The sequence below is a fragment of the Astyanax mexicanus genome, chromosome 1 (assembly GCF_023375975.1).
Source record: "Astyanax mexicanus isolate ESR-SI-001 chromosome 1, AstMex3_surface, whole genome shotgun sequence".
NCBI lineage: Eukaryota > Metazoa > Chordata > Actinopteri > Characiformes > Acestrorhamphidae > Astyanax > Astyanax mexicanus.
This window is the reverse complement of record NC_064408.1, coordinates 79,645,991-79,934,348: the sequence shown is the minus strand read 5'-3', so window position 1 is coordinate 79,934,348 and position 288,358 is coordinate 79,645,991. Positions and strand designations below refer to the sequence as shown.

The 288,358-nt window shown below is 38.1% G+C and overlaps 12 protein-coding genes, 2 long non-coding RNA genes and 1 pseudogene across 47 annotated transcripts; 8 read left to right on the top strand and 7 right to left on the bottom strand.

The window, feature by feature from the left end:
- Positions 1–6,834: 6,834 nt before the first annotated feature.
- LOC125804737 (scavenger receptor cysteine-rich type 1 protein M130-like) lies at positions 6,835–12,332 on the top strand. Its single transcript, XM_049484120.1, has 5 exons — positions 6,835–7,143; positions 9,443–9,745; positions 9,837–10,136; positions 11,498–11,812; positions 11,914–12,332. The coding sequence occupies exons 1-5, from the start codon at positions 6,933–6,935 to the stop codon at positions 12,270–12,272; spliced, it is 1,488 nt and encodes a 495-aa protein (XP_049340077.1). The 5' UTR covers positions 6,835–6,932; the 3' UTR covers positions 12,273–12,332.
- A 12-nt stretch (positions 12,333–12,344) lies between these two features.
- Positions 12,345–24,365, top strand: LOC111189789 (antigen WC1.1-like; annotated as a pseudogene).
- Positions 24,366–24,631: 266 nt separating this feature from the next.
- On the top strand, positions 24,632–31,360 carry LOC125804736 (uncharacterized). Of its 5 annotated transcripts, none has more exons than XR_007440902.1 (11): positions 24,632–24,698; positions 24,817–24,840; positions 24,962–25,022; positions 25,110–25,191; positions 27,059–27,234; positions 27,375–27,415; positions 27,494–27,559; positions 28,509–28,606; positions 29,570–29,665; positions 30,515–30,585; positions 30,792–31,360. It is a non-coding gene; the product is annotated as an uncharacterized LOC125804736 (long non-coding RNA). The 5 variants fall into 5 exon arrangements; XR_007440901.1 differs by having other exon boundaries at positions 27,059–27,239; XR_007440899.1 differs by having other exon boundaries at positions 27,375–27,559.
- Positions 31,361–36,527: 5,167 nt separating this feature from the next.
- On the bottom strand, positions 36,528–43,257 carry LOC125804733 (uncharacterized). 10 transcript variants are annotated; one of them, XR_007440895.1, is made up of 10 exons: positions 43,191–43,257; positions 43,049–43,072; positions 42,867–42,927; positions 42,698–42,779; positions 40,655–40,830; positions 40,330–40,514; positions 39,283–39,380; positions 37,475–38,319; positions 37,303–37,373; positions 36,528–37,096 (listed from the first exon to the last, which is right to left on the bottom strand). It is a non-coding gene; the product is annotated as an uncharacterized LOC125804733 (long non-coding RNA). The 10 variants fall into 10 exon arrangements; XR_007440897.1 differs by having other exon boundaries at positions 38,224–38,319; XR_007440893.1 differs by having other exon boundaries at positions 36,528–38,319; positions 40,330–40,395; positions 40,474–40,514; positions 40,650–40,830.
- A 266-nt stretch (positions 43,258–43,523) lies between these two features.
- Positions 43,524–71,423, bottom strand: LOC111192956 (deleted in malignant brain tumors 1 protein). 11 transcript variants are annotated; one of them, XM_049484039.1, is made up of 17 exons: positions 71,196–71,419; positions 70,136–70,444; positions 69,901–70,007; positions 68,140–68,335; positions 67,624–67,932; positions 66,886–67,188; positions 66,495–66,794; positions 64,768–65,082; positions 64,352–64,666; positions 63,693–64,016; positions 50,273–50,608; positions 49,633–49,701; positions 48,260–48,568; positions 48,082–48,147; positions 47,617–47,775; positions 47,395–47,487; positions 43,524–43,613 (listed from the first exon to the last, which is right to left on the bottom strand). In XM_049484039.1, the coding sequence occupies exons 2-17, from the start codon at positions 70,344–70,346 to the stop codon at positions 43,606–43,608; spliced, it is 3,420 nt and encodes a 1,139-aa protein (XP_049339996.1). In that variant the 5' UTR covers positions 70,347–70,444; positions 71,196–71,419; the 3' UTR covers positions 43,524–43,605. The 11 variants fall into 11 exon arrangements, 9 of the variants coding, with proteins under 9 accessions (XP_049339996.1, XP_049339991.1, XP_049339992.1 ...); XM_049484034.1 differs by lacking the exon at positions 43,524–43,613 and having other exon boundaries at positions 46,192–47,487; XM_049484035.1 differs by lacking the exon at positions 43,524–43,613 and having other exon boundaries at positions 46,192–47,487; positions 64,795–65,082.
- A 15,730-nt stretch (positions 71,424–87,153) lies between these two features.
- Positions 87,154–103,313, bottom strand: moxd1l (monooxygenase, DBH-like 1, like). The gene is made up of 13 exons (XM_007253925.4): positions 102,881–103,313; positions 101,590–101,736; positions 99,008–99,160; positions 97,970–98,053; positions 96,797–96,952; positions 95,973–96,075; positions 95,700–95,866; positions 94,894–94,985; positions 93,760–93,856; positions 90,997–91,056; positions 90,671–90,801; positions 88,215–88,323; positions 87,154–87,628 (listed from the first exon to the last, which is right to left on the bottom strand). Exons 1-13 carry the CDS (start codon positions 103,151–103,153, stop codon positions 87,479–87,481), a joined length of 1,722 nt encoding a protein of 573 aa, XP_007253987.3. The 5' UTR covers positions 103,154–103,313; the 3' UTR covers positions 87,154–87,478.
- Positions 103,314–110,843: 7,530 nt separating this feature from the next.
- snx9b (sorting nexin 9b) lies at positions 110,844–141,664 on the top strand. Of its 4 annotated transcripts, XM_007253921.4 has the most exons (20): positions 110,844–111,226; positions 114,570–114,656; positions 115,643–115,717; positions 118,472–118,570; positions 124,293–124,361; positions 127,454–127,616; positions 130,907–130,942; positions 131,349–131,487; positions 131,580–131,661; positions 132,288–132,413; positions 132,495–132,612; positions 132,725–132,855; positions 132,961–133,067; positions 133,340–133,443; positions 133,635–133,712; positions 133,844–133,920; positions 138,502–138,591; positions 138,835–138,949; positions 139,945–140,036; positions 140,267–141,664. In XM_007253921.4, the coding sequence occupies exons 1-20, from the start codon at positions 111,215–111,217 to the stop codon at positions 140,312–140,314; spliced, it is 1,848 nt and encodes a 615-aa protein (XP_007253983.1). In that variant the 5' UTR covers positions 110,844–111,214; the 3' UTR covers positions 140,315–141,664. The 4 variants fall into 4 exon arrangements, with proteins under 4 accessions (XP_007253983.1, XP_007253985.1, XP_007253984.1 ...); XM_007253923.4 differs by lacking the exon at positions 124,293–124,361; XM_007253922.4 differs by lacking the exon at positions 130,907–130,942.
- On the bottom strand, positions 141,625–156,528 carry si:ch211-203k16.3 (fibrinogen-like protein 1). Of its 2 annotated transcripts, none has more exons than XM_022662889.2 (7): positions 156,440–156,528; positions 150,524–151,064; positions 145,748–145,982; positions 144,714–144,851; positions 144,079–144,295; positions 142,604–142,799; positions 141,625–142,379 (listed from the first exon to the last, which is right to left on the bottom strand). In XM_022662889.2, exons 2-7 carry the CDS (start codon positions 150,878–150,880, stop codon positions 142,233–142,235), a joined length of 1,290 nt encoding a protein of 429 aa, XP_022518610.1. In that variant the 5' UTR covers positions 150,881–151,064; positions 156,440–156,528; the 3' UTR covers positions 141,625–142,232. The 2 variants fall into 2 exon arrangements, with proteins under 2 accessions (XP_022518610.1, XP_007253981.2); XM_007253919.4 differs by lacking the exon at positions 156,440–156,528 and adding an exon at positions 153,454–153,545.
- Positions 154,790–157,867, top strand: pomcb (proopiomelanocortin b). Its single transcript, XM_015607051.3, has 3 exons — positions 154,790–154,919; positions 156,449–156,568; positions 157,109–157,867. Exons 2-3 carry the CDS (start codon positions 156,449–156,451, stop codon positions 157,580–157,582), a joined length of 594 nt encoding a protein of 197 aa, XP_015462537.2. The 5' UTR covers positions 154,790–154,919; the 3' UTR covers positions 157,583–157,867.
- A 3,735-nt stretch (positions 157,868–161,602) lies between these two features.
- efr3bb (EFR3 homolog Bb (S. cerevisiae)) lies at positions 161,603–214,304 on the bottom strand. 5 transcript variants are annotated; one of them, XM_049484003.1, is made up of 24 exons: positions 214,153–214,304; positions 213,553–213,667; positions 190,369–190,448; positions 186,621–186,748; positions 186,372–186,522; positions 185,606–185,727; positions 184,059–184,208; positions 182,225–182,362; positions 180,308–180,386; positions 179,987–180,122; positions 178,747–178,905; positions 178,551–178,656; positions 178,215–178,266; positions 176,803–176,975; positions 176,608–176,683; positions 175,859–176,020; positions 174,656–174,787; positions 174,474–174,541; positions 173,632–173,759; positions 173,427–173,518; positions 173,296–173,344; positions 165,697–165,803; positions 165,570–165,619; positions 161,603–165,256 (listed from the first exon to the last, which is right to left on the bottom strand). In XM_049484003.1, exons 2-24 carry the CDS (start codon positions 213,557–213,559, stop codon positions 165,151–165,153), a joined length of 2,451 nt encoding a protein of 816 aa, XP_049339960.1. In that variant the 5' UTR covers positions 213,560–213,667; positions 214,153–214,304; the 3' UTR covers positions 161,603–165,150. The 5 variants fall into 5 exon arrangements, with proteins under 5 accessions (XP_049339960.1, XP_049339964.1, XP_022518642.1 ...); XM_049484007.1 differs by lacking the exon at positions 214,153–214,304 and adding an exon at positions 213,940–213,959; XM_022662921.2 differs by lacking the exons at positions 213,553–213,667; positions 214,153–214,304 and adding an exon at positions 209,523–209,795.
- Positions 214,305–224,440: 10,136 nt separating this feature from the next.
- On the top strand, positions 224,441–248,688 carry si:dkey-206f10.1 (adenylate cyclase type 8). Of its 3 annotated transcripts, none has more exons than XM_015607044.3 (19): positions 224,441–224,709; positions 231,638–232,603; positions 233,623–233,772; positions 233,900–234,030; positions 234,496–234,607; positions 234,719–234,846; positions 237,217–237,375; positions 238,707–238,938; positions 239,444–239,593; positions 239,755–239,855; positions 239,965–240,169; positions 241,726–241,827; positions 241,911–242,083; positions 242,207–242,288; positions 243,079–243,237; positions 243,641–243,787; positions 243,875–243,967; positions 244,682–244,799; positions 245,360–248,688. In XM_015607044.3, exons 2-19 carry the CDS (start codon positions 231,713–231,715, stop codon positions 245,779–245,781), a joined length of 3,555 nt encoding a protein of 1,184 aa, XP_015462530.3. In that variant the 5' UTR covers positions 224,441–224,709; positions 231,638–231,712; the 3' UTR covers positions 245,782–248,688. The 3 variants fall into 3 exon arrangements, with proteins under 3 accessions (XP_015462530.3, XP_049339952.1, XP_049339947.1); XM_049483995.1 differs by having other exon boundaries at positions 239,408–239,593; positions 239,968–240,169; XM_049483990.1 differs by having other exon boundaries at positions 239,408–239,593.
- Positions 248,689–251,113: 2,425 nt separating this feature from the next.
- On the top strand, positions 251,114–266,372 carry parp1 (poly (ADP-ribose) polymerase 1). The gene is made up of 23 exons (XM_007253916.4): positions 251,114–251,348; positions 252,323–252,485; positions 253,041–253,156; positions 253,284–253,498; positions 256,891–256,984; positions 257,085–257,201; positions 257,616–257,792; positions 257,945–258,116; positions 258,376–258,516; positions 259,386–259,634; positions 259,946–260,011; positions 260,089–260,221; positions 260,316–260,511; positions 260,655–260,783; positions 261,422–261,505; positions 261,612–261,734; positions 263,274–263,402; positions 263,556–263,654; positions 264,218–264,370; positions 264,647–264,774; positions 264,870–264,931; positions 265,068–265,182; positions 265,444–266,372. The coding sequence occupies exons 1-23, from the start codon at positions 251,226–251,228 to the stop codon at positions 265,523–265,525; spliced, it is 3,066 nt and encodes a 1,021-aa protein (XP_007253978.3). The 5' UTR covers positions 251,114–251,225; the 3' UTR covers positions 265,526–266,372.
- LOC103022689 (adenosine receptor A2a-like) lies at positions 253,507–254,928 on the bottom strand. Its single transcript, XM_049465194.1, has 2 exons — positions 254,874–254,928; positions 253,507–254,826 (listed from the first exon to the last, which is right to left on the bottom strand). The coding sequence occupies exons 1-2, from the start codon at positions 254,926–254,928 to the stop codon at positions 253,907–253,909; spliced, it is 975 nt and encodes a 324-aa protein (XP_049321151.1). The 3' UTR covers positions 253,507–253,906.
- Positions 266,373–274,695: 8,323 nt separating the features above from the next.
- Positions 274,696–284,363, top strand: lin9 (lin-9 DREAM MuvB core complex component). Its single transcript, XM_007253914.4, has 15 exons — positions 274,696–274,771; positions 277,038–277,070; positions 277,208–277,299; positions 278,568–278,672; positions 278,778–278,908; positions 279,011–279,136; positions 279,254–279,411; positions 280,355–280,488; positions 280,575–280,700; positions 280,973–281,074; positions 281,164–281,244; positions 282,045–282,170; positions 282,359–282,541; positions 283,186–283,283; positions 283,889–284,363. Exons 1-15 carry the CDS (start codon positions 274,741–274,743, stop codon positions 283,992–283,994), a joined length of 1,632 nt encoding a protein of 543 aa, XP_007253976.1. The 5' UTR covers positions 274,696–274,740; the 3' UTR covers positions 283,995–284,363.
- A 565-nt stretch (positions 284,364–284,928) lies between these two features.
- mixl1 (Mix paired-like homeobox) lies at positions 284,929–287,372 on the bottom strand. Its single transcript, XM_007253913.4, has 3 exons — positions 286,893–287,372; positions 285,812–286,032; positions 284,929–285,695 (listed from the first exon to the last, which is right to left on the bottom strand). The coding sequence occupies exons 1-3, from the start codon at positions 286,996–286,998 to the stop codon at positions 285,045–285,047; spliced, it is 978 nt and encodes a 325-aa protein (XP_007253975.2). The 5' UTR covers positions 286,999–287,372; the 3' UTR covers positions 284,929–285,044.
- Between the last annotated feature and the right edge of the window lie 986 nt (positions 287,373–288,358).

Here is a 288,358-nt window from a genome sequence, read left to right as displayed (position 1 = left end):
ACAAAGTCTCAAAATGCCCTTTAGTTAGTTAGTTAGCTAGCTAGCTAACCTAACTAACACTAGCTGAGGTGAAACGGGAAATTTCTCACAATAAACTGGCTAGCCAAGCTACCTGAGGAGAATAATTAATTTTACTGTGTACGCCAATTGCAATGAGACCTAGAAGTGGGTCATAAATACAAATATGTAAATGTGCAACAGTATGTAAAGAAGTATGTTTGGATGTTTATATTATTACAATACTCTTGTTCTAAACGTTATGCAGGTAGACCACTCCTCCTTGTTTAGGTCCTCCTTGCTGTAAAAGATCTAATTCAAATGATCAGTTTGCAATCAACACTCAAAATATAAAGTTGTATTTGATATGGCAACAGTGACTACAATACTTTCAAAAAATTATATTTTTTCTCTCAAAAATGTATGCCACCAGAGTTACGCAGCGTCACATCAATGTCAAAAGTCGGGAGCGCAAAAATACCAGGTAAAAAAAATTAACCAGTGTGTTCAAGTAACATTTTGGGTGTGTAAATTAACTTATTGCGAGCGCAAATGTGAAGCTCACAAGCAAAAAAAGGGAATTGTGTGCGTGCTGAAAAAAATATTGCTCTCAAGCTTCATTTTTCTCCTCTTGGGTGTTTATTTTCCGCTCGAATTCACAGTTCTCCTCGCGCGCTGTGCAAATTACCTGCGGCTGATGTTTTTGCTCGAGCTACGCGTTTGCGCTGAAGTTTTGAGAGGGGTGGTTTTGACAGTTTGGGGGCGGGGTCAGGGTCGCCTCCCTCAGCGAATGCTATTGGCTGATATCTTGAGAGTTTGTGACGGACCGCCTACTAACAACAGCCGGAGGAGGGCGGAGAAAAAAGGACGGCAGGAGAGTTAGTTAGCTGGCTATGCTAACATCCAAACAGCCCGCTCTCCGGGGCTCCCCGGGTTTGTTGTCCGGAGTGAACGGCTCTCGTTGAGCCTCTGTAGCGACCGACCCTCCGGTAAACGAGAGAGACGGTCACTCCGAGCACTAAACCCGGACTGACAGCGCCGGAGGGTCGGTCGCTCCAGGCGCTGAATGAGAGAGCCGGTCATTCCAGGCACTACACCCGGGCTAACAGCGCCGGAGAGCAGGCTGTTTGGATGTTAGCATAACTAGCTCTCCTGCCGTCCTTTTTTCTCTGCCCTTCTTCGGCTCGTGGAGGTAGGCGGTCCGTCACAAACCCTGGAGGTATCAGCCAATAGTGTTCGCTGAGGGAGGTGACCCTGACCCCGCCCCCCAATCTGTCAAAACCACCCCTTTCAAAACGAGAGCCCAAAAGCGTCACATCAGCCGCAGGTATTTCGCATGATGCGCGAGGAGAACTGTGAATTTGAGAGGAAAATAAACATCCAAAAAGACAAAAATGAAGCTCGAGAGCGATATTCTGTTCAGCACGCACACAATTCCCATTTTATTTTGCTCGTGAGCTTCACATTCGCGCTCACAAGAAGCTAATTTACACACGCAAAATGTTAAAACAGGCTGGGTAATTTTCTTCACCTGGTATTTTTGCGCCCCCGACTTTTGACATTGATGTGACGCCATACACACATGCATCACTTAATTAACCAACGTTTTTAACCACATAAAATAACACATTTTACTGCAAAAAGCCATAATCAAATAAACACAATTGTGATGATACATTAATGTGAAATTCCTAAAGTAAATATTACTGCATTAACTGGTCTGCATTAACTCGCTCATACAGATCTAGTTGATCAGGGCGTTTTGTATGAGATGAGCTGCTGCTGCTAATCTGCTTCGTAGACTGTATAGTCTTTGATCTGCCGCTTTTGCTCCTGCACTTAATCAGATAAGCGCTTCTCATTGGTCCGGACCGATTCTCTCCACCAATCAGAAGCGCTGTTGCGTTGCTAAAGCTATATATCTGAGGCTCGGAGACGTTAAGTGCGAGACATTAGAAAAGTAGTGAGAACACCTGAGTCTGACCAGCTGGAGTCAGTAGCCTTCAGACTCAGTCTGGCTGTTTATTCTGCGCAGACTTTTAAAGCCCTAGGAAAAGGGGGCGTGGCCAGCGTGACCTGGTAGATTAGAAGCACGGAGGGCCTGCTCTGTAGGACTCTCTGCTCTTTTAGCGCATGTAGCAATGCTTCTTTAGCCACTACGTTCCATGTCTCGGCTTCGCCAATACGTTGTTCCGCCTCGGATATTCTCGCGGAGGCTTCCTGGATTGCCTCCGTGGTCTCATTTAACTTCTGAGAGATATCCTTCTGTTTTTCCAGCAGTTCCGCTCGCATATCTTTCTTGAGTTCATCTCTGAAGACGGTGAGTGCTTCACGAAGTTCACTGCTAATCACCTCCTTCATCATTCCCCTTAAGGGCTCCTCTGTTAGCTGCTGCGCGCTAGCTCCCACCTTAGCCTTCTCCTCCATCCGAGTATTTGTGTCTTCACTCACCGTCTTAGGATTTTGCTTCGAGGTGCTCTTTCCTTTATTTCCCCCCAACATTTTGCACGTTTACTCTACTCTTTTTTCTTCGCTTAATTTCTATATTTCAGGGGGGAAAAACACCCGTCGCTTGGGAGCTCTTTCTTTATGCTGCCATCTTAGATCCCGCCTGACCGGAAACCCCCTACCTGACAGTTTTTAAAACTGCCGGCATACTGTCAGCAAGCCCCCTGACAGTTTTTAGTAGTGCCGGCGTACTGTCAGGAAGCTACCTGACAGTTTTTAAAACTGCCGGCATACTGTCAGCAAGCCCCCTGACAGTTTTTAGTAGTGCCGGCGTACTTTCAGGAAGCTACCTGACAGTTTTTCAAACTGCCGGCGTACTGTCAGCAGGCTCCCTGACAGTTTTTGAAACTGCCGGCTTACTGTCAGCAAGCTCCCTGACAGTTTTTAATACTGCCGGCGTACTGTCAGCTAGTCCCCTGACAGTTTTTAATAGTGCCGGCGTACTGTCAGGAAGCTCCCTGACAGTTTTTAATACTGCCGTCGTACTGTCAGGAAGCTCCCTGACAGTTTTTAATACTGCCGGCGTACTGTCAGCTAGTCCCCTGACAGTTTTTAGTAGTGCCGGCATACTGTCAGGAAGCTCCCTGACAGTTTTTAATACTGCCGGCGTACTGTCAGCTAGTCCCCTGACAGTTTTTAATAGTGCCGTCGTACTGTCAGGAAGCTCCCTGACAGTTTTTAATACTGCCGGCGTACTGTCAGCTAGTCCCCTGACAGTTTTTAGTAGTGCCGGCATATTGTCAGGAAGCTACCTGACAGTTTTTAAAACTTCCGGCATACTGTCAGCAAGCCCCCTGACAGTTTTTAGTAGTGCTGGCGTACTTTCAGGAAGCTACCTGACCGTTTTTAATACTGCCGGCGTACTGTCAGCTAGCCCCCTGACAGTTTTTAGTAGTGCCGGCGTACTGTCAGGAAGCTCCCTGACAGTTTTTAATACTGCCGGCGTACTGTCAGCAAGCCCCCTGACAGTTTTTAAAACTGCCGGCGTACTGTCAGGAAGCCCCCTGTCAGTTTTTAGTACTGCCGGGTACGTGCCTGGCACTGCCGGGTCGATGAAAAAGTGGCTGGCAGGTGACGTCACGCAGACCCACAACTGCCGCCCGTCTCCCGGCAGGCAAAGATCCAACCCCAACTGTATGGACGTTTAACTATGACCACAACTTGGAGGACAATATGCAGTTAAACATTTGATCTTCGGACTAGGTAACTTTTTTTGGACGTTATGGTGACAGGTGCAGGAAATTGACATTATTAAAGAATACATATCATTTTTTATTTATAATATATCAACATCATTGTTATAAATATTGTTAATCAGTATGAATATAGACTATTTGATTAAGTCATTTATTAATAATTATTTATTATTAATTATTTAGTAGATTATATTTTTGTATCTATTTAATTAATTAACGAATTTAGGTATTTATGTATGTATTTTTCTATTTGAAAATGCAATCTGTGCGGAAAATTGTTAGGTTGATTTTAACCAGTCAACACCACTCTGATTTGCTGCGCCCGCACTGATCACAACCATAGACTGTATATAATAAGTATAGACAGCACGACAGGGGTTGAAAAGTGAAGCCACAACGTCTCTTACGCCCTCTGGTGGCTGGTTTCAGTACAGCTTTTAACCCTAAAGCCTATTTCCATTCAACTGAATGAAAGATGACGGAATTTTAATCTAAAATTACACATCCAGGATTTTTTTGGAAAGTTGATTTCTGTACATTCTGCAAGCCCCACTCCTTTGTTAGTAACCCCAGTGTTTTTTTTTTTTTTTTTTTTACAGTACCCTCAAGAAAACTTTCTCTCCAGTTTTTTTTTTTTGGTAAGTGGATCATTTCTCTCCATCAGTTCATTAGTATCATAGACTGTATATAGCTGGACAGAGCATCGTCTCTTAAAAGTGAAGCCACCACAGGTCGGGCGCCCCCTGCTGTTCGGCTGCAGAAAGCTGTGTAACCCCACCCATCCCCATAGGTTTCAATGGCAAAACAGACAACTCTCAATCACGTTTTTTTCTAATATACTGTAATTCTACCTCCTTTATTTAAATGCAACAGCTAGTGTAACCTCTGCTTATATTGTCAATTTTTTATATCCCCACAGAATTCGGTTTTTAAAACTTTATTTGGCTCTATTCAAAAAAGGTGTGGTTATGGTAAAAGGGCTGCTTATGGGCGGGACCAATAACAGACCGTCAGCTGCGCTCCGCCCCGCCCTGCAGTCTGTGACCGCGAGGCAGCCCTCAGGGGCGGGGTTATTCAAATGAGTAGGCGGTCTCTCCACAGCCTTTCTCCCTCCTCTGGTCTCTACTGCGCAGACTCTGGTCTCTGAATCGCCATAATGGCGGAAGATTTTGGCTTCATTTTCATTGAATGAATGGGAACGGCGACACGGCGTCCATCTTTATATACAGTCTATGATTAGTATTCATACTGTAGATCCATGCGGTTCTTGACTCACTTTCCAACTCGCGTTTTAGGTTTCCAAACCAAAGATTTATTTCTTTACAAAATAATACACAAGAAAACTGAACAAAAAACGATTAAAATGCTTATAAACAGAAAACTAGGTACTTATATTCATGTTCCTAATTCCTAAATCCTAAAACTGCGGTCAGAAAAGGTGAGGCTCCTTTGGCTTTTTACTACTTGTCTTGTTTTTTTCTCCTGCCCAAAAAACACTGTAATTATCCGAATCTGCCTAGTGGTAACACACATTTCTAATGCCGTTACTGTTATACTAATACTGTCCCTTACACATACTTCGTTCTTCTCCATAATTTTAGTATTTACGTTAGGTTTTTAACCTAGCCTTAGGTACTTAACGATAGTTAACTAGGTTAGCCAACTCAGGTTAGCTAAGTAAAGTAACTAAACTTGTTTGGTGAAAATTACGTGGAGTGGGCGGGGTTTGAGCAGTCACACGGCCCCGCCCCCCGCCTCCCACCTCTGTCACGCCAGTTCTGGCTCCCAGACTGCAGACTGCAGACTGCCTCTGCAAGCGCAGGCAAGATGGCAGCTTCCATTTCGGCCATATTTTGGCTTTAAAACGCCTTAATGAGAGTAAATTGGGACCGTCCAGTCCATACTTTTATACAGTCTATAATCACAACTCCACAACGCGCCAAGCAGCACATTTTTAGTTGCTGCGGAAGCACAGCTCATTTAGGCTCAGCTCAGCTCACCTCAGGACTTGTTGTGCTACTAAGATATAAGGTACGTTCGACCAGGTCCTTTATTTTATGATCATGTATGTGTTTGTAGTGTCTTACACCACCTGCACGTGCTGGCCTTGCCTCTCTTTCTAGGTAGTTAGCTAACGTTAGTTGTCTAAGGATAGCTAAACATTGCCATAGTTTAAATGTAATATGAATTGCATTTGAAAATGAGCAGATTTTTAAAACTTGTCTTATGAATAAGCTAATTTGAAATTGTTTTTTTTTTGTGGGAAAAACCTAGATAAAATAGCTTAATGACGAAGTGTGAGAAAATTAAAACAGCACAATATTTTTCCTCAGGTGTAAGCTTAGCGCTGTTAGCTTAGCATTAGCTCAGTGTTCGTGTGAAGAATAAAGTTAACGTTATATGTAAATTTCATATAAATAAGCCAACTTGTTGTTGAAATTGTTTTGTTAAAATACTGCACATATTTCTGGTCAGGTGTTAAAAGTGTATCCCCGCATTATATTAGCATTAGAAGTAACGTTAAGTAACTTACATGTAAATATTATGTAAATACGCCAATTTTAAATAGTTTGTTGTTGGAAAAATTCAATAAAAAAGCCTAGCGATTAAAAAAAAACCTTGCAAGATTAAAACTGCACATATTTCTCGTCTAGAGTTCAATGAATGTTAAATAAGCCAACTTTAAATAGTTTGCTATTGGAAAAACTTAATTAAAATAGCCTAGGGGTGAGACAAGGTCTGGAAAGATTAAAACAGCGGAATATTTCCAGTCCAGAGTTAACTGTGTTTTTGTAAAAGTGTATGGCTCCCCCGCTGCAAAAAGCCTGCAGTGTGTGGCGCGGTAGAGCTTAGATCGGGCCCAAAAATCCAGCCCGACCCGGCCCAAATCCATGCACTTTCTGCCCGAGCCAGACCCGACCTGAGCCATAAACTGTCCTTCTGAACCCGAGCCATTTTTTAGTAATTAGAGCGTTAAAATTGAGCTATTTAAAACATTTTCGGGCTGTTTGAATTAGCGAAATCTGTTAAGAATTATGTTAAATAACCTTGCGACGCTGAAGAAGCATAGACCTATTATTATTTCTTTTTTTTATTCGCTTCTTTCTTTCTTTATTCCTTGTCTGTTGTACAGGCAGTGTGAGGTTGGTGGATGGTGGCAGTCGCTGTGCTGGGAGAGTGGAGGTTCTTCATAGAGGGCAGTGGGGAACAGTGTGTGGTGATGACTGGGATATGAGTGATGCTGCAGTGGTGTGTAGAGAGCTGGGCTGTGGAGAAGCTGTAGATGCACTGGGCAAATCTCATTTTGGATCAGGATCAGGACCAATCTGGATGGAGGATGTGGACTGTAGTGGATCAGAGTCTAGACTGAAGAACTGTAGATCACCAGTATGGGGTAAACATGACTGCAATGAAACCCACAATTCTGGAGTCATCTGTTCAGGCAAGCTACACTATCTTCATATAATATGTGCACTGTATTGAATAGTTACATTGTGTGTCTGTGCTGTCTGACTTTCATTTATTAAATCCTGTTGTTATCTCATTGTTTATGCTCTTGTGATATTTTAGGAGCCAGGCTGGTTTTAGGTTCTCGCTGCTCTGAGAGAGTGGAGGTTCTTCATGGAGAGAGCTGGGTCACAGTGTGTGATGCTGACTTTGACCAGCAGGGTGCAGAGGTTGTGTGTCGAGTGGAACAGACTGCAGGGTGCAGAGGTTGTTGGAGTGGAACAGACTTAGAATACTTGTACTGGCAGCACATAGTTTAAAAGCAAGAATGGTGAATTAAGTATGTGTCTACTGTTCTGTTCCTCCAGTCCATTAAGCAGGTAACAAGACTGGTGGAGGTCATATAGTGTCTGGAAAATAACTGCTCACAGGATTGCCAACAAATTTAAAGTCTATGTGTATCTTTTTTATTTTTGTTATTTTGAAACTATAAAGGGAAGAAATATTAAAAATGCTAAATAGACGTGTCCACTTCAATGTTATGTGTTCTAAACATTAGGTCATTTTTATTTCCTTCTGTAGTCACAATAATATACATTTTGATTAGGGGTGTCCTATGCTGGAGTTATCTGTTCAGGTAAAACACTGTAAACAGGGACTGTACATTATCTGCCATGTAGGCAAAGTGTACAGCACATATGATTTTTCTTTTTAACCCACCCTAAATCCTTGTTGATTGCCAAGGTAAATTGGTATGTTTAAACTGAGCAATCACCAAACTGTGCTGTACACTGGAATTCTCAACCAACAATTAATTTACTGATTTTTTTTTTTTTACTGATTTCATAATTTTGCTGATCCATATTAATTTGTTTAATGTAATTCATAGCTTTACTGAACTTATTTTGAATCCTTATACTCTCTTTAGTTTTTTCCAATGCATTTATGAATCATTCATTGTGCAATATTTAGCATCATCATGCTTAATCATTTATCATTACTGATAAATAAGCTTTCTTTTTTTCAAGGTGATTTTTAGGAGTCCTGCTGGTTAATGGCTCTCGCTGCTCTGGAAGAGTGGAGGTTCTTCATGGTGAGAGCTGGTTCACAGTGTGTGATGCTGACTTTAACCAGCAGGATGCAGAGGTTGTGTGTCGGGAGCTGGGCTGTGGTTCTCCTGTGGAGATTCTGGGAGCAGCTGCTTTTGGTAGAGGGGAGGGTCCGGTGTGGTCAGAGGAGCTTCAGTGTAGAGGAAACGAATCACAGATTCACTTCTGTCCAAAATCATCTTCACTCAAACACAACTGCTCCCATGATAATGATGTGGGACTGGTGTGTTCTGGTAAGAGCTGCATGTTTGTGATTAATGTCATTAAGATTAGCTCAATGTTTATGTAAACTTTTTGTAATTCTGTCAAAAATGCAAATGTCTTGCTATTATTTCAGTTTTCAGCCACAATTCTACCTTACATCATTTATAGTGGTGAAAATACATGTTTTTTTCCATTCTTTCTCAATGTCTTGGTCTGTCTTACTCACTGTTGTACAGGCAGTGTGAGGTTGGTAGATGGTGACAGTCGCTGTGCTGGGAGAGTGGAGGTTCTTTATAGAGGACAGTGGGGATCAGTGTGTGGTAATAACTGGGATATGAGAGATGCTGCAGTGGTGTGTAGAGAGCTGGGCTGTGGAGAAGCTGTAGATACATATCATGAGTCTTACTTTGGATCAGCATCAGGACCAATCTGGATGGATAATGTGCACTGCAGTGGCTCTGAGTCTACACTGAGGAACTGTGAATCAGCAGGATGGGGTAAACATAACTGTGATCATTCTAAAGATGCTGGAGTCATCTGTTCAGGTAAATTGTATCAGTAAATTATTTTATGTTCCCTTCTGTTAACTAGGAACAGGAAACTGTTCATAATATATCATACATGTAAAACAAAGTCTTGTAAGTGGTGGGAAAGGACCCATTTTAGAGGCTTAGGGTCCATTTAAGCGTAGTAGTACTGTTTGTAAGGAAACAGATAGCGTTCATTTATCAACTTTTCCACTGAAGGTTAAATGCCATATCTCTTTTGACCATTCTTGCTGTGTTAATGTCAGAGATTCAATGACATGGAAAGACATTTTCATGTTGAAGCAGTGACTCACATATGTTTAAATTCAGCTTTATGTTCACAATTTTTAGGAGTCCGGGTGGTTGGTGGTTCTCACTGTTCTGGGAGTGTGTCTGACTTTCATTTATTAAATCCTGTTGTTATCTCATTGTTTATGCTCTTGTGATATTTTAGGAGCCAGGCTGGTTTTAGGTTCTCGCTGCTCTGAGAGAGTGGAGGTTCTTCATGGAGAGAGCTGGGTCACAGTGTGTGATGCTGACTTTAACCAGCAGGATGCAGAGGTTGTGTGTCGAGAGCTGGGCTGTGGTTCTCTTGTGGAGGTTCTGGGAGCAGCTGCTTTTGGTAGAGGGGAGGGTCCGGTGTGGTCAGAGAAGCTTCAGTGTAGAGGAACTAATTCTCAGATTCACTTCTGTCCAAAATCATCTTCACTCAAACACAACTGCTCCCATGATAATGATGTGGGACTGGTGTGTGCAGGTAAGTGTTTTTCAAAAAAATGTTTCCCATTTTTACTCTTACTAGTTCATAATTCGGTAATTTTTTCTTGTTCTTATTTTCTCTTACACAGACAGTGTGAGGTTGGCGGATGGTGGCAGTCGCTGTGCTGGAAGAGCAGAGGTTTTTCACAGAGGACAGTGGGGAACAATTTGTGGTGCTGGTGCAAATTTCATAGCGGGTTTTGTCATGTGTAAAGAGTTGGGCTGTGGAGAGCCGTTTAGGACTGATGCAGCTGTTCCAGGATCTGCACCGATCTGGATGAGTCATGTGAAGTGTACTGGATCAGAGTCTACACTGAAACACTGTGGATCATTAGGGTGGGGTGAACACAGCTGTAATCATAATATGGATATTGAGCTTACCTGTTCAGGTATGTTTTAATTAGACAAAAACTGTAATACGTACGTATTACATGTATTACATTTGTGAACTTTCTGAGAATGTTTCGACACATCATAGACAAAATCAAATCAGAGATCATATGATGGAATGTCACTGTTTTGTATACCTATTCCGTATTAAATATTCTATTACATAGTAAATTCTGACAGTTACAGCTAATGTGAGAAGCAGTGATGTTTTTTTTAACATTTGCTTTGACTTTTATTTTATTGCTGAAAATATTAACCCAAGATATTGTCTAGTCAGTTTCATTTTGTTTGATAAAATTTAATTTAATAAAAAAGGGTCTGCAGTACTGATTTGCTAGAGCACAACATTTGTTTTCAAAATTATAACCTGAATGAAACAAAATGCATTAGTCCTTTCCACTTCCAGACAACTTCTGAAACACTTTATGTGCCAAAACAAAACCAGTCAACACACTGTAATTAGAAACATAGTGCCATTTCCAGCTTAACAATTTAGTGCTGGACGATATGACAAAACTTATGTCACAATATATTAATTTTAGTCGATGTGTTATCGTTTTGATATAAATGTGTACAGCTCAACTGAACAACTTCCTGATGTGTACATTATCCCACACTGAGATTGCCAGACTATGGTATTCTATACCACTCTGCTGTTTCGCTTAAAAAAAATCAGTCAGTAAAGATGCTGTAAATACTGTACATATCTTTAAAAAAATGTTATAAATTGATGCTCCTTTATTCGTATGCAAATTACAAAAAATGTCACACATGCCAGATATTCTAGGCTACTCTAAAATAGTTAACATTTTTACATTTATTATTACAATAACAGCTTAAATGCTTTGCTGTGTAATAATAAAATATACCAGCCCTGCTTAAAATGATTAAAAATAATATGCAAATATGGACAGAATTAAGATATCAAATATGGACAGAATTTAGATATTTAATTATATTTTGACCAACAAAAAAAGTCAGAATAAAAAAAAAGTTTTTTTTTTTTTTTATTGTTTTTCTATAAATCTTTTGTTATGATTTTCAAAATGGCGGATTAGCCACTATGGCTATTTGGCGATGCCAACTGTTTTCCTAGCTAAATTAATCTGTATTATTAACATGGATGAATTGGATAGATTATGTGGTTTGATATGATCTGTGAACTGGGATCTAGCGTCGGAGGTCAGAGGGCACAAAGTAGGGTAATTAATGAGCAGTATTTTTGTTAATTTGACAACTCTAGTATTTTTTCATCTCATTACTAGCCTTCTGTTTTGTTTAGCATTTGTCTATTATACAAGTCTTTATTTAATCTGATTGTGAGAGAGAGAGAGATTTAACATTTTTGCATTACACACAGATCACAGGACATCCAGACTTGCTGATGGTCCTCATGTTTGCTCTGGGAGAGTGGAGGTTTTTCATGGAGCGTCTTGGTTCACAGTGTGTGATGCTGACTTTGACCAGCAGGATGCAGAGGTTGTGTGTCGAGAGCTGGGCTGTGGTTCTCCTGTGGAGGTTCTGGGAGCAGCTGCTTTTGGTAAAGGGAAGGGTCAGGTGTGGTCAGAGGAGCTTCAGTGTAGAGGAGATGAATCTGAGATTACTCTCTGTCCAATAACCTCTTCACACAAATACAACTGCTCTCATGGTAATGATGTGGGACTTGTATGTTCTGGTACAGTATAATATGTGATATTATCGTCTAACATTTCTTTATATAATATACAGTATAGGAGAGAACTTGCTCTTTTACGAGTCTCTTGGTTGTAAATTCAGGTCATACTCAGGCTCGGCTGATGAACGGCTCAGACTCTTGTTCTGGTCGAGTGGAGCTCCAGTACCTCAGTGAGTGGGGTACAGTGTGTGATGTAAGCTGGGATATGAGAGCTGCCAGTGTCCTCTGTGCTCAGCTGAAGTGTGGGAGTTCTGTGGCTGTGTTGGGGTCAGACTGGTTTGGGGAGGGGAGTGGCCGGATCTGGGCGGATGTGTTTGATTGTCAGGGGAACGAAACACACCTGTTAAAGTGTCTCATTTCATCATGGAGTCGAACTGCATGCTCTCATAAACAGGATGTTGGACTCCTCTGCAGTGGTGAGCTTTTAAGAATCTTAAACATTCTTATCAATGGGCTGTAAAGTGATTTTAGGAGGAAGTGCCCTTATAATGTTCTTATATATATATATATATATATATTTTTTTTTTTTTTACTTCACTTCAATTAATTTACTAATGTATCTCAGTTTTGAACATGTATATACATTTCCATAGACAATTTTGATTTCTGAAAATCAATTTCTAATTTTGCTCCATATATAGCTCAGCTAATGCAGCAGTACCTGTAAAAAAACAATGTGTTTAATTTCTAAATCTGATTTATTTCAAGTGCTGTAAAAACAATCTTATTAAGCCTGTAAAATCTAACATATATTTGTGGTACTTTCAGGTTCTTCTCTGGCGTCTCATGAGGGTGTAGATTGACTGGAGGGATGGAGTGTGAGGGGGAGGTGGAGGTGTTCTTCAGGCAGGACTGGAGGAGAGTTCTGCTGGACTCCTGGAGTGAGTCTGAGGCCTCTGTGGTCTGCAGACAGCTGGGCTGTGGTTCTGTACTCAACACCTCCAGCTCCTCTTCATCCAGTCCTGAACACAGCTACATGTGTGTGACGGGTTTCAACTGCTCTGGGAGTGAAGCTCATCTGAGGAACTGCAGCAGCTCACAAGCAGTTAACTGCAGCTCCACGGAACAGCTCTACATCACCTGCTCTGGTACATTTAATTCAAATTATTTGGAGTTGTAGTGAATAATGCCTGTTGTTAGGGGGAAATTGTTTTATTTTGTTTTATTGTAAGGGTTATTATAATTATTATGAATCTGAAATGAACCAATCATCATGTGACTACGGGTGAACTAAGAAATCATACTTTGAACTGGTTTCTCTTAATTTTAGGCTACAGCTCCATCAGGCTGGTTGGTTCTGGGGGAGACTGTGCAGGAAGGCTGGAGGTTTTCCACAGTGGATCATGGGGGACAGTGAGTGATGAATTGTGGGATATTGAGGATGCGCAGGTGGTCTGCAGACAGCTGCAGTGTGGAGTCGCCCTCAGTGCTCCAGTACCAGTACCAGCCCGGTTTGGATCTGGAACTGGACCCATTTGGCTGAATGAGGTGGAGTGTGAGGGGAACGAGGCGTCTCTGTGGAACTGCAGATATCAGCTGTGTGGAGAGGATGAATGTGGACACAAGGATGATGTAGGAGTCGTCTGCTCAGGTACAGTGTGCTGATTGCTGGTGTTCTTACATTGAACACTTCACCTGTCAGACCTCTAAATTTTCTCTTCAGTGCTGAAAGTGAGACTTAGTTAAACTGTTAAAATAAGACTTGTTAAACCAATCTAAAGTTGTTGCCATGTGGGTCAGCCAGACCTCTTCCTGTACCTTTTTTTTTTCTTGTTTTTTTGAATGTGTCAGAATGTATCTAAAGGGCAAACTAAATTGTTTCAAATTGATCTGTATTTTGGTGTCTTTTTTAGGTATTATGATAAAAGTGCAGTTTACTACAAAGTCAGCAGTAGAGTGCAGTAACACATTCTCTTCTAACTTTACTACAGACTAAGACTTAATTTATTCTTATTTTTGCGCCAATTTCCAAAGCTTTCTTTAAAACAAATATATTCAGGGTTTTTATTTTTGTTTTTTTTTTTGTTTTTTTTTTACAATATACACTTTTTTGGGATCCTTTTCTGTTTAAAGGCCCTGGCACTGCTAACTTTTGTACCATTTGAGCACACTGGATTTTGTACCATTTCAGGTTATTAACTGGGCTGGAGAGCTTAAATGGCAAAAAATGGGGGTGTTCTAAAACTTTTAACTATTAGTGTAGATTCATTAAGTTTGTTTTAGACTACATGAAAACTCCAGGGTCTAACATAAAGCATTTTCTCTCATCAGAGTATAAAGAGATCAGACTGACTGAGGGCTGTGAGGGGAATCTGGAGGTGTTCTATAATGGAACCTGGGGGGAATGTGTGTAACAATGGGATGGATGTAGAAACAATGGGTCTCATCTGTCGGGAGCTGAACTGTGGAAGATTTAAGACTGAGAGAGCTACCAAAGCACGAGTGGAATCAGCTCCTAACTGGCTGGATGATGTAAAATGTAGGAAACATGACTCTACTCTGTTTCACTGTCCATCTTCATCCTGGAGTCAGAACAATTGTGATAGAAGCAGTGAGGTGACTCACATTACCTGCTCCGGTATGTTGTTTTTCTTTGTAGTAGATGAGCATGAGTAAAACAGTTTTTCATGGAAAGTTGTGTTGAAAGAAAGTGTTGTGGTGACCGGATCACCCTCACTTTTCCTCATCCTCTTTCCCTGTGTAAGTGTATACAACCTGAGTAAATATAAAATAATTTTTAAATAATCATTTTATTTATTAAGGGAAAAAAAATATCCAAACACCCCCTAAAAAATAAAATGTGATTAATTACACTTTTTGGATAGATGAGTATTCAATTTCACTTAACTCAACCAGGCCTGATTACTGCCAGACCTGTAGAATCAAGAAATACTTTAAATTCCTTTATTCCTGATCATTTAAAATGAGCTTTTTTTATGTTTACTCGGGTTATCTTTGTCTGATGTTAAAGTTTTTTTTAATAATCAGAAAAATATCAGTATATCTGTAGGGGGCAAATACTTCTTCATGGCAATGTATGTGTGCAGGATTGCTTGAGATTTTTTGGGACTACAAGCTACACCTTGCTGTGCTTTTTACACTCATCTGGTCATGCTGGGAACACATTTTAATAAAAAGTGTAAAGTGTATCAGAAAAAATTACATTTGTGAGTGAAATAATAAGATATATTACATTGAATTACATTACATTTGGCAGATGCTTTTGTCCAAAGTGACTTACAATAATGGTGTACATTTACTAATAGGAGCCTGTTCTGTCCGAAAATTGCACTGAAAAATTGTTTTTGTCATTGCTGGAATAGTTCGGTGGGGTTAGAGAAAAAGTGCAGGCTGGTGCAGCTTGAAGTTTCCTGTGCGCCCTGTTAGAATGCCTGGTGTTATTTGAAAATCAGCACAACCAGACTGACTTTTAATTCTGTGCGTTGGTGTGAAATGAGGGGGTTTGCCGCCAGTGTTGGGAAGGTTACTTTTAAAATGTAATCCCTTACAGATTACTGATTACATCACTCAAAATGTAATTTGTAACGTAATCAGTTACATTACTTCAAGTGAGTAACGTAATCTGATTACTTTGGATTACTTACAATATTGTCATTTTTTAAGCCTGAATGAATGTAGCAACCACATATTGCATATTATCCTTTTATTTTTCTTTCCAGTTAACAAATAGATAAACAAATAAAACAGCCTTTTCAATCACCCTATAAAAATACTTATGAAACCATTTCATCAAACAATTTTATGAAACACTTCTATAAATTGATGATAAAACAATTTAAAACCAAACAATGTAACAACAACTCTAAGCTATCTACTTGCAGGTTTGCCACCAGTGTTAATTTTGACAACAAATATTGATTTAGTCTTAGTCATAGTTTTGTGACGAAAATAGCATTAAGTTTTAGTCACAATTTAGTAATTTAGTCGACTTAGTTTTAGTCGACTTAATGTCATAAGAATATAGTCTACTAAAATTACAGTAAATTTATTCGACAAAAATGTAAAGGGTGTAAATGTAAATGCTTTTTCATCAGTTTCCTTGAATTATTAACTATACACTTATACGAAATGAAACGTTTAATAACCACTTGAGTAATATTGTTAATGTTTGAATGTGAAATATATTTATATATGATTTAATGTATATTATTATTATTATTATTATAGGTGTGTGACTATATACACTACCGTTCAAAAGTTTGGGGTCACATTGAAACCTCCTTATTTTTGAAGGAAAAGCACTGTACTTTTCAATGAAGATAACTTTAAACTAGTCCTAACTTTAAACAAATACACTCTGTACATTGCTAATGTGGTAAATGACTATTCTAGCTGCAAATATCTGGTTTTGGTGCAATATCTACATAGGTGTATAGAGGCCCATTTCCAGCAACTATCACTCCAGTGTTCTAATGGTACAATGTGTTTGCTCATTGGCTCAGAAGGCTAATTGATGATTAGAAAACCCTTGTGCAATCATGTTCACACACCTGAAAACAGTCTAGCTCATTACAGAAGCTACAAAACTGACCTTCCTTTGAGCAGATTGAGTTTCTGGAGCATCACATTTGTGGGGTCAATTAAATGCTCAAAATGGCCAGAAAAAGAGAACTTTCATCTGAAACTCGACAGTTTATTCTTGTTCTTAGAAATGAAGGTTATTCCATGCGAGAAATTGCTAAGAAATTGAAGATTTCCTACAACGGTGTGTACTACTCCCTTCAGAGGACAGCACAAACAGGCTCTAACCAGAGTAGAAAAAGAAGTGGGAGGCCGCGATGCACAACTAAGCAAGAAGATAAGTACATTAGAGTCTCTAGTTTGAGAAACACACGCCTCACAAGTCCCCAACTGGCATCTTCATTAAATAGTACCCGCAAAACACCAGTGTCAACATCTACAGTGAAGAGGCGGCTGCGGGATTTTGGGCTTCAGGGCAGAGTGGCAAAGAAAAAGCCATATCTGAGACTGGCTAATAAAAGAAAAAGATTAAGATGGGCAAAAGAACACAGACATTGGACAGAGGAAGACTGGAAAAAAGTGTTGTGGACGGATGAATCCAAGTTTGAGGTGTTTGGATCACAAAGAAGAACGTTTGTGAGACGCAGAACAAATGAAAAGATGCTGGAAGAATGCCTGACGCCATCTGTTAAGCATGGTGGAGGTAATGTGATGTTCTGGGGTTGCTTTGGTGCTGGTAAGGTGGGAGATTTGTACAGGGTAAAAGGGATTCTGAATAAGGAAGGCTATCACTCCATTTTGCAACGTTGCCATACCCAGTGGACAGCGCCTGATCGGAGCCAATTTCATCCTACAACAGGACAATGACCCTAAACACACCTCCAAATTGTGCAAGAACTATTTACAGGAGAAGCAGGCAGCTGGTATTCTATTGGTAATGGAGTGGCCAGCGCAGTCACCAGATCTGAACCCCATTGAGCTGTTGTGGGAGCAGCTTGACCGTATGGTACGCCAGAAGTGCCCATCCAAACAATCCAACTTGTGGGAGCTGCTTCTAGAAGCGTGGGGTGCAATTTCTCCAGCTTACCTCAACAAATTAACAGCTAGAATGCCAAAGGTGTGCAATGCTGTAATTGCTGCAAATGGAGGATTCTTTGATGAAAGCAAAGTTTGATGTAAAAACAATGTTATTTTAAATACAAATCATTATTTCTAACCTTTTCAATGTCTTGACTCTATTTTCTATGCATTTCACAACGTATGGTGGTGAATAAGTGTGACTTTTCATGGAAAACACAAAATTGTTTGAGTGACCCCAAACTTTTGAACGGTAGTGTATATATTTTACATTTAGAAATTTTGCTCTAGAAATCAGGTCATAAAACATCTGAATAGTTAAATTATAGTTTAAACAGAGCTGTAGATGCAAAAACAGCTTTTAAATGATCTAGTTTTATCTCCAGCACTAACCCAGCACATCTACTGTAGCTACAGTCTATAAATGAGATCAGAAACTCACATTCACACACTGTCCTGTAGAGATGCTCTCAGGATGTACTGAGAGACTTCATGAGTTAAAGTGAGAAACTTATGAGAAAGTGCTGTAAGGAACTTTACACAGACTTTTGGGTTCATAGATTCACTTATTTTATTGTTTTATTTTGGATATATTATTGAGTTTCTTTCTGACCTGTTCCTGCTTTAACACTAGCTATATCTTTCCCACTGTGAGACTAAACTGATGATCTGATCTTAATGAGTGAGTTCTGTATCAGTTCTGTGTTTTAGTGCACTGCCGAGTTAAACACATCAGCTCATGAAATAACATCAGCATTAAAACGCTGATCTCTGCATGGAGATCTGTGTGACTCTGCTCTGCAGAAGCTGAAAGATTAGTGGTGTTTTTACCGGAGATGGAGTCGCTCCACACGGTTTACACGTTATCTTGTTTTTTGCGACGTCAAAGGAGAAATATATCGCCTCTCCCCTCTCTCTCTCTCCCTGCTGAACACTGTCGAGTTAACTTCCAGTCGAGCTCCGTAAGTATCGACAGATTAATTCCCAGGTTTGTAACTGAGCGCGCGGCGCTACTGCAGGAGAGGCGGGTACTGATTGGATGAGTACCCCGCTTGTCCCGCCTCTCCACCTTCGCTAAAGTAGCAGTGATTGGATCTCTTCCTAACTGGTCACTACCTTTCACAGAACTAAATCAGTTCTGATTGGATTTCGTCCCTGCCAAACATTTTCGTCTCGTTTTTATTCGTTGACCAAAATGTCAGTTAATTTCGTCTCGTCGTGTGTGCGGAGCCGCTGTCTGCCCCTCCTCCCTGTGTGTGTGTGTGTGTGTGTGTGCAGCGAGACGGGAGGAGGGGCAGACCGTTCCCTTTCATATCAGAGCGATTTCACCGCAAAATGTTATTTGCGTTTTGTCAGTGTTGGAAGAGCAAAAAAAGGAAAGTACCGCAATGTAATCCTTTAATTTTAGCAGAGTAACTGTAATCTGATTACCATTTATTGAAGCAGTAACTGTAACGGATTACAGTTACTTATAATTTGTAATCTGATTACGTAACGCCGTTACATGTAATCCGTTACTTCCCAACACTGTTTGCCGCTCAATTGAAACTCTCAATTGTTATTGCTGAGATCATTATTTTAGTAATGAGTTTAGTAGTATTGATTTGATTTTTGTAGTATTTATAGCATGTGTCTCCATTTCTAGGAGAGAAGAAACAGCTTGCATTTGAAAACCTTCAAAAATTCTTCTTATTTCCAAACCAGGGTCAGTGCTCAAGTACGAATATTTGACTACCACTCCATTCACTACTTGAATAAGTATACATATTAATCAGATTTGTTCGTGCCTACATTCTAACTTGTTTTGTCAAATAATTCTAAACTTCCCTTTTCATCAGTTGATCTTTGATTTGAGTGAAAACTGATTAAATAAAAACACTAATGCAGTTTGCTGTAGTTTTGTTATAAAAATGTAATATTATTCATGTGTCTGTTCATGTGTGATGTAGATTACATGCCTATTAGGTTGAGAGGAGGAGAGGAAATCTGTTCTGGGAGGTTGGAGGTGTATCATAATGCTGAGTGGGGGTCTATATGTGCTGATCTGTGGGACATCAGGGATGCTCAGGTGGTCTGCAGGCAGCTGGGTTGTGGGCCGGCGCTGAGTGCTAATAGAAGAGCTGTTGATGGTTCTGGTGGAGGAACTATCTGGATGAACAGAGTGAAGTGTAGAGGGAATGAGATTCACCTGTGGGACTGTCCTCATTCCCTGAAGATCCACACTGACTGCTCCCACAGTGCTGGAGTCACTTGTGGAGGTCAGAGGAACAGACACAACTGAATATATTTGCCTCCTAACTGTTACAGAAACTTTACACATGCTTGAGAAAAATACTTACATCACATTGTTATTTTATGCTCACTCACTAGGCTTCCTGTATCATACTTTGCCTTTAAATAATAAAAGAGGACAGATGGGACATTTTGTCTTGCAAGGTCAGGGACCACTTTTCTTCATTGTAAACAGGCTTGATAGCAACTTCGGTAACTATTGTTGATCATAATGTTGGTCACACACATTTGGTTTCCATCATTTAATAATTGTAATGTTTTTGGGAAGGATAGAAAGTAATAATAGTGAGAGTCTGTATGTGCTTTGCACCAGTCTGTCTAGATCATTCTGTGTTTATAGACATTTCATATGTCATCTTCCATAATATTCAACACAAAATTATTCACATCCAATAAAAGGACTGTGTTCATGTATAAATTGTCTATACATTTTGTATATTTGTTTTTTAGATTCTCAACCACAGACAAGAAGAATCATACTTCCACAAACTCCTCCACCAGCTGTTCCCTCCATCTATCCAGTGTCTCTCCTGGTTCTGGGATATGTGCTCTTCCTGGCCTTAGTGCTTCTGGTTGTGCTGTTTTATCAGAACAGAGTGCTCAGGAGAGGTAGGGGGATTCAGAGATCATCTACAATCCACTTTCTGTACTTCCTCTAATCATCATTAGTACTTCAATCTGTCATCAGTCTTCTCTTCTACTGAACTGACTCCATGTTTCTCTCTGTCTCTCTCACAGTGATCTCTAAGAGGAGGAAGACTTCAGCTGAGCCTGCCTATGAGGAGATTGACACCAGGCTCATCCCTAAAAGAATTACTGTCTCAACTGAAAGTAAGAGTAAAATGTTTTTTTTTCTCTCAAAGCAGAAATGTCTGGTCTTTACAGAAATAATGTAGCAGTTAATCAAATACTTGTCAGATAACTCTCTTTTCATATTGTTATATTTTAGTGTTTAAATATTTAGTGTTTTTTTTGTAGATTTTCTTCCTTTGTTAATAAATTACACCAATTTATCTATCTTTTCTTCCCACTGAATAATGTTCTGAATAATGTATCTTCTCATTCAATAAAATGTATTTATAAAAGCTATTGGATAAAAAAACTTTTAACAATAATTTTAGTTTTCTTTGCTTTTTATTGTTCTATGTATTGCTCTTTTATTGCAACTTTAATATTCACTATCATAGGGCACTACCAGTATTTTCAGTTTCCAGTAGAGGGCAATGTTAGACTTTTAGACCCTGTGGATGTTTAGTTTCTGTAACAGTAATGCAAGATGATTGACAGGGATTATTTTTTTTTTTGTGCATGGAGTTTCTGTAGGTTCACATGTGCTGTAGGTACCAAATGTGTAGCACCTCAAACTATCAAAATATGTTACTGTGCCTGTTTACTTTTTTGAGACCAGAAAGTTATTTCTGTGGCGAGAGGTCATGAGATCTTGGGGAAAAGGGAAAAGAAAGAAGAAAAAAAGGAAGAAATAGGGAGACACTTAAATCAGGCCCTCAAACCCACATACATTTTTGTAACAAATAAATAGAAAACACAGACACAAGCAATAACAATGAAAAAAAAAACACTTATTTAGAAAGCAATTTACAAAGCTTTGATCTGCTCTCCCTCTCCTCTCCTCCTCTTTACATCCTGGACGCCTCCTTCTGCTGATCTTCCTCTTTCGGGTGGGGATGGAGACGGTGGAGTGGCAAGTGCTGCTGCTTGAGCTCCAGGACACTGAAGATGCTGGGTCTTCGGGGACTGGGCCTGAATTTACAGAAGAGAAAGATCTGTAGATTTACTTTCACATAGTTACTGTAGTCCTGTAATAGTTTATCCAAATAAGAAGATCTACAGTTCTCCATAGTTCATACATTTGTCTCATTAACATACACTGCTTTTAGCTTGTATGGGATCCTGGGCAAACCCCTGATTCAGCACTTCTCTCATACCATTTTATACACTGCCTGTATTTGTAATTAATGTACTAAACTAGAAATGTCAAAAAAGTAACCAAATAAATAACTTTACTGCAGGATACACACTATAATGATGAAATAATAGAATTAGTAAAATAACTTTTTTTTTTAAACAAGCAAGCCTGGATGAAAATGTTCAGAACAGAGAATTAAGAATGACAAGTATTTAAAATTAAGTAGAGATACAGTCCAGCATTCATTCTGACAGGTGACTTTAATTTAGTTTTAGTCTTTTGTTTGTCACACTTTAGTCATTTAGTCAACAAAACATTTTAGCCTAGTCTAGTCAAATAAAAAGTATGTATTACATTTATGGTTTTACTGTTTTAGATGTGTATTATTTATTGCTAATATTTATTAAAACACCAGCTTTTAAGTTTTGTTTCGTTTAAATTAAGCACAATCTATTTAAAACAAGGTGTATGTATGGACATATTGACAATTTAAAGAACAACTCCCAGGTTCAGATGATGCAAAAATGAAAGACAACCAAAACTGAGATAAAATGGCAATACTGCTAATTGACATTCTTAAAACTACATTTCATTTTAACAGTTTCTCAACTAGAATCTCTCCTTTACTCACAGCTAAATTGGTGTACTCTCATTATATATATGTATATGATATATATGTGTGTGTGTGTGTGTGTGTGTGTGTATATAATAAAATAGCATTTTAAAATCTAAGAACTTGCTGACAAATATGATTCATCTTTATTCTGAAGTGCTCAGAATAGCAGAGGACTGACAGCTTAGGTACCATACTAATGCATACATAACTACATAGGTAGTTAGTTATCTATATTGTAATAAGTTGTTCACAGTCATTACATTGCAAAAAACTAAATCTTAGCAAGTGAAATTATCTAAATTTAAGGCAATAAATCTTATTTTCTTCTCTGATAAGACTTTTTGTCTTACTAAGCATGGTGTAAGTGTTAGATTATTTTGCTTATTTTAGGGATAATTACCTTAATCATTCTTACTTAGAATTTGTACCTTATTTTAAGTAATTTGAACTCAAAATAAGCACAATTAAGCAGCAATCAAGTTATTCTGATTCTTGTGTCCATAAACAGTGACTTTTTTTGCTTGATTTAGGTGTTACTTCACTCATTTTGAGACTTTGCCATTGCTTTTTTGTAAGAAATCTTACTAAGAAAATTTTGCTTACCCGATTGGCAGATTTGTTTTGCTTAATACATATATTTGTCTTAATTTGCATATATTTTATGTCTAGTTTTTTTTTTTTGCAGTGTAGTGTAAACTGCACTGTGAAGTTTTAAATTAAGGGATGAAATTAGTCCCCCTGTGTTAAAAAAAAAAGCTTCTTTTACCCGGTGAAAATAGTCACACTTCCATTACATTATGCTAACATTACTTTGTTTTAAAGCAACTGACCTATAAAGATAGTGAGCCAAATTTAGGTCGAGCCAAGTTTATGAAACTACACACTTTTACTGCAGTACAGATTTACACTCTCTACTAAATAATCCATCTCAAAAGCAGAAAAAACGTACTTTATACTGGGAGGCTATATCGTTAAATATAGGGAGTATAGGGAATGTTTTCTTCTGATTTTGAGCTGGACTTTTTAGCAGGGTCAACATTACTGGCTTTCAGGAGCCTAATCTTTAAATTCTTAACAATTAGCTATATTGTAGCGAAGCTGCTTTTATATTCCGTTCACTGTGAATTCACTGTTCTGTTCTGTGCTGGGCTTGTGATTGGGGTAGGGGGAGGGGCAGAGCAGGAAAGCGCGTGTGTGTGTGTGAAGGGAGAGAGAGAGAGAGAGAGAAGAGCTGCCCGTGAGTGTGTGCTGAGAGTGAGAGCTAGAGTTAACCAGTTAGCACTAGCCTTTTGTTATTTTTCGTAGTGATGGGCATAACAGCTCTTTTAGATGAACTGAACCATTAGAATAAGTTCACTAAAAAGATGGGAGACGGAAAGGTCTCCCGTTTTTTTTACAAGTGTTGTAAAAATATATATAAATAACAAATATTGAAATATGTAACTAAATGTTGGGTTTATTATACGATATCGTATAAGGTCTCCCGGGGTTTTAAATATATTTAAAACCCCTTCAGTCCAGTAACAGGTGTGTTTATTTGTTTTTTAAAGTCACTGGTTAGCACTGGTTGATCTCAGTTCATAATATTGCAGCAAATATCCAGCACAACAAACCCAGCTTTAAACCCAAACCATCGCTGTATAAACAGAGACAGAGGAGAAGTTTTCTTTCAGAAACAGCGAGGGTTACCTGCGTGTTTACTAATCCGTTACTCGTTCGTGCTGGCGTTAAGATCATTTGCACGTTAGGTGGATTTACAGGCCTAACGTGTATTTTATCTTATTAATCTTTAGTGATAGCAGGTAAAATCTTGGCAATGAAAGCTATATGAGTCTCGTGGCTCGAGTTTATGGGGCGTTTGGGGACAGTAGAACCAAAACAGCTTAGCTATGTAACGTTAAGTTAGTTTGCTAACTTACGGAGCTACTTCATGACGCAGATTAGACCATTCATCATTAAATTATCATACAGTGCAAATAACAAATGCTGTGTTCAGATGATGTGGTAAACTATTCATCTACATGTTGTTCTTTCTTAGCTATTCATGTGATTTTCTCTATCATTAACAGGGTGGTGAGCTTCCTGAGGGCTTTGAGGATAGTTATCCTGGTGCGTGTCTTTCGTCTGGCCTCTCAGAAGAAAGATCTGGAGAAGGTCACAAGAAAGGTGAGGATCTAAATGGGTGCTGGCCATCATTCTTTTATTTTAATTAAATTATATCAATTATTCATATAGATTCTAATGAAATGTTAAACTTAATTACAGTTTGATTATTTCATCATGATTCAGAGAGAATTAAATAAAAAAAATAAACATTTTGATGTATTTAGAAATAGGTTGGAAAATTATTAAAATCCATCAAAACCTTTTAAAATACACCCAAGTTACTGTTTGTATGCTGATTTGTGGCATTTGTGAATCTTGCAGGTATCTGAGAACAAAAGGCGGTAACAAAAAGGATGGATTTGATTTGGATCTCACCTATGTCACAGGTTGGGATGCTTTACCTAATTATGTAATCTTATTTGAATCTAGATTTTCTGCTTATGGTTTGGGATACAATAGTTAATAATGTTTGTTGCCATGTCTTTTCCCTCACCTGGAAAGCAGGCACTCTACAGAAATCCCATAAAAGTAAGCTTAACAATTAAGAAAATAAAATAAAACTGAAAAGTCTGTAGAAGGCAATTATTTTAGCTGAATTATTGATTTAAACAGATTTTTATGTAACAATGTTACAATTTGCTGTATTTAGGAAGCTGCCATATTTCTGGACACAAAGCATCCCGATCATTACAGAGTTTACAATCTCTGCAGTAAGTTAGATCATATAATATTATATTATATTGCTGGAGACACTCAATAAATGAGTGGTGCTGAGCATAGCTTTGGTCTTGTTTCAGGTCAAAAAGGCTACGATCCACTGTTCTTCCATTACAGAGTGCAACGAGTGATGATTGACGACCATAACGTACCGTCATTAGAGTAAGTAATGAGCAGCACTTTACTCAAATGCTTCTTCTGCCGTTAACGTTGTGTTCCATTTAGCTTTTATGTTGGATGTTGGAGCTGGGAATAACTTCACACCTGAGTCGACAACGTTCTGTTAAAATAACTGTACAAAATATGTCGAAAAAATGTCTTACCCTATTAGTGAAACTTGCACCTGTACATAACTAGCTATTATTGAGGTGTATATGAAGCACTGTGGAACAGGGTCATGAAAAACCTGGAAAAGTCAAGGAACTTGAAAATAGTCATTTTCAGGCCTGGATAAGTTTTGGAAAAAAACAAAAAAAAAAACAAAGTCAAAGTCAAATTTACTCTTTGTGATCTTTGTGTTTCTGTTTATCGACTCTGTTTATCGACTCCGTTTATCGACTCTGTTTATCGACTGAGAAAAGCTATTTAAAAAATAATTTGATAACTTGATTGGAGTTTCAGATGGAATATAACTGTAAATTCACAGAGAAAAATCTAGGTGTTTAGGCTGTAATTAAGCTCTTGCTCTCTTCCACTCTTTGGGAAGCATATTGGTTATATATGCAAGTAAATTACCAGTAATGGTGACAAGAAGGCAACATTTAAACAGATGCATTTAAAAGCTGTTAAAAAATAAAGAATCTACACAATATAGACACAACCTAAACATATTCCCTGACAGCCAGATATATGCCAAATTAGTTTATTTAAAAATTGATTCTGTTCAAAGTTTTAAACAGAAGATTCTATATCATGTTTGATGAAAGTGTGAAATACTGTTTACAGGTTAAACATTAGAAATGTTTATCAGTGTTTGAAATGGGCCTGAGCTGATTAATACATCAGTGCAGAGTGAAGTAATTTAGCCCTACATTATGGAGCGCTCAGAATTTGACACATTTTATTATTGAAGATTGTGTCTTAGCATTGCTTAAATAAATGTTTTTTTTTAATTATTTAAATATATTTAATGTAAATATAGGCCTACTATAATCAGTTTTGATATACATTCTTGTCTACTCTGATGTTTTAAACACCCTATGGTCATTAAAATGTGCTGCGAAAGCATAGAAAAGGCACAGAAAATAATTTAAATTTATAGGTTAACACTATTTGTAATCTACATGTGTATACATATTTTACCCTTGTTTTCTTTTTTTCCAGAGGGAATTATAAAATAAGCTAAAGACTTTCATGTTTACTACAACTTATTTATTAATCATGTACCAGTGTTTTATAGCAAATGTAACCAAAAAATGTCCCACATTATATGTCCCAGGTTATAATTTTTTGCATTGTCAGCGATACCAGACGCACATTCACACACACAATGGAAACATGAACAGCTAGACGTGCTAATGAAACGTAAAATACTACTGCTTTTACTACTGTTGATGTTTGGTGCAGCCATCTTGCGTTCTGAACTTGTGGGTTTATTCCAGTTGAAATGTTCTACTTAGAACTTGGAAATTTCCAGTTCTGAATTCATACTTCACATTAGAGCTCGACCCAACCTGCCCCATACACTGTCATTTTGAGCCAAAGCCCGAATTAAACCTGACCTTTTTTTGAGTAAGTAGAGCATTAAAACTGAGCTTTTAAAAAACATTTTCGTTCTGTTTAGAATGAGTGAAGAATGAATAAGACCTATTATTTAAGAAAAATATTATTAATTATTAGGAACAGATCTCCAAAAGATTATAACATGAACAATGCAAACAATGATCCAAAGGCCTAAACATTAGGCTACAACAATGTCTGAATGACTTTCCTCTAATCTAGTATAATATAACATGGTTTAAGAAAAGAAAATAAATTCTTTTATAATTTTATTTATATTTTTTTCCCATTTTCTCCCCAATTTACACAGCCAACCCACTCGTTAGGACTCCCCCTATCACTAGTAATGCCCCAACACACCAGGAGGATGAAGACTAGCGCACTCTTTCTCCGATACATGTGAAGTCAGCCACCGCTTTTTTTCGAGCTGCTGCTGATGCAGCATTGCCAAGCAGCCAGCACATTTGGAGGAAAGCGCAGCGGCAGGTGAAGTGCGTAATATGGACAGTGTGCAGTTTGCACTTGTGCAACTTTTTTTTAAAAACAGTTTGATTTGTTTCTGCTATATTTTGATTCATAGCTTTATATAAAATGAAAATAACTTATAACTATATTATTTTCTTTAGCCCGAGGAACCTGAGGAAAGTGGTGGGAAATCTCGAGCCAGGTCAGACCTTGGGTTGGGTTTGGGCAGAGAACCTAAGCTCTTATTCACATATTGAACTTTGTGTTATTGTGTTCTCAGTGACATGTTGAACTACACTGCCAGTTTGAGGGAATATCATTGCCATCCACTGCAAAGGAGGCAAAGGTGATGCTGACGTTTTCACTGATTTAAAGACATCATCAATGTTTTCTATATGTATTTGATTTGATTTTTAGGTTAACCCATCACCATAGTTGTTCAGCTGAATGTCTAAAGCCATATCCAAACTGGATTCACTTATTCATTTTAGCTGAGGAGGTTTTTTTTTCACGGGTACGATGGTGTGTACATGGTTGATTGACAGCGTTTAGTTTGAGAGTGCGCAGGTACTGTATTTCTCCTGAGGTGAGGTGAATGTGTATGTATATATTCAGTGTGTCAGAACTGCTCCTTTAGTTTCTGCTGTGCTCAGTTGAAGACTGAGACCAAGTAGTTAAACATACAGCTCTGGGGAAAAAAATGGTTTTCATGCATCTTGGCATGTTCTCCTCCACCAGTCTTACACACTGCTTTTGGATAAGTTTATGCCATTCCTGGTGCAAAAATTCAAGCAGTTCAGTTTGGTTTGATGGCTTGAGATTATCCATCTTCCTCTTGATTATATTCCAGAGGTTTTCAATGAGATTTTTAAGTGGTTTCTTTTTTTCCCAGAGCTGTATGTCTGCACTCTCCTACAAAAGTATTGAAACACTGAGGCCAATTGATTTTTTTTTTCTTCTGCTCTAGTGAAAACATTTTGGTGTAACAAAAATATAATTTAAAGATGAATATTGAAGACAAATTGGTAAGTTCGGACAAAAGCTGAATTGTTGACCTTTTGTCTCCTATTCATCTTTTAATGTCAAACCCAATTTGTTTTCAGTCTAAAGCAGAAATAAAGAAATGAGACTGACTTATCAAGTACTTTTGGGGGGCAGTGTATGTTTAGGGGCTGTTTCCTGTGTAGTTCCAATTAAAATCTGCAGTCAGTCTGCTCCTTTCAGAGTGACTGCACTGTTATGTGTATTGGTTATGTAATTTAATGCTCCTGGGCATTGCTGTGTTTGTTGTGCAGGTGTGGGAAAGGGCAATGGCAGTGATCTGAAGGTGCGGATCATAGTGAAAAGAGAGCAGGTGTTCCAGTGTGTCTGTGCCACGCAGACGAACTGTAGGGTAAGCTAACTTTTAAAGGTTTTCTACAGTATAAAACTGTATTTACTTCCTCATAGTCAAATGACAAGAGTAGTTTCAGTACAAAAAAGTGAAAAACTGTGAACCTTAAACACAGTGGTTTCCTAATTAAAACCAGAGCTATATGGCATATCCAGAACAGACATGTGAAGTGGGCTAATCCCACAACCCCTAAATGATTTAGTAGTTTAGGGTGACTTCACACCTACTTTTTTTATTTGTCAAAATAAACTGTTCATATTTACGTGTAGTGCTGTTTGTTTGGACATGGATGAGTACAGTAATCACAACTGCAATGAGACTGCTGAGAACTGTTGGTCTGAACTCTGAATTGGTTGGTTTGTGATGAGAACATGATCTGACCTTGATCCAACCCATCTGTCAAGCATACTCAGTTTTAAGATGTGGAGTCAGTCAAATGAACACATGCCACCTCTGCTGTTGTTCCATGTTAAACTGCACAGAAATCTGTTTACTTTCTTGCTCCCAGCCAAGACAGCTCTGACCAAAGAACCAAAGAGATTACAAAGATTGTTGTGACTCATTTTGGTGAGCTTGAATTTTATCCTCTGTTAAAACAACAAACCATGAGGGAAATGCTCCAAGAGAATCAATTAATTACCTGACTTGGACCGGAGCAAACAAACTATAGTGTGAAAAAACAGCCTTACATACACTATTAAAAGATTTTGTACATACATACACTAGTGAAAGCGTTTGTGAATCGGTATCATCTTAACCCCAAATCATATTTTAAATATGTACTAAAGAACAACTTTTAAATATTCAATAAGCTCATAATATTGAACCTTTAAAGACAGTAGCAGCCCACTAAAACATAAATCACATTGTAATTGTTGGGAAAGGTCTTTCAGATGTTTGTCTTATGTTCCTTTGTGTTTATTTTACTGTTCGCTCATATACTGTGTTCTCATATTTTACCAGCTGTTCCCAGATACTGAAAACAATGCCGTGGTGATCAGCTTTCAGGAAGGGCCAGTGGTTTGTGGTGATGTTAAGGTCATGTTTGAATCCAGGGCTGTAAGTTCCCAATCTATTGTAACGTAAGAATGATTTTATGGACATCGTTTTTTTCCAGTTGTTTTCCATACCTTTTATGATACACTCACATTTCAGTGCTTGGTTTGACTCTGTTTTTTTTTTTTTTTTCCTAATGTTTTCTTAAGCCTTCACATCAGTGTATCAGCACTGGCATTCAGAGCCCCTTATTCACCATCGTACTCCATTGGACATTTCAGGGACAACAGCCTTTTTTGCCCAATTATAAACACTCTTCTTGTAAAAGTTATCCAGACATAGGTAAAAAAAAAAAAAAAAAAAAAAAAAACCAACAGTTGAACTACAAAGTATTGAAAGACTAGGATACTAAAAGCCAGTAATGTTAGCCCTGCTTTATTTGTCTCACTATCTTTATATATCAGTTGCTTTAAACATTATAATGTTAAGCATAATTTTATTTATAAATTTAAATAGAACAAAACATAAATGTTGTTTTAATAAACGTTAGCAATAAATAATCTCAAAATAACACATCTAAAATACAGCAGACTAATAGTTTAAACCATTAAACCCAGCCTTTCATTGAGCTGAGAGAAAATTAAGTGTGCTGTTCAATTTCCAACGTTAAGAAATGGGTTAGACAAGCTATACTAATGTTCTCATATTTTACCAGCTGTTCCTAGATACTGAAAACAATGCCGTGGTGATCAGCTTTCAGGAAGGGCCAGTGGTTTGTGGTGATGTTAAGGTCATGTTTGAATCCAGGGCTGTAAGTTCCCAATCTATTGTAACGTAAGAATGATTTTATGGACATCGTTTTTTCCCAGTTGTTTGGCAAAATGTTTTTTCTCTATTGTTCTCTATGCCCAGGGTCTTCCAAAGGGGTATGAGGACTATCCTTTCTATTTCTGGTTCAACACTTCATTTGTAGAGAACAACAGGTGAGGTTTTTGCTGTCCATTGTCCTCAGAAGCAGACACTGGCTTTGTTTACCTACCAGACCACTCTGGTTTTAGATTTTATATATAAAAATGCCAGGCCACTTAATTCATTAATTAGAATATTTTGATATTTTGTCCCCTCTCAGTTTAGTAAACATTACTGCTTTCAATGTAAAAGGATCTATAATGCTTTGGTCCCAAAACAGGCTCTATCTGTCAAGGGAGGAACTGGACAACCCACGTAAGTCCAAAACCTGGGACATCTACAAGGAGGACTTTGGTGTGACCGTGTCTTTCAGTGACCCTGCACTTATGTAGCAGACGACACTTGCTTGTGTATCTCAACTAAAACCCTTAAGCCCTGCACAAGGTCTAAATCTTTGCTCTAATGTAGGTTTTCACACACTTATAAAAGGTGAGTGATGTTTAGGGATTGGATTCGGGCATATAGTGCCCCTAAAGCTATAGCTATAGCTATATAACCTCAACTTTATGTCCATCCCCCATCTTCACTGTAAGAGCTTTTTACTGAGCCGTGCATACATCACAATATTATGCATTTGTTTGTCAAATGTTTTTTTGTCTTTAAATGAAGACAAATGTTTGTGTCAGTTTAGCATATTATGCTTCCAAAATGTAAATCTTACTCTTTAAGCTTGAGTGTACATCAAATAAAGCAATCGAGGCTGCCACTGTGAAATGGTCAATGGTTATGTGTGCAGAAACATTTTTTTGTAGTACACATGTATTGAAATAAATACTAATGTCTCTGTAACACTTGTCTGTCTCTTTTTTGAATTAACAACTGATCTGGGTTGCTGAATTTCTGCAATTGTTTTTAAGGATAGATCTGAGTGACTTGTTTTTTTAGAAGTAAAAAGTCTGGTCTTACAGGTGGGCATGCAACTCTAAACTCTTTAGAATCAGCAGTTTTAGAGGTGACCTTTTTCAGAAGCACTGTCAGTGCCATTCTCATATAAAAGGCTTAAAATCAAATCTCAAATGTGCAGCTTTTATAATAGTAAATAAAATAATGTACTATGTAATTGTGTAGAACACAAACTGTATAAACACAAAATTTAATTCTAGAATTGATATACACTATCTGCTGCTGTCAGTACAAATGGATGGCTGGATCAAAAATCAGAGGGAAAATATTAAACTGGGGATTCACAAAAATGCTTTTTCTTAAGTTCTTAAGTTTATTCTTAACTTAAGAGGTCTGTTTTGGTTATTTTTCTTAATGTTTATTTTGTACCAAAAAATGGAATAATAATATATATATATACCTTTTATGATACACTCACATTTCAGTGCTTGGTTTGACTCCGTTTTTTTTTTTATTTTCCTAATGTTTTCTTAAGCCTTCACATCAGTGTATCAGCACTGGCATTCAGAGCCCCTTATTCACCATCGTACTCCATTGGACATTTCAGGGACAACAGCCTTTTTTGCCCAATTATAAACACTCTTCTTGTAAAAGTTATCCAGACATAGGTAAAGAAAAAAAACCAACAGTTGAACTACAAAGTATTGAAAGACTAGGATACTAAAAGCCAGTAATGTTAGCCCTGCTTTATTTGTCTCACTATCTTTATATATCAGTTGCTTTAAACATTATAATGTTAAGCATAATTTTATTTATAAATTTAAATAGAACAAAACATAAATGTTGTTTTAATAAACGTTAGCAATAAATAATCTCAAAATAACACATCTAAAATACAGCAGACTAATAGTTTAAACCATTAAACCCAGCCTTTCATTGAGCTGAGAGAAAATTAAGTGTGCTGTTCAATTTCCAACGTTAAGAAATGGGTTAGACAAGCTATACTAATGCACCATCTCATCAGCAGTTCAGCTGTGACTTTTGGAAGAAACCAAAGTCAATGGAAAAGAGGGGGGGGGGAGGGTGTCTGAGATTTAATATAACAATATTATTTTAAAATAACTGTTCATAGTTAATTATTATACTTACTCTGAATTACATAAGCGTGCTTGTAAAATATAAAATAAAAAAAACATTATATATATATATATATAAACATTTCGGGCACCGTAGCCCCCACACCTAGTTTTGAATGGTCGTGTCTACCCTGATTCAGTCAGTAACAACAAGACGGTCGCCCTTTTCTTCAGGATCTTCAGGGAGTTTGCAGGAGGTGTAATTTATGGGGAACAATCATTAATGTTGGGTTAAATAATCTAGTGTTTTTTCACTCTGGTGCTGAAGGTCCGCTGCGCTGCTTTTTTACTGTGTTTTCCCCTTTACTCTGTTTTCATTAAAAGCCCCTCAGTCTTAAAACAGCGGCAGTAAAACAGGCGGAGCGGTGGGCCTCCAGCAGCAGTACCCTGCCGGTGTAACTTAGAGTGGAGCAGCGCGAAGGGAGCTCTTTCAGTCCCGGTGAGTAATTTAGCTAGCTGGCTCTCGGTGAAGCGCGGTCTTATTATAATACTTAACTACAGCGTGGTGAGACTATTTAAACTGAAGCGTGTTAATGGCGAATAACGCTGTAAGATAGCTAAGGCTAGCGAGCTACGGTGGAGCTGGCTAAGCTAATTAGCTTAGCCAGCTCCACCGTAGCTCGCTAGCCTTAGCTTCAGTTAGCCCGATTACCTGCAGCAGCTGCCCGTTCAGAAAAAAAAACACAACCAGCGCTGTTTAAGAGCTGCTTTACGAGCTTCTCTCCCAGCATAGGGTGTGTTTTTCTCAATCAGCAGCTGCTTTTAAACCACGCTGTAGTTTAGTATTAAGATCGCGCGTCACCGAGAGTTGAAACAGCCAGTTAAATTACCTAACAGGGCTGAAAGAGCTCTTCTCTGTTCACCGGTCTAATTCGGTCTAAATAAACCGAATGGTTTATTTAGATTTAAGTTAGCAGTTTGTTCTCTCTAGACAAAAAACGAAAATAAGAATAAAAAAAAAAAAATGAAAAATAATAATAAATAATAAATAAATAATAATAAAATAAAGGGGGCGCGGTCTGCGCATTAACAGCCAGTTAAATTACCTAACAGGGCTGAAAGAGCTCTTCTCTGTTCACCGGTCTAATTCGGTCTAAATAAACCGAATGGTTTATTTAGATTTAAGTTAGCAGTTTGTTCTCTCTAGACAAAAAACGAAAATAAGAAAAAAAAAAAAAAATGAAAAATAATAATAAATAATAAATAAATAATAATAAAATAAAGGGGGCGCGGTCTGCGCATGCGCCAGATTTTGCGGCCGCGCGTGCGCAGTAGACCGATTTTTTTTGCGGTCTTCTGCGCATGCGCGGCCGCAAAATCTGGCGCATGCGCAGAAGACCGCAAAAAAAATCGGTCTACTGCGCATGCGCGGCCGCAAAATCTGGCGCATGCGCAGTAGACCGACTTTTTGCGGTTTTCTGCGCATGCGCCAGATTGCGCATGCGCGGCCGCAAAATCTGGCGCATGCGCAGAAGACCGCAAAAAAAATCGGTCTACTGCGCATGCGCGGCCGCAAAATCTGGCGCATGCGCAGAAAACCGCAAAAAATCGATCCACTGCGCATGCGCCAGATTTTGCGGCCGCGCATGCGCAGTAGACCGATTTTTTGCGGTCTTCTGCGCATGCGCCAGATTTTGCGGCCACGCATGCGCAGTGGATCGATTTTTTGCGGTCCACTGCGCATGCGCCAGATTTTGCGGCCGCGCATGCGCAGAAGACCGCAAAAAAATCGATCCACTGCGCACGCGCGGTCGCAAAATCTGGCGCATGCGCAGACCGCGCCCCCTTTATTTTATTATTATTTATTTATTATTATTTTTCATTTTTTTTTTTTTATTCTTATTTTCGTTTTTTGTCTAGAGAGAACAAACTGCTAACTTAAATCTAAATAAACCATTCGGTTTATTTAGACCGAATTAGACCGGTGAACAGAGAAGAGCTCTTTCAGCCCTGTTAGGTAATTTAACTGGCTGTTTCAACTCTCGGTGACGCGCGATCTTATTACTAAACTACAGCGTGGTTTAAAAGCAGCTGCTGATTGAGAAGAACACACCCTATGCTGGGAGAGAAGCTCGTAAAGCAGCTCTTAAACAGCGCTGGTTGTGTTTTTTTTTCTGAACGGGCAGCTGCTGCAGGTAATCGGGCTAACTGAAGCTAAGGCTAGCGAGCTACGGTGGAGCTGGCTAAGCTAATTAGCTTAGCCAGCTCCACCGTAGCTCGCTAGCCTTAGCTATCTTACAGCGTTATTCGCCATTAACACGCTTCAGTTTAAATAGTCTCACCACGCTGTAGTTAAGTATTATAATAAGACCGCGCTTCACCGAGAGCCAGCTAGCTAAATTACTCACCGGGACTGAAAGAGCTCCCTTCGCGCTGCTCCACTCTAAGTTACACCGGCAGGGTACTGCTGCTGGAGGCCCACCGCTCCGCCTGTTTTACTGCCGCTGTTTTAAGACTGAGGGGCTTTTAATGAAAACAGAGTAAAGGGGAAAACACAGTAAAAAAGCAGCGCAGCGGACCTTCAGCACCAGAGTGAAAAAACACTAGATTATTTAACCCAACATTAATGATTGTTCCCCATAAATTACACCTCCTGCAAACTCCCTGAAGATCCTGAAGAAAAGGGCGACCGTCTTGTTGTTACTGACTGAATCAGGGTAGACACGACCATTCAAAACTAGGTGTGGGGGCTACGGTGCCCGAAATGTTTATATATATATATATATAATGTTTTTTTTATTTTATATTTTACAAGCACGCTTATGTAATTCAGAGTAAGTATAATAATTAACTATGAACAGTTATTTTAAAATAATATTGTTATATTAAATCTCAGACACCCTCCCCCCCCCCTCTTTTCCATTGACTTTGGTTTCTTCCAAAAGTCACAGCTGAACTGCTGATGAGATGGTGCATTAGTATAGCTTGTCTAACCCATTTCTTAACGTTGGAAATTGAACAGCACACTTAATTTTCTCTCAGCTCAATGAAAGGCTGGGTTTAATGGTTTAAACTATTAGTCTGCTGTATTTTAGATGTGTTATTTTGAGATTATTTATTGCTAACGTTTATTAAAACAACATTTATGTTTTGTTCTATTTAAATTTATAAATAAAATTATGCTTAACATTATAATGTTTAAAGCAACTGATATATAAAGATAGTGAGACAAATAAAGCAGGGCTAACATTACTGGCTTTTAGTATCCTAGTCTTTCAATACTTTGTAGTTCAACTGTTGGTTTTTTTTTTTTACCTATGTCTGGATAACTTTTACAAGAAGAGTGTTTATAATTGGGCAAAAAAGGCTGTTGTCCCTGAAATGTCCAATGGAGTACGATGGTGAATAAGGGGCTCTGAATGCCAGTGCTGATACACTGATGTGAAGGCTTAAGAAAACATTAGGAAAATAAAAAAAAAAACGGAGTCAAACCAAGCACTGAAATGTGAGTGTATCATAAAAGGTATATATATATATTATTATTCCATTTTTTGGTACAAAATAAACATTAAGAAAAATAACCAAAACAGACCTCTTAAGTTAAGAATAAACTTAAGAACTTAAGAAAAAGCATTTTTGTGAATCCCCAGTTTAATATTTTCCCTCTGATTTTTGATCCAGCCATCCATTTGTACTGACAGCAGCAGATAGTGTATATCAATTCTAGAATTAAATTTTGTGTTTATACAGTTTGTGTTCTACACAATTACATAGTACATTATTTTATTTACTATTATAAAAGCTGCACATTTGAGATTTGATTTTAAGCCTTTTATATGAGAATGGCACTGACAGTGCTTCTGAAAAAGGTCACCTCTAAAACTGCTGATTCTAAAGAGTTTAGAGTTGCATGCCCACCTGTAAGACCAGACTTTTTACTTCTAAAAAAACAAGTCACTCAGATCTATCCTTAAAAACAATTGCAGAAATTCAGCAACCCAGATCAGTTGTTAATTCAAAAAAGAGACAGACAAGTGTTACAGAGACATTAGTATTTATTTCAATACATGTGTACTACAAAAAAATGTTTCTGCACACATAACCATTGACCATTTCACAGTGGCAGCCTCGATTGCTTTATTTGATGTACACTCAAGCTTAAAGAGTAAGATTTACATTTTGGAAGCATAATATGCTAAACTGACACAAACATTTGTCTTCATTTAAAGACAAAAAAACATTTGACAAACAAATGCATAATATTGTGATGTATGCACGGCTCAGTAAAAAGCTCTTACAGTGAAGATGGGGGATGGACATAAAGTTGAGGTTATATAGCTATAGCTATAGCTTTAGGGGCACTATATGCCCGAATCCAATCCCTAAACATCACTCACCTTTTATAAGTGTGTGAAAACCTACATTAGAGCAAAGATTTAGACCTTGTGCAGGGCTTAAGGGTTTTAGTTGAGATACACAAGCAAGTGTCGTCTGCTACATAAGTGCAGGGTCACTGAAAGACACGGTCACACCAAAGTCCTCCTTGTAGATGTCCCAGGTTTTGGACTTACGTGGGTTGTCCAGTTCCTCCCTTGACAGATAGAGCCTGTTTTGGGACCAAAGCATTATAGATCCTTTTACATTGAAAGCAGTAATGTTTACTAAACTGAGAGGGGACAAAATATCAAAATATTCTAATTAATGAATTAAGTGGCCTGGCATTTTTATATATAAAATCTAAAACCAGAGTGGTCTGGTAGGTAAACAAAGCCAGTGTCTGCTTCTGAGGACAATGGACAGCAAAAACCTCACCTGTTGTTCTCTACAAATGAAGTGTTGAACCAGAAATAGAAAGGATAGTCCTCATACCCCTTTGGAAGACCCTGGGCATAGAGAACAATAGAGAAAAAACATTTTGCCAAACAACTGGAAAAAAACGATGTCCATAAAATCATTCTTACGTTACAATAGATTGGGAACTTACAGCCCTGGATTCAAACATGACCTTAACATCACCACAAACCACTGGCCCTTCCTGAAAGCTGATCACCACGGCATTGTTTTCAGTATCTAGGAACAGCTGGTAAAATATGAGAACATTAGTATAGCTTGTCTAACCCATTTCTTAACGTTGGAAATTGAACAGCACACTTAATTTTCTCTCAGCTCAATGAAAGGCTGGGTTTAATGGTTTAAACTATTAGTCTGCTGTATTTTAGATGTGTTATTTTGAGATTATTTATTGCTAACGTTTATTAAAACAACATTTATGTTTTGTTCTATTTAAATTTATAAATAAAATTATGCTTAACATTATAATGTTTAAAGCAACTGATATATAAAGATAGTGAGACAAATAAAGCAGGGCTAACATTACTGGCTTTTAGTATCCTAGTCTTTCAATACTTTGTAGTTCAACTGTTGGTTTTTTTTTTTTTTTTTTTTTTTTTTACCTATGTCTGGATAACTTTTACAAGAAGAGTGTTTATAATTGGGCAAAAAAGGCTGTTGTCCCTGAAATGTCCAATGGAGTACGATGGTGAATAAGGGGCTCTGAATGCCAGTGCTGATACACTGATGTGAAGGCTTAAGAAAACATTAGGAAAAAAAAAAAAAAAAACAGAGTCAAACCAAGCACTGAAATGTGAGTGTATCATAAAAGGTATGGAAAACAACTGGAAAAAAACGATGTCCATAAAATCATTCTTACGTTACAATAGATTGGGAACTTACAGCCCTGGATTCAAACATGACCTTAACATCACCACAAACCACTGGCCCTTCCTGAAAGCTGATCACCACGGCATTGTTTTCAGTATCTGGGAACAGCTGGTAAAATATGAGAACACAGTATATGAGCGAACAGTAAAATAAACACAAAGGAACATAAGACAAACATCTGAAAGACCTTTCCCAACAATTACAATGTGATTTATGTTTTAGTGGGCTGCTACTGTCTTTAAAGGTTCAATATTATGAGCTTATTGAATATTTAAAAGTTGTTCTTTAGTACATATTTAAAATATGATTTGGGGTTAAGATGATACCGATTCACAAACGCTTTCACTAGTGTATGTATGTACAAAATCTTTTAATAGTGTATGTAAGGCTGTTTTTTCACACTATAGTTTGTTTGCTCCGGTCCAAGTCAGGTAATTAATTGATTCTCTTGGAGCATTTCCCTCATGGTTTGTTGTTTTAACAGAGGATAAAATTCAAGCTCACCAAAATGAGTCACAACAATCTTTGTAATCTCTTTGGTTCTTTGGTCAGAGCTGTCTTGGCTGGGAGCAAGAAAGTAAACAGATTTCTGTGCAGTTTAACATGGAACAACAGCAGAGGTGGCATGTGTTCATTTGACTGACTCCACATCTTAAAACTGAGTATGCTTGACAGATGGGTTGGATCAAGGTCAGATCATGTTCTCATCACAAACCAACCAATTCAGAGTTCAGACCAACAGTTCTCAGCAGTCTCATTGCAGTTGTGATTACTGTACTCATCCATGTCCAAACAAACAGCACTACACGTAAATATGAACAGTTTATTTTGACAAATAAAAAAAGTAGGTGTGAAGTCACCCTAAACTACTAAATCATTTAGGGGTTGTGGGATTAGCCCACTTCACATGTCTGTTCTGGATATGCCATATAGCTCTGGTTTTAATTAGGAAACCACTGTGTTTAAGGTTCACAGTTTTTCACTTTTTTGTACTGAAACTACTCTTGTCATTTGACTATGAGGAAGTAAATACAGTTTTATACTGTAGAAAACCTTTAAAAGTTAGCTTACCCTACAGTTCGTCTGCGTGGCACAGACACACTGGAACACCTGCTCTCTTTTCACTATGATCCGCACCTTCAGATCACTGCCATTGCCCTTTCCCACACCTGCACAACAAACACAGCAATGCCCAGGAGCATTAAATTACATAACCAATACACATAACAGTGCAGTCACTCTGAAAGGAGCAGACTGACTGCAGATTTTAATTGGAACTACACAGGAAACAGCCCCTAAACATACACTGCCCCCCAAAAGTACTTGATAAGTCAGTCTCATTTCTTTATTTCTGCTTTAGACTGAAAACAAATTGGGTTTGACATTAAAAGATGAATAGGAGACAAAAGGTCAACAATTCAGCTTTTGTCCGAACTTACCAATTTGTCTTCAATATTCATCTTTAAATTATATTTTTGTTACACCAAAATGTTTTCACTAGAGCAGAAGAAAAAAAAAATCAATTGGCCTCAGTGTTTCAATACTTTTGTAGGAGAGTGCAGACATACAGCTCTGGGAAAAAAAGAAACCACTTAAAAATCTCATTGAAAACCTCTGGAATATAATCAAGAGGAAGATGGATAATCTCAAGCCATCAAACCAAACTGAACTGCTTGAATTTTTGCACCAGGAATGGCATAAACTTATCCAAAAGCAGTGTGTAAGACTGGTGGAGGAGAACATGCCAAGATGCATGAAAACCATTTTTTTCCCCAGAGCTGTATGTTTAACTACTTGGTCTCAGTCTTCAACTGAGCACAGCAGAAACTAAAGGAGCAGTTCTGACACACTGAATATATACATACACATTCACCTCACCTCAGGAGAAATACAGTACCTGCGCACTCTCAAACTAAACGCTGTCAATCAACCATGTACACACCATCGTACCCGTGAAAAAAAAACCTCCTCAGCTAAAATGAATAAGTGAATCCAGTTTGGATATGGCTTTAGACATTCAGCTGAACAACTATGGTGATGGGTTAACCTAAAAATCAAATCAAATACATATAGAAAACATTGATGATGTCTTTAAATCAGTGAAAACGTCAGCATCACCTTTGCCTCCTTTGCAGTGGATGGCAATGATATTCCCTCAAACTGGCAGTGTAGTTCAACATGTCACTGAGAACACAATAACACAAAGTTCAATATGTGAATAAGAGCTTAGGTTCTCTGCCCAAACCCAACCCAAGGTCTGACCTGGCTCGAGATTTCCCACCACTTTCCTCAGGTTCCTCGGGCTAAAGAAAATAATATAGTTATAAGTTATTTTCATTTTATATAAAGCTATGAATCAAAATATAGCAGAAACAAATCAAACTGTTTTTAAAAAAAAGTTGCACAAGTGCAAACTGCACACTGTCCATATTACGCACTTCACCTGCCGCTGCGCTTTCCTCCAAATGTGCTGGCTGCTTGGCAATGCTGCATCAGCAGCAGCTCGAAAAAAAGCGGTGGCTGACTTCACATGTATCGGAGAAAGAGTGCGCTAGTCTTCATCCTCCTGGTGTGTTGGGGCATTACTAGTGATAGGGGGAGTCCTAACGAGTGGGTTGGCTGTGTAAATTGGGGAGAAAATGGGAAAAAAATATAAATAAAATTATAAAAGAATTTATTTTCTTTTCTTAAACCATGTTATATTATACTAGATTAGAGGAAAGTCATTCAGACATTGTTGTAGCCTAATGTTTAGGCCTTTGGATCATTGTTTGCATTGTTCATGTTATAATCTTTTGGAGATCTGTTCCTAATAATTAATAATATTTTTCTTAAATAATAGGTCTTATTCATTCTTCACTCATTCTAAACAGAACGAAAATGTTTTTTAAAAGCTCAGTTTTAATGCTCTACTTACTCAAAAAAAGGTCAGGTTTAATTCGGGCTTTGGCTCAAAATGACAGTGTATGGGGCAGGTTGGGTCGAGCTCTAATGTGAAGTATGAATTCAGAACTGGAAATTTCCAAGTTCTAAGTAGAACATTTCAACTGGAATAAACCCACAAGTTCAGAACGCAAGATGGCTGCACCAAACATCAACAGTAGTAAAAGCAGTAGTATTTTACGTTTCATTAGCACGTCTAGCTGTTCATGTTTCCATTGTGTGTGTGAATGTGCGTCTGGTATCGCTGACAATGCAAAAAATTATAACCTGGGACATATAATGTGGGACATTTTTTGGTTACATTTGCTATAAAACACTGGTACATGATTAATAAATAAGTTGTAGTAAACATGAAAGTCTTTAGCTTATTTTATAATTCCCTCTGGAAAAAAAGAAAACAAGGGTAAAATATGTATACACATGTAGATTACAAATAGTGTTAACCTATAAATTTAAATTATTTTCTGTGCCTTTTCTATGCTTTCGCAGCACATTTTAATGACCATAGGGTGTTTAAAACATCAGAGTAGACAAGAATGTATATCAAAACTGATTATAGTAGGCCTATATTTACATTAAATATATTTAAATAATAAAAAAAAAACATTTATTTAAGCAATGCTAAGACACAATCTTCAATAATAAAATGTGTCAAATTCTGAGCGCTCCATAATGTAGGGCTAAATTACTTCACTCTGCACTGATGTATTAATCAGCTCAGGCCCATTTCAAACACTGATAAACATTTCTAATGTTTAACCTGTAAACAGTATTTCACACTTTCATCAAACATGATATAGAATCTTCTGTTTAAAACTTTGAACAGAATCAATTTTTAAATAAACTAATTTGGCATATATCTGGCTGTCAGGGAATATGTTTAGGTTGTGTCTATATTGTGTAGATTCTTTATTTTTTAACAGCTTTTAAATGCATCTGTTTAAATGTTGCCTTCTTGTCACCATTACTGGTAATTTACTTGCATATATAACCAATATGCTTCCCAAAGAGTGGAAGAGAGCAAGAGCTTAATTACAGCCTAAACACCTAGATTTTTCTCTGTGAATTTACAGTTATATTCCATCTGAAACTCCAATCAAGTTATCAAATTATTTTTTAAATAGCTTTTCTCAGTCGATAAACAGAGTCGATAAACGGAGTCGATAAACAGAGTCGATAAACAGAAACACAAAGATCACAAAGAGTAAATTTGACTTTGACTTTGTTTTTTTTTTTGTTTTTTTCCAAAACTTATCCAGGCCTGAAAATGACTATTTTCAAGTTCCTTGACTTTTCCAGGTTTTTCATGACCCTGTTCCACAGTGCTTCATATACACCTCAATAATAGCTAGTTATGTACAGGTGCAAGTTTCACTTATAGGGTAAGACATTTTTTCGACATATTTTGTACAGTTATTTTAACAGAACGTTGTCGACTCAGGTGTGAAGTTATTCCCAGCTCCAACATCCAACATAAAAGCTAAATGGAACACAACGTTAACGGCAGAAGAAGCATTTGAGTAAAGTGCTGCTCATTACTTACTCTAATGACGGTACGTTATGGTCGTCAATCATCACTCGTTGCACTCTGTAATGGAAGAACAGTGGATCGTAGCCTTTTTGACCTGAAACAAGACCAAAGCTATGCTCAGCACCACTCATTTATTGAGTGTCTCCAGCAATATAATATAATATTATATGATCTAACTTACTGCAGAGATTGTAAACTCTGTAATGATCGGGATGCTTTGTGTCCAGAAATATGGCAGCTTCCTAAATACAGCAAATTGTAACATTGTTACATAAAAATCTGTTTAAATCAATAATTCAGCTAAAATAATTGCCTTCTACAGACTTTTCAGTTTTATTTTATTTTCTTAATTGTTAAGCTTACTTTTATGGGATTTCTGTAGAGTGCCTGCTTTCCAGGTGAGGGAAAAGACATGGCAACAAACATTATTAACTATTGTATCCCAAACCATAAGCAGAAATTCTAGATTCAAATAAGATTACATAATTAGGTAAAGCATCCCAACCTGTGACATAGGTGAGATCCAAATCAAATCCATCCTTTTTGTTACCGCCTTTTGTTCTCAGATACCTGCAAGATTCACAAATGCCACAAATCAGCATACAAACAGTAACTTGGGTGTATTTTAAAAGGTTTTGATGGATTTTAATAATTTTCCAACCTATTTCTAAATACATCAAAATGTTTATTTTTTTTATTTAATTCTCTCTGAATCATGATGAAATAATCAAACTGTAATTAAGTTTAACATTTCATTAGAATCTATATGAATAATTGATATAATTTAATTAAAATAAAAGAATGATGGCCAGCACCCATTTAGATCCTCACCTTTCTTGTGACCTTCTCCAGATCTTTCTTCTGAGAGGCCAGACGAAAGACACGCACCAGGATAACTATCCTCAAAGCCCTCAGGAAGCTCACCACCCTGTTAATGATAGAGAAAATCACATGAATAGCTAAGAAAGAACAACATGTAGATGAATAGTTTACCACATCATCTGAACACAGCATTTGTTATTTGCACTGTATGATAATTTAATGATGAATGGTCTAATCTGCGTCATGAAGTAGCTCCGTAAGTTAGCAAACTAACTTAACGTTACATAGCTAAGCTGTTTTGGTTCTACTGTCCCCAAACGCCCCATAAACTCGAGCCACGAGACTCATATAGCTTTCATTGCCAAGATTTTACCTGCTATCACTAAAGATTAATAAGATAAAATACACGTTAGGCCTGTAAATCCACCTAACGTGCAAATGATCTTAACGCCAGCACGAACGAGTAACGGATTAGTAAACACGCAGGTAACCCTCGCTGTTTCTGAAAGAAAACTTCTCCTCTGTCTCTGTTTATACAGCGATGGTTTGGGTTTAAAGCTGGGTTTGTTGTGCTGGATATTTGCTGCAATATTATGAACTGAGATCAACCAGTGCTAACCAGTGACTTTAAAAAACAAATAAACACAGCTGTTACTGGACTGAAGGGGTTTTAAATATATTTAAAACCCCGGGAGACCTTATACGATATCGTATAATAAACCCAACATTTAGTTACATATTTCAATATTTGTTATTTATATATATTTTTACAACACTTGTAAAAAAAACGGGAGACCTTTCCGTCTCCCATCTTTTTAGTGAACTTATTCTAATGGTTCAGTTCATCTAAAAGAGCTGTTATGCCCATCACTACGAAAAATAACAAAAGGCTAGTGCTAACTGGTTAACTCTAGCTCTCACTCTCAGCACACACTCACGGGCAGCTCTTCTCTCTCTCTCTCTCTCTCCCTTCACACACACACACGCGCTTTCCTGCTCTGCCCCTCCCCCTACCCCAATCACAAGCCCAGCACAGAACAGAACAGTGAATTCACAGTGAACGGAATATAAAAGCAGCTTCGCTACAATATAGCTAATTGTTAAGAATTTAAAGATTAGGCTCCTGAAAGCCAGTAATGTTGACCCTGCTAAAAAGTCCAGCTCAAAATCAGAAGAAAACATTCCCTATACTCCCTATATTTAACGATATAGCCTCCCAGTATAAAGTACGTTTTTTCTGCTTTTGAGATGGATTATTTAGTAGAGAGTGTAAATCTGTACTGCAGTAAAAGTGTGTAGTTTCATAAACTTGGCTCGACCTAAATTTGGCTCACTATCTTTATAGGTCAGTTGCTTTAAAACAAAGTAATGTTAGCATAATGTAATGGAAGTGTGACTATTTTCACCGGGTAAAAGAAGCTTTTTTTTTTAACACAGGGGGACTAATTTCATCCCTTAATTTAAAACTTCACAGTGCAGTTTACACTACACTGCAAAAAAAAAAAACTAGACATAAAATATATGCAAATTAAGACAAATATATGTATTAAGCAAAACAAATCTGCCAATCGGGTAAGCAAAATTTTCTTAGTAAGATTTCTTACAAAAAAGCAATGGCAAAGTCTCAAAATGAGTGAAGTAACACCTAAATCAAGCAAAAAAAGTCACTGTTTATGGACACAAGAATCAGAATAACTTGATTGCTGCTTAATTGTGCTTATTTTGAGTTCAAATTACTTAAAATAAGGTACAAATTCTAAGTAAGAATGATTAAGGTAATTATCCCTAAAATAAGCAAAATAATCTAACACTTACACCATGCTTAGTAAGACAAAAAGTCTTATCAGAGAAGAAAATAAGATTTATTGCCTTAAATTTAGATAATTTCACTTGCTAAGATTTAGTTTTTTGCAATGTAATGACTGTGAACAACTTATTACAATATAGATAACTAACTACCTATGTAGTTATGTATGCATTAGTATGGTACCTAAGCTGTCAGTCCTCTGCTATTCTGAGCACTTCAGAATAAAGATGAATCATATTTGTCAGCAAGTTCTTAGATTTTAAAATGCTATTTTATTATATACACACACACACACACACACACACACATATATATCATATACATATATATAATGAGAGTACACCAATTTAGCTGTGAGTAAAGGAGAGATTCTAGTTGAGAAACTGTTAAAATGAAATGTAGTTTTAAGAATGTCAATTAGCAGTATTGCCATTTTATCTCAGTTTTGGTTGTCTTTCATTTTTGCATCATCTGAACCTGGGAGTTGTTCTTTAAATTGTCAATATGTCCATACATACACCTTGTTTTAAATAGATTGTGCTTAATTTAAACGAAACAAAACTTAAAAGCTGGTGTTTTAATAAATATTAGCAATAAATAATACACATCTAAAACAGTAAAACCATAAATGTAATACATACTTTTTATTTGACTAGACTAGGCTAAAATGTTTTGTTGACTAAATGACTAAAGTGTGACAAACAAAAGACTAAAACTAAATTAAAGTCACCTGTCAGAATGAATGCTGGACTGTATCTCTACTTAATTTTAAATACTTGTCATTCTTAATTCTCTGTTCTGAACATTTTCATCCAGGCTTGCTTGTTTAAAAAAAAAAGTTATTTTACTAATTCTATTATTTCATCATTATAGTGTGTATCCTGCAGTAAAGTTATTTATTTGGTTACTTTTTTGACATTTCTAGTTTAGTACATTAATTACAAATACAGGCAGTGTATAAAATGGTATGAGAGAAGTGCTGAATCAGGGGTTTGCCCAGGATCCCATACAAGCTAAAAGCAGTGTATGTTAATGAGACAAATGTATGAACTATGGAGAACTGTAGATCTTCTTATTTGGATAAACTATTACAGGACTACAGTAACTATGTGAAAGTAAATCTACAGATCTTTCTCTTCTGTAAATTCAGGCCCAGTCCCCGAAGACCCAGCATCTTCAGTGTCCTGGAGCTCAAGCAGCAGCACTTGCCACTCCACCGTCTCCATCCCCACCCGAAAGAGGAAGATCAGCAGAAGGAGGCGTCCAGGATGTAAAGAGGAGGAGAGGAGAGGGAGAGCAGATCAAAGCTTTGTAAATTGCTTTCTAAATAAGTGTTTTTTTTTTCATTGTTATTGCTTGTGTCTGTGTTTTCTATTTATTTGTTACAAAAATGTATGTGGGTTTGAGGGCCTGATTTAAGTGTCTCCCTATTTCTTCCTTTTTTTCTTCTTTCTTTTCCCTTTTCCCCAAGATCTCATGACCTCTCGCCACAGAAATAACTTTCTGGTCTCAAAAAAGTAAACAGGCACAGTAACATATTTTGATAGTTTGAGGTGCTACACATTTGGTACCTACAGCACATGTGAACCTACAGAAACTCCATGCACAAACAATAAAATAATCCCTGTCAATCATCTTGCATTACTGTTACAGAAACTAAACATCCACAGGGTCTAAAAGTCTAACATTGCCCTCTACTGGAAACTGAAAATACTGGTAGTGCCCTATGATAGTGAATATTAAAGTTGCAATAAAAGAGCAATACATAGAACAATAAAAAGCAAAGAAAACTAAAATTATTGTTAAAAGTTTTTTTATCCAATAGCTTTTATAAATACATTTTATTGAATGAGAAGATACATTATTCAGAACATTATTCAGTGGGAAGAAAAGATAGATAAATTGGTGTAATTTATTAACAAAGGAAGAAAATCTACAAAAAAAACACTAAATATTTAAACACTAAAATATAACAATATGAAAAGAGAGTTATCTGACAAGTATTTGATTAACTGCTACATTATTTCTGTAAAGACCAGACATTTCTGCTTTGAGAGAAAAAAAAACATTTTACTCTTACTTTCAGTTGAGACAGTAATTCTTTTAGGGATGAGCCTGGTGTCAATCTCCTCATAGGCAGGCTCAGCTGAAGTCTTCCTCCTCTTAGAGATCACTGTGAGAGAGACAGAGAGAAACATGGAGTCAGTTCAGTAGAAGAGAAGACTGATGACAGATTGAAGTACTAATGATGATTAGAGGAAGTACAGAAAGTGGATTGTAGATGATCTCTGAATCCCCCTACCTCTCCTGAGCACTCTGTTCTGATAAAACAGCACAACCAGAAGCACTAAGGCCAGGAAGAGCACATATCCCAGAACCAGGAGAGACACTGGATAGATGGAGGGAACAGCTGGTGGAGGAGTTTGTGGAAGTATGATTCTTCTTGTCTGTGGTTGAGAATCTAAAAAACAAATATACAAAATGTATAGACAATTTATACATGAACACAGTCCTTTTATTGGATGTGAATAATTTTGTGATGAATATTATGGAAGATGACATATGAAATGTCTATAAACACAGAATGATCTAGACAGACTGGTGCAAAGCACATACAGACTCTCACTATTGTTACTTTCTATCCTTCCCAAAAACATTACAATTATTAAATGATGGAAACCAAATGTGTGTGACCAACATTATGATCAACAATAGTTACCGAAGTTGCTATCAAGCCTGTTTACAATGGAGAAAAGTGGTCCCTGACCTTGCAAAGCAAAATGTCCCATCTGTCCTCTTTTATTATTTAAAGGCAAAGTATGATACAGGAAGCCTAGTGAGTGAGCATAAAATAACAATGTGATGTAAGTATTTTTCTCAAGCATGTGTAAAGTTTCTGTAACAGTTAGGAGGCAAATATATTCAGTTGTGTCTGTTCCTCTGACCTCCACAAGTGACTCCAGCACTGTGGGAGCAGTCAGTGTGGTTCTTCAGGGAATGAGGACAGTCCCACAGGTGAATCTCATTCCCTCTACACTTCACTCTGTTCATCCAGATAGTTCCTCCACCAGAACCATCAGCAGCTCTTCTATTAGCACTCAGCGCCGGCCCACAACCCAGCTGCCTGCAGATCACCTGAGCATCCCTGATGTCCCAGAGGTCACCACATACAGACCCCCATGTTTTATTATGATACACCTGCAGCCATCCAGAACAGCTTCCTACTCCTCCCCTCAGCCTCAGAGGAATGTGCTCTACAAATACACCACAGAGGGAAAAAAATTTGATTATCCATCAAAGACTTACAAACATTTACAACAGTCGTATATACTGTATGATGAAATATGTTCTTATAGAGATGTGGTAAACCACAAAAAAGCATTGTAAGATGAAAAATATGTACAAGCAGAAGAGAGCAGGAGAAAAAAAACAGAAGTAGCCATAGTAAAAAAAAAAGCACTTACCTTGTTTTACCGTTTTAGTTGAAACAGTTGATTTTTTTAAACTAATATATTTTTTAAATAAGATATTGCTTCTAATAGAGTGTAGTTTGTCTGTCTTCAGCAAGCTGTCTGTTACACCTGTTATTTCCACCACTAGGGCTGTGCCATATCGTATCAAACGCAAAAAACGATACTATACCCTGAAATATCGTGCCATATCACACACCCCTAATTACCACTGCAGGGCACCACTGGGGTTGCTGTTTTTATCTGTCCAATATTATTCATTTTACTTTATTATTAATTATATAGATTATATAGAGTGCATTAATAGTATCAGGACTTTCTTGATCACTGATGTCTGTTACCATCTGATAAAAAGTCTTGTATTTTTTTATATTGTAGTTTGGGGGGGTGCCATATCATATGCAAAAACAGAATTTAATTTTTATTTTGTTTCAGTAGTGTATTTTTAAAATAATATCTTTAATTCAGTGTTTTGTCATATCACCAAGAGTACTGTTATCGCGATAAATGCCATGAAACATCGTGATATTGTTTTAGGGCCATATTACCCACCCCCATCCACCACACCTGTCCTGTCTACACCTGAATTCCTCAGACTTACATAGACACTCTGATGGACTCCATTACCCAGAATCCCTCTCTAAACCTTTGTTAAAAATATCACTGTAGAAGTGTTATCTAAAATATGTTAAAGTGCAAAAAAAATATGCAAACTACAAATAAAACAGTGCGAGCAAAGACAAGAATTGCTTATTAGTGAAAGCATGCTGGCAGAACATGCAGTCAAAAAGAAAGAAAATGTAGTTTATCAAAGACATGATCATTTTGATAATGATAAGTTTTCTTACTTGAGCACGGTCTCTCATGAGGAGATGAATCACACAGCCAATTTGTCAAATCTAGTGTATTTCCATTCTCTGTGGTAGGACAAAAAATCAAATATTATGAAATTCCAATTACAAACTACATTAGTTCTAGCATTCTTTAAAGTCTTTAACACCTCATCATATCTGCCTACCTGAGCAGGTAATGCAAGCAACCTCATTGCGATTATCACACCTGTTCTCCCCCAGGAAGAAGATGGACAGTGCCACAGAGTGGCACAGAGTCATGTTTCCTACATTTTACATTATCCAGCCAGTTAGGAGCTGATTCCACTCTTGCTTTAGACCAAGACTCACTGCCAGTTCTTCCACAGTTCAGCTCTCGACAGATCAATTTTGCCGTTTCATCAGTCATCCCATTTACACACACATTCCCCCAGGTTCCATTATAGTACACCTCCAGATTCCCCTCACAGCCCTCAGTCAGTCTGATCTCTTTATACTCTGGTGGGAGAAAGATAGCTAGCTAGTTATGCACATTGATTTAAACGTGCAAAAGTTTCTTCTTTAATTATTCAAAATGTACCTCCAGTTGTACATAGATAGGGCATTGGTACTTGATTACAAGATCATTACAAACTGAGCAATTCAAGATACGAAGTACCTGAGCAGACGACTCCTACATCATCCTTGTGTCCACATTCATCCTCTCCACACAGCTGATATCTGCAGTTCCACAGAGACGCCTCGTTCCCCTCACACTCCACCTCATTCAGCCAAATGGGTCCAGTTCCAGATTCAAACCGGGCTGGTACTGGTACTGGAGCACTGAGGGCGACTCCACACTGCAGCTGTCTGCAGACCACCTGCGCATCCTCAATATCCCACAATTCATCACTCACTGTCCCCCATGATCCACTGTGGAAAACCTCCAGCCTTCCTGCACAGTCTCCCCCAGAACCAACCAGCCTGATGGAGCTGTGGACTGTGTTAGATGTACCTAAAATTTACACAAATACAAAAGATGTTTTCAAACTCCTTTCACAAGATATGTGTTGTGTATATGTACTCATATTTGCCAAATAATTATTCTCAAATGTTCAAAAATATGGATAATAGAGGCACTTTTGCATGTTATCATACATACAAATAAAATTCTACATTTATTAACTGTGCAATGCTTACCAGAGCAGGTGATGTAGAGCTGTACTGTGGAGCTGCAGTTAACTGCTTGTGAGCTGCTGCAGTTCCTCAGATGAGCTTCACTCCCAGAGCAGTTGAAACCCGTCACACACATGTAGCTGTGTTCAGGACTGGATGAAGAGGAGCTGGAGGTGTTGAGTACAGAACCACAGCCCAGCTGTCTGCAGACCACAGAGGTCACTGGCAGCTCTCATATCCCAGCTTACATCACACACTGTACCCCACTCACTGAGGTACTGGAGCTCCACTCGACCAGAACAAGAGTCTGAGCCGTTCATCAGCCGAGCCTGAGTGTGACCTGAATTTACAGAGGAAAAATAGTAGGCAACAATAATACAATACAATAATAATAAAAAAAAATACAGTAATTACAAACTAATTGCTCACAGTTTAGTACTACCGGTAATCTAAATCTTTTACAAACATACTTCATCATACCAGAGCATCTTAGTCCCACATCCTTGTTGTGAGAGCAGTTGGGTTTCAAGGAAGGAGATGTCTGGCAGAGGTACATATGAGATTCGTTTCCTCTACACTGAAGCTCCTCTGACCACATCTGACCCTCTGCTCTACCAAAAGCAGCTGCTCCCAGAACCTCCACAGGAGAACCACAGCCCAGCTCCCAGCTGCACACAACCTCTGCATCCTGCTGGTTAAAGTCAGCATCACACACTGGAAGCCAAGAATTCCGATGAAGCTTCTCTACTCTCCCAGAGCATGTGTGAGGACCACCAACAAGTCTTCGCTTGTCACCTACAGTATAGTATTTGTGTACATTGATCATCAAAAAACACTGCACCCAGAAGAAAGCATCAGATTACAAGGCTAGTCAGAAGAAAGATGTGCTATGCCATGGCTAAACACATTGACAGGTCAATCCACTAATCCACTAAAAAGTGCTGGATACTGTTGGACCCACGATCAGCACTCTACCACATCGCAAAATCACATTAGTGAAAGCACATTAGGAATGCCACACATCTGACATGTTGCATTACACACTGTATGTGTAGTTCCTTAAATATTACTCATCTTAGTCTAAATGAAATAATTTATTATTCCTCACACTGCCTGTAAATCAATGGTAGACATTAAAAAAAAAAAACATACTTGTAGTTTTAGATAAAAAAATAAGACTTTGTAAGTTTCTTTTAAAATGGTCACCAAAAACAATTCAACATAGTCAAAGTCTAAACATTTTTTCATATGTATAAAACTTTTGCTTTTTGACTTCTCTGCAGCACTCCTTGTAAAATTAAAAAGTCTGGTTAGCCCTCAAGGACATAAATGACAAATCAAATTAAAGGTTTCTTAATGTTTTAATGTCTTAAAGCTCACCTTCCGCGAAAATCCGATTTTTCTTGTTTTTTTGTGGAATACAGTAGGTCTCTCCGAGTTGAATGTGTACACCTGCACATTAAACTGTTTTGCAGCCCCTATTGTCTGCAGGAGCTAAGCAAAGAAATCCCCCCTCCCCCCCCCCTCCGAAAAACGGGTGAATTTTGAATTATCTTTCTGCCTACGTAGGCAGAAACTCACAGACCAGCCCACCTTGGCTCGAGAAACTCCCAGAGGCGGAGCTGAAGCGACGCAACATCACCGCTCATCAGTTAGGAGGTGGGAGACAGTGAGCGGCAGAGCGGTGGAGGGGCGTCGCAGTGCTCCTAGCCAATCAGAGGAGAGATATTTGCATGCTGTTTGCATGTATGAATATTCATGAGCAAAGCTGGAATCCGGTCATTTTGGACACACCCCTAAAACAGTCCATTAAAAAAGAGCTATACAGAGACACCTGAGCACTTTTTTTTTACAAAAACGGCTCACATGTCATTCATTCATACTAGAGACCACAACTAGACATTTTAAAATGAAAGAAAAAACGACGGAAGGTGACCTTTAATATCTTTTTTCATAATATTGTGCAATACAGAAATCAATCAAACTGGTGGATTTGTGTCTCCGTCACCTGTCTGTTATCTGAATTTGGTGGATGTGTGTTTTTGTCAGTGTTTTGTGTGAAATTGACAAAAGGAAGTGAAATACCTACCAGAACATGCCAGTCCCACATCATTATCATGGGAGCAGTTGTGTTTGAGTGAAGATGATTTTGGACAGAAGTGAATCTGAGATTCGTTTCCTCTACACTGAAGCTCCTCTGACCACACCTGACCCTCCCCTCTACCAAAAGCAGCTGCTCCCAGAATCTCCACAGGAGAACCACAGCCCAGCTCTCGACACACAACCTCTGCATCCTGCTGGTTAAAGTCAGCATCACACACTGTGACCCAGCTCTCTCCATGAAGAACCTCCACTCTCCCAGAGCAGTGAGAACCTCCAACCAGCCTGACTCCTAGGTATGATCAAAATATAATAAACATTATGCAGTGGGTTAAAAGGTTTTTTGATTACAGAAGTACATACTAAGTTTTTAGTGTAACTCACTTGAACAGATGACTCCAGCATCTTTAGGATGATTACAGTTATGTTTACCCCATCCTGCTGATTTACAGTTCTTTAGTATGGATTCTGATTCTCTACACTCCACATTATCCATCCAGATTGGTCCTGATCCTGATCCAAAGTAAGCACCACTAAGTGCATCTACAGCCTCTCCACAGCCCAGCTCTCTACACACCACTGCAGCATCTATCATATCCCAGTTATCATCACACACTGTTCCCCACTGTCCTTTAAGAAGAACCTCCACTCTCCCAGCACAGCGACTCCCACCATCCACCAACCTCACACTTTCTAAAGAGCAGAAAGAGAAAGATTGAATGCACAACTCAAACATCATTTTGCATCTTTTAAAATCTGGTAAAACTTCATTTTAATGCTATTCACAGGTGCTATATTCCAGCATGCACAAATATGGACTATATCAATAAAATAATTAAGAAGAATATGTTTCATGAAGTACATTATACACTGACCACTAAGAAAAGAACATCTTTTCATCAAGACACTAAAAAGAAAAAATAAATAAAATATGTAGCTCTCACCAGAACACACCAGTCCCACATCATTATCATGGGAGCAGTTGTGTTTGAGTGAAGATGATTTTGGACAGAAGTGAATCTGTGATTCGTTTCCTCTACACTGAAGCACCTCTGACCACACCGGACCCTCCCCTCTACCAAACGCACTGCTCCCAGAACCTTCACAGGAGAACCACAGCCCAGCTCTCGACACACAACCTCTGCACCCTGCTGGTCAAAGTCAGCATCACACACTGTGACCCAGCTCTCTCCATGAAGAACCTCCACTCTCCCAGAGCAGCGAGATCTGCCCACCAATCTGACCCCAAAATTAGTTTATAAGAGAAAGAGAACATGTACATTAACATTAACACACAGCATTAAGTACTTGGAAACCTTAAGAAGTTCCACAGGGTTCTACTGTAGGACCGATGAAACTAATATTAGTGAAGAACTGATGACAGTGAAAAACTGCAGTGTGGGCTTACACATGGAGTCAATTAACAGTTTAAGCACTAAACACAAACAAATGTACTAATTAACTGCTTAAAATATATAAAGATAAAAACTCTGGCCATGTACCACTGAACTAAGGTGTAACTGTAATTAACTAAAAAATATTAACGCCTGTTTCTTTGTGAATGGGACTTCTGCATGGAAATCCATTATTTTCTACCAGAAAGGAAAGATTACAAAAATGTATGTCTCCATCATGCCTACAGCAATAGTCTTTCTATAATTAAGTATTGTCTTATAGTGAAAATCACTTTTCATCTCCATATAATAATTTGCTTTTTTAATAATTTGACTTAGTATATCAAGTTATTACCTACATTTAAGTACTAGTAAGACCCAGTAAGTATTTTGTATGTGCTAGTTCATACAGAGAAATCACACTGTAAGTTATGGGAACTTAAGCTCTAAAACACAGGCTGTATTATAAGTGTTAACTAGGTTTATTACAGCTTATAGTTTTCTTCTATACAGTAATTTGCCACATTATTTTTTAAACGCAAAACCAGGTCTGAGATTGAGCAAACAGTGACTGATCTAGTGGTCTTAACCAAATAAAAGTGGGTTAATATAGGTGAAAGTAGGTCATGATTATGGCAGATTAGGAAGAAATGCTATAATAAATAAATTGTGCACAACTGATATACATTCCAACGACAAGTATTTTAAGATTTAGGAGAGCTCACCTGAACAGATGACTCCAGCAAGTCGATTACAAATTTGTTCCACCCATCCAGCTGATCTACAGTGCTTCACTGAAGACTCTGATCCACTACAGTTCACATCATCCATCCAGGCTGATCTTGGTCCAAACTGAACATTTTTAAATACAGCCTCCCCACAGCCCAGCTCTCTACACACCACTGCAGCATCTCTTATATCCCAGTTTTTACCACACACTGATCTCCATGTTCTGTTATAAAAAACCTCCACTCTCCCAGCACAGCGATGGCCACCATCCACCAACCTCACACTGTCTGTACAACAGAGAGAGAAAGAGAGAGGAAAAGATGTAGAAATCTGAAAAATCAGACTGAATCTCAAAATTAATACATAAGCCATTTAGTTCTTACCTGCACACACCAGTCCCACATCATCATAATGGGAGCAGTTGTGTTTGAGTGAAGATGATTTTGGACAGAAGTGAATCTGTGATTCGCTGCCTCTACACTGAAGCTCCTCTAAACACACCTGACCCTCCCAAAAGCAGCTGCTCCCAGAACCTCCACAGGAGAACCACAGCCCAGCTCCCGACACACAACCTCTGCATCCTGCTGGTCAAAGTCAGCATCACACACTGTGACCCAGTTCTCTCCATGAAGAACCTCCACTCTCCCTGAGCAGCGAGATCTGCCCACCAATCTGACTTCTACAATGTGTTTATAAGAGCAAAGAGAACATGTACGTTAATATTAACACACAGCATTGGGAGGGCTGGGAAGTTAATTTGAATAGAAGGGAATTAAATAATATGGGGCAGTGATTTTTATATTTTGCACTTTTCCTTAACTGAAATACAAGGATTTTAAAAATATATATATATATTATTTCTTAGTTGCTAATTCTAAACCAAAGCATTCAAAACCACCTCTGTAATAATCCATTTATTAAGTGTATGAAAGTGAATTTAGGTTCAGGCTTAAACTTTTCATGTTACAAAGAAGTTTTTATACAGGGGTGTATATAAAACAACTAACAGTTGTTTAATTAATTCAGTACATTCCAACACAGGCCTCATCACATTTGTTTACATCTCTGTGTAATATGTTTTATTTTTTTGCATCTTACCTGCACAAACAGCACCAGCGTCTTCATCATGATTACATCTCTGTCTACCCCAATCATACAACCTACAGTTCTTCAGTGAAGACTCTGATCCAGCACAGTTAGCATATTCCACCCAGATCGGTCCTGATCCTGATCCAAAGCGAGCTCTCCGTGGTGCATCTATGGCTTCCCCACAGCCCAGCTCTCTACACACCACTGCAGCATCTCTCATATCCCAGTAATCATCACACACTGTTCCCCAATGTCCTCTATGAAGAACTTCCACTCTCCCAGCACAGCGGCTCCCACCATCCACCAACCTCACACTGTCTGTGTGGAGAAAAAAACAAACACACTGATAATCAGAGAATAATTACACTTATACTCAAATAATAATACTCAAACAAGGCTGAAATACATTTAAACCAAATCATGGACATCAAAAGCTCCCATTTAGAGATTATAAGAAATCAGTTCACTAATTTGTACTTCTATAGCAATACTAAAATGGGCTGACTGGATGATAGCAAAGTGTAAATCACATGAATGTAAGATCAAAAAGTAAATATATACTTTTCAATTAAATGCCACTTTATGCAACATCATTCAGCATGTCTGGTTTGGTGGGGGATCAGTGATGGTCTGGGGAGGCCTGTAGATGCCCAGGCCTCTACAGGTTAGACAACAGTACCCTGCCTGCTCTTAGGTATTGAGATGAAATCCTTGAACCCATTGTAAGACCCTACGCTGGCGCAGTGAGTCCGTGGTTTCTCACGGTGCATGACAATCCCCGGCCCGATGTGGAGAAAGTAGTTAAGTTCTTCGAGGATAAAGGAATTTATACCATTCACTGCCTTTCCAACAACATCCTAACAGAAAAAGAGGCCAGTATACATACAGTCCACAAAGTTAGTTTAAATATGCTGTATATATTATATATATAATATATATATATATATATATATATATATATATATTTTTTTTTTTTTTTTACCAGTATATTATACTTACCAGATGTGACTAGAGTGACAGTGGTCAATAGAAAAATGAGTAGAACTCGGATGTCCATCTCTTGCACACACACACTGCTCAACTCAGCAGCAGAACAAGCTTTACCTCTACTCAGCCAGATAAGACTCAAGAACCTGAGAGACAGAGAGAGAGAGAGAGAGAGAGAGAGATTCCCCACAGCCGCCAATCACACTCACTATGACCTTATTAGAAAGAGGAGAGGAAATTATCAAACATTTTCAGTGACAAATCAGAAGAAGCTTTTTTTTCATTTCGCCATATTTTTAAAAAGCGTCAGCACTAATTAACACAGCTCCACCTCCTTGTGTCTGTGTCTGTGTCTATGGGCAAAGGAAGGTACAAAGTCAGCTACCTTCTGGAGACAAACTTCAGAGAGAGTAAACACACAAAATACAGCATTAAAGCTGCACCTGCAGACAGCAGATCCAAACACATAACATCCACCATGAAGATAAGTCACAGTTTCTTTTAACTACACATACAAACAACTTTTTTGTGTTTCTCATGCTTTTACAGAGTATATAAAACTAGTTTTAATCCTGATTACAGAAACTCTGATTAAGTGTTGGAATATTGTGGGTTCCCTGTGAACTACAGCAAGGCCGGTGAGCGATGGACCAAACAAAGACGGTTTGTCTGCCCTGTGAGGCGGGTGTAGGGTATGTTTGTGGAAATGCATCTAAGGATGCACCTACTACTCTACTGATCACAGCAGTTCCAATTACAAAATAAAAGTCCTGTTCTCTGGAGTATGCACTCGTGAGCCGAACTTACCAAGTTCGTTCTGACAAAGTACAAGAGTCCAAACTTGCTTAATCTATAATGAGAAACGGGCCGACTCTGGCGCTGCCAGGAACTTGTGAGCCCATGGGACCACGAGGGTGGTTGAGAAAACCTTTATTCTCTCTGTAATGATTAATTTATTTATCTAAAACAGTATGAAATGCATTAATTAACTGAAACATGTTGCTCAGTGTGCTTTTAAAAATGAAAAAAAAAGACACATTCTTTATAGGTGTGAAAAAAATCACACTTTATTATCATAATATAGAAAACCATAATAATGTATGCTGCACAGACATATATAGATATATTTTTGATTAAGGTGAAAAGCAAATATAATTTGCATGTTTACCATGTGTCCACAATAAATCGTACGTATTAAAATATCCAAACCTGTTGTAATGTGTGGGCTCTCTTCAGCAGGTATGATATCATCATAGACCTCGCCATAGTTTTCTGTAAAAATTAAAAAATGCATTGCAGCACAGCAGCATCAGGATGATGGCAGCAAGACACTGTTACTCAAAGACTCAAACTTTTAAAATACTAAGGGGTTTTCAATGTATTGGTACTGTCGCCCTCTGCGATCAGAACTGGTTGACAAATCAAAGTGTGTCCCTTTAAAAAAAAAAAAAAAAAAAACTCCCACACACCAAAGGATATTAACTCACCTCAACATGCCTTTTGCAATCCTGTAGTTACCCCTGGGCAATTATAAAATCACTATTACAAACTGTACAGTAGGCAAGACATTGTTTTTAACTTGTGACATGGATATACTGGAGTAGTCAAAGATAAATTGAATTTAGCATTAGCATTACCCGCCAACCACGCTCACTATTTTCCCGTTCAGGGGTGAGTCTTATCGGCCTGAAGCCTGATGCTAACTGCTAAAACACTTCAGAACCCTACACATATTGCATGGAACTTTTTTTCTATAAAACAAAAAATATATATATATATATATGTTTTTTCTTCTGCATTAAAAATTCTAACACACATTCAGTATATGTCAACTTACCTGAGAGAAGCTCCTCATCTACGTCCTCATATCCTGAATGCTGATCTTCAGAGATAAAACTTCCTGTTAAAGGAGATCAGAACAGTCAGAATGCCAAAGTTCAATTATTTAATCAAAATCTACAGCAAAAAAATGTATTTGTTAGTCTGAAAATGAGATGAGGCTTTAAGCCCAATCCCATTTCACCCCATGGCCCTACCACTTACCCCAACCATTCTTTGAGTGTAAAGGGTGAAATCCTCCCCATAAGAATTGGGACAACACTTCATGCACCAGATACGTCATCAGAAGCACTAAGGTTCAGTAACCTAGCTAATTTTATGGCATTGTATGTATTCAGAAAGGTTGGTGATTAAGGAACAATTGTCAATTTCTTAATTCCTGTTATGGGGAGCTTGGATTAGCTTTCATTTTATTTAATTGTTAAATGATGCAGCCTCTGCTGTCTCTTGCACCATTTAAGGTGAAATGGGAAAGTTGGCTAACAAACCCCATCCCTTTCCTCTGCTTTTTAACAGCAGTACAGGCCTGAATTGATAGTAACAGATATGTAATTCTTCCTATTATAGTCAGTGGAGTAACACATTATTTTGAACCTGTAAGATAAGGTAACAATGCTACAATTGATTTACTGCATGTAGTTTTTTCATTTATAGTCATTTAAACACTCAGAATTGCTATTTGATATCTGACCTTAGATCCACTTTACATACTGTGAGAAGACTGCCTTCAGTGAAACTCTCTACATATAATTTACCTCTTTTAGTATATCTGTTAGTGACACATTTATGGTTAATCTCTTCATAGACTGCCTCAAGCAGAGTCTTCCTCCTCGCCTTAGAAATCACTGTGAGAGAGAAAGAAAGAAACATGGAGTCAGTTCAGTAGAAGAGAAGACTGATGACAGATTGAAGGACTAATGATGATTATAGAAAGCACAGAAAGTGGATTTTAAATGATCTCTAAATCTCCCTACCTCTCCTGAGCACTCTGTTCTGATAAAACAGCACAACCAGAAGCACTAAGGCCAGGAAGAGCACAGATCCCAGAACCAGGAGAGACACTGGATAGATGTATGGAAAATTAGATGATGGATTTTTTGAAGGAGGGACTGTCTTTTTCTCTGTTAGCTGTGCTGGTACTGAAAACACAGAATAAAAACACTGTTGAACACTGCATAGTGTTGTTTAAACTTAAAAAAAAAAATCACACAAAGGAACTAATTAAAAGAGTACCTGTGGTGTAAGTTGTAGTTGTTTCAGATGAAAAAGGTAATGTGACAAATATGTCTGAAAGAAATATCATAAAAATGGTCAAGAAAAAGAGGTTACAGAAGGAGAAAGAGATTAGAGCAGCATTATTTAAGAAATGGTATTTATTGTTTTTGTGTTTATTGTCTTTGAAACAAAAGAAGTACATGGCTGATATGGTAATATTGTAGGTATTTTCAAAAATATTGTTGCATTATTGTTGCATTATTGCATAATGTTACTTAGTGTATTTATCAGTGTTGTGAGCCTAAATCAGCCATAATATAAATGCTATTCTCCCTTTTACAGGTCAGAGGAGCACAATAATAATAATATTGAACCTGACTGAAATACAGAGTACACTGCTTAACATAACCATAGTTATCTTAAGAAAAGTTAATACTAGATTAAAAAACGTTCTCGCACACCTGCACAGGTGACTCCGGCACTGTGGGAGCAGTCAGTGTGGATCTTCAGGGAATGAGGACAGTCCCACAGGTGAATCTCATTCCCTCTACACTTCACTCTGTTCATCCAGATAGTTCCTCCACCAGAACCATCAACAGCTCTTCTATTAGCACTCAGCGCCGGCCCACAACCCAGCTGCCTGCAGACCACCTGAGCATCCCTGATGTCCCACAGATCAGCACATATAGACCCCCACTCAGCATTATGATACACCTCCAACCTCCCAGAACAGATTTCCTCTCCTCCTCTCAACCTAATAGGCATGTAATCTACATCACACATGAACAGACACATGAATAATATTACATTTTTATAACAAAACTACAGCAAACTGCATTAGTGTTTTTATTTAATCAGTTTTCACTCAAATCAAAGATCAACTGATGAAAAGGGAAGTTTAGAATTATTTGACAAAACAAGTTAGAATGTAGGCACGAACAAATCTGATTAATATGTATACTTATTCAAGTAGTGAATGGAGTGGTAGTCAAATATTCGTACTTGAGCACTGACCCTGGTTTGGAAATAAGAAGAATTTTTGAAGGTTTTCAAATGCAAGCTGTTTCTTCTCTCCTAGAAATGGAGACACATGCTATAAATACTACAAAAATCAAATCAATACTACTAAACTCATTACTAAAATAATGATCTCAGCAATAACAATTGAGAGTTTCAATTGAGCGGCAAACCGCCTCATTTCACACCAACGCACAGAATTAAAAGTCAGTCTGGTTGTGCTGATTTTCAAATAACACCAGGCATTCTAACAGGGCGCACAGGAAACTTCAAGCTGCACCAGACTGCTCTTTTTCTCTAACCCCACCGAACTATTCCAGCAATGACAAAAACAATTTTTCAGTGCGATTTTAGGACAGAACAGGCTCCTATTAGTAAATGTACACCATTATTGTAAGTCACTTTGGACAAAAGCATCTGCCAAATGTAATGTAATTCAATGTAATATATCTTATTATTTCACTCACAAATGTAATTTTTTTCTGATACACTTTACACTTTTTATTAAAATGTGTTCCCAGCATGACCAGATGAGTGTAAAAAGCACAGCAAGGTGTAGCTTGTAGTCCCAAAAAATCTCAAGCAATCCTGCACACATACATTGCCATGAAGAAGTATTTGCCCCCTACAGATATACTGATATTTTTCTGATTATTAAAAAAAACTTTAACATCAGACAAAGATAACCCGAGTAAACATAAAAAAAGCTCATTTTAAATGATCAGGAATAAAGGAATTTAAAGAATTTCTTGATTCTACAGGTCTGGCAGTAATCAGGCCTGGTTGAGTTAAGTGAAATTGAATACTCATCTATCCAAAAAGTGTAATTAATCACATTTTATTTTTTAGGGGGTGTTTGGATATTTTTTTTCCCTTAATAAATAAAATGATTATTTAAAAATTATTTTATATTTACTCAGGTTGTATACACTTACACAGGGAAAGAGGATGAGGAAAAGTGAGGGTGATCCGGTCACCACAACACTTTCTTTCAACACAACTTTCCATGAAAAACTGTTTTACTCATGCTCATCTACTACAAAGAAAAACAACATACCGGAGCAGGTAATGTGAGTCACCTCACTGCTTCTATCACAATTGTTCTGACTCCAGGATGAAGATGGACAGTGAAACAGAGTAGAGTCATGTTTCCTACATTTTACATCATCCAGCCAGTTAGGAGCTGATTCCACTCGTGCTTTGGTAGCTCTCTCAGTCTTAAATCTTCCACAGTTCAGCTCCCGACAGATGAGACCCATTGTTTCTACATCCATCCCATTGTTACACACATTCCCCCCAGGTTCCATTATAGAACACCTCCAGATTCCCCTCACAGCCCTCAGTCAGTCTGATCTCTTTATACTCTGATGAGAGAAAATGCTTTATGTTAGACCCTGGAGTTTTCATGTAGTCTAAAACAAACTTAATGAATCTACACTAATAGTTAAAAGTTTTAGAACACCCCCATTTTTTGCCATTTTTTAAGCTCTCCAGCCCAGTTAATAACCTGAAATGGTACAAAATCCAGTGTGCTCAAATGGTACAAAAGTTAGCAGTGCCAGGGCCTTTAAACAGAAAAGGATCCCAAAAAAGTGTATATTGTACAAAAAAAAAAAAAAAAAAAAAAAACCTGAATATATTTGTTTTAAAGAAAGCTTTGGAAATTGGCGCAAAAATAAGAATAAATTAAGCCTTAGTCTGTAGTAAAGTTAGAAGAGAATGTGTTACTGCACTCTACTGCTGACTTTGTAGTAAACTGCACTTTTATCATAATACCTAAAAAAGACACCAAAATACAGATCAATTTGAAAAAATTTAGTTTGCCCTTTAGATACATTCTGACACATTCAAAAAAACAAGAAAAAAAAGGTACAGGAAGAGGTCTGGCTGACCCACATGGCAACAACTTTAGATTGGTTTAACAAGTCTTATTTTAACAGTTTAACTAAGTCTCACTTTCAGCACTGAAGAGAAAATTTAGAGGTCTGACAGGTGAAGTGTTGTAAGAACACCAGCAATCAGCACACTGTACCTGAGCAGACGACTCCTACATCATCCTTGTGTCCACATTCATCCTCTCCACACAGCTGATATCTGCAGTTCCACAGAGACGCCTCGTTCCCCTCACACTCCACCTCATTCAGCCAAATGGGTCCAGTTCCAGATCCAAACCGGGCTGGTACCGGTACTGGAGCACTGAGGGCGACTCCACACTGCAGCTGTCTGCAGACCACCTGCGCATCCTCAATATCCCACAATTCATCACTCACTGTCCCCCATGATCCACTGTGGAAAACCTCCAGCCTTCCTGCACAGTCTCCCCCAGAACCAACCAGCCTGATGGAGCTGTGGACTGTGTTAGATGTACCTAAAATTTACACAAATACAAAAGATGTTTTCAAACTCCTTTCACAAGATATGTGTTGTGTATATGTACTCATATTTGCCAAATAATTATTCTCAAATGTTCAAAAATATGGATAATAGAGGCACTTTTGCATGTTATCATACATACAAATAAAATTATACATTTATTAACTGTGCAATGCTTACCAGAGCAGGTGATGTAGAGCTGTTCCGTGGAGCTGCAGTTAACTGCTTGTGAGCTGCTGCAGTTCCTCAGATGAGCTTCACTCCCAGAGCAGTTGAAACCCGTCACACACATGTAGCTGTGTTCAGGACTGGATGAAGAGGAGCTGGAGGTGTTGAGTACAGAACCACAGCCCAGCTGTCTGCAGACCACAGAGGCCTCAGACTCACTCCAGGAGTCCAGCAGAACTCTCCTCCAGTCCTGCCTGAAGAACACCTCCACCTCCCCCTCACACTCCATCCCTCCAGTCAATCTCACTACACCCTCATGAGACGCCAGAGAAGAACCTGAAAGTACCACAAATATATGTTAGATTTTACAGGCTTAATAAGATTGTTTTTACAGCACTTGAAATAAATCAGATTTAGAAATTAAACACATTGTTTTTTTACAGGTACTGCTGCATTAGCTGAGCTATATATGGAGCAAAATTAGAAATTGATTTTCAGAAATCAAAATTGTCTATGGAAATGTATATACATGTTCAAAACTGAGATACATTAGTAAATTAATTGAAGTGAAGTAAAAAAAAATATATATATAAGAACATTATAAGGGCACTTCCTCCTAAAATCACTTTACAGCCCATTGATAAGAATGTTTAAGATTCTTAAAAGCTCACCACTGCAGATGAGTCCAACATCCTGTTCATGAGAGCATGCAGTTCGACTCCATGATGAAATGGGACACTTTAACAGGTGTGTTTCGTTCCCCTGACAATCAAACACATCCGCCCAGATCCGGCCACTCCCCTCCCCAAACCAGTCTGACCCCAACACAGCCACAGAACTCCCACACTTCAGCTGAGCACAGAGGACACTGGAAGCTCTCATATTCCAGCTTACATCACACACTGTACCCCACTCACTGAGGTACTGGAGCTCCACTCGACCAGAACAAGAGTCTGAGCCGTTCATCAGCCGAGCCTGAGTATGACCTGAATTTACAACCAAGAGACTCGTAAAAGAGCAAGTTCTCTCCTATACTGTATATTATATAAAGAAATGTTAGACGATAATATCACATATTATACTGTACCAGAACATACAAGTCCCACATCATTACCATGAGAGCAGTTGTATTTGTGTGAAGAGGTTATTGGACAGAGAGTAATCTCAGATTCATCTCCTCTACACTGAAGCTCCTCTGACCACACCTGACCCTTCCCTTTACCAAAAGCAGCTGCTCCCAGAACCTCCACAGGAGAACCACAGCCCAGCTCTCGACACACAACCTCTGCATCCTGCTGGTCAAAGTCAGCATCACACACTGTGAACCAAGACGCTCCATGAAAAACCTCCACTCTCCCAGAGCAAACATGAGGACCATCAGCAAGTCTGGATGTCCTGTGATCTGTGTGTAATGCAAAAATGTTAAATCTCTCTCTCTCTCACAATCAGATTAAATAAAGACTTGTATAATAGACAAATGCTAAACAAAACAGAAGGCTAGTAATGAGATGAAAAAATACTAGAGTTGTCAAATTAACATGTTCACTTCATTAATGAATAAAAAAAATGAACACAAATAACAAAAATACTGCTCATTAATTACCCTACTTTGTGCCCTCTGACCTCCGACGCTAGATCCCAGTTCACAGATCATATCAAACCACATAATCTATCCAATTCATCCATGTTAATAATACAGATTAATTTAGCTAGGAAAACAGTTGGCATCGCCAAATAGCCATAGTGGCTAATCCGCCATTTTGAAAATCATAACAAAAGATTTATAGAAAAACAATAAAAAAAAAAATAAAAAAAAAAAATAAATTTATTCTGACTTTTTTTGTTGGTCAAAATATAATTAAATATCTAAATTCTGTCCATATTTGATATCTTAATTCTGTCCATATTTGCATATTATTTTTAATCATTTTAAGCAGGGCTGGTATATTTTATTATTACACAGCAAAGCATTTAAGCTGTTATTGTAATAATAAATGTAAAAATGTTAACTATTTTAGAGTAGCCTAGAATATCTGGCATGTGTGACATTTTTTGTAATTTGCATACGAATAAAGGAGCATCAATTTATAACATTTTTTTTTAAAGATATGTACAGTATTTACAGCATCTTTACTGACAGATTTTTTTTAAGCGAAACAGCAGAGTGGTATAGAATACCATAGTCTGGCAATCTCAGTGTGGGATAATGTACACATCAGGAAGTTGTTCAGTTGAGCTGTACACATTTATATCAAAACGATAACACATAGACTAAAATTAATATATTGTGACATAAGTTTTGTCATATCGTCCAGCACTAAATTGTTAAGCTGGAAATGGCACTATGTTTCTAATTACAGTGTGTTGACTGGTTTTGTTTTGGCACATAAAGTGTTTCAGAAGTTGTCTGGAAGTGGAAAGGACTAATGCATTTTGTTTCATTCAGGTTATAATTTTGAAAACAAATGTTGTGCTCTAGCAAATCAGTACTGCAGACCCTTTTTTATTAAATTAAATTTTATCAAACAAAATGAAACTGACTAGACAATATCTTGGGTTAATATTTTCAGCAATAAAATAAAAGTCAAAGCAAATGTTAAAAAAAACATCACTGCTTCTCACATTAGCTGTAACTGTCAGAATTTACTATGTAATAGAATATTTAATACGGAATAGGTATACAAAACAGTGACATTCCATCATATGATCTCTGATTTGATTTTGTCTATGATGTGTCGAAACATTCTCAGAAAGTTCACAAATGTAATACATGTAATACGTACGTATTACAGTTTTTGTCTAATTAAAACATACCTGAACAGGTAAGCTCAATATCCATATTATGATTACAGCTGTGTTCACCCCACCCTAATGATCCACAGTGTTTCAGTGTAGACTCTGATCCAGTACACTTCACATGACTCATCCAGATCGGTGCAGATCCTGGAACAGCTGCATCAGTCCTAAACGGCTCTCCACAGCCCAACTCTTTACACATGACAAAACCCGCTATGAAATTTGCACCAGCACCACAAATTGTTCCCCACTGTCCTCTGTGAAAAACCTCTGCTCTTCCAGCACAGCGACTGCCACCATCCGCCAACCTCACACTGTCTGTGTAAGAGAAAATAAGAACAAGAAAAAATTACCGAATTATGAACTAGTAAGAGTAAAAATGGGAAACATTTTTTTGAAAAACACTTACCTGCACACACCAGTCCCACATCATTATCATGGGAGCAGTTGTGTTTGAGTGAAGATGATTTTGGACAGAAGTGAATCTGAGATTCAGTTCCTCTACACTGAAGCTTCTCTGACCACACCGGACCCTCCCCTCTACCAAAAGCAGCTGCTCCCAGAACCTCCACAAGAGAACCACAGCCCAGCTCTCGACACACAACCTCTGCATCCTGCTGGTTAAAGTCAGCATCACACACTGTGACCCAGCTCTCTCCATGAAGAACCTCCACTCTCTCAGAGCAGCGAGAACCTAAAACCAGCCTGGCTCCTAAAATATCACAAGAGCATAAACAATGAGATAACAACAGGATTTAATAAATGAAAGTCAGACACACTCCCAGAACAGTGAGAACCACCAACCACCCGGACTCCTAAAAATTGTGAACATAAAGCTGAATTTAAACATATGTGAGTCACTGCTTCAACATGAAAATGTCTTTCCATGTCATTGAATCTCTGACATTAACACAGCAAGAATGGTCAAAAGAGATATGGCATTTAACCTTCAGTGGAAAAGTTGATAAATGAACGCTATCTGTTTCCTTACAAACAGTACTACTACGCTTAATGGACCCTAAGCCTCTAAAATGGGTCCTTTCCCACCACTTACAAGACTTTGTTTTACATGTATGATATATTATGAACAGTTTCCTGTTCCTAGTTAACAGAAGGGAACATAAAATAATTTACTGATACAATTTACCTGAACAGATGACTCCAGCATCTTTAGAATGATCACAGTTATGTTTACCCCATCCTGCTGATTCACAGTTCCTCAGTGTAGACTCAGAGCCACTGCAGTGCACATTATCCATCCAGATTGGTCCTGATGCTGATCCAAAGTAAGACTCATGATATGTATCTACAGCTTCTCCACAGACCAGCTCTCTACACACCACTGCAGCATCTCTCATATCCCAGTTATTACCACACACTGATCCCCACTGTCCTCTATAAAGAACCTCCACTCTCCCAGCACAGCGACTGTCACCATCTACCAACCTCACACTGCCTGTACAACAGTGAGTAAGACAGACCAAGACATTGAGAAAGAATGGAAAAAAACATGTATTTTCACCACTATAAATGATGTAAAGTAGAATTGTGGCTGAAAACTGAAATAATAGCAAGACATTTGCATTTTTGACAGAATTACAAAAAGTTTACATAAACATTGAGCTAATCTTAATGACATTAATCACAAACATGCAGCTCTTACCAGAACACACCAGTCCCACATCATCATCATGGGAGCAGTTGTGTTTGAGTGAAGATGTTTTTGGACAGAAGTGAATCTGTGATTCGTTTCCTCTACACTGAAGCTCCTCTGACCACACCGGACCCTCCCCTCTACCAAAAGCAGCTGCTCCCAGAATCTCCACAGGAGAACCACAGCCCAGCTCTCGACACACAACCTCTGCATCCTGCTGGTTAAAGTCAGCATCACACACTGTGAACCAGCTCTCACCATGAATAACCTCCACTCTCCCAGAGCAGCGAGAGCCATTAACCAGCAGGACTCCTAAAAATTACCATGAAAAAAAGAAAGCTTATTTATCAGTAATGATAAATGATTAAGCATGATGATGCTAAATATTGCACAATGAATGATTCATAAATGCATTGGAAAAAACTAAAGAGAGTATAAGGATTCAAAATAAGTTCAGTAAAGCTATGAATTCCATTAAACAAATTAATATGGATCAGCAAAATTATGAAATCAGTAAAAAAAAAAAAAAAAATCAGTAAATTAATTGTTGGTTGAGAATTCCAGTGTACAGCACAGTTTGGTGATTGCTCAGTTTAAACATACCAATTTACCTAGGCAATCAACAAGGATTTAGGGTGGGTTAAAAAGAAAAATCATATGTGCTGTACACTTTGCCTACATGGCAGATAATGTACAGTCCCTGTTTACAGTGTTTTACCTGAACAGATAACTCCAGCATAGGACACCCCTAATCAAAATGTATATTATTGTGACTACAGAAGGAAATAAAAATGACCTAATGTTTAGAACACATAACATTGAAGTGGACACGTCTATTTAGCATTTTTAATATTTCTTCCCTTTATAGTTTCAAAATAACAAAAATAAAAAAGATACACATAGACTTTTAATTTGTTGGCAATCCTGTGAGCAGTTATTTTCCAGACACTATATGACCTCCACCAGTCTTGTTACCTGCTTAATGGACTGGAGGAACAGAACAGTAGACACATACTTAATTCACCATTCTTGCTTTTAAACTATGTGCTGCCAATACAAGTATTCTAAGTCTGTTCCACTCCAACCCAGAATATTACATGTGATTCACATGGATACATGTTGCTGTAGCCATTTTGTATAATGTGTTACTGCAGCTCCAAAAATCCACAAATTATCTCCAAAACAACAGTCTCTTGTGTCTGTTAGACTAGAGAAACTCATTACATTTGTCCAAAGTCTATTGTGTTTATAATTAGTGCTATCCACCAGGAAGTTTCTGCTAGCTGTGTTTTTAATGTTTTTAAACTCACACTGCAAGGTATTCTAGACAAACACAGATCCCCTACACTTTATTACACTATTATCCACTAAAAAACAAATGCCAGAACAGTAATGCTGCACAAACATAACACCCTCACCCCAAACAAACAATATAATAAGTCACAAATATTTAATTTCACCAGGTCTTAATGGCAAACAGGTAATGGAGCACAGGGCTGAGCTACTGAGACAGAGGGCTGTCTAAGTAGGAATAGATGAAGTCACAGGCTCATTGTGCTGAATGCAGTTCTTACCTGCACACACCAGTCCCACATCATTATCATGGGAGCAGTTGTGTTTGAGTGAAGATGATTTTGGACAGAAGTGAGTCTGAGATTTGTTTCCTCTACACTGAAGCTCCTCTGACCACACCTGACCCTCCCCTCTACCAAACGCAGCTGCTCCCAGAACCTTCACAGGAGAACCACAGCCGAGCTCTCGACACACAACCTCTGCACCCTGCTGGTCAAAGTCAGCATCACACACTGTGACCCAGCTCTCTCCATGAAGAACCTCCACTCTCTCAGAGCAGCGAGAACCTAAAACCAGCCTGGCTCCTAAAATATCACAAGAGCATAAACAATGAGATAACAACAGGATTTAATAAATGAAAGTCAGACAGCACAGACACACAATGTAACTATTCAATACAGTGCACATATTATATGAAGATAGTGTAGCTTGCCTGAACAGATGACTCCAGAATTGTGGGTTTCATTGCAGTCATGTTTACCCCATACTGGTGATCTACAGTTCTTCAGTCTAGACTCTGATCCACTACAGTCCACATCCTCCATCCAGATTGGTCCTGATCCTGATCCAAAATGAGATTTGCCCAGTGCATCTACAGCTTCTCCACAGCCCAGCTCTCTACACACCACTGCAGCATCACTCATATCCCAGTCATCACCACACACTGTTCCCCACTGCCCTCTATGAAGAACCTCCACTCTCCCAGCACAGCGACTGCCACCATCCACCAACCTCACACTGCCTGTACAACAGACAAGGAATAAAGAAAGAAAGAAGCGAATAAAAAAAAGAAATAATAATAGGTCTATGCTTCTTCAGCGTCGCAAGGTTATTTAACATAATTCTTAACAGATTTCGCTAATTCAAACAGCCCGAAAATGTTTTAAATAGCTCAATTTTAACGCTCTAATTACTAAAAAATGGCTCGGGTTCAGAAGGACAGTTTATGGCTCAGGTCGGGTCTGGCTCGGGCAGAAAGTGCATGGATTTGGGCCGGGTCGGGCTGGATTTTTGGGCCCGATCTAAGCTCTACCGCTCCACACACTGCAGGCTTTTTGCAGCGGGGGAGCCATACACTTTTACAAAAACACAGTTAACTCTGGACTTATTTATATGAAATTTACATATAACGTTAACTTTATTCTTCACACGAACACTGAGCTAATGCTAAGCTAACAGCGCTAAGCTTACACCTGAGGAAAAATATTGTGCTGTTTTAATTTTCTCACACTTCGTCATTAAGCTATTTTATCTAGGTTTTTCCCACAAAAAAAACAATTTCAAATTAGCTTATTCATAAGACAAGTTTTAAAAATCTGCTCATTTTCAAATGCAATTCATATTACATTTAAACTATGGCAATGTTTAGCTATCCTTAGACAACTAACGTTAGCTAACTACCTAGAAAGAGAGGCAAGGCCAGCACGTGCAGGTGGTGTAAGACACTACAAACACATACATGATCATAAAATAAAGGACCTGGTCGAACGTACCTTATATCTTAGTAGCACAACAAGTCCTGAGGTGAGCTGAGCTGAGCCTAAATGAGCTGTGCTTCCGCAGCAACTAAAAATGTGCTGCTTGGCGCGTTGTGGAGTTTGGGTTGTGATTATAGACTGTATAAAAGTATGGACTGGACGGTCCCAATTTACTCTCATTAAGGCGTTTTAAAGCCAAAATATGGCCGAAATGGAAGCTGCCATCTTGCCTGCGCTTGCAGAGGCAGTCTGCAGTCTGGGAGCCAGAACTGGCGTGACAGAGGTGGGAGGCGGGGGGCGGGGCCGTGTGACTGCTCAAACCCCGCCCACTCCACGTAATTTTCACCAAACAAGTTTAGTTACTTTACTTAGCTAACCTGAGTTGGCTAACCTAGTTAACTATCCTTAAGTACCTAAGGCTAGGTTCAAAACCTAACGTAAATACTAAAATTATGGAGAAGAACGAAGTATGTGTAAGGGACAGTATTAGTATAACAGTAACGGCATTAGAAATGTGTGTTACCACTAGGCAGATTCGGATAATTACAGTGTTTTTTGGGCAGGAGAAAAAAACAAGACAAGCAGTAAAAAGCCAAAGGAGCCTCACCTTTTCTGACCGCAGTTTTAGGATTTAGGAATTAGGAACATGAATATAAGTACCTAGTTTTCTGTTTATAAGCATTTTAATCGTTTTTTGTTCAGTTTTCTTGTGTATTATTTTGTAAAGAAATAAATCTTTGGTTTGGAAACCTAAAACGCGAGTTGGAAAGTGAGTCAAGAACCGCATGGATCTACAGTATGAATACTAATCATAGACTGTATATAAAGATGGACGCCGTGTCGCCGTTCCCATTCATTCAATGAAAATGAAGCCAAAATCTTCCGCCATTATGGCGATTCAGAGACCAGAGTCTGCGCAGTAGAGACCAGAGGAGGGAGAAAGGCTGTGGAGAGACCGCCTACTCATTTGAATAACCCCGCCCCTGAGGGCTGCCTCGCGGTCACAGACTGCAGGGCGGGGCGGAGCGCAGCTGACGGTCTGTTATTGGTCCCGCCCATAAGCAGCCCTTTTACCATAACCACACCTTTTTTGAATAGAGCCAAATAAAGTTTTAAAAACCGAATTCTGTGGGGATATAAAAAATTGACAATATAAGCAGAGGTTACACTAGCTGTTGCATTTAAATAATGGAGGTAGAATTACAGTATATTAGAAAAAAACGTGATTGAAAGTTGTCTGTTTTGCCATTGAAACCTATGGGGATGGGTGGGGTTACACAGCTTTCTGCAGCCGAACAGCAGGGGGCGCCCGACCTGTGGTGGCTTCACTTTTAAGAGACGATGCTCTGTCCAGCTATATACAGTCTATGATACTAATGAACTGATGGAGAGAAATGATCCACTTACCAAAAAAAAAAACTGGAGAGAAAGTTTTCTTGAGGGTACTGTAAAAAAAAAAAAAAAAAAAAAAAACACTGGGGTTACTAACAAAGGAGTGGGGCTTGCAGAATGTACAGAAATCAACTTTCCAAAAAAATCCTGGATGTGTAATTTTAGAAATAGGCTTTAGGGTTAAAAGCTGTACTGAAACCAGCCACCAGAGGGCGTAAGAGACGTTGTGGCTTCACTTTTCAACCCCTGTCGTGCTGTCTATACTTATATACAGTCTATGGTTGTGATCATTGCGGGCGCAGCAAATCAGAGTGGTGTTGACTGGTTAAAATCAACCTAACAATTTTCCGCACAGATTGCATTTTCAAATAGAAAAATACATACATAAATACCTAAATTCGTTAATTAATTAAATAGATACAAAAATATAATCTACTAAATAATTAATAATAAATAATTATTAATAAATGACTTAATCAAATAGTCTATATTCATACTGATTAACAATATTTATAACAATGATGTTGATATATTATAAATAAAAAATGATATGTATTCTTTAATAATGTCAATTTCCTGCACCTGTCACCATAACGTCCAAAAAAAGTTACCTAGTCCGAAGATCAAATGTTTAACTGCATATTGTCCTCCAAGTTGTGGTCATAGTTAAACGTCCATACAGTTGGGGTTGGATCTTTGCCTGCCGGGAGACGGGCGGCAGTTGTGGGTCTGCGTGACGTCACCCGCCAGCCACTTTTTCATCGACCCGGCAGTGCCAGGCACGTACCCGGCAGTACTAAAAACTGACAGGGGGCTTCCTGACAGTACGCCGGCAGTTTTAAAAACTGTCAGGGGGCTTGCTGACAGTACGCCGGCAGTATTAAAAACTGTCAGGGAGCTTCCTGACAGTACGCCGGCACTACTAAAAACTGTCAGGGGGCTAGCTGACAGTACGCCGGCAGTATTAAAAACGGTCAGGTAGCTTCCTGAAAGTACGCCAGCACTACTAAAAACTGTCAGGGGGCTTGCTGACAGTATGCCGGAAGTTTTAAAAACTGTCAGGGAGCTTCCTGACAGTACGCCGGCACTACTAAAAACTGTCAGGGGGCTAGCTGACAGTACGCCGGCAGTATTAAAAACTGTCAGGTAGCTTCCTGAAAGTACGCCGGCACTACTAAAAACTGTCAGGGGGCTTGCTGACAGTATGCCAGAAGTTTTAAAAACTGTCAGGTAGCTTCCTGACAGTACGCCGGCACTACTAAAAACTGTCAGGGGGCTTGCTGACAGTATGCCGGCAGTTTTAAAAACTGTCAGGTAGCTTCCTGACAGTATGCCGGCACTACTAAAAACTGTCAGGGGACTAGCTGACAGTACGCCGGCAGTATTAAAAACAGTCAGGGAGCTTCCTGACAGTACGCCGGCACTATTAAAAACTGTCAGGGGACTAGCTGACAGTACGCCGGCAGTATTAAAAACTGTCAGGGAGCTTCCTGACAGTACGACGGCAGTATTAAAAACAGTCAGGGAGCTTCCTGACAGTACGCCGGCACTATTAAAAACTGTCAGGGGACTAGCTGACAGTACGCCGGCAGTATTAAAAACTGTCAGGGAGCTTGCTGACAGTAAGCCGGCAGTTTCAAAAACTGTCAGGGAGCCTGCTGACAGTACGCCGGCAGTTTTAAAAACTGTCAGGTAGCTTCCTGAAAGTACGCCGGCACTACTAAAAACTGTCAGGGGGCTTGCTGACAGTATGCCGGCAGTTTTAAAAACTGTCAGGTAGCTTCCTGACAGTACGCCGGCACTACTAAAAACTGTCAGGGGGCTTGCTGACAGTATGCCGGCAGTTTTAAAAACTGTCAGGTAGGGGGTTTCCGGTCAGGCGGGATCTAAGATGGCAGCATAAAGAAAGAGCTCCCAAGCGACGGGTGTTTTTCCCCCCTGAAATATAGAAATTAAGCGAAGAAAAAAGAGAAGAGTAAACGTGCAAAATGTCGGGGGGAAATAAAGGAAAGAGCACCTCGAAGCAAAATCCTAAGACGGTGAGTGAAGACACAAATACTCGGATGGAGGAGAAGGCTAAGGTGGGAGCTAGCGCGCAGCAGCTAACAGAAGAGCCCTTAAGGGGAATGATGAAGGAGGTGATTAGCAGTGAACTTCGTGAAGCACTCACCGTCTTCAGAGATGAACTCAAGAAAGATATGCGAGCGGAACTGCTGGAAATACAGAAGGATATCTCTCAGAAGTTAAATGAGACCACGGAGGCAATCCAGGAAGCCTCCGCGAGAATATCCGAGGCGGAACAACGTATTGGCGAAGCCGAGACATGGAACGTAGTGGCTAAAGAAGCATTGCTACATGCGCTAAAAGAGCAGAGAGTCCTACAGAGCAGGCTAACTGAGCTGGAGGGATTTTCGAGGCGAAATAACATCCGCATATCTGGAATACCGGAGGGGGCTGAAGGTTCCTCTGTACAGGCTTTTCTGGAGGAGTTCCTGTCGACGCTGCTGGAGGGAGCTGAGACCCCGCTAGGTATCCAGAGAGCTCACCGGGCTTTAGCGCCAAGGCCGCCCCAAAGTGCCCCTCCGAGATCAATCGTGGTCGGGTTTCTCCAGTACACAGTGAAAGAAAGAGTTCTGAGGGAAGCATGGAGAAAACCACTCCACTATCAGAACCAACGCATATATTTTGACCATGATTACGCCAAGGAGGTCTTAAAGAAAAGGCAAGAATACACCCTTATTAGAAAAGCGCTGAAAGGGAAGGGGATCCGTTTTCAGACTCCTTTCCCCACATACGAAAGTGCAGACGAAGCGGCAAAAGACCTGGAAAACAGAGGGGTCCAGTCGGGTTACCGGGTAAAAACACAGCCTCAGTCTTTACAAAATAAACTTGAAAAGCTTCTCCCCTGGTCCACTGTGGACGGGAAAAAGTCACAGCGCCGTTCAGTACACCAGCAAGGAGTACAGCAGGGTAACCACGACCTGCATGAAGCAACTATTCGAGAAAAATTGAGAGGCTTCCGACGGGACCCACATGATAATTAAGTGTTAAATACTCAACTAAGTTTCCGTCATAAGCCGTAAAAGGTTTTCCGCAGAAGTACAAAGTTTAACGCTTAATCCTGGTATTTATTTTGATATACTAAGTCGTCGTTTGGGGAGTTTCTTAACATTGGTTAGCTTGTAGCTTTTTCCTACACAACCACTCTTGTAGGGGGTCCTTTCTGTGGACTTCTCTCTCAGAGGCAAGAGACCACGATGGTCAGTTGACATTGGAAATCTCATTGTTTTGTGTATTTACTTTTCAGATTTTGTTTGAATTTAAAAATGTTCTGTTCATGGCACTTTTTCGCAGGTAACTTTAAATATTTGATTCTTATTTTTAGAGGACATGCATCGTCAACTTAAGATAATATCAATGAATGTTAATGGTTTAAACAGTCCCATAAAGAGAGCAAAAATATTAGCTAAAATGAAGAAGGAAAAGATTGATGTAATTATGATCCAAGAGACACATTTAATTGATATTGAACATGAAAAATTTTAAAAATTTGGTTATAGAAATACCTTTTTCTCTTCCTTTAAGCAAGGCAGACGGGGAGTGGCAACGTTAATTTCAAACTCGGTCAATTTTGAATGTATTTCGGTATCCAAAGATAAAGAAGGGCGATACGTTATGGTAAAAGGAAAAATTGACAATAATGAGGTAACCCTTTGTAATGTATATGCTCCTCCAGATGAACAGTGGGCCTTATATGGCAGAGTATTCAACTTGATCGCTACTGAGGCATCAGGAATACTAGTATGTGCGGGGGACTTCAATGTAACATTAAATCCGAAACTTGATAGTACAAATAAACAGAGGAGTAAGCCATTGAAAATGTCGAGGATTAGGAAAATAACCCAAGAGCTAGGACTGATAGATATATGGCGAGATGTCAATTATTCAAAAAGAGATTATACATTTTACTCTACACGATATCAGGAATACTCCAGATTGGACTATTTTTTTATGTTTGGTGTGGATAGATGGAGGGTTAAAGGATGTACAATAGGTCAGAGGGACTTGTCGGACCATAGTCCAATTTACCTTACACTTTCTCTTGACAGCCCAGCTAAAAATCATCTATGGCGACTGAATGTAGGCATATTAAATGAATCATCATTTATATCATTTATTAAGGATGAGATAGAAGTATATTTGGAGCAAAATGATAGTGGGGAGGTCTCACCCACAATATTATGGGATGCTGCAAAGGCTGTGCTCAGAGGAAAAATAATAATGAGGATGTCAACAATAAAAAAGCTGAGATTGGCTAAAATGAATGAACTGCAAACTACATTAAAACATTTGGAAAGGGAACATAGTCAAACCAAAGATTCTAAATTACTCCTGGAAGTAAAAAAAAGTAAGACAAGAAATTAATCAAATTTATGAGGATGAGATTGAAAAAAAGTACAGATTTACCAGGCAAAGATATTATGAGCAGGGTCCAAAAGCTACTAAAATGTTGGCCTGGAAACTCAGGAAACAACAGTCATTAAATAATATATTAAAGATAAAAGAACCAATAACAAAGAAAATAACGTCTAAACCTGAAGAGATTTTAATGGCATTTGAGCGATATTATCAGAAATTATATACCCAACCAGAGAATCCAGGCATTGATAAGATGAGGAGTTTCCTGGACTCTATAGACCTTCCAACTATTGACGAAGAACAAAATTCTTTTTTAACATCAGAAATCTCACCTGAGGAACTTTTAGAGGCTATTAGTAATCTGAAAGGTAATAAATCATCTGGAACAGATGGTTTCCCCTCGGAGTGGTATAAAACTTTTAAAGAACAATTAACTCCTCTGTTACTTAGATGCTTCAATTGGGTCCTAGAAAAAGCAGAATCCCCTCCCTCATGGAATGAGGCAATGATATCTGTAATACCGAAGGAAGGTAAGGATAAAATAGATGTAGCCAACTATAGACCGATTTCGGTCTTAAACTTAGATTATAAATTATACGCTTCTATTTTAGCCAAAAGGCTGCAAAGAATATTACCAGATTTAATAGATAATGATCAGTCTGGTTTCATACAAAATAGACAAGCACAGGACAACATAAGAAGGTCATTGCATATTTTAGACTCTATTAATCAAAGGAAGTTAAAGGCTGTGGTACTTAGCCTTGATGCTGAAAAGGCATTTGACTCAGTTGGGTGGGACTATCTTTATCAAGTTTTAGAGAAATTTGGATTCAATGAGGCAAGTCTAAAAAGCATTCAAACTCTGTATTCATCGCCCTCTGCTATAGTTAAGATTAATGGCCATTTCTCAAAAAGACTTCAGTTAGAAAGAGGCACACGCCAGGGATGTGTTGTATCCTGTTCACTATTTGCCTTATACATTGAACCTCTGGCCCAAGCAATAAGACAGAATAAAGATCTGAGGGGAATTCATATAGGTAAGGTGGAACATAAAATATGTATGCATGCAGATGATGTACTTCTGTTCTTGCAGGACCCAGAAATTAGCATACCAATTCTTATGGATTTTTTTAAATATTTTGGATCCTGTTCAGGTTATGTTATCAATGAGCATAAAACTCAAGCTCTATTATATAATTGTACATTAACACAAATCTACCAATCCAAATTTAATTTTAGTTGGACTTCCTCACAAATTAGATATTTAGGAATTAATTTACCAAAAGACTTAGGAGATATATATAAAATAAATTATACCCCCATTATTGCTTAAATAAAAGAGGATTTGAGTAGATGGTCCTTGTTACCCTTGGATCTCAGTAGTAGAATTGAGGTGGTTAAGATTAATATTCTGCCAAGGTTACTGTATCTCTTTCAATCTCTACCAGTAGAAATTCCAGAATGCCAATTTAAAAGGTGGGATAAGCAAATTGCCACATTTATCTGGAATGCGAAAAAATCTAGGGTCAAATATGCAACTCTACAACTTCCAAAGGATAGTGGAGGAATGGCCTTACCTATCTTAAATAATTATTTTGTAGCCGCCCAGTTGAGATTTATAGTATGCTGGTGTAGCCCTATATATAAGGCCAAATGGAAAGACATTGAGACCGATTCACTAGGTTTTCCAATGCAATCAGTTCTGAGTAGTATAAACATGATAAATTCTTTAGAACAACAACAGAGTCAATGGGTTGGGGTCCCACTTAAGATTTGGTCAGATATGATAATTAAATATAAACTACACAGAGACATAAAAAGGCTTTCTTGGCCAGGATATGACATACATTTTAAACCTGCCCAGCAAGATGAAAGATTTAAGCATTGGGCTACTAAAGGTATTACATCATTATGCGTTATGATGCAGACGGATACTTTAAAATGCTTTGAAGACTTAAAATTAGAATTGAATTTGGAAAAACAAGACTTCTTCAGGTATTTACAGATTAGAAGTTACTTTGCAACAGAAGTTTGAAAGTTAGATAAGGATGTGTCACCTTTGGTAAAGATTTTTGTTGATGTTTATAAAAAAGGAAATCTGGACAGAATGATTGCTAAAATATATGGGGCTATCTTGTCTTCCATGAAAACTTCAACCAGCTATATTAAAAAACGCTGGGAAAAAGAACTTGAAATGAACATTACAGAGGAGGAATGGGGAAAGATTTGCAATTCCCAACCTAGAACAACATTGGCAAGGTCATGGAGGGAATTTGGTTGGAAATCTATTATCCGTTTTTTCATATCCCCCAAACAAACGTGGAAGCAAACAAAGAGAAGCCCAGCTTGCTGGAGAAACTGTGGTGAAAAAAATGCTGGCCATACGCACATTTTCTGGTCCTGCCCAGTGATAACCCCTTATTGGAGAGAGGTCAGGGATGCAGTTTCCACAGTTTTAGAGTTGGACATACCACATAACTTTACCTCTCTTTACCTGGGTTTTATCCCAGATGACTGGCGAGAGAAGGACAAATACTTATTCAGAATTCTCACAGTTGCCAGCAAAAAAGCTATCACAAGGATGTGGCTTCAAGTGGCACCCCCAACAATAATCCACTGGATGGAAATAGTTAAAGAGATTCAGCAAATGGAATGTATGACCCTAACCTTGAGACTGCAGAAAGTAAGAATGTACGGACTCTGGAGGAAATGGGACCTTTTTCTTAATAATGTAGATTATGAGGACTGAAGGTAGATGTTATGTAACCTCTCTCTTTTTAAATTTTTGGAATTATCTGGTGTAGAGTATGCCTGCTTGTTCTTTTAAAGTGCCAATAAAAATAAAGTACAAAAAAAAAAAACTGTCAGGTAGCTTCCTGACAGTATGCCAGCACTACCAAAAACTGTCAGGGGACTAGCTGACAGTACGCCGGCAGTATTAAAAACTGTCAGGGAGCTTCCTGACAGTACGCAGGCACTATTAAAAACTGTCAGGGGACTAGCTGACAGTACGCCGGCAGTATTAAAAACTGTCAGGGAGCTTTCTGACAGTAAGCCGGCAGTTTTAAAAACTGTCAGGGAGCCTGCTGACAGTACGCCGGCAGTTTTAAAAACTGTCAAGGAGCTAACCTAGGATGGACTCTTTCATATGGAAGTGGACCTGTTTTGGCATTATGGAAAAATCATGAGAAATTTAATTTTAAGCATGAATAATAAAAATAAATAAATAATATAAAATAAACAATACAGTGAATTTTTCCCAAACTTGCAGGAGTCATAGCTTAGGACAGACTCTTTCAAATTGTAGAGATCATGAGAAATTTAATTTTAAACATGAATAAAATAATAATAATAATAATAATAATAATAATAATATAAACAATACAGTGAAATTTGCCCAAACTTGCAGAGGTGATAGTGTAAGAAAGACTCTGGCATTGAATCTTAGCCCCGCCCCCTTCATGTGCAGTTTGGTCTAGTTCTACTGCTGTTTAGTTTTACTCTGTTGCTTCAGGAAAGTTACCACTTCAGGTTGGCTAGATCACAGCCTCAAGAGAATAGCATGTGAGGAGTTGTGTGCGTGTATTCCAACCAAACCACACACCACTGAGACTCTTGCACATTTAATTGAAGTGTGAAGTTTAATAAAGAAATGAAAAGGAGACAACTGCTTCATGGTGTTCTGACCGACACCCCCCATACAACACACATCCCATCATTAGAACCTGCACATACAGTCCTTTAGTGGTCCTCACCAACAGATAGCCTATGTTTTGGCATCAAATGCTAACAGTGGAACTGTTTTGGCATTATGGGAAACTCATGAGAAATTTAATTTGAAGCATGGATTGAAAAAAGTAATATTAATATAAAACTCTCTCTTTCTCTCTCTCTTAAACACTGATGGGATATTATATCAAATAGATAATGTACTGCACAAAATATACAGTGAGGTGAGTTATTTTAATCCATTTTTTCTCATTTCTGGGCTTAATGTATGTCTGAATTAATATAATAGACTGAAACGTGTCGGTCTCCCGTTCTCTGTGTTTTTTAAGTGTGCTCTCCGCCTGCGCTGCTGTTTACCGTAAAATGGCACGTATACGTGAATCTAAATTTAAAGCCCGGATGACTTGACTGAGAATTTCAGAAGTGTGGATAGCTTGACTCCGGTCTTACTGTCAGCAAGCTCCATGACAGTTTTTAAAACTGCCGGCGTACTGTCAGCTAGCCCCCTGACAGTTTTTAGTAGTGCCGGCGTACTGTCAGCTAGCCCCCTGACAGTTTTTAATACTGCTGGCATACTGTCAGGAAGCTCCCTGACAGTTTTTAGTAGTGCCGGCATACTGTCAGGAAGCTCCCTGACAGTTTTTAATACTGCCGGCGTACTGTCAGCAAGCCCCCTGACAGTTTTTAATACTGCTGGCATACTGTCAGCAAGCCCCCTGACAGTTTTTAGTAGTGCCGACGTACTGTCAGGAAGCTACCTGACAGTTTTTAGTAGTGCCGGCGTACTGTCAGGAAGCTACCTGACAGTTATAGTAGTGCCGGCGTACTGTCAGGAAGCTACCTGACAGTTTTTAAAACTGCCGGCATACTGTCAGCTAGCTCCCTGACAGTTTTTAGTACTGCCGGGTACGTGCCTGACACTGCCGGGTCGATGAAAAAGTGGCTGGCGGGTGACGTCACGAAGACCCACCACTGCCACCCGTCTCCCGTCAGGCAAAGATCCAACCCCTCTCTGATGTCACTAATTCCCGCTCTCTCTGCAATCTTCTGAAGGGATACGCGTGCCTCAAACCTTGCTTAAATGTACGCTCGTTTAACCCTTGTATGGTGTTCATATTTTTGTTACTCAGACAGTGTTCATGGGTCTGGTGGACCCGCTGCATTTTAATGTCTTAAATTCTGCAAAATTATGGAATAGGTCCAACTCCGTTCCATTTTTCTCTAAAAACAGGCCTTCCCTCTAAATAAGTGCAATTCAGAATAATGTTTAGGATGGAATCTGGGATAAAAAGCTAAAAAAAAAAAGACTTGATGTCCTGTACTGGGGAAACTGCCATCCGCCAATCCTAGTCGCATTCTTATCACACTGGGCAGCTATGCATGGTGGCTCATTTTTTGGGCAAAAGAGCATTCAATTTCTGACAGGTATCCATTTAATTCTTCAACAATATTACAAGCTGGTACAGGAACAACAGGGGCAGAAACAAAACACACACAAACTACACACCCAGACAGGAGGAGAACAGAGTAAACACCTTTATTAGCCCCGGGTCCAGTAGACCCGAACATCCTGTATGTAATTTAAATGTGTAGGGGGGGGTGTTCATCAAAAATGTGTTCTGATATATGTTCTTCACAGAAAATAACCCAAAGCCAATAAGTTTGAGTTAGAAATAGTAGCTGCGTGTCCCGAACGCGCTGCCTTATAAGATCCCTTATGGGTGAAAATGCTGCCGAACGAGGGAGCTGCCTTTGAAGGCAATGACTACCTAGGCAGCTCCCTTCAGATTGGACCGCAGCTAGTATTTGATGGTATCATTTTTCCTTTGATAAAAAATGTAAACGGGTCCCACAGACCCGAACACCACACAAGGGTTAAAACACTGTTCTTGCATGAGAGGGTGCGTACGCATTAAAACAGGGCTGAAATGTGCGTGCGCAACCTCTCACGCAAGAACAGTGATTTATAAAAAATATATATGGCGTAAAAAACGGGCGTACATTTAATCTAGATTTGAGGCACGCGTATCCCTTCAGAAGATTGCAGAGGGAGCGGGAATTAGTGACATCATGTGTTAAAGCACGGAACTGCAGGTACATGCGTAAAAACCTTCCTCACGCATATTAATACTTAAATCAAGATTAAAAACGTATAAATGAGGCCCACAATTCGCTGACTCATCTGGCTGCTCTCCAAAAGCATGTTTTGTCACAAGAACATAAGTATCTCTTGTGAGGAGAATAAGGTACCCATGAAGCAATATCATAAAAATCATAGTTTATAAACGCCTTATAGTTTTTTGAAGGGAGTCGGCAGATTCTATAAACGGCTCTAGGCAGAGATGTACAGTAACCAAGTAGAACTACTTTACCTAAATGCTAAAATGCTGTATCTGTCTCTACTGGAGTATTAACTTTCTCCTACTTCCACTTTTACTTTATTATATATTTTCAGTGAGTTTAATACTTTAACTTTAATAATTGTTTTATGTGCTGCATCGTTACAATTCTAAAAATGTTACAAACCATACTCACCAACCAAACCCACATCACATTATCACTAAAGCCAGAGCGGACGTCTCTTCACTGAAGCGTATTTAGGCTCCGTTTTACAGTGAATCTCATGCCGGTCCGACCTGGGCTGCGGTTCCCCGCCTCCTCACATCTCGAAATATAATAGAAAAAACAGAGAAGTCTCCGTTTAGTCTCGTGTTTGTTTTTCTCTATAGCTTGTTTCAGTCTGAGCTCTCTGTGGGAGTATGCGCACAGCGTGCGCTTTTACAGGACCCGGGTTTTAGCGCACGCGCGCTTTTACGCACGGAACAAATTTTTACGCACGGAATTTTACGCACGACGCGCTCTTTTACGCACGGATTTAATTTTTACGCACGGCTGGTACTTTTACGCACGCGCGCTTTTACGCACGGAACAGATTTTTACGCACAGAATGCACTTTTACGCACGCGCTTGCACGCACGGCACGGATTTTTACGCAGAATGGATTCATACGCGCGGAAAGTACTTTTACGCACGCGCTTTTTTTACGCGGGGACTGTTTTTTTTTAAGCACGACGCGCGCTTTTACGCCAGGAACGTATTTTTACCCACGTAATGATTTTTTAGGCACGCGCAATTTTTACGCACGGAATGTACTTTTACGCACGACCTGCGAATGGCGGAAAAGGACACATGGAAATGCCCAAACGGACACTTGAAACACTTGGAGATAAACAAAATAATACATTCGGAGATGCCCAAAACACTTGGAGCCCTGTAGATGCCAAAAATTACACTTTGTGATGCCCTAAAGGAACTTTGTTGAATGAGCAGTTGTTTTCAACCGAGTTACTGGTCCAACTGAAGCTCTGTTTTATGCGATTCTTCAGACCTTGTGTATGCTAAGGACCAGTACGACATTGATTTTGGCTATAAAGAAATTAAGTAGAGAATCACATACATAGAACTAATGAAAAATAGCCTAACGTTTAAAAAGGTCAATCTGGTTTGTTTTTTAACTAAACGAAAAAACAAAACACCTCACTACAAAAGTCATAAACATAAGAGATGTTACTATTTTAAAGTTACCTTAGTAACTTTAGTAAGTAAATTGTGCACTGTAAAAAATGTCTGGCAGCAAAAGTTCCCAAACAGTTACCATTAAATTACAGAAAATTACCGTACCTAATTCAACAAGGACTTCCTGTAAAATTACAGCTTCTCTTGTATATGTTCTCTGTTATTCTACAGTCAAAGTATAGTAAATTACATGTTTTTCTATTAGAAAACATTCCTAAAATGTAAAATAAATCAATTAAATACTGCATTACTACATACCTGTCAAGTCTCCCGTTTTGGCCGGGAAACTACCGTATTTTACTCCTCTTTCCCGCCGTCCTCCCGTATTAGTATTTTCCCGTAAATTTCCCGTATTTTATTAAAATAAAAAATATATATATTATTGAGGATACAGGGCACTGACCGCTCTGTGTCTCTTAACCAATCGTGGAGCCGGTTCAAGGAGAAAGTCCCGCCTTTCAGGAGAAACAGCCAATCAGCTTGCAAGAAGGGTCAGTGTGGGGGGAGCCCCGCCCTCCTCGCTGTGAGTTCAGGCAGCTAGTTGGAGCTGCTGATGTTAAAACATACATGCAGCGATTTTTCTAAAAGAAAGGTAACGGTAGGCTAATCATGGAAACTGTGATGAGATTTTTCTGATAGCTGCTTAAAAATACTCCGAAATAAAACACACAGATTAAACCTTTTAAAATAAAAAAAATTACAGCTTGTGACTCACTTTAACTAGAAATGTGGAGAGGACCGACATTAACTGAACTGATCAGGGGTGGAGTGATCAAAAGAAAGAAGTATTAATTAAAAATTATTGTGTAGGCCCCTTAGGACTAATTTTTACTGATGGAATATATCTGGTCCATGTCCTTTTAGTAAAAGCTCATGATACTATTTTTAGTTCACCTACAGTCATTTTGCAGAATTTGTGCACTCTTTGTTCAATTTTAAATCCATTAAATAAATAACAAATATATCATATAAAAGAGTGCATTTATTACAAAAAAGACATGAAATCTTAAATAAAAAAAAAGATATAGAAAAGGGTTTTTAATTTGGCTGTATTAAAAGAATGACATGTAGGAATGTCCACAACATGTTCAGATTCTGATAATCTAATTGTAGTGTGTAAGTGGTTCACATGTGGTTATTTTAGATTTTTTGTAAACCTGTTTTAAAATGTAAGAGATACTGAACCTTCGTTGGGCTGGTGGGACGGCTTTAAGCGGAAAGAGGAAAATATCCCTTATTTTTAAATCTAAAACTTGACAGGTATGCATTACTACATTTACTACATCTGTTATTTAAAGGTTGATCATTTAAGTAACTGTGTAATTATGTTGTTAAATAGAACAACATAGACATATAGACACATAGACAGCCTAAAAGAGGCCACAACACCCATAAAACCACACAGAAACACCACAATACATTCCAGTCAAAATTAGGGAATAAATGCTTGTGAAAATAACAATGTTTAAATAAATAATAATAAAGAGTAAGGCAGCCCTGAAACTTAATTAAATAGTGAAACTGGAGATAATATCTGACAAAGACAAGAAAACCCTCCCTCATAAGTGAGAAGACAACCGATCAAGGCCCCTAGAACTGGTCTTAACTGATTCGTTACCAATACTTGTTTGTGTAAAATTGTATTAATCATTTGTTCCTTTGCTAGCATTACTTAAAACAAATTCGTGTTGTTGCTATGACAATATGGTTATCTACTCGCCCAGCTGCGGCCTAAAATTACATTTGATAATTGCATAGAGGAGTTATCCGCTTGGTGTCTCTGGCCGGCTGCCTTCTCACCTGTTACATTTGTAGAACACTCAGTACCCCTTACACAAACACAATGAGCCTTTTTACTGGAAAGTTATAAAACCTCTGCTACTGCTACTTTAAGTCGCTGATAGTTATTAGACAACATTGAGCACACATTTCACATTAACAGATAACTAACATTGCAACAAAAACAGCAAGTGACATAATCAGACTTTCCATTGGCCAAACATGTTCATCATCCGTTCTTCTAATACATAATCTATACCCTGGCCCTCATGCATCTCATTTGATTGGGTTCTCAGACCCTCTAAGGCTCTAGAGACTGACCTGTCTGGGTCAGTTTTGTTAGGAATGAAAATACTCCCACCAACCCAAATGTATAGAGGCAATGTTTCATGATGTCATAACATTTTTGGCTTTTGATTATTAGCTGTTGCTAAACCGAGGTCACTATCATTTTAAGGCACCTGCTAATGTTATGAGGCTGTGTTATATTGAAAAAATGTTCAGCATACAGAATATTCATTCAAATGATTTTCATGCATTAAAAAGGTCTGCTGCTTTATTTTTTTCTGTTATTTATTGAATTTATTTATTAATTTTATTTATGTTTTATGTGTATTACTTTTGGTACAAGTACCTGCTTTTTAGTTCTGTATGCAGCTACCCATGCATTTTTGTAAAATGCAATAAAGTGATTTTATTGTTAATAAAATGTTATATTGACGAATCTTTATTTCAGCAGTTTTAAAGTAGAATAGTGCAGTGTATCAGTGTATTTTTGTTGACCTGTACAACAAACACCTCTTGGTTTGTTAATCTAAATAAAATTGTTTTAGCAACTAATTTCAACACATTTTTTGTTGACAAGTCTTGCAAACAAGGGGGGGGACTATATGGGGGACAGTGTGGTGGATAACAACCTGGATAGGATGTATAACGCACAGGCCTTGATCAAAAATCAGTCTAATGCCACTTGGCAATACCTAATAGATTGATGGATCACTGTTTGTCTGTGTATAGCTTCTGTCATTTTTTTTGTATTATAAATAAAATGAACAGAAAGACACAAAAGAAAAAAAAAAAGTTTATTAAAAGATGTTTTATTTATTTTGGTCACCTGAGAATAACATAATAAAAATAATAAAATTTTTACTTTTTATAAAATATTTTGTGACAGGAAATATCAGTGAAATCTGTAATTTTACAATCTTCATAATTATTCACAATGTTAAGGAAACAAATTTGAAGCAAATTTAAGCCACTCCATGCAAAAGTTACAATCATTTAAACCAGTCATTCACGTCATTGGAGCAGTCTGAGTGTAAAAGTGAGACTTTGAAGTATTCAGTATCATGTAATTTATATAATGGTTGAGTTATCATCTCTTGCTGTGTTTGTAAAGAGTGTTATGACAGAATCAGCAATGCTGTGATCCAGAGGAGCAGCACTAAACCCACAGAAGGATGTGTGATGTTAGAGCTGTTTTTCTTAATGCAGCTCACAGGTGGAGCAGCTTTAAGCTGAGGAATCAGCCCTGTGTTAGACGACACGTTGTTCTAGGAGGGGAAAAACAGTATTAATATTAGACATATAGCATGTTGAAATCCTTCAAAGGCTGTTTTGCATGAATACATAAAATGTTATAAAGATTTCTCATTATACATTTTAGTTTTAGCAGACCCAGAAAGCCTTATTCTTTAATTGCTGTTTCAGTTTTCTTTTTTAGGTATGTATTATGAATGCTGTGTTTAAACTTCTCAGGATGTTCCTCAGAGGGAAATACACAAGACTACACAAGAGATTAAAGCTTGCTTCTCAAAATGCTGTTTTATTTTTCTGAATGTTTCTCTGAGTGCCACAATAGTAGAAACAAGTAGTTCTCTAAAGAATCCTGTTTGTAATAGAGATGTGTGAAGAAACCATAAAGGATCTTTACACCCATATATCAGCCGTAGTATTAACAACACCTCCTTGTTTCTACACTTGCTGTCCGTCGTATCAGCTCCACTGGGCATATAGGACACTTCATACTTCTATAGTCATAGTTGGTAGTCTTTCTGTTTCTCTGCATCCTTTATTATCTTAAACTACATCACCTGGAATCTCCTAATGTAGACAAATTCTTCTGTTAGCTAAACTTACCGCTATGTTTCCAACTATAAGGTACTGCTGAATCTCCGTCAGTGTTTTCTCATACTCGTTAATTGCCACTTCATCCCAGTGCTTTAAGAACATCATTTGGAGCCACTCTCTGCAAAGTGAAGACAATACAGCTACTTAAAACAGTGTTCATGTTTTTAATACAGTTCACTGCACTGCACAGCTTGATTTAGGGCATGTCAGTGTGTCTTTGGTATCGTAAAGAGCAAAAAATATGCCTTGCGTGGCTCAAGAAAGGCATGTACTAATTTCTTAATTAACCATGGGCAGTGTTGGGAGTAACGGCGTTAAAACTAACGGCGTTACTAACGCCGTTACTTTTTTTCAGTAACGAGTAATCTAACTAATTACTATGACTGTAACTATAACGCCGTTACCATTTCCGACACCCCGTTACTGCACGTTACTTTAGCAGCTCTATGAACTTTTTTTTTTTATTTCGCTTTGCCCTGGTTAACCCCTCCTCTGTCCGGTGAACCTGAGCTTCTGGCCGCTGTGCCTGTGGTTTGGCGTGGTGAAGTGAGGCACAATTGTGACGATTTGCGTGCTCTAATCAATTCAGTGATTGCCGTGGACAACCCAAGTTCCGAATTAAGGACGTTAAGCTCTTTTTAGCTGCTCCGGTTTTTGTGGTGCTGCTGCTTTCTATTTTAGAGCTTAGATTCTCTGCCCGAATCCCACCTGACCTGAGGACCGACCCGAAATCAGGCTCCTATTTTTATTTTATATAAAGCTCTGGTGTGATAATCACAATGTTGCTAAGTAACCAATTATTATTGTTCACTAAAGCGAACGAAATAGCGAAAATTGAAAGTGAAAAACATTTGTGTTAACTGAATCTAATAAAAACGGTAATTAAAAGGAAAAACATAACTATCTCGAACTGTATTTTGTGTTTATAAAACTAACTAAAACGAACTGAAATTACTGATAGAATACCCTCATTTTTGTGTTTAATTTATTTATAAGCGCTGTTGTACAGCGGAGTTGTACAGCGGGAGTTGTTGTGCCGAGCGCGCGGCACTCGTGGTCCGTTAGTTCTTGTGTAAAGCGCTCGCGCTAGCAAGCCCACCCTAAAATGAACAGAAAAAATAAAAACAAAATAAAATTAAACTATAATAAAAATGAAAACTGTAATCACGTAGCTCTGGGCGCACGTGAACGCCTCCGCGTTTGACTTGCAGCATTGTGTGTAGCTGTTCTTAAAAATCATTTAAATTAAATAATAGTTCTATGCTTCTATGTTACAGTGTTAATTAACATAATTCTGATTATATTTCGCTCATTCAATCAGCCCGAAAACAGACAGTTTATGGGGCGGATCGGGTCAGGCTCATAATGACAGTTTATGGTTCGGGCTTGGGCAGAATGTGCACGGGCTCCGGCTGGGTCGGATTTTTTGGGCACGATCTAAGCTCTATTCTCTTTTGGTGAAGCTGTTATATTAATACCATTTTAACGGGCATTAAATTGTTGTTTTTGTCCATTATTTTGTTTTATATATACATATTTCTTTTGAGTGTGGCTTGGTTTGTTAAATTTCATCCCCAGAGGCGTTTTTCCGCTTTTTTCAGTATTACAAGTTTTAGTAATTTTCTTTGGTTGTGTGGAGAATTTCGTTTTATTTTTTTGAAATTCGTTAGATTATATTTTTGTCAACATTTTGGGTTTATTTTCGTTTGTTATTTTTTGTTATTTTTCTAATAATAATAGTAAATGCATAATTGATTTCCTTTTTTTGACGGGCGAATAATAAAAAGTAACGCTATAGTTACTTTTACTGGTAACTAATTACTTTTATAGTGGAGTAACTCCGTTAGTAACTCAGTTACTTTTTTGGAGAAGTAACGAGTAACTATAACTAATTACTTTTTCAAAGTAACGTGCCCAACACTGATCATGGGTGTGTTTTGGGCGTAACATGAAATAATCAACGTGTCATTTGACCTTTAAGAGCCAGGTGTTTTTTTGACCTGTGTGGATTGGTATTTTAACAGCACAGCGCTTCTGCGCTACTCAGCAGAGGAAAATGACCTTTTTGTTCATGCTGTGAAGGTGAGCTAGCAGGTCCTTTCATGTAAATGTTGAGTTTGTGCACTGCTGCGTGTCCTTGTGTATGTGTGTAATGAGCGGAGGTGTAAGCAAATCGAGTGATGCAAAGATAGCAATGAACGTCTGACGGGTGACTGTTGTGCTTTGCGTTGCCAAAATAGCAACATGCCAGAAATGTACCTGAACACACCTTACTTTGAGACCAACATGCCCATCAATGTAGACATATTCGTAAGTGTCTTTGCTATTTATATAAAGCAGGCATAAGGAGCGAAAAAAAACTGTTGGCGGCATGTAAATAGCAATGAGCATATCAACACGCCTTGTGTAGGGTGTAAGACAGGGCCCTGTGTTGTAAAATGATGACATATTTCTTAAATGGTTACATTTCATTAGCTGCACCCATCTCATGGCTGAGGATCTGTGGGTCTGGGAAACTAACACAGCTGCTCAGGCTCATAGCTGGGTAATAGAAGAGGAAGGCCAGGCACATCTCATTGGTGGTAGCGAGCCCCCCCTGTTGGAAGAATAAGGATTTTGAGGATAGCAATACGATTTATTCATGTTTTTACTCAGTATGTTTGAAGCTGACTAAAATGAAGACTAACTTTAATGGCTTAGACTTATGTTTCTCTCTCATTTATCTATCTTGCATTAATCCACAGACTTGCAATGCATCCTTTTCAGACTTTTTAGATATGTATTTACTAACCAAAGTAAGTCCTGTTCGATTCTCCGTGTTGTATGTGCATTCCACCAGAAGTTGGTCACCCTGTACGTGGAAAAAAAGATCTTATGGTAAATAATACACAAGCATCTAGTCTCTCTGCAGTCTTTTTTCACAGTTTCTGTCTTGGTTATTAATGTAATTAAATTGCAATATTTGCACTAAATGCAATGTGACTAACAGAGATCAGTAAAGGGTCCATATTCTGCAATGTTACACTCAATGTTATACATTATACCACAGTTAGTCGCGACCCTGCAATGTGATTGGCTGAGAGGCGTTTTATGAGCGACATTGTTAGGCAATAGGTTTCCATGTATTACTCCGCCATTTACAGGTAACCTAGCAACGATGCAAGGCTTACCAGCCAAATGCAAGCCAAATGCGACGTCATTAAACACCACTGGGGGGGCGCTGGATCCCATAGAGCCACAGTGTAGAAACGCCCTGTCTCCAGTAGGCGGCGCAGGCAAAGACACGGTTCCACAAATAAATAAGCCCAGCGATTCGAAAATACACATTATTACACACATTATCAGCCACCAATATCAGCTTAAGACTTGTTATTAATAATATAAAAGGTTAACTGTAAATATTTTCCAGTTAATATTAATATACATATTAATACAATATTAATATACAGAGGTGGACTCTTGTAATTCCACTGGGGGGCGCCGAAGTAACCAAAACTTTAATTCTAAACATTTTCTTTCAGAGGTTCTTGCTATAAAGTGTCATATCGCATCACAGCAGTGCCAATATGACACTTTATAGCACTCCCTCTCCTGTATTATTGCTTTTATATACATATATATATATATATATATATATATATATATACACTACCGTTCAAAAGTTTGGGGTCACATTGAAACGTCCTTATTTTTGAAGGAAAAGCACTGTACTTTTCAATGAAGATAACTTTAAACTAGTCCTAACTTTAAACAAATACACTCTGTACATTGCTAATGTGGTAAATGACTATTCTAGCTGCAAATGTCTGGTTTTGGTGCAATATCTACATAGATGTATAGAGGCCCATTTCCAGCAACTATCACTCCAGTGTTCTAATGGTACAATGTGTTTGCTCATTGGCTCAGAAGGCTAATTGATGATTAGAAAACCCTTGTGCAATCATGTTCACACATCTGAAAACAGTCTAGCTCATTACAGAAGCTACAAAACTGACCTTCCTTTGAGCAGATTGAGTTTCTGGAGCATCACATTTGTGGGGTCAATTAAACGCTCAAAATGGCCAGAAAAAGAGAACTTTCATCTGAAACTCGACAGTCTATTCTTGTTCTTAGAAATGAAGGCTATTCCATGCGAGAAATTGCTAAGAAATTGAAGATTTCCTACAACGGTGTGTACTACTCCCTTCAGAGAACAGCACAAACAGGCTCTAACCAGAGTAGAAAAAGAAGTGGGAGGCCGCGTTGCACAACTAAGCAAGAAGATAAGTACATTAGAGTCTCTAGTTTGAGAAACAGACGCCTCACAGGTCCCCAACTGGCATCTTCATTAAATAGTACCCGCAAAACACCAGTGTCAACATCTACAGTGAAGAGGCGGCTGCGGGATTTTGGGCTTCAGGGCAGAGTGGCAAAGAAAAAGCCATATCTGAGACTGGCTAATAAAAGAAAAAGATTAAGATGGGCAAAAGAACACAGACATTGGACAGAGGAAGACTGGAAAAAAGTGTTGTGGACGGATGAATCCAAGTTTGAGGTGTTTGGATCACAAAGAAGAATGTTTGTGAGACGCAGAACAAATGAAAAGATGCTGGAAGAATGCCTGACGCCATCTGTTAAGCATGGTGGAGGTAATGTGATGGTCTGGGGTTGCTTTGGTGCTGGTAAGGTGGGAGATTTGTACAGGGTAAAAGGGATTCTGAATAAGGAAGGCTATCACTCCATTTTGCAACGTTGCCATACCCAGTGGACAGCGCCTGATCGGAGCCAATTTCGTCCTACAACAGGACAATGACCCTAAACACACCTCCAAATTGTGCAAGAACTATTTACAGCAGAAGCAGGCAGCTGGTATTCTATTGATAATGGAGTGGCCAGCGCAGTCACCAGATCTGAACCCCATTGAGCTGTTGTGGGAGCAGCTTGACCGTATGGTACGCCAGAAGTGCCCATCCAACCAATCCAACTTGTGGGAGCTGCTTCTAGAAGCGTGGGGTGCAATTTCTCCAGCTTACCTCAACAAATTAACAGCTAGAATGCCAAAGGTGTGCAATGCTGTAATTGCTGCAAATGGAGGATTCTTTGATGAAAGCAAAATTTGATGTAAAAACAATGTTATTTCAAATACAAATCATTATTTCTAACCTTGGCAATGTCTTGACTCTATTTTCTATTCATTTCACAACGTATGATGGTGAATAAGTGTGACTTTTCATGGAAAACACAAAATTGTTTGAGTGACCCCAAACTTTTGAACGGTAGTGTATATATATATATATATATATATATATATATATATATATATATATATATATATATATATATATATATATATATATATATATAAAACACTGTATAATTACAGTAAAAGTGTGTGGGGCTAATCTGTGTTTATAGGAGAATATATAAAAGTAAATATGTTATGTACAAACATGTTTTTGTGACATCACAACAAGTAAAATCTAAACCTTTTTTGTGTTTTTCAGCTTAGTTTTCTATATAAAGCATGATATGGATGATTTACATAAAAAATAAAGTGTGAGGGTAGCACACCAACCAGTTTAATAGTCTTTGTTTTTCCCAGGTTCACTGCTTGCTGAAATTCAAAATTGTAATGTTCATCCATAGCAAGTAGATCAATCTGTTCTCCATTCCTAAACAAAAGACGAGCAGAGATGAAGATAAAGATGACAATAGTGAATAAAAACTGTTTCTGTCTGCTGTAGCCTATGCTTTGTTGATTCTTTTGAGGACTGAAGTGTCCCAGAGCTCGCACAGAGAATGGGAATTTTCAGGCAAGCCCTCGAAACAATATCATCAGGTTTCTGTACTTAAAGCCATTGGCGTTGGCTGGTTTCAGGTAACGCACCAGGCCCTGCTCTCATATTTCCACATTATTCCCTTATTTTCCCAGAGGGTTCTCCGTTTTCTCCTAAATAAGGCTAACCTCACCACTGACCTGCCTCACAGGCATTCAAATGTTCCCTACTGAGTCACTGGTTTACTAGGTAATTATTTTACATGCATACATAAGTCTTTGTAGGAGTATACTCACTGCAAAGTTGATCATCAACCTCTACCCCATGCTTTACTGGAAGGGCGATCACTGATTTGGTCAGTGGTCAATGAATAGATTCCCCAGGACCCTTCCACTGTGCCCTACATAGATTATATATATTCTTGTATGATCTTAGATTTCGTTTGAATATTCTCCAAACATTTTTTATGCAGCACATGGTTTGTATATTCTTGTTGAAAAATGAACCTTGAAGACAGCATGTGTTGCACTGAGATCTCAATGTACTTTTCTGCATAAATACTGCATCTCAGAAGTGCGCTGACACACCCTCACATCATGACAGACCCTGGCCGTTGCAATTGTTGCTGATAAGAGTCTGGATTTTTCTTATAATCTTTGGTTCAAAGCTCACATAATCTATTTCTTCCAAGAAAGATCTGGAATACTGACTTCTCTGACCTTAATATGTTTCTACTTTATAATTATATTGAGTCTTATGAGCGTTTGGGTACTCTTGGTCAAATTGAGTACTAGATTTTTAATTAAGGAGTTGAAAACAAAGCCGATATAGCTCATCAAACACAAAAGACATTACTTTCAGAATGTCCTAATGCACCTGTCTTCCAAATAAATGTGTTTTATAATTGAACATTTGTTGCCCTATAATTTTACCTGAAGTGGCCTACTCGTATTTTCCTCCCAGCCAGATGTGTGTGTAAAATGACTGAGAATACGTGTAGGTCAGCTTTAGGGTCAGAGATGACCTGAAAAGAAATAATCACACATTAAACACCCAATTTCACATTCAGGCCGTTTCTCAGGAAAGCTGTGGGTTGGCTTAGTGACAATTTTGTCATACACTAAAGCTTAAAAAACAATACATTTTAATGTTTGAGGAGGAATTCACTTCTATATCTCTTAATTTTGTGTTTTATTATGTATTTAACCTTATGCCAGTATTACAATCTTGTGGTGTAAGATGAATTTTCCATGATATAAATAAATTGCCGCTGCAGTTGATAGTTAAGCTACAGTTAAATAAGCTTGAAGTTGAGCTTCAAATTGGCTGCTACTACTGTTTTTAGATAATACTTTGTTTAAGTGTTCATTGGAAAGTTGTATAGACCAGAGGGTTAACTAATTAATACAATTTCTTTTTTATGACATAAATAAATTGCTGCTGTTATACCCTGTGGTAAACTCACTTCATTAAAAATATATATATATATATATCTCAGTATGCCTTAAAACATGAGGGGAGAAAAACTTTTATGTTAAGTCTTGTATACCCTCCTGAAGTAATTGAACGGTAATTTTTATTGTTGTAGTCTACAGTCATTTAATATTGCTAATAAAATATACAAAATCACATAGCATCTCAATTGATATATTGTTCTTGTGTTCTTCTGTGTTTGTTCCTACTATGTATCTTGTCAAGAACGTCCCACAATGTCAGGTTAGTGTTATGTTAGTGTTACCTGTGAAACTTGGCTGGTATCACAAACACCATATGAGTGGAAGTTGGTGGTGTTGGGTGGGATCACATAACCCGGAACCACTGCTAGTCCTGTCATCAGAACAGCAGCATCGTACTGCCGCAGCTGACTGGTGTAATAAAACCGTAAGCCTGAGTTATCCACACGACCTGTACACACACACACACACACACACACACACACACACACACACAGAAGGGCATGGTCTCATTAATTAGCAAACTCTTTGAAAAACTTTTCCTTTTTCAGCATTACCTGCAATGTTATCCTGGTTATTATAATGAACCTCAAGCCTGTAGAGGGTTTTCCCATCATCTCCCCCAACAGGAATCCCAGCAACCTCAGGAAGCTCAAAGGCCTGCAGATGTGAAAAACAATGAATTTGCAGATTACTGTGCCCTTAAAGAAACAATTCACTCACAATATGAACTGCACAACCTTTCTTTTATCCCAATTAACCAGAGGAATGGTAGTGTCTGAAAAGCACCTTTTCTAGTTAGTTAAGCTACAGTTAAAGCAGATAATTAAGGATTCAAATTGGCTACCACTACTGTTATTAGATAATGCTGTGTTCGAGTGATCATCGGAAAGTTGTATAGACCAGATGGTTAATTAATTAAAACTTTTTTTGCAGCTTCTTATTTGAAAAGGCACACATTAAAATTGAAGATCTATGAAATATCCTTAAACTGTTACGGCGTGTTGTCTACAGAAACAGTGAAATAGTAAACAAGATGAATTTGTAAAGATTTAAGGATAAAATTAATTAAAAAAAATTAGAGACCTAAGTGCCTAGAAGCAATCATGAAAGTTGCAGCAGCGATCCATTGAAATACAGCATGTTATGATATGGTACAATTTGATACAACAATGCAATTTATTAATGGTGGCCTTGTTATGGTGTGGTGCTGGTTTAGATCTGTGTTGTGTTTTTTTTATTCCAGGGTCTTTAGTTTCACTCAACAAACCTTTTTTTGACTGTTTGCACAGTCAGTTTACTCACCTAGACTTACTTTACCTAGCCAATACTGACAGTGGTCCTTTACATATACAGCCATTAAAAACTTAGTTTTACTCACCCCTCCTCCCACCCCCCATGCAGCCACAGTCTGAAAACACTGAGTTTGGGTTTCTCCTGTATAACACGCCTCCTCTGTGGGTGTTGTCACAGTTGGTGGACAGCGGTAGAGCAGAAGATGATGCACCAGGTCCATATTTTCTATCAGCGGCTCTATCTGTAAACAATAAACACCACACACTTCAGAAATGTCTTCAAAAGCTCATGATTCACTTGAAGTTAGTTGAAATGCAACTGTTGTTTACTCTCACTGACAATGAAATATAACATACTCTAATTGCTGCAAAACTCGGCATGCAGACAGATGTGCAAATGACTTCAGATGTGGTCTGATTAGACACTGGTAAAAGTGGTTCTACCGCTGACCCATAGAAGGGCTTTTAGAGGTTACTTTTGGGTAGTGCACCTCTGGGTGAGAGATTGTTGACTGCTAGACATGGTACATATTTTTACAGATATTGGACTGAGAGAAACAGTACATAGCCGTTCATCATCCAGCCACCATTGACTTTGTTTGCAGCGGTGTTATAAATGAGAAGCATGGGCTGCTACTGACTGGAATCACAACATCCTTAGTGTCAAATTAAGGTTGTTTTAGATCCAGTGATGGTCAGGTTTGAGTATGGAGGCCTTGTGTTGAATGCTTCAATCTCGCCTTTGTCATAGAGCGACACAGTGGTGTGGCTGCTGGTGTGATGATCTGGGAAGCCAATATATACGACATTTGATCAAACCTAGTAGTAAAACAAAAGAACTCTTACAGCTCAGTAATATGTGTAGGACATCCTGTGGCCACATGTTTTGCCTCTCAGGGCATTTTTCAGCAGGATAATTTGCAACCAGTCTTAGGGGTGCCTGGTCACCAGATTTATGTCAAGCAAGCACTTGATTGACCGGAAGGCCAGGAGTGTGCAGAATCTAAAGGACCAGCTGCAAAACCTGTTGGCAAATGTGCCACAAGATACTATAAGAATCATGTATGCTCCCAAACCCAGCCATATTTCATATTCTATCCAGGTTAGAGGTGGCACTAAAGTATTCCCCAAAAAGCTTAAGCTTTGCTTTAATATTCTAATACTTTTCTGTACATATCATTATAACTTTCACACATATAAAGTTAAAATCCAAATCGAACTACCACTCTATACATGAGTGTATAAGTGCAGCTTCTTACCCGATAGACATGGTATTTCTGATCAAGAAGTGGGATTTTCATAACCTTGCAGTGGTAGTAAGTGTTTTCAGTTGGTATGGTCAACTGAAATGGAAGCATGAAGAAGAGATTTTAATGAAAATAAATGTGTAGCCTGGTATGTTCAATTACACTATATGTCTACATATTTATGGACACCCCTTCTAATGATTGCATTTATCTACTTTATGTTGAACCCATTTCTGAGACAGCAGTGAAAATGCACACATAGCTCGTCTAGTCCCTGAAGAGAAATCTTACTACAGGATGCACATTGAGCTGTGGAGCTCAACATTACAACATTCCTCTGTAAGGTTGCTCTTGTGGAAATGTAATGTTTTGTATGATTTACATGTTTCTATATGCATTATCTTTCTTATTATAGGATTACTGTTAGCATTATTTAATTATTCACCCTATTATAGAAATTACTTAAATCATTTGATCTTCTTAATGAGAAATTTGCTTTAACAGGCTATAATCCAACAAGAAGCATATTAAATTCTAATTACAGTTTTTGTTTGAATATTACACTTTGTACAGCTATCCAAAGACAGCAATTTCAGTTTTGTTTGTCAGGTGTGTTGAAACACAATATAGCATTTGCTTTAGGCTCTAAGTTTCAATACAAAAGCTCATTTCCACTAAGTTTCTTAGTATCAGGTAACTCTGCTCAATCCAGTGGAGTTGGAAATGCGATAGACCAAGCATTTCTGTCTAGTAAACACACCTGTTTATATACAATGCACATGTGAATTGTTTAATGTGGAGCTAATACTAAAATATTGTAGTAGACTGTACTACCATAGCATCAGCAAGTTACTATACTATAGGAATGATTTTACTCTACATTAATATACATCTGCTCATGAATACTGTGTCACTGGGTGACACATATATACAATATTCAAAGAGCTCCTGTCAAAAAAAATGTGATGATGTAATGGAATGGTAACAATGGTATAAGTAAAATAAGCAAGAAGGGTAAAGGTCAGATGTATTGGATTAAATGAGTCTTACATTGGTCATGGTCAGATCAAAGTAGTTGCTGTCTGGCAGCATGGCTTTAGGCATGAACTTCAGCAGATTCACTTCCTTTGTGCCTCGCGAGGTTCTGTGATAGGTGATGTTATCAGTCTTACCGTAGGCATAAATCAGCTTAACTGGCACTTCCTTACAAAGAGCAAGAGAGATTAGACTTAACTTCAGAAATCTTCTGAACTTTATGTTTATGGAGTGAATTACATTGTATTGACATTTATAACATTTCCTTATGAAAGTGCATGAGATAATGCATATTACATTTTTCACAATAATCTATATAATTAATACATGGTGTTCCTAATTAGGCATTAACCTAAATGGAATTATGCTCATTACAATTTTACAAATGGGACAAATGGCCATCACATTTGCATGAGTGGCCTTCACCGTCACTGTCAAAACACACTAAACACACTAGAGTATACATTTAAAGTGTATGCCAAAATAGGCAGCAATAAAAAGTGGCAAGACCTTGGTTCACTGACATTAGAAAAAAAACTGACATTAGTGTAAAAATAAAATCCACTAATTTCTAAAAATAACAGGGCTTCATATTCTCTATACAGTTTATGTTTAACCCCATAAACTACATACTTATTATTTAATTACTTCTTTAAATGTAATTTCTAGGACTATGATTGAGTTATTGCTATAACTATATAATTATAACATGAAGAACATGTGTACCCTTTACCTGAATTACTGAAGCTTAAGAAAGTCAAGAAAATATTTGGTTAAATTAGATTATTGTCGAATTTACATTTGTAATTTATTAGATCATTAATAAAAAATATTCTAAATATATCTCTAATGTACTTGAAAGAGACACCTGCCACACCTGTAGCACATACAGTATTTGATTACCAGAGATGATTACCTGCAGTTTAATTCACAAAAGAAAGATAAAGCATTTTCACCTAATAATGTAGAAAGGGTCAAAGGTCAGGGTGTTCCCAAGTCTGAGGTGTCATAAATACACAATATGGATGTGTCTGTCAAAACAAAGCCTGATAATTGAAGGTGGTTTATCCTTCTCAAAAGTCACAAAATATAATGAATGCAATTGAAATCAGGTGTGACATCAAATTTGACACACCCAATACATGTTTGCCGATTTTATGTTTGTTTTATGTACTGATCATTAACTTCTCTACTCTAGAGTTGGCTCTCTATTCCAACTCTTTCATGTTCTTAACATTTTAAGCAAGATTAGTGTATTATTTTTGTTTATGCACTTTTGGAGTGAAAAGGGAAAATAACACAGTTCAAATGTTTGGGCACTCCAAGAGTGCACTCCATTTGAGCTGATCTTAACTTAAATCTTCATCCTGAATTAGCTAACTAGCAGGGCTAGCAGGACCAACAAGGCTTTGGCCTATTCACAGCCACTGCCCTCAAATATCAAGCCTAGCATTTTATAAATAAAAATGACTTATGCCTACAAAGCAGGAGAAGGTAATAAAAAAAGTAGTTTTAGGTGTCTGTTTCAAGTATAAAACAAAATAAATATATTATCAAGCCTGATGCATTTTAGATGCATGTTTTGTTGAGTTCAAATACAAATGTTGGCAGCAATGAACCAAAAGCATTAATCAGTCATGTTTTCTAGTGTCAGAGGGAACATTTTACTGGTAGAGGGATGAATTTGTTTAATGAAAAATAGCTACTTCTGGAAGCAAATCCTACACTGTCTGTAGGCTTCCACAGCAGGATAATACAGCATAAAATGTAACTAACTGTGCCTGCTCTGTGGGACCAAGAGTCCTATAGAATTTGAAGCTTGTTGCAAAGAGGAATTATTGAAAATATGGCAAACAAGATTGGTAAGATTCTACAAAAAGGTGGGTTTCAGGTGGGCATGGATTCTGTACATGTGGGTTTGTACATGTGTTTTTTATTAGGACTGAGTTGGGCTCACTATGCTCATTACAGCACACCTTAACCTCACATGGGTCCCATTTAGTCCTGTGCAATCCAGATGGGGCCCATGTTTAACTCCTTCTGTTCCCATCACTGACATCCCACTTATAGCTTATTAACCTTTGGGCTACCCATATAGTCCTTACACTAGCATGATATCTGGGATAGTAATTAGTAGTGATAATAAGTGATAATATGCTCCTTATGGTCATGTAACAAATGTCTCTTACAGTTTTGCTGCCACCATGTGAAGCAGTTCCCCTTCATTTGTTTTGTGCCTGCATTTATTCATGGACTACATGTGGTCCTATACACATGTAAAGTGAGTAAAGGTAACACTCAGGTCAATCTATTAGTCAGACTATCTGAATATTAAAAACATGTGGGAAAGTGCTGCTCAGCACCACAGGCAATCCCTGCAGAGACTGAGTCAGATACAGGAGTCCTGCTGTTGTTTAGAACCATTCTGCAGGAGTGAAAAGCACCTGAAAGACAACACCTGCCAAGCCCAGCGGGGCCTAAATTCCTACCTTTGTCTGTTACTGCCACAATACAGTCCTCATTGTTGGCTTTGATGAGGATAAAGTGATAGAAAAGGATTCTAAAGTTAAGTTATGAAACGGCTGCAGTTTGCTCACAGTGATGGGGTAGTCATCTTTATCACACGCTCTGATCAAGCGTTCAAACTTCATCACTGTTTGTCCATCAGCTTCAGTCAGAGAGAGTAGCCTGTAGTCCTGCTGCTCATCCAGAAGCGGCATAAACTTCCCCACTGCATGTCTGTCCTTCATAAAACACACACCACTTAGTCAGACACATCTGGACACATCCTAACAGTAGATAATAAAACTTACACCACGTATTTATCCATATGTATTAAAAACACAGAATAAATTATAATGTGACACTACATACTGTTCCACACCATATTACTAATCCTATTTTTCATAGCCATGCACAAACAAAATTGGGGTCACATTTCTGCAAATCTTTTCTTGTTGAATCAAGCTTGTCAACTTGATAAAACTAGCCATTCAAATTTTAAGTTGTATTTCCTTACAGTGTACAAAAGATTGTTATGTCAGTAATATTATATGAATTAAAAAATAACTGTACAATATCAGCAAAAAGGGTTATATCCAGTCCTAATCAGAGTATTATAGAAGCCTATTTGGCGATATACACAACTATTGCTCTATGAAGAACTACTTACAATAGTTGTTTTTTAATTATAGAGAAAAACCCTTAACCAGGCAAAGATTTGTTTATATATTCATCAAATGGGTTTTTGAGTTGACATGGTTCTGTACAGATTCCCTGCCTTTGCAAAAGAACATTTCATTAACCTATTTTTATAAAAAGGGTAATAATCACAATTAATGTACAAAACCGCTAATTATAGTATATTTAGGTTAGGTTAACCCATTTAGGAAGTTCGCAATTTCTCTGTATTTTGTCTTATGCTTAAAAATTCATACCCTATTTAAAGGCTGTTTTATGCAAATTAATTGAAATATAGTCTCTATTATTCACTTAGTGCTGTACATTACTTTTTTTTTATTTGCCGAATAGCTAGGAGAAGTCATCTTAAATATTAAAAACTGTGTGATAACAGCTTTTAAATTGAGCCTTTCCAATAAAGAAATATCATTTTTATGAGAAATTTTCTGGAGAAAGTTATTTCTATTGTACTATTGTTTATTACTATCTTTACTATTGTAAGCTAATTTTTAAAATGACTCTATTAATAAAGACATGTGAGCACATTTTAATGTAGGTTTGTGTGAAACAAATTTGATTATTAAAAAAAGGAAATAACTGATTTCCCCCAAAAGGGAGAGGTTAATTCTGTAAACAACAAAAATCATATTAATAAGGTCCTATAACCTAAACTAAGTCAGCATAACTGTTTATAGGTAATTTGATTACTGTAAAATATATGCCGTCGGGTCCAACTCCTCCAATGACAATGTCAGCTCCTTCCATTCCTCCATTGGGGCTGAATCCAAAGCCGACCCATCCGGTGGTCTTCACACTCAGCTCGAACATGATGAAATCCTTCACCAGGTCAAATCCCCAGCGGAGCAAGACGCTGCTACCTGAGTCCAGGTATTCAGAGAAGGGGAGTGCGGGGTCCACATCAGCTCCCAAAACACCGGACAGACACAGGACCAGGGGCATGAGGAGAAATAGAACACCCATACTGCCACCTTACAACTCTGTCAGACTCTGTCTCATTTATCGGGGTCCCACTGTCTTCTCTCTCTCTTCTCTCTCTCTCTCTCTGAGGGTTAGGAAACAATGCCATGTGAAGTTAGACATGATGTCCTTTTGTAAGCTCAAGCTTTGTTTATTCATGTACAGGAGTCTAGTCTCCCACCCCTCTCTTTCTCTCTCTTTCTCTCTACTGCTTTCTCCAATCAGGTTCCAGTTCGCCTGGTCCTAAGTAGATTGCTGGGAATCAGTGCTCTTGTAAGTAATGAGAGGGTGTTTTGTGAGTACCGGTAAATTAATGACGTACCGCAGTGAACAAGGCTTGTTATTAGACTTGAATACATAACACTTGGCAGTAATAATGAAGCAGTCAGACATAGTATTTTTTTCTTTCCTTCCTTTCTGTCCTCTATCTGTCTCTATACCATGTTGTAAGGTGTCCTGTTCTTTCTGGCCTGTCTTACCCGGCTCCAAAACTCACATTCTTATCATTCTTAACCTGTTTTTACATTAACCCATAGTTCCTCATTATCTCACTATGTACCCAGTTGTTTTTGCTGTTATTTTTGTTGTTTTGCTGTTATTTGTGTTGGTATCCAGTGTCGATCAACGAAGGACAGGTTCCTATTTTGTAAGTCTAGATTTCTCCAAAGATTTCTTCCTCTTTTATTGCCACTGTTGCCTTTGTGCTTATTCATTCAGTGCTTTTTGACATGCTATGTTATAACAGGTGCTTAATAACTTTAAATATATATGTATGTATTATATAGTAAACACACAACAAAAATTATACAAATTCTATAAACAGTACAGAGAAAAAGTATTATACGAACATTTTGTTTACTGTTTCCAAATCATATTCAGTTAAAAGTAGAATTTTGGAGCAAAAATATTTATAAAAGTAGTAATAAAAAACATTGAATATATTTTAGATTAAAAAAAAAACATTTAAAAACATTTTCTTTGTTTGGTTTTGAGTGATGTGGTGGTGTGTAATACAGGGGGTGCAAGTAAAAATGCAAAAGAAAAATATTAGAAAACAGACATTTAAAAAAAGGCAACAGTTAACTAGTTCAAATCTGATTGAGAATGTACTAGACAATGTACTAGACAATATTATGATAGTTTTTTTGTGTCCCACTCCCAAGAAAAAAGAGCCAGTCAACTTGTTAGTGAACTCAAGGCTCAGTAAAAGGCTCAGCATTAAAGGTCATTGAGAACTAGAGAGTGCAGTTCCTGTAGAATCTGTGAGTGTGATTGCAGTGCTGATTAATGGGGTGCCAAAATGTTTGCTTAAAAGCAAATGCACAGACAGTACTGCAGAGCTTGTTGACATGGGGTGCCACAACTTTTACCCAAATGGTGCTCAAAAGATAATACTTTTAATACTACATTGGTCCCAAAGCTCTTCCATACACAGACAGTACTGGAGAGCAATGGAGAGAAGGTGGTCTGCACATGTTCTCAACTGGGGTGTGGGATGGCCTGTTGGGCTGCATTCGTTTTGTAGGGGTAAATTTGTACTACGATGGTTCATAAAGCCTTCATTCTGTAACTACACTATTTGATCTATGAAAATGCCCAATTTGGTCTTTGTAGCTTGAAAATATGCTAACTAGGGCTTTTGAAAACACTTCTTAATGTTTTCCTATGAGTTTTGGCCACTTTAGGTTTTTTGAATGCTTCCTGTCAGAATACTGTTGGACATTTTTGAAAGCTGTTTAAGTCCACTACTTCCGATCAAAGCTATGCTAACAAAGGAACTTGAATAAATGAAAACATAAATGAATATACTGTAAACTGAATAAACTGTAAATGAATAATCTTTGCTGATAATCGGCAATATTGAAAGACCTGTTGAAGCCACAACAACCATTCTTATATAAATCATTCCTAAATTAACTCAAACTTTATATTGAGGCCCCTTTTTTGGGACAGGACACACATACCATTTAAATACCGGGATGGGAAAAGTTTCCCCCTGGTTTCACCCAGCTCCTATGGCCCTGTGGTGATTAATTAGTGTACCAGACCTCTCATAAACATAAATATTAGTGTAGATGTGAGTAATATCATTTTACACTGATATGAATTTCAATAAAAAGCAAGAAATTGAAACTGATACTGTTTTTTATATATCATTTAAATGTGTTTTGAACTTTTAGAACTAGTGGAATTCTTTTAGATGCTATATGTAGAGCATCTGCATAGAGGTTTCCTTGTATATCCAGTGTGATATACCCCAGGGGAAGGGGGAGTGTCAGTAAGCAGTCAGTACGCACAGTGAGGAGATGACACAGAGCTGGAGTGAACTCATACCTTTATTGTGAAAAGCCTTCCACTGACACCCAGTCAAGCTCAGAGAAACATAATACGGCCCTGTGGGGCTGTTGTTCTTTTTAATAAACTGGTGCAGTGTCGCGGCACTCAATCCTCGCGCTTGCCGCTCTTTCTCCTGTGAGACGGCGGCGTTCGGCTCTAAAGGCTCAGATGAGATTATAGAATATGAATCAGCTCAGTGGAGCTCAGCAGAGCACTACTGGGGAGGGGGCGTGTCGTGTCGTGGGGGCGGGGTCACGGTTCACTCACAATTTATTAAAACTAGCACTGCTTAAAATGCAAGTTTTCATAGTGGATATTTAAATGTAAATTTAAAAAATAATTGTAAGAAATGTAAAATGCAATTATATTTATATTAGTGGTGTCAATTAAAATACTAGTAAACTAGGAAACATTTTCCTTTATTATAAATATCTTAGCCTGGTTGTAAGGATTTCTACATTAGAACCTTATTTGCTGAGTATAAAAGGGCGTTTTACACCTGTAGTTGGTTTCTATGATCTTGGAGCGTTTCCTCCCTCTGTTTGATTTAGTTTCACACATATTTTGTATTTCACAGCACTATATTGATTTCATGATATCAATTAAAATCTTTAGTTTACATGTAAATATTTGTTCATTTAGTAAACTAGGGTTACAACTAACAATTATAACCGATTAATATGTCAATTATTTTCTCAAACCTTTCTCAACCTTGAAAAAGGCTGTAACTGCCACTGCATTTAAGGTGGAACAGAAAACTCCCTAAACGTGAGATATAAATTTAAAAAATAACATTACATTAGCTACTTTAACTAAAACTGCAGCTTGTTTAGGAGCTGCTAGTCCAGCTGCCACATTTAAGCTGGAATTTAAGGTAGAATGTAAAACTCTGGGGAAAATGCTAATGCTAACTTGTTTGCTAAACGTGAGTGAGATAAATTTACCAACAATGAGACATCTTGTTCATCTACTCTAGCAGGCTCTAGAAGCATTGAGTGAGAGAAAAAAAAGAATTAATTTACTACGAACCAATCGTGAATCACCTTCCCTTATGGCTTCAACATGCATCCAGTTTAATGATGCTTTACTGCCACAGCTGAGGGGGTAGCAACTGTATGTGTATGATAACATAGTCTAGAGTCATAGAGTCATAGACATACCTAATTCATTATTATATTAGTTGCCAACTGTTTTAATAATTTATTTTATTAGATTTAATAATTAAGTTGCAGCCCTACTTTAAATCCCACCCACTAGACAGCAGTATTCTACTCTCACACTTACAACTGCATAGAAAGTAACTTTTCTTTTAATCAGATTTTATAAATATGATGGTGAGTTTTATATAGTATGAGAAATTTCCTATATTTTTATATAAACAACTGTAATATATTGTACTGCGTATTGCCATGTTTTTGTTAATACACAGTCTGTGTAACAAAGTAAAGTTAGTCTAGTCCATTTTCTATACATGTATACTGTATAGTATTATATTATATCTACCAGCAACAATACACATGTAAAATACAAGACTTTGTTTAGATAAGGGGAAAGCATCCCCTTCATCATATGAACTCCCCCTATCACTAATGCCCCCAACACTAGGAATGGTGAAGACTAGCACATGCCTTCTCTAAAACATGTAAAGCCAGACTCCTCCCTTTTCAAACTGCTGCTGATGCAGCATCAGCTGGACCACTCATAGACCCTTACATTAATTTATTGAGAACAGTCACAACCAATTCCCACACATTCATGACATGTTTATATAGATTTATGTAGAGCCATTTAAGAAACGTCAGGCATACAGTGTAATGGGTTCAGATTTGCTGTATTGTGTCCTAGTTTATTAAAGGAAAGCCTACAAGTTCCACCCACCTGATTAAATCTCTGCTTTGTTAGGGGAAAAACTATATGACGTATTTTGTTTCAGGGTAAGACAGAAAACACAATAATATGAAAAAAAATCATTTGAGCTGAGTCAGTGAAACTATTCAGAGTAAATCCTAGCTTCAAGTGGTACACCTGTAGACCTTATTTTTAAGTGCCTGCTGTTCTTTGAGGAAGTAGGGTGTGACACATTTCTTGTTTTCATTTCAAAGCCTGTATGTTGGACAAATATCCTCCAAAGACATTTTTAAATTTTAGACATCTTTTGACAACCCTTACCCCAAGAGGACCATATATATAAAATGACATACCACATGTACAGTGGGGAAAATGAGTATTTGATACACAGTTGATTTTGTAGTAACGTTTTCCCACCTATAAACAATGGTTTTTGGGCAACACTGAATTTCAGCTCCCTCCAAAGAGTTCCTTTTGGGTTGAGATCTGGAGACTGGATAGACCACTTCAGAACCTTGAAATGCTTTTTACGAAGCCACTCGTTAGTTGCCTGGGCTGTGTGTTTCAGGTCATTGTCATGCTGGAAGATCCATTCACGACCCATCTTCAATGCTCTTACTGGGGGAAGGAGGTTGTTGGCTAAAGTCTTCTATAACATTACCCCATCCACCCTACCTTCAAAAAAGTGCAATCGTCCTGTGCCCTTTGCAGAAAGTGTGATGTTTCCACCCCCATGGTTCACTGTTGGGACAGTGTTCTCTGGGTTGTACTTATCCTGCTTCTTTCTCTAAACATAATGAGTGGAGTTGACATCAAAAAGCCATATTTTAGTCTCAACTACATAACATTCATGTCTTCTTTGGATTGTCATGATGGTCATTGTCAAACTTTCAATGGGCCTGGACATGGGCTGGTGTGAGCAGGGGACCTGGTGAGCCCTACAGGATTTTAATTCACAACTGTAATCTTTAAAACTGTGTCTCAGCTCTCTTCAGGTCATTGACCAGGTCCTCCCATGTAGTTCTGGGTAGATTCAGATTCCTGTCCTTTCTCAGAATCATCCTTTCCCCACGAGGTGAGCTCTTGTGTTTCTTTTATTTTCCAATAATTGAACCAACAGTTGTTGCCTTCTCACCAAGCTGTTGTCCTGTATCCCATCCCAGCCTTGTGCAGGTCTACAGTTTTGTTATTGGTGTCCTTAGACAATTGCAATTCATACAGGTGATGAGTGCAGAATAGTGGGGTTTCTTAAAGAAAACCTAACAGGACCCAATTTTTTTGCTGGTTGGTCCAATACTTATGTCATGCAATAAAATGCAAGTAATCTATTTAAAAATCGTACAGTGTATTGCCAGTGTATCTTATATTCATTTACCCTATTTGGATAGGAATTGGTATCATGTCCCATGACGTTGCCATATCCATAAAAGGTAAAAAACAATGCCTTCATCTGTGGATATGTTCGTGCTGCCTCCTGCATTAAATGCAGACATTTACAAATTACTAGAAATCCAGACTGGAGTAAAGGTACAAGTACTCCATCAAAAAAGTGACTTAAGTAGAAGTTGAAGTGTTCTTTAAGCATCATACTTAAGTGGCAGTACTAAAGTATTCACATTTCTCTTACTTAAGTATTGCAAGTAGTTTATTTTAAAATGTTCTACTTAAGTACTGAACGTAAAAGTACAAGTATTTTGTTGTGTAGTTATTACAGAAAGTAGTCAAACGTTTCTAAATCACATTGTTTATATTAATTCAAATGTTTAAACTACAGGACACTCACAATTCATTTGGCTGTAAGAGGATTCACATTTCCAAGTCCAGAGTCCTTAAAGCTGGACTTCATCTTTATGAGTAATCATCAGTGACACGCTCCCCAGTGACAGGGTCAGTCTAAAGTCCATGGTTCTGGTTTGATCGCTTGTTGTTTGGGAAAGAATGCAGGTCTTAAACTCTGAAGGCCACGCCAATACATTTTATAACCACTAGAGGGATCTATCAGACAACATGTGAAAAAGGAGCCAGAGCTGAAAATATCAGCCACACTCACAGCCCCAACTCCCACCACTAAAGCCACATCACTGCTGTCACCTGTACTACACACTCCAACCTTACAACGCCACTGCAGAATATTCTTAGCTATAAATACAACTAAAAGCACACAACAAAAACAGCGATATCAGTGTTCTAGTACATCAGATTATATCAGCAAGTCTGTGATTAATATGGGACATGAAGACCACAGATCCTAAGTGGTCATTTTTATCCAGATTCCAACTAAAAGAAAATAAACTCATGTTTTCTTCCTCATGTATTAGAAATACAGCAGTAAATATAAAATATGTAACTGACTAGAGTAAACTCTTAAACAAAACATGAGTGCTTCACCTTATGACACATATAGCATGCATTGTGTCTTTTGTTTCCGTTATTACTGTTGTTGTAACATTAATACCAGAACTATTATTACATATCCTACTCATCTATTCTTTGCTATTGAAAGGGTATTTAAACTCATTGATTTTAGCTGACTCCACCCTGAGCTCAAATTTGAAAAATACAAAAAAATGGGAGGAGCACTGGGTGATGTATGGGTTTAGGGATGCAGGGCAGGAGGGATAGTGGTGAGCTGCAGATGGTTGGATGTCTCCAGGGGGGTTGGTAGGACTAGCTGATTTGCATATTGTGAGTGAAAGTATATAGACATCATCATCCTTGCCTATACCACAGTTAAACCTGAGCACTGCAGAGACGGAAATTACGGCAATAAAAAGTTTTTAAAGGTTAGGAAAGGTTTATAAAAAACATTAAACAGGACTGGTATGTTTTATTACTTCAAAGGAACACTTTCAGCTATAAAATATGGTTTAGGGTTTTGTGCCTCTTTAATAGCATAGCCTGTATGTGGTTTATTATAATTAATATTAAAGTTGTATGTGGTTTATTATTACTTATCCCTGTATTTGGTTGATCAATATTAGAATTAGTAGTAGTAGTAAAGCCTGTATGTGGTTTATCATAATTAATATTATTATTAGTGAAGCACGTATGTGGTTTATTATTAGTAGTAATATTATTATTAAAGCCTATATGTGATTGATAAATATTAAACCCTGTATTCGTGTATTGATTTTTATTGGCAGTAGTTGTAATAAAGCGTATTTGTGGTTTATCCGTATTATTAATATTATTATTATTATTGAAGCCTGTTTGTGGTTTATCATTATTATAGTTATTATTAATAGTATTATTAAGGCCTGTAGATGGTTTATCAATATTAAACCCTATATTCGGTTTATCATTTTTCTGTTTGTGGTTTATTTTTTTTAATATTATCATTATTAGAGAAGCCTGTTTGTGGTTTATTCTCATTATTATTTATATTATTATTATTAGTGAAGCCTGTGGTATGTCCTCATTATTATTATTGATATTATATTATTATTATGATCAGTGAAGTGTGTAGGTTGTGTGGTCGGAGGGGCCGGGCCGGCGGGGCGCAGCTCTGCGGTTTCCGGTTTGGGAGTGAGTAGCTGGCCGGAGTTGGTGAGTGTTGAGGGGGACAGCAGCGTTGGGATCAGGTCGGGGTCTCCGCGGCGGTGTTGGTATCGGTAGAGTCGCGGGACGGGGCTGTGTGTGTGAGAGAGCTCGGAGCTCGGTGTGTGGGCTGTGGAGGAGCTGTGTGTGTGTGTGAGAGAGAGACTCGCGGACTGTGAAATGTGTTGAGGCAGCAGCAGCTCCAGCAGCAGCAGCGGCTCCTCAGGACGGACTGTTTCCACCCAAGTTCACAGAGAGAGAGAGAGAAATGAGCGCGTGAAGAGCGGAGATCTGCCCCTCAGAGAGACACCACTCCTCTAATGACTGATTAATGAGGTCGGAATGGCATCACAGGTGAGCTCCAGTCTGACTCTGGCCGTGTGAAACTTTGTTTTTGTGAAGCTGTTTCTGCTGGAAAACTCCACTACACTCTCCACTCGCCTCAGCACGCAGGCGCCAACATTTACTGTCGAGAGCTTTTAAAAACTCACCACAAGTTTTATATCTGACTCTGTAAAGTTCAGCACACGCGCTCGACTCGGAAATGTGAGGTTCTGACATATTAAAGCCAGAAAGCGAGCTTTAATCGCTTTCTGTAAATATGGAAAAAATGCATCATTAAGAGTCTTGTGACATTTCACTGCCTTCCAGTACGGGTCACAACTCTGTGCGCTGCATCATGGGAAATGTAGTTTTTTGGACAACTATTCGCTAGGAGTACAGAAGTACTTAGGAAAGACAGTTTACAAAACCCGTTTACAGAATTTGTACAGCAGCGTTTTAATAAATGTGTTGTGCTGTGTCTCTTTGGGTTTCAGGTGTCTTTCATCATTGTCGAAGATGAATGTTAGCTCATTTTTTAACCCCTATTAGCACTGGGCTAATTGATTAGCTAGTTTAGCTGGGTTAGCTGCAGGCCCTGTTCTAACCCTGTGCTCTCTCTCTTATCAGTGTTTAGTATCTACTTTAAACTCCAGTGTTGTCTCTGAAGCTCTGTTTGGGTTTGTTTGTAGTCTGTTTGTAGAAGCTAATATTACTCTGATTAGTCAGCAATCCTTGACTTACTTTTCTTATCATTGGACTCCATGTAAACACATCTTCACAGAGACCACTGACACTTCATTTTCACTCAGGCCTGACTCCTCTGACTGTTTATCTGATTCACAGTAGGGCATGCAAGTAATTATTATTTTGGTAGGTGATTAATATGATTATTTTTTCGATTAGTTGATCAGTGATTATTTCTACCATGTTCTCCATCTTTAAAACAATAGAAACTGCTGAACATTAAATGTCTAGATGTTGTTTAACTGTGAAAAGTACTGATATTTAGTGATATTATATATATCTGTTAAGTTTGCCCACTTTTGGAGACACAGACTTGAGTGTAGTTGAGTTGACCTGTCTAAGTGAGCCATATACCCATCTCCCATTGTGTGTCTGTCCTCAGTACCTTGTGTAATGGAGTACTGTTACAAACGAACGATTGGTCATCAATGAAATATATATATTCGACAAATTTAAATAATCAACATTGTCGATTATATCAACTAAACTTTGCAGCCCTAATTCACAACAGTGCTCCTCAGTACCCACAGTGAAACATTCAACAGATGTTCAGCTGGTTCTTGCTAATATTTCTGCATGTTTTATGATTGACATGCGAATACATTGTATATTAACTAAGTGTTCTGATGTGAAATTGTGCATTGAAGAGTAACTAACGTTGAATCAACGTTCCTTTTCCATCGCCAATGCATTGAAACAACGTTGAACTCTGCACATCCTTTTGTGTTAATTCAACATGGATTCAACCTTATGTTCGTATTATATACAAACCTCAGTTTGTATTCTATTTTTATAGCATGTACTGTGGTCTTGCGGAGTAGGGATATTGAAATAATAATAAATAATATTTTATATAAATATTTTTCTATGTGAGATGCATCTTTCCTCTAAAAGCATCAATGTGACTGTAAATTTAGAGCCCCAACCATTCAAAACCTTTAAATAAACGTTAATTCAATGTCATAGTTTTAACATTAACGGATGCCTATGAGGCAGTGGTAAATAAAGGTTGTTTTAAGGTAGTTATTCCATCAGCTTTTCTGTCAGTTTTTCCAGATTCAGGTTTTTTTGTATTGCAAATTTTAGGTATCAACTATAAAAAATGCAGATGTAATAATATTGGGTTTACAGCTGTTTTACCAGGATAACCATATTATTAATTAAAATTTTACTACTCATAATGTTGCCACAAATTTATATGGATCCTCTCTTTTATATATATATATATATATATATATATATATATATATATATATATATATATATATATATATATATATATATATATATATATATTATTACCTTTTTAAATAGTAAGATTTACAGTTAATGGTATCTGCTGGTGCTACTAGTAAAATATCTAAATATTTGTGATTGAATTTTGACTAGTACAAATGATCATTAAGGTTGCTCTGTCAGGTTTGACTGGTTCATTTAATATATTTGCATTTTCATTTTGTACATTTAAAATAGAGAGAAAATTAAGTTGCTGATGGCAATTAGGGCTAATATAGTTTGCTATATAGGAACTCGAGGTTGCCAGTGCAAATGTATCACTATTTAAAACACCACATTTTGAGTGGTGGTAATGTTAAAATTGTGATGAATCTAAAAAAATATCCTTTCTTTTGAGTCCTTGTGGCTAAAAGTCTCATGTACATAATTCTTTACCATGAATACAGAAAAGCATGCAAAACCCTCATAGAACTATAGTAAGCTATAGAACTATAGAAAAAACACTGTAGCTTTAAGAAGCTTTAACAATTTCAGCAATTTGAACGTCTGGTTCCTTGCACCCACCACTGTGATGTAGGTTTCTATAGAGCTGTGTATTTCACATCAGACCTCTCTGAATGACTTTGTTTATATGTAGAAGACTGAATTATGCAGAGATTTAAAAAATGAGTGGAATTCCCTTTCACGACCATGAGAGAATCACCATGTCACTTCTGCTGAAACAGTTTACTTAAAGAAATCACACACACACACACACACACACACTCCTTGTGTGTATAAAGACAGGCCTGTAGCCTGAGGAGGCCTCCAGAATAGAGGAACCCTTCACTCTTCTAATATGGCTAATATGGCCTACACTGTGTGTGTGTTAGCATAATAAGAGCTTTGTAGTAAAAAAAAAATTCTTTAAAACCTTTCAGTATACACACACACACGCATGTAGCATTACACATAGTTTCAGTAAATCCATTAAACTTGCTGTATGTTCTATTTTATGCCAAAAGGATTCTCCTGCAACTTTACTGTGAATGTACAAATACATCAGGAAAACTAAAAGTAAAAGTATCTTAAAACAGGATTTTTGTTTGTGGTTTTGTTAAATCACACTTGTTAAATAAGACATGCCAGACCAGTTTTTAGTATTTACCAACCCACATAACTGTTATTTTTGTTCAGTTAATAGAAATGAGAAACGTTGTTTATGTGGACATGCTCACACATGCGCTAGTGTTTTTCACAGGAATCTCTATCAGCCATATTTGTGTAGCATTGCAGTCAGTTACCCAAAACGTTAAGTTTTGTGCACAATGTCAACGTTATTGTCTATGGTTAGGACGCAGCTCATTGAAACTGTAGTAATCCATTAACTTCTGCCTTTTTTTTCCCTGTGCAGGCGCAGGTTTTATATGACTTCTCTGCTGAGCCGGGGAATAACGAGCTTTCAGTGAGAGAGGGAGAGACAATCACAATCACTAACCAGGTAAAATGAGTAATTACATCACAGTGCTGTATAATGACCCACACTTTGTACAGTGCTGTATAATGACCCACACTTTGTACATACAAAATGAGCTAAAAATTATTACCACTCACTGATGAAATGAATAACACAGATGATCTCTTAACAAATTCACATGTTAAAGTCTGATGATTGATGGATGATAACTGAATAGGGGCTCTGATGGTTTAGTGGACTGAGGCTCTGCCACTACATCTACACTAATGCTGCTCCATGTTTTGAGGCTGGGTCCCTGCGCTGCTCTCCGAGCGCACTGGCTTCCCAGTGATGCTGCATCAGATTTTCTCTCAAAAAGAGAGGTGCTATCTCACTTATGTATAATCGGCCCTACAAATTAGGGAGAAAAAAAGGGATAGTGGTAGCTGAACAGTTGATGTGCGGTAGCAGCAACACCAAAAGAGTCTGTTGTGCTCTGTGTTTTTATTTGATAAATAAATTAAACTGCACAAAACAATTTTTCTGCCTCTACCGATGTAATTGCAATATAATGCATCTTAAAATTTTCTAAAGCTTTTCGATTATTTTTTGTACAATTATTTTTGCTAATTAGTCATTTTTTCTTACATTACAGCATGTTTCTGTTACATTTTTTTTTCCAAAATCAATTAGATAAGGTGTTTACAAGAAAAAGGTTCACATTCGTTTGTTTCTGCTGAATCTGCTGTATAGAAACTATTCTATGAAATAAATCATTATTATTTAACTTGCTTTCATATTTTTCTGATTTTTTTCAAATCACCAACAATATTGTTATTACAAAATACCCTGAAATACCTTAATATTATTTTAATGCCATATCACTAACAATTAGTGTGTGTAAACATACAATTATGATTGAGTAAGATAAAGCTCTACAATCTATAAGTGTTGTTAAGCAATCTGTTCTAAATCTAAAAGGAGTAATGATGTTTCCTGTGAAGCTAAATCCAATTCTCTTGATTTGTCAGAACATTGGAGGCGGCTGGATCGAGGCAAGGAACTCCAGAGGAGAAGTTGGCCTGGTGCCAGAGGACTATGTTGAGGTAAGGATGACTGAGTGGCCTGGGGGCACACTGGGTCATAAAGCTACACATTATACACACACATAGCACACAAACAGGCTGTGTGTGCGTGAGATGTTTCCTGAAAAGAACGGAAACTGCCATGGGGGGTTGCCAAGTTCAGCAGGAAGCCCTTTCTCCCCTTGTGGCCCAGCTGACTGATTAATACTGATACTGATACAGGCAGCATGAATCAGATCTTACTCTAAAAGCTCCATTTTCATTTACTTGAAACACCTCTTTCGTGTGGATGTCAGGACTTTCGAGTGAAACATGGTATGAGGAAGAGTCATATTATTCAAGAATAAACCTCACTTATGATAACAAGTTTGTTTTATTGCAGTACTTGTACTGAAAAGGAATTGTAGCATACAAATGCAAATGAAGGCAAAATGAATGTAGGTATAATCCAGAAAGACCTGTATACCTTCTCATTCATTTAATGATCTAATCACACAGTCATATAGCAGCAGTGCAAACTACATTGTTGTGTATGTACAATTCTCAAATGTTGCCTTACAGTGTTTTTATTTTACTACAGACGAGATGATAATAGCTGCTTCATGCTGAAACTATTATAATGTCACAACTTAGCCTACATTGCTAAGATTCCTCACATACCCATCTTACAGCAAAGGTGTTCTTTATCTGATATTGTTCTCCTTACACTAAGATCTGAAGAGAAGTGATGAATGAATGACATTGTAATCAGAAATGCAGTTGAGGGGCAAAGACGCATTTGCTCTTGAGATGCCACCCTGTTGGTTTTAAAAATTCAAACTGATCAGATGTGGTTATAAATATGCATTTCAAACTATAATGTAGTATGCATTTGCATGCTGAAAAAGGCATACAGAATTTAAATGATCTTTTAATAAATTGTATTTATTGATTTAACCGTGTTTTTAGAGTAACCTTTTTTGTTTCTTGTCTTTGAATTGAACATTGACAAATACAGACTCTAAATGTGTTTTAAAAGCTTAAAGGCAAGTCTAGGTATGGCTGCTTTAATGAAGCAAGGAAATTTACCTAAGCAATCATAAACCCCTGTGTACCCAAATGTCCCAAACATTATGGTGTTCTGTTATAAGGAGGAATGTATAAAAACAACATGGTGAAACAGAAATGTATGCAAATACTTTACATTTGAGTTAATGTCTGAAAAAATTACTTTAATCTAATCGGGTTGTTCTGAAAAATTCAGAGGGATATTTTATATAGAATGATTTCTAGGAGGCCACTGTATGTAAGCATTGTTGTGATAAATAAACCATATTCTTTCCATAATCCACTCATTTAATTTGTAGACATTTTGTCTTTTTATGCAATTTTCTCACTGTTCTTGTTCAAGTAAATAAGAATAATAACCGCATATTCTTTGGGAATATTTGGGAATATTCTACAGCACTTAGCTTAGTCTTTATCTTTTCCAGAGCGTCTTCATTCATGTCAAACATTTTTTTTTTGTATTTATATATATTTTACAAACTACTACTTTTAACAACACAGATTTAAATTATTTTGTCCCAAAGTAGATTTAAAAACAAGAATGGTATGGCTTAGTGATGATTGGGGCTGACTTCAAAAGTATTAAAGGAAGTCTAAAACAATAAAAAACTGCCTATAAAGCAGCCAAATGAGAATGGAGATTTGAGAGTTTGAGGAAGTTTTTGCAATATAAAATATTGCAAATATATTTATCTGTAATTTTCATCCATATATATTAATTGTGACAGTTTTTTGCTTTAAAAACAAAAACATAAGAAAATAGAATTTCCTCAGCTGGTGTAGATACTGGAAATAATTTAATCTAATGGTTAAATGCTAACTGTAAATAAATGTTAAGGTGTTAAATGCTAGATGGTTGTGTGTAGTGTGGTGATTTAGAATACCTGAAAAACACAGATGTGGTAGTTTTGCGAGTTGTGGTGCTCAGTGAGTCTGATCATATTTTACACACATTGTTAAACGAGATTAAATCCTGCAGTGAAGGCTGAGTTGTATCAGAGTGAGAACAAGCAGATACGGACTTAGTAAACAGCTCTGTCTCAGTCTAAACACAAAGTGGATCCATGCAGGCTGTTTGTACAAGTGCTAGCTAGAGAAGCTTGGCTCGTGCTCACTATCTCTCACAGCTGCATATGTGTACCCAGAAACACACACACACACACACACAAACACACACACATGTCGTTCACCACAAGTCTCTGTGAGCCAAACAATGACCACATGTGTACGCATTTCTACAAATATGTTCTGCTTTCAGCTGTTATGCTGCAGCGTCCCTTAATAAATCTCCGGTGACTGGATTTGGGGAAAACATCTTAATTAGAGCTTGCAGCTTGTCAGTATGTTAATATTACATACATTAAACACATTATTATTATTATTATTATTATTATTATTATTTTAAAGCACACTATTTAAATGTTATTTTTTTCACCAATACTGATTTAAAAAAAATCCATTTAACCAATAAATAAATTAATTAATAGTAAACTGCATCTGTGTAACAAATGTAGTAAGATAACTAAACAAAAAATATGTAGCTTAGTCTAAGTCTTATTGTCACTCTAAAAAAAAAATTACATTTGTGACATTTTTTGTTTTTCTGGTTTTGATATGGTGTATGAATCTGGCTGTTTTCAAAATTGTGTCAATTTTCATTTCATTTTCATTTTATTTGCATATTTTAGTCAAGCTCTACTGAGCATGTCACTGTTTGTCTCCCCACAGCTCGGTAAGACTCCTGCAGCAGGAGGAAGCACAGCCCCCCTTGACCTGACCTTCTTTGACAGTCAGGCCCCAGCCCCAGCCAGTACCACACAAAGTCAGGTGAGTCCTCAAACGCCTCTTCCTTCCCTATTTCCTCTGGTTTACAAAAACAGCCCTCTGTGTTCCAACTTCTCAAGTTGAAGATGAAACTAGAACAGTTTCATCAGTGGGACCTCAGAACACAAGTGCGTAGTCACTTTTCTCCGTGTTTGAGTGGCTCCAAGGCCAGCTCTCACCCACTCAGCCACTGTTCACTTTTCAGCTTTCTGCAGGAAGTGAGTCAGCAGAAGAGGAAGGGAGATTCCAGATCCAGCCTGCAAAACTCCTGACTGTGAAACATGCAAAAATGTGGATGTTAGCTTGCAGTGTGAGGACACACACATTCAAATAAAATAGCCTGTCTCTTAGATATCAGACAGATCAGACTGAGAATCAGAATCGTCTCTGTTTCGCAGATTGTATATACCTAATATGTATGTGCACCTCTTTTAAAGCCCCAACATAAAAAAGACGCCATAAATTATTCAAAACATACCATTCACTCCCCAGTTTGTTCAGTCAATATATATTAATAAGTATGAATTGTAGTTTTTGCAATGTCACAAAAGAACAAAAAAGTATGTACATGTATCCCAAACAGCTTATAGCAATTTTGCCCTGCCAGTTTATAGAGTTATAGAATTGTTTAGCCCAGACTTCTTTTTGAATGACACACAGTATATGGTAGCCAATCAGAAAAAGGTCATTATATGCATCATGGGTCTTAAAAGTACAGTAACAAAAGGAACATGTTTTATTCTTTAGGATGATGAGGGGTTGAGCATTAGTTTGATTTGTTTTCTAAGTAAGTTAATGATAACGAAATAATGCACAGCTAATATACCAGGGTTAAACCAACATTATTCATGTTAAATTAAGATTTAAGTTTTCATACCCAACTTGTTTGATGCAAACTTTCTGACTTTTCAGTTAGGTCTTATCTGAAATAGCAGATGTAAAAGATACTGTGAACCACAGATCTACTAAACCGTGCTGTGGTTCAACTGTAATTTAAAAAGCACTCTTTTGGATGGTTTGACTTTCAAACCAGTTACAAAAATCACAAGCAGGCCCTCATCAGTTTTTTGAACAATACAAAATTAAATATAATCGGTGTTCTAAAATCTGACGCCCCGTTACGTTCACATGCTGCACATAGCAGTACGGTCTCAGGCACTTATAATGCTAAATCCTGTAACTACTGTAACTATAGATTATTTGAATGGAATCAGAGGCTAATTTTTATGCTCATTCTGCTGCGCAAACCTAATGCCCATTAAGGTCAGTTGAATTCCAGCAGAGGGACAGAGCACAGCATAACACCTGGAAAAGCAACTTACCATACTGAGAATGTTCTACAAATAAGTACAGGGAGATGCAGGGCATGTAGCTGATGAAGACAGAATGTATTAAAGTTCTTTAGTCTGCTCACTAAACTTCAGTGTGACCAAATCTAACTGGACCAAATATATACAGTGTTTCAAACACATGAACCTGGGTTCGACTTTGAGGTGTGAAAATACCCTTAACACTGTTGGTTAAAAAAAGTGTTTGATCTAACGATGGCATTTTTGCTGTGGATTTTATTTAGTATATTATTTAGACAGCAATCTACATTTCTGAACAAGCATATTTGTTGGCCTTTTTTTCAATTTTCAATAAATACTGAGGAGGTTATATTGATGGCACTAAAATACTGTATGGACCAGCACTAGTTGTTCCATGATCTCATTGCTTCTCACAGGAAGTGAAACTGGACTGCAATTGTAATGCAGCTTGCTGTGCCCTTAGGCTAATTTTTTTTTTTTTTTTTTAACTGTTTTACAGTAAACAATGAGGATAATTTGAGTTGCTAGACTAGCTGGAGGAAGCTGTATGTTTGAAATAGGACATGCAAGGCTAGGCCTATCACATTAACAATTTTTGTGGACAATATGTAGTCGCAGAATTTAGTGCAATAAGTGATATTATCGTCATTTTAACACTATAAAAGGACACAGACATAATGATAAAATAATAGCATAACAAAGCAATTATACCCCTTTAAAGACAATTACATTTTATTTAATCATAGTTTAGGAAATATGTAATTTTTTTTTTTTGCCTACTGCAGTCCACACTGTGGGGATTGGGGAGTTACAGTTATTGAAGCGTTGGTCACTGCTTGACTGACTGAAATACTGTTCACTGTTATATATGAAACATACAAATAAATACAATAGACTATTTTCACCATTATCAAATATTATTGAGGTCATGTCCATGTATTGTGCGATAAGTCACTAATGCAATTATTGTGGCAAGCCTATGCAGGACAGACTTGTGTCAGCATGCCGTCATTTCCAACAATGCCCTCATTCTCTGTTGCAATCCCATTTCCTAAGATGTTCCTGAGAACATAAGTGGTCCTTGAAACCAACTTTTCATCATCCGATTGGATCATATACTTTATATATGCTGTTATTAAAACTATGACAATCTGTAAACCTTATCTTAATCTTAATGATAAAAATTTCACTTGGATAATCATAGATCGCTAATCTAAATCGTAACTAATTCTTCATCTAATTAGTCACAATAAAGAATTAAAATGGAGAAATTCTCACTGACAGTGTGAGCACTATATTTAAGTGAGAGTGAGTGGTCTTTACGTAAGTTTCACTTCTGTGTTGGTATATAAGCTGGTCTAAAACGATTACGCATTACAGCTAAATGTATGCATCCATACTGGACTTACTTCACCTTTGAATCCTTAAAAACAAGAAGTAGTATTCGTTTAATTTGGTCTGTTCCCCACCTTTGAAAAAAAAAATCATCCAACAATTTTTACTAGACCAGCATTGATCTATGAGTTGAATCAGCTTTTCGCTCATTTGTTTAATCTGTTAAATTTGACAGCTGGAGAGTGATAGGCCCACCAGAGTTTAAACACCACACTATGAAGTGCAGTGTTGTTTGTTTGTGTCTTCTCTCAGTGATGGTTATTAACAGAATAGCAGTACTGAGTGAAACTGAGTGAGCTGTGTTAGGTCGATGACATACCTGTAGGGTTTACCTGATTTTTGGACTGTGCAACCTTGTGAAATCAACTGGCTCATATGTTTGCATACGAGGCATGGTTTCCCCCCTCAACCACTATCAGTATGTTGCCTTTTGCCTCAGTCTACCTTACTATGGGTGTTCACAGGTATTCTGTATTTTAGGAAACATCTGTAAAGTGTGAATTCTTATTTTTCCCTATGGGAGACTTTGGTGCTAAACTTTGAAGTGAGCTACAGCTCACTTGCCAATGCAGGATTATTCCATCGGCATTTGGAAAAATTGTAATTATTTAATCAATCGAATAAGAAATTTATAAAAAAAAACTAAACACATTACATATTCTTAAATGGATGAAATATTGTTAAAAGTTTCTGTTAGTTTGCTTTACTTATGTAAAATAACCCCATCCCTATACCACGTATCAAAAATTACAATTTTGAAATATAACACCTGCTATGTAGATTATCATCTATGATTAAGGTAATTCCAAAAAAATGTATGTCGGTCATTTGTTTGGTTTCTGGAGGGATTGTTCTCAACAAGGTTTAGTTCTCAAGTATATGAAAATATAAATCTGTGTTTGTCTTCCTATTTTAGTAGATTGATGTTTGTGAGGTTAAAACAAAAGCCAAAAACACCTCAAATCTCAACGACACATGCCTGGCACATGACTAAATTTTAAAACCTTATTTTGCAATAAAACCATTTTGTCAGTATGCAGCTGTTAAGGGATTATAACAATTTGTTTCAAAGTTCAAACCAGAGGATCATAAGGAAGAAAGGAAGGGTGTACAGTCTAAGAATACACTTTGGACATCCAATGTGGGCAGAGTAGATTTTGTGAGCACCATTTAGTGAGCCAATCACATGTTCTGCAGCTGGTCAGGTATATATAGTGAACGGGTTTAAGTATATAGAACACCTTTCGTTTTACCATTTCTGTGTTGAACTAAGAGTGTCTTGGTTTTAAAACACCTTTATCAAAACCATTACCCAGATTTGAATTAGCAGCCAAAGTGTTATTTTACCAAACTATTTAAACTTTTGCTTATTATTTTTTTAAGAGCATTCCTTTGTTTAGTAGTAGAATTATTTTAGTGAAGGAGTATATTTATAGGGCTTAATTTCCATGTTTTTTTGAGGCCCATTTGTTTAGTTGATATTTGTGTGGGTTTGTGTGGGTGCACCAAAATCAATCATATTTTTTTAAAACTCTCTACATTTTGTTTATTTTCTTCATTTCTTTGGGACTAATATATGTACATAGCATCTTTGCTGATTGGCGTTTCTGTGCTCCTCATCCAGAAAACAGTCTTAACTGAGCTTAAACATTCCTCATTATTTTGATTATATTAATGTGAATGAGAGGGTCTAAAAAAAACATGGTTTTCATGATCTCACAATTTTTTTGTTTAGCCACATAATGAATACAAACATAAGACACAAGCACTACAGAAGTATAAAATCAAACAAAACGATCGAGCAAAAATGCAAGACAAATAGTAACCATAAAACCAAAATAGTATCCATAGTAGAAGAAAATAATAAAAAAATATATATACTTAAAAGTACTTAAAAATAAATACATTAAAAGTGACCAGTTTTGGCACTTAGTTTCCATATATGTATCGATTGGGTTTTTCAAAAGGCAATTGTCAGATTTGTGCGCTTTTGAAGCTTATTTAGCTTCGTAAGCTTTGTTCTGGTCTGTTGAGCAAATTTGTCAAGAAGGCGTTTTCAGTGAAATTGGTTGGGGTTTGACGTGAGGGCTCATAGCAGAAGTTGTTAGCCATATCTTCTCAGAAGTTCTGTCTCTAATACAGAAGTGAAAGCAGGTGTGAGTGTGTGTGAGTGTGTGTGAGTGTGTGTGAGTGTGTGTGAGTGTGTGTGAGTGTGTGTGAGTGTGTGTGAGTGTGTGTGAGTGTGTGTGTGAGACAGTGGTTTGGTTATTGGAGCGGACTGAAGCTTTGTCACATATGACTGTAGCTGCTTAGAGTGTCATCACACTGTCCGATTACCAACAAAACCAAAACATGCATTAATGTGCAGCTGGTGTTGCACTGTATTAGTTACATGTCCTGTAAATATGATGTGCTATTTTACCCTGCACAGTAGGGTTGGGCAAAATGACCCTTAAGTAATATAATATTTAATTGCTATCGATATTCTGATAATGATATTCTTGGACATAACACAGAATATACTCCTGCCAAAAATCTGTAAACTTTTTTATATTATGTAAACAACAATAAGTGACCAAATACAAAATACAAAAACTGTGTATACTACTTTTATAATTATAGGGATTTTTTTATTGTTTCAAAAATGATACAATGAGGTATAGTAGTACTGCCCAGGTCTTTGCTTCTCACAGTCTAAATAGTTTAACAGCTATTCTGGAACATGTTCCCCCATGTGATGGGGAGACACAAAGTGCATGTGTCTGAATCTGTCCACTGCATTCTACTCATGTTGTTGCTCTAGAGTTCTAGATGTACTGATAATACCCACAGAATCCTCACTGAAAGCTGCAGTGACTTCAGTAGATCACTCATTGTCATATTGGCCCTTAAGAATTTCAGGTTTGGCAACAGCTGAGCAGTACTACCACGCTCTGTAAAAGCGTTCCTGTAGGTTGGTTTTTCAGGGTTAACTCTTTCCTTGCAGACCCATTATGATGATATTAACTCTTTCCTTTAAGGTGGATGTAGTTCAGGTGGAAAGCCCAGACACTCCCCTCACCCCTGTCTCCCCGACTTCCCCTGATGAGGTAACCAGAGAAGCCCTGCAGGACGGGCTCTGGGCACATGCATGAACGCCCTTTGTCCCTTCCTGCCAACACACGCTGTCCCTAGCCCCTTTCTTCCCTTCCCATCATTTCCACTACCTTCACATACTGACACAGGGGCAGACTGAATTAAGCGCAGACACTCACCCACACACACCCACAGACATCACCTGTAATCAAATTGATCAGCACTGTTTATGTAATATGATCCCATCACTGTTCACACCAATCTTTGTATTATCAAATTAAGAAAATGAGGCCAGTTATTGTACACTCATCATCAAAAAATCCAAAACAGTCGCACCCAGAAGAAAAAGTCAGAATGCAATGCTGTTAATGTAACATTAGACTATCAAAGTGCTTGTAATAAAGACCAAAGGTGATCTGGTATTGTGCCAAATTGCACAATGCCCTCTGGAGATGTGATTCGTAACAACAACCTATTCATCACACACAAATTTGTTGGTCTTGGAAACGTTGCTCATGAGGCCCTGTAACCAGTGGTCCTACATTTTTTGAATGCAAAATTGGTGCACAATTCCAAAAAAAAAAGAAAAAAAAAAATCATCCACACACTGCTGTGTGGAGCTTGCCTAAACGGCACAGATGCTATGCCTTCATAAATGTGTGAGATTCTATCAATACTTCAACCCTACATTTTGCAAAATCTGCAAAATGCAAAAAGAGCTACATGGAGCGGATTTTCATAGAATGCCATTAGAAACCTCTTCAACTCCTTGCTGAGACATCTGACATGCTGCGTTACACAAGCATGTGTAGCTCAATATATTACCCATATCAGTCAAATTTTTGTAATCATTTATTTTTTTCAGGTAACATCTGTCCTTCTTCTGAATTGCTTTGCAATTCAACACTTGCTTCTGGGTGCAGCTATGTTTATATAATTCATATTATTTATATTACATTGTTCTAAATTATCACTATTACATTGGAAATTTTTGTTTTGAATTTGAGGTGTGTTACATATTGTGCTAAATAATCAGCATCTGTAACTTTGGATGGATTTCTGTAATGCTAATCCAGTATCTATTTCAGTAACCCCAATGTACCAGCTTGAACTCCAGTATCACCATTGCCTCACTACTCTGGTGTTGTCGTATCCATAATTTTTGAAAGTTAAAGTCTAAAACACACACACACACACAAACACCAGCATGGTCAATATTTGTTACCAGTGCATGGCATGTAGTTTTCTCCTGGTTGTTTAACAAGAGGCACAGAGAAAGCAGGCAGATAAGTCTTGCATTTTGCATGTTATTTGTATTTACCTTTAACTTGCTTTGTGTTTAAATTTGTCTTTACCCTTTGTGCAGTCAAGGCCAGACTCTACAGAAGTTCCCTGCCTATAGTTGTATGTTAAGTGTGTGTCCATTCACAGTGCAGATAAGGAACGAATTAGCCTTGCTCTAATTAAAGTGCCATTAAGGTATTTTCCCCTTTATATGTTGAAGTGGATTCTATTAGGTGTTCTTTTTCTTTATAATGTCAGAGTTTGATGTAAGTGGCTGTGTTCTGAATGCCTCACAGGAAGCCAAGAAATCACTTATTGAACTGAAGGCAATGTTGCAAACGTCAGTGCAGTCCATTTGCCGAATCGCACTTCAGCTTTGTTGCCTATCGACCTCTTTCAGTGCACTTCAGTGAAGGGTTGTGTGTAATTCCTGCCCCCAGATGCACACTTAGTGATGTTGCTAGCTTCTACCTACAGAACACACAAGGACAGATGTTTCAGACAGATCTGAGAGGTCTAATGGTCTCCCTTCATCTGATTGAGTGTTGTTAAACTACTTTCAGCATTTAAAACAATGGTCTAAAGTCAAATATAAGCCTCAAATCATATTAGCAAAATTGTAATAAAATCTTTTTTCACTCTTTAAATGCAGTTGATCAGTTCTTACTGAGTTCTGCTTTTTTAGATTTGCACTGGAGCTACAAGACTAATGTGATTGTAATCAAAGTGTATACCCCACTGATTAGCACTGTACAATCCATAACCTTAAACTGTCTCACACTTCACCCAAATGGCATCTAATTGTTATACACATGACAAGTAATGGGATAGCAGTATGTAAATTAATCATGAAGTGTTGGCCCAATGTTACAATGCTTAATAGTGGCTGTTTGATTGAGGTCTAGTAGTGGGTGTTTGAGCAAGGTCTAATAGTGGACTTTTTAATTGAGGTCTAATAGTGGCTGTTTTGAGCAATGTTTAGTAGTGGGTAGTTCTATTTTCCTTTCTCGTTCCACAGTGTTACATGTGTGTTCTATTGATTTGTCAGAAATCACACCCAAATTAAATGCAGGAAGCCCCACGTGCATATCCTGCAGCTTAGTGCAGCATCCTGTAGCTTCCATGTGACAAAAGTCATTGGATGAGTTTTTTGCTGACAAGTCACAGGTGCCCCTCAAACATCTAGCAGGTTTAACGTATAGACCAGTCGATGACTGTGAGTCAGGAGCAGGGACTACCTACAGCCAGTGGGATAGTGTAGAGAGAACCACTTGTGCAATCAACTTATCTTGTACATGATATTGCTAGTTTTTGCATGTGTTTAGTACTTGTGTTTTTGGAAAGCAAGTCATGATGAGGAATAAGTCATGTAGAATTAAAGCCACAAGTCATATAGTGTTAACAGAAAAGGCCAAAAAGTGTGATCCCCGACAACACCACCTTCAATCTGTGGCCAAATGAGCATCTTCTTTCCATAACTTAGCCAGAGACATTCCTCTCCGAGCAAGTTGAGCTGTCCAATGAAGTTGTTTGCAGCAGAAAAGAGCAGCATCTCACTTCCAGTGTTTGTAGTATTTTGTGATTGGGCATTCTGTCTAGTGATTTGGAACCGATTGAATCTGCATTACTTCTTAGCTACGTTGGCCTTGTCGTCTTGGTGCAAAACTAAAGACACAAGCTGTAGATACAGTTAAGGTAAGAGAAACAAATGTACCCCAGATGATTGCAATAAACATGTCTTTACTGGTGCATTCCTATTCATTGGTTGTGTAAATTGTAATGGCTGAACAAGTCCCTAAAAATTTCCCACTCTTTCTGACAGACGAGTAACGGTAATGACCCATGGGCAGTGTTTGACACTAACGCCTCCGGAGGCTTCTCCAACAACTGGGCGGCACAGCCAGAGGGCACAGAGACGGGCAAGAACAGCAACAATGCTTGGGGCTCCACATCATATGGTCACCCACAAGCCTATCAGGGCCCAGGTAACTTTTTTTTTTTTTTACAGGACTAAAAGAACTGTCAAAGCAGTGATTTGTAAAAAAAAAAAAAAAAAATCCCCTTTATTACAAATGCAGCTAATCAGCTAAACCATGTTTACATCACAAGTGTCTAGTAAAACATCTTTACTGGAAAATATAGACAATTATGTCGAAGCATCGAAAGCAGGATAAACTATTTTTTAATATGCTTGATTTCATAAGAAACAGTGAATGAGCAAGTAGTATATTCATGGACAATCTGTGTTGTCACAGTAAGGTTTTTAGGTCAGCTAGTGTGCTTAGTTGTAAATTATAGTTATATATTATATATATTTTGTCAGATGTGGTAAATGTGCAAAATTTAAAATATTATAATCCATATATTACTGACTCTTTTAACCAACTTGAGACAATTAAAAACATTCAATATGAATAAAATCAGGAAGTATCATTAAAAAAAATCCTTTCTGTATTATTCTGTTTTCCTTTCTGTATTATATATTTATGTCATGTGTCTGTGTTGAATTAGTCATTAGTTTGGCTGTTTTCTAATTTTGTGATTAAGTTCAAACTGGTTCTTTGTAAATATTTTATAATATATGTATATTTTTAAAATATCAGCAAGAGATTGCTAACTAAAATTGCCATTGTAAAAGTAATATCAGGTTATTACTGTTTTTATTTATTTACGGTAGTTATTTTTTTGGTAAATGTATTCTAATAATCTTCATCAACATGGTCATTTGTTCTTAGATAACAGGTTGTGTATTTCAGGGAATTGAAGCCAGCAATATGAACATTTTTTGCATAATGCCTGTGAAACTGCTCTCATCACTGCACACAGATGATTTACATAAATGAGCAGTTTGGAACATCCCTGTAGCGGAAAATTTCGTTTTGATGGCAAACCGCACAGTATGGACTTGTAGAGATTATAAGGTCTCAGTTTTTGTCTGTGATGTGCTTTTATTCTGACAATGGAGACACAATGATAAATAAGAGTCCTAAAATTGATTAAAATAGTGTAGTTGCTGAATTGAACTCTCTGCCAACACAAAATAAATGCAGGTTTTCCTACAAATGTTCCAATCTCTCAAAATGACCAACCATCTCAAGTAATTTTACACATGGCAACAGGAGAACTGTTTCACAGCCACAGCCACATCTTCCACAGTCACATCTGCAGCTGAATTAAGGTTGCATTCTTTTGAAAAAGTAATAAAGAGTATTAGATTTTGCTTAGAAAATTGCTTTAGTCAACTCTCCCACACACATCAGTTATAGATGTTAAAAGCAATACAAAAGCCCTAGATGAGGTTAGTACATAAATGAATGATTTACAAGCACATTCATATGAATATTAAATATATGTACCATCCTACAGTATAACTTTAAAACCCCTCTGACAAAATACCAGCTGTTATTTTATATTTTATTTTTCTTTTAACAGTTAACAGGGTAGCTTAAAATAAAAATCACGTTTTATTCTAACACTAAAAGTGCAAAATTGCTTGTTTGGTACATGGACTTTGTCTGCTTGACACCGGCCTTAAACTTACACTTAGAAAAGGTCTGTCGTTCTATTTGTTCTATTATATGTATCTCTCGTGTCCAAGAAGGATATAGGACATATGTCTCAGCTTCTTGTATTTGGATTATGAAATGAAAATAAAATAACCCTCTATTTTTTTAATTAGTTTATTTCCATTTTTGAAATAAAAAAAAGAATGACAAAAAAAAAACTACACGGACCAAGCTATTTCTTGTTCATTTTCCACTACAATAACTGAACTAAATACTGTTTTTAAATAAAAATCTAATGACTAAAGGTACACAGACGTAATTTGCTGCTTTCCAAGAGCCACTGTTTCATAGATTAATGACAAGCTTACTGAAATTTTTCCACCCATCAGACAATAAAAAGAGTAATCTTAGCTCTTAAAGAGGGACTTTTTAACACACTTGAGAGATTAAATTTGGACATTTTTATCAAGCCATTCCACGTAGCTCAGCCAGACATGCATTCTACAAGAATTTAATTATATAGAATATGTAATCTCTATGTAGAACTAATAGGAAAGGTTGTGGAATAGCTGCTCTTTTCAAAAATGTATTTTAGTGCAACCATCTTAGTACTGTGCTAAAATGTACTACACAGATTTACTTACTTACAATGTGTGCATCGAATACACCAAATATTTATTCATGAATTTACTGAACTGTTATTTGACATTTTTTTTATTGGTGATTTTAATGCCCACATAGATAACTTTACATATAAAACTACTAAGAAACTGTAAATGGCTCAACACATAACGTATGCATACTCTCTGTTAGCTGTTAGAGTGCTAAATATTCCTTCTGTTGTTGTGAAAGATCTCTTTATCTCTGAGAGCATTTTGTTGTCTTCTTTGATATGGTATCTCTGCCAGCTGTTTAGGCCAGGTCTGTCTATGTAAAGAATTTGCTGCTCAAACCTTTAGGGGAAAAAACTAATTAGCTATCACTGCTACACATGCCATGTCAGTGTGCACATTTAACACATTTATTTAGCCCTCTCACCAGATGACTTAAGTCTCGTCAGCTTGTTGTCATTGTCTGAAATCAATCCATACTTAGATGAAAGAAAGTTTTCTGTAAATAAATAAAGACTGAGGTCATTATTTTAATTAGCCTGAATAACTGCTACAGTCTTTGATGATTTGAAATTGATTAAGTGCATTGGTTGAGACCATGTTTATTTAAAACGCAGCAGCATGAGTGCTCATGAGAACCACAAGATCTGTGCAGACTACTCCAGTCATCGCACTGGCTGACCTTATTCTACAGAGTAGCATTTAAAATGATTTCAATTCATAAATAAATCATTGACTGCACTAAAACTAACTAAGCCAGCAGGCTCCATTGGTTTAGAAACAAACATAGTGAAGCAATGTTTAGTTATATATTAGAATAATCTCTCCCAGATTGTGTTAAATACTCTGTCCGTCCGTCCATTCATTCTGGAAAGAAACTCTTATATCATAGTAACCACCTTGCAACACCTTAGCAACCATCCCATTTGCCTTGGCAGACACCATCTATTTCTCTGTCTGTCTACTCTATATATTATATATTTCATATATTCTAAATGTTCTTTTTGATGTATCTTGAAATTATTTGCTTCTGTGTCCAAATTGTACATGTTTAAAAATTGCACATCTTTTAAACCCCTTTTGGGTCAGAACTAAACTTTTGTGTACGTAGTTTCCTTCTGTTATATAATAAATTATTTCTCTCCTTTCTTCTCAAAGACATTTATCCATATCCATACTTAATTGATTACACAGGTATACCGATTCTCCTGGATTGAATATAACATTCTGCATGGTTTGAACTTGTGTACAGACTCACAAGCATGTGTTTTATAAAATCTATAAGCTAATGATGTTTACCTGTTTGAGTCGTGTTTAGTCATTTTAAGTGATATAGCGTTTGATATGTAAGTGTCGACTGAAGTGCATAAATAAAGCAGCACTTAGCATGTAAATTAGGCTCTCGAACATTAAAACATTGCGTGTGCTGGGGTTTTGTTTTAGAATGTGATTTAACTGCTCTGTCCTTGTGTTGCTGTTTTCACTAATATTGGCCCTGTCTTATAGAAGCCAGGTTTGAATATAATAAATTGTATATGTAATCAAGGTCTAATTGTTGTGTAATCTTTATTGTGTGTGTGTGTGTGTGTCATGTTCTAAGGCGTTGAGGATGATGAGTGGGATGATGAGTGGGATGAGAGGAAGTCGTCAGGGGGCTATGCTGAAGGAGACATGGGAGAGGGCGGGGCAATGAACAGAGGAGGAGTGCATGGGTCCTCAATGAAAATCGCCCTCAACAAGTAAGGCAGCCATTTCAGGATTTGTTCAGACCAGTTATGATTTTTTTCAGCAACACTCACAATCTTTTCTAACCTTCACGTTCCGTTTGCAGATTCCCTGGCTTCTCCAAATCAGGTCCGGAGCTGTACCTCCTATCCAAACAGACTGCCAAAGGAAACAAATTATCTATATATGTAAGAGACCTGTCCACTATAGTTATTTAAGTATTTGCATGTTAAGGTTTAATAATAGCATGAATTAACTTTAATAATCAATACATATTTGAAATAAATAAATCTGGCAGTTATTTCATATCTTTTTGTAAAAACATTTTAGTTGTAGGGGTATCAAAATTGTTTTCTTGAATCGATACAATTACATTTCAGTTCAGTTAATCAGTTCAGTTAATATGGATCCATTTAGGAAAATGTCCATTTAAATTATAGGTTTAGTTTTGATATGAAATGAGAGACAATAACTCTTAACCTACAATTTTAGTGAGTACCTGAGCTCAAGCGATACCAAACTGATGTGCAGGCCATAAAATGATTCCTGAAAAAAGCAGTGGCTGGTCACACATTTATGCACAAGATTTATGCACACAGGGGAAAATCTTATTTTAAAGATCTATCTATGGTTTATATGACTCTATTTTGGATCATTTAAATACAGATCTAATTTGAATCAAAGAATAGATTTTTAGACCTCACATTTTAAGACATTTTCATTTTAATATTTTCTAATATTTTACACCCACATAAGAATGCTATAATGACGTATACATCATGTTTGATGCCTGTTTGGTATGTGTTTTGTTTAGAGAGGGGAGGTTGGGCCAGTGTGGGAATATCCAGAGATCCAGCTGGACTGCGTTGTAGCAGACCCAAAAAAGGGCTCCAAAATGTATGGCCTCAAGAGCTACATTGAATATCAAGTCACACCCAATGTAAGTATTACAACATACACTACAACAGATTTAAATAGAATCAAGTACTTGTAAACATTCCTATGTTCTTTTGTTTTGCAGACCACCAACAAACCTGTCAATCATAGATACAAGCACTTTGACTGGCTATATGAGAGACTTTTGGAAAAATTTGGTTCTGCCATACCAATCCCATGCTTACCTGACAAGCAAGTGACCGGTAAGGAAACTTCACTTACAGGCTTTGGGCCTGTCTACATATAAAGTGATTCACAGCCTTTTACAAGAATCTACTAAATGCCGTATATGTTAATGTTGTGTTCTTGCGTCAGGCCGCTTTGAAGAGGAGTTCATTAAGATGCGGATGGAGAGACTTCAGGGCTGGATGACGAGAATGTGTCGGCACCCGGTCGTCTCCAGCAGTGAGGTCTTTCAGCTCTTCCTCACCTACAAGGATGAGAAGGTGTGGAGAATGAATGAAAGATTTCTTTTTTAAAAATCCTTAAATTGTATTTTTTTGCTACACTGTTCTGCTTTTTGTCATTTACTTATGTGGTTATAAATGCAGGATTGGAAAACGGGGAAGAGAAAAGCAGAGAAGGATGAAACGGTGGGGGTAATGATCTTCTCCACAATAGAACCAGAAGGAGTGCCTGACTTGGAAATTCATGAAGTGTGAGAAAAAATTAAGCACTTAACCTTTAAAATGTTTTAGGTGCATATTGTATTTGAACCCAGTGCTCAGTGGAGTGCTGAAGAATAGAGGAGTAAATCTGTGTAAATCTTGGTGACTGATTAATTTTTAATTATTTGGTCAAATGATTTTGAATAGTGAAAAAGTTTAGATATAGTGTGATGTAATCTTTTTTACTGTAATTTGCAGGAAAGTAGATTTTCAAGGTGGTAGTAGTATTGCTTGTGATGTGTGTTTGTGTCTGTGTGTGTAGAGAACAGAAGTGTGAGCAGTTCAGTCGCTTCACCAAAGCGATGGATGATGGAGTAAAGGATCTGTTGACAGTAGGAAATGAGCACTGGAAGCGCTGCACAGGACGTGAGTGACCTGTCCAAGTCCTTCAAACTGACTATTATGTCATCCTGAGGATGCGCTGATAATAGAATGTCTGTGGAGTTAATGATTACTGAGAATCTTGCTGAAACCAATAACAGTAACTAGATAAACATGTACTTTTTCAGTGATTTTTTAGGGTGGTTAGAAACAAGCATTCCTGTTTTCTCTCACAGCTCTCCCTAAGGAGTACCAGCGGATTGGCAAAGCCTTCCAGAACCTCTCGTCCGTATTTACCAGCAGTGGATATGAAGGTACAGGATGCTGTCTGGCTATTCCCACTAAAAGTTATGGATGTAATGATAAATGTCTGACATTTGGTTGACCATAATTAAGGGTAAAGCAGTGCTTGTTTTTAAGCTTGTGGTTGTGGGTTTTTCGGCAGGAGAGGCCACACTAACTGACGCTCTGACAGCAGCAGGAAAGACCTATGAGGAAATCGCTCAGATGGTGGCAGAACAGGTACATTCAGAGTGTTTAGAGTACAGTACCAACCAGTGGCTGGATGCCAAACGGCCCTTAGTTTCCTGTGTTTTTGCACCTGGCTATGAATTAAGATGATATACACTGAAGTGTCCAATATGATTTCACACAGATAGCACAGAATTCTATAATTTGCCAGGCAATTGACCGGTGTAGTTGAGAAACACGTTTTTATGCATTTTTTGGAAGGTTACTTTGTGTTTTGTATAGTTTATGTATGAAGTTCAGATATAAAAAAATCTATCACTATTTAGTGATGCCTACAGAAAGCATATTTTCTTAATATTGCACACAACAAAAAAAGGGGAAGAGAAGGATGAAACGGTGGGGGTGATTATCTTCTCTACAATAGAACCATAATATTACACACAACAAAAAAGTGTTGTTTTGGCAGCCTTTACGCCATTATATCAAACAATGCATTTAAAGGCACCACTTAAGCCATTAAAATCACAGCATTAATTTGGATGTAAAAACAATCAGATGAGGTTAATTTTATTTTATTTATTTTTTTATTTTTTTACATTTTATTAAAAACATCACAGTGACACAAATGTAAAGCACATTTTTGATCAGTGGATAATGCAGTGATGCTGTAGGTTTTAGTAGTATCTTTAAAGGCATTAGACCATAAAGTGTGCCAGAATGGCGTTTCCGTTATTTGTAGCTGAGCGTTATTTATATCAATATTATATAAAAATTTCCATGAACAAAAATTTCTCCAGGTTTCTGTGTCACTCTTTTGAAGGGCAGTCTTAGTGCCGCTCCTCTTGTTGTCATATTACTTAGACTGTTGCCGGTTTCCGGTTTCTTTTTACAGCTTATACTTCCAGGAAATGCCCTTGATCCTGAGGTTCTGTCCTGTTATAAATAAGGTTTTCTATGACTGCTGCACAATACATTGTTAATTGTAACGTTCTGTGCAGACCGATTGATTGAATGTGCTGCAGTGTAGAAGTAAGCCCATTTAATGAGCATCATTAGCAGTCCAATGTGTTCCAGATGTCTTTCTCTGGATGTTTAGAAGACTTTAGGATTTTTTTGTAAAAAAAAAAAATTGCCTGTCTGCAATCTTTCTGTGTCAATGTATTTTTATTATGTTATTTTGTCCATATTGTGCAGCTCTATGGTTCTATGCAAAGGCATCAGGTTTTTTGTTTTACAGTATTTTCACATTCATGCTTTTTCACATTCTGACATAAGCAAAGTGGTAATCCTTTATATGTTGTTAACTTTTCATGATAATAGGACCAATGCTCCAAAATTACTTCCAGTGATCTTTTTTTTTGTATTATTAGTTTACTTGTAATGTTGTCATTTTGTGATGTTATTTTTCAAAAGCTATTTCTGCAGAGATTAGATATAAGATAAGTGAAAACAAATTATCAAAGTAAAAATAAACAATGGAACAGAACGTCTAAAAATTTACTTTAAACAATGATTACAATTATCATGATAAAACTGTGTATGTGAAGGACCTCCAAAACTTCTCCAACATAAAAACAGCACTTTAAAAAGTTTTCTTGTTTGATTATTCTTCCATTGTAAGATGACTCAACACAAACCAACCAACCATTCAAAAAAAAAAAAAAAAAAAAAAAAAATCACAAAGACGCTCGACAGCCCTCATTGTTAAGAATTAAATGGTGAAATGCTTAGACTTCTAAGACGGAATTTTAGAGGTGTGAAAAGTAATAACGGTAAAGGGACTAACTAAACAGCCAAAATTAAAGTAATTTAAAACTTTATTTTATTTCCAACTGTCAACAACTGCAAATGAAAAATACAAAGAGTTGTCTCTGAAATTTGCACAATACATCTTAAAATCACAGTACTATTACTCTGCGCATGTTGACATGTGCTTACAGGCAGATGTAGAAGATCAGGGCCAGATCCTGCCTGGTAACAAGGGAACAGGCTTGGCTCTGTTTTTCCCCTCAGTCATCCTTTCCATTCATGCTCAGAACTCTCATTCAGTTGTTAGTCTTCTCCCTGTTCATTAGCATCACATTCATTCAAGCTGTGATCGCTGTAACATGCACTGAAACAGAAACATGGTTGTTGTTGTTGTTTGATGTGTACGCAGCATCCACTCGGAGGACTTTTCTGGTAAGCATCCAAGCATTCAGATGCCTTTTGCGGACCATTCAGTTCTGGACCTCCTTTATTTAGTAGTGTCTTCTTATTTCCCTCTGTTATCTAGTGATGACTCATCTCTGTACATTGATTCAATCTAAAAATGCACACAGCCGGGTTTAGACGGTAATAGTCGTGGCTCTGCTGTGAGTTTTTGATGTGTTTTTCAACATGGAGCGTTTCAGTGATGGGGGTTATGTAAGTCCTTCAGGAACTCTTCCAATCACCCTCTCAGTCTCTCTTTTGTCTGTCAAGGGTAAAGTCCTTCTTCTTTTTGCTCAACAAAATAGAGTGAGGCTTTTTTTCTTAATGAGGGGAGGAACAGAGGCACTGTGTTGACCTTGTCCTGTAGCTGCACTTTTAGATTGAATCTATGGGCTAGTGATAAACTCTGCCCACAAGTACTTTCTTTCATAGTAACTGTTGCTAGGGTGGACAAGCTTTACAATATGTCTAATGTAACGAGATATTCTTTGTTTAGATTTTGTTTAGGAATTATTTTGTCTTTAGCAGATCAGTGTTTGTTCTAAGATTAAAATGTCCCAATTTGCAAGACATTTTTACTCCCTAAGTTCTGCAGTTAATACTGATTTATCACTAGAAGCCCTAGATGCAGTTAATCAACCATGAGCTTTGATTCATATTAAGAGGTTTGAATTCTTTAGTTTAGAATAGTAGATACGGAAACACTGGACTTGGACTGTGAATTATTTCAATAAATACATGCCCAAAAATGTACCTCAACCCATTTAAAAAAAAAACATTCAGATTTTAATTTGTTTCAAGCAGACAAATCAGTATGTTTTAAAACTTTATTGGGAATGGCAGGAGTCACTGACAGTTTTTTTCCCCCGTTCAATCAAATGCTGTGTAGTTCAGTACTAGAGTGTCTAATTCCTGTCTTTAAAACTGCCCCAATGTGACTTACTTTATCTTGTAAACACAAAAGTATAGTTATCCACTATAGGTGGGTTAAAAATCTCATACATATTTTTTCAATTTAAATAATCTGCTATCAATTCATAAAAACCTCAATATTTATAATTAGCTATTTTTTTTCCTTTATGTGCATGCATCTTTTAACAGCGGGCAGCTTCTCCCAGCCATGTTCTTCATGGAGTCCTTCACATCCAAAAAATAGTAAATAGTTAATAGTAAGTACAGGATACAAAGCAGAGGACCTATTTTCCCACAGCACCTTTTCCAGAATAAAGAGTGCATATTTTTGTCCCAAATTCTGTTGTTGAAATTGCCGATTGACGATTCTATGCAGTCAGCTATTCTTAATATTCAAACAAAACCTGTCACTGTAACTAAAACCTAAACGAAACAATATTAAACTAATTCAATTCTATTGGAAAATTATAAATCGGAATCAAAACAATTATATAAATTATATAAAGAGGTGATACCCAGCCTGAAAACTGGTATTTTGTGATTAACTGCAACCACTTTTACCTCAGCAGGGTATGCTATGCGCTATCATTCTATGCCTAGCAAGATGCTGTGTGGATTATAATGTAGCTTTTAGTATTAGGTCTTATGATGCTGTTTTAGTAAATTGTTTAAAACTTAATGTAGAATTTGGTAAATTTTTTGAAGCAGATAAATTAAGATTTTGGCGTGTGTTTATGATATTATTGACAGTCCTATTCCAGTGTTTATTAGCAACATTAGCCCACACTCCCCTGTTTTGTCCTAAATGCCAAACATGTATTGGCTCATCTACAGTATGTGAGGAAGAAGAATGATTCTAAGAACATAAATTTTTTTTTTTCAAATGAACTGTTCCTTGAGTTAATTTGTAGCATTTCAAGCATTACTAGCTACTAGCTAGCTAGCTAGGCGGAGGCAAGTTAGTTACGTTAGCATTAGCCTGGTCCCACAACAGAACACTTTCTCACATCAGTGCATATCAATGAATAACATGGTAGCTAGATTTGGATTTAAAAAACTTAAGTTTTACGGTTTTTTTAGGTTGAAAATGTTTTAATAATGTTGTGTAAAGCTTGTTCAGTTTAACAACAGTAGCTAAGAGTCTATTAGTGGGTGTAGCACAAAAAGACCATAAAGAATGATGATGATAAGCATATCCCTATTAAACATGTTGTTTATAAGGGCTTTTGCTTATTTATTGGTGCAGTCTGTTATTAGATATATTCGTTTGTGAGTGAGTATTGTTACTTTAAAACATTTCTGTTGGTTTTCGTGTGTCACCATAGACTGTAGTGTATTTAGCTAGCTTATTTTAAAGCTCCCCTTGAAACTGGTGACTCCACTTTTAATATTGAAATCTTCATGCTATTGTTCATACCATTTTACTGTGGGGGAAGAAAAAGGTATGTAGCTATAATTGTGTATGTGCGTAAGGCTGTGTGTGTGTGTGTCTAATTATCCTACCTTTTGTCTGCTTTCTCTCCTCAGCCCAGAAAGGATCTTCATTTTCTCATGGAGACCAATAATGAGTACAAAGGGCTTCTGGGTTGCTTCCCTGACACCATTGGGGTTCACAAGGTACTAATTATAGGAAAACACTTCCCATACAGAACACAGTGTATTTTAGAGGAAACAGCTGTGAACTGATGGCAAAGCCACAGAACAGATAGAAACAGGAATCAGTGCTCAGGTCCAGTGATTTGAATCACAGAGGTTAATCAGCACCTCCTGGTGGATTGTTATAGTACACTACATTAGGAAGCAAACTAAATACTACACACAGTATTAACACGTTGTTGTGATCTGTTTTGTTCACCCAAGGCTGCCATAGAGAAAGTAAAAGAGGCTGACAAACTGGTGGCCGCCAGTAAAATAACCTCTGCAGAAAAGGTCACCATGGGCAAGCGAGCCAGCTCTATGTCATATGCATTACAAGGTACTGTACAAAACTGATCTCTAAAGGTGTCTAGAGCAATAGTATTAATAGTGAAAGTGTTTTTTTTTTTTATTATTATTTTACAATTTTCTCCTTGTTCATTTTGATTCAGATAAGACTTGCTTGATGTACTACGGTTGCTTATTGTATATAAAAAAAATAATTAAAGTACATCACATAGCTGAAAACAGTAGGAACAGAGATTTTGAGGCTTGGAATTGCCCTTACTTTTGTTCATATTTTAAAGGTATCAGTGTATCACAAGCCACATAAGCCAGTTTATTAGATATTGCTTAACAACATGACAAAGTTAAAGGCAAGTGTGAGATGATTTACATAGTTCCACATAAGACTTAATCTTCATTTCATGTTAGCTACATTAGCCTTGTAGCTCCAGTACAAAAATAAATAAACTCCTGACCGAAACCATGTCTGAAAAGTAGCACCTGTGAAAACAGTTTAAATTTATTTTTGGCCTAATTATTTCTTTGTGCACATATATGTTAGCCCCCTGTTGATGATTAAAGATGCTACAAAGGGGTTCTTTTACACGTGCACCAAAATGTTAGCACTTTATTTTAAGAGTGTATGGGGCTGATTTCGACAGTAGTTTAGTACTGGATTGAATTTGAAGGGAGAAGTAAATTAATCTGATCTAATTCTGTAACAAAACTTTTTTCTGAAAGAGCACCTACTCGTACTGTGTGAGGTGATGTAAGCTGTGTGTTTCTTGGGAATGGAAGTGGTAGTCAAGTGTCACTTGCATCACAGCCTAGTTTTAAATGCTTACTCAATGTGTTCCTTTTAAAGCTCAGCAGCTTTTTAATGTTGGTCAGCATTCAGAATTGTTTCTAATATGTTTAGCACATCACAATAGCAAAAAGTGTCACTCTGTCGTCCGTTATCTGGTATAATGCAAATGTAATACAATACTTTGTAATCATGCTTTGCGCATTGTTACCTTATGTCTGCCTGCATGATGTATGTCCCTACAGCGGAGATGAACCACTTCCACAGCAACCGCATCTATGACTACAACAGGGTGATGCAGCAGTACCTGGAGGAGCAAGTGAAGTTCTATGAGACGGTGAGGGTTTTTTTTTTTGTTTTTTTAATAGATGTTTCTAGTTTTAGGAGCATATAGACCTGCACGTAATGCCCATGCATTTATAGCACGGGTACAGCGTTTAGATTGTGGATTGGTCCTTCAGCATTTGTGTGTGATGAGTAATGCGCAGGAATGAATGAATGAATGCAAGTATATTTAGCAGGAAGGTCTAAAAAGTAAATGCTTTTTTTTTTTTTTTGCACCTACAGATTGCTGAGAAGCTGAGACACGCTCACAGTCAGTTCACGACCATGTGAAGGAGAGGACTGCACTGAGCCAGGCACTGCTGCACTGACAAGGCCCTCTCTTAAATTTCTCCACTCAGATTCTCCCTCTCTTTCTCACACACTTGCTATTGCTTTCTTTTCTGTTCCTCTTTCTTCTTCAGCTCTATGTATGTCCATGACCTCAGAGCCATAACAAGCTTCTGTTGATCTCAGGCCAAAGGCAGAAAAAAATACCACAAAGCCTCTCTCTTTCTTTCAACACAAAACCACCCCAGCCATTCTCAAATTAATTACAAAGACACCAGAGATTTTTAGCTTGATCTCACCTCTTAATCTCAGGTCTCACCTGTAAGTGCAATTACCACAGACTGTGATTTTAACACGTTTCCGTGGACAGACTTGAAACGAGTTCCCAATAAAAATGAAAAGTGAAAGCTCCTCCCTGATATTATCGGTGTTGAATATGACAATAGATTTTCTCTTCTTTTTTACATACAGGGGGAAAAAAATCAGCAGTTATGAAGGAGGTTAAAAACACAGCTGTGTCTCTCAAACAATAAACAGCAGCCACAGCTTGATTGCTTTATCCCCAGTGAAAAGGCAGTAAAAGGCTGGATTGATCATAAAGCCCTGCTAAATCTATGCATCCATCATTTGTTGTGCATTTCCTTAATTCGTTTTAATTGGTTTCCCAGAGCCACTTTTAGCCAACCTCATTTGTGTTATTTGCTGTCGTCACTACGGTTCTCCAGTGGGATTTGGTGATGAAAGAAAAGGATGCACTTGACAGAAAGAGAAAGGGGAAGTGAGTGTCTTACAATGCTTACTACTGTACCATTTGTTTGTGTGCACACTCATTTGCAATAGCAGAGGCATGGCCTCCCCCACTGTGCCTTTATATGTGTGTGCTGAAGAAGTTCAGCACACTCTCTACGCCGTGCACTTTACATGCAGAACCCTTTTCGTTAGTGTCATAACAAAAAAAACTATATGCATATCACTTAACAAAGCCGTCTGTCATCTCTGGAGTACATAAAGGAGGGCTGGTCCTTTTTTTCGCACCACAGATCACATCCAAATATAATTTTTAATATATATATATTTTTTGTTTTTTCTTTCAAAGCCGAACACATTTTTGCTTCTTTCGCCTGCCGCTAAGCAATGTTTTCTGCTACATTTTCACTTCAGTGCAATCTTCCTTTCTCACGCACTTCTCTCTTTCTTCTCACATTTAGCATATATATTCTTTATCCGATGCATGTGCTTTATTTCTTGATGTATCGTTTTATGTATAGCAATGTTTGCAAGTCATTTGCACCAAGAATGATAAACACAAAAAGTAATTCAGATATGATTTAATAAACTCTGATTTGTACTCTATCCTTTTGGGATTATTTGTTTCTGGTTTTTATTTGGCATGTAAAGTCTGTGTTTGGGAGCACAGCAGTCCCCTCGGTTCTCCCAGGCAGCTGTGTGAGCTTTGAGGAGAATGTGAATGAGGGGGGAATGAAACAGTGTGTTGTTTTTATAGGCAAATATGCTGAAACCATCAGAAGAAAATGTTATGCTACATGTGTTTGATGTAGTAGTCATTAGCTCTTTGTTTTAGCTAAGGAACAAACACACATATTACTATCTGTAAAATACATTTACAAATAACCTTTACCAAAAAAAAGTTTGAAAACTATTGAAAAATATAGGCATGAAACTTGATACAAGTATGGCTTACTGGATGGCAACGTTTTACTAGTCGGCTAATTTCCTGGTCTCTTTTCAACCTAATCCATGTTGAATGTAATCATACAGTCACTGTACCACAGGAACCCCTCCCCAAATATGTCCACATAGCGGAGAGTAATATCCTCTTTCAGTTCTTCTATGTTCCTCTAGTCATCAGCTCCCCCCCATGGTTCTGAGACTTTCGATTGGCTGTCCAATAACCAGTCGCTCAGGGAGACAGGTGTGGCCGGAATGTTCGTGGTCGGATCATCATGCTCACTTTGCGCAAAGAGTAATAGTCTGAATCCTTCCAGGTGAACCACACAATCCCATTGGGCCCTAGAACATTTTTCCCCTTTGGAGAGTATCGACCACCCTGTAGATCAGAAAAAAAAAAACAGTGTTCTGATGCTCAGTGAATGGACATATGAAAAGAGTTTCAAAATAATTTAATGGTCTCCTTCAGCTAAAATCCAATTTTTTTCATGTATCAATAACAGTAAAACCAACACAGAAATGAAAGACGTTTAAATAGCTGTCGAATGTAGTGACCACAATACGTGAAAGTTATTCTACACTCAAATACATAAGGGTGCGTACCTTGTGGTAAATGCCATTTAAGTTGGCATAGAAGCACTGGTTGTACCACCAGCCAGCATGAGAGATTTCAGCACAGATGTTGCCGGTGTCTGGGGTGCTGAAGCTCTGCTTGTCGTGGTACCAGCTGAAAGAGTCCTCCACTGTTCCACTGAAGCCAGTGACATGAAGCCTGTACTGAGTCGCCTCGTCCTCAACACTGCCAACACATGAAGAGAGGAATAACATTCAGTAGCTAACACTGTCATACAGGGCCATGTAAGAGGGTCGAATTCAGATTACTTGGCAACCCAGTCTGGTTTAAGGTATATGAGAATTTACACTCACAAGCCAAAAGTCATGAGACAGGAACTAGTTTGTGGTTTTGTACTTTTGCCATGTTGGAAGCAAAAAAGAAAAACACAGTACTGATATGTGTGGGGTCACCTGTATTTTGTGTGGATGTGTTTTCCGGCAGAGCCACACGGAAAACCCTAGTGAGACCTGCAGTTATGATCACTATCATCCACTGGACTGTCCACTGTGGGTGGTAATAACTTATGATGTATTATTGGTACTAGGGTTGCCAACTTTCACAAATTAATTAAATACGGAACATGTGCTTTAGTTTACAAATATGGGATAATTCTGCATTTTACTGTATTGGAATGGCAACACTACCTGTTACCACGTGACATCTTCGCTCAATGAATGTTAAATGCTTTTCACAAATGGAATTTCACATCTGTATGGCACTACCCCTCATTAACCCCCCTGGAATAAGGTGATCTGTGCAAGCGAACTAGCCATTCAAGCAAAGAAAATTGAGTCAAAATATGTTTCTAAAACAGTAATCTGACGCTCAGTTTACAGTATTTTAGCCTCTCCACAAACAAAGAGGAAGGAGACTGGTCCTGTGTGTCTGGAAATAACTGTCTGACTATGTTGCAAAGATGGAAGCCAAGTAAACAGACTTGCCTTCACAGACTTCAGACGTATTCTCCATTAGATTTCATGGAGAATAATTCTAAAGTCTCTACAGGAAAGTTTGCAGTCTGGAAGAAACTGCTGGTATGTTTGAGTAACAGTGTTCTTAAACGTATTATCTTATATAACAATACAACTGTAATTATGTACAATAACAATGACTATTGTTCTGATTTCATTTTAGCTGCATAAAAACCCCACGGGTTGATGATGATGATAAAATAAAGTCGTCATGTTGCTCCTTTAATGGCAGTATTTCTGCTGCATTAATATTCACACTGTACTCAGTTGAGTGACATCCCTCTAGAAACAAAAAATTTAATAATGATAACTTGTGTGGCAGGTGCAATATTACGATATATATTTTTTTGTATCTTGCATAAGATATATATATATATATATATATATATATATATATATATATATATATATATATTAATGATATTTTGCCCAGCCTACTGTAAATGAGATTTTTCACCGAAGTATTCCTTTAAAGAGATTGCTTGTGTCACCTGAAGCTGTGATAGTGAGCGTATTTGTGTTTGCCGCTCCAGTCCTCCAGGTCTATGCGTAGAACATAGTCCCCCTGGCTGGAGAGATCATGAATGTGCTCGTTTCCCAGCCAGTACTCAGTGTGCAGGTCTCCAAAACCATCCTTGTATTCTTTCCAGCTGCGGTCAAAGTTCACTGAGCCGTCCTGCCGACGCTGAATCACGGTCCAGCCACCACCTGCGAGATCCACAACACACATAACCTCAGTTACACTTCTCTGCTCAAACTAGGCCTGCTGATTCTGGATTTGCTCCTCTTAGTAAGTCATCTCAATGTGATCCTACATCAACACTCAAAAACGCTACTAAAGTGCTGATATTATTATTTTTCATAGACACGTCTAACAGCAATCATTTACTTCACCCTGCTATTTATATGTAGTGTAATGAATGATTTAAATCTTCTAAATGTAATGAACATTCAGAAAGATCACACAGGAGACTCCAAAGGATTAACCGTAATGGATTAACTTTTAAGTTCACCCTCTACACTACCCTAAGCGTGGTGCTTCGCTTCAGTGCCAGTGAGTAGGTAAAGACCTTTTTGGAAAACAGCCCTCACAGTCCTGCAAACTCTGCAGGAAACCAGTGTTTACCGTCAGTCTCCATGTCGCAGTAGACCTCCACAGGCATGGCCCCTAACGATGGCACCACAGTGAAAATGCCAGAACGCCGCACACCGTTATAGTAGATAGAAGCACAGTCAATGGGGCAGTTTCGGACATGCTGCACCTCTGGAAATTAAACAAACACACATTTCATTACTGTCATCACTTTCTTGATTTTGTGATTTTTCAGTTTGTGTTTTTGTTTTGCACTAGAAATGTCAACCCTATCCGTTAGAACGGTCCTATCTGTACTATGTATATTATTAGAACATTAGAGCATTTGTTTAGTGTGAAAAATGTTAACAGATATTACAAATATTAACAGCTTTTGCAGTCAGTAATGTAGAAAAGGAGGCATAGACTCGTTTAGAATTGTCGTGATTTTCTAATTTGGCATTTTGTTTTGCACCAAAAATTCAACCCCACCAGTTAAAACAGTGTGTCTAAATCCTGAATTATTTAGTACATATGTAAGGATATTTGGAACCAGCACCATAAACATGTTTGTGTAATTACAAAAATTATATTGCATACAGAGGCTCTTTTCAGGTATTTTTCAGTCAATTTACAAACCAATAATTATAAATTAACATAATTCACTTTTTTTAATTCACAGTTAGATTGATAATGTCAAAGCACTCAAGTGGACAAAACACTTGGAGATCAAAACATTTGAGAACTATAGAACTTCAACTCTCACTTTAGAACATCCACAAGTGGCTGTGTTCATTTTTCCCACTGTAAGAAGATAACTCAACACTGTGAGTTCTAAAATTATTTGGAGCTGATCAAGAAGCTCTCAAGATAAAAGATAAAACCTAATGTTTTTCCTCATAACAATAGGCTGACCATGGCAGAGCCTACAGAAAAACTGTTTTTTAAATGTATAATGATTTATTTGTTTCTATTTAAGATATACGCATATTTACCTTTAGTACAGCTATGTTTAAACAGATAATTCCTTTTTTTTTCTTTTCAGATTTTACTGCAATTACGTGACTAAACACAACTGACATAAATACCTGGATGCAGGGACTCCTGTGCGCTCAAAAGGGGACTGGTGCGAACGATGTTGATCATGCAGCCAGGGTTGCGGCGGACCTTCTCCACCAGCATTGAGAGGTTCTGGATCTGAGCTTGTAGGTCATAGACTAGTGAGCCCTGGATGTGGAGCAGAGTGGTGGCCTCTGCATAGTGCTCCTCCAGTTCGTGGAAGCGCTGCTCCAGAGATGAGTTCAGGTGTGATTTCTCTTCACTCTGAAACCAGAACAGCCCATACACATAAATAAAAACAATTTGCATCATATTCTGCTGAAAACATACCAAAAATGTTTGAAATATGTGGGATTTATGCTAACGCTAATCAGGGTGTCTGTTTACAGATAAAATTCCACCCTTTAATAAAAGTAGCCAATCAGCTTGCTGGTTGTGCAAAGAGTGTAGAAGGGTCCTCATGTTACTGGGGAAGACCCTCCCGGATAAGAAGATCTGTGCAAGCGCAGTAGCCCAGCAAGTCGGAAAACCGATAAAAAAAAAAAGTAATTTGGCGCTCAGTTTCCAGTATTTTGGTCACTCCCCCCAAAGAGGAAGTAGACTGGTGTTGTATGACTGGAAATAACTGCCTGATCATGCTGCAAAGATGGCCACCAAGTGAACAGACTTGCCTTTAGGAATTTCGGAGTTATTCTCCATAAAGAAACTGCTGCTATGCTTGAGTAACAGTGTTCTTATAATTAAAGAACCATTAATAATTATATTTCCTGTAGTAAATCATACCTTGATCAAGACCGTGTGTCATTGGATATTAAGGCAACATGATGAGTTAAAGCACTGGCAGCTCTTGTCTGCTCTTGTCTACTTCAGACAGTATTTTCTCATTTGAACTGTGCAGTATGCCACAGTAATCTGTCTAGGATGTAGTTTCTGAATCTGCCAACTACCATTCCACCAATCCCATTTCCACACTCAGGGTTGTCGGGTATAGACAGCAGCAAACATTGTGCTGCAGCAATGGAAATGGGTGAGCTGGCTCTCAGGTAATCACTGAGATGCCATAGCTGGATAGTATAGATGAGCATTTGGACATTGATAGGCCTGTCATGATAACTATGTTATCAACTTATCGTACAATCCTTTTTTTTAACCACGATCATAATAGCCATAATAGATAATAACCATTGGATTTCCGCGTGAGCTTGTTTACGTGAGAATAAACTGGAGCCAGATTTCAGCAAGTCACGCTGTGCTGCTCTCTTGCCGGCTCTCGACGGATCTGTCAGATAGCGACATCTAATGGTTAGGAAATCAGTGTAGAGAACACAGAGCTTATGCATCAGTGATGGTGCCTCCACACACAAACACAGTGGAGACACAGTGGAGTGTGTGTGGAGATGTGTTAGCTTTAGGGTTGCAACGGTATGAGATTTTCACGGTATGATAACCGTCTCGGAAAATACCGCGGTATCACGGTTATCACGGTATCACAGTTTGTTACATATATTACATTATATTAAAAAATTACAACAAAGGTTTGTTGTTCAATTAACTATTTATTGTAGAAACTACACCATCAGGTGAAGGGAACCATGTTTTTCCACTACTCTTAAGGGCATTAAGAGTGTATATATATAAAAAAGTTGGTATATAACCAAATACTGCAGAAAGAGGGGATTTATATCTGACATGATCCTCACATTAGATATTTCTATTTTAAGGCTTTCACACCTTAAAACCTTCAACATATGAAAAACAGGCACGTCAGAATTTGAAAATTAACGCATGTAAATGAATGGCGTCTTTCACATCCAGTCCGGCCAGGACCTTTACACGGACACGTGAATCCATCGTAGCACGCACTTCACGCCTGTACCTGCGTGCCCAAATTTCGGATAACTCAGCGCTTTTGCGGGCGCTTACCGCATGGGTTGTGCACGACTACAAAGAGGTTTTATTTAGGTTCAGATTAAAATTATAAACTAAACACATACTTTGCGCTGCACAGCAGGGTGGTGTTCTCGGAGATGGGAGAACAGGTTTGATGTATTTCCTCCTTTAGCTGTGACTTTACGGCCACATTAATTACAAGCTTGTTGATTACAAGATTACAAGTCTGTTTTCGGGCTGTTTGAATGAGCGAAATATGATCAGAATTATGTTAATTAACACTAACATAGAAGCATAGAACTATTATTTAATAAAAATGATTTTTAAGAACAGCTAAACACAGTGCGGAGAAGTTCACGTGCGAGAGAGAGACAGAGAGAGAGAGAGAGAGAGAGAGAGAGAGAGACAGAGAGACAGAGAGAGAGAGAGAGAGAGAGAGAGAGAGACAGAGAGACAGAGAGACAGAGAGAGAGAGATTTGCTTGTTCTGATGTGAGCTACTCACAGGTAAAGGTTATCTTTTATCTCCTCGTGCTCATTTTAGTCCAATACATAATTCTGCAGTTTCTCAGTGTTTTCTGTCGTATTTTGCAGCTAGCGTGAGCGCTTACAACTAACACCGCGGACCGCGAGGTGCAGCCGCGCTGCTGCTGTTATGCCGAATCCGACTCCCTGCTCAATCCGACTCCCGCTTCGCGGACAGAATCGGCACAACACCCTCCGCTGTACAACTGCGGAAGTGAAAACAGCGCTTATAGATAGTTTAGTTAAGTTTCACTTTCAGTTTTAGTTATTTATTTCTCCGCTGGCTTGCGTTTTACCGTTAATAAGCAAACACACACGGTATGATAACCGTGCATTTTAATACCACGGTATACCGTGAAACCGGTTACCGCTGCAACCCTAGTTAGCTTGCGAAGGTATTCGAGGCAAATAGGACTTTCTCAAAACTAAATAGCTTTAGAGAAGGTTTAGAAGGTTTAGAGTAGTCCAGCCGAATGGACTCCGGTGTATGAGTAATTTGGCTTTAAGCCAAATGATTGAGGAGAACCCATCAACGGGACTGAGACGGTATGTTTACTTTGTTTTAAAACAGTGGCAACAAAGCTGAGCTCTCATTTAAAGCGCAACCATCCAGCCCAATTTTCTGAGCTAAATATTGAACATGAATACTGTTACCCCAGAGAGATCCTGCCTCAAGCCCCAAACGGTAAACATGCTGGTGTTCCTGCTCGGGATTTGTCCAGCAGATAAATTGAAAAATACATTTATAATATAAGAGCTATGGTCTGCTGAGCCACCTTTGATCATATGGACACGTGTTTTTGAGCTAATGTGTGTTTTACAGCATATACATATATGATCAGAAAAAAGAATCTGCAAGTGACTTTGTGTTATGTCCAAAGTAAAAAAAAAAAGTTGAATTATTAATTATATTGAATCTGGGGAGAAGCAGGTGGAGCAGAAAGCTCTAAATAGTGTTTGGAAATTGGACACCTGTAGCCATTTCACACATTCACATTTATTACTGATTGTTCATTTCATTTCTTATATAACAGTGCAGCTGTAATTATGTACAATAACAATGCGTTTTATTTTGATTGCATTTAATTAAGAAAAATAGGGCTTTTGGCAAATTCCCTAAGTCTTATATGCAATCTTCTAGGACTAGCAAACCTTTAACAAAAGCAAGGATTACACTGCTAGTATAAGGAACAGGCTTAGACACTCAGCAAAGCTAACAGTGCTAAACTGTATATTTCTTGACAGAAAGAGAGACAGCTAAGTGATTTAGCCATATGGCCGTGACTCGGCTCCCTGCTCTAACATTATAGCGCAGTGTGAAGAGCTTACAAGCAGACACACAGCCAGGCACGTGGAGAGGGGTCAGGGCCTCAATGCTAATCCTGTAATCGCTCAGGGTCAAGGAGACCTCAGGAAGAAAACTGCAGAGCTGAGCTTGCAAAGAGGAACCTGATCATTCAAATAAGCAACTTAGGCAAATAAGCTTTTCACACATTTCAGCTAATATACTCTGCTAGTGTGGTTCCTCTTAGGGAAATTGCTGGTTATATTTTAAAACCCTTCATCTGCAGGGTGGAGAACTATAAATAAACTGTGTGGTTGTCAGCAACTGTTGTGTTGTTTATTGTTTAACCTCTGTCTTTGCTTTTCACTAATGTACAGTATAATGTAATTATGAAAGTGGAGAATTGATGTGTAGATGCGGATTCAGGCCCTTATGCTTCATGAGGGTTGGTCTTTAGAGTCCAGCACAGTTTAATGTTTTCTTTGCTCAAACGCACCAATCTGACCTGGAATTTTACTGAGTTGACTGAGGAGTAAGTAGGAAAATCATCAAACTAGGACCCAAGGCAAGACCCTACAGTTCATCTATTGTTGAATGAATCTCTCCACCCTGCCCAAATATTGTGTTCTTATTGTGTTCTTACTATGTATATTATATTACATTATATTATGTCTATTTTTGGGCTGGTTATTGTTGCCAAAATGTTTATCACAATATACAATATTTTGTTCATTTTGGTCCACAGCCAAGAACACTCACATTGAAAAATGAAATTGCTAATTCATGTATTGTGCCCTTTAATGACCTTTAGTGAGTTATAGTTGCTGTACATAATTAATGTGTATTTAAATATCAGAAAAATTTATAAAACAGTCCTGATAAAAGCCAGTTTCCTCATTTCACTTTCTTAAGGCACTTTTTTTAGGTAATTGGCCAATTCATTTTCAGGTCTACACTTTTATTGAGGGTGTTCTTGGTTGTCTTTCGGTTGCTTTTCTATTATTTATATTGATATCCTAATTATATGGTATCGACTGATACCATTCAGGAATTCTGGACTTATCATTTTTATTATTATTATTATTAGAAACATGAATCTTACAGACCTGTAACTCAAGGACTTTGACTCGATGCCGATGGTTGCGAAGCTCCTCCTGCAGCTCAGACACGGTTTCTCGCAATGCAAGGATCTGCTGCTTGCGCTCCTCGTTCTCATGCAGCCAGTAAGACACTTCATCAGTGCAGCGGAACATGTCTGGGCACCTCTGGTCATCCAGCTGTGGCAGTGTGGCAACCAGCCTGCACATACCATCCTCCAACACCTGGTTACTGTACTCACCACACTGAGACGTGCTGACCTGGTGGGTGTGCTCAGAGTGGTCTTCATCTCCGGCTGCAGCTACTGCAAATAATCTCACTCCCAATATGACGACCAGGAGGGGCCGGAGACACCCTGCTTCCATTTGCCAACCTCAGCTGACCCCTGGCCTGCCTCGCTGGAAAGATCCTGGGGGATTATGCCAGCATGTCGTCTCCCTAAACTCCAGTCTCAGTGGAGGGAGGGAAGAAGAGAAAACCTCCTCCACAATGTCCAGAATTCTACTGTTCCTGTTCCCATTGCACCCTGCTCTGAATACTTAGATGAAGCTGAAATAGGAAACAAGAACATTAGGAAATTAGGCCAGTTCATATCCATTTATACTTTTATACAAGACTAATTAAAACACTTGACCCTTGAGTGTTTGTCAGGAATATCTTGGGTCCTGTTAATAGCGACAAAAATTAGTTTGAATTTAAATGAATGAAGTCTGTTTTATGTCAAATTTATGATACTTTGAGTTATGAATATACATTCAAATGAGGAATTATCAATTATAATTATATGATTTCTGACAACAAACTCTTTCCACTGACAAACATGTTTGGAGTGTTTATATGAACAGCTTAATTAGCTGAAGCTTTTATTACACATTATCTTGTTTTATTGCACAAACGTTGCCAGGGGCTGACCCAAGTCACTTTGACACATGTCACAGATTGCTTCTGTCAAGTGAAGTCATCTTGTATTCACATAACCACATATACTTATAAACCACCCCACCATTCTCATCCTATCACTTCATATCTCTGCACCGTTAACTACATCCAGGCCAATCTTTAATGTCCCGCTCTGATTAGACTGTCCCAAACAGCCTCTAATGCTAAGGTGCTTTAGTGACTGATGCACTTTCCTGCTAAGAGGTGAGGGATCAAGAGTGGAGAAGCAGTGAAAGTTTATCTACTTAGAAAGAGAATTCTTGCCACTATCTTGCTGTCATTTCTTTTTTTTTGGCAGAAAGCCACTAGTTATACCTCTGAAATATTTAGATTAGATATTTATTGTTTAGATTAGAGAACTGTGCAGGTATTTCCAAAAGAGTTAGTTGAGTCTCTTCTGGGTTTTACAGGTCCTGTTTAAATGTGTTTTTTATTTTGTAAACACAAGTTGATATGTTTGATATTTTCCTCAAATTACTTGGTACTTGGTAAATAATTAGTAATTGTGCAGAAAAAAACTTTGCATTAGTTTTAAATATACATGTTTTGTTCCTGTCATATCAAAACTAAAAAAAAACTACTGTTTACATTGAGAACTCATTTAAGAATGGCCTACCTTAACATAAAATACTGTCATATTAACAGGTAGCTCAGTGGTTAATGCACTGGCTTATTGATCACAGGGCTTTGTGTTCAAACCCAGACTGCTAGAGAAGCAGTGTTGTCATTAGATCTCAACTCAAATTCTATACAGACAATATTGTGTTCATATTTTTCTTTACTAATTTATTTTTAAGTACGCTATATATTTATTACAATATTGCAATATATTGCATTATAATAAATTGCAACCCCTGTATAAGGTTACTTATTATATCACAGGGTTCTTGCCAATGCACAGCTCTACAGTACAAGGCTCTTCTCTCTCTGCTTCAGAGGTCCAGTAGCACGGCTGAACCTGTAACCTGACTTCAGCTTCTCCTCACTAGTAGAAGAATATAAGTACTATATAACAACAACAATGACATTAATGTTCTCAGAAAATTACAAAATGATGTGTGTGCAGCTAAATGCATGTAATTTTGTCACTGACAGCTGTTTAGAGTTGCAGATCCTAATTTAATTGAACTCTTACAAATGATCAGAGCGTAAATGACATCACCTAAGCACACCAAACTGCTAGGTTAACTATTTATAAATATTTATATGACCAAGAGAGGATTTTACATGCGTTAGCCAGACTCTTATTTCAGTCAAAGCTTTCATGTATAGAGACCAAGCTGAGAATCCTCAAACAGCAGCCAGCAACACACAGCCTCAGTAAAGTGCTTTACTGTAGAATCAAACAGCCACTTCTGACCCAGTCGTTGTTTCTGGAGGTCCTCAGGCCAAGGCAGAGGGTCCAACAGGGAAAAGATGTGCTACAGCTTACAAGGTTAAAAAGTAGTTCCCATGTCTCTCCATATTCATTTCCTGACTAATATTTCCAGCCCTTCTATTAACAAACAATACTGAGAATGAATCACAGTGATGGAGGGTAGCCTGAGTGCCTTCAGGTGGCACTATGACACTTTTATTAGACAGACCAGCACAGTAAGAATTCTGACTTTTGTTTGGAGGGCAGTTCATTTTCTGCATGTAATTCAGAATGTGCCCTCAGAGACAGCAATAAGATGAAACGACCAAACACAGCTCACTTAAGTGAGTTAGTGAAGTGAACGGTACTTAGTAAAAGCACAGCCCATGTAAGGAAGATCTGTAAGGTGTTTCCACCTCACAGAATTGACCGTAAGTCTTACAACAGGTGACACATTCAATTTACATCATTCTACTTCAATAAACATATTACACCACTACAGTTATCGCCAAACTTTACATTTGCACTCATTTAAATGTGGTAAGGTTACATATTCACAGAAATTTCACGTTTTCTTTTTAAGGAGATTTAAGGAGCGTGCTAGCAAACGCTGCATAAAAGCAAGAAATGAGTAAAGAGTACCTGGAACTGTGTGGTATCTTCACCCATGAGGAGAGAAAAAAATGACTCCAGCAAGTTTGTTACCATCCTTCTTTCTTTCTCTCGCTCTCTCTCTCTCTGTTTTTTGGATTATGTGGAGCAGTGTGACTGTCAGTGGGGATCTTATCCCAATAATCCATGGTAATAGGATTCTTCATTAGGGTACAGAGGCGAGAGACAATCCATACATTGGATTACATGAACTCAGACCAACCATGCGCTGCACACTACAGGCCAATTAATGAAACCCGATTAATCATTCAGCTAATCAATTAGTTAAACGAGGTGTGTCTTATCCATTTGATGTTTCTGAAATAATAATTTCAAATGCAACAATGCTGCTGGAGTTTTTAAACACTGTGAACACTCACTGTCCACTCGATTAGACACTCCTACTTATAGTTGCTCCACAATGTATATGTAAAGTCAGAGACAGAAGCTTTAAATCTGTTGTTGCTCCTTCATCAGTGCCCACAGGAAGCTGGTTAGCTGATATTGTAATGCTTGTAATGTTTCACTACATACTCTGTGAACTTTAAGATTTATATAGGAAACATGTAATTGTTTGTTAAATTCCTAAGAGGAACATTTAAACAATGTAATATACAACGTTTTGATGAATCTAAAATAAAATAAAAAAATAATTGGGTTATATGGTATGTTAATGTTTTGTACTAGCTATTAGTTTTTTATTTGAAATGTAAATAAATATAAAACTAATTTTTAATTTAAGATAAAAATTCTGTAGATAAATACTAAAAATTATACAATTTTGTGAAACATTATGTGAAACATGAGAAATGCATTAAAAATAGCTAGTTTTGCCCTTTTTGGAGGACCATGCTAAGCCAGTGTGACCGATTAGCACACTTTCCACACCTTGCCAGATAATTGAAAGAAACACTGAGGTGTTTCCTGAAGGTCATTCACTACCTCCTAATTAAATGCAAAAACTCTGAGTCAGTTCAGGCACACATTCAGTAACAACATTATGAGGATATGAGGAGATCATATAACCCGGTCCACGCAGTGTCGTGTCAGACGACTCCACAGGTGCTCAGATAGCTGCAGCACCTACTTCATAATCCACTTGACCATTTTTGCTGACGTCTTTGACCGGTTTACTATGAGGTTTGAATATTTGTGTGGGTAGGGGTTATATTTGTCTCACAAAGCAAGTCTCACAAAGTACCCCCCCTCCTCTCCTCCCCCAACACACAACACACAACATCCGCTTCACTATCGTCTGGCCTTGAGGGACTGTGGTGCACCTTAGAGTGTATATAAGTAAGCAGACCCTATTCAGAAAAACAGAGAAGCAGAGAGAGCCAATCACAAGCTACCGTGATCCTGATCAGGGAAAAAAACACTAAGCGGAGGAACAAGAGTGAAAAGCTCATCTCAGAAAAGAACTCAGGAGGACATTAACAGAAGTCATATTGATAAAGGTAAGAATTATTTATTGATTAAATTGTTAGTTTTTGATTATTCTAAGATTCAAACTGCTTATTAAAATGCAATAGGATAAGTGTATATGAACCTATACGTAAACAGAATTTAATGAAATAATGCAAGAGATAATACAGTACAGCTAATGGGGACTATATAAATATAAATATAGTGTTTATCTAGATTTTATATTTAAATATATTAAAAAACTGTTTAAAACATTCTCTTGTAAATTTCTTTATTGGTAAGATTTAATGTACATGATGGTTAATCTAGAAAATATTAAATTTCAAATTTACACACTGTGATCTTTAATACAGAGTAATCAGGAACACATAAAATGGCCAAAGAAAACCTGATGTTATTTATGACATTCAACATTCACGTCTTTAAAAACATAGTTTTATTTTTTGTTGTTGTCAACTCTTTCAGTTATTATCTATTTGAATGTAGTATTTTTAGATTTTTAGATGATAACTTGCAATGTTTCAATTTTCTGAATAATTAAAATTTTGGCAGTTGTGTCAATTTCATGAGAAATCTTTCAATAAAAATGATATAAAATGGTTTGTAATAAAATATTTTTACATTAACACTGATTGGAAAGTTTTTCATGTCCTGTAAATTTGGCATCATGTTTTTGTGTGACAGTATTGCTTTATAGAGAAAAATAGCTACGTATTTTTATATACATACATATATATATATATATACAAATGCTTCCGAACATTTTTCCTGGAGCATCCATGCTGTTTTAGTGTTTTCCAGCTGTTACACACCCTCTTCAACTCAAGAAGGGCTTGTTAATTAGCTGAATCAGTTGTGTACATAGAAAAAAGAAGGTTAAAATGTGCAGGCTCGGGGATGAGAGACACTGTTTTATCTGTTTCATTATATGGTTCTCATTAAAGGTTTTCATTATTAACAAACATCTGAACTGTAAAAATATGGAAGACATACAGTAAGCACAGCTACCTCACGGTATGACAGGCAGGGGGTCATGTTAGAACGCTTTGAGTGTGTGTCACTCAAAACTACAAGGCTACCGAAAACTTCATCAGAAAAGTTCCTATGTACGTTAGCTGTACATGCAGTCATTCAATGAATAGAATGATGTAAAAGGCAGTCTGCCAACACTTTATAAATGAAAAGCAACAGAGGAGTACCATTCAAGAAACCTTCTCTTCATACTGCTAAGCATTCTATGATGATGTTCAATAATTGCCAGTGTGATTCACCAACTGACACCAATATAGCATACCAATTATAGCACTTTCAAAGACACACTTTCAAAGGCTGTAACGCTTCTGAAAAGAGTTCCGCTTCCACTTCAGCACACACTTCACTGTGCTACGCAAAACAAAAGCTGTTCTGCTGGTGACTCACAAGATATCAGTCTGGGTCACTCTCTCTTCCTCAGAACCATTCCATGTATTTTATTTTCAGTTTTCAGTTCACCTGGATGTTGCTTCAGAGATTTGAACTGATTGTCACATCTGTTTATCTTTTCATTACTCACTGGCTGAAGATGCAAGGTCTTTCCTGGCTACTGGCTGCGGCTGCCCTGTGTGCATGCGGATTAGAGGTGGATGGCCAGTGCCGGGACATCACTGACTGCGCAGATCTTGATTCTCAAGAGAAAATAATGGTAAAACACTTTAGACACAATGACAAAAACCTAAAACATTTGAATAATCTGATTTCATAATCATAATTTCCACATGAAATGGGTGTATTATGATTTAAGGATGATATTGGTATTAGTAGACATCTGCTTAAAATGGTCAATTAATCTTAATGATGTATTAATTGTATGCCAGAAAAGCGGAACATTTAAGTGAGCTACTGTCCACTGGTTTGTTTAAATAGTTTTGTAACAAGCTTGCACCAAATATTCAGCAACTGAAATTATCCAGCTGAACTATTAGATTTATGCACTGACAATGTTCCTAATTATTTAAATTTATTGGCACCAGGATTACAATATAAAATGTTTAAAATATATTCTATTCATTTGGAAACAGTGCGCAAAATTCAATCAAATAACTTCTTTAATTAAAACTCCACACTAAGTTTACATTTAATTTGGATTTGACAGCTTGTAATAGACTTTAGACCCTAAATAGACCTTATCTTTACTGAACACCTTATTTATGTCAACTTGGTGTTTGTCTCTCTTCCAAATCAGCAGCAAACCACAGCAGAAGAGGTGGAGAAAGAAAGCCTGAGCCTGGGTGCATTGCTGTCATCTCTAGTTCAGGATAACGACCTTCAGGGAAAGAGGTCATACACAGGGCCTTTCCGCACCGATGACAGGCGCTCCTACTCCATGGAGCATTTCAGGTGGGGTAAGCCAATGGGCCGCAAACGCCGCCCTGTCAAAGTCTACACTGGTACCTCTGATGAGGAGATCAGTGAGGAGCAGTCATTGGAGACTCAGCTAGCCCCACAGACCCGACGGCAGCTGGACAGTCGTGAGGACAGGGGCCCAGGACAGAAGAAAAATGCCAACAACACCGAGAAGTATCGCATGAAGCACTTCCGCTGGGATGCTCCACCTGCACCTAAGCGCTATGGTGGCTTCATGAAACCCTGGTCAGAGAAGTCCAGCAAGCCTTTCATCACACTTCTCCGTAACATCATCGTTAAAGATGGACAATAAAACAGGAAGAGAAAGGGCAAAAGGGACAAAAAGAAAACAGGTCACAGTGAATATTGGTGTTCTATGGATACATAAAACGTTAAAGCATCCATATCATTACCCATCTGTAGCTTCTCCATACCCATCTGCCTAAAATCACCAGGACTCCATAAAATATCAATATGACATTAAAGAGTGTATAGAGATGATCAAATCTCCAAAAGTGACCATTGGACCACAAGTTGCTTATCAGTCAACTTCCATCTTACAGCACAATATTAACAATAAAAAATATAATTGGTATGACAATAACGACAATGAATGTACTTTTTTTGTCAATCTCTGACTCTGAAACTGTATAACATTGCTTGATAATGATGATTTTGAACACACTATACTGTAGGTAGGAGTTTTTACATTAAAATAATTATTTATTGCAATTATTAATAATAATTATATATATATATATATATATATATATATATATATATATATATATATATATATATATATATATATATATATATTTATTTATTTATATATATATATATATATATATATATATAATCACAACATAATGTTTTTTAAAAACACACCTCTGGGGTTCACTATTGGAAATTCTAGGAGACAAACTTCATACAATACCCTGTACATTTTTCACAATTGAACATTTAAAAATTAGTAATTTTTACCATTTCAGAAAAGCAATAATGCCTTTAGAACTTGATGGCAGCAACACATCTTAAAAAAGTTGGAAAGTGCTGGAAAGGGGTATTATTAACGAATGGGTATAAAAAGAGCATTTTACAGACTAAGATGGGCAGAGGTTTACCAATCTGCAAAACAAAATGCATCTAAAAGCTTGTTTAATATGTAATGTAAAGTTGTAATGTTCTGATTCATTTGACCACAGAAAAGTGGTTTATTTAGCCTTTTTCTATTTAAAATGGCCTAGAGAAGACAGCAGCATTTCAGGAACATGTTAATATATGGCTTCTTATTGAATGATACAGCTTTAACTTGCATTAGTAAATTGCATGGAGGACTGTGTTCACACACAGTGATATCTGGTTATGTTCTTGAACCCATGCTGTGATTTCCAGTACAGAATCTTGCCTGTTTTTAATGAAGTGTCATCTGAAAGCACGAAGATCGCCAGCATCCAAAATTGGCCATCAGCCTTGTACCTCGCACTAAGCTATTTCTCCAGATACTCTTTTGATAATTTTATGAACTGGAGATGGTGGGATAGCCAAAGTCAAAGTCAGCCAATTTTTCACTGAGGAACATTTTTTTACACTGTCATGTAAATTAGCTGCACATTGCAGATTTTTATTGGTAGCACTTATTTTTTTATTGGTAGCGCTGACTTTTCTGAGATGCACTGCTGCCACTAAATTCTAAATGAGTTTATATTTTCTATGAAATGGTAAAATGTCTGATGTGTTCTTTGTTCTAGTGTGAATAAACTGACTAAGGTTGACCAGCTAGAAAGGAACATCTAATAGACTGAACAGTGAGTGTTTAAAAACTCCAGCAGCACTGCTGTGTCTGACCCACATGCATAGGTACAACACACACTAACGCACTGCCACCCTGCTAGTGTCACTGCAGTGCTGAGAATGACCCAAATAATAGCTGCTCTGTTGTGTCCCTGTGTGGGTCTGACCATTAAAGAACAGGGTGAAAAAAGAGGAATATAAAGTACATAGAGAAACAGACGAACTACTAAGTGCTCCTATGTGCTCAGTGGAGCTGATAAACTAACAGTAAGAGCAGAAACAAGGAGGTGGTCTTAATCTGACTGGAGTGTGAAGAAGTGACCTTTATCATAATCAGCTTGATTAGGACTAGGCAGACTAGTATTCACTGTCCGTAGCTAGTTCTTTAACCTAAATATAGTTAACTAATGTAAACCCATATAGCTAGATTATATTTTGTATGTGTTATTGTGTGTCTCATCTGTGTTAAAGGCAGACAGCCTCGTCTAGCTTTTGATTATTATATTAAATAACCTTAACCTTTTTTAATCTTACTTGATGCCAATCCCGTCCTAAGAGTGTCTAGTGTTCAGTCAGAAGTTTGGATTGATAAAGAGATATAGGTTAGGTAATTTAGATAGTATAGATACTAGGGAATAAAATACTTCTGTAGAAGTAAAGTATCAACTCAAATATTTTACTCGTAAAAGTGTAAAAGTACTGCTTTTAAATGGACTTAAAATATAACAAAATTGTCAGTGTGCCTTTATAATCCGGTGCACTTTATGTATGAATTTTATCGTTCATGTTGTAAGAAACAGTAAAGCCACTTTGCTGAAGTGCAGCCTTATACAGGAGTTTCAGTGAAGTTTCTCCAGCACCGAGGCTGAGTGCTGCGCTTTATCATTAGCTAACAAGCTACGTGGGACAAACCGCTAGCTGAAAGCGCCCTGTCTTACCAGAACACGCAAGGTTCCTCAGTCTAGTGCTATCAGGCGGCATTTACTTGCTGTAACCATGGTCGGCTATTGCCGCTAACCGGGCTGACTAAGCGCTTGCTAACAGCGGTTGGCTATTGGCTGGCGCTGCTAACCGCCGCTAGCTAGCGCCTCTAACCACGGCTAGCTAGCGCCACTAACTGTGCTGACTAAGCGCTTGCTAACGGGGGTTGGCTAGCGCCGCTTACAGGGACTGGTTAGCGGCGCTTGCCACGGTTAGCTAGCGCTGCTAACTGGGACTGGTTAGCGCCGCTAACCATGCTGACTAAGCGCTTGCTAATCGCGGTTGGCTAGCGCCGCTAACCGGGACTGATTAGCACCGCTAACCACGGTTAGCTAGCGCTGCTAACTGGGACTGGTTAGCGCCGCTAATCATGCTGACTAAGCGCTTGCTAACCGCGGTTGGCTAGCGTTGCTAACCGGGCTGACTAGCACCGCTACTGGGGCTGGTTTTTCCCCATTGGACAAAATACAGGAATCCTGGTACACTGAAGCTAACTGTAAATAAACTGAAGGGATTTACTCACCCAAATAAACCAAATAAAGTTTTCAGGAGAGAAATATGTGTAGACTCATATGCAGTGCTCGATTGACTTTGAAATATATATATTTTTAAGAATTACCGTTACAGTTTGGTTTACAGTTTGTCACCAATATGTACATTCACCAGAACAGGGCAGTTGCAACAGAATTCAGTGGTAGTTGAAGAATTTTAAGGCAGCAGTAGAATACGGTATGTTTTTTTTTTTTCTGAATGATCAGATGGTCTTGAGCTGGATTATTTAACAGAAAGGGCTTTGCAAAATTCTGAATTTAATTTAATGAATGGATTTGAATTGGTTCAACCCTACAGGATGTTGAATTGAATTTAAATTGGAATTACAGAAAGTGGAATTGAATTCATTGCAATTCAGAGAAATTATTCTTAACACATATCAGTGAGAATGCAGTTTTCTTCCAAATGGAAGTACATGCACAAACATTAAGCATAAATTCCCTTAATATTTAATAATGATCAGTATCTTGATTTCAAAGTATTCAAATGGAAAAAAAAATCTGAATGCAATTATTATTTATTAAAGTACATTAAAAGGATAACATTGTTTCATCTAATGGTCAACAGTTCCTAAAATGCTCTAAATGTTGTGACATCCATTTTAAAGACTTGGATAAAGCAAGATATTTTGGGAAATTAAGTGCAATTTAAATGTTAATTTGTTTTCCATACAATATCTGTATGCAGTTAATGTTGTAGTATGTAATATATAGTGTAACGCTTTCATTATGTATTATGAATTATATGTAATTCCAACTCAAATTCAAGGATTTCAAAGTCGTTCTCAATTCAGAGGTAGAAAAAGGGTCTTCACCAAGTTAAACTGGCTGTATAAAGACAAGAAAATGACGGTAGACTGTTATTAAATGTTTTGTTATTATAAATAAATGTAGAAATATAAGTGTGGATCTTGTATGTAACAGCTACCAAAACCACAAGCACAGTATTAAACTTACATGACCCAATAACCCTGAATACTACCCAATACGCAATAACCACTCATTAATACTGGATGTATGTTTTATTGATTACTTGTACACTTGACATGTAAAACAAAGTCAGTTGTGGTCTACATGTACAAGCCTATCCATTTTAAACAGAAGCAGACTATTTTTCCTCCATTTAACAGCTGCCTTAAATTGATGATTTTGAGCTTAAATTTAAATTCCACCAAACGAGCAGTTCCACCATAATTAATCACCAGACTACTCCACTGTACATCAATATCATGACCAGAAGAGGGTATGTTTACAACATACTGATGTAATAAGCAACATCCAATGCATTTAGACTTTTAAAGTAACATACACAAGTGATGTAAGAGAGTATATTTTAAATCAACCTTGGAACTGGAAGCCCACTACACTGCTCATTTTAGATTTTATATTCTCTGCTCCCTACACACACTGAATAATTAGAAGGAAATACACTAAAATGTGCAGGACACTGGGCCTTCAGAACCAGGGTTGAAAAACACTGTCTTAAATCTTGAACTTTCTTGAACCTTTCAAAACAACATTAATGGTTGGATAATAGGTGCTTTTCTAAATGTAAACGTACTTGTCTGTTGCTTTTCTAAAAGTGTAATTGTAATAGTTGAGTGAAACCACTGCTGAATCATTATATTGTTTTTAATTAATAATTAAAATGTAAACAAAATAATTCTGAGTGGTTTAATGTAAAATGGCACTATTACTGAGAAACCTGCTGCAGACAGTTCACAATGGTGGGGATTGAAATCAGACATCTGAAGAGTTTAAAAGCTCTTTCACAGAAAGTTATTACTTACAATTTTTCTAATATGCTGCCTAATGCAGGGTTTGGTCTAAACCATATTTTTAATACATTCATGACAGAGAGATGGATGCAGGATGCTGTAATAAAAAAAGTACCCAAAGAAAAATGCTGGATTGGAAATTGGATACTTAATAAAGAGGCTATATATAAGCTGTAAACATGGTGACCCCAGATACCCATCATCAAAAAAGAAGTCAAGAGTCAATCCTCGTCTGTACAATGAAACATTTCACACTAAACCACTCTGAATAAGTGTTTACCTATTTTTAAAAAACTCAGAAACCCTTTAATTTAAATGTTACTAAACGCAATAATTGCACATTATGTAATATGTTTTGAGTTCCATGTAAAGACGGACCACCTACAGACAGGCTTTAGCTGGTTTAAGGAGACTTACAAACATGGCTTCAATTTGAAGGTCCTTTAAAGACTGTGTAAACAAAAAAATCCTAGACATGGACAAAAATGCCACTTAATGCCACAAGACAGCTCTACTCCATTGCACTGGGAAAAATACACACAGTCACACACACAACTTGCATTTGTCTGAATGAAATGTTTTGGATTAATAACAATAAAAAAAATAAACAGAAGAGAGCGATCAACAATATACAACACCGAGGGGAGAATTCCCTCAGCGCATAAAAAGCTGGTTACACCACAGCACTGCCATCACTGACAAACGACACAATAAACAAAAAGACGATTGGACCGTGGTCTTCTGTGATCAGTGTGTTCCTTTCACAGAAATAAAGCCTCTGTTACGAGCACCTACAATCAAATGTACAACAGTTCATGTCCTCTGATTAGCCACAATATCTGAAACATGCACTGAAGGCCTTGATGTGACTTGGATCACACACTAGGGACAGGCTCCTGCCATGGAAACACTCGAGGGGACGCATTTGGCAAAGCTACAATCACTGGTGTATCACAAAGGCTTATTTCTGCAGCAAATATCTTAGAGACCAACAGACTCTTACATCTTCATCCATCCCCTAGAGCTTGCAGTAGGTCATGAAAATATAACATTGTTTTCACTTGACGCTATTTCTGTGATGATAGTCAACTCATGCTGGTTAGTTCTTCATTGGTGTTCACACAGTTTTATCTAATCTACATTTATCTAATATTGTTCAATTATAGAAAATTCTCCAAACATGGAGCAAAATCAGCGCAATCTAAAACTAACTTTGTTTTCATCTCCATGGTCATTTACATAGTTTGCATATAGTGTATAATTATAATCTTATACATAATTAATGTTAACTGTATGCGGCAGTTGTGGTTTACACACGCTCATCATGGACATGATTATCTTTGCAATATTATGATTTTAATGATTTGTTAAAATAGTTTTTTTTCTAAGTAAATGAGTCTATAACATGCATCTTTACCAAAAAACAACACTGAGAATTATTAATTATATATATTTTCATGTTTTAACTCCGTCTACTCAAGAAAAAGAACAGTTCAAAGAAATCAGTAAAGACCTATTTGTCTTTATATTCATGTCCATGATTAGTGTGTATATAAATATAACAACAACTGTTTCTGAATTAAAAAAACAACACTGCTTTTGCTAATTTGTAAAGACTACAAGACTGTAGTGGCTAATAAGGCAGTTAAATGAGATAATCTAATTATAAAAAAAGACCAACAACCTCATTTAAATAGATGCAGATCCAGCCTAGTACTGGAGTAAAGTTCTGCTTTTGCCGATAAAAACAATCAGAATTATCAAGTGCAATTTCATTTTAGTCAACTGAATCCAGAAAACAGGTCCCTTATATTTTAAATACAGCAGACATGAAACAGATTAAATGCATATGAACAAATCTACCTACAGCAGAACAATGAATAGTGCTAGCTAAGTTGCATTTGTGAGATGATCTGTTGAACAATTCTGAATTATTGTATTTTGAGACACACCAAAGTTTCAGATACTTAAGTGTTCTGCATTTTAAAAAAATCTCTATGTTGTCATCCCTAAAGACTCAATCACAAATATCTCCAAAATATTCATCACACTCAAGAGAGAACATTTTGAAGGGCAGATGGTCTACAAGTTTGTCTAGTGTCTAGTGTAGCTGAAAAAATAAATGTCAGAAATTTACAAAACAACAACAAAAAAATAGAATCAAATTAGCACCAATATAGACTGACATGCTTTTTAAAAAAAGTAAATAGTAAAATAACTCATTAAAGCTTTAAATATAACAAAACAGACTGGGCAAAATCTCTTTGTACGCATTTTCTAAAAATACACATCTAAAATTGATTGTTTTGATGAATTATTTAAAAATAGTTGGCATTGAAGGACTAGCAAAGCACAAACACTTAAAATTAATCTTAGACCATTAATTAAAAAAAAAAACAGCATGGCAAACAATGCTAAAATACTCATCGCATACCCCTAAGCTGAGGCAGCTGCTTGTAGAAGAGGAGCAGTAATAAACAAACTGTGCCTACATGGCCTTTCTATACAGAATGAGTTTACATAGAGTCCGCTTTTATTCTGTCGTCATTCCTTCGTCATTTTTTTGTCAGGAGTCACAGGTGCAAATTGCCATGAGGTTTGCCTCCATGGGGAAAGAGATGACAGAGAATGAAGGGGAAGTTATCTGCTCACGTAGTGCTCTGTAAATCTCAGTGTTGGAACAAAAAAAAAAGCACACACACACACAGACTATATGCTCCATCTTCAAACCCTCTTTCTTCTGCCTGCCTCCCACTGGCTGCTCAGTGGCTGTGGTGCTAATACACACACAGATCTGGAAACTTCATCTCATACACAGGAACAGAGCGGCTCTGGGTTTGACCATATCCTGCTGTGATGGTCCCAGACGGACTTGGTGGTGGCCTGCAGAGGCAAGAATAGAACCAGAAGAGTTTCATTGAAATTAAAATAAAATAAAAAAAGGTCAAATCTGTGAAACAAAGGGCCTAGTGTTACAAATAATTAACACAATCGTTTTAGGTAGCCTAAATTTCCGGTTGCTTAATTATTTCCAAATACTCTAAGTCTTTTTTACATTATAAAATTTTTAGAGGAATAATATTTACTTATTGTTGAAATAAGTAGCTGTAAACACATTTCATGGCTGCCTAAACCCTTTAAGGTACTAAATATTGTTTAGTTCCTGTGTATTATCAAATAACATGTAAAAGCTCACCTGATTGTGATTTCGAAGATTTGACTGAGTTTGCTCTGTAGCATTGTAGCCTGAATAAAAAAAGCATTGCATTAGCACTTTTGCACCTGAATACCTTTTGCTAACACAATCTGTAAAGCACTCTTACTCTGGCTCCACAATGGGCAGCTATCTCCTCAAATGGAGCCTTTTGGAACTTCTCCACAACCTGCCTCCTCCGCTCTCTCTCCTGTTCCTCCATTCCCACAGTGTCCACTGTATAAAACAGGCAACAGCATTAAGTGGGAGTATATATAAATATTTGGGGTTATATCTGAGGCCCCTAAGAGAATTGCTCTGTGAAATACATGAACAAATTGTCAAATACAGTCAGAGAAGGACGTGGCTAGGGTGTCAAAAGAAAAAAAAAAGGCTCAAAACCCGAGACTCAAAACCAAAACAGTGTCTGATACCAAATAACGTGCCAGTTTTTAGTCACCTCAAACACATTCTCAGTGATGAGCTGCACTCTGCCAGCCACTGGCAGCTTCTGGCTGATTCTGGCGAAGATAAAACCGAACCATTTCCCCTTTGTGCATGTGTCTCAATTTATAAGTGTGTGAACTGTTCAGATGAAAGCTGGGCATTGGTCATATTGACAAGAAAGAATAAACAGCCTAAAAATTGGATTTGGTTACAAATTTGTATTTAGGACACATTACCTGCTGTGTGCATGTAGCCAATATGTATTCATTGGCACAATAACAAAGGGGAATATTCCCTTTACCATAGTTGGTTTAAAAGCTTAACCTATCTTAATCTATATGCTCAGACAATCATGACCAGTTCCCTTTCAGTCGATTCACTCGGTACAACACATAATGTATGGGATATCACGCCCTTGCGTGTCTGGCTGAAGACACCTTTAATCACGCCTAAAAGGCAGATGATGCATAGTGACGAGGGCAGGAGGGCCCGCCCCCTGCATATAACCCCACGTCACCAGCATCACTCCTCAGTTCTTATGCTCTTCACTTCGCTGAGAACACCTTACACCTTTTCTGCTAGTCTAGTTAGCTCAATTCAGCAATCCTTCGGATAACTTAACTGTTCCATTAGGCAAGCACGACAACAACCTCATATTGGTGAGTCGTCTTCCCGCGGAGCGTTATTTAAAGGATTTTGCTGCTTTTAAACCTGCTTTGTAAGTCTCGGGGCTAGCCTGTTTAGCTTCGCTAACGGCTGCCTAAAATGAGCTCGCAAGCCAACCTTACCTCTCAGCCTGGCAAGAAAGCCTCCCGTCCTTGTCCTCAGGGATGTGGTTTTGCCATTACCGAGAAGGACCAACATGATGCATGTCCAGTCTGCCTGGGAATCGTCCATGCTAGGAGGGCCTTGGTCCAACCTGATGCATGTGCGCTCTGTCGCCAGCTCAGGCGGTCGACCCTCGAACGCAGTGTAACGTTCGTTGAGAAAGTTCTCGGACAAGCAGCAGTGGCACGCGAGGATCCCCTGATCTCCGGAAAGGCTGGGCCGTCCTGTTCGGACGTCGAGGAAGCCGAGTACGAAGGGGAACCTTGCCTTAACTGGGCTGAGCACATGGAGAGTCTGGAGATGTGCGAAATGAATTCGCCGTCGCTGACTCTTCCGTGTCAGCCGCAGCTCTCCGAGCCTGCAGCCGAGCTCGAGGACGACGACCCGTTCGGTCTCGGTGTAGACGAGCTTGATTACTCCGAAGACGAGCAGGAAGAGCTGCAGGTTCTTCCAGCCCCGACGGCTGCGGAGGGTAAACAGGACGAGGCTGACACCTCTTTCTTTTCCCTTTACCGTCGTGCGGCGCAAAAGCTGGACGTGGAGTGGCCTGCTCCTCATCTGTCCAAAAAAGCGACCAGATTCGCGGGATTTTTCCTTCCCCCGGCTCCGCAAGTGGTGAAGCATCGTCTCCCACTTTTCCCCGACTTCATGACAGAGCTGACGTCGTCATGGGCTAAACCGCTGTCAACCCGCACCACGGTGCCTGGTTACGCGCAGTTTCTCGAGCTGGAAGGGTCAGGGGAGGCGGGGCTGCTAAACCCCCCTCCGATGGAGCCTTCGCTGGCAGCGTACCTGGCTCCGTCTCATAATCAGGGAGTCGCGGGACCAGCCGTGCTTCCCTCCAAGCACTGCCGGTTCTCCTTCTCCCAGCTGGACAAGGTTTATCGCGCGCAGGCAGGCACGGCCAGAGCGATGAGTTCAGTCACTCTCCTCCAGACTTACCAGGCGATGTGTCTAGCCGAACTCGGAGACCAGCTACCCGCGGACAGCCCGCTAACAGCTCTGCTAAATGAGGTTAGAATTGCCTCAGATTACATCCTGCGTATGTCTCGCTGTGCGGCTCTCTCGCTGGGCAGAGGAATGGCGTCTACTGTCGTGGCACAGCGCCACTTGTGGCTAACGCTGTCTGACATGCCAGACAGAGACCGGGCGACTTATTTGGACGAGCCGGTCTCCTCGGCAGGTCTGTTTGGCCAGTCACTCGAAGCCATTCAAGCCAAGTTCGAGCTGAGGAAAAAGCAGACGGAGGCTTTGCGATCTATTCTGCCAAGACGGGAGAAGCAGAAACCGCAGTTGACTGCCCGCAAGCCCGCAGCGCCGCTTCCTCCGATGAAGAGGCCCGCTGCTACGGTTACTGCGGGGAATCCCCCGCCCAAGCAGCAGCAGCCCAAACACACTCCACGCCACTCAGCCTGGAGCAAAGGTCCTCCTCCCGGGCACCAGAAAGACTCCGCGGTGAGGAAGAGGAAGCCTGACTCATCCTAGCTCGCAGAGAAGGGGGAGTGAGGTCTCCGCTGGTCGGAGACACCACAGTTTCTCCCCTAAAGCCACCGAAGAGGCGCAGTTTTTCCCCTCTTCCGGGGCCAAGTTCAAAAAGGGCACGTTTTGCCCCAACATCGTTTATAAATCACCTGTTCTCTGTAAACACGTGTGTTCAAGCATTCCCACAGCCCAGTCACTGTACTCAGGGGTGGGGGGAGGGTGCCCTAATAATAAAGTTGCATTCTGTAACTCAGGGCGAAATAAAAATGTCCAGCCCACAAAAAAATGTGTTGCACTCCCAATTTCAGCCACAGGAGGGCTCCGCCCCTCCACGAGTAGCATATCATCACAGCCGGCTCGCTGCACGTGCAGCAAACTGGCGCGCATGCGCAGTCTCGCCCTGGGTAGAGCGGACTGTTGCCATGGGTTACCGCTTGCAGTTTCGAAAGCGCCCCCCCCGCTTTTCCAGCGTGGTGTACACGCAAGTGTCACTCAACGCTGCGGCGGTGCTCAGAGAGGAGATAGAAACTCTTCTTTGCAAGCAGGCGATCCGTGTAGTTCCTCAGGCCGATGCACAAAGAGGCTGGTACAGCCGTTATTTTGTGGTGCCGAAGAGGGGCGGGGGGTTACGTCCAATTATGGATTTAAGAACATTAAACAAGCATTTAAGAGTTTTCAAATTCAGAATGCTAACACTTCGCCAGTTCCTTCGCGCGGTCGGCCCGGGGGATTGGTTCACGTCTATAGATCTCACGGATGCATATTTTCACATTGCAGTCCATCCAGATCACAGACGTTATCTCAGATTCGCCTTCGAGGGCGTGGCTTACGAGTGGCTCGTTCTCCCGTTCGGGCTTTCTCTGGCCCCGCGCACTTTTACGAAGTGTGTGGAAGCAGCTCTCGCTCCTCTGCGGATGCGAGGAGTGCGAGTGCTTTCATATCTAGACGACCTGGCTCTAATTGGACGGTCGAGGGACGAAGCTTTAGCGCACACAGGGGCTGTGTTATCCCATATTCAGCGGCTGGGTTTCTCGGTGAATTTGAAAAAGAGCTCTCTAATTCCCAGCCAGAAGCTGTCTTTTCTGGGGTTGGAAATATGCTCTCTCACCAGCCGAGCGCGTCTGTCAGAGCGCAGAATATGTGCGTTCCGCGACTGCCTCGCGCAGTTTCAGCTGGCGCGCAGTCTACGTTTTCGCCAATTTCTCCAGCTGTTGGGTCAAATGGCGTCAATGATAGCGGTAGTTCCGCTGGGTTTACTTCTAATGCGTGCGTTTCAGCACTGGCTATTATCACACCGCCTGAACGCCTCACACCATCTCCAGAAAAAGATAGTTGTGACCCAGGGTTGTATGAAAGCACTATCTCCTTGGAGAGAGCCCCGCCTGCTCTGCCAGGGCTCGCCTATAGGCAGAGTTCTGTTTCGCGTGGTAGTGTCAACAGATGCGTCCCTGACAGGCTGGGGTGCGGTGTGCAACGGGGCAGCTGTGAAGGGGGCGTGGTCTTCAGCGCAGCGCTCCCTCCACATAAACTGTCTGGAGTTGCTCGCGGTCCATTTGTCCCTAAAGCGCTTCCTCTCAGAATTGAGGGGGAAGCATGTTTTAGTCAGAACAGACAACACCACCGTGGTGTCTTACATAAACAGGCAGGGGGGCACGCGGTCACTCCTGCTTCTGAATCTGTCCCACTCCCTTCTAATGTGGAGCAGTTTTCACCTACTTTCACTCAGGGCGACACATGTGCCAGGCCGCCTGAACTTGGGTGCGGATCTCCTCTCCAGGGGAGGTCCTCCAGCTCGAGAATGGAGACTCAGTCCCCTGGTGGTGGAACAGATCTGGGATCGGTTTGGCAGGGCCAACGTAGATCTCTTCGCATCCAGAGAAAACACGCATTGTCCTCTGTTTTTCTCTCTAGCAGACCAGGGTGCTCCCCTGGGAGTGGATGCACTGGCACATCTCTGGCCCAACACTCTGCTTTATGCATTCCCCCCGGTGGAGCTGATCATGCCAACACTGGAGAGGGTGCGCCAGGGGAACCTCTCTCTGATACTTGTAGCTCCCTGCTGGCCATCAAAACCATGGTATGCAGAAATAATCAGTCTCCTTGCAGGAGATCCATGGGCTCTCCCACTTCACTCGAATCTCCTGTCTCAGGCGGGAGGGGAAATTGTTCACCCCCGGCCAGAGCTGTGGTGTCTCCATGCCTACCCGCTGAAAAGTCTGCCTTGATGGCCAGCGGTTTGCCCTCTAATGTTGTGGCTACCATTCAGTGTGCAAGGGCATCCTCTACAAGAGGTTTGTATGCTTATAAATGGCGTGCATTTGAGCACTGGTGTCAGGGAAGAAATTTGATTCCCTTCCAGTGTTCCATTGTGGATGTTTTGACATTCCTTCAGGAGTTACTGGAGCGTGGGCTCTCATTCTCGACAATAAAAGTATATTTGGCGGCTATATCAGCCTGTCATGTTGGTTTTGGGGGATTGTCGCCTGGGGCACACCCCCTAGCTATACGTTTCTTAAAGGGAGTGCGACGTCTAAAGCCTGTATCTAGGCCAGCCGTTCCTCCCTGGGACCTCACTATTGTGCTCGAAGCCCTGTCTGGGCCTCCATTTGAGCCCCTAAATTCTGTAGACATGAAATATGTTTCGTATAAGACGGCTCTGCTGCTTGCTTTAGCCTCTGCTAAGCGTGTGGGTGATCTTCATGCTCTGTCAGTGCACCCCTCATGTACCCAGTTTGCACCAGGGGACATCAAGGTTACATTACGCCCTAATGCAGCGTATGTGCCAAAGGTGCTGCCTATGTCTTATAGTTCACTAGCCTTTGAGCTTAATTCTTTCTCTCATCCTCCATTTGCTTCTGAGGAGCAGCAAAAAATGCACACGCTCTGCCCTGTGCGTGCACTGCGTACATACATTGATCGTACTCAGGCTTTCCGTGGGTGTGACCAGCTTTTTGTCTGTTTTGCCAACCCAGTTCGTGGCAGGGCTCTGTCTAAGCAGCGTCTCTCTCACTGGGTTGTGGAAGCTATTGCATTAGCTTATAACAGCAAGGGTCTGGAGTTGCCTGTGGGGGTGCGGGCTCATTCTACTAGGGGAATGGCTGCATCGTGGGCCCTTTTTAAGGGTGTCTCCGTTAAAGACATTTGCGCTGCTGCCAGCTGGGCATCACCTCATACTTTTGTGCGCTTCTATCGCCTAGATGTGGTGGCCCCTTCAGTAGCTCATGCTGTTCTTTCTTCGGGGTCTGGGGTGCTCTAGTGTGCCCGCTTGGTTCGGTGTCTGCTCCGCGGGGCGTGTATATAGGTCCCATACATTATGTGTTGTACCGAGTGAATCGACTGAAAGGGAACGTTAGGTTATGAATATAACCCCTATTCCCTGAAGGAGAGGAACGAGGTACAACACAGGTTGCCCCGCTTCGCTGTTAGCTCAGTGAAGAGCAGCATCTTGAACTGAGGAGTGATGCTGGTGACGTGGGGTTATATGCAGGGGGCGGGCCCTCCTGCCCTCGTCACTATGCATCATCTGCCTTTTAGGCGTGATTAAAGGTGTCTTCAGCCAGACACGCAAGGGCGTGATATCCCATACATTATGTGTTGTACCTCGTTCCTCTCCTTCAGGGAACAGGGGTTATATTCATAACCTAACGTTTTCTCTTCCTCGCCTTATGTGTGTGTGTGTGTGTGTGTGTTCAGAGGCATGTCTCTGGCTTCCTGGCTTGGCTTACAGATCCCTGCCCTGTTTATTAGCTATAGCTCAGCCATTGTATAAATGGATGTATGCATTTTATCATCACTACTGCCAAAAGCCGGCTTACAGTAAAGTCAGTGTGATGCAAACAGAGAAAGTATTGTGGCTCTGTGTTCATCATAGTGCCCACCCCTTTCCATCCCAAATGCTTCAATAGGCCTCTCTCTTTTTATGCATTTTCAAAACTGAACTAGTGAAAAAGATGCTACCAGCAGCCTTGCTAAATAATAAATACATAATTAACAGTTCACAAATATGAAACTATAAATATGTATATAAAAATATCCCTATTATGTATAAGACTTCCGAAATAATTATTATATGTTGTACTTTGAGCATCTATTATTCAGATCATCTCTAACGGAAGTAAATTAAAGCTGATGTCCTTAAGTTTAGGGATTGAGGGCCCTCTCTGGTGAGAATGAGTAATTGCACAGAGCATGCAAAAGATTCATTTTAAACTTGGTGGGTGTGATGTGGTCTCCGCTCAGAGCCGATAAATCCAATTCCAAGTTAAGTTCAGTCAGAGAGAGAGATTGCGCTCAGTCAGAATCCGAGCCGCTGCACTTTCCTCCGAGGGTGCTGGCTGCTCAGCAATGCTACATTAGCAGCAGTTCGAAAAAACAGAGGTGGCTGGCTTTGCATGTATCGGAGGAAGCATGTGTTAGTCTTTACCCTCCTGGTATGTTGGGGAAGTCCTGTTGAGTGGGTTGGGTATTTGGCCGTGTAAAATGGGGAGAAAATGGGAAAAATTAGGAAGAAAAAAAAAAAAGAAACTTCACTTCAACTAGTGAATGAGCTACTGAGGTCTGAGTTTCCCCTTCTGAAGTCTCCATTGCTCCACCAGCAGTTTGCATTCAGTAAAACTGTGCCGGATCCTCTTTTAGAGGCTGTACGTGTGACGTAAGTAAGTAAAGATGCATGACAAGGCCAGAAGAACTCCCGCAAAAAGCAACCCGACACCCCAGTTTTTAGAATGAATATATAAGGCTTAGCAGGAATGCTCGTTCCAGCACACTGGTACAGTTTAGAAACAAAATAATACGGACTGCCACTGTAAATTGGCTGATTCAAACAAGTGTACAACCACCCTTTACTTCTAGTCATATATGAGAGGAGTTAGTTAGTAAGTAAGTAAGTAAGTAAGAAGGCCAGTCAGTAGTTTCAGAATGGAATGAATGGAATAGAGACCATGAGTATGAATTAAATTATTGTCAGGCTCACCAATGGCATTCTTTAGTGCCTCAAATGTGATTTCCTCAGCTGGTGTTCTCTATAGAACAGAAAAACAACATTAGCTAAGACAGTAAGCATAAGAGCAAGAGAAAATGTATATTTCAGTATGTTTGTCTTACCTCCTCCTTCTCTGGACTGTTTCGGGACTCCACCTCTACCTGCAGGGAGATAGTTTCACCTATACTCTTCCTCTTTGACAGCCTGTCTTCATCTGAGGAAAAAAAAAAACAATAATGAAAAAAAAAAAAAAATTATACATATATATGTTAACCCTCCATTTGGCACTAGAATGTCTTGCATTTTTCTTATAGGAAGACACTATACCTGTAAACTGAGGTATATAAGGTGTGGCCAGTCTCTCTGTATTAAAGCCACTTCCTCCCAGCACTTCGGTGACTTTAGCCTGCTGGAAAAGCACTTCTCCTTCTGGCTTCTCCAGTACCTCAGGGATCCTGCCACAGAAGCCAAAAGCACAGAGGTTACAAATAAGCTACAAAACATGTTTTATCAGCACTGCTAACAAGGTTGTGTCATTTAAACATAGTAGAAAAACTGCACACATTGCACGCCTGAAGAAACATCCACCAGTGGTTCTTAAAAATGGAAAAATTCATAAAGAGTCCAAGTTACCCATTCTACTGAAAATCAATACCTCCAAACACGATTCCCAGCAACAAGTTTAATTCTTCAATGTAATTTTTCTATCATCTATAAATACAAGGTCAAAGTCCCAAAAGCTGCTTCTATAAAAAAAATAATTGACTGCACAGTCATATTTTTATCCACTCACAGTACCCCAATATTTCACATTATTTGACCATAAACTCCAATTTTCTTTACTTGTAACAAAACAAGACTTCTTGTACTTCGACCAGAGGAGAATTGGTTTCCCATTCCGAGACTTTGTTCCTTTTAAGTTTTTTCCTCTACTACTGAGTTTTTCTTTGCCACCCCTCATTACTGGCTTCCTTAAAGAGATTCTGCAAAGCTTCAACGATTCTGCTTTGTCACAATATTTGTTTTGTTTAACAATACACACATTTATATGGAATAATTTTAAAATCAGAAGCATTTGGACAGTGTAGACTTTTGAAACCTTACACACCACAAAAAAAGCAGATTCCATAACAGACAGAACAAACTTCTAGATTCATGACCAGACTTACTTAGGATCTTCAATGAAGATATCCTCAGGCAAAAGAAATGGACAATCCTTTTGTCTCACCTCGATCACCTGCAACCATAACAAATGAACAATATTTTGTGTTTGAAAGAACTAGTGATCAAACAGATGTAAATAAACACAGACAAACAGAAACAAAGATATGGTGCATCCTTGTGCACTGACCTCGTGAACATGCTGGCAGAAGGTGGGCACGGTGGTGAGTTGGCAGATGAGGTTGAGGTAGGCAGCAGAGAGGGCATGAACAGCACAGCGGTTGTACACAGGCAGCGTCTCCTCGCTGGCTAGAGCCAAATCCTAACACAGAGAAGCCCAGAGCAGACATATTTTAGTCTTGTATCTTAATACTTTAATATGCAAGTGTATTACACGTTTATAAAAGAAATATTTTCAATTTTATCATTTAAGTTTAAGAAAACTGAACTCAATCTGCATATCAAATTTAAGTAAACAAGTTACAATTCCAGCTATTTTAAATATTTCAGAGGTATGTATGGGTAGTTAAACAGTGGGGTTTTGGTATTGAAATACTGTCATATACTTAGATTTATAGTTATAGTTGGTTTCTTAATCCCTGTCTGGAAAAAAAAAATCCTAAAAGTAATTTTCAAGAACGCATACTGTCTCCTATGAATTATCGGTTTTTCTGCATTATAAGGCGCACATGATTATAAGGCGCACTATCAATGAACGTATATTTTCTGGTTTATTTTCATACACAAGGCGCACCGGATTATAAAGCACATTATTAGCGGCACTAGTTAGGAACAGGGGTGTTGCCATGTTTTTTCTTAGCGGGTAATGCTAATAGTGTTGGAGAACTAAACCGAAACTCCTGTATAACTCTGTACTTCAGTGGAGTGGCTTTATTGCTCCTTACAACTTGACCGATGAAATTCATACATAAGGCTCACTGGATTATAAGGCTCTCAGACGATTTTTGGTAAAAATTTAAGTATTTTATGTGCGCCATTATAGTGCAAAAAAATCAGTAAATTATAATATATTAATACACTGACCTTAAACATGCCTTATTAACATCATGACAATAAACACTCCTTTATCACAGTTCATTTGTTTAAACTACTACGTTAACAAGATTACAACAGTTTAGTAGATTATATTTGTTTTTCAGTTCAATTAAAAGTGAGTATGTGTAATGCTGATCTCCAAAATGTTTACTTTTTTTCTGACAGATATGACATTAAAAAGGCAGCAGAATGGGTATGTTTTGCCACTCGGCAAAAACACAGAACTGAATATATAGATGGATTACGTAAATGCTTTTGAAATAGACAAGACATAAGTTTAAAAAAAAAGACTGTGTAAAAAAGTGTGAGGTCTCAAACTCTTCATCCCTTTACTGACCTGCAGAGCCAGTGCCAGGCGGATGAGGTCCACCACTACCTCCTCGTTGGCAAGTTCCATGCTGATAAGAGCCAGCAGTGTGTAGAGCATCTCAAAGTGTGGCTGCATGCTGCTCTGCTCCTTACACGACAGGTAGATGTGTCTGTACAGCTGCTGGGCATGCTGCAACACAAACACACACAAACACTGTAGGCACTCATATCTGAACTGACTGTGTAAGACCTTGACAAATGAGTATCTGATGTGATTGAAGCATATCAAAAAATTACATTACTGGCTGAGCACTTACTAAATAAAAAAAAACCTGTGCACCTAGTAATTCATGCATTTATCTAATCAGCTAATTGTGTGACTATGCCTTTCAGAATAACTCATTTTTTTGGTTGATAAATTGGGCCAATAAACAATATTACTGTCATTTTAGGATTTGCATTATGCCAGAAAGGGATTTTTTAATGTGGCATGATTGTTGGTACCAAACAGGCAGGTTTCAGTATATTTTGAACTGCTGATTTCATGGGATTTTCTGAAAGTGTCTTTACAGTTTACTCAGAATGGTGCATCAGAGAAAAACTTTGAGTGAGTGGAAGTCCTGTAGACAGAAACACTTTGTCGATGAAAGAGGTTAATGGTTGGGGCTGACAGAAAGGCTACAGCAACTCAATTACAAAAAAGTGCTTTAGTGAGTGTATACTTTAACCAAATTACTGACCCAGTTTGAGAAATAGAGGGAGAGCGAGGGCATGTACCTTCTTCATGAAGAGGTTGTCTTGCCGAGAACACTTCTCCATTTTCAGTTTGAGCACAGAGATGTCAGAGATAATACTACAGACAGGCAGAAAAAAAATTCACTCAACAATATGCTTTCATATCACAGTCATTTCTTATGTGGTCACTTCTTCCTGTTGACATTTATTTATATCTATGCTACTTCGCAAACAAACCTAATGGTGGAGAACTTGGGAAGGTTGTCATGGCGATCAATGAGGCTGACGAGGATTTCGAGGACAAGCAGGCGGATGTGTGCATCCTCCAATAGGGCAAATGACAAAAGTGGGTCCAGGAATGAGCTGGGCAGAGCGGTCAACATGTTCGTGCTCTGAAAGCCAGTTGTCACCTGCAGGACACGGTGGAGAGAGGACATGAGGTTTTTCACTGAATGTTTTGTGAAATCTTGAGCACTATTGATGCTGAATCAGTGTTTACAAAAAATGTTGTGTCTGGTAGAAGCCTTGTGCATGTGCAATTTCTACAAATCTCCATAAATAGCCCATATGTTCCCGTCTGGGTTGTTTCACAGGTGCCACAATCAATTACAATTGCAAAACAGCACATGGCCAAATCCATTAGTAGGCCCAATTAGTCTATTAGTGTGTGCTGACCTGGAACTGCGAAATATGGATACAGACAATTATTACTTCACTATTATTACAGATGCATATTAGATTAAAATTACAGATCTTGTTGATAATCTAGGACAGGGTGTCCAAACATTTTCTGTTGGGGGCCAGAAGCAGAAATATATTTGAAATCAAGGTCCACAGAATCTGTAATAAAACAAATAATGAAATATACCACTTTAAACAATACATTTTCCTGATTACTTTCATTTACACACCATTTTACTTTACTTACTATCTTTATTTATTTATTTATTTATCTTTAACAGTGTTGTGTAAACTAAGATTTTTCAAATTACGGCAACTTTTAGACTGCTTTGCCCTTTTTCTGCACTACAACTGAACACTCTCGCCGCTTTTACACTCTTTGGCCCGTTTTTCTGTGCTTCAATTGTGCACCCTCTCCACCTTTAGACTCTTTGGCCCGTTTTTCTGCGCTACAACTGAGCGCCCTCTCCGCTTTTAGACACTTTGGCCCGTTTTTCTGCGCTACAACTGAGCACCCTCTCCGCTTTTAGACTCTTTGGCCTGTTTTTCAGCGCTACAACTTCGCACCCTCTCCGCTTTTAGATTCTTTGGCCCGTTTTTCTGCGCTACAACTGAGCACGTTCTCCGCTTTTAGACCCTTTCTGACACCTTGCGTTCAAACTTTGAATCTCACATTATAAAAACCTGCGTAACAGCGGGCCAACTTTTATTTTGTTTCTAAAATACCTCGCAGGCCGCTCCCAAAAAGGAAACGGGCCGCAGTTTGGACACCCCTGATCTAGGACCTTAAAGTTGCTCCCTGCTAATGCTATACCCCCCACCATGTTTACAATCAGTCCTTCACATTTTTACCTGATTTAACACATCCTGTGACAACCTGATTTAATATAAATGCAGAGGACTTTTAATATAAATGCAGAGTGTTCCTAACTGTGAATTCTTAACAAAAGGCATCAGAGGGACTGTACCTGTCTCAGAGATTTCAACAACATGAGCTGGATCAGCCTGTCTGCTTCAGACCTGACGCACACAGTGAATTTATATTTACACCTTGCAATCATCATAAACAACAACATCTATCAAAACATGCAAATAAATTAATTCATAGGTTGGACTCAAACCAATGGAAAATATAATACAATACTTAACACAATTACTTAATTACATTTTTCAGATAGAAGAGGTAATGTTTTTTTTTTGTTTTTTTTTTGCAATTTTTGCAGCATTACCACAACTATTTTGGTTGTGTGATATAAATGTACTGATGCAAGGTTTCAAGGTGCTCCACAGGCTGCATAACCTACCCTGCAGGTTGCAGTGTTGGGTGCATGCCTGGAATAGGAATTTTTCCCATGATAAAAAGCATCACCTCAGAGCGCTGGTACGTGGGCAGAGTATTAGCAAAAGAACCTAAACCAAAGACAGTAAAAAGAACCATAGTTAGAGAATCAGGAGTACAGTAAAACAAACACGCACAAACACAAATTTAGACCCACTCACCTATGGTCATGATGACAGCTTCCTGGAGCTGCCTCTCTTCATGCTCTTTGATGGTCTTAGTGCCCATGGTGGTGCAGTCATAAGAGCCAGTGAGCTCATAGTCCACACTGAGCTTCAGCTGCCTCAGCAGAGTGTTAAACACTTCTAGCACGGTGGGGCCTAAAATATGCGCACACAAACAAATAGTCAAAAACACACACAGAGGTCAGGTAATCATCATGTGAATCAACAAACAGGAAATACTTTGTTTTACTTCACTTGTAAAAGCTGTAATGGTTTTTATTTTATTAATAGGGAGATTCAATACTTTCACAAATAACAAAATAAAACATTTTTAAAGAATAATACATGTAACAACATAAAAATAAACGTCTAAAGAGTGGGTTAGAGTTTCCAAATCCAATATCTCCCTCTAGTGGACAGAAAGTGACAGCTGATACAGAAAAAAAAAGAAAAAGATTTTACACTGTAGCTTTCAAAAAGCAGGGTAGTGGGTGAGTGAGCATGCTCAACAGCATTTTACATTTACACCAATCAGTCTTAGTACTTATATTAAATTCACTGATAATTTTTTATTAAACCATAATAAATTATTTAAAGTGTTTGACTCATTAATGCCCCAAAAAACGTGATTTATTGGCTTATGACTATATGTGAAAGTCCAAACCAGGATAGGTTAGGTTAGGGTAGCATCAGTACCTTCAGACTAAGGTATGTATTACAAGGTTCATACATGTTTTAACCAAAAAATTTCCATGAATTTTCATGAACTTTCCATACCTTCAACGCAAATTTTCAAGATCATACTATTTTTAAAACATCAGGGCAGGCATAGACATTAAAACCAAACACCAACTAAAACTATCACTAAAATTGATTATAGTAGGTCTAAAATGAATCAGATAAAATATTGACAACTTTAATAATAAAATGTGTGTCAGATCCAAAGAGCTCCATTGTGTAGGGCTAAATTACTGAATTAACTCTAAGCTTTTCACCATCGATAAACTGAAACACAAAGATCTGTAGATCAATTTTCCATGACTTTTCCAAAACTTTCGGGGTATTTTTATTTTACTTTCCTGGTCTGGAATAATTTTCTAATTCCATGACTTTTCCAGGTTTTGCATGACCATATGAACCCTGGTATTACATGTAAAAGTACCCTATCAGCAGCAGGATATGCAATATAGTACAATTCTACATTTAAATGTGTCCTTTATCCACTTTATCAACTCACCAACAGAGCCACTTGCTGCTATAGCAGCTGCCTCCAGGAGAACCTCCACTATCCCGGCACGCACTGTAGCCGATGTCTTACTGTTAGCATCCAAGTGACCCAGAAGCTGCTGGATAACCAGGTGAGAGTGTTGTGACTAGACAGAAAGATAAAAAGAACATATTAGACAGTGTGAACACCGGGGTCTAGTACACAGAGTGCTGGGAAAGAGAGTTTATTGAGTTGTGCAAAGTTATGGAGGCATTTAGATTTTCTGATCTTATCTGACGCATTAAAGCAACAGAAAGCATAAACGTTCAATCCCCCAGAAAGACTCCTCACCTGGATAGAGTACATGATGATCTTAAAGCAGCGCACTGCAAATGTTTTCCCCTCCCAAAGTGAGTGATTATCAAGGTGCCTGGAGGAAAAGCAGACAGAGCGAGACAGCGAGAAATAAGCAAAACAGCAAATGACTAAGCTGAAAAAAAGATCTTGGTGATAGAAAAACTCCTGATACAGCAAAGATCAGAACTACAATTCCCAACAGCACTGATACATCTGCACGTTATCTACAGTGGCTTGCAAAATAATTCATATGATGTGATGTGCAAAAGTATTCAGCCCCCTTTACTCTGAAGCCCCTAGGTAAAATCCAGTGCAATTAAGTCTTAGTATCAATACACCTGTCCTGTGAAGGTCTCAGTGGTTTGTTAGAGAACACTAGTGAACAAAAACCATCATAAAGACCAAGGAACTCAACCGACAGTTTAGAGATAAAGTTAAAGTTAAGTGGAGAAGTTTAAAGCAGAGTCAGGTTATAAAAACATATCCAAAGCTTTAAGCATCCCAGGTATCACTGTTCAATCCATTATCTAAAAATAGAAAAAGTATTCAACACCTGCAAACCTACCAAGACATGACTGTCCACCCAAAAAAACAAGCAAGGAGAGCACTAGTCAAGATGCAGCCAAGATGCCCATGTCACTTTGGAGGAGCTGCAAAAATCCACAGCTCAGGTGGGAGAATCTGTATACAGGATAACTACAATTTCTGCGCTCCACAAATGTGGCTTTTATGGAAGAGTGTCAAAAAGAAATCCATAGTTGAAAGAAAGATATAAGAAGTGCCATTTACAATTTGCTACAAGCCATGTAGGAGACACAGTAAATATGTGGAAGAAGGTGCTGTGGTCAGATGAGACCAAGATTTAACATTTTGGCCTAAATGAAAAGCGCTATGTGTGGCAGAAAAGTAACACTGCTCATCACCCTGAACACACCACGCCTACTGTGAAACATGGTGGTGGCAGCATCATGCTGTGGGGATGTTCTTCTTCAGCAGGGATAGGAAAGTTGGTAAGAGATGACGAAAAGACGGATGGTGCTAAATACAGGACAATCCTAAAAGAAAACTAGTTGGAAGCTGCAAAATACTTGATATCTACCTTTTAGCAAGACAATGACCCAGAACAGACAGAGCTACAGGATTGGCTTAGATCAAATAATATGCACGTGTTAGAATTACCTAGTCAAAGTCCTGACATAAGTTCCACTGAGCTTCTGTGATAAGATATGAAAATTGCTGTTCAGAGATGCTCTCCATCCAACCTGACTGAGCTTGAGCTTGAGCAAAAGGTGGCCCATCTAAAGTATTGATAGAGAGGGGCTAAATACTTTTGCATGTGATTAACATTTTGAAAATATTTTTTTTTGTTCCACTTTACAATTCTGTGCACCTCTGTGTTGGTCTATGACTTAAAATCTCACTAAAATGAGAAATGGACTGTAGCCACTGTGTCCAATGAATGCATTCAGATTCCACATTATATACACACAAGAAGCATGGCCAATTAGAATAAGGCTCTCTAAAGCACATAAAGAAGTACCTATTGGCATAATGCCAAATTGTGATGGGGATTAAACAACATCCTGACCTCTCTAATGCTCTTGTTGCTGAATGCAATTCAATCTTTACATCAATGCTCCAAAATTTAGTACAAAAAAAGCCCATCTGGACAGTAAGGACAATTACTCCTACAAAAGTGCGATAAACACTGAAATACCCCCAAATACCCTTAATTTTGAATGAAACGAATGAATGAGAAAGTGTTCCATACTTTTGTATGTTTAGTGTTTTAAATGAGAAAGACAGCTCTGGATGCAAGAACACCAGGTTAAACACTGATAAATAAATGCTGAGAGAGCAGTTGAGGTCTAAGGAGAGAATGGAGCACAGGTGGAGGAGAAGGTATCTTACATAAGCACAGGGGTGACTGCGTTCTTGATGTTGCCGTAGGCAGCGCGGCCGAGGAGCTCCCGAAAACAGCGCTCTGTGAGCTCAGCTGGACTTTCCTTCTCCTTTCCTTCACTGGCCTGCAGTGGAGAGGGAGAGCGACTGCACACACACACACACAAAAGAAAAAAAAGAAACATGATATTTTCAAATCCATCTTTATATTGGTCCCCACTAAAACCTAGTCAGTCACAACAAACCTTATTATTCATCATATTCTTTACATTTATTAACTTTTGCCATGACCATGGTGAGACACTACACTTGAAGTACATGAACAATATTGAGGCTCCCTATATTCAAGTAGTTTCAGCTGCACCATTGAAATTCAGAGGTTAGGAGCTTAACTAAAGCTCATAAATAGTTAAAGGTCTATAAAGCAGGTTCCACAGTGTGTGTTCAGGATATGCACTGCCTTTTGTGTGAGTGTGTGTCAACGTGCAGAGGGTCTTGCAGGATATGTCATAATTTATTAATCAACCTATTCTTGTCCCGGCTCACACCTCGACGTTCTATGCTCACACTGCCGTTTTCACACAGCTGTGTAGTACTGTTTTGATGGTAGCCTCTTCAATCAGCTACAGCGCAACCTCTATAGGAGGTTCTGTGTAGAAAGGGTATAATAAGCTCAATACAGCTTTAACATTTCTTCCAAAAAAAAAAAATCTAAATGTATTTTTCTTTTGTGAAAAACTCTCTCAAAAAGTCTCTTTAGGAGTTACTTATAGATTCCATTAGTTATGAATTTGTATGAATTTAGGGCAGAAGGCACTGAAAAGGCATATTGGATAACACCCAGCACCTTAATGTTAGGTCACTAATATAATATATAGCTTCTGGTGCTATATTAGGTTGAACTTGATCAAACTAACTGGCCATGACACATTAAGGAGCCATGTAATCCCACACTCTGCATTTAAATCTGACACTGCTGTTAAAGAGCGTTTGAGTGTTTCACAGAATGACAGTTGTGACTGGGCTATATATCATATACCATAGTGAGATACAGAGTGATTGCTGAAAACAAAATGTGTCTAATCTGTGAATAAATACTGACCACAAAAACTGTTGAACCCAGAATTTGATTTTGACAAATTATAAACAATAATCATTTAAATGTGTATCTTTATCTTTTATACACATTTGTTTAGAGCATATTTTTATTCGTCAAAATTTTGCTAAATTTATTGAAATATTTATTTTCAGTTGCATCCTTAGGCAGGACATCATTATTCTAGACTGTCAGCTGTATAAATAACTGCAACAATTTACCTGAATAAAGACTAAAATGTTCTCATGTAAAGAGATAAAGGGAATGATCTTTCACTTTATTCCTGTCCTCTGTTCCCTTAAGAACTGTGTGGTTGTGGGTTAATAATAAGCTGCCATTTGCAGTAAGAGCCAATTAGCACATACCAAACTGCAGATAGGAGTAATTACTGTCTCTTCCAGTACTGTAATTAGGCCTGCCTGGGGTCACATCACCAGGGAATCACAGCAGGAGAAAGCAGAGGGGAGGTGAAATCCATGTCTGATTACCTGAGAACTCCATCAGCATAATGGAGTCGTGCTGAATTATAAGAGTACCCACTGCAGCAGCTACAGTAGATACAGTGAAACTGACGTTTTACTCTTTCATTTTCTATTTTTGTGCATAAGCACTGATCTAACAGTGAACTCATCCTGGACAACAGAATTCTACAGGAGATTTTAACATAGCTGCTCGTTTTGAAAGATGTTTTGTTTCTGTGAGGAGAAATAAATCTAAAAGTTAAGCTGTACAAATGTATGTTCTCACCTCTCTGTGCCTTCTCCGGGCTGCAAATTGAAAAGCAGCGAGGGAACAATCTTGTCCATGTGCTGAGGGTCCCAGATATTAGCCTGTAATTCATCATTCACCGTCTTCCTCACTACCCCCTGCAATCCTTTTATACCAGCCATACGGATCCTGAGGCACAGAAAACAAAATATTTCACACATACTCACACTCAGACTTCAAAGACAAGATGAACTGATACTATGGATAAGTGTTTCTCAATTTAGCTACTGAGGGCACCCCCAGCAGCTTGTCAATTTTGTCAAGGTTGTCAATTAGCTAATTTGATGAATTAGTTGTGTTAGGAGTAAGAAAAAATATAAATGTGCAGAACGAGAACAGGGTGCCTCCAGCATTAAAATTGTAATTTATTTGTTTTCTCAACCCTGGAAGCATCCTGTTCTGGTCATTTCTCGCTTTCCCTTCTCCTGACACACACACACACACAGACACACAGACACACAGACACACACACAGACACACAGACACACAGACACACAGACACACACACAGACACAAACACACACACAGACACACACACAGACACGCACACAGACACGCACACAGACACGCACACAGACACGCACACAGACACGCACACAGACACGCACACAGACAGACACACACACAGACACACACACACACAGACAGACACACACACAGACAGACACACACACAGACACACACACACAGACACAGACACACACAGACAGACACAGACACACACAGACAGACACAGACACACACAGACAGACACAGACACACACAGACACACACACAGACACACACACAGACACACACAGACACACAGACACACACACAGACAGACACACACACAGACACACACACACACACACACAGACACACACACACACACACACAGACAGACACAGACAGACACAGACAGACACAGACACATACAGACACAGACACACATACACAGACACACACAGACACACACAGACACAGACACACACAGACACAGACACACACAGACACACACACAGACACACACACACACACAGACACACACACAGACACACACACAGACACACACACACAGACACACACACAGACACACACACAGACACACACACAGACAGACACACAGACAGACACAGACACACACACAGACACACACACACACACAGACACAGACACAGACACACACACAGACACACACACAGACACACACACAGACACACACAGACACACAGACACACACACAGACACACAGACGCACACAGACGCACACACACACACAGAGACAGTATAACAGGCCATAATAATAATAATGTATTCAAAAAACAGTGAATTTATGTGGATTTGAACACATGCTAAATAAGTGTCTGTAAAATCAACATTTTCAGTGTTGCTTTACTGGCTTCAAAAAGTCAACAAAATGTGCATATTGTTTGTTATAATAGAGGAGTTTGCAGTCAAAAATAACGTCTGTACAGGTATTGTGTTATAAAGTATTTGTATTTTTCAGAATTCAGATGATGTGGTAGATGAATCTAATTTCTCACTTGATACGAAAGTCTGGATCCTCAAAGCTGGAGTGGCACATCTCACTAAACCGTGACACAAAGAAATCATAACTACGATGATAAGAAGGAGTGTCCTCCTCAATGTTGGCAAACTTCACAAACTGTCCAAGACAGAGAGAGAGAGAGAGAGAGAGAGAGAGAGGGAAAGAGAAAAGAAAAAATATTCAAATCAATAAACAGTAGCAATCATTTCAAACATGATATTTCTCTAAATGGAAAAACACACTCCATGTCATCAGTAAGGAAAAATGCCACAGTGTTAATGTGTTGACCTTCTCTTTTAAATTACACCAATTATACAATGACCATTTCCCCTTGAAAGCCTCTTCAGTAATTAAATTCCACAATTAGAGCCATCTTAGCAAATAAAGCCAAAATGATTCAGTAGAAAGGAAATTCCCAGCATTAAAATTACATTTACTACATTTATTACATTTACATTACATTTATTACATTTACTGTTAAAAGAGGAAAAAAATCCCTTGCTTCATCACCACCGCAATAATCCAAAAAGAAAAATCATTATGCAAACTTCAATTAAAGGTAATGAGATTTTTTTCCATTATATATAAAGTTGCCCTTTTGTAAATACAAGGTTTAGCCAGACAGTGATGATATATTAAGTGCTCCCCTACTCTGCCTACTACAACCTAAGGTTAAAATATAGATAATCAAAACTAAAAGCTTGAAAGCTTTGGTCCTCTGCTTCTGGTTTCTTCTGAATTAACACTTGTATTGTACTTACAGAGTTGGTTCCCAGTATCTGCAGGTTGGGTTTGTCAGATTCCAACAGTTTGCGCACCATCTTCAGAAAACTCTCAACAAACAAGTTAATGCTCTGACAGTGGCACGCCATCAACAGCTGGTCCAGAGCCTCCATAGCAATGCACACATATCTGATGAGACAAACAGTGAAACACATTTAAAAAAGAGTAAAAGAAGGAGAGCATCATGAAACAAATCAACATTTTAGATGAGCTGTACACTGTCTTACCCATATCTGTGTCTAGCCACATCACGGGATAGCCTCTCGGACAGGTAAGCTCCTATTCGGTCCAGTTTCTCTGGAGCTGACAGTGCATAGAATGTCAACTTCTCCATGTTGGCCTTTACCAACCCATCCTAAACACACACACATACACAAACACAATATACATTAATATAATACACATACACAATAATAACTGCAGCTAATAGTTACTAAACAAAAAACTAGACTGGCACCTAAAAGGATATATAAGAAAAAAAAACCTTACTGCTGCAGCTGTCAAACACTAAACACTAAATCACACCAATAAACAAATCTATAAAACATAAAAAACTGAAACTAGACTCTACTGTGTGCTATTGTGTTGGCTTTATTGCTGGATATTCTGCATATAATGTTTGCACACATTTAGAGCAAAATTATAAACTACAGGAATAGATATTATTGTGTTCTATCAGAACACAATAGAACAACAAAAAACAAATGGCTGCTCGGTATTACTAAATACATGTAAAATAAATACATTAAAATGTTTTAATATATCTAAAAATATATATGTATAAAAGTGCTAGAATGTATTCTATACAAAATAAGTGCAAATACAAAAAGGAACAAAAAAGGAGTATGTTAAACAGAAACAGGGTTTAAAACAGGTTTTAAAGGGTTTTTTTTTGTGTCATTCTAATTCTGTAACAGACATGGCAAAAAACTGCAGTGACCCACTTCCCTCTTAATGATCTACATCAAAGAAGACTGTAGTCCAAAGTTAGAGGAGCTAAGAATATAGAACAGCGCCGGCTAAAAAGACTGTAATTCATGTCATTAAGCTTAAAGCAAGTTTGCTTATTAAGCACAGAAGTCCAGCAGAACTGATAAAAACACATTACTATGGCTAAAAAAAAAGTCTTAGGGTGTTTTTGGAAAAGAGAAAAAGCTGCACTTGTGGTCATATTTTTAAAATATACTATGTTAAGAATTTCAGTAAATGCGTGTGAGGGTCATGATGTGCATATGAACTGCTGAATTCCACTCAAGTCACTCAATGTTTCTGCCTAAATACCAGGTTTGAAGTGGAAAAGAAGAAATTGAGAGTCTCTGGCTGTTGTTGTGCAAAAAAAATGAAAGATGTTCCACAGTTAAAGAGATTACCTTTGCTATGCTGAGCGGAACAGCTGTTTTTAACCCATATTATAAGGTGGCCTAGTTCTCAAGCACACTGCAGTGCAGTGCCTCACGTGTCAGATACAGAGGACACATCTCATAACCTTCATTAACCAGCGGACAGCTACAAAGCACATGCAATTATGTGAGTTACAAAAGTAACCTGTTAAAGTCAACCTGAATTAAAATATTTTACAAAGCACCCCCAAAATATTACAAAATCTCATTACAAAATGTAGAAAATATAATTATATATATTTTTTAAATAATTGCTGGTTTAAGAGTTTTTCTCCTGTATCTTGTACTAGAAAATCTGAGACCAACTCTGCAATTTCTATTTAAATGCTGCATTTATATAAAATCAAGAACCAGGCATAATTGTTTGAATTGACATTGTATTCATGTAAGTATTATATAAAAAATAAACTATTTATACACAATATTGTGACCACCTTTTTTTTCCAACACTCACTGCCCATTTTATCAGCTATTGGTTGAATTTTTCTGGTTGGTGAACTATTCTCCTTCCAGCAGTGACACTGAGGTGTTTAAAAACTCCAGCAGCACTGCTGTGTCTGATCCACTTGTACCAGCACAACACACTACCACATCAGTATCCCTGCAGTGCTGAGAATGTCCCACCACACAAATGACACCTGCTCTGTGGTTGTCCTGTAGGGTCCAGGCTAAACTACAGGCTAAATCAGGATAATAAAGTATACAGAGAAACAGAAAAACTACAGTCTGTAGTTATAGAACTACAAATGGAGCTGATAAGCTGGACATTGATTGTAAAAACAAGGAGGTGGTCATGATATTGTGGTTCAAATATATACAGAGTGTTTTTGTTCAACTACAAAGCATTATTTTATATTAATAAACAACTAAATAAATATATGAAACCCTATAATAAAACCTGCACTCAGGTTAAATCTGAAAATAGGTTGTTTATTAACACTTGAGCTTACACATCCTTTTAGAGGAGACATGTATGGAATGTATATTACATTACATTACATTTCATTTGGCAGACGCTTTTGTCCAAAGCGACTTACAATAATGAAGTACAAAAGTAATAGGAATTTAGATAACCCATTTTTAGATAGGGCTTAAAGGAGGTCGAAGAGAAATAAAGGGATAGAGAGTGAAGGAGGGGAAGAAGGAAATGGGGTTAGAAGTAGTTAGTGTGTTAGAGGTGTTAGGAGAGTAAGTGCTCTTTGAAGAGCTCTGTCTTCAGGAGTTTCTTAAAGATAGCGAGAGATTCTCCTGATCTGGTAGTGGACGGTAGTTTGTTCCACCATTGGGGAACTCTGTATGAGAACAGTCTGGATTGCTTTGTGTGAGTGTTTGGCAAAGCGAGGCGACGTTCACTGGAGGAGCGCAGCGGCCGGGAGGTAGCGTAAGCCTTCAGGAGTGAGTGCAGGTAGGAAGGAGCCTGTTCTGTCATCACCTTGTAGGCGATTGTTAGAGTTTTGAATTGGATGCGAGCATCAACTGGTAGCCAGTGGAGCTCAATGAGCAGCGGGGTGACGTGCTCGTTTTGGTTGGTTGAAGACCAGACGTGCTGCTGCATTCTGGATCATTTGGAGTGGTTTTACTACACAGGCCGGGAGGCCAGTTAGCAGGGCATTGCAGTAGTCGAGGCGTGAGATGACCACTGCTTGTACCAGGAGTTGGGTGGCCTGTTGCGTCAGAAACTGTCTAATTTTCCTGATGTTATAAAGCGCGAAGCGGCAGGATCGAGCAACCGAGGCCACATGGTGCGTGAAGGAGAGCTGGTCATCAACCATAACACCCAGGTTCCTAGCAACCTTTGTCGGTGAGAGAGAGAGAGAGTCGATGCTTATAGAGAGGTTGTGTTGAAAAGATGGTTTTGCTGGTATGACCAGAAGTTCAGTCTTTGAGAGATTTAATTGAAGGTGATGCTCCTTCATCCAAGAGGATATGTCAGAGAGACACGACGATATCCGTGCAGAGATTGAGTTATCTTCAGGTGAGAATGACAGGTATAGTTGGGTGTCATCAGCAAAGCAATGGTAGGAAAAGCCATGTGAGTGGATAACCTGACCAAGAGAGGCAGTGTATACTGAGAAGAGAGGGGGACCCAGTACCGAACCCTGGGGAACCCCAGTGGATAGGGAGTGGGCTGAGGACAGCTGTCCTTGCCACGACACCTTGAACGAGCGCCCAGTGAGGTATGATCTAAACCATGACAGCACATTGTCTGAGATCCCCATGTTTGAAAGTATAGTTAGGAGGAAGTCGTAGTTGACCGTGTCGAAGGCGGCCGAGAGGTCCAGCAGAATGAGCACTGAGGACTGGCCTGCAGCTCTAGCAGTTTTCAATGATTCAGTCACAGACAACAGAGCTGTCTCGGTAGAGTGTCCTTTTTTGAATCCAGATTGGTTCTGGTCCAGGAGGTCATTCTGGGAGAGGAAGCCAGAGACCTGATTTAAAACTGCTCTCTCGAGTGTTTTAGAGAGAAAGGGTAGTAGTGAGACCGGTCTGTAGTTATCAACCTGGGCGGGGTTGAGAGAAGGCTTTTTAAGCAGTGGTAGGAATAAAGTATTATATATAAAGCATCATGTCTCACCTCTGGATCTTCAGGAAAAATGTTGTCCACGAGGCGCTTGTAACGGGGCCTGAAAGCCCCACAGCAACAACCACACACTCCTGAGGGAACAAAAGAAAAGAGAGAGAAAAAAAAACATTTTAGGCTGCAAACATACCACAAAAATGATTAAACACAAACACATCACATCGCATTTACAGTGAACAGGAAAAGTGGCTAAATATAGGGCTCTGAGCAACTAGGTTCTGCCACTAGGTTCGAATCCTGCTCATATAGATTGCCATCAGCTACCAGAGCCCTGAGAGAGCATAATTAGCCTTGCTTTCTCTGGGTGGGTAGATGGCACGCTCTCCCCTCATCACTCCGAAGGGTTATGTCGATCAGCACAAGGCGTCTGTGAGCTGATGTATACATCGCTGCGCTTTCCTCCGAGTGTGCTGTGATGTTACCTGACAATGCTGCATCAGCAGCAGCTCGAAAAGAGGCCTGAGTCTGACTTCACATGTATCAAGGGAGGCATGTGCTAGTCTTCACCCTCCTGGTGTCGGGGCATCACTAGTGACAGGGAGAGTCCTAATAAGTGGGTTGGGTAATTAGCCGTGTGAATTGGGAGAAATGGGATAAAAATTAGAAAGGAAATTACAAGAAAAAAAGTGAACAATTACACAAAATGTACATCTTTGTTATAAACTGGATTTGTGTATTAATGCTCCCAATCGCCACTATTTAATTTCCAATATTAGGCATTTTCGTTACTTACTCTATGTTATAGACCATCCTTTATGCACAACCCTGATGACTATGTCAACCAAGCAGCAGAGTTAAGGGTATCTATGAATGGCCATATGATGAATCACAGCCCTCTTTGTTTAAACAGGTTGAGAAGTGGATCATTGGAAACCACACCAGGAATTGCTTCACCTATACCATCTAACCAAAAATAACATTGATTAAAATTATTTCCAGTTTTCTTCCAACACACAGGACAAAGGTTTTGTAAAAGAAAACACACACAGCTTGTCTAGGCCCTGATGAAAGTCCTGCCAATAGAAAATGATTCTCTGGAGCAGATAAACATGAGCCTACTGGCTTCATCCAGGACGTTTGCGATGGAATGGGGAGTTGGTGTGGAGGTGGAGTGGAGATCATCAGACATCCTGACCTCACAAACTAAGCTCTTCTCACAGAATGCAATCAAATCCCCACAAAATCCAGTGGAAAATCTGAACAGTTTAGAAAAGCAATAATACAATTATAATAATAATACACATGAAAAAATATCCCAGTAATTTTGTCTATACTGAGTACATACAGTGCCTTAAAAATATTTATACCCCTTAAAACCTTTTTTTTCTCCACATTTTTCATGTTACACCAACAAACATAAACGTATTTTCATTTGATTTAATGAAACAAACACTAACCTAACACAAAGTACACATAATTGTGAAGTGAATAGAGAATCATAAGTATTTACATTTTTTTTTACAAATATAAATCTGGAAAACATGGTGCTCTGTAATATGTTTGTTTATAACCTAACCCTGCTTTTTACTTCTCCACAACTTTATTTTGACCTGTCTGGTGAGCAGCTTTACCAAGAATACACAATGCTCACACTGAATTTGATTTAAGGGTATAAGAAAACAAGAGAGAGGGCTGAATACAAATGCACCCTGTTAAAAGCCCTGTTAAAAGCCATGTATCATTTTTTTTTCACTTCACAATTTCGTGCTATTTTGTGTTGGTCGATCACTTAAAATAAAAAAAGAAAGTTGCGTTTGTGGGTGTAACGTAATAAAAATACATACATTTTCAAGCCCCTGTAGAGTACACGAGGTACTGTCAGGCAGAGACTGAAATATCTCCCTGTGCCTGACTCTTAGCTATGTCATTAAGGGGATATCTCTAGTCCTGTAAGAGCATCCTAGATCCTAGCATCATACACTGCTCGGTGATAAATGTGTGTTTGTACAAGGACACAATGTCTGTATCTGCTGCCCCACTTCAACACTAAAGATAACATTTCCCCTTCTTCCCCTGGCTTTCATTTCCCTGTGCTTCGCAACTTCACCTACTTTACTGCTCCATCCAGCTTATCTTCATTTTACAAACAGCTCTCTCCTGGTCTGGCCCAGTCTCAAGCTTCCTACTGTGCAGCAAGATCCATTTAGGTTCAAAACACTTAAGAACATATACTAAAGAATATATGTTAATTTTTTGCATGAATTCAATTTTAAACTAGCAATTACTGTATGTTTAATCATTAAATAGGCCATGTGTTTTGTGGCTTATTACAACACATAGCATATCATAAAATCCCACTTCATTACAGCCGCTTCCAGCATCTTTTCTCTCGCTCAGCGGGCGGCAGGGTGCCAGGTAAGAACGAGAGTGGCAGGTTGCTGGGATCAGTGTAAGTGTGGCTGGTGGGCAGATGGTGCCACGTGATGGAAAAAAAAGCTATAGCGCTGTGAGTCTATCCCAAATCAAACAGAGCAAAATGATGGCCTGAGAAAAACATTCTCCTTGTTTTTATCATTAGCTCCCACTTACGCAATCACTCTATCAGAAGAGACGGAGACACAGAGAGCAATCAACTGTGACACTCAATTTCAGGCTAATCAATATAAGTCACTATTGATTAAATATTAGTATTTGAGATACTATTTTGATGATAAACAGAGAAAACATAGACTGAAAAAAGAGGCACTGAAACCTGAAGCTGAACTGATCACATGCCTCTCTGTCTGCTATCTGACCCCAGCTTGATTTGTTCTCAGTCTCGCACACTCTCTGTCTGATGGTCTGATGGTGCTTTTAAGTCAACCTCGGCTGTTCATACATGTCATTGGAGCTTGTAAGTACGACTGATTTTGGTTGGAAACTACATAAACGCCCTAAAACGCCCTATTACTGGTTAATATATCAGTTTAAACTGTGCCTTATCAGCAGTTTAGGTTAAATAAATGGACTATATTTAATAGCTGGGTCGGATCGAGACAAGATTACGTTCTCACTACAAGCGAACCGCTTCAGAGTTTGTTTGTTTTCGTCTGGGTCCGGTTCTTTTGATTCTCACCTGAGTGCGATTACTGTTTTTACACCTGCTCAAACGAACTGCACTAAAGTTACAACTGGACCAAAAATGCCTTCAGTCTTACACTGAACTACTACTAAAGATTGTTGATGTTCTGTCACTATCATCTATGTGGGCTGTGTCTGCCTATATTTGATTTCACGTTGATTGGTTTGTAGGAGTGCGTGCATTGGACATTGGCGTGTTGTAAATTCAGCAATGTGTATTTTAAGGTTTTCTGTCAAATTCTGCCTTCCTGCAAAAAAACAGATTCTCTTCCTGTGCCTGTGCATCACAAAGTAAAATGAGAGTAACTGATTAACTATAGGTTCATTGTATTTCTGTTTATTAAAAAGTAGGGATACATGATGAAATCAGAATCATATCAGTATCGGCTGCTTTTTAAAAAAATATTATTACGGGCATTGGCTAATATGGCAGATATTTAAAACCCATACTCGCTGATGTATATAGCTATAAAAATATCAAAGCTACTTTCATTAATTCAGTAAATTCATTCTTATTTTTTTTTTATAGGTCTTGCAGTATTAAAGTTATACTGGTAAGTCATAAATGTTTATACTGGCATTGGCATTAACATCAGTCAGTATGTACTTTAATATCAGATATGAGCATTGGCTCAAAATGATCACATCCCTATTAATAAAGATTCGTATGCAGTTACAGTACACTCATAAAACGCTAGTGTAATCTGTTGTAGCCATACTGCTGCATGACATGCAAACATGTAAAGTTTTCCTGTTCTGCTGATCAGGACTAAGACTAACCTTTCTTGTGTAATAAAATTCTGAAAACTCTGTCTTGACCTCCTATTTTGGTTTGAACCATGTTAAAAAAGTTTTAGATATGATGTGTTCTGTGTTACAGAATAGAATTTCTAACAATAAGATTTAATAGTCATATTGTCCACCTTTAGTTGAACCTGTCATTTGTTTAATCAATTAATTGACCTTTAAACTGACCATCTAGCATATAAAGTAGACATCTGTCCAGTGGGCACATAACATTCTTGGCTGGTCAAGTAGAGACTTTATGCTTCTCTGTTTTCACTGAAATTGAATATGGCACAGCTTAACCACATGTCGCAACTGCCTGCCATCGGGGCTCAAGGACACTGGCATGTACTCTATGCAAGACATGCCGAGATCAGAGCATACATTAACACACTGCAGTGTGAAGCCCCTCTAAGTGTTCTTCCATAGCTTACCGTAGTTTTTAAAACACACTACATGTCCAAATATCTGTGGACACTCCTTCTAACAGATGCATTTAGCTACTTTATCTTGCACCTACTGCAACACAGATTTACAAATGCACACACAGTTTAACTAATCCCTGTAGAGAAGTACTGGCAATAGAATATGACTCACTGGAACAGATAAACCTATGGGCACCATGCCTAACTTCAGGCATGGACTAGAGTGGTATAAAGCAGCACTGATCTGAGGAGCAGTGGAACTGTGTTCTCTGGAATAACTGTGCTCTATCCAGTACTTTTTCTAGGGATTACTTGAGGATGAGTTGATGATTTGCTTGTTACTGAATTAGGGGTGTGCCATATCATATCGTACGCAATAATATCGCCAAAAAAATGTATATCGTGAATGATATTAAACCCTAAAATCCCTTATTATCACCTCAGGGTACTACTTTTTTGCTGTTTTTAGCAAAAGAAAAATTCACACTCTTCTCATTTCCCATAATACATCTACTAAAGACAGATTATATCTATACATTATCATTAATTTTACTACAGCACTGGATATATGGAGATATATGGAGAACATTATAAGTATTGTGCAGCAGTGTATTCTTGAAAAAAAAAAAAAATCAGTGTTTTGTCATATCGCCATGGGTATCGCTATCGCAAAAAAACATGAAATATTGTGATATTTTTTTAGGGCCATATCACCCACCCCTATACTGAATACAATCTAATCCTCATTGTAGTGCTTTAAAATCTAGTAAAAAGCCTTTCCTGGAAAGTAGAGACAGTTACTTACACAAAAGCAAGCTAAACTCTTCTTAATAGCCTTGATTTCAGAAGATCCATAACGTTGTTGGTGTCCCAATACTGATGTAGTTAAAACCCACATAATTAGGCTAAACGAAGACCAAACAAATGAGTCTGAAGGCGCAGCAGTGTAGATAAGCTCACTATATCCAGCTGTTTGTCTGAGAGCATCCAAGTCTGTTCATGCTCCACAAATAACAGCAGACTAAAAAAGAGCAAAAAAAAGGGCAGAAAAAAAGGCGCAAAAAGCAGATTGATAAACTCAAATAATGCTAATTTATAAAAGCTATTGCATGTTTAGCCCTGTTTGCATAACACAGTAGCCAAAAACGCATCAGTCAATGTGAAGTTTCCACTACACTAGAAATCTTATCCCATTTTTACATACAAAAAATATGTAGTTGATGTGAATCAGCCTTAGGAAATCTAGATCTTAATGGAAATGATGACTGTGTAACTCCGTTGTGTCGAACCATTAGGGTTGTGATGATATTTTGGGTTACGAGATCTTTCATGATTAAAACAACACAATATTTCTCGTCAGGTGTTACGCACAGGTAACCAAAACAAAAGACACAAGCAAACACTGTTACACACACTGTGGTTCGCCATTTAAACTGCAGAGCGATGCGGAATCTCAGACACATGCGGAGGCAGCGTGTTGAGATTTGCTCATAGGTTGCCAGGTCTGCCAACTGAATACACAACCCTCACTGGGGTGATTGTGACAATAGTTTGATGGTCTGAAGAGATTCATGAGAGATCATATGGGTTTATGGGTTTATGGTAAAGCAGCTGTAGTACCTGCATACTGTTCTAAATGTACTGCATATGATAAAATCATACATTATTCATAATCAGATTAGTTGGTTTGAGAGGTAACCCAAGAGCCCAGTGGTGACTATGAATAACAGAGTGTCATTTTTGATCCCACAGAGGGACAAGCATCAGTTTAGAACTCCACCTATCAGACATTATCACAGAGCAGACAGCCAGAAGCCATTTATTATGAAGGCATATGACGGCCTGGAGTCTGCCAAAAGGCATCTAAACAGCTCTTAGGTTAAGGTTATGAGAGGTAAAATCCTCTGGTCTGATACAAAAACTCTGTATGTGGAGAAGACCAGACACCACATATCATCTCATTAATACCATCCCTGCAGCTAAACACAGTGGTGGCAGCATCATGCACATTTCCTGCAACAGGATCTGGACGTTTACTCAGGATGAAGGGAAAGACAAACAGAGAAAAATACAGAGCAATCCTAAGTGAAAAACTTTTCTAGAGAGTTCAGGATCTTAGGATCTCAACAAGACATGAACCTGAAGCTGGACCTCAATCCAATACAGCATCTCTGAAGAAATCTGAAAATGACTTTTTAGATGCTCCATATCCAGCCTGGTTCAACCTAAATTATTCTTCTAGGAAGAAACCACCAAAAGAAATGTGTGGGAAGCTTGTGCAACACTGCTGCCAAAAAGTCCTATAACCAGTTACTAAGTAAACTGTCTAAAGTATTTTATAAAAACAAAATAATAAAAAATAAAATAATAATAATTATATTAAATATAATATGACCCTAAAATATTATCAGGATTTTTGCAAAAAATCTATTCTTGCCGATATGACATAACATTATGTTTTTTAATTAATTTTAAGAATATACTAGTAAAACAACATAAATAACAAAGTTGTATTTGCTATAAACAGAGTTATAGTTTAATACATTCAGTAAAAATATATATTAAAATATAAAAAAATCTACTACAAAACTAAAGTGCAGCATATTTAGTGCACGCATACAAAAGTATTAAAAAGTAAATGAGTAAATAGCTAAACAAATACATAACACAAATACAAAAAATAAAAAATGTAGAAAATGTTATAGGGATTAAGGCACAGAACTGCAGAATAGTTTTACAAGTACAGCACTTATCAGTTAAGAAGCTTGCCAAAAACAAACAAAAAAAAACATGGTGCAAACAGCAAAGCAATTCAGGAGCTGAACCAACAGAAACCACTTAAACTTTCAAAAAAATTGGGAACTTTTGGCAAATAATGTAAATGTATAGTCAATTATGTTTTTAATGCAATACTTACATACTCAAAGAGTTTTATCACACCTGCATTTTCAATCAGACTTAAATCAGACTCTGGTAATTCCCCTCACATGCACACTTCAGTACAAAGACTGACTAATATCCCTTTAAAGTCATGCAACAACACAGCAAATATAGACAAATATCGAGTTATAGATTCTTTTAAAATAAATAAACGTTCTGATCTGATCTGTTATGAATGTGTGATCATCTGATTCCTGAGATTTGTGATCCATCACTTGAATATATTCACTTTAGTAAAGTTTCTCTGTAATTTCTCCAAGGTTGCACACTGTATAACACAGATAAACCCTTGTTTCCTTCCTACACATTTTGCCTTGCCTGCTTGCCTGCACCTCCTCTTGTTATTAATAGAGGAGTAATTATCTATTCTATTCACACTCTGTCCTCCCCCTCAGTGTCCAAGCTAAGCCTGATCTTTCTTAAAAAGGTAAATTAAAAAGGAACAGAAATCAGTGGGTTAGGACACGTGGATGTAGATGGAGTCACTCCTACTACTCCATACTACAGCCTGCAGTTCAGGACACAAAGCAGAAAAGCACAAGAGGGGGGTGGGGGGTTAACCAAGGCCAGATGAATTAAAGAGATCATAGCTACTTAAGATGGGGTTACGACAATGTGTGTACTTGGCTACCTGTCAGTCAGTGTTGTCATGAGGTCTTGTAAGGACTTGCAGAGCTCAGGGCCACTCATTACCTGCTCGAAGCTGCTGCTGAAATGGCTGGAAACTACAGGCATGGAAAAGATGCTTGATTATATTTAGTAAAGGCTGTTTGATTGCTGTGGAAAAAATGACTAATGACCAAAATTATTCAGCTGAAAATCACAAAAAAAACTCTTAGTGCTTTTGGCAGAAAAAGTAAAAAAAAAAAAAAAACTAAATACACTGAATAATTTATAGTCATATTGTAGTGTTTCCTCTAACATTCTGGCACCAACTGGATGTTATCCAGCTAAAATATACAAGCTGTAAAGGGCCAGGATAGCAACATTAGCTACTGTTACAACAGTTAAACATGCCTTAGTATGTGTTTTTTTTACCTAATGTCTGGTTGGAGTTCTCTGTGTAAATTTTACATGTGCCTTGAGTAGCACTGCTAAGGTTAATTTCAGATAAGGATAGCACTGCTGAGATAAAGTTATCATTAAAACAGAACTGTTATAGGTAAATGTATTGTGGTTTATCATGTATTGAAGGTGGGGTTGGCAATAGGCGACACGCGGGCCAAATGTGGCCCGCAAGCATGAAACATCTGGCCCGTGAGGTTGTTTGAACTATAATGGAAAAAAATAAATAAAATGCCTATCTGGCCAGATTTTGTGTAGATTGCTCCCCTGTCTCTCTGTTGCGCTCGCCGTGACTTTGGTTTCCGCCCGTTCTTATCTTTCCGCTCGTTCTCGGGCTCCCTATCTCCTTATAAAGGCAGTTTTTCATGGCTGTGTCCCAATTCACTAGCTGGGGCAGCGGTAGTGTTTTTGGATCGTGAGACTGACGACCCGGGTTCGATACCCACCCATGTGACCCGCCACATGATGACTTGGAAAACATCTGGAAAATATTTGCGGCCAAACATAATTGCCGACCCCTGTATTGAAGTATGTCTGCTGGGATGTTAAAATGTTCAGTGTTAAGTTTTGTCATGGATTTTTCTTTAAGAAATAAGACTAAATGGCATTTATGCTATTAAATTTATGCAAGCGACAAAATTAATTAAAACCTTTGAAAACCTTTAAAAAAAAAAAACATGTCCATTTTTTAACTTAAAATGTCCATTTCAGTGCATCCATAGTAATAATAAAAAAAGTTTTTTAGAAATTCCGTTGAAAAATGTGGATCCTAAACGTTCAATCAATAATACATTTACGTTGTAGTGGAAAACATATTTTATGATCTGGCCTTCCAGACAAGTCATAACAGAGAATACAGTCTATACAGTCTTTTTTGTTTCCGTTTTGACTTATGTGAAAATAAATATTTAAAAAAAGAGCAAATTGTAAATCCAATATAAATACTATACACTGTGTAAATAACCATGTAATCACATTTAAAGCTAGGTATTTACATTTGTGTGGTGTGCAGCAAAATAAAATAATAACAGAGTTTAAATGCATGCAAATGCACACACACACAGGCATGCACAAATGCAGACACACAGTCTGCAAACACATCAGCCTGATTGGTCCACATCAGGCAAAAAAAAAAAAAAAACGAGGGAAGGAAGGAGGGAGGAAAGCTGTGTTGCCCTTCAGTGCTGTTATGTAAGAAGCAGCTAGAGCCCACATTTTGCTATTTTTACATGAAAGGAGAAAGCAGGGACAGAATCATCTGCAGTCAACTGCAATACACACACATACGTGCTCACATACATACCTGTACCAGTAATGCCTGCTCCATTATTCTGCCCCAAAATAAACGTTAATATTCTCATAAATGTTAATGTTGACCTGCCATAAATAAAATGCTCTCCGATATAATAGAAGCAAACACGCTGGAAGTCAAAAAGAGCAGCAGTTCAAATCTATGCAGGACACACACTGATGATCAGCCACCGTTTCAAACCGTCTTTGGGGATATAGTATCTCTATGCCTTGGTCTGCCAAATAAGGAAATGCACAATCCAACACTGCACATCAAGGGCTGGAGTGTGCTGACGAGTGAAGATGAATGACATAGATTCAAAGAGCCTGTTAGACTGTGCACAAACAGCTTATTACACTGAAACCATTGCTATGCTAATCGTGAATATCTTCTGCTTAGAAAAAGGGAAAAAAAATGGATGAAAGCATAACTGAAAAAAAGGAGTCAAGACGTACTCATACATACTGCTTTTAAGTTAAATACAAACAGCTATATGTATTTATAATGTTCAATTAAAAAAAAAATCTCATTTTAAATTCCAGGTCTACCATTAACAATTTGCATACTAAATCTATATAAGGTCAAAGTCATATTTCCCACCAGAGAATTGGCATCAACTCCATATTACATGACACTGAGTAATAATTTTTAAACATATTTTGGAGGACTAAATACTAGATAAAGGCACAACACACTGAAAATCTGGACATTTTTGTCATGAAAAAAATTAAGAGACCACTTCAGTTTCCAAATCAGTTTCTCTAGTTTTGCTATTTATAGGTATATGACCTCAAATAATGCAAAGAAAACAAAAAGTACATATCCATAATGAAATCAATATTTGGTGGAATAACCCTGGTTTTTAACCACAGTTTAAATGCATCTTGGCATGTTTTCCTCCACTAGTCTTACACACTGCTTATGGATAACTTTATGCAATCCAAAAATGCAAGCAGTTCAGCTTAGTTTGATGGCTTGTGATCATCCAGCGTCCTTTCAATTATATTCCAGAGGTTTTCAATTTGGTAAAATCAAAGAAACTCGTTATTTTTAAGTGGTCTCTTATTTTTTTTCCAGAGCTGCATGTAGTGGGGCCCAGGCATTACTAAGATTATGGATGCTCATGAGCAACACAAGATCAAGAATTTTGTTTGTCCATTTCTAATTCTCCTTCAAAAGTTAGTACTCCCATCCCAATATTGCAAGTGCTAGAAGAGTGAAGGCAAACATGTACTTTTATTCGGAGTGCAACGGCATTAGACAGCTGAACAAGCTTTACATAGAACATAACTGCCTATCCTGCACATCAGTATGGGTCGGACATATACGTCACACCACCCAATATTGAGAGCAACAAGAGGAGTGATAATAATGCACAGGCTAACATCTGCCATCATCTGCATGAGGAGCTGGAGGACTATTCCACTCACTCAGGGAGAGGGAGACTCTGCTCTCAGTGACTTCTGGCCTAGAAGACTGTGGTCTCTCAGGGGATCTTGTGAAAATGTACGCTCTTAACTAGCCATTCAATGAAGTCAATACACATATTCCCTGAGGTTCAATTAACCTCTGTCTATAAAAATTAAGCCAAAAATCTACTTCTGTGTTGTGAAATTTGCAACCAGTGTCTGCAAAGTAAAGACCTTCTCATGCGGCCATTACCCAGAACAAGTGTGTCTCAGACTGCCTTCTCAGAGTTTACAGCTCAGCCTAAAGTATCAGAGGTAAAGTGAAATTTTCCATGTGATATCCAGGGTTTTTCCAGGAAATGCCATTTACTAATGTTTCATTAGTTAAACTATAATTTCTGTATTTTATAATGAAACATTTACATTTTTACATATATTTAATTACAGTACTGGAGCACAGCTCTAACATTTTAAATGGTATTTTTGGTGAAAACACTGATACAGTTCAGAACATTTAACTGCACTAATGTTAGCTGGTTGGCTAACATCTAATTAGATCACCTCAGCCATTTTATGCTAACATCAAAAAACAGCAAAGAACTTTGCACAGAGTTTTTGTTAAAAAAAAAAAAACAACTACCAAAAAGCAACATTATTCATTATAGCATGATTAACTAGTTAGTTGCCTGAGGAATTGACAACAATTCAGCTACTCCATGTTACATGAATGGTCGGTTCTAGCCAAGTCTGTCAATCACTTCTTTAAATAATCCTTTCTGGGGAATAAAATATTCCAATATGTGTACAGTGAATAGATACAGGAAATAGAAACTTTGAAAAAAATAAATTTTACAGAAGAAAAATAAGATGGAAACTTGGATGTTTCTCATTGAAACATATGGGGATGTTTTCTAAAGTCACAATTGTGTATTATTAACTGCTCCTGTTACATTTGCAGCTTAATGTGCACATTCAACACTACAGTATTGAAAAGCAACATAAAGTATGAAAAGCTGAGCAAGGTCATGGCATACTGCTTACTGTATATTATATGGGGAGTTACAATCACATCGCATCAATATAATAGTGCAGCTTAATACACAGCGTATAACCTTTAGCAAAATGTTGTTAGACTGGGGAAGACACTCAACAAGATAAACAGCCCATAAAATTAAAAATCTTCACAGTCTAGGGTACTTATGAAGTCACTGCAATCGGAGGAATATGTCAAATTCATTAACAAGGTTATGTTCATGCAACATCAATTTGTTTAGGCGCTGACAGGACAAACACGGTCATGCAGCTTCTATCTCACCCACACAAACACATTTAAATATGTGCCACAGAGCAGGACTACACAAAATAATTTAACTATTGCTGCAATGCTGGAATTAACAGACGACTGCAACATGCATCAGTGTTTATAACTGTGAGCAGAGATAGCCCTTTCGGTGTTTTTGGGGCTGATTAAAGCTGCATTTCAGTATGATCAGCCAATCCCCAATACGGATCGAGGTCTGGGCTAAAAGCCACATTAACTTTTCCAATCAAACTTTGTAATGAATCATCTTTTAAGGCTTCTGTAATGTTTTGTATATTGTTTCTCAAACAAGAAGTGAACTTCATTTTTTTTAATCAACCACATTTAAAATGCTGTTTAACTCCAAGTTAAAAAATCAGTAAAACACGTAAATCCCCAGATGTTTGCTAGCTATGCTGATCCTCGCTGTATACCCCACTGAGTGATTAAACTCAAGAGTAGTATCTGATTAATGGTGCTGAAAGCTTTCTGCTTTGTGCACAAGGCATGTTAGTTTTACACATTCTACACACAATATAAAAACATTCAACGGTCCGAATGGATTTCTACACCTAGCTTTATTAGGACTTTTCAGCTGTGTGTGAAGTGTGTATTGCCATCTAGAAGTTGAACAAGCAACATTTTGTGACCTCACACAATATAAAAACATTCAACGGTCCGAATGGATTTCTACACCTAGCTTTATTAGGACTTTTCAGCTGTGTGTGAAGTGTGTATTGCCATCTAGAAGTTGAACAAGCAACATTTTGTGACCTCACACAACTTAGCAGCAACGCACAAAATAAGCCTCCTGATCAATCACTGTTCTAGTATGGTGTTTTGATCAAAGTAGGTCAAAGCATTCATGAAAAAATTAATTTTTACCTAAATTTCTTTGCAAAATCACAATTACACATTACCGACTGACTAAAGCATATTTGGAGTAATGGAAAGTTAACAATATCACAATATAAAGCTTATATATCATCACTATGCCAATAGTGTCAGTGTTTGAGCAGCACCAACAGATTTCACTTTCTCCAAAGGAAAATTCTGCACGTAACCACTCTGAGTATAATCGCATACAAAGGCAAAATATCCAAATATATCACGCTACCTAATATAACTTCTCCTGTCAGTGGGGAATTACATGAACAAAGACTTGCTGCCTGTTTCCCTGGGCATGTCATAAACAGCCTGCTGGGCTGGATTCTAAACTTCTTGTGAGCACATTTCCTAAAATGAAACATTTTAAAACACACAAACACACACGTGTCAAGCCAGTGCTTTAGTCACGCCACAGTCCAAACCAAACTCGGGAAACTAAGCACGCAGCATGTCTTCGTGCAGAGCCAGACAGCTTCGCTCCACTAGCATCTCTGACTCATTCCAACCGATCTGGGGCCACATCACACTCTTGACAAGCAAAGATGTGAGCTTGTGCTGGCCAAGAGGATCTTAAGTAAGTAAGCACAAAATGCACCAAAACGTGACTGCTGCACCAAAACAGACCACTATACATCAGCTTCACTGCAGTACTCTAATTGACATGCTCTGTTCACTATGAGAGGGACACAATATATGGATCTGTAACTGACCTTTTTTTTAAAGCTTCCACCCAATTTTAATCATCTGTTTTCAGTAGCTATGGATTAATCCATAGAATAATTTTTAACAAACTGCTTATCAAAAAACTGCTTCAACTCAGGGGTGCAAGTAAGTTTCCTTGCATGAACTGATCTTTTTAGGTCTTCATTTTCTATAGTTTTTAGAATTTTGTAGGGATGGAAAATTGTATGTTGTTCATATTGAAACTGGACTTGATATTGTTTTAACTGAAATAAAAATATATATATTGTGATATATCTTATGGGAAGACTTGGCGAATATATGCCTCATCATTATTCTTTTGAATTAAATGTCTGACTTCAAGAAATAAATGTACAGAGCATAATACTTTTAAACTGTAATTAGTCAAGATGCAACACAGTAAAAACACTGCAATTAATAGGACTCATTTACATATTAAACTTTTCCAATCAAACTTTGTAATGAATCATCTTTTAAGGCTTCTGTAATGTTTTGTATATTGTTTCTCAAACAAGAAGTGAACTTCATTTTTTTTAATCAACCACATTTAAAATGCTGTTTAACTCCAAGTTAAAAAATCAGTAAAACACGTAAATCCCCAGATGTTTGCTAGCTATGCTGATCCTCGCTGTATACCCCACTGAGTGATTAAACTCAAGAGTAGTATCTGATTAATGGTGCTGAAAGCTTTCTGCTTTGTGCACAAGGCATGTTAGTTTTACACATTCTACACACAATATAAAAACATTCAACGGTCCGAATGGATTTCTACACCTAGCTTTATTAGGACTTTTCAGCTGTGTGTGAAGTGTGTATTGCCATCTAGAAGTTGAACAAGCAACATTTTGTGACCTCACACAATATAAAAACATTCAACGGTCCGAATGGATTTCTACACCTAGCTTTATTAGGACTTTTCAGCTGTGTGTGAAGTGTGTATTGCCATCTAGAAGTTGAACAAGCAACATTTTGTGACCTCACACAACTTAGCAGCAACGCACAAAATAAGCCTCCTGATCAATCACTGTTCTAGTATGGTGTTTTGATCAAAGTAGGTCAAAGCATTCATGAAAAAATTAATTTTTACCTAAATTTCTTTGCAAAATCACAATTACACATTACCGACTGACTAAAGCATATTTGGAGTAATGGAAAGTTAACAATATCACAATATAAAGCTTATATATCATCACTATGCCAATAGTGTCAGTGTTTGAGCAGCACCAACAGATTTCACTTTCTCCAAAGGAAAATTCTGCACGTAACCACTCTGAGTATAATCGCATACAAAGGCAAAATATCCAAATATATCACGCTACCTAATATAACTTCTCCTGTCAGTGGGGAATTACATGAACAAAGACTTGCTGCCTGTTTCCCTGGGCATGTCATAAACAGCCTGCTGGGCTGGATTCTAAACTTCTTGTGAGCACATTTCCTAAAATGAAACATTTTAAAACACACAAACACACACGTGTCAAGCCAGTGCTTTAGTCACGCCACAGTCCAAACCAAACTCGGGAAACTAAGCACGCAGCATGTCTTCGTGCAGAGCCAGACAGCTTCGCTCCACTAGCATCTCTGACTCATTCCAACCGATCTGGGGCCACATCACACTCTTGACAAGCAAAGATGTGAGCTTGTGCTGGCCAAGAGGATCTTAAGTAAGTAAGCACAAAATGCACCAAAACGTGACTGCTGCACCAAAACAGACCACTATACATCAGCTTCACTGCAGTACTCTAATTGACATGCTCTGTTCACTATGAGAGGGACACAATATATGGATCTAGGTCTGTTTACTATTAATCATATTGTAATAATGATTAGGCAATTGCAGTAAAACAGTGCAATTTGAAATAAATACATATTAGACTGAACTGAACCATGGTAAACAACTTCACTTTAAACAAATATATATATATATGTATGCACACCATATTAACAGAGAGATCAAATCTATTATCTCACTCTTCTCAGGCAGATGTTGAGACTTATGAAATCAGCATTTACTTTATTTTATTTTTTTTTAAGATTAATAAATATTATATAGCTCCATTATACAGTTAATATAGCTATATTTACTGTAATGTTTAATGTTTTAGAAATGTTTAAAATATGAGAAGTACAAACAAAAATGTAATATATCAGTATAGGCTCTATATTTCACATATCCGTACTATCAGTTCTGCTCACTGATATTATTGAATTGTTTTCTGTCTGCTGTTTGGTCTTTATTTTTATATTCATATTTATATCTTTCTCCATCACTCTTAATATGTTTAAGTCTACAGCTTTGTTAAGGGTTGCAGGTCAGTCCTAATTGGGTTTTGTCTCAAAGTCCTAAATATTGCCCTTAACCTATGCAAGACTATGTGACAGTACCAACTTTACCAGACAGTTTATTACTAAAATGTGCTATATTTTAAGATGTTACTTGAAATTTATATATATATATATATATATATATATATATATATATATATATATATATATATATAATAAAATGTTAATTTTAATTAATTAGACCTCTTGTCACAAGGTCTTAATGTGTCACAATAATTTCACGCACAAATGGATTCAAACAGTTGTGTCAATTAGTCCATTTTAAACAGCTGTCAAACATCACCTTTTCACTGATGTTTTTTTTATGCAGTACATCCTATTAAACAGGACTACCTATGCTCTTAAGCTATGAAATGCATGTAGTCGGTAAGTAGTTTTTAAGTACTGACAAAATTGTATAGTTTGTATTACAAAAAAAAAAAGAATAATAAATAGTCATATTGCCCACCTGCAATATCCAGTATCATCATTTAAACTGAAGACTAATCACTGCTGATCGAGGTCAGTTTCAATCAGTTCTTTTTGAAAACTGAGTTTAGCATTGGGTATGTTCCAGTTTTTAATGCATGGTGACAGTGCCGCACATACAAAAAGCATGCAGTCAGGGAACATTCTTTACATTCTTTAGCATACAGATACTATTCAAACCTTGTAGTCTTCCCACACACACACACACACACACATTCCTAAAGCCCTTACCGTACATGGATAGAGCAGACAATAACGATTCTCTCTCTTCCACAGTCCTTGCCTGCAGCTACTCTGATGCAGCTCCAGTGACGTTCACGTTCACAAACACTCACAAAAAAACAGCCCCCTCTCTGTCAACACACGCACAAGCCTTGAGCTCACAAACTCCAGCGAGTACAAATAGCTAAGATGTGATGACCTTGGCTTCCCTATCTGTGCTACCAAGCGCTCTGGCTTACCGAAATAATGCTGATTTTCCACGCGTGAGCACACACACCTCCTCTCCACCAATCAGCTCTCACTGGGAAGGGAATTGGAGGAAAGGGGGAGGAAAAAGAAAGAAGGGAGGGAAGTAGGCTCATTCATTTCACACAGACAGAAGCTCCGCCCACCTGCCCAGCTATCCTCTGTCTCACCCTCACGTGCGCTAGATCCCTATGAGGAAGCACCTTCAGACTCTGTTCTCTTCCTCATTCTCCCTCTGTCCTTTATCTCCTTCTGTCTTTTTTTTACCCCACAGATCTTGTGATGCTGTAGGTCATGTGTAGACACTGAACTACACACACACAGGAATCCAAAACAAACACAGGAAAAAAAAGCATCTGCCAAATATAGCAAGGTCCAAAAATGTCATTGCAGAGTGCTACAATGGCATTAATCCAAAACCTTTCATTTTTAACAGAGTATGCTATATATAAAGAAAAAAAAACTGTGTTGATAACAATAGTGACCACAACAACATGGTAACGATCACAAACTAACATATCATTATGTGCCTACTTATCATATATTAGTCATTATGTAATAATGATGCAAACCAACCACTGCTGGTGGACATTATAGCTGTATAAATGGTACAGTGTAGTCCTGGGCAATATGCTGTCCAAAATGTATACACTTTTAATATTTTACAAATGTAAAGAATTTTCAAAACAGGTTTCTATTTAAAAATAATAATAAAGCCAGTTTTAAATATACAGTAATATGAATAGCTGCCCATAGTCAACATTAAATATGTCGTTCAGAAAGAATGTTTTGTAATGTTTACATTAAGCATTATGCATCATACATCCTAGAAAATGACACATACTGTGTTATTTTGTGTAGTCAAGCAAAGAGATTCTGTGAAACTTCCAGAATCATAAATATATATTTTTGACCTTGTACAGATCCACTCTGTAATGTGCATTCTCACCTAGAGGTAGCCTGTCCCAATTCTGATCTGAAGCATAATGTGGCTTCTTATTAAACTGCTGCATTACATAAGAACAACACAACATTTGCTAAGCTACAGTATGCTGCATTGAAAAAGTTGGGCTTTAACTTTTGCATCATCATATGCACGCACCCACTTCCAGAAGAAATGCTTTTGTCACTACTATTATTAGTAGCAGCAGCAGTATTTTTAGAGGTGTAACAGCTATTACCTCTGTCAAAAGGACATAATTACAGTAATTGTGTCTGAGTTGGAAATTCATTTTTGTTAAATATAAGCTAAAGAAAACATTCCTCAATTTTGGATTAACCATTAAACACAGTTATTTGCTAAGTGTTTTTTTTATGATGTTTTAACTTTTATTTATGTTAACATAATAACTTTTATTTTTCTGAAAACATTCTGAGTGTAATGTTTAGAATGAATCTGTAACTGACCTTTTTTTTAAAGCTTCCACCCAATTTTAATCATCTGTTTTCAGTAGCTATGGATTAATCCATAGAATAATTTTTAACAAACTGCTTATCAAAAAACTGCTTCAACTCAGGGGTGCAAGTAAGTTTCCTTGCATGAACTGATCTTTTTAGGTCTTCATTTTCTATAGTTTTTAGAATTTTGTAGGGATGGAAAATTGTATGTTGTTCATATTGAAACTGGACTTGATATTGTTTTAACTGAAATAAAAATATATATATTGTGATATATCTTATGGGAAGACTTGGCGAATATATGCCTCATCATTATTCTTTTGAATTAAATGTCTGACTTCAAGAAATAAATGTACAGAGCATAATACTTTTAAACTGTAATTAGTCAAGATGCAACACAGTAAAAACACTGCAATTAATAGGACTCATTTACATATTATAGCACCTGAAGGATCTGTATTGCAAAAATAATTAATATATTATATGTAAGGGCAACACAATGATTTGTTTAGTCATATAAAGCTATATTATTTTTCAGAGCTGTTGGTGTCATGTGTATGAAGCGAGAACAATGGAGTCGAGGCGGAGACAGGAGCTCTTACCACTGGCCTGGCGATGGTCCAGCAGGCTCCGGCAGTCCAGTGTCAGCCTGCGGGTGGCATGGGGGTCCGGAACAGGAGTAGGCACTGGCATATTGGCTTTAACACGCAAATTCTTTAAATATTTTTGTACTTACTGCAAAAACTACTGTATTCTAAATGACTTTTACACGCCTGAAAATGCACTGAAGGCAGATGCAATAGGGAGCTGACCAAATACAAATTAAATTTCACCCAAATACTTAAGGCAAGCAGATAATCCAACAAAACCAATACTCAACACACAGAAAATACACAAGAAAACTGACAAATCACTTAACTTTCTTGTACTTTTACCTAAGAACCACTATCTTGAAAACCTCCTTTAGGACAATAAAATCCAGAAAGTGCACCAAGCTTTAAAAATTTACAAGCATCTGACCAGCAGACAAACCTTCCAAAATGGTCACACTCCTAAAAACCAGTCTAAGCGACTCTTCAAATCATCCAAGCACCCCTCCTAAAAGCAGAATCCCGGGTTATATTTCCTCTGAAAGCAGGTCAGTTTTCTCTCAGCTCTAAACCATGCAGAGTATCTAGAAGCATTACTCAGCCCCTCTGCATCCCCCTCACTCACTCAAAATCCCTCTCTCTCTTTTCTTCTCTCTCTCTCTCTCTTTCTCTGCTTAGGCAGAATATAAGAGAGGTGGGACAGTGGATGGCATTGTGTTAGTGAGATGTTTGTTAATGAGGTGAGGGAGTGAGAGAGGGAGTGAGAGAAAGAGAGACAGAGAAAGAGAGAGACAGAGAAAAGAAAAAGAGAGAGGCCAACTTCTGGGTTAGGCTGGGCACTTAGACATTTAAAGAAGACCAACTTTTGGTGCCTAAACTGAGAATTTAAGAACAGGTTTCTTAAAAAAAACTCATAATGTAAAGATTCTGCATAGAACTTAAAGGCTTTAAACTTTTAAAAAAACTTTTTTTTTCCAAATAAAGAATGGTTCACTGAAAGGTTTTTGCAGGACAGCCAGTGGGACTTCAATGGCCTTGGGGCCAAATTTGTCCCACAGACTGATATTAGTTGGTCTTCAATGTTTATTTTATAGGGTAAAACTGCAGTAAAGAATATGGGTTTTTTAAATTCTGTGAAACTGACACCAATAAATACGTAATTCCTGGTATTTATGTATTTAAGAGTATTTTTTTTTCTTCAGTAACACAGATGCCATTTAGTATGATCAAGAATTTTCTTGTGATATATCAAGAATCTCAGAATCGCAGTATAGTAATGTCTTCATTACCGTGGACAATGTATCATGATATCATATCGTGAGATGCCCTGTGATTTCACCCCCCTAAGTAAGTGAAGCAGCAAAAAAGTGTCACCAAAGTGAAAACTGCCAATTTTAAGAGGTTACACTTTCAAACAACACTCATGAAGGACATGCTTACATGCATTTCTGAACACGCTGACACAAACTCAGCATTAAAAGGGACAGAAGCATGTGGACAAACACGGTAAAATGACATTAAAGGATTTAATATAAATAGGATTCAGGTTAAACAGCACTACACAGTTTTATGTACAAAGCTCTTTGGCTGTAATATACATAAGACAAATGAAACATAGACTAACCTACAGTGCTACCTAAAAAGTACACTAAAATATATCCTAATATCTACAGTTTGCTGGCATAACACTTGTTATTACATATCGTTTAATAATGTAAACCATTCCTTATATATAGTTTATGCACAGCATTAAGGATTGTCACTATACCAAAAGGCTGACATTAAGACCCTGCTGCCTTAAAATGTAAATTTAAAAATGTTACACTGTCTTAATATTGCAGTCAAACTGTAGCAGAAGCTGCTTTCAGATCTCTACATCACTCAGCATTCCCAGCATTGTAATCTTCAGGATATATCTAACAAAACTGAGATTGCATATACATTACAATCAATACAAGGTCATGTTTCATAGGGAAGACAGAATAAATTTGATCCAAGCCTTCAACAAATCTATTCTAAAATAGCACACACTCATTCAGTATAACATGATGTGATATTAGCTGCATACCCCTTCCTGTGGGATGGTTAAATGTTTAAGAAGCTTGATTATGATAGCCTACCTTTAGACTTTTTGCATTTCTTCAAATAAAAATTAATTTCATTTGCTGGGGTTTACTGTGCTGTAAATGTATGCCAAAAATGTATTTTTAACATAAAAAAAATATTGAACTTACAACCATGTAAACACAGCCACTGTAAAATCACATTCTAAAAGTGAAGAGAAGAAACTTTTCTAAATATATATTTTGGGCAGGCAGTAAAACCTCCACACTGTTAAAATACTGAATAAAATGCAGTATAGTGACTTTAAGACATTAGGACTTTAACTTATTGGCAGAAGAAACAAAACACATACATACACATAATTAACACAAGTTAATTAAGACATCCAATAAACCATTAAAATGTTTTGAATTAGAATCAGGTGCAACAATTCAGCTGTAGACAATTAGGAGATAAGCAGAAAATAGTTTGGAGGATTATATCTTATACCTCAGACATTCATGCTGTGTTACATTTACCTCAGAAGTTGAATATCAGAACTGGGAATGATGTCACACCCTTGTTGTCTGTTTCCCAGTTACACTGTCTAATAACTGTTTGAGTTAATCTGATTGACTGATCTGCATATGAGTGTCCATGTACCAAAGTACACATCCTCGCCAATAGCACAGTGGAACCCTAGAGGGCACTGCAGAGGCGAAAATGACTGCAATAAAACCATTTTTTTAAAGGGTAGGAAAGGGTTATACACATTTTAAGCAGGTCTGGTATGTTTTATTACTTCAGTGAAACACATTTAAGCTATTAATTAAAAATGTGGTTTAGTGTTGTTTTTTTTTTTTTTTTTTTAAACCTAAAAACATGAGTTATTATTTTAGAAAGGTTTTGATATGTTTAAATTATTTAAACAGCCATGGTATATCCTCAAACCTCAAAACATATTACCCTATACTTGTCAATAGCTGACCAGCTGGTCTTGAGTTGGACTTTTTAGCAGGATTTTTTAAAAACTGCAGTTATAATGTCCATCCTTAACTAAATCTCAGCAAGTAGCTCAAAATCTTTTTATCTGTTTGCACTTTTCACCGTGCTGAGAGCTGGTGGGTTACATCAGGTGTTCGTCAGTTAGTTAGTTAGCTAGTAGTGCTGGGCGGTATACCGGTTAGTACGGGATTCCCGTAGGGGAATTTAGAACCGGTACGCATTGTTTTACATACCGCCATACCACTAGAGGTGTTGCAGAGCACCGTGTAGAACCACACAACGTCACCATAGAAGACACAGCTGGCTAGATAACGCTAGCAGAATCAGTCCTCAGTGCAGTCTTTTATTCAGCACAAGAGATAAAACTCTCTAAAACTCTGAATATGAGTAAGTAACTAATACTGTATTTTAATGATAATATTAATGCACACTGAACTGAATGTATTTAACTGGAGAAAGAAGGGAATTGAGGCTGATTTTAATACTGTAATGCCTATTAATGGCTGACTTGTAAAATATAGCTTCTGAAAAATATCTCTTTTAAATACTTTAGTACAAGTTATGTGTTTTTGAAACTATTTTAAAAGAAAGACATGTTAAAGTTGTTGGCATATCTCTTTTTAAGGTCTATTTTTTTTTTTTTTTTTGAATAATGAAGTATGGTTCCTTCATTTATTGTCTAATTTTGTGAGACAAAGTAACCTAAACCCATAAGTAATCAAAGCCTTAATTTAAAGCATTTGTGTTTTATATTATACATACTCCTAACAGTACAGTAAGTCACAAAGCTATATTCAAGGCCAGTCATGCAAAAAAAAAATAAAAGAAAGAAAGAAAGAAAGAAAGAAAGAATATACCGTGATATACAGTGAAACCGCCAGAATCTTGATAAATACCGTGATATACATTTTTGGTCCCCCCAGCACTATTATCTAGGATCCTGGTGTTAGACCTGAGCTGGAGACTTTGTGGTAAAGCTGAACATTAAACTTACCCGACATTGTTAGGTGACCACCGGCTGTAACTCCAGCTCAGGGCGCTGACCACCCCTCCGTCTTCTTCCCCTCAGCTTCACCCACACTAACACCAGACAGGAGCGGTAAAAAGGCCTGCGGAATAAATACACATCCACATGAGCTTCGTCTTCCCTTCTCTGAATTTCCTTTAGCTTCTTTTATTTCACACATGCGGACATTTATCACACTGAAGCCCCCCAGGCTCAGGCTCGGTATGCGGTACCCTTAGCTGGGAGGCTAGAGCCTAGCTATGCTAACCCAGCTAACCTGACTAGCCATACAAGACAAGCTAGCAGTTTCCCAGCGGCAGAAAAGCCAGCTAACTAACTAACCAACCAGCTTTAAAACCTAGAACAATAACCTACCATTTAATAACCTCCTAACACCCCTGTCGTTTCAGCGTTTCTCTAATCCAGCCTGTTATTTGAGCTGTATTAGCCAACCTAGTTAACTAAGCTAACTAGCCCAGACAGCCCTGTACTCTGTTTATCCCACTGTACCGTTAGCTGCGCTCTACAGCACACCAGCCTTAGTTTGGCCATAAATAAGAATAACTGCGAAAATGTACATTTCCTCACCCTCAGTGTCCCACACCATGATACACAAACAACCCTCACACCCTCCTGTGTGCTCATGTGGACACGGGCTCCAGTCTGAAGCTGTGCGCCCACTATTCTTCAACAGATAGCCCCCTCACTGTTGTTTACACACACACACACACACACACACACACACACACACACACACAGAGACAGACAGACAGAGGGAGGTATTACTGCATGATTGTGCTGATGAATGCTAAAACAATGTCTATAATTGATAGTTTAATTTTTTTTATTGAACCCCCATACATGCTACAGGTGTAGGTGATACAAAAACCTTTTTTTGCAGTAAAATAATTTATTTACATTCTGACAATCTGATGGTTTTGACATTTCCTACAGGACACTTGGAGAAGCTGCCTGTTCACTCTCTACTCCACTTAATAATTCCAGATCAGTAACAGGAATCAATTCTGCATGTTTGAAAATAGACGTAAAAATTAGACAAACATAACAAAACTAAAGGTTTTGAGGACATGAACTGGTTGATTTGTATTCAGGAAAATTCTGGTTTTAAAATAAAGAGGAAAGAGACAATTTTATGATTTTATTAATTATATTTTGACCTTATCAGATTTTTTTTATATTTTCTATTAAAATTACAATTACGATTTTCAGTAATGTTCCTTATCAAACATGAAAGCTATCTAAGTAATAGTTGAATAGAAATCCTCAAGATTTAGTGGTGTAATGTCAGGCAGACAATTGACAAATATCCTGGCCTTTTAAACTGTATATTAGGGCTTTGCCATATCATATAATACACAATAATACCACCGACATTTTTGAATATCATGAACAATATTAGACCCTGAAATATTGTGCCATACCACTCATCCCTAATTATCACATCAGGGTACTACTTTTTTGCTGTTTTTAGCAAAATAAAAATTCACACTGTTCTCGTTTCCCATTATAAATCTACTAGAGACAGATTATATCTGTCCAGTAGCATTCATTTTACTTTAATCCTGGATATATTGAGATATTTGGAGTGCATTATTAGTATCATGACATTCTGGATCATTTACTTCTGTTACAAATCTGATACAATTCTTGTATTTTTTAATATCTCACTTAGGGGTGTGCCATATTATATAGTATGCAATAATAACATTTAATTTTCATTTTGGTGCAGTAGTGTATTCTTGAAATATTTTTTGAAATTCTGTGTTTTGTCATATTACCAAGAGTATTGTTATCACGAAAATACCAGGAAATATTGTGACATTATTTTAGGGCTAAATCACCCACCTCTACTGTATATTTCCTTTAAACAAATTATAGCTCAATTTCTATGGTCCTATTTATTTGTAGTTGGTTGTATTCTATGGTGTAAAATGCACTTGTGGTGTAATGAAAGATGACAAGTCCGTTTTAAACCAGAGTCCTTCTTTAATGTACATAGCATTTGTTGTACAGGTAGATGCTCAAATTACTTTACAATACCAAAGTACACTAGCAGCAGTTATTAAAGAAAAATAAAAAAGTTTTTTTATATTATAATATATATACTGTACATAGAAAAGCAAATCGAGACATAGCTATGCACAGTGACATTATTATTATTATTATTATTATTATTAGTAGTAGTAGTATCTATCCCAGAAAAACATATTTGTAAACAAATATAGAAAGCTGCTATGACGGGGAATGCAATTAAATACACATCAGCATATATCCGTTTTGCTGGGAGGTATGTGCATTAAAAAACAGAATGCATTGTATGCACTCGCCAAATAACTAATGCATGTGTCTGTCCGTCTTTATCTTAGCACTCCACTAGATGGCAGTATTGTGTGGGTCTCTATTGGATCCTACACACTCCCAGCCTCTGTAATCCCACCTCCACGTATCGTAAAGGGGAGTCTGTGGAGAATGTACAAGTAATTTGAAAACATCAGGGGCTCTTAACTGACATCTATGCAAACTCTATGGTACATAGTACATAGTACCAGGCAAAAATGTGGAAACACCATCTCTATGTTCTTCTTTATTATTTTATTTTCTACATTGTATATTGATATTATGTACATGAAAACAATTAATAGACAGACACACATTTGATTACATAGTACACCAAAAAGTGTTTGTCCTCCACAAATCCTTGACCTTAACCCAACTGAAATTGGTTATTTGGGATGAGCTGGTCCACAGCAAGAATATGTTTAAGATTATCTCATTCTCTGTGCTCTCCAGAACCAAAGAAGCATCCATGGGTTGAGAGTGGAAGAGAAGAGTTAGGAGGGAGCTCAATAAAACACATTTCGTAAAGAAACCCAACTCTTCTGGAGGGTTAGGGGGCTGCTGATGTGGGCCTCGAGATAAAAACGCTTTTTGCCCAAATGTTTCACAGTCAATGAAATAAAATGCAGTCTGGACTAGTGAAAAGTAAATGTAAACTCTACACAAAATATTACATACTACAATTTACTGTATGGGGATTTTATCCACAAAGCTGATAAACACAAATTGCAAAGTAAAAATACATACGATAGAATTCTTAAATATGTATATGGAGTTTTTTCCACAACATATGGACCTAAGCCCCACTGAGAGAAAAAAGTGATAAAAAGTAACATCATTTCTAAAGAAATCTCTAGTTTCATCCAGGATTCGATGTGGTTTATTACTGTAGGACAGGGGTAACCAAACATTTCCTAATTAAAAGGAATTGATAAATGTGGACACAAGTGGACCATATAAAAATATGCAAATAATAGTAAAATAAAAATAAATAAACAAATAATAATTAAATAATTTAAAACATAAACAATTTAATGTAAGTAATTTTCCGTTAGTTGATTGTGATATTTATATTTCATTACATGTTTAACTTAAATTAATTAATTAATTATTGAATTATTAATTATTTATGTGCACATTTACCTCCTGAATATAACTGAATTGTCTGAATTTCGAGATCGTTTAAGGGTAGTAATTAGAAAAATGCTAGCTTTAAGCTCATTGGCGTTGGAACCGGGGGAAACGTGGATTTGTCCCCCCCCAAAACTATCTTTTCGCAAAGCTCAGCTGTACTATTAATGAGGAGACAGACCGGACCAATCACGGAGCCGGTTCAGGAATTAAGTCCCGCCTCTCAGTAGAAACAGCCAATCAGCTTGCTGGTTTTGCGTCGCGCGGAGAAGAGGCAGTGTGCTGTTGGGGAAGCTCGTCCCCCTCGCTGTGAGATTTAGCAGCGGGACCGGGATCAGCAGCTTCAGCTGATTTTAAAACAGAGATGGATATATGGAGATATGATAGCTGGTTAAAAAACACGTCTCTGAATCAGCACACAGTTTAAACCCACTGTGATTAATAAACTGCAGCTGTGTTAGTGGGTTAGCTTTACTTTGGAATTAGCTAGATTGGGAGTCTGTTTATGTAATGTTTAACTTGACCTGTAACGATCAGCTAATCACCATTTCATTTTCAAACTGAAAGTGCCTTTAAAGCAGAGGAAGTTGTAGAATATACAGAACAGTGTTAATATGCAGTAGAATATGTAAAACAGGGTTGAGAAACACTGCTGTAAAGTGACTTCTGTTCATTTGTAGTTCACAGTAAGACCACATGTCCTGACGTTTATAAAAATCTCTATGAAACGTAAAGTTACATTCTTTTACATAAAAGATCACCATCTTAAGAAGAGCTCTCAGTAGAAAAAAAAATAAAAGCACAGGAGAAAATGTAAATATACAACAGAATTGACATGCCAATACATAATAATAAGAATAAGAATAAGAATAAACAATAATAAACAAATCTATTATTATGAATATTAGGTGATAACTAATCATTTTTGTCATATAATTCAGACATTGCGTGCATATTTTTTTCTAACAACAGTAACTCTAACGTGGAGTAACATGTTTAGGTTGTAAAATCACCTTATAATAATAATTTACTTTCAATTAAAAGTAATTTCCACAAATGTTGTTCTAGGAAACTATAGGGTGGGCTTGGGTTCCTATTGGCAAATGTGTCCCCCCCAATATCAAGCCCGCTCCTACAACCTTGTTTAAGCTAATGCTTAACTGATATCACAGCACAGCGGCAGTGAACTCCGGCCGGATCATGTTTTGGATTATCATTCTTCTTTACAGAGGATCACTAAAGTGTTTAAAGAGGTGAAACACTTTGAGTCTGGTCGTGTTGAGCAGTGTAGCCTGTGTTATAAGAGAAAGTGAGCTTTAGCTGCTCAGTGGTTCTAAAATTAGGAGCATCACTTCCCCGCCGGTTTAGTATTTATTTACGGTCATTTGTTTATACTAAATACAGCACACCTGACCCAAATAATCAATTAACTACTAACTAATCAACCAACTATCTGCACTCACTGAGACGAGCTTGTGTGATACAGCAGGAAAACTAGGACAGAGTTACTCCAGAACCACAGAGCTAATCTAACTAATGAATCATAGTCTAAAATATTTAATGTAAAAAGGCATGTGTTTTTTTCCATTGAAACCTGTTATAAGGACACATCTTAATGTGCCTAAATGTACTAAAACAACGAGCCAGAGGCACCAGACATCTCAATTAATCAATTAATTTTACTGCATAATAAGGACAGTAAATGGTAAAATGTGCTACAGCATTTAAAGCTGGTTCTGGAGTAACTCTGTCCTGTTTTAGTGATTTCCTGCTTTAACACTCAGCTCTTCTCAGTAAGGGCAGTTAGTTCATTAGTTGGATCAACTGGGTGTTATATGCTGTAAACATGCAGCCAGAGTTCACTGGTGTTGCGCCAAAAAGAGTCCCCTAGCGATCTCTGCAGCTGCGCTGGGACGTCAGTTCACTCCGCTGTAGCATTAGCTTAAAGCTAGCATTTTTCTCATTATGACTCCTAAACTATTTCGTAATTCAGAGAATCCAGTAATGTTTAGGAGTAAAATGTAACAGAATAAAACTTACAGGGTTCTGAACAGATTTCTCTAGTACAGGGTGTGATAGAGGCCAGCTTTTGAAAAGACACGGAAGCCATACGAGAACCAAGGGCGTAGGAGCGGGCTTGATATTGGGGGGGACACATTTGCCAATATGAACCCAAGCCCACCCAATAGTTTCCTAGAACAACTTTTGTGGAAATTACTTTTAATTAAAAGTAAATTATTATTATAAGGTGATTTTACAACCTAAACATGTTACTCCACATTACAGCTACTGTTGTTAGAAAAATTATGCAAGCAATGTCTGAGTTATCACCTAATATTTAAAATAATATAACAGATTATTATTGTTATTATTATTATTGTTATTATTATTATTATGTATCGGCATGTCAATTCTGTTGTATATTTACATTTTCTCCTGCACTTTTATTTTTTTCTACTGAGAGCTCTTCTTAAGATGTCCTTTTATGTAAAAGAATGTAACTTTACGTTTCATAGAGACTTTTATAAACGTCAGGATATGTGGTCTTACTGTGAAATACAAATGAACAGAAGTCACGTTACAGCAGTGTTTCTCAACCCAGTTCTTATATATTCTACTGCATATTAAAACTGTTCTGCATATTCTAGAGCTTCCTCTGGTGGATATACATGATTAATTTAGGCTCCATAGGGGGCTAAAGGATTTTAACAGGTAAACTCAGTAAATGACTGTTTATTAGCTGATCAGGTGGAAAACACTAGTTTAGGGCAGTGATCGGGGTTAAGTAACTGCTTTAAACTACCAACTTAAAGTACTGTACGAAATTCTGGCGATCATCTACATCCAGCTTCTAGATAACTAGTTAGTTAAATCAATTTTCGTTCATTATAGCTCACAGTAAGTCCTGTAATCCTAAATGAATAAACTGTTTGAAAATTAAAGTGATTAGCTGATCAGGTACAGGGAAACATTACATATATATTTTATTTTTTTCCTTTTACCCTGACTCCCAATCTAGCTAATTCCAAAGATAAGCTTACACACTAACACAGCTGCAGTTTATTAATCACGGTGGGTTTAAACTGTGTGCTGATTCAGAGACGTGTATTTTTAACCAGCTATCAGAAACATATCATCACAGTTGCATACCTGTCAAGTTTTAGATTTAAAAATAAGGGATATTTTCCTCTGTCCGCTTAAAGCCGTCCCACCAGCCCAACGAAGGTTCAGTATCTCTTACATTTTAAAACAGGTTTACAAAAAATCTAAAATAACCACATGTGAACCACCTACACACTACAATTAGATTATCAGAATCTGAACATGTTGTGGACATTCCTACATATGTCATTCTTTTAATACAGCCAAATTAAAAACCCTTTTCTATATCTTTTTTTTTATTTAAGATTTCATGTCTTTTTTGTAATAAATGCACTCTTTTATATGATATATTTGTTATTTATTTAATGGATTTAAAATTGAACAAAGAGTGCACAAATTCTGCAAAATGACTGTTGGTGACCTAAAAATGGTATTATGAGCTTTTACTAAAAGGACATGGACCAGATATATTCCATCAGTAAAAATTAGTCCTAAGGGGCCTACACAATAATTTTTAATTAATACTTCTTCCTTTTGATCACTCCACCCCTGATCAGTTCAGTTAATGTCGGTCCTCTCCACATTTCTAGTTAAAGTGAGTCACAAGCTGTATTTTTTTTTATTTTAAAAGGTTTAATCTGTGTGTTTTATTTCGGAGTATTTTTAAGCAGCTATCAGAAAAATCTAATCACATTTTCCATGATTAGACTACCGTTACCTTTCTTTTAGAAAAATCGCTGCATGTATGTTTTAACATCAGCAGCTCCAACTAGCTGCCTGAACTCACAGCGAGGAGGGCGGGGCTCCCCCCACACTGACCCTTCTTGCAAGCTGATTGGCTGTTTCTCCTGAAAGGCGGGACTTTCTCCTTGAACCGGCTCCACGATTGGTTAAGAGACACAGAGCGGTCAGTGCCCTGTATCCTCAATAATATATATATTTTTTATTTTAATAAAATACGGGAAATTTACGGGAAAATACTAATACGGGAGGACGGCGGGAAAGAGGAGTAAAATACGGTAGTTTCCCGGCCAAAACGGGAGACTTGACAGGTATGCAGTTGAAGTGGTTAGCCTATCATTACCTTTCTTTTAGAAAAATCTCCATATATCCATCTCTGTTTTAAAATCAGCTGAAGCTGCTGCGTCCCGATCCCGCTGCTAAATCTCACAGCGAGGGGGCGGGGCTTCCCCAACAGCAAACTGCCTCTGCTCCGCGCGCCGCAAAACCAGCAAGCTGATTGGCTGTTTCTACTGAGAGGCGTGACTTAATACCTGAACCGGCTCCGTGATTGGTCCGGCCTGTCTCCTCATTAATAGTACAGCTGACCTGAGCGAACTGATATCATTTTTTGGGGGGACAAATCCATCTGTTTCTAATATTGGGTGGGACATCCCCCCAGTTCCTACGCCTATGCGAGAACTACAGAATGACCCATGACTTAAGTGGTCTATAGTAGATTGATTTCTTAGTGTTGGTTAGAGTGGGTAAGATCTCTGGTTGGATATTCAATGTGGCTTATGGTTGTAGTTCACTTGAATTAGAATAAACAGACTGCAGATTTGACTGAATATGGCTAATGGCTAACTGGCAATGCTAACTGTATTTCCAAACTAAATTAATCACTGTTTTCTAACAGCAGATGGTTGGGTTTGTAGACCCTGTGGTTTTATAGGATATATGCATTATGACTATAGTTTACTCCAGCCTGTAGTTAATACCTTTACAATGCCGGAATACAGCTTTTGGCCCGGTGCTAGCTAGGCTAACAGACTGCTGATGTTAATGGAGATGGCTAGCGGCTAACGGCTAACTGGCCGTGCTAACTGTATTTGCGAGCTAAATAATCACTATTTAATAATAATCACTTAAAAAATTATCACTTAATAAAAATAATATTTTTTCTTAATTAATTATGTTAAAAACATGCTTCGGTCAGATTCTGAGTGATGTTGAAATATAATTATATCACAGTGGGGCTCCGCCCTTCACTCGCTCTGATTAATTTAGAAAGGGATATGAGCCTAAAACACATGGTGACAGCTGCAAAAAAAATCACTCTAGAGCCCTGAGGCTTCTGTAAGGTGATAATTATTTATATGTATGTTTATTTATATTTATGTAAATTATTTGTTTTAGTGAGCAAAAGTTCATGTACACAACAATTTGGAATTTAAATGGGAATAAATAACATTAATACATAAGTTACAATGCATTGAAAATGCAGATTTAATTTGTGTAGAAAATGTGATGTCTTACAGACCTCTATGTAGGTAGCCCCTCATTTCATCAAAACAGAAAGTGATATAAAACATATATCACTTCGTCAAGTTTTCAGTTGCCCCTGCAATCACATGTTTAATCACTTTTTTAAATAAGCTCCCCTTTGGTTTGACTGATTTTATATGGAGCTAAAAGCAGCTCATCTCAGCTAAACAAACAAAAAAAAGCATCCTTCTTGAAATACTATTTGTTTTGGAGTCTTTTCAATAAGGCCAGACTATTTACCACAGATGGGGCAAGGCCAGCATCAGAATTAGCAGTGTGTTGCAGCATTAGCAGAGAACCTGGCTGGGCATGTGGACTAGAATTAGCCTTGACTGGATAGTGAGGGAATTGAATCATGTGTGTGAGAATTAGCTGAGAGCTTGGAATCCCATTAGTGGCAAACTAACTTTGCTAATGCCTATAAGATCCTTGGAGATCAGGGGTGTCAAAGACCATAACAGGGGCAACACTGAGATTATTGGTTAACTTGCTTTAATATGTCTAAATCAAACCATAGCATCATTATTAGTTTATTTTCTTTCTATTCTCAAGAGTATTTAAGCAGAACACTTCAGCAGGGAGGGTTTCTGAACTACAAATGAGTGTATGTTCTGGATTATGAGTGAGAGGTAAGGAGGGGAAACATGGTATGCTGTATTATTAGGTATGCTAATACTGTTTCCCCCCACCTGTTAGTGCTTACTGACATCTTTTAATATCAGAAGACATTGTAGAGATTGCAAAGTCATTAAATTTTTTAATGGAATACTGTAGTGTTTTCCTTTTGATGACAATATATGCTAAACAGTGAATGATATTACAGGGTTTGACTCATTATATAGCAAATTATCTACTTATTACAGTGATAATGCATGATTTTACAGTTGTTATTTTAAGGTGAAATTCTACATAATTATGTTCATGTGTCATGCAGAGCACTCTAGTTAAGTTTAGTTAACCTTGCAATAAATCCAATAAATACATGTCCGCTTTTCTGCAAAAGGTAAGAGAAGATTAAATAGTGGTTTATAATATGATTATGCACATGATCATACATGATACATAAAAGTTGGCATTCGGGGGAAATTGTGTGTTGCCCTTGGTTTTGAGCTATGAAAAATAGCCTGTACCAGGGCTGTTTAAAGCTATTAGTGATATGATAAATCACGTAGGACCCAAGACACCATTATCATCTCCTCTGTAGCATTGCAGCACAGTCCAACAGCTGTAACCACTTGCTGTGTAGTATTAGCCTAACTAGGCAGTCTGACCTAGACATTCAGAATTAAGTGATCAAAATAAGAAAGGAAATGCACTATACAAAAAAAATGGTTGATTTGAAAGCTCTGGGTCATTAATTGTATAGTGTGGCCACCAGTTAACCAGCCTATGGCATCATAGCAAATCCAGTTCCAAGCGCTTTATCCAGCTTATGGTCAATACGTCTTGAGCCTGCTGACTGGCCCAGCTTAGTTCTTCAAATTGACAAATCCTCAATCCCACCCCTCTATGCAGTCTCTGTCTTAAACAAGAAATCGATTTCTTGGGGGCAAATAGATTTCCTGTTAATTATTTGGTTGTTGTCTATAATTCTATTTTCTTGAACTAGAATATAGTATACAAGCAAACTTTGTGAGTAATACATATGTTAAATTCATGCATTGCTCAACCTGATGGTACCATTCTTTACTTCTAAAAAAATATAATGAGTCAGCCAGTTTGCGTTATTTTCCTTAAAATAATGCAAGATGGAGCAAATGAGTTGCTTAGGAGACAAGATTATTGACAGCAGCACAATTCACAGTTTATGTAGGAAATTCATATGAATGTTGTTTCAATGGCTGAATGATGTCAAGGACAGTTCTGTCTTCTGCGTCCCCAGTATGACCCTCAGCCCATTAGGTCTCTTCTTTATATGGGGTTCTTAAAGTCATCTCATCATGTTTACACTGGTTTGCATCAGGTGACGTCAGCAGCAGATGCTCTGAGGAGAGCGAGCGTCGCTGCTGAGTAAGTAATCCTATTTGAGTCTGTCAACTTGGCTTCTGTCTTCTCCACTCTCTGGAGATCTGGTAGGTGCTCCTCAGATGACGGTAAATCAAAAAACTTCAATGTATTTTTCTTCCAGTTAATAGCACAACATAAATGTATTTTCATGTTGCAGCAGGAAACAGATGCAGATTTTTGGACAGGGTGTAGAATGTAGAATAGTAAAGCCTGGAATTACTAATGGAGATATACACGTGGATTTGTGACAGAGGGGAAGGAAGCAGTAACTTCATGATGGTGAGTAGTTTTCAGTAATACATTCTTCATAATTCTTCTTAATTTCTTTGTAATTTAGTGGTTGTAGCAGTTTATTGTGAAGTTTCACCGACACATGTGAAAGCGGAAGGTCCATGAGATAACTGTGATGTGCATTGTAGCGAGCCTTACAGTTATTTGCTGAAGGCCTCTTGTTACGCAATGGTCTTGGGCTGTCTAGTGTGCACAGCTCCTGTAGTGTCTATTCACAAATATTCTATGATGTTTAAGGTGAGGTTATGGTGAAGGCCATCCGAAAAGCTTCAGTTTGTCTCATTTTAGGTGTCTCTATGTTTTGGATACTTTGCTATATGGGCATCAATTAGTTTTATTTTTAGATCTCTATAGAGAGCTTCTTAGACAAGCCCATGGTTGCTGAGCGTAGGTAAAAGGTTCAGTTAATGATGATTGGAGCATTGATTCAGCAGACTCAGGAATCTTTAATCAATGTGAGGCCATGTCAAAAAAACAAGGGGCACAATTATGACTCTTTTCATGTTATGAAGGAAAAAGTGAATGAAAGTATCTGTGTGTACTATAAAACAAATAACATCTAATTTGGCCACATGTGCCCAAGTCTTTGCCTATATATGATGCCTTATCTTTTTGAATAATGCATCCGTAGATACATGCTGTGTTTGTTATAGCTGTTTATATGAGGTTTATGCTTTTAATACATTATTTGATACCTGGCTATCTGCTCTTGGAATGCTTCAAACAGGGAGTTTACGGTGTATTTTTTTAATTATGTGCAGTCTGAGTCCAGGTGAACACTGCAGAATGGCCATGGGACAACAGCTTTGTGCCAGAAGTTGTTTTTAGCTGCTACCTGTGTTAATGAGCTCAGTTCTAAATCTGGCAGCTTGGCTCTCAGCACCTAATGACATCACAGGTGGCTCTGTTCTGTCCTCAGAGGGGTTCACCACCTCTGCCCTGTTTTTAATGAGACTGCAATAACCATGTAATAATATTAGCCATAATTAATATGAGAGGAAGTGCAGTTAAAAGTTACCACAATCATAATCCCTTTATCTTACATTATTATTGCAATTGTAATAATTGAATTGTTGCAGGGATAGTTAGGGATGCGCAATGATATCTGAATTTTATCAGTGCCGACTGATAATTGCTTTTTTTTTTTTTTTAAGAATAATTGACATTGGACTGGTGTCTAGGTTTGGCCAATATTTCAGACAGATGCTTGATGCATTTATTGTAGGCTGGAAAAGAACCAAGCAACACTGGTCATGCTACTTCAATTGGCCGACACTGGCCACAATACTTTAAAATCCATTAATTAAAACCATTTTTAATTTATTTAAAAGTACTAATCATTATTTAACCTGTTTAATTTGGGTTTATGTTAGGACCAGCTAGCTAAATAAATATGTAACCTAATCTTTACAGGAGACACCTTTTAATGTATTATTACTTAATAGTTGTTGTTTTTATATTGGCAGCTAGAGCACACTCAGGAATTAAAATGATTTGCATTAAGGGGATTTACTGATAAGTAGATTTATGCTTTGTGGGCATATAATTGTGACGTTAAATAATAAACAACCGCAAATGAGAAAATAGGTTACAGTGTTGGGACAGTGAGAGCTGGGGGCATCTGGGATGGACAACCTCCCAGTGGAAATGTGTCTTGTGGTCAGACAAATCAGTATTTTTTTTTTTTTTTTTTTAGAATTAATGGTTGCCATAGACCAGACTGTTAAAAAAAACAACATGTTCAACAACAAATAAAAAAAAAAAGTCTGCCATGGTACGAGGTTGTGTCAGTGCCAAAGATAATTTACATGATCTGATGCAACATTAATTTAAAAAAGAACATTAAGCATAAGCCTTTAAAACGTTAGGTTATGAATATAACCCCTGTTCCCTGAAGGAGAGGAACGAGGTACAACACATAATGTATGGGATATCACGCCCTTGCGTGTCTGGCTGAAGACACCTTTAATCACGCCTAAAAGGCAGATGATGCATAGTGACGAGGGCAGGAGGGCCCGCCCCCTGCATATAACCCCACGTCACCAGCATCACTCCTCAGTTCAAGATGCTGCTCTTCACTGAGCTAACAGCGAAGCGGGGCAACCTGTGTTGTACCTCGTTCCTCTCCTTCAGGGAACAGGGGTTATATTCATAACCTAACGTTCCCTTTCAGTCGATTCACTCGGTACAACACATAATGTATGGGACCTATATACACGCCCCGCGGAGCAGACACCGAACCAAGAGGGCACACTAGAGCACCCCAGACCCCGATGAAAGAACAGCATGAGCTACTGAAGGGGCCACCACATCCAGGCGATAGAAGCGCACAAAAGTATGAGGTGATGCCCAGCTGGCAGCAGCGCAAATGTCTTTAACGGAGACACCCTTAAAAAGGGCCCAAGATGCAGCCATTCCCCTAGTAGAATGAGCCCGCACCCCCACAGGCAACTCCAGACCCTTGCTGTTATAAGCTAATGCAATAGCTTCCACAACCCAGTGAGAGAGACGCTGCTTAGACAGAGCCCTGCCACGAACTGGGTTGGCAAAACAGACAAAAAGCTGGTCACACCCACGGAAAGCCTGAGTACGATCGATGTATGTACGCAGTGCACGCACAGGGCAGAGCATGTGCATTTTTTGCTGCTCCTCAGAAGCAAATGGAGGATGAGAGAAAGAATTAAGCTCAAAGGCTAGTGAACTATAAGACATAGGCAGCACCTTTGGCACATACGCTGCATTAGGGCGTAATGTAACCTTGATGTCCCCTGGTGCAAACTGGGTACATGAGGGGTGCACTGACAGAGCATGAAGATCACCCACACGCTTAGCAGAGGCTAAAGCAAGCAGCAGAGCCGTCTTATACGAAACATATTTCATGTCTACAGAATTTAGGGGCTCAAATGGAGGCCCAGACAGGGCTTCGAGCACAATAGTGAGGTACCAGGGAGGAACGGCTGGCCTAGATACAGGCTTTAGATGTCGCACTCCCTTTAAGAAACGTATAGCTAGGGGGTGTGCCCCAGGCGACAATCCCCCAAAACCAACATGACAGGCTGATATAGCCGCCAAATATACTTTTATTGTCGAGAATGAGAGCCCACGCTCCAGTAACTCCTGAAGGAACGTCAAAACATCCACAATGGAACACTGGAAGGGAATCAAATTTCTTCCCTGACACCAGTGCTCAAATGCACGCCATTTATAAGCATACAAACCTCTTGTAGAGGAGGCCCTTGCACACTGAATGGTAGCCACAACATTAGAGGGCAAACCGCTGGCCATCAAGGCAGACTTTTCAGCGGGTAGGCATGGAGACACCACAGCTCTGGCCGGGGGTGAACAATTTCCCCTCCTGCCTGAGACAGGAGATTCGAGTGAAGTGGGAGAGCCCATGGATCTCCTGCAAGGAGACTGATTATTTCTGTATACCATGGTTTTGATGGCCAGCAGGGAGCTACAAGTATCAGAGAGAGGTTCCCCTGGCACACCCTCTCCAGTGTTGGCATGATCAGCTCCACCAGGGGGAATGCATAAAGCAGTGTGTTGGGCCAGAGGTGTGCCAGTGCATCCACTCCCAGGGGAGCACCCTGGTCTGCTAGAGAGAAAAACAGAGGACAATGCGTGTTTTCTCTGGATGCGAAGAGATCTACGTTGGGCCTGCCAAACCGATCCCAGATCTGTTCCACCACCAGGGGACTGAGTCTCCATTCTCGAGCTGGAGGACCTCCCCTGGAGAGGAGATCCGCCCCCAAGTTCAGGCGGCCTGGCACATGTGTCACCCTGAGTGAAAGTAGGTGAAAACTGCTCCACATTAGAAGGGAGTGGGACAGATTCAGAAGCGGGAGTGACCGCGTGCTCCCCTGCCTGTTTATGTAAGACACCACGGTGGTGTTGTCTGTTCTGACTAAAACATGCTTCCCCCTCAATTCTGAGAGGAAGCGCTTTAGGGACAAATGGACCGCGAGCAACTCCAGACAGTTTATGTGGAGGGAGCGCTGCGCTGAAGACCACGCCCCCTTCACAGCTGCTCCGTTGCACACCGCACCCCAGCCTGTCAGGGACGCATCTGTTGACACCACCACGCGAAACAGAACTCTGCCTATAGGCGAGCCCTGGCAGAGCAGGCGGGACTCTCTCCAAGGAGATAGTGCTTTCATACAACCCTGGGTCACAACTATCTTTTTCTGGAGATGGTGTGGGGCATTCAGGCGGTGTGATAATAGCCAGTGCTGAAACGCACGCATTAGAAGTAAACCCAGCGGAACTATCGCTATCATTGACGCCATTTGACCCAACAGCTGGAGAAATTGGCGAAAACATAGACTGCGCGCCAGCTGAAACTGCACGAGGCAGTCGCGGAACGCACATATTCTGCGCTCTGACAGACGCGCTCGGCTGGTGAGAGAGCATATTTCCAACCCCAGAAAAGACAGCTTCTGGCTGGGAATTAGAGAGCTCTTTTTTAAATTCATCGAGAAGCCCAGCCGCTGAATATGGGATAACACAGCCCCTGTGTGCGCTAAAGCTTCGTCCCTCGACCGTCCAATTAGAGCCAGGTCGTCTAGATATGAAAGCACTCGCACTCCTCGCATCCGCAGAGGAGCGAGAGCTGCTTCCACACACTTCGTAAAAGTGCGCGGGGCCAGAGAAAGCCCGAACGGGAGAACGAGCCACTCGTAAGCCACGCCCTCGAAGGCGAATCTGAGATAACGTCTGTGATCTGGATGGACTGCAATGTGAAAATATGCATCCGTGAGATCTATAGACGTGAACCAATCCCCCGGGCCGACCGCACGAAGGAACTGGCGAAGTGTTAGCATTTTGAATTTGAAAACTCTTAAATGCTTGTTTAATGTTCTTAAATCCATAATTGGACGTAACCCCCCGCCCCTCTTCGGCACCACAAAATAACGGCTGTACCAGCCTCTTTGTGCATCGGCCTGAGGAACTACACGGATCGCCTGCTTGCAAAGAAGAGTTTCTATCTCCTCTCTGAGCACCGCCGCAGCGTTGAGTGACACTTGCGTGTACACCACGCTGGAAAAGCGGGGGGGGGGGGGGGGGGCGGGCGCTTTCAAAACTGCAAGCGGTAACCCATGGCAACAGTCCGCTCTACCCAGGGCGAGACTGCGCATGCGCGCCAGTTTGCTGCACGTGCAGCGAGCCGGCTGTGATGATATGCTACTCGTGGAGGGGCGGAGCCCTCCTGTGGCTGAAATTGGGAGTGCAACACATTTTTTTGTGGGCTGGACATTTTTATTTCGCCCTGAGTTACAGAATGCAACTTTATTATTAGGGCACCCTCCCCCCACTGCTGAGTACAGTGACTGGGCTGTGGGAATGCTTGAACACACGTGTTTACAGAGAACAGGTGCTTTATAAACAATGTTGGGGCAAAACGTGCCCTTTTTGAACTGGGCCCCGGAAGAAGGGAAAAACTGCGCCTCTTTGGTGGCTTTAGGGGAGAAACTGTGGTGTCTCCGACCAGCGGAGACCTCACCCCCCCTTCTCTGCGAGCTAGGATGAGTCAGGCTTCCTCTTCCTCACCGCGGAGTCTTTCTGGTGCCCGGGAGGAGGACCTTTGCTCCAGGCTGAGTGGCGTGGAGTGTGTTTGGGCTGCTGCTGCTTGGGCAGGGGATTCCCCGCAGTAACCGTAGCAGCGGGCCTCTTCATCGGAGGAAGCGGCGCTGCGGGCTTGCGGGCAGTCAACTGCGGCTTCTGCTTCTCCCGTCTTGGCAGAATACATCGCAAAGCCTCCGTCTGCTTTTTCCTCAGCTCGAACTTGGCTTGAATGGCTTCGAGTGACTGGCCAAACAGACCTGCCGAGGAGACCGGCTCGTCCAAATAAGTCGCCCGGTCTCTGTCTGGCATGTCAGACAGCGTTAGCCACAAGTGGCGCTGTGCCACGACAGTAGACGCCATTCCTCTGCCCAGCGAAAGAGCCGCACAGCGAGACATACGCAGGATGTAATCTGAGGCAATTCTAACCTCATTTAGCAGAGCTGTTAGCGGGCTGTCCGCGGGTAGCTGGTCTCCGAGTTCGGCTAGACACATCGCCTGGTAAGTCTGGAGCAGAGTGACTGAACTCATCGCTCTGGCCGTGCCTGCCTGCGCGCGATAAACCTTGTCCAGCTGGGAGAAGGAGAACCGGCAGTGCTTGGAGGGAAGCACGGCTGGTCCCGCGACTCCCTGATTATGAGACGGAGCCAGGTACGCTGCCAGCGAAGGCTCCATCGGAGGGGGGTTTAGCAGCCCCGCCTCCCCTGACCCTTCCAGATCGAGAAACTGCGCGTAACCGGGCACCGTGGTGCGGGTTGACAGCGGTTTAGCCCATGACGACATCAGCTCTGTCATGAAGTCGTGGAAAAGTGGGAGACAATGCTTCACCACTTGCGGAGCCGGGGGAAGGAAAAATCCTGCGAATCTGGTCGCTTTTTTGGACAGATGAGGAGCAGGCCACTCCACGTCCAGCTTCTGCCCTCGTCACTATGCATCATCTGCCTTTTAGGCGTGATTAAAGGTGTCTTCAGCCAGACACGCAAGGGCGTGATATCCCATACATTATGTGTTGTACTGAGTGAATCGACTGAAAGGGAACAGCACTGTTTTGAGGAATGTCCATGCGAGACAACACGCTGCACACCTAACAAAGTTTAATCGGAAGAAATGATGATATAAGACAGTGGAGAATGCTTTATTGTCCTAACTTTTTAGTGAAAATGCTGCAGGCCTGAAATGCAGAAATGAATGAAACAAAGAATACAAAGTATTTTTATTTGCATTTCCCATACTGTCCAAACTTTTCCTGATTTGGGGTTGTAATTTTAGATGAAAAGTCAACACATAGTTGCCTGTAGGACTTGAATTCTCATTTACTGCAAATCCATTTCATTGTTCTTATCTGTCTTTGCAGGTGTGTCTCTCTCTCTTGATTGAGAGAGAGACTGATTCTTTAGAGTCATTGTGATGATGGGACCAGTAAGTCGCCATGGTAACTTTTACAGAGCCACCAGACCTCCAGAAAATGCAGGTCCCATCCCATCTGGCCATACCCATGTCTCCGGGAATGCGGCGCAAAAAGCTGATGTGGCAGAATGCTGTCAAGCACATCATCAGCCAGCGGCAGCTGAAGGAGCAGTATGGCATGGAACCTGCCCGAAAGATTTATGTCACTGATGCCTACATTGAAGAGATCAACCGGCAAATCCGCAATAAGTCATCCCGTGGCATCACCAAGCGACGTTCCTCTGTTGCCCGTGTTCATCCGTCCTTTTTCGGGGAGCGCAGCAGCTTTTCCAGCACACAGGCTGGGATCTGTGCCGACTACGCCAGCGATGCAGACTTTTTTGTGCGCTGGGGTCGCACTATTCATGGAGTTTATGTGCCAACATTAAGACACACCTTCAAGTCCCGGGATCTGGAAAAACTCTTCCATCGCCACTCCTCACACACCAGACGCACCTCACTAGTGGTCACCAACATTTTAGATGCTGCTGCCAAGCTTCACCTGCTAGTCCTCTACCTGGCTCTAGTGCCAGATGGTTCAGACATGCTCGGAGGCTGCCTCACTGGTGTCTTCTTGGCCTTTGCTTTAGTACTTTGTGTTCTGGTGCTCACTTGCAAACGTTCACATTCTCCAGAGTGGTTGCATTATGCTGGCATGGCCAGCTGGCTGTCGCAAACCGCCCAGGTATTGGGTGGGCTCGGGTATGGACTGGAGAACGACCCATCCTGGTATGTTTTGTTCACCCTGTTTGCCACGTACACTCTTCTCCCATTACCGTTGCTGTGGGCTATGGGAGCCGGCTCACTCACCTCCACACTGCACCTCATCGTGGAGACAGTGCAGCACTTTAATGAAGTGGGACTGCTGAGAAAGGTGATGGATGATTGGGTGGATGAATGCAGTGATACACAGTTGTGTTTTTTCCTTCCACATACATTATGTTACAAGTTTAATAGTCCTGACTGTTTTCTTTTATTCATATATAATTTACTGTATATGTCTTCTTAAAGTGCATACCTTTAGCAATATTTCAGTGATACCAGTTCTGCATCTGGAAGGCCAGAATCTAGTACAGGCTCGGGATTTTACACTGAATTCAATTCTACAGTTAAATATTAGGGTTACACACTTAAAATCTTTAGATTGTGGAGTATCTGGCTTAAGTGTGTGAGTGTTGGGTTTTGTTTTGCCACTGCTTTTGTTTTGAACTGCTTGCCAAACGTTGACACAAACACACACACAGACTAACATATATGATATTACTCATACAAAGAAAACATCACTCTTGATTATACACAAGGACAAAGTCAGATGCCCAGGTCATTAAGTGCCTAAAAAGTCATTAGGTCAGAAAACTAGTCTTCTTACCCCCAGGATGTGACTGGAGCCCCAGCACTAATTGCTGTCATACTTCCTGGCTTGGTGTAATGTAATTCTGTGTAGGACATCAGCTTTTTACTGAGATTCAGTTCTCTCTCCTATTTTCCTAGTAAAAATCTTATATTGACAAAACTAAGTATTTAAGATAAGTATCAAAACTCCCAACATCACACAACTTCCTAGTTACATGTTCTCAAAACTCCCAACATTAGATAAGGGATAACAATAAAAATGTGAACTAGCTGTTCATCCTCAAGCACTCTCTGTAGGACACATGAACACTATTCAACTGTTAGCACTTGTCTCTAACAACATTCAGCTTGTCTATAATGTTTCAAAAAACAGATTTAAAAGATGCAATGGCCAGCTTTGGTTGTTGCAAAAAAACACAGATCTTTATACATGAATTAAATAGCAGGTAACAATTTTTACAGACTTACAATGGGGGGATTAGGAGAAATATTTAAATATCTGCCTGATTGAGTCTGAGACTCTAGATGTTCTCTCTTTAGATTCTTGCAAAGGCCTTGCTGTACGTGAGTATGAACACAGCAGGACTTTTCATACATTACCTGACCGACCGAGCTCAGAGACAAGCCTTCCTCGAGACACGCCGCTGCATCCAGGGCCGGATGAAGCTTGAGACAGAAAACCAGAGACAGGCAAGAAAGTATCTATATTACACACGACTGTGTATTTGTAAAAAGAGAAAAAGTTATTTACCTATACATTTTTTACTCTCTCTCTCTTTCTCTTTATATATATATATATGATTGTTCTTCACAATAGGAACGTTTGGTGTTGTCTATACTCCCTCGATTTGTTGCCTTGGAGATGATGGCTGATATGACTGCCATGGATAATGAGCTGCTGCCTCAACAGTTTCACAAAATCTACATACATCATTACACCGATGTCAGGTAGCCAAACGGTTCTCTCTCTCAGACTATAATGATCAGTGTACCATGAGACTAAAACGTTTATAGTAATCTTTAGGGATACATAAAATATTCATCAGCCGAAGTTATTTCATTACATTGTGATTTGTATTGAGTATTCAGCCAATTTTGTTTTACTTATGGCCAAAAATCCTCAGTAATTGTACTTATACCTGTACCCTAAACCACACAGATTTGTGGTTTTATTTACAGTCCCTAACCTTACATCCTTTGAATTCAGTTTGAGCTGTATATTTTATATAGTTATACATACTAATAGGCCACATATAGTACTTTAGTAATGCTAAATTTGAGAAAGAATGTGCAGAAACAATGTAAAATATAAAAGTTTGGGCATCCTGGTCAGATTACACTTTTTTTTTAAACCAAACATATTTTAATCATCTACATGAATTTAATAATGGTACTTATTTGCCTCTCTTTAAGCATCCTCTTTGCTGATATAAAGGGATTCACTCTGTTGTCCATGACCATGTCTGCTCAGGAGCTAGTAAGCACCCTCAACGAGCTCTTCTGCCGCTTTGATCGTCTAGCTGAGGTCAGGAAATTCAAAGAATTTACATTAGTCACAATAGCTGCAGTACATTTTAAAACATCTGTCTGAGCAAATATTGTGAGTCTGTTATGATTTGTGTGTGCCTGTGTGTAGGAACACCACTGCTTGAGGATAAAGATACTGGGGGACTGTTACTACTGTGTGTCTGGAGTACCGGAGCCGCAGAGAGCTCATGCTCGCTGCTGTGTGGAGATGGGCCTGGCTATGATTGATACCATACGGTACTTAACCTGAACATCAGTCTGTGCTTTATCATTTGCATAAGAGTTCCTTGATATTTAGGGTTAGAGCACATTTAGTTGTGTTAGAGCTAGTTGTCTGTGGTGAGCTTAACACTACTATGACTAATTTCTTCAAATTAAGCCTAAATATAATTTCTAAAGGTAAATTACAATTAACCCTGCAAATTAGTAATTTGGACATTTAGTCCATTCGCATCTGTGAAATGATGGCCATTTATGAATTATTAGGGTTAAGGCAGTGTCTCAAAATCCTGATCCTGACGCCCCTGCCCTGTACATTTAGTGCACTCTCTTCACCCACACACCTGCTTAAAAAATTAATAGTGTTGCAGTGAAACCTCCAAAATGTGCAGAGCAGGTGGTAACCAGGACTAAGACTGAAAAACACTGGATAAAGGTTATGCTTTCGTTATACAGTCGCTTATGAATTCATGTATCACAGTTAGGGTTTGGATAATTGGGATAAGGTTTATGCATGGGGGCCCCGAGTTGTCCAGCAGCTGATGTATCGGAACTGAGTCGCTGCACTTTCCTCCGAGAGCACTGTGATGCTACTCAGCAATGCTGCATCAGCGGCAGTTTGAAAAGAGGCGGTGGCTGACTTCACATGTATCGGAGGAGGCATGTGCTAGTCTTCACCCTCCTGGTGTGGGGGAGTACAGCTGAGTGGTTGGGATAATTGATATAGCTAAATTGGGGGAAAAATGGGATAAAAAAAAAGAGACATCACGCCCACTTTTAAAAGTATGTTTCTTCTGCATTTGTGTTAAGAATATCCAGTGGTTTGTGGTTGAATCATATTTAAAGTAAATGCAGCCTGAAGTGGCTACTGCTGTGGACACTCATCACAAATTAGCTATGCTAACCCAACACACTATTTAACCTTGTTTACAGCTATTTACAGCATAACGAGCTTTCACACACACAAAGATAGTAGTGCTGTGCAGAGCTAGCTCTCTAGCTAACCTAGCTGACTAACACTAGCCAACTTATTTGCTAAAAACATCCATAAAACATCTGCTCTTACCATTTTGTGAAGGCAAACCAGGTTGTGAAGCCCCAGTTTAGCGGATGGGTTGGTGCTGTAACTGTATGGGAGAAGATGTTAGTTTTAGAGCTAGTCTATGCTAGCGGGGCTACGGGGTGTGTGTAGCAGCTGGTAAACCTCACAGCACACCCGCTTTACTGGAGCTTCAGAACTGAGAACCCGTTTCTCTGGGTTAGTATGTTCTGGTTCTGAATATATTGCCGTTTTTCAATTTAGCTGTCAACAATAGACACAGCTCCAAGGGGAGTAAAATGTGGCAAAAAACACAGACAATAGCACTCTGTTACTATCTTGAGAGTTACTTCTATAACATAGGTAGCTAAATAATTTAAAACAGAAGCATTTCAGTAATTTCTTGAGTATATAGTAAAAGATAATAAGAAGCTCGAAATATGTATTTATTAGCTAACTAGCTAATTTACCAGCTCTACTGCTGTAGAAGGCGTTTAATATAAATTGAATGGAGCTCCTCAAGACCCAGATATTTTTGTGTTGTGTTCACCTCTTCTACTAATTAGGGTAAAACGCTAACCTATATCAGTGGTCTGCTGCTCCACCGGTCATACTAACACAGAGCAAACCCGCGCCCACGTATCATCACTCAGAATAAGGTGGTTAGGAGTGTTAGTAGTAAAAAAAATTAAACATTGTAGTGGTAGTTAGTGTAATTGCTACAATAATGGGGTGGCTAGGGTTAGATTAATTATATGAATGGATTTGAAGTGAGTTAGAGTAATGTCTGCAGTGTAGACAGTATACCCTGCTGAAAGGCAAGCTAGCTTAAGGCAAGCTTTTGCTAATAGCTGGTTTTGAAAAGTTTACGCTGGTCTAATGATCAAGCTGTTCATTCAGGTGAAGATGTAGCTTATACTGGTAAACTAGCTTGTTAATCAGCTTTTTTTAGTCATATTAGTCATATTGGTTGTACTGCATGGTCTTGGTGGTCATGCTGGTAATCAAAATACATTTCATTCTTCACATAACGAAAAACTGATTATTAAAAAACTTGCCTTGCTGGTCGAACAATATGGTCAAGCCAGGTTGATCATGCTGGTTGACTGGCTTAACCATCAAGCTTAAGCAAAAACATACCCAACGCTGAACAAGAGCTACGCTAGTCAACAAGCCTGAGCTGGTCGTGTTGTTTTGTTCAATAGGACTATGCAATGAATTTAAATAGACCTATTACTAAACAAAGTATAGCACTCAAAGTGTTATTGAAGCCTTTACCACTACCACTGCATCATGTTCTCTACGCTTTGGACCAAAATCAAAGTTTTTTCTCTGTTTATTCCTCTCAGGTATGTGAGTAAGCAGCTAAACCATGACATGGACATGCGGATTGGGATCCACTCAGGCTCAGTTCTTTGTGGGGTTCTGGGCCTGCAGAAGTGGCAGTTTGATGTGTGGTCCTGGGACGTGGGCATTGCCAACATGTTAGAAGCAGGTGGTATCCCTGGGTGAGTCTATGAAATATATATATTTTTAAACTTTTATTGATTGACTTTTTACAATTTAGAATATACAATAAACAAAGGTCCCCTTCCTATACCCCTTCCTATAACTGGGAATTACGTTTTAAGAAATAACAGTGTATACACTCATAAAAAGCATTTAAACCTGCAATAATCTATCTATCTATATATATACGTGTATATATATATATATATATATATATATATATATATATATATATATACGTATATATATATATATATATATATACGTATATATATATATATATATATATATATATATATATATATATATATATATATAAAGCCATAAAAAAATCATTTTGTAAATAAAAGGGCATTTACATTTGAATGTGTTATCCAGAAGCTTATACTTATTATACTTATAAACCTTAGTGTGTAACAATGATATTTGTGATTTCTGTAATAATTGATACATGGGGAGGCCTGAGATTCAAAATATTTAATAAATGTTTTTCAATAGAAATAAAATGTGTCTGTTGTCCAATCAAAAAGTAAACTTACTTTTTTCCAACTTCAAAAATTAAATTATGTCTGTGAGCCAAAAGAAGGGGGCTTGTATGACTTCCACTGTAATAATATTCTACACTTGTCTACAAGGGAAACAAGAGTTGTAATTTGAGATTGCTTAAAGGTTGGTTGCAAGCAATCAGTAGTCCCAAAATAGTGATAAAAGGAAATGGTGATATGTTAACATTGATGATTTTGGACAATATTTTGAAAATAGAGATCCAATAGGAAATGAGTTTGTAACATGCCCAGAACATATGAGATAAATTAGCAGGTATGCCACCACACTAGTAAGGGTAGATCTTGGTTAGCTTAGCTCTACAATAATGGACTGGAAAATCTAATTTTACCAGAAGAGAAAGCGTTTCATTGCAGGATAACTGTTTGGTCATGTCTAAGCCTCCATAAAGGGGCATAGTGAAAATATCGTAGACAGACAAAAGATAGTGAGCTGTAGTTAGTATTTATTAGCCATTTAGTGAGTTGAATACTTATCCAAGTGTATAAATGCAGTCAAGCTCAAAATGAAGAAGTAACCAGCTTAGCAAATCCCAAGTGGAACAACAAAAGCTTAAGCTACACTATATATAGAAAAAGGTTGAGAGTCAGATCCACTGAGGTTAATTCTGGAGTAATGAGGTCAAGTAAATACGGAGAGCTTTTCACTCCACTGTATATTTGGAAGTTGGAAGTGTTATAAGTATACAGCATCTAAATACCTTTTTCATCATATAATTCCATTTAGCATGTGGCTAAAGAGTTTGCATGATGTGTTTTATTGTCAGTCGTATCCATATCTCACGGGCCACCCTGGACTGCCTGGACGGGAACTACCAAACTGAAGATGCCTGTGGTTATGAACGCAATGAGTTTCTGCGGAAACACAACATTGACACTTTCTTCATCTGCCATAAGGAGGAGGAGCCAGATATAGCAGAGGAGGAGCCTCTCAAGATAAGCACAGATCATACCTGGAACAGAAAAATTCCCTTTGGCAACGTGGTAGATATGAACTGTGTAAGAAAATCTTAATATAACCGAATATAAACAATTATAAAAAATGCTTATAAATGTGGGAATATTGTGGAAATTTACTGGGCTTTTAATAAATCAGTCAAAAGTTCTAAGGGTTGCAATTTAAGGGTTTTATTTTCTAAAAAAAAAAAAGGGCAGATCAGGCATTGAAAAAGATTTACTTGAGAACTTTGTCTTTTTCCAAACTAATCTACAAAGTATAAAATAAGACCTCTGTATATATTTTTACTTTTTAAAGTTTATGGTGTCCTTACAGCATAATATTGTTTCCTGATGAATTTTGAATTTAGTGCCTCATTACAACCCTGTTATTCATACAAAGCCTTTTACAGACTAGCAAGACAAATCACCCATTGTTGAGCTCAACGGCTTGAGACATCAAACCACATAACAGTCCCTAATTAAGATCTGAGGCAACAATTACACTGATGATGATATTTAACTCTCACAGATTTTGGCTTCATTCACTAATGGCTCCTTACCGCAGCTGCCCAATTCGAGAAACCGGCGTTCCAGCTCCAAAGAGATTAATAAAAGGATCGAGCATGCCATTGACCTGCGCAGCAGTGAGCGAATGAGGCAGGAGCACATCACTGTGGCCACGCTGGTGTTCAAGGACACACATATAGAGGAGAAGGTATGGGAAGTCATTTCTCCTCTACACAGTAAATATAGTGTCTCTGTTGTATCAGAACACCTGACAAATATGGGCCTTTAGTTCATTTTTTGGATGCAAAAAGCTTGAGGCTCGTTTTTTCTTCTAAGTACTCCTTTTGTATATGTGTTTCTTTCATGCAGTTCTCACAAATAAGGGATGAAACCTTTAAGACCAATCTTGTGTGCTCCTTCATCATGTTCCTCTTCCTTATGGTGATCCAAGCCCTCATCCCAGCTCCCAGGTACTTTATTATTATTTTTATTGTAATCATCTACCAATCAAATCTTTTTAATCTTTTATTTGCACTCACATTCTCCTCCTCCTCCACACCTTGCTGTGGCCTGTCTTAGCAGATTATATCCCACTGTGGTGCAGTTTGGTCTGGTGCTGCTGAGTTACATGCTGTTGCTGGTGATGACACTTGCTGAGGAGTTTAAGCAATCTCCTGCTGCCCTGCAACAACTCTGCTGCTGGATCCATGAAAACAACAGCATGCGCAGTCTGCTTACCGTCACAGCCATCACCATCAACTTTGGCATGGCTTCTGCTGACATGGTGAGCAGCCCCATCAACCAGGAGATACAGAGTCTTTAATATTCGTCTGTGTCATGCACTCATTTCAATGTGTTCCTCATAATCTTAGTTAGATCCCATATTTTTTTTGTAAAATTTATGTCAACATCTAGTAAGTATAAAGTTTAATCTGTCTAGAGGATAATTAAGTACGACAAGAATTTATTTCACATTATTTTCTTTTTATTAGTTGCAGTGTATGGAACACCTCAATCATTGCTTGCTTTTGTTGTCTTTTTCATAAATTTTGCTTTTTGGGCCATCTGAGCAATAACCCAAATTTACATCATGTTTAATCCTGTTCCAACACATGTGACAGCCTTCATTTGATATTCTATATGTGTTTGTTTTAGAAAATTTACTACATTTTCTAAATTTTTAACCAAGTATGTGTACAAGAATATGTATATTTGTACTTGGCAATGCGGATTTAGAAACCTACTTAGAATCAAACATTATCAGGAGCATTATGTAATAGTGTAGTTGTTAGTGTAAAGTAGTACAATGCAATAGTTAATTTGTTAATGTTGTGTTTCGTTGTAAAAGAGTTGCATTGCATAAACAGTTTTATTTTTTAAGCAAGAAATTGAAATTATGCATTTATTAAAAGGAGGGATTAGTTTTACTGTATGTTTATTACCTCAAATCGAACATCATCAGGACCACATCAGCCAATCAGATGAGATTTCCTGAAAAAGAAAGGGGGTGGGGGGGATGGGGGTTCTCTCGCTTGCTTGGGCCACCTCCCATGCTGTGGATCTGGGACTGGATATGTAAAACTTGGACTTAAATGATGTTGTTTTGTTGGCGCAGCAATGTGCACTAGCCACATGGTATCGGATGTTCGTATTCAAATCTCATTTGCGACGAGCAAATACCTATTACAAGTATTGATAAACATGCATCTCTGCCTAATATGGTTACAAGCTGTGTGTAAAGACTTCCCTATAAATTCCTAAATTAAGTGTTAAAATATATTAAAGGACAGAGACAAGAAGCGCCTGTCTGTCACACTCTGGACACTCTAATGAGAAAATCCACCCATCAGAAATCCTAGCTGAGCATCAGTTGTGTAAACACACTTACGTTAAGTATCTTTACTGTCATTATACAGTACAACAAAAAAAACCTTTGCAAGTCCCAGTTTATTAAAGGGGGTCAGTGCACAGGGTCAGTCAGGTTACAGCACTACTGTAACAGAGAGGCTTTGGACTTGCTCAAGGGCCCAGAAGTGGCCTTTTTAAACTACATTAATTTAAACCATTGTCTAAATAATAGGGGTTGCAACATCATAACTAAATAAAATGCTAAATACCAACCTACCATAACATGTAAGACAGGTTAACAAATGCATAATATCATATTCATTAATTTTATTTCAGGTGGTGATGGTTGATGCAGAGTTATTTAGAAGTAGCAGTTGGTATGGTGCCCCTAGTGGTTGATGTGGTTAGTCAAGTGTTACTTGTGTATTTTTGTTTGTGTACACATATATGTACTTTACATAATATTGTTTTACATATATTGTGATTGTCTAGGTTTGGTGTAATTTTTTGGAGGCAGAAGGAAGAGAGGATGCTGATAAGAACAGTGTGGATCGACACAGCCAGGAGACCCTAACTGTCTGCACACATCCTGAGGTGAGGCTTACTCATTAGTATTGACATTGCAAACAATTCAATTAAATCAATGCTTATTTTAACATCTCTCTAAAATCCTGTAGTTTTTCGTACTGAGTGGAGTTGTGTCAATGGTTTCCTGTGCGGTATTCCTGAGACTGAGTTCACTGCTGAAGCTGACCGTTCTGTTACTGGTGATTATTGTCTATACGTACTTCATCGAAGTGGCCTTCCATGCACTCTACCTCAGTCAACAAGAGCAGGAGCAAATGTACAGGTAGGTTTTTATGTAAAACCCCATAAAAAGAACACCATGATGATGTAAAACCTATTATGAGAGTGTTATGCTTTCTCAGTTAGCTCAACGCTGTAACACCTGCTTTGTTTTTTTAATCTCCAGATCTCCCTACTTAAAGAGAAAGGGTGTCGCAATTCTCTTAATGACCATGTTTGTCATAGCAGTTTTCTATAATGGCCGACAGGTATGTTCTCAAAGATGTGTTCATTCAAATCCTTCATATTTCATACACTTACTAACACTAGAAGATAAATATGAAATACATGACAAATGCATAAAAGATTAAATGTTATATTGTTCTTGTAGCAATAGTTTGGGTTCATGTCCAGAATCTGCTACTTAAGTATCTTTGAGCCACTAATTTAATTAAAGCATAGACCCACCAGTACGCATGTTTTTTAGTTTAAGTCCTGCACAGTTTGATGATTGCCCTGCTTAAACACAGACTGACAGCTGGGTCTGAGCAAGATAATTCCTGCTGTTTCATAGATGGGCATTTAGTATACCATAGGTAATAACAACAACAGGAAATACAAAATCAGTTGTCTGGCATGCATATCTATAAATACATCTATAAAGAAATCCCTCATTGTTGGATATCCTCATCTAAACATCCTCATTGTCAACACATTGATATTTTTCCTTTAAAATTCCTGTTTCTCTTTACCCTTCTTAATTCATTTTTATTTTATTAAAATGTATAGCTCTGATAAGATTTTTTTTAATCATTTTGGCACCCAACAGACACTAAGCATGGGTCATTATTTTGTAATAGCTCTGTTGTTTTTACTTACATTATCATAATACATCTGTGGAAAAAAAAATACATCATTACCACCAAAATTGATGTATATGTCCCACAGTGTCAGAAACCTTATTAAACACCAAACAATTGACTGTAGTATAAAATGTGCTACATTTTTGTACCTGCCCTTAACCCTAACCAATTCTGTCTAACGCTGATGCTGGGTCAGTGGGAGGCCACTGCGAGGCTGGACTTCTTGTGGCGTCTGCAGGCTCAGCAGGAAGTGGAAGACATGCGAGAGCTGAGGGAGCACAATGAATGTCTGCTGCACAACATCCTGCCTGCACATGTGGCCCGCCACTTTCTGGACAGGAACAAGCATGATGATGTAGGTGAAGCCACTGCAGTTTCAGATTTGATTATTTATTAGCAAGTTTTATTGGCCTTTTGTAGTGATGAACATGTGTGACTGTTCATTGTAATAGGAACACCTATAGTACCTCTCCATAGACTTTTAGATTCACAGTAGGTGCAGGTAAATGTATTTGTTTTTAATGCATCATTTCATTATTCATTCTCAATTATCTTATTATCTTGATATAATGTGGGTAGTAATGGAGGAAACTGACCAGTGAGTAAAGAACTAAATGATGGCCAACAGATACTTTCTATAAAAAAATAAACAAACTACATTCTCTATCTATCCCAGAAAAAAAAGTTTTTCAAAAAAAGTCATTGGTTGATACCCATCACTTCTGAAAAGTGTGTAATTTCTGTATCTCTTTAAACAGGAGTTGTATGCCCAGTCATATGATGAAGTGGGGGTAATGTTTGCCACCATCGCTGGCTTCAATGACTACTATGAACAGAAAGAGATTAAACACGAGGGTGTGGAAAGTCTCAGGCTCCTCAATGACATTATTGCAGATTTTGATGAGGTGAGTTTAGCTGTTTGTGTGAAAACTCTGTAGAAATCCAGACCTGTTATTTCTGTCTTACTTTCCTTCTGCTCTTCTTTGAGACAGCTGTTGGAGGAGACATACTTTATGGATATTGAGAAGATCAAAACCATTGGAAGCTGCTACATGGCAGCATCTGGCTTATCACCTGATCAGCAGGTTGGTAACGTTAATAACTGTCTTCAGTAGAGCTTCATGTTAGCGAGAGATTGATTAACATGATTTCTAGCTAAAACTTGGAAAACATTAACAACATGTGGACAATTATTTTAGCTGTTTGGTAGTTCTATGGGTTATAATAAATATTAGAAGCATTTAGAATTAACAGGATCATTAATACGCAAATATTAACCTGTACATTTTAAACTGAGTAGAATCTCATTTTACCAATTAATGGCAACAGTTAATATAGCTTACTTGGGTCATTTGAAAGAAAAAAATATGTATATGCGATGAAGATCTGCCATCTTACCAGGTTAATTTCAAAGTAAACAACGGAAACTCATTAAAAACATCTTGACCATTTTCTAAAAGTACTACCTTTAAACATGTAACTTCAGGAAGACAAATAAACCAAATAAAAAATGAAGCATGCATGAATTGCTACTTATGAATTAACACTTCAAACACACATCTAACAATTTTTGAGTATAAAAAAAAACTTACCTGTGATCCATAGTGTGCCGTTAATGGGACACTGCGTTAACAGTGAATTAGACCGTACACACAGCAACACACTTACTGTATTTTTTGGACATTCTTAGTCTGGCTGCAATATTATTCAGAGGATTTGCGTATAATATGGGAATTGCTTTGTACAGAATCATTTACATATATTTGGCTTTAAATGATGTTCACAATTTGGCCTTCTAGACTCGTGGTGGAAGAAACTGGCATCATCTGAGTGAACTAGTGCTTTTTGCAATGGCAATGCAGGAGACTCTGAGAAGAATCAACAACCACACCTCCAATAACTTCCAGCTTCGTGTTGGTAAGGCTACAGACATTAAAATCTACATTTTTTCTTGTTCTTGTGCACGGCATTGATAACATTTATCGGCCGCGGGGAGAGCGGCACCGCGGCGCGCTTATCGCTGAGAGTCTGATGTTTACTGAAGTTTATGGGTTAACCTCACTCAGCGCTGTATCTTTACAGCTAAGGCTGTATCTCTGAAAACATTTTGTTCTTTGAGTTTAAGAGCTGTAAAATTGACTTTGGGGGGGAAGGTAGGTAGGCGTTCTCTGCTGCAGTGCTGTTAGTCGTATGAATTTTTATGAGCATTAGCCCAAAACTTGTCTTTATTCAGAGAGCAGTAATTCAGTGAAGTAATGCTGGGCTAAATAGAAAAAAACTTACATGGAATTTATTCTTATTAGAGACCACAACTAGACTGTTTAAAATGAGTTTAAAAATTATGGAATGTGACCCTTAAGATTAGGAATGCAAACAGATGCTCAAACAACTGCTACTCAACGTATGTAAAGCTTGCATTGAACTGCTTTGTCAGCTTCTCTTTCGCTGCCACCAAACATTATTCCTTGATCCAACAGGTATATCACATGGTCCTGTAGTAGCAGGAGTGATTGGTGCTGCGAAGCCTCAGTATGATATCTGGGGGATGACAGTGAACCTGGCAAGCCGCATGGACAGCACAGGTGTCAGCGGGAGGATCCAGGTACCCGAGCCCACCCAGAAAATCCTGGCAGACTGGGGCTTTGTGCTGGAGCTTCGTGGTGAGATCTACATAAAGGGAGTTAGCGAGCGGCAAGGGCGTTTACGGACCTACTTCATCAGCAATAACAGGGGCCAAAGGACCAGAAATGGGCTTACTGGAGGCAGAACAGCCAGCCACAGCGGGGGCAGGAACACGCTGGCTTCTGTGGTGTTCAGCCTTCTCCGGGCAATTCAAAAGGAGAAGCAAAGAGGCACCACTGGGAGATTCACCTTGCCTACTAACAGTGTGCAGTCCTGATAGAAAACTCTAAGCCTTGGCACACGTTACCTCTTTCATTAACTGAACAATGTGAACATGTTGCCTTCACTTTCAAAGTGAATTTCTACGATAATTTAATATCACATATACTTGTAACAATTCCTAAATGAACCAGAACACCAGTATCCATGCAGTGCTGCTGATGAGACATTGGGTCATCAGTAAATAAGATGAGACACACTGCAACATACTCACTTCTGGCCAATCTCAGTCTGCAGGTGTGATTTATAGAGATGCATGAATACTGATAATGCTCATTTGCTCATACTCGTAATCACAAATGAGGCTCCGATACCATGTGTCTAGTGCAAGTTGCTGTGCTAACAAACAGACAATTCTTGTGTCCAGCAATTTCATCATTCCAGTAAGAATCATACATATTCAGTACCAGATCCACAGCATGGGAAATGGCACAAGCGCGAGAATGAGAGAGAGAGAGCAATACGGTGAGTGAGCTGTGGAGACTCAGCGATCTCAACTTTAAACCCAGCAGCACAAATTCATAAATTATTTCATCCAGCCACTGCTACTCCACCTTTATGTCAAAGATACATTTAACACGACATATCCACTCCCCTCCTACTTTTTTCTTTCCTGAAAGTTTCATTGGCTATTGTGGTCCTGACATCACATGATCATTCTGGGGTAATAAACATACGTCAATAGAATAAAACAAATCTCTATTGTTTAGCTAAGCATAATTTCACAATTTCCTAAAAATAAGCTTGTGTGGAAAATAAAAATATAATGTGACACAACAAAACAAAACAAAAAATTACCATGCACAAGTTCTTGACTACTTATTTTTTTTAAGTAGGCATCAGTATCTGTATCTAAATACTTGATATCTATGCATCCCTAGTGATTTATGTATAGAATATGTTTTGTATATTATATGGACATATTTTATGTTATATTTCTTGTTATAGATTGAAACTTGAGGAAGGCAAGGATTAACCAGACTGTAGATTTTGAAAGGATTAATGCCACATCTTGTGTTTACTGTGTACTCATACGACAGCATAAAGGACCATCACAGATTCTTCCAAGAAATGCGACAATCCAAAGGTCCATTCATGTCATGGAGATGTTAACCATAATGTTTGTGGGTGATAACAGGTTGAGAATGTTAAACTTTTCAACAAAAAAAAAAACAACATTTCTGCTGAACTGTTGATGAAAGGCATTACACTGACATGGCAGGAACTAGTTTAGTGTCCCATGACTTTTGCCATGTCCCATAAAAAGTTAAGGAATGCTGAACTGACCAGCAGCATGTGTGTCTGGGGCCTCCTGCATTAAATGTGTATGTTCACTCTGACAATTCTAGCCAGACACCACAGCGCTGTCCACTGTGGGTGGTGATGCCTTCTATATCATATTCCTGATACACATTTGACACTGTGGATTGAGGAATGTCACACACTCAGAAATGGATTGTCACATCCGTTTGACACCTAATACAAGACCTTGCTCCAAACTCTGGTAATTTATATCACATTGTTATGAGCACACTGGCCAATTGCCTCACTCACAAGATAATACCACACAAATCATACAGGTGTGGGTGTTCCCAAGCAACGCTTCATGATCATTTTAAATTCTGCTATCCTATGACTTGTGGCATGTACGTGTAATAGGCTGTCTGACTCACCTAGGCTGCCAATACAGCCTCAGATTTTTCCTAGATTTTTGAACATTGCTGTGAGGATTTTTTGCGTGTGTTTAGACATTTGCATACACAGTGATCTGTGCAAGCAAAGCCAAAAGATTTAATATTAATTCTGTGTCAAATGCATATTTTTGCTTCCTCATTTAAGAGAATATCCACTTGATGGCAATGGCAGTCTGAAATACCTCTCTCCTCAGATACATACTGTATATTTACATTGTCAATATTAATATTGTAAATATTTTATATGGAACATATTAAGCACATTTTATCATTATCATAGTACATGTAGAATACCATAACATGTTTGCAAAAGATCATTTTTAAATACAATCTTGTTAAGTAAATGTAAGGTGAGGCGAGATAAATGATAGGAACCCCTTTCCTTTATACAGAAATAAGGAAATTGCTGCTGTAATTACTGTAAAGTCTTCAAACTGTAATGTTTGACCAATACTGTATGTAATGCTCATTCAAATTGTTTTAGTATTAGATCTTTGTCATTTTCTTAATCAATTTTTATGCATTCTTGTGCAGTGAATTTCAGTTGACTGGATACACTCTTATAAAAGGGGTTCATCAATGGTTCCTTAGTAAAATAATTGATTCTTTATAGAACAACTCTCCATGGACATGACCACAAGAAACATTTGAATGCTTAAGTGGGTTTTTGGTAGTGTAGAGTTTTCTTCACAGTGATGGAAAATCAAAAAAATATCCACTATAATTATAAATTAAAGAACTATTTTGATAAGAGTGTAAACAAATCACACGTCTTCATTTACTCAAATTTACTGGACTAAAAGATTCTCTGGCTGAGACCAATTAAAAAAAAACATAGTGATATTACTTTATTTTGACTTTTGACTCTGTTTTATGTTACTATGTTTAATGCAGTTTTGTAATGTTCATCATTTTTAAACGTCAGTGTCAAAATGCAGCAGCCATATTTATCTTGCCTTGGAGTAGAAACTTATGAACAGTGAATGGATAATTTCTCTGTAGATTCCTGTATATTCTCAGACCATCAGCAGCACCCATGTTTATCAGGACTGCATGCCTTCCTCTAAAGTCGCTGTTATAATCAATGCTGTAATTACTTACCCATTCCAATAGTTTATTTTCTACTGAACTGCTGGTGCAATCTGTGACAAATTCTATGTTCAAACTGGCAATGTATCATCTAATTATCACATAATAAAATATGTTACATAATGAAAAAAAAAATGCTTTTGCTCATTAAGACTGCTGCAAAGTGTAAACATACCCTATACACCATGAATTCAATCCATGCTTATCATCTCTTATCATCTCATCATTGCTGCACACTATGACAGTTCCTGAAAATTATATTATAAATATTTAAACCCTGTGGATTTATCTTGCAATGATTTACAGCTGTTGCCCTTAAACAGTCAAGTGAATTAGCTGTCTAATATTTCTTTGTAATAAGTGTCCAGAAATCTATCAGTCACTGGAGGTTAACCTACTTTATGTGGAAAAAAATGTATCTATTTATCAGGATCCCACAGAACTACCACACGGCAAGTATCAATTGGGTGATGGATCATTCTCAGCACTGCAGTGACACTTGCACGGTGATGGCAAAGTTGATCAGACACAGCAGTGCTGCTGGTGTTATTAAACGCCTCAGTTTTATTGCTGCACTGACAGGCCTATAATTGAAGAATAGGGTGAAAAGAGATAATAAAGTATACAGACAAACAGGAGGACTAGAGTCTATATTATTCAATATATATTATATAGAGTCTATAATTACACTATTTAGCACTGTAAAACACAAAACGTAATATTGTTCTCTTTAATCAAAATTATAAGCCAACTAAACAAGAAATAATGAATGGCGCCATAAAATATAGCAAACTAACTGCCTTAACTAACATTATCAAGTTTCTTGTTAGAAGTTCGCCTAAGTAAATCATTTGTGTTGGAAACTTTACAAATTGTAATAGTTGAAAACTACTTGAGGCCAAGCCAACTACTCTGCACACCTGATGTTGTTTGCATATTCGGCGTATCCTTCCACCTCTCACTCACTATCAGTGTGTAGTCATTCTCTAAAAGGTGTCTTTTCTTGGAATTTATATGTATATATTTATATGTGTTTTATCGTAGTTAACTGCCTGGTCTCAGTTAATGACATATACATAACAGTCATAAATTCTCAGTTGCCAACTTAAATTCACAAAAGTATTGTGCTCCTTATGTTTGTTGGATTTATGATAAAATATGTGATTGACACAAGTTAATTGTTCTAGTTGATCTTAAAGGATAGTCAGCACGTTTTATAGAATCTAAATCAGGCCAACTAACAGAACAAATTGAATTTTTAAGTTGGTGAGTCTTAATAATAAAGTTTTTTATGCATATAAAAAAGATTATCTGAACTAAAGATTTCTAGATTTCTTTTTTCAAAACTTAAAAGTTTGAGTTCAGAAAACTCCAGAGAACTCGAACGTCCCAACTAAGCTTCCATAATATATTTGCACTGTAGTAAAATGCTTTCATTTTTAATGTGCATTTATGTACCATCCTTCTCCTTTACTTGCAGAAACAATGCTGTGCGTCGATCACCTGGCCAGTGTTTTTTAACCAGTCGGCCGCCGCCCCCCAGTGGGACGTTGAGGTACTGCAAGAGGGTCGCAGGTCAAAATGAATATATATTTATTTATTTTGCAAAGTAAAAATTCTTCCAATATATAGGTAATTCAGAAAATGTAAAGTAAGATGTAGCAGAAATTTATTCAATTTACAAAACATGTTTAGGTCGAGCTCGTTGATGGTTTCATGGAGTAAATTATTAATACAGTTTTTGGGACAAGAAAATAATGAAGCTGCAACATCTACAAGTGCAAGCATAAATTAAACCAAGAAAAAACAAGAAAAGCAAACATAAATTAAAATTAACAAATATAATAGGCTCCATGTTCACAGGAACCAAATAAAAGAAAGCAAATAAAATATGATTAAAGGTTTTGCGGTGCATACACACATATTTTAGGAATGCCAACATTATTAAAATATTGGAAAAACATGCAAAATAAAAAAAGCCTAAATCTAGAATTCCTATTAGAACCATTATGCTTTATTTTGACAAATTATACCAGAGGAAGTAACATAGAAACCAGATATTAATAGCAAGAATTCTTCTTTTGATTGCTAAGTAAATTAGTTGATAGTGGAAAACAAATAACATAATGGAGGGAAGGGGATAATGATTTGTATTTAATGAAAAACATGCTAACCTACAAAAAACTACAATTAAAAACTGAAAAAAAAAAATTTATAAAACAAAAAAAATATTTCTGACAAAATAGCGCCCAGTTTTTCAGTTATTATACACGTAATGTATGTATTTACTTTTTTCTGTACTCTTAGATATAGCTGCATTTTTTCTTCCTTAAGGAATTGTATAAGGGCTTTAAAATAAGACATATTATACCTGTATTGTCCTTAAAGCACAAATGTTAAACAAAAAAATATGTTAAAAAGTTTTGCGGCGGGTTACCCTGACACAGAGGACAGAATCACTTACATGCGCTTCAGATCCACGGCGGTGTGGGGGTGCTGGGGCTGACCCGCCTCTGTGACTCTGAGCTCGATTAGCGGTGTCTGAAACCCTCATTGTGTTGGTGTCGATTGGTGAGGTCTGGTATTCTGCGCGGGCTGGGATTGTTCAGTGTTCACTCTGAAGCCGCTGTTTGTGTTTTTGCACAGTTGAATATTGGAGATGGCCGATGCGCAGGACGACAAGCGGTACAAAGCTGAATATGCGAAGAGCGGGCGAGCCTCCTGTAAGAAATGCAAGGACAACATCGCTAAGGACTCTCTGAGGATGGCCATCATGGTGCAGGTACGGAGCGCTGCACGCCGTGCAGGAGGAGCCGGAGCCGGGGTTTAAACAGTGTCTGAAACACGGGTTTAAAACCCCGATTAGTGTAGTTAATTAATTATCCCGGGCCTGTCTCTGAACTCACCACATTCACCACAGGGCCAGCCAGACTCTCCGCCTCATTTAACGTCTTATTGAGAATGAATTTTATACCGTTCCACCTTAAACGTTGCCCGGTAACACTGTGGGCCCACAGGCGGCAGCGTGTAGCTGATACGCCATTTAAGGTGGAACCGAAAATCACAATAACAAGCATGAGAAAGAGGAACCAGCAGCTCGAGCTGTTCCAGGCCTGAGTCAGTCCCGCTGCATGAGGCGCTGCAACTGGCTGCCTATCAGCTAAATAAAGGGATGGATGTTTATTCTAGTTACTGCTTTAACACAAAAACACTCCTAATGGAAAATACATTTACAACATGTTACCAAAGTATTGTACACTCAGTCTCCTTCAGAAAAAGGATATTTGACCATACCATTTTTCATTTTAAATTATTTTACATTCACTGCTTTTAAGTTGTGTGTTTTATTTTATATTAAGTGTAGTTCCACAGGTTTAAAGCACTGCAAAGGAAACAAAGGAATTCAGAGATTTAGTGAGAACTTAACTACAGGAACTCTGCTTTGTGTACAGTGGGGGTGTACAGCTTTATAGCATGTTAACATACTGTAAAATACTGTATAACAGATCAACAGTGAGCCTACACAAGCCTGTATTTACTCTTGTTGTTAACTATTATCTTGAGCATTTATTTCTACATAAAGTTTTATTTATGTATTTAAAATACAAATGCATTTTCTGGTGCTTTGTTTGTTTATGATGGTAAGTTGTCTGTTTATGTCCAAATAATAAAGTGTTTGTAAGTGGTCATTTGTCTCAACTTCTTTGGTTGCAGAAGTGATGAATGAAATTAAGGTTTTTGTGTTTTACTCCACAGTCGCCCATGTTTGATGGAAAAGTTCCACACTGGCATCATTTCTCCTGCTTTTGGCATCGAGCTGCAGTGCAGGCGACCTCAGACATATCTGGCTTTACCGATCTCCGCTGGGAGGACCAGGAGAAGGTGAAAAAAGCGATTGAAGGTGGAGGCGCTCCTGGAGGTAATTGTATTTTATTATTTAGATAAATAAGACAAAGCACAATCTTACCAAACGAGCAGTATAACATGTTCAGTTAGTTAGAGGGTGTCATAGTAATTCGGGGAAAAAGAGGAGAATTTTGCTTGAACAGCAGTGTTTTTAACACCACACAAAAAGAGTGTTGATCAGCTCCATTTACTTTTAAGTCCACCACCTTCCATAGAAGAGAAGCTGCATCTCTGGTTGAAGATTCTAGATTTAGTACATTTAGCCAAACATTCTTGCTCAGAGAGATGTCTGTTATGAAGCTCCAGTAAAGCGTCACAGCACCTGATGTTTCTGTCCCATCTGAACCTTGTAACTGAGATTCCACTTTAAAAATGATCAGATCAGATGTATGAACATTTGGGAGGATGTTTTTTTAAATTCAGCTATACATACATATATATATATATATATATGTATATATATGTATATATACAGGAAAATAAACTCTCGGAAGTGGACATGGTCTGAATAAGTTGTATACTGGGCAGTGGTATAGATCATTGTTTCTGTATCTTTTAATTCTCTCAGCAAAAAGTGATCAGAAAGGAGCCGCTAAAGGAGAGAAGACGCTTAATGACTTTGCAGTGGAATATGCTAAATCCAACAGAAGCACCTGCAAGGGCTGCGATCAGAAAATTGAGAAGGTACATTACTGATGCCTTTATATATTATTGTTTTAGCAGGTCATGACTATATTTGAGTTTTCATTAATGTAACCCTGCTGAAATTAAGAATTGGTTAAAACATTTTTACGACTTTGCTATACTTCAGGATCAGATTCGTGTGTCAAAGAAAACAGTGGACCCCGAAAAGCCTCAGTTGGGCCTAATCGATCGCTGGTACCACACAAGTTGCTTTGTGAGCCGGCGTGAGGAGCTGGTCTTTAAACCTGAGTACAGTGCAGCTCAGCTTAAAGGCTTTGCTGCCCTACGAGCCGAGGACAAGGACGAGCTGAAGAAACGACTGCCTGCTGTTAAGACTGAAGGGTGAGTGTCAGCCTGTATACTAATCATAGTGTCTTATGCAAAATACAAATACACTTTAACAATTGTATTGTTGTTTTTGTAATGTAAAGTACAGTTCAGTTTTATTTGTATTGAAATCATTGCAGAAAAGTTGTTTTTTTTCTCTGCACAGTCACACTTTTCATTCAGTTTTTTTTCCAAAATATGATTGTATGCATATTATTTTAGTTCCCATGACTTTGCCTGTAACTTTTGTAAGCCCTATTATGCAGTGTAGCAAGCAGTTCAGTAACTGGGAATGACATATGTTCTGCTTGAATGTTAAAACGTTTTTAAGCCTAAACAAAATCATGAATCATGTTTGAGAAGTTATAGTTATTACAGGAAAAATTAACTGCCTCAGGATGTTTGTGTGTTTGTACCTCCACCCTAATCCTCTCCATCTCTGACACCTCTGAAGCACAGGAAGATTCCCTTGAAGGCTTCTCTGAAACTCTTCATCTTGTAGGCATAGAGGAACGGGTTGACAGCTGAGTTAGCATGGGAGAGGATGATGGCAGTGAGCAGCAAGGGCAGGGGCACAGGGCAGGTTGGGCACAGTAGCAGAAAGCAGTTGATCACATGCAGCGGGATCCAGCAGACAGTGAAGAGGAAGAGGACTAGGAAAAGTGAGGTGGCAGTCTTCATTTCTTTCTTAATATTTGCCGCTCCATCAGCTCCACCGCCTGCCACGCCTCGTTCTGCAGCGATTCTCCTGACCTGGTGCTTGACTGTGACAAAAATCTGCGCATAGATGAGAAACATGACCACTAGGGGCGTCAGCACGCAGGCGAAGAAGTTGAAGTAGACCATGTAGGTCATGTCCACCACCAGCACGAAGAAGCAGTAGCCTGAGTCGGGTGGGGTTTTGTGCCAGCCCATTATGGGCACCAAGCCAATGAGGAAGGCTAAAACCCAGGTGACCAGAATGACCAACAGTGCGTTGCGTGGCGTCATTAGGCTGTGGTAGCGAAAAGGCATGAAGATGGCCACATAACGCTCCACTGCCACAGCCAGCAAGCTGAATATGGAACTTTGGGTCAACATGATGAGCACAGACAGCATGAGCAGGCACAGGTACAGGTTGTTGCGCGGGATGCCAGTGTCTGTCAGGATGGCACAGGGAATGGCCAGTGCACCCACACACACGTCCGCCACTGCAAGAGATACCAAAAAGTAGTTGGTAACTGTGTGGAGCTTACGGTTGAGCCCGACCGCCGCACACACCAAGAGGTTGCCCACTGTGGAGAGGAAGGCAATGACCAGCTCAGCTGCCATGTAGGGAACATTTACAGACACCACTACATTAGCTGGAGTTGTGGCTACAGTTGAAAGAAGAGTTGAGTTTGTTTGTGGCCGTGGCTGAGTGGTGGCCGATGCAGTGATTGCGGTCGTTGCTCTAGTTGTGCCATACGTGATGGCCAGAAAGCTACTGTTTTGATAAGAAGTGATATTTGTAAAGTTTGTAAGGTTGGTAAGGTTCAGAATGGTGGTGTTTATGTAGAGCAGAGCCGGTGAAAACGTGGCATTTACAGCCGTCTCGTTCATTATTTGCTGTAAAAAAACACAACAGTATTTTAGACCACAAATTACAAACCTATAAAGTATTTTGTACTATATTCAGACTGCCAGCCTAAATCAAGTTTTAAGAATATCTAGGTTGTATCCAGCTTCATGTTTGCAAATTGGGTCCAAACCACATTTGAAGGAGATTTGGAATGTGGTCACAAATCTAATTTTTACTAGCAGGTTTGAACAATTGAATTTCATTTTGTCTTTTGCATTACTAACAATGCAACAAACCATGATTTTATACAGTCTATATTGACAGAAGAAATGGGATGGGTCTGTACGCCACAACAACATATGCAGATACATTTGTGTTGTTGGGACAAAAATGCGTTCTTCACACTTGCCAATTACAGTGAAATCAACAATTTGCCTGCAGTCTGAACACAACTTAACAGTTTGATTCCTTTAGATATGTTTCTTAATCCTGCTTCTGGCCACCCACAGCACTGCAATGTTTTCTAGAATTCCTTGATGCAACATACCTGATTCAGGTCATCAGCTGATTATCAAGCCCAACATGAGCTGTGTTGGGTGGAGGAATTTGAGAAACAGGATTAATGACTATGGCTCGGATCACAGGCATTGTATTCCCAATTAATATCCTCCAAATTCTGAGGTGTAAGGATGGGTAGCTTGTTGTAAATAACTCTAAAGGAATTGATTTTTTGAAAAATGTCTCAAGACCCTTACTAAAGAGTTTGACAATATGGCAGCATACTCACACTATACACTTTACATCACAGCACTGACCAATTGCATATTTCATGTGCTATGCAGCATATAGATGACTGTAAATTGTTAGAACACACAGTTTTTGATCATTTTCTAATTGGAATAAACACTTTTTTTTACTAGTTCTACATTTTCTGCTAGTACAGTAACAAAACTTCTTTTTAGATTTTTTTAAAATAAGAGATACACAGAGCTTGATCATGTTTAGAACCCTAGGAACCTTTTTTTAAATATATAAATAAAAGCTGTCTACAAGCTTTAAGGATGTCTCTAAAAATATTTCTCTACACATTTGTTAAAGATGCTTACATCTTACCTTGCAGTTCTTACATAAATAATTTAGAAAGTTGCATATACTTACTGAATTGCTGTCGTCTTGTTACAGAGATGCTGTTTTTCTTCTATGCCGTGCATTTCAGTTCCTTAAATCTGTCCTTCAGGAAAGCAGTGCTTTTTTTTATTAATACTTGTACATTACAGAAATTGTTTTAGCTAAACACCAGTCTCCTTCCTATAAGCTAAAAAATAAGCTTAATGTTTAATTTGTCTTCGACTGTTGGTAGGACATGGTTTTATAAGGCTTCTCTTATTCTGGGAGGGTCCTTTTTTCTTGTTTTTGGTTTCTTCCCCTAATGGATCATTGTTGACGTCCTCTGATGCCTATATGTTTATCCATTGTCAATAATTATGTCCCTGATGGCCAAAGGGGATTCAGAATGATGGTATGGTATTTCCCATAGGCTGTCCATCTGTACAAGTGATTCAATTAATTATCTCCGTTTTTGTGGCTCTTGGGTCTGGAGGGCATGTGCCAACAAGACCTTGCCTCAGGCTACCAGCAAGCTTCTAATGAGCCCCACTAATAAATGCCCACTGCGGTTATTTACGTGACCCGAGGTGGCATTAAAAGTTTTTACGTTCAAGTCGGATAGAAAGTTGGTTTAAACAATTTCACTCCAGCTTTAAGACTATATAAAGAATATGGCCTGTTATTAATTAAGATTATTAGTTATTACCAGGTACTAGAGGATTCTTTATCGCTAAGAACTATTTGCTGTTTTCCTTCTCAGGAAAAGAAAGGCGGACAGTGTGGATGGAGAAGGAGCCGCCAAAAAACAAAAGAAAGAGGCAGAGGAGGAGAAGCAGCTGCAGCAGCAGCTGAAGGTTAGATAGATATGTTTGATCATGAAGGAATACATGATTGTAGTTTGCATATTATCTGTGCTTTATTGTTACTATTACCTGTCTTGTTTGTCTCTAACAGGAACAGAGCCAGTTGGTTTGGGGAATTAAAGACAAGTTGAAGAAGTACTGTTCGACCAATGATATGAAGGAGCTTCTCATTGCTAATGACCAGGAAGTTCCCTCAGGAGAGTCCAATGTAAGAGCAGAGCACTGAAGTGCTGAAAAAGTGGTTATGCAGTTTAATGTTGACACACTGACAGTAGAATAAAGTCACGCATCCTGTTTTTAAAGCAGATTGAACAAATTACCTGTTTCAGTGTAGGTAGGGATATATTGATATGGACCAATGCTGATATTTAAATATTTGCGTATTTAAATATATGCAACGTGTTAACGACCTGGTTTAGCATTACAGAAAACAATATGTTCACATCTAAAAAAAATTGTGAGGTGCATAACATGTTTTATTCAGTTACTCAGGTACTAATACAAACCCATAAAAACGTGCATTACTGAATGCGTCATTTGAGTGTTAAAATTCCAAATGACTGGTTCGATGTCATGATTTTTCTTTATCAGCAGAGCTCTAACGAATCTGTGCAATTTTCAGGTGTTGGACCGTCTATCAGACTGCATGGCTTTTGGGGCCTTAAAGCCGTGTGAGACCTGCCAGGGTCAGATTGTGTTTAAGAGTGATGCCTACTACTGCACAGGAGACATCTCTGCTTGGACTAAATGTAACGTTAGGACTCAGACCCCCAACCGCAAGGACTGGGTGACTCCTAAGGTTTGTTTCACTGTAAAGTTTAAAACCTCTTTAGATGAACTAATGATTGTCTATACACTTGATTATACTATATTAGTCTTTAAATTGTATTTGAATTCAATTTGCACCTGTATGGACATGAAATATATGTTTATATAATTTCTGTTCTTCAGGAGTTCCATGAAGTTCCCTTTTTGAAGAAGTTTAAGTTTAAGCGCCAGGATCGACTTTTCCCCAAAGAGGCTCCAGCTCCTCCTGCAGTTCCTGCCTCCACTGCTACTACTGCTGCTGCAACCTCCAGCACCTCCAGAGCACCCATTGAGACTCCCACTGAAGTGCCTGCAGGTCAGATTCTCATTCAGAGCCTGACAACATCCTTGCTAATGTTAATTAGTTTACTGTTTGCTCAAAGCTTGTGCAGATGCTATCGAGTGCCAAGATTTTAGCTATAAATTATTTTATAGCTTTATAAATGTATTGGGTTCTCATCCTGTACCTAATGATGATTTTTCATTGCCTAAATATCTTTTCTATAAATAATTAAATGAACAAACATCATGTTTACTAATGTTAAACTTTTTGTTATATTGTCCTATACCTTCAGATAAGCCTCTGACTGGACTGAAGGTGCTGACTGTGGGAAAGCTGAGTAAGAATAAAGATGAGCTGAAGGCTGCAGTGGAGGAACTGGGAGGGAAGATTACTGGCACAGTCAATAAAGCTGTTTTCTGTCTCAGCACTAAGAGTGAGTTTAATATATTAAAAAGTGTGCACTGGTCCAGGGTATTTAAACCATAAATTATTCTTAAAGATCTGTTGTCTGTAAAATGGTTAAGCCTTTCTGCTCTTCAATCAGCAAACATTTGCTCCTTTTTTACACTGTATGCATATTCGTATTTTACACCCTAACCTATCCATAACCTCCAAACATCACAAACCCACAGTTAGCTGCTGTTTATTTTATGTATTTATTAAAATTAATTCTTTAAAAAAAAGCTATTTGTGGGGGGCTCCGAGTGGTCCAGCTAAGCGCTGCCATCCTGTCATGTATCCTGTCATTGGTTACCGGAGCCCTGAGAGAGCACAATAGGCCTTGCTCTCTCTGGGTGGGTAGATGGCGCTCTCCCCTCATCACTCCAAAGGGTGATGACGCGCAGCACAAGGCGCCTGTGAGCTTATGTATCAGAACTGAGTTGCTGCGCTTTCCTCCGAGAGTGCTGTGATGCTACTCTGTAATGCTGCATCAGCAGCATTTGGAAAAGAGGTGGTGGCTGACCTCATATGTATCAGAGGAGGCATGTGCTAGTCTTCACCCTCCTGGTGTTGGGGCATCACTAGTCATAGGGGGAGTCCTAATGAGTGTGTTGGGTAATTGGCCTTGTAAGTTGGGGAGATTGTTATTGCACAATATTAATTTGCATTTAAAGTTTCAGAATACTTTTGAGATGCACAATTAAGCATTTGTAAATATATGAAAATAATAATTACAGATAAATTTACAATACAAAGTGTTGTCATATTGTAAATTCTATGCTTATGTTGATGAGGAATCTCCCAGGACTGAGTGATTGGATAGGATCAGATAACACTGTCTGTGTGCCTCTGCTGTTTCAGAGGAGGTAGAAAAGATGAGTAAGAAGATGGAGGAGGTGAGAGACGCTGGGGTGCGGGTAGTGTCTGAAGATTTCCTCAGCGATATTAAGTCCTCAGGCAAAGCCCTGCAGGAGCTCATCTCCCTGCATGGTATCTCGCCCTGGGGAGCGGAGGTTAAATTGGAGGGTCCAGCTCCAGCCCCATCAGGAGCTTCTAAGTCAACTGGAGCCATGTCCTCAAAGAGCAGTGGGAGGAGCAACGAGGAAGAAGGTGAGGGGCATGTTTGGTTTACTTTTTTTTTTTATCCATTTAAATATAATCTAAGGATTTTAGCTAATCTGTGATGTGGCTGGAGGATATAGTTACACACTGGTGTAATGGAGACAATTAATAAAATAGTATTTCATACTTTATTTGTATGTTTGAAATAAAATAATATTTTATTTTTGAATATCATTAGAATGATTTAAATGTGACATTTTAATTGATGTATTATCCAAAAATCATTTACCTAAATGTCAACCCCTATATATTGCTCAAGCCTTGTTCTTGCTCTGTAAAACATAAAAAATGTTTTACAGGTAGTAGCAAGTCAAAGAAGATGAAGTTGACTGTTAAAGGTGGAGCTGCAGTCGACCCAGACTCAGGTTGGTTTATGTGTTTGATCATTTGTTAGTGTCTAACTGGAAGAAATAATTTGGATTAATGCCATGTACTGACTCAGGTTTGGGGAACTGCGCTCATGTTTTGGATCAGAATGGCAAGATCCACAGTGCTACTCTGGGTCTAGTGGACATTGTCAGAGGCACCAACTCTTACTACAAACTCCAGCTGCTGGAGGACGACGTCCAGAAACGGTGAGAGAGGATGGGGGGATCTCGTCTGCTTCTTCTCCCACTTTCTTGCCCAGTGTATTTATTTGATTATTTAACTTTTATTTTCCTTGAGCAGGTACTGGGTGTTCAGGTCATGGGGACGAGTGGGAACCACTATCGGTGGAAACAAACTGGATAAGTTTTATGACAAGAACTCTGCCATGGACAACTTCCGAAGCGTGTATGAAGAAAAGACAGGCAATTCATGGACCTCAAGTAGCTTCACTAAATACCCCAACAAATTTTACCCTCTTGAGATTGATTATGGGCAGGTACATACTTTTCCTTGTTTTTCTTCATGAATGTTCATTTCGCACTTGTATTTAAAGGTTGAATTCAATGCCAAACCTAGACTGTGTATGTGAAAATAACACTGATGTTGTATCCAAATAAGTTTCTGTGTGTTTTCCCGCAGGATGAGGAGGCAGTGAAGAAACTGGCCGCCAGCTCAGGCACCAAGTCTCAACTAGCTAAACCAATCCAAGAGCTCATCCGAATGATCTTTGATGTGGAGAGCATGAAGAAAGCCATGGTGGAGTTTGAGGTAAGATTTACATACAATCAGATAAAATATTACATTTACTTAATGATTTTACTAAATTGTCCTTATATTAATTATGTATGAGTAAAGTGTAAAATGAACTGGAGCTGCTTGTTCATCAGTGCATTTGTGTTTTGCGTGAAATGCCTATGTGCTGCGGCTATTTGCTATCTCGTACCATAGCCCCTCTGCCAGAGCATAGTTTTTTCCCTCAGTGTGTAAAAGCTTTTAGCTGGAGCAGTAATTAGTAGATTTTCTAAGCATCATTCCTTGAAATATACATGAACTCAGACTAAAAACGGTTAATCAGTTAGAGAACATAATTTAATTTCATTTACTATTCTAATTTTTTTTTTATTTCAATGACTTGAGAAATAATCCCAAAAAGAGAACAGTTCCACTTCTCCACTGCAGCATGCTGTGGGGGCTTCATACACATTTAGCCTACATTTGGCATTAAGCTTGGTGCCAGTAGGTTCATGTTTATCAGATCAGTGCATTTTTACACCCCTATTATGTTTTTTTGTGAGGCTATATGATACTGTGCAGCTTACTAAGGCTAGATAGGACAGTATTGGACGTGCTGTGAAAACTCTGTGCAAAGGTTCCAGAACTAATTATCTGTACATTTCCTCTAACAGATCGACCTGCAGAAAATGCCTTTGGGAAAACTGAGTAAGAGGCAAATCCAGAGTGCTTATTCTCTCCTCAGTGAAGTTCAGCAGGTCAGTGTGACGTCAGTGTTGTAATTATGGTAATTTTTCACAGTAATACATTAATTGTGCAATGTGTGTCTCTCCATCCATCCATTTATCTATCTGTCTACACCAGGCTGTTTCTGACAATGCTCCAGAGCCTATGATCCTGGACTTGTCCAACCGCTTCTACACTCTGATCCCACACGACTTCGGCATGAAGAAACCTCCCCTGTTAAGTAACTTGGACTACATCCAGGTAAGACTGGGACACCAGGCTATATTTCTCTAAGAGCGAGTCTCTGAAAGCACCTGAGGGTTTGATTGTGACTGGGACCCAGATTAAATTTCAATGGACTATGTTGTTCTGTAATTGTTTAGATGACGTACATTTGATATTGCTTTCAATACTGTTCACAATTCAGTATTCCTATAATGATTTTAATCAAATAAAAATTAAGAAAAAAAAGAATATTGAATCGATAGTGTTGCGTAGTTGTTCTTTCAGAGGTAGGCAGATGGCACAGTTAGCGGATATATTTGAGCTGGGTATCTGGTGCTTTTCCCCCTGCCTTCTGATGCTATATTGACAGCAGCTTAAAGAGAATCTGTGCCTGACTTCACATGTATCAGGGATACGTGCTTGTCCTCACCCTTGGAATGTTGAGAGTCATAGGGGAAGTTCTAGTGAATGGGTGCATTATGCCAGGTTCGCAACACACAGCTGTTTAAATTGTTAGTTAATGGGTACTACATGACTGGCTGTGCTGTAATTGCGAGTCGTGTTGTTGGGTCTTTCACAGTACACGACTGATCAGCAATACAGGGTCACAAATTCCACAGACTCACCTGGTAGCTCTTTAGAAACACGTTTTGGCACAAGAACACGGCAGAACTAAACCCACATGAGAAGTTGTGATGCCATGGCAGAGAATCTCTAGAGAAGAGAGTATGTGCTTGCAGTGAGTCCAAAATGAATGGGTTCATATGAAGCAATCGAGTAAAATCAGAGTTCATAAATGTCTGATCATCTTATACTGAAATATGTACTTATGTCTGCAACTTAGAACTAAATCATGTTTTAACTTTACAGATATCATTTTTGTGAGCTTTAACAATTCAGTAATAAGCCTTTTATATGTATTCTAGCTTTAACTTGCTCAGAATAGCAGAGGTTCATGTGTCTTTTTAGTCTAACACCTGTTTGCTGTGGAAAAAAATAAATATACAGGTACCCTTTATTTACTTTTTTTCTTTTGTAAAATACATTGCTTTACTCCTTCTAGAGTTTACGGTAATATAACAGGAAAGCAAAAGTGGCCATACTCTATATAAACAGCTCTGGTCATGCAGGAGATGCGTTCTGGACCTCTTGTTCTCTTTCTACATAGTTGCTGACTGGATCAGATATTTAGCATGCCAAATATTTGCCAGTTGTCAGTAACTCGTCAGCAAGCATCTTTCAAAAATTCACATGCAAGAGCTGAGAGAACCCCGATTTGCCTCAGAGCAGTTTATTTTTTTGGGCGGTGATCATTGGAAAACTGTCATCGACTGAAAAACTGTGCTAAAATTGGCTGAGTGAACCTGGCATGAATTGGCTCAGCTACATATGGGGAGAACACTGGGTACACATAAATAAAATACGTTTTCTGAAGATTAACGGACACACTGATGTAGGTTTTGCTTACCAGCACAAAAGTATTTGTTCAATAAGTTTGCAGACACTTATCATTTAATAGCTACAAATCTTTACTGTTATGAACACCATTAATATTATGTTATAATTTCTCATCAGACTAAAGTTCAGATGCTGGACAATCTTCTGGACATTGAAGTGGCCTACAGCCTGTTACGTGGAGGAGCTGAAGATAACAAAAAAGATCCTATTGACATTAACTATGAGAAACTCAAAACTAAGATTGAGGTGTGTTAAATGTTTTCTCTCCCTCTCTCTTTCTCTTTCTCTTCCTCTGTCTTTGCACAAATGTACAAATATACAGCCCTGCTGATTTTTATTGCATTTATTATTTACTATAATGCATACAGTAGTTATTTAAAATGGTTCCCTTTATTTCAGGTTCTTGATAACTCATCAGAAGAGGCTCAGCTGATCCACCAGTATGTAAAGAACACACATGCTTCAACTCATAATACTTACACACTCGAAGTTGAAGAGGTAAGTTTTCTTTTTTAAAAGGCATGTTTATGTAAATGTAGGGTGGTATTGTCATAAGTTGCCAGTTGGATGATCACCTCCCCATCATAGCAGAGAACTTAGTTCTACTGCTCCACAGCTCTGGGGAGTAGTGCCTCTGGCTCATGCCTGGTATTAGATATTGGGCCAAAATGTTTGTTTGTGTTTTAGAGAATCCTGTTCTATTGGCAGAATTTCTCAACAGTGATCACACAAGCTCTGTAATTAGATTTACACATCTATGTCTGCATTTGGATGCAACATACCTGAAGACGTTCAATAGAAGGCGTGTCCGCAAACTTTTGGACATCATAATCATAATATCAATAGATATTTGCTTAAAATACCATTGGACATGTATTTAGAGCTGCTTAGTATTTTAAACTGATATGTAATGTTTTGAAATCCAGTTTGTTAAAGTGACTCTCGAGTATTGAGCCGAAAAATGCATTTTTTTTTTTTTTTGCCCTTTTGCACTTTACAAAGTGCTCTAAAATGTATACAGTCGGATTTTTTTATACAATCTGATTTTCTCTGTCGTTTAGATCTTCAAGATTGATCGTGAGGGTGAATACCAACGCTATCGTCCCTTCAAAGAATTGCCCAATCGGCAGCTGCTGTGGCACGGCTCCCGCACCACCAATTATGCGGGTATCCTATCTCAGGGTCTGCGTATTGCTCCACCCGAGGCGCCAGTGGTATGTACCAAGATCCTGCAGTGCCACCTGCTGTTGTTTACCTTCAAGTACAGTTGCAAATAATGCTTTTTATTCTCCCTAAACATTTAATAGTGCCACATTTGGCACATTTGTTTCAGATTATTACTTACTGAACAGTACCCCAAACAAAATAAACCATAGATACAATTCTAATACTGTTAAGCTTCTTCTTTAGCAGTAGTAAGATTGAAAAGCTTGTTACAAACATATCGTCACAGGTGATTTACTGTTGTGTATATATATTTTTTTCTTCAGACAGGTTATATGTTTGGCAAAGGTGTGTACTTTGCTGACATGGTATCTAAGAGTGCCAATTACTGCCACACTTCCCAAGCTGATCCTGTAGGCCTCATTCTGTTAGGAGAGGTTGCTCTGGGCAATATGTAAGAGAAATCGTTTTCTTTAATATTGTCTGTGTATGGTTTTTTCTTGACTTGTTGTTTAATAATAAAATGCTGTGGGTCTTTCTCTTTTGAAGGCATGAACTGAAAAAAGCATCACACATCACAAAACTACCTAAAGGAAAGCACAGTGTGAAAGGTAAGGCCACTATTCAGATTGTGCATACACACATGCTATTTTTCCTGCAGTTTAAAAAAATCAAATATTATGAGCATAAATGTCATGAGCTTTTGCTAAAAGAATTTGCTGTTGTGTAAAATTTGCCATTTTGTAGGTTTGGGAAGGACTGCTCCAGATCAAGGTGCCACTGTCTCTCTGAAAGGAGTGGACATCCCACTGGGTAAAGGAGTCAACACAAACATTGATGACACAAGTCTGCTCTACAACGAGTATCCTTACTATTGTTTCAGTGTGGCCTTTTTTCTTCACAGATTAGTAACTATTGGAGAGGTTTCGATTTTTTTACCGATAGATGTATTTTAGATTTAGACAATAACAGATATGTTTGTGTTTATAAATCATGGTGCCAAAACATTTTAATTCTAATTGTGATTAATAGTATTGATTTTTGTAGTTCTGCATTGTATTACAAAATACTGTTTTTCATTTATTAGGTGCCACCTTGTTTCCCTTAACTTCACTTCTTTCAGGTATATTGTATACGATGTTGCTCAGGTGAATCTGAAATACCTGCTGAAGATTCGCTTTAATTACCAATCATCTCTCTGGTGAGAGACCTGGTACAGATCTGCCTTCTGATCACTGTTTGCTAAATGGAGCACAGAACCCAACACCAAGAAGCCACCGGAAATTCTGACCATTAATCCAGTTCTGTAGTTCATTTAAACAGGATTCTCTACTGCTTTAGCGTGAAGCAAATAACAAGATATTCCTTGTAAACCTCCCAATACAGCAGTTTGCTGTATTAGACTTGTCATTTCTGTTGACACAAAGTAATGTGAAATTTGGTGAAATGTCAGAAATTTGAGGGCCTTGTTTAACTTGCTTATGGCAATATATCTTCCTTGGATGCTACCGACAGTATTGGGTAGAACAGTCTTCCATTGGTTTTATTAGACCTTTTTTTAATACTTATGTGCAAACTGGCTTTAAATGGTTGGTCATTTAGAATTCTGGTAAGTGTCAACTGACATTTTCTTTACTGAAAACAGACAGAAAATACTGTATACAGTTTTGGACATTGATGGGTTCTTGTAACACAGTGTTGGTTGTTCATGAATGGAACACATTTACTAGGATTCCTAGTATTAGGACTGTTAGCATTGTTTTTCTTCATTTTTTGTTCTGTTTTAGTAAGACAAATAGTTAAAAAAAAGTCTACATTGTATAGACACTTTAAAATTGAAAATGCTGGGCTAAGCATAATTCAGTAAGTGACTCCACTCATCTAAAAATTGGTGTTTCCCTGTAAACACCGTTTTTCTAAGACACACGTTGGGAGATGGTCTATGTCTGTAAGTTCTCAACATTTGACAAAACAGATGCTTATTTGGTTGCTCTATTTTTTTCTTTGTTTTTTTTACCATGTTAAATCCTGAATAAAATCAGTGCTTTGGGATATTGTTTTGTTTTGTTTTGTTTGTTTTTTAAATAAGTAAGTTTTTAGTTCTACTATTTTTGTGATGTCTTCTGAAATAAGCAAAAATAGAACTGGGGACAAATTACTTTAATAATAAAAGTAAGAAGTAACACTTGATAATGCTCATAACTACAGTTTTTTTTACTTGCGAAAATGACTAAAGTTAACTGAGCTAATAAAGCATTGACTTTGTGTCTGTTTACATTAAAGCAAATTACACTTGGTTAAATTAGTGAGCGAAAGTTGTCCGAATAAATGCATAATTGGTTGATGTAATATACAGTGTGGGTTATTTGACCTTTTTAAAGTAGCATAATATACAGTGGTGTGAAAAAGCATATCCCCTACAGATTTATTTAGTTTTTTTGTCACTGATATTGTTTTGATTATCAAACAAACTCTAATATCAGACAAAGATAACCTGACTAAATATAAAAAGCATTTTAAAATAATTGTATTTATAAAAGGAAAAACAATCCAAACCAATGTATCTGTGTTTAAACCTAATAACTTTGTTGTGCTACTTTTGGCGGCAACAACTGCAATCAAGGTTTATCGATAACTGGCAACGAGTCTTTTACATCTTTGTGGAGGAATTTTGGTCCACTCTTCTTTTGCTTTTTTCTTTAGTTCACACACAGTGGAGGGTTTTCCAGCATGAGGTGGACTTGTTTGTTTGATTTGGATCATTGTCCTGCGGCAGAACCCAAGTACACCCGAGCTTGAGGACAGAAACTCCTTTAGGATTGTCTGGTAAACATCAGAATTCCTGGTTCCATCTATTACAGCAAGTTGTCCAGTCCCTCACACTGCCACCACCATGTTTTACGTTAAGTATGGTGATCTTTTTCTGAAATTATGTTTTTCTTTTTATGCCAGATGTAACAGGACACATACCTTCCAAAAAAAGTTCTACTTTTGTCACGTCAGTCAACAAAGAGTATTTACACAAAGTCCTGAGAATGTTTTTTGGCTAATGTGGGATGGGCCGTTGTGTTCTGTTTGGTCAACAGTGTTTTTGCCTTGGAACTTTCCCATGAATAAAGTGCTAGATTGGTTTGGATATTTTTTTTTTCTTTATAAATGAAATCATCTTTTAAAAAGTGTTTTTTTAATATTTACTCAGGTTATATTTGTCTGCTATTAAAGTTTGTTTGATTATCTGAAAAATGTAAGTATAACAAAAATGCAAATACAAAAGGTTTGGGAGATAGATAGATAGATAGATAGATAGATAGATAGATAGATAGATAGATAGATAGATAGATAGATAGATAGATAGATAGATAGATAGATAGATAGATAGATAGATAGATAGATAGATAGATAGATAGATAGATAGATAGATAGATAGATAGATAGATAGATAGATAGATAGATAGATAGGAACTGTATATAATAATAATAATACATTCTGTAAGGGTTTTTTTTTTTTTTTTTTTTTTTTTTTTAAACCTTTATTTTAAACTCGGAAGTACGTTGAGGGTGACCCTCATTTTCAATGTAGCCGAGCAAATACAATAGTGATTGAAAAAGCAAAATTAAAAGCAAATATTTAATATTTATGAAACAGAAGAATAAAACTGAAACTAAAAAATAAAACTATTTAGTAATAAGAATAAAATAAAAAAATATATATAATTAAAAATATATAATAACAGTATTACTGATAAAACATAATTAAAAAATATATATATATTAAAATAAAATAATTATAAGAAAGCAAATACAAAAACAAAAATAATAAAATAAATAAAAATAAATAAATATACAAATAAATAAATTATATAAAATAAATAAAAGTAATATAAATATATTTTTAAAAAAAGAGAACTAAAACATGAAGTAAAATAAATAATTAAGATTGAGTAAAACCGGTACAGGCTGTCTGAAGGTGGTTAGATATTAAAAGTTTAAAATGATTGAGTGACACCAGTGAGCTGAGTTTTAGTGTTTCCTGTAGTGAGTTCCAGCTCGCCGGTGCACTGTAGCTAAAAGCAGATTTTCCCAGTTCAGTAAAAACTCTCGGTACCTGGCAGCTGATCCAACCACTGGAGCGAGTCTGATAATTACTGTTATTAAAATTTATCAATGAAGTGATGTATTCTGGCATATGACCGGAGAGTGTTTTATAAATTAAAATTAACCAGTGCATTTCCCTTCGTGCAGCTAATGGAGGCCAACCAACTTTTCTGTACAGATCATAGTGATGAGTTCTATAAGGGTCGCCAGTGATGAACCTTAGAGCAGAGTGATATACTGGATCCAATAATTTGAGGGAACTGGCGGAGGCATATTTATAAATGACATCACCATAGTCTAGAACAGATAAAAGGGTTGCCTCAACAATTGTTTTCCTAGCGTGCATGGGGAAACAAGCTTTATTTCTATATAAATAACCCAGCTTCTGTCTACATTTACTGACTAGTTTATTAATGTGAGGTTTAAAAGTGAGTTTCTCATCCAGCCATATGCCGAGATATTTATATTCTGTAACTCTTTCAATGGTGGATCCTGCCAGGGTAGTAAAATTTACACAATTAACGTCACTATTAAGAGATCTGGAAAACAGCATTAACTTAGTTTTCTTAGCATTTAAAACTAGTTTGTGATTATTTAGCGCAATCTGAAGAGCATTAAAAGAGTTCTGTAGTTTTATTACTGCAGCATGTATAGAATCAGCTGAGCAATATAAGATTGTGTCATCTGCATAAAGGTGTATTTTGCAATCTAAGGAAGAAACAGAGGCAGCAATATCATTAATGTATATATTAAATAAAACTGGACCCAGAATGGTACCTTGGGGGACGCCCTTAGAAATAGCTTGGAAATCTGATTTATAATTATTGAATGCTGTGCATTGTTGTCTGTCTGTGAGGTAGTTTTAGGACCATTCAAGAGCTTTTGCATCAAAGCCAATCTTTTTTAGATTTCTTAAAAGAAGAGTGTGATCAACTGTATCAAAAGCTTTCGTTAAATCAATAAAAACAGCTGCACAGTGTTTCTTCCTGTCTAAGTCTGAATACAGATCATTTAAAACCAGTGTTACAGCAAAGATAGTGCTGTGTCCTTCTCTAAAACCAGACTGATAATTGGATAAAATAGAATTTTCATTAAGAAATGATTTCAGTTGGCTGTTCACTAGAGATTCCAAAATTTTTGCTAGACATGATAATTTTGAAATTGGCCTATAATTGTTCAACTCTGTTGCCTCACCACCTTTATGCAGAGGAATCACATGAGCTGTTTTCCAGACCCTGGGAATTCTGCAAGATAAAACTGAGAGATTAAAAATATATAAAATATAGTCTAAAATAACTGGAGCTGCAAGACGCAGGAAAAAGGGGTCCATCTCCAGTAGCTTTTCGTGGATTAATTTTCAGCAGGACATTAGCAACTATGTATGGAGAGAAGGGCTGGAGTGAGAAGAGACCATGGCTTTTAAAAACAATAGGGTTGAGATCAGTTTGATTTAATAATGGATTTGTATTAGTGTTATCAAATATGTGACCAGCTGCAGCAAAGTGAGAGTTAAAAACCTGACAGAGTTCCTTCTGATCTGAGATCAGCTGATCATCCACTAAAGCCCTGGTACGAAAGGGATTGGAGTTCTTTTTAAGGGAATTTACATTTTTCCAGAAGTTCTGGGGGTTTGTGGAGTTGGAGATTAAGCTAAGGTAGTATTCTGATTGAACTGGGTTGAACTGTAGACTGTATATAATAATATTACAGTCTGTAAGGGGGTTTGAACTGTAGGCTGTATATAATAATATTACAGTCTGTAAGGGGGGTTGAACTGTAGGCTGTATATAATAATAATAATAATAATACAGTCTGTAAGGGGGGTTGAACTGTAGGCTGTATATTATAATAATAATACAGTCTGTAAGGGGGGTTGAACTGTAGGCTGTATATTATAATAATATTACAGTCTGTAAGGGGGTTTGAACTGTAGGCTGTATATTATAATAATATTACAGTCTGTAAGGGGGGTTGAACTGTAGACTGTATATAATAATAATAATACTGTAAGGGGGGTTGAGCTGTAGGCTGTATATTATAATAATATTACAGTCTGTAAGGGGGTTTGAACTGTAGGCTGTATATTATAATAATATTACAGTCTGTAAGGGGGGTTGAACTGTAGGCTGTATATTATAATAATATTACAGTCTGTAAGGGGGGTTGAACTGTAGGCTGTATATTATAATAATATTACAGTCTGTAAGGGGGTTTGAACTGTAGGCTGTATATTATAATAATAATACAGTCTGTAAGGGGGGTTGAAATGTAGGCTGTATATTATAATAATATTACAGTCTGTAAGGGGGTTTGAACTGTAGGCTGTATATTATAATAATATTACAGTCTGTAAGGGGGGTTGAACTGTAGACTGTATATAATAATAATAATACTGTAAGGGGGGTTGAGCTGTAGGCTGTATATTATAATAATATTACAGTCTGTAAGGGGGTTTGAACTGTAGGCTGTATATTATAATAATATTACAGTCTGTAAGGGGGGTTGAACTGTAGGCTGTATATTATAATAATATTACAGTCTGTAAGGGGGTTTGAACTGTAGGCTGTATATTATAATAATATTACAGTCTGTAAGGGGGTTTGAACTGTAGGCTGTATATAATAATAATAATATTACAGCCTGTAAGGAGGTTTGAACTGTAGGCTGTATATTATAATAATATTACAGTCTGTAAGGGGGGTTGAACTGTAGGCTGTATATAATAATAATAATACAGTCTGTAAGGGGGTTTGAACTGTAGGCTGTATATAATAATAATAATACAGTCTGTAAGGGGGTTTGAACTGTAGGCTGTATATTATAATAATATTACAGTCTGTAAGGGGGTTTGAACTGTAGGCTGTATATAATAATATTACAGTCTGTAAGGGGGTTTGAACTGTAGGCTGTATATTATAATAATATTACAGTCTGTAAGGGGGGTTGAACTGTAGGCTGTATATAATAATAATAATACAGTCTGTAAGGGGGTTTGAACTGTAGGCTGTATATAATAATAATAATACAGTCTGTAAGGGGGTTTGAACTGTAGGCTGTATATTATAATAATATTACAGTCTGTAAGGGGGTTTGAACTGTAGGCTGTATATTATAATAATATTACAGTCTGTAAGGGGGTTTGAACTGTAGGCTGTATATTATAATAATATTACAGTCTGTAAGGGGGTTTGAACTGTAGGCTGTATATTATAATAATATTACAGTCTGTAAGGGGGTTTGAACTGTAGGCTGTATATTATAATAATATTACAGTCTGTAAGGGGGTTTGAACTGTAGGCTGTATATTATAATAATATTACAGTCTGTAAGGGGGTTTGAACTGTAGGCTGTATATTATAATAATATTACAGTCTGTAAGGGGGTTTGAACTGTAGGCTGTATATAATAATAATAATATTACAGCCTGTAAGGAGGTTTGAACTGTAGGCTGTATATTATAATAATATTACAGTCTGTAAGGGGGGTTGAACTGTAGGCTGTATATAATAATAATAATACAGTCTGTAAGGGGGTTTGAACTGTAGGCTGTATATAATAATAATAATACAGTCTGTAAGGGGGTTTGAACTGTAGGCTGTATATTATAATAATATTACAGTCTGTAAGGGGGTTTGAACTGTAGGCTGTATATTATAATAATATTACAGTCTGTAAGGGGGTTTGAACTGTAGGCTGTATATTATAATAATATTACAGTCTGTAAGGGGGTTTGAACTGTAGGCTGTATATAATAATAATATTACAGTCTGTAAGGGGGTTTGAACTGTAGGCTGTATATAATAATAATAATACAGTCTGTAAGGGGGTTTGAACTGTAGGCTGTATATTATAATAATATTACAGTCTGTAAGGGGGTTTGAACTGTAGGCTGTATATAATAATAATATTACAGTCTGTAAGGGGGTTTGAACTGTAGGCTGTATATTATAATAATATTACAGTCTGTAAGGGGGTTTGAACTGTAGGCTGTATATTATAATAATATTACAGTCTGTAAGGGGGGTTGAACTGTAGGCTGTATATAATAATAATATTACAGTCTGTAAGGGGGTTTTAACTGTAGGCTGTATATTATAATAATATTACAGTCTGTAAGGGGGTTTGAACTGTAGGCTGTATATAATAATATTACAGTCTGTAAGGGGGTTTGAACTGTAGGCTGTATATAATAATAATAATAATACAGTCTGTAAGGGGGTTTGAACTGTAGGCTGTATATAATAATAATATTACAGTCTGTAAGGGGGTTTGAACTGTAGGCTGTATATTATAATAATATTACAGTCTGTAAGGGGGTTTGAACTGTAGGCTGTATATTATAATAATATTACAGTCTGTAAGGGGGTTTGAACTGTAGGCTGTATATAATAATATTACAGTCTGTAAGGGGGTTTGAACTGTAGGCTGTATATAATAATATTACAGTCTGTAAGGGGGGTTGAACTGTAGGCTGTATATAATAATATTACAGTCTGTAAGGGGGTTTGAACTGTAGGCTGTATATAATAATATTACAGTCTGTAAGGGGGTTTGAACTGTAGGCTGTATATAATAATAATAATACAGTCTGTAAGGGGGTTTGAACTGTAGGCTGTATATAATAATAATATTACAGTCTGTAAGGGGGTTTGAACTGTAGGCTGTATATTATAATAATATTACAGTCTGTAAGGGGGTTTGAACTGTAGGCTGTATATAATAATATTACAGTCTGTAAGGGGGTTTGAACTGTAGGCTGTATATAATAATAATAATACAGTCTGTAAGGGGGTTTGAACTGTAGGCTGTATATTATAATAATATTACAGTCTGTAAGGGGGTTTGAACTGTAGGCTGTATATTATAATAATATTACAGTCTGTAAGGGGGTTTGAACTGTAGGCTGTATATTATAATAATATTACAGTCTGTAAGGGGGTTTGAACTGTAGGCTGTATATTATAATAATACAGTCTGTAAGGGGGTTTGAACTGTAGGCTGTATATTATAATAATATTACAGTCTGTAAGGGGGTTTGAACTGTAGGCTGTATATAATAATATTACAGTCTGTAAGGGGGTTTGAACTGTAGGCTGTATATTATAATAATATTACAGTCTGTAAGGGGGTTTGAACTGTAGGCTGTATATTATAATAATATTACAGTCTGTAAGGGGGTTTGAGCTGTAGGCTGTATATTATAATAATATTACAGTCTGTAAGGGGGTTTGAACTGTAGGCTGTATATTATAATAATATTACAGTCTGTAAGGGGGTTTGAACTGTAGGCTGTATATTATAATAATATTACAGTCTGTAAGGGGGTTTGAACTGTAGGCTGTATATAATAATATTACAGTCTGTAAGGGGGTTTGAACTGTAGGCTGTATATAATAATAATATTACAGTCTGTAAGGGGGTTTGAACTGTAGGCTGTATATTATAATAATATTACAGTCTGTAAGGGGGTTTGAACTGTAGGCTGTATATTATAATAATATTACAGTCTGTAAGGGGGTTTGAACTGTAGGCTGTATATAATAATATTACAGTCTGTAAGGGGGTTTGAACTGTAGGCTGTATATAATAATATTACAGTCTGTAAGGGGGTTTGAACTGTAGGCTGTATATTATAATAATATTACAGTCTGTAAGGGGGTTTGAACTGTAGGCTGTATATTATAATAATATTACAGTCTGTAAGGGGGTTTGAACTGTAGGCTGTATATTATAATAATATTACAGTCTGTAAGGGGGTTTGAACTGTAGGCTGTATATAATAATATTACAGTCTGTAAGGGGGTTTGAACTGTAGGCTGTATATTATAATAATATTACAGTCTGTAAGGGGGTTTGAACTGTAGGCTGTATATTATAATAATATTACAGTCTGTAAGGGGGTTTGAACTGTAGGCTGTATATTATAATAATATTACAGTCTGTAAGGGGGTTTGAACTGTAGGCTGTATATTATAATAATATTACAGTCTGTAAGGGGGTTTGAACTGTAGGCTGTATATTATAATAATATTACAGTCTGTAAGGGGGTTTGAACTGTAGGCTGTATATTATAATAATATTACAGTCTGTAAGGGGGTTTGAACTGTAGGCTGTATATTATAATAATATTACAGTCTGTAAGGGGGTTTGAACTGTAGGCTGTATATTATAATAATATTACAGTCTGTAAGGGGGTTTGAACTGTAGGCTGTATATTATAATAATATTACAGTCTGTAAGGGGGTTTGAACGGCCCTCTCCTGAGTCTCTGTCCCAGAATGCTTCGCGTCATTCGGGCTTTGAAAAGCGGCGCGGCTCCTTCAAGATGGCGGAGCTGGAGCAGCTGCTGGACGAGAGTGAGTAGTAAACCCGGGCTCTGCTGTGGTCTACAGACCGCGTTTCAGACTATCTTGCGGGCGGTTTGTGATTATAAGCGGTTGGGGGCTTGTTGAGGTCTGTGTCGGGCTGTGAAGGCGCCGGGTCTCTGAGCTGTAGTAACTTCACCTCAGTGCTAGTTAGCAGCGATGCTAACTGCTAGGTGCTAGCTGCTAGCCGGGCTAGCCCCGGCTCAGAGCTATAAATAAAGCAGTTCAGCTGTACTTTCTCTCCGACCCGCCGGTAAACAGAGTGATTAGGACTCTCCCGGTGAGCGGAGCGGCTGCTCGGGGCTGGGAGGAGCTGGGAGCGGGGCTGGGTGTTTGTGTGTTTGAGAGCCGGGGGGCTGTGTGAGTTGATCCCGGTGTCTGAGGGGCTCTGTGTGTCTCTCTGATCTCCGCAGGTCGGTGACAGCTGCTGCTGCTCGGCTGTGTAGCTAAAGCTCTTTATCAGGGGGTCACTCTCAGCTGAATACAGATAAACAGAGATAATGGTGCTCCTAACTGCTCTTAGATTCCTTGTTCTCTCACTAAAGCTCTTTATAAAGCGCTGTTTTTCACCTACACTGCTGTAGGGTCTCGTCTGTAGGTTACGCTTTAGTTTGTTAGTTACGTTAGCTGTGGCCGGTGTTATGGCAAATTGTGCTACCTTGTCAAATCGTGCTACTCTATTTAACTCCAACAATACAAAAGAAGCACCATATTAGAGCATTTTTTTCAGTAGCTGTAGCTAGTTAGTATATTTGGATAGCATAAATTACTGTATCATGGTAACATTATGGCAATGAGAGGTCTTTTAAAATCTGCTTTTGTATATGTATTTTCTTTAATAATAATTATTGTATGTATTATTCATTTCCATTTACACTATTGTGCAATGAAAGTTAGTCCAGGTTGTTTAATGCACAAAAACTCCAAACAGATTTATAATGAAACACGAATTTTTATTTTCTAATAAGATCTATTATATGTATTATTAATTTCCATTTACACTTTTGTACAATGAAGGTGAGTCCAGGTTGTTAAATGCACAGAAAAAAACAGATTTATAATAAAAAAAAACAGGAGAAATATACATATATTTAAATAACAAGTATTATTATGTATTATTAATTTCCATTAGGTCAGCGCATGCGTAGTGTATTTAAGAAGCATGTTTCGATGAGTAGCGCATCTCGACGGAACACCCCCGGTTGTTTTCTGGGCTGTTAGCTCTGGAGTATCAGTGTAGCTACTCTGTGTCTCTCTGTTTTTATAATGTTAGCTAACGTTACTGTGTGCTGGAAGTCTTGGCTGTGCTAAAATCAGCTCGAAATCAAACTGTGCGAGCCGTTATTAGTCACAGTATAGGTTTATTTCTTACTACAGGTTGTTAGAGGAGCAGCTGGCACACCTTACAAACACACACAGCCGCCTGTCCTCCTCATAAAGGGTCCATTTACTTTACAGCAGCGCTGTAGCTACAACACCCAGCCTACAGGTCTGACCAGCTAGCTTATTAGACCTGTTAAGAGGGTAGTAGTAGTAATAAGAAATTAATAACAATAGTGCTAATAATAATAATGCTAGCCAATATTTACATTTTTACTATGTAATCCTATTAGATTATATTTATGTCTCAGAGTAAGAGGATTTACTTCAAATGACAAGTAAAACCGACAAGTAAAAAGTAAAAACTGAGATGCCCAATAATATTGTAATTGTAATTATAGATCACTTAAAAAAAAGAAGACAAAAACAGAATCTAATAATTTAACATGCTGCGAACATATATTTAATATCTTTGCTGAACATAGTAGGTAAAGCTATATGCAAAAATGAAGGTTTCCAAGTTCTAATTGTCTTTTTTTTGTTTGTTTTGTTTAATGCATAACTCCAGTTTATCATAATTATGAAATGTGCTATGCAGAAATTATGGCATTTTATTTTATTTCTTCCCAATTAATGGTAACATTTTATTCCAGAAATATTTTTGCGTCTAAGGGATTTAAAACAGTAAACCCATCCCCTGAAGTTCATCAGGTATTAGGTGCTAATTTATCTAGTCAGTTTGCCAAAACCTTGAGTTCCAAACATGATTCAAAAATGATATAGCACCTTAATATCAGGTGCTAAATTTAATTGCCCGTTCTAGTGTTTATATGTTTAGCTGTAAACATGTATCAGATTTTAAAATCTTGTTCTACAGATCACTGTTTATTTTTCCTGTTTAGAGAATTTCTTTTTTTTCCCCCTATTTTATTTACAGGCTCTTCAGCGAAAGCTCTTGTCAGTCTTAAAGGTAATTGCACTTAAAGGTTTAATATTTCTAAGCAGCTGCATACATATGCAAATGCAAATAAAGTAATTATATTAAATATGTGATTACTGTTATTCAGTTAACTGCACATTCCTCTTTGCGGTTATATGTCTTTGTAGAAGGAAGTTTGTCAAACACTTTAAATGAGAAAAACAACCTACCAAAATCTCAGAACACCAGGGGAAGGAGCAGCTACACGTCTATGGAAACGGTAAGTGGCTTGTCCGGTTGCTTGTTTAAATAGAAATAGACTAAGTTTTATTTGCCTGATTATTTAAGGTACACTTAGATGACCAGGCAGACGTACCATAATGAGTCCTGTTTCTTGTATGTGGAGCTGATGTGCGTGCATGCATGCTGATTCAGGGAAAGATTGTTTACATTACAGGCATGTTCCACTTACATATATAGATATTAATCGTCAAGTTGGCCAAATCTGATCTGAGTTTAAAGAAAAACAAATTGATTTGAGATTTAACATGAACATAGTCTTTGGTTATATTTATGTGGTTGATAAATTATATAGATTAATGTGTGCATATTTGTGGTTTGGTATGCATGTCTCAGTTTTGTTGTCTTGTTTTGTTTGTTCTGGATATATTTAAATACCCATATTTGTACTTGAAGTGGCTTACAAAAGTATTCACATTTTGTCACCTTACAACCACAAACCTAAATATATTTTATTGAGATTTTAAGTGATGGACAAACCCAAAGTAGCACATAATTGTGAAGTGGAACGAAAATGATGCATGGTTTTGAAAAGTTTTATGAAATAAAAATCTGAACGTGTAATGTTTATTAAGCCCCCTATATTTTAAAACGCCTAAATAAAATCCTGTGCAATCAGTTTCCTTTAAAAGTCACTAAATAAGTTAGTGTGTAACAACTGTGTGTAATGTATGTAGCCACAAGTCGTGTAGGAGATACAGTAAACGTGGTGCAAAAGAAGGTGCTGTAGTCAGATGAGAGCAAAGTTTAACTTTTTTGTTCTCAATGCAACAAAAAAAGGGGCGGGGGATGCTAAACACTTTTGAAAACCATGAATCATTTCTGATCCACGTTACAACTGGGTGCTACTTTGTGTTTGTCCATTAATTAAAATCTTAATAAGATGCATTTAAGTTTGTGGTTGTAAGGTGACCAAAATGTAATGTTCAAACCACTATTTTTCATTGTCCTAGTATACATTTGTTATTAAATACATGTAGGGTCGCCCTATAGCAGTGATCCTAGACTCTGGTCCTTAAGGCAAACTGTCAAATATTTTAGTGCTTACCCTGCTTCCGGCACACTTGACCCAACCTAATGAACTCATTAGCAAGTCCTTGCTGAGTTTTAAGTTTTTGTGTCACAGCAGTAAAGATAAATGTGTTTTGCCAGGTATTGCTTCCCGTACGTTCAGAAAGATTAGGCCTGCATGTATAATCTCAGTGATGTTTTTTGGTGATTTATATTCCTCTCCGATTATACACTCAGCCGACAAGAAGCTCGAAGAGGAGTCGCTTTTCCTCTGAGGAGGAGGAGGGAACAGTCGCTTCAAGATCCCCGCGGCGGAGCCAGAGAGTGACCACTGTGCCTCAGGTTAGCTGACAAATTCAGATGTTGACATCTCTATCTCAAATAACACGATGGGGCTAGTAATGTAATAGTTATAATAAATAAAAATGTTTGTCCTTTTTATTGCAGAAACTTGCAAATGTCACAACACCAGACAAAAGAACCTCACAGAAGATTGGACTGAGATTACGAAACCTGCTTAAACTGCCCAAAGCTCACAAGTGGTGCATCTATGAGTGGTTCTATTCTAATATTGACAAGTAAGTGATACCATGCATTTAAGGGTTAATATTGAGATGCTGTTCACGGGAGCTACTTTAGTGTGCTTTAACAAAGTATTCTTTTTTTTTTTTTCTTCTCAGGCCCTTATTTGAGGGTGACAATGACTTCTGTCTGTGCCTGAAGGAGTCTTTCCCTAACCTAAAGACCAGGAAACTGACTAGAGTGGAATGGGGAACCATCAGACGCCTAATGGGCAAACCCAGAAGGTTCACTAATGCTTTATAGACTGTGTAGAATGTAGATTATTTGTAGCTTTTTCTCTTAGCCATTATACATACAGCTAAATGTATAGAAATGTATAACTGTGACTTCATATTTCTCAGATGTTCCTCTGCGTTTTTTGCTGAGGAGCGAACAGCACTGAAGCAGAAGAGGCAAAAGATGCGATTGTTGCAACAGAGAAAGATCACAGACATATCTCTTTGTAAAGATCTGCCAGATGAGATTCCTTTGCCGTTAGTCATTGGCACTAAAGTCACAGGTGAGATTAGATTTCATATTTTATTTTTGTGTTATTATTATTTTTTTTTTTGTCTGATTTTAAAAATTCAGCTAGTAAGCAACAATTGTGTATATTTATATACTCAAACCTAGACTGAGCCTCAAATAAGAACTAAATGAAAATTACTATGGCACTCCATAGGCTGACTGTGTTGTTCTCTGCAGTCCTAAACTCTTTTGAACAAGGCTGTCATCTAATGATTTGTTATTCGTTTTCAGTTTTAAAACTGACATTTATGCCTTTTAATGAATCAATACTGAATATACTCATATCAGTGGGTAGCTATTTCCATTTTACCCTTTTATTAATAGTCCCTTTAACATTGTTTAATAGCCCCCCCCCTCACATTCCTTCCCTTTCCTATTAAAATCTGTGCACATTTTTTAATGTAATGCTTCAAAAAGTTAAAAACCTGTTTACTGTTTGTCACACTGTAATCTGTACAATATATACTTATATATACCAACCCACTCATTAGGACTCCCCCTATCACCAGTGATTCCCCAACACCAGGATGGTTAAGACTAGTACATGCCTCCTCCAATACATGTGAAGGCACCCACCGCATCTTTTCAAACTGCTGCTGATGGCAAGCTATGAACGGGTCAGCCACCCCATTGGGGGTCAGCCACGATCATTGCAGCAGTGCTGTACCACTCGAAGCCATATACAAAATATTTTTTTAATTACATTTTTCCAAACATTAAGCTTAGTCCTGAAGAACAAGGCAGTTTAAATTGAGTCTCTTAACTAAATGTAATTTGGCACTCCTTTTCTCCTTTACGATGTGTGTTGCATTTTTTTGTACAAAATACAACATTTAGCTTTTATTGATTTAACACCAGTTGCCAGAGACCAAACCAGAACCACATTGTTACCAAAGTGTATTGAATTAAGACATGCTGATATTTATGTGCCTTAGCTCGGCTCAGGGGACTCCATGATGGCCTGTTTACTGGACAGATTGATGCAGTGGATACAAGTGCAGCAACGTATCGTGTGACCTTTGACAGAAGTGGACTTGGCACACATACGGTTCCAGACTACGAAGTGCTGGTAGGATATTTAGATTTTGCTGTTAACTCTATTTACAAATAAAAAATCCTGGAAATCTGAATTCTATATATTTAATCTTTTTACAGAGTAATGAACCTCATGAAACAATGCCCATATCAGCCTTCGCCCAGAAACAGCGACCATCTCGCTTCCAGAACTTTCTGACTCCTCCACGAGGGGCATATCCTGCGTCAACCCAACCCATTTTAATGGTAATGAGAAATTTATTAACTCTCTAGTTCACATCCTTTTCCCAATAACACAATCTGGAGATTACATTTAGTATCAGTTCTGGACACATGTGGCCAATCTGTTACATTAAGTATTTCGTTACTCTTCAGTAAAAAAAAAATAAAAAAAGGGGTATAACCTCATGTAAGGTTAAATTTTGTTCTTTTATTTTGTAAGAGATAATGTTCTATGATATTATTGTCAGTTATGATTTTTTTTTTTTTTTTTTTTTTTTACCCATACCTGTTTACAGGACAATGACCCTCTCTTCAGTCAGTCCCCTTGGCGGAGTAAACTGACTGGAAGTGATGGAGACACACTGGGAGGATTTCCTGTCAAATTTCTTGTACAGGTGGTGAGTATCTTTTTAGATACTTATATATGCATATTTTTAAAATGGGTATAGTTCAGTCTGAATATCTTTCTTTTCTTTTTTTCTTTCAGACACGATTGTCTAAAATTCTCATGATCAAGAAGGAACACATAAAGCATCTAAAGGAGATGAATACCGAAGCTGAAAAACTGGTACAGTGTGTTTGTTTGTTTAATATTATTCGGGGGGTAGTTTTGCACTGTTTTTATGTTCCCCTTTGTAAATTTTAAACCCTAAAGGCCATACACTTAAATTCTTCATTCTCACATAAAAAAAAATATTTTGTTGCAGTTACTAAATACTTTACAGTAGCTAAAATAGTTTATTAAGTATGTGTATTAAATATTAAATTAACAAGTGTAATACTATGTAATACCTAGGATTCAGGTTAAGCTTAGCCTATGTAATTACCTAGTTAGTTTGTGCCTTTCTTTTGCTTTGTTCCAGCTGGTAGACCTTTGCTGTGTGGCGTGTCCTTATATTCTCCTTATAAGGACATGATTACATAAAATGTGCTGTGAGTGTGTAGATTGTTCAACAATTCAGTTTAGTTTAAAAAAAAAAAAAAAAAAAGCTACTAATTCTCTTAATGCTTGAGCGCAACTGCAACCAGTAATTGGATTGGATTGTTTTTCCCTCCAAGCTTTCTGGTGGAATATTTTATTTTTACATAGTGCTGTGGTTTGTAAATTATTTGAATCAGATATTTGGTTTCTTTATTTAATTCAATTGTTTGTTATTCATGTTCTGCTCTATTGTGTCTCTACTCTACCTGTAAACATGCCTTTTAGTAGTGGATCAAGGCATGTAACACACTTTCAAACCGTAGGGGGAGCCCAGGGGCAAAAAATGCCATTTTTCCAGTGTTACAAGAATGCTGTGTGGATGTATTTGTACATTTTCCCAGTTTGTAGTGTGATCGTAAAATGTTTTTATAACTTGTCTCCCACAGAAGTCCTACTCCATGCAAATAGGTTTGGACTTTCAGAAGAGATATGCAACCACTGTTCTAGACCTGGAGCAGCTTAATAAAGACCTGAACAAAGTCCTGCATGAGGTTCAACAATTCTGCTATGAGGTAAATGCAAACTTTCTTTAAAAAAAAAAAAAAAACTGCTTCACAAAATCGGTTGGACATGATCATAAAAAATTATGTCTATTTAATTGCACTGACCTTCAATTTTTTTTTTTTTTACAATACTCAGACTTTGCTTCAGTGTTGACTTTAAGCAACTCATTCCTGCTGTTGTGAATTTTGCTTGACAGCTGGCTCCAGATCAAGGCATGCAGCCTGCAGATCAGCCAAGTGAGCTGCGGAGGCGCTGCGAGAATGAAGCCGAGGACGTAATGAGGTTGTGCAATGCACTGCCGGATGGGGAACAGCGTGTCCAGAGCCCTGGCCTTACTCAGCTTGTTTCTCGTCTTACTACCATCTTGCTGCAGATCAGGGTGAGCATCATGAGGCAGAGTATCATGAGGCAGAGTTTCACGTTGTATTTGTAGTTTAGACATACTCTACTGAGGTCTGTTGTGTGAAGCTGGATTTATATATATATTTTTGTTACTAAGGTACACCAAAAACAGACTTGGCGAGTTCAATCGGTGTATCCAGTATTGGATTAAAATAAATCCTATTGAGTAGATGCAGTGTCTCCTCTTCTTAATTTCCATGACATACCTACCAGTGTGAATTTTCTTTTTGTACCCTGCGTTAAAAAAAAAGTTCTAGAAGAAAAAACACAACCATTACAAACATTAAACTCCATTTTTTTGGTTGAACAATTTAAAATGTGCTGTGGTGTACTGATTTCAGCCTGGGTGTTTTAATTGTGGTTGATAATTAAATGTACATTTCCTCTTGAGTTTGCCTAAAGAAAAAAAGGTTAATGTGGATTCTTGTTTGGTAGTGGTTATCAGCCTCAAAACACAATTGTAGTCTGTAATGGTGTTGAAAATTAAAATTTTCTTATGTTGTATTATGTCCATCTTTCTTACAAAATTCTGAGTTTTTTTTTTTTTTTTTTTCCCAATTCCTCACCTCACCCCCCACGCTTTAAAAAGTTTTTAATAAAGTGTTTTGTCTTCTGGTTTAGTGCTTAGCAGAAGGAGGTGATCTGAACTCATTTGAATTTAAAGCATTGACTGATTCCTTGAACGACATCAAGAGTTCAATAGACACTTCTAATCTCAGGTAAGATTTTTTTGTTGTTGTTGTTGAACATCATGCAATTATTTAAATATGCCGGTTAGTGTTTTGATACCTCCTTTTAAATGATTAATACGATACCCTTGCTGATCTTGTCCAGCTACAAATGTACTATTTTTTGTTTTGCACAGTAATGCTTTTATAATGGTTTTGATTCCAGAGTAGTGGCTTGAGCTTAACCTGTGACGTTTTCTTTCTGACTAATATAGCTACAATTATTTCCAGTCCTCAGATTTCAGTTTTAAAAAGTAGCTACATTCCAAAGTTTAGACTGCAGTCGAGGTAGGCTGTGTCCTCTGAGTGACTGTCCTATGAAGACTCTCTCAGTAAAACGTGGAAACAATTTGCCCCAGTCCTTGTTTCCCATCATTTTGGCACATTTTTTGTAGTGCTATTTTTTTTTTCCATCATATGCGAAGTACACTGTTGCGTCCTTCAGACTATGCAGAAAACGGGTTGCGCTTCTTGACTGTATACAAAGGATCATTCACTTTTGCTTATTAAAAGTAAATTAAAGTTTAAATAAAATAATTTAGCTTGCTTACATCTTTCTTTATACAAAACGTTTGATTTCATGTTTTTCTTCACAGCTGTTTCCAGGATAATGTGGAGATCCATGTAGCACACATCCAGAGTGGCCTGAGCCAGCTGGGCAACCTCCATGCTTTCTCTGCCAACAACACCAACATAACGTGACTGAACCAGATTCTATACAAAACTCCTATTTCCAAACATGGACTCCGAGCCATCTCTGTCCCACTTTTTTTTTTTTCTCCCCCCCTTTTTGTTTAGAGGTGTTTAAATGTTCCCTGACTAAACATGAACCGGCAGGCAGTTCCCCCCATACACTGTGTTAAATATGACAAACAAGCAGATCTGTTCAAATGGCCAGTTAATATGCTAAGGCATCCAGTTTAAGAAATGTTAAATTTATTGATCCTTCTTGATGTTCCTTCACCAATGTTAATCTAGTCGTATTGGCGGTCCTTTTATTTTTATGGCTGGTTCCTGTAAGGTTTTTGCCAAATTCTACATTTTCCACTTGCGGTTCTTTTTTATTTTTTTGAAGCTGAAATACTTTAGAGTGGTGTTTTTATGCTCCCTTAGAAAAAGGGAACTTGATTTGCAACTTGTACAGTTTTGAGTGTCTACCACAGAGATAAATGTACTGTCCATTTTGAAAAATGTACATTGTAGATAATTGTACAGTGGACTCGTGTTATTAATGCATTGGCTGTACTTGTCAGTCAACATTTTATAACAACTTTTAAGTATTTTTGTAAAGAACCAGATTTGATTTATATAAAGTCCCCAAGATGGAATGGCAGACAGCTGTGTGGATGGCACCCATCATATTGTTCTGTCCCCATGGCTGAATTTCTCCATCTGAGGAATATTTGCAGATACATCACTGGTGTATGTTCATTTAAGTGTTTATGGATTTTGCTTTTAGGTGTTTTTCACCAGTTGCTTTTATTTAACTGGTAACTGTATACTGCAAATGTGTATATACATTTTGTTCATTTCTATTAAATGCCAAACACCAGAAAATAGTTTTCTTGCATTTTTGTAGTAAGGCAAAGACTTTTGTACATTTTTGAATTCTTTTATTATATATATTTTTTTCCAACAGTGATACAGTGCAACTATTTAAATATAAAATAAATAACTCTTTCCAAATCTGAAACTTTTTTTTTTGGTGGTGGGGGTTGGGGTGACAACAGTCCGAATATCAGATGTACTGTACTACATAAAACCAGCAAAACCAGCCATGGCTTCCATCTCCCAGTCAGAGTCAGAGTCAGAAAACTCTCCTGAGTCACTGCCTTGGATTGGTGAAAAATGACCAAAACTGTCGGGCTGGGCTTTGGCTGGCATATGCTGCACTGGGCAGGTGAGCTGTTTGGGTGATGACCTGCTGAAATTCATCTGCGTTGGAATAGGAGGAATGATGACCTTCATATCAGGGCCGATTGTTCTGTTGGGAGGGAAATTATCGTAATCCACCAGCATGTGTTTAGGTGCAGATGATGGTTTGTGTTGAGCCGGCACGTTTACTCTGTGGTACTGATAGAGGTTTGTGCAGAGTGACATGTCTGGCTTAGCCTGTTCTGTTTTGATGGTTTCCTCAGCTGTACCAAACAAGCCTGATATGGCAGTGGGGTCGTAGCTGTGGTCTGTGGCCCGGCGGTGCATCTGTTCTGTGCTGATCATTGGCTGAGAGAAGGAGTCCCTCAGGGCGAAGGTGGCCATCCGCTGAAGAGCAGGCTGAGTTTGCTGCTGGGAGAAAGGGGCTGCAGGTGCTTTGGTCATTATCTGGACATTTGCTTTGGGCTTCATTGGAATGGGCGTCCCTACTTGACGTCTGGACTTGGCACGTCGATTCTGGAACCACACCTTTTAAGAAAAGAAAAAAATGTTTTATTTTTAGCCTGAATATAGAGTAACTCTTACAACTTTAATAGGAATCTTGAGCTGGGATCAGGAACAACTATGAAACGTGATGTTCTTACCTGAATTCTAGACTCTGGTAAACCAGTCAGTGTCTCCAGTCTTTCTCTTAAATAAATATCTGGATATTTGGTGTCTGAGTACACTTTCTCCAGGACTTCAATCTGCTGCTGTGTGAAGTTTGTTCTTTTTCTGCGATGGGTCAGCAGGGCCATGCTGTCCACTCTGGGCTCCATTGGCCTGCTTTGGTTCACCAACCTGACTCGGTCCTGCAGGCTGCAGTCTGTCAAGAAAAGAAAGTCAGAGTGACGTAAGGTACACTTATAATGTGGTGGGATTAATGTCTGACATTTATCTAGACTTTATCTGACATCTCTCTACAGAGTTTAATCAATTTAATTTAGAAAAACTCTTTATTTTCTGCCCTGTGGAAATATAGAAGCAGGGTCGTTTCAAGGCATTTAGGGGTCCCAAACTAAATGGACACACATTGGTATTAAACATAGTAATGTTTAAACATTTGCAACGTAAATCAAACAGCATTATTTCCATACCAACTATCACTATACTTAAACCAGCTGTTGTCTGGGGGCCCCAGGCCCTTGAGTGGTTTGCTTGCCTTGTTGCAATGGGACTGCATATGGTAAGATGTTCTCGTGGTTAGATTACTTAAAATGTAGCAATATTATTATTATTATTATTATTATTATTATTTAAAATAGGGAATTAACCCTTTAAACTAAGAAATGTTTTTTTGACATCGTGATGTCTATCTTTGTGTGCCATAGCCACATACATATTTTTTTGTTGTTGTTTTTTTTAGTGTAAATTGTCAATTTCCTCATTTTGTTAATATTATTCATATTAAAAACAAATATCATTGGTACATTTTAAAGAAAATAGGGCCATGATACATTTTTTTCCATAATCTTCCACAGGGTAGAGCACCACATACAGACGTTTAGCTAGAAAATCCTTCAAAAAACTATAGAAAATAATGAAATATTTTAAAGAGTTTTTATAAATAAATAATTAAGCCAATGTAGAGAGGTTTTCTCCTGTATTAATAAATGTTATTCAGGCTGTTTCTGAGAGAAGAGCTGGGCTGTATCAGCCTGTCCTCAGTGTGGGGTGGTGACTAACCTGCTAGCTGGATGTTTGTCCTCCTCTCCAGAGCTCCGGCTGTGAAGGTCTGGAAGTGGGTGAAGTCTCCGGGCAGGAGTTTACCGTGCAGGGTCGACATGGCCATCCGTCTTTATCCGAGCTCAACTGAGACTGAACGAGTGTCCTGTCTGTGGAGAGGAGCCCCTTTATACAGGTCGGGCCGGCGCTCACCTGAGGGTGATCAAAGTGAGGGGGAGAAGTGTGATAATCAGCGGCTAGCACCGCACCGGCAGCAGGCCAGGCCTCAGACCGCATTGTCCCCCGGGCCTGATGGGCTGGAGGTGTGAATGAGGCATCCACCAGCGGCCCTCAGCATCATCTGGGACTGTAATGGACTCTCCTCCTCGAATACACATCACTAGAACAAACATTTAGCTCTGTGCTGCTGAAGATCCAGGCCTCTAGGGGCTCCTCACATCCTGAATCTATACACTGCTTATAGCACCTACTACCACACACACTCTACAGGCCCAGAGCAGCCTCCACTCACACCACCACACCCTGTGGGTCAAATACAGCTGATATACAACTGATATTGCTATTTATAGGTATATGTTTGAGTAAAATGAACATTGTTGTTTTATTTTATAAAATACAAATATTTCTCCCCAAGTTCTAAATAAAAAGTCATTTAGAGCGTTTATTTGCAGAAAATGAGAAGCTTTCAGACCTCAATAATGCAAAGGAAACAATTTCATATTTATAACGTTTTAAAAATTCAGAAATCAATATTTGTTGAAATAACCCTGGTTTCTATTTACAGTTTTCATGCACCAGTCTTACACACTGCTTTTGGATAATTTTATACCACTCCTGGTGGTATAAAAATTCAAGCAGTTCAGCTTGGTTTGATAACTTGTGATCATCCATCTTCCTCTTGATTATATTCCAGAGGTTTTTAATTAGGATAAATCAAGGTAAAACATCACTATTAAGTGGTCTCTTATTTTTTCTGGAGCTGTATTGTGACTGATCATGATAATTCAGTTGTATAATCATGTGTTTACACATAGGGTGAAATTAAGGGTGTTTGGGACAGTTGTTAAGACTTAAAGAAAATAGTCAAACATTTGATTTATATATGTAATATTAATAAAAATTAATGCTGATTTTACAACTTTATTGGCTGACTGACAAATTACAATAAACATCCTCCCACCATTCCAATACCTGTTGCACTAACAGGAAGTAATAATAACTTTATAAATAACAAAGTATAGTCATAAAAGCATTTAAAACTTCATTGTTCTATATATACAGAACAAACCAAATATTAAACCTGTACAATATTTTCATAAATAAGAGGGCATTTAAATTTATATATGTTTATCCGGAAGCTACTCTATAATTTTAAACCTAAAGAATAAGCTTTTAAGGATTAAAAATTAGGATTAAGTATTAAAGCATTAGAATGGGAATAAACAAATGTTTAAATAACCGTATAC

Bases quoted from the DNA above. Each gene is read 5' to 3' on its own strand.
- LOC125804737 (XM_049484120.1), top strand. From the start codon at position 6,933: ATGAGTGATGCTGCAGTGGTGTGTAGAGAGCTGGGCTGTGGAGAAGCT. The intron at 7,144-9,442 runs GCAAGCTACACT...GTGATATTTTAG, and splicing joins TTCTGGAGTCATCTGTTCAG to GAGCCAGGCTGGTTTTAGGT. The intron at 9,746-9,836 runs GTAAGTGTTTTT...TCTCTTACACAG, and splicing joins TGTGGGACTGGTGTGTGCAG to ACAGTGTGAGGTTGGCGGAT.
- LOC111192956 (XM_049484034.1), bottom strand. From the start codon at position 70,346: ATGAGTGATGCTGCAGTGGTGTGTAGAGAGCTGGGCTGTGGAGAAGCT. The intron at 67,933-68,139 runs GTAAGAGCTGCA...ACTGTTGTACAG, and splicing joins TGTGGGACTGGTGTGTTCTG to GCAGTGTGAGGTTGGTAGAT. The intron at 47,776-48,081 runs GTCAGGGACCAC...TTTGTTTTTTAG, and splicing joins GGGACATTTTGCTTTGCAAG to ATTCTCAACCACAGACAAGA.
- moxd1l (XM_007253925.4), bottom strand. From the start codon at position 103,153: ATGGGTGTTCTATTTCTCCTCATGCCCCTGGTCCTGTGTCTGTCCGGT. The intron at 101,737-102,880 runs GTAATCAAATTA...TGTTTTATGAAG, and splicing joins CCGACGGCATATATTTTACA to GACAGACATGCAGTGGGGAA. The intron at 90,802-90,996 runs GTTAGTAAATAC...TTCTTCCAACAG, and splicing joins ATCGAACAGGACTTACTTTG to GGGGGGCTCGCTACCACCAA.
- snx9b (XM_007253921.4), top strand. The intron at 118,571-124,292 runs GTGAGTCCTCAA...CTTTCCTTTAAG, and splicing joins CCAGTACCACACAAAGTCAG to GTGGATGTAGTTCAGGTGGA. The intron at 131,488-131,579 runs GTAAGGCAGCCA...TTCCGTTTGCAG, and splicing joins ATGAAAATCGCCCTCAACAA to ATTCCCTGGCTTCTCCAAAT.
- si:ch211-203k16.3 (XM_022662889.2), bottom strand. From the start codon at position 150,880: ATGGAAGCAGGGTGTCTCCGGCCCCTCCTGGTCGTCATATTGGGAGTG. The intron at 144,852-145,747 runs GTATTTATGTCA...TTTAATTTCCAG, and splicing joins ACAGGAGTCCCTGCATCCAG to AGGTGCAGCATGTCCGAAAC. The intron at 142,800-144,078 runs GTGACACAAGCA...ATGTGTTGGCAG, and splicing joins GCTCACTATCACAGCTTCAG to TGTTGAGGACGAGGCGACTC.
- pomcb (XM_015607051.3), top strand. From the start codon at position 156,449: ATGCAAGGTCTTTCCTGGCTACTGGCTGCGGCTGCCCTGTGTGCATGC. The intron at 156,569-157,108 runs GTAAAACACTTT...CTTCCAAATCAG, and splicing joins ATTCTCAAGAGAAAATAATG to CAGCAAACCACAGCAGAAGA.
- efr3bb (XM_022662921.2), bottom strand. From the start codon at position 209,613: ATGCCAGTGCCTACTCCTGTTCCGGACCCCCATGCCACCCGCAGGCTG. The intron at 178,267-178,550 runs GTAGGTTATGCA...TGTGTGCGTCAG, and splicing joins CCAACACTGCAACCTGCAGG to GTCTGAAGCAGACAGGCTGA. The intron at 173,519-173,631 runs GTATAGTGTCTT...TTTTTTCCTCAG, and splicing joins TTATATACCTCAGTTTACAG to ATGAAGACAGGCTGTCAAAG.
- si:dkey-206f10.1 (XM_049483990.1), top strand. From the start codon at position 231,713: ATGGTAACTTTTACAGAGCCACCAGACCTCCAGAAAATGCAGGTCCCA. The intron at 243,968-244,681 runs GTTGGTAACGTT...TTGGCCTTCTAG, and splicing joins GCTTATCACCTGATCAGCAG to ACTCGTGGTGGAAGAAACTG. The intron at 244,800-245,359 runs GTAAGGCTACAG...TTGATCCAACAG, and splicing joins TAACTTCCAGCTTCGTGTTG to GTATATCACATGGTCCTGTA.
- parp1 (XM_007253916.4), top strand. From the start codon at position 251,226: ATGGCCGATGCGCAGGACGACAAGCGGTACAAAGCTGAATATGCGAAG. The intron at 258,117-258,375 runs GTCAGATTCTCA...CTATACCTTCAG, and splicing joins TCCCACTGAAGTGCCTGCAG to ATAAGCCTCTGACTGGACTG. The intron at 263,403-263,555 runs GTGTGTTAAATG...CCTTTATTTCAG, and splicing joins AACTCAAAACTAAGATTGAG to GTTCTTGATAACTCATCAGA.
- LOC103022689 (XM_049465194.1), bottom strand. From the start codon at position 254,928: ATGGCACAACTAGAGCAACGACCGCAATCACTGCATCGGCCACCACTC. The intron at 254,827-254,873 runs GCCACAAACAAA...CCACAACTCCAG, and splicing joins TCGGCCACCACTCAGCCACG to CTAATGTAGTGGTGTCTGTA.
- lin9 (XM_007253914.4), top strand. From the start codon at position 274,741: ATGGCGGAGCTGGAGCAGCTGCTGGACGAGA. The intron at 274,772-277,037 runs GTGAGTAGTAAA...TTTTATTTACAG, and splicing joins GGAGCAGCTGCTGGACGAGA to GCTCTTCAGCGAAAGCTCTT. The intron at 278,673-278,777 runs GTTAGCTGACAA...TTTTTATTGCAG, and splicing joins GAGTGACCACTGTGCCTCAG to AAACTTGCAAATGTCACAAC.
- mixl1 (XM_007253913.4), bottom strand. From the start codon at position 286,998: ATGGCCATGTCGACCCTGCACGGTAAACTCCTGCCCGGAGACTTCACC. The intron at 286,033-286,892 runs GTTAGTCACCAC...TTTTCTTGACAG, and splicing joins GACAAACATCCAGCTAGCAG to ACTGCAGCCTGCAGGACCGA. The intron at 285,696-285,811 runs GTAAGAACATCA...TTTTCTTAAAAG, and splicing joins TACCAGAGTCTAGAATTCAG to GTGTGGTTCCAGAATCGACG.